The sequence below is a fragment of the Falco biarmicus genome, chromosome 13 (genome assembly GCF_023638135.1).
Source record: "Falco biarmicus isolate bFalBia1 chromosome 13, bFalBia1.pri, whole genome shotgun sequence".
Taxonomy (NCBI): domain Eukaryota; kingdom Metazoa; phylum Chordata; class Aves; order Falconiformes; family Falconidae; genus Falco; species Falco biarmicus.
Genome location: NC_079300.1, coordinates 6744020 through 6959670, shown reverse-complemented (window position 1 = coordinate 6959670; position 215651 = coordinate 6744020). Strand labels below are relative to the sequence as shown.

The 215651-nt window shown below is 41.2% G+C and overlaps 3 protein-coding genes and 2 long non-coding RNA genes across 13 annotated transcripts; 2 read left to right on the top strand and 3 right to left on the bottom strand.

Moving 5' to 3' along the window:
* The first annotated feature begins 52955 nt into the window (after nt 1-52955).
* On the top strand, nt 52956-140215 carry SPATA16 (spermatogenesis associated 16). The gene is made up of 11 exons (XM_056358854.1): nt 52956-52970; nt 54710-55351; nt 69342-69487; nt 81000-81089; nt 92882-92966; nt 106582-106726; nt 110243-110389; nt 110629-110741; nt 117802-117966; nt 122466-122549; nt 135852-140215. The coding sequence occupies exons 1-11, from the start codon at nt 52956-52958 to the stop codon at nt 136011-136013; spliced, it is 1794 nt and encodes a 597-aa protein (XP_056214829.1). The 3' UTR covers nt 136014-140215.
* A 6799-nt stretch (nt 140216-147014) lies between these two features.
* On the bottom strand, nt 147015-177158 carry ECT2 (epithelial cell transforming 2). Of its 8 annotated transcripts, none has more exons than XM_056358717.1 (25): nt 176978-177118; nt 174205-174362; nt 173069-173148; nt 172875-172967; nt 171787-171969; nt 171153-171242; nt 170066-170173; nt 168801-168874; nt 168523-168653; nt 167427-167542; nt 167163-167225; nt 166559-166781; nt 165075-165211; nt 164301-164420; nt 162610-162678; nt 161526-161636; nt 160401-160497; nt 159573-159654; nt 158552-158630; nt 158253-158372; nt 156795-156933; nt 155076-155230; nt 153220-153327; nt 151931-152077; nt 147015-148582 (listed from the first exon to the last, which is right to left on the bottom strand). In XM_056358717.1, the coding sequence occupies exons 2-25, from the start codon at nt 174332-174334 to the stop codon at nt 148493-148495; spliced, it is 2745 nt and encodes a 914-aa protein (XP_056214692.1). In that variant the 5' UTR covers nt 174335-174362; nt 176978-177118; the 3' UTR covers nt 147015-148492. The 8 variants fall into 8 exon arrangements, with proteins under 8 accessions (XP_056214692.1, XP_056214693.1, XP_056214694.1 ...); XM_056358718.1 differs by having other exon boundaries at nt 151931-152041; XM_056358714.1 differs by lacking the exon at nt 147015-148582 and adding an exon at nt 148591-150294 and having other exon boundaries at nt 177037-177158.
* Nucleotides 177159-177999: 841 nt separating this feature from the next.
* LOC130157885 (uncharacterized) lies at nt 178000-194620 on the bottom strand. 2 transcript variants are annotated; one of them, XR_008825082.1, is made up of 7 exons: nt 192651-194620; nt 190970-191117; nt 187088-189343; nt 185383-185518; nt 182068-182171; nt 180075-180174; nt 178000-178706 (listed from the first exon to the last, which is right to left on the bottom strand). It is a non-coding gene; the product is annotated as an uncharacterized LOC130157885 (long non-coding RNA). The 2 variants fall into 2 exon arrangements; XR_008825083.1 differs by lacking the exons at nt 190970-191117; nt 192651-194620 and having other exon boundaries at nt 178002-178706; nt 187088-188287; nt 189161-190046.
* Nucleotides 181238-200949, top strand: NCEH1 (neutral cholesterol ester hydrolase 1). The gene is made up of 5 exons (XM_056357903.1): nt 181238-181590; nt 190037-190265; nt 192151-192220; nt 194627-194798; nt 196175-200949. Exons 1-5 carry the CDS (start codon nt 181453-181455, stop codon nt 196790-196792), a joined length of 1227 nt encoding a protein of 408 aa, XP_056213878.1. The 5' UTR covers nt 181238-181452; the 3' UTR covers nt 196793-200949.
* Nucleotides 194769-196287, bottom strand: LOC130157887 (uncharacterized). The gene is made up of 3 exons (XR_008825084.1): nt 196158-196287; nt 195928-195995; nt 194769-194900 (listed from the first exon to the last, which is right to left on the bottom strand). It is a non-coding gene; the product is annotated as an uncharacterized LOC130157887 (long non-coding RNA).
* Nucleotides 200950-215651: the final 14702 nt, after the last annotated feature.

The window sequence follows — 215651 nt, the reverse complement described above, 5'->3', positions numbered from 1 at the left end:
TGCTCGTCTTGAAATATGTCCCTTATTGCCATGCTCTAAGTGTCAAAAACATATGTATAAAATTGGCCAAGAAAGGTCTGGGTCTTGGATTAATATTTTTTCTTTCTTTTTTTCTTCTCTCCTCCCCTCTTAAAAAACAGTGCAGCGTTATAAATACTACTACAGATGTGAGAGAACAATAGCATTTTATTGTTGTAAACATTTACATATTTTTTTGATCAAACTACCAGACCTAGCATTTTCTTCTTCACAAAGCTTTAGAAACAATACTCAGTAATGATCAATTATTATTGTACAACCCATGAATACTAAAAGTATCAAAGAGCTTTTCCTTTGCTTTCATGCTTTTTTCCTAAAAAGTTGTTCTTTGTAATGCTGTGATCATCTAGTAGGCTGTAATAATTGCCTGCTACTGTATCTTTATCTGTCACACAAGCAAGGTACGTTTGGGAACCAAGTGTGCAGGTTTTTGCTTATAAATCTCTCATCTATTGGGAAAGATATTTAGAAACCTGTTTCTCTTCCTATGGTTTGTTCCATTACACCTATTTTCAAAGTGCACTCACAAGTCCTAAAACAATAACTATACAAACACACAAACTTTCTACCGGAATAAAAGGCTTCCCTGGGTTTTCTTCAGATTCCCGTGCACTGTTCAAATAATATATTACATTTTCTGTATGGATAAGTATATCCTGACACAATATTTAATAAATATTCATTTTCACCTGGTTCATGAAGAACATGTTTAATCCCCTGAAGACTAAATACACTGTGTAAGAGAGAAAACCAGAGCTGATCCTAAGGCATACAGCACATTAAGCTGTATTCACATTCTGAACGGTTAATACTTAGAAAACCAGCAAGGGCTCCTGATGACGGGGAAGTACTTGTATGCAAATATAAATACATACATAAAAAACACTGCTAGCATAACTGCAAATTAATTTATGTTGAGAGGATCAGAATGCTAAACACCTTTATTAGAGACAAACGAAATTTTTTCTGTTCTCTGAGGGTGTGTTATACGTCTCTTGTCAAGTTGTTGCTGAGATACCATGTTATTCAAGTGCTTATATTGTGATTTATAAAAGAAATGAAAGAATTCTGCATGTATTATTATGGATTGTCTACGCACTCCTTTGCTACTTGCACCTACTGTTTACAGCAGTGATCCAGCACCATCAAGTATGGGAAGCTGCGAACATTTCAGTGGCTGCATTTACCCCCAGAGCTCGTAAGTCAAATAAAAACTGCTTAATTTAATGCTGCATAAGGGTCGAGTAACTTCAGTGCCTGCAATTTTACTTATTCAAATAATGTTTTTTAGAACAAAAACCCAAATGGCATCCTTACAAAAAGCTGGAAACACTTGGAAAGTTAATTAGTACTACAACAATAGAACAGGGACCACTCAGCCTCATTAAAGGAAAACACTTTGATCAAAAAAAAAAAAAAAAAACCAAACCACCACTCCACAAACCAACAGCAGCAAAGTTATAAGCAGCAAACTGTCAGCCAAGATAGCAAAATCAGAACCTTAAAGAAAAACACCCAACCAAAAAACAAAATAGCCATCAAATCTTCCCAAGCCTGGCCAACTCCCCCACCCTCTTTTACTCCCCCTTCTTTTTAAACCCCCACCGATATCACAGCTGGAACATTCCCCTGAAAACAAACATATGATACATTTTGCATCAGTCTCAGAAGCTGCAGTCACAACACTTTGACATGCTGGAAGGGAACTTTTCAAATTTAGCACACAGACCTACATCCAGTACGCTTCCTACCAATTGAACAGTAAAGCAGGTGAAAATTAGCTTATATACATGATGAACATGGGATGTGTCTAAAACCAGGACAAAGGCATTTCCTCACAAGTATCAGTAAGACATTTGCACACAACCACTGGCTAAAAATAAACACGTAGGCAGTTCATAACTTTTAGGGATCGAAGAGGAAAGGTGCTACACCTAGCTATAGGAAAAGGTGGATTAAAATGGAATAACTCTGGGAAAATTATTTACCTGTGTATCTTAGAACTGGTTCTGCCTCACAGCTAATATTACAGCATTTCTGAACTTCAAACATGCTCTTCAATCATGAATACAGATCATTATTACCAAATAATTAATGCCATGAGTCCTGTAATATCAGATGTATAAATTACTTCCTCAGTAAAAACGACTTACTCATATCATCAGTAGCAGACTGTTAAGTATATCAGGATGTTGTCTTAATTCTATTATTTAAGCGACCAGCCCAATATCAAGATATTGGTTTCTTTCTCCATTCCACAACTCCAGAAATAACTCCAGGCATCAGAGGAAGTGTACCTCCTTGCTCCGCAGTCTGCCACTGACTGCGCAGTGACTCCTGCATGGGCAGGGAGACGAGGGGAAGGACCCTGAACAACATTACACCTATTGTCTTTGGGAAAAAAGAAAATGCAACTAAGCTCTGAGTTTAGATGGCTCATGCTACAGATGCCAGAAAGAAGAATTTTTCCTTCCTAATCTATCAGCATGTCACTGTCTAACCCTGACTGGCAGCTCAGCCCCGCACAGCCGCTCGCTCGCTCCCCTCCAGTGGGATGGGCGACAGAATGGGAAGAGTAAAAGTGGGAAAACCAGTGGGTTGAGGTGAAGACAGTTTAACTGGTAAAGCAAAAGCCACGCACAGGAGCCGAGCGGAACCAGGCATTCAGTGCCCACTGCCCACCGCGGGCAGGTGTTCAGGGCCACCCCCAGGGGAGCTGGGCTCCATCACGCCCAGCGGTGACTTGGGAAGGCAAAGGCTGTAGCTCCAGATGTGCCCCCCTTCCTCCCCCAGCTTTGCGTGCTGAGCGTGACATCATACGGTGTGGGAGACCCCCGGGGGCAGCTGGGGGCAGCTGTGCCGGCCTCGTCCCCTCGCAGCTCCTGGTGCCCCCCAGCCGGCTGGCTGGTGGGGCAGGGCGAGGAGCTGAGAAAGCCTTGGCGCTGTGTAAGCGCTGCTCAGCAGGAACTGAAACATCCCTGGATTATCAGCGCTGTTTCCAGCACAAATCCAGAACACAGCCCCGTACCAGCTGCTCTGAAGAAAATTAACTCCACCCCAGCCAGCAGCCAAATAGATAATAACACACACTCAGAGACTGTTACACTACTGTTCCATTATTTTATGAAGACTATATCATGTTTCCCTCTAGAAAAGGGTAACATCATCCCAGTCTATTACTTGGAAACAGTGATGTTAACTAATTCAGAGTTCCTCCCTCCCTCACACACACACAAAAATCAGTAAAAACACCTTAAAGAAAAAAAAACTGTCCGTGAAAGTACCCAAAAGATATAATCTAATAATAATAACAAGTGATCTTACTGCCTGAGGCAGTCTTGAACAACAAGAGCCAAACTGCTGACTAACTGTGATCAATAATACAACAAAGATGTGGTAGATCTTTAAAATCCATAGTGCTTATTTGAATAGGGTTTTGGGGTCACGAAAAGCAACATGACCCGAATTGTATTTACTTCTCTCTGAATTAATCTGAAAATTACTTCAGTATTTACTGACTTCATTTTTGCCATTTTTGGTCATTAAATGGAATATTATAAAAATCAAGTTCAATAATTATTTTAATTCCTTATTGCTATTATACACACATTATGTTCTTACAGCTCTTTGAGGGGTTTTGTCATCTTTTACAGCTAGAGAATCATAAAATGGTTTGGGTTGGAAGGGACCTTTAAAGGTCATCTAGTCCAAGCCTCTGCAATGAGCAGGGACATCTACTGATGCAGTCATTCCATCATAGAAGGTCACTAGGTTGATCAAGCCAGGCTTACCCTTGGCGAAGCCATGGTGCTCTCTAAAATCATGCTCCCTGTCTTCCATGTGCCTCTAGCATAGCTTCTAGGAATATATCCATCAAAAAATTGTTCAGTGTTTTGGTGAAATTTCTTGCACCATAAAGTGACATGGCTCAAACGTTTGCCAACTCATATCACTAAAATAAGGAGCATCATATGAGCATCTAGGGGCCTGGTAGCAACTATTGCTCATGCCCTTGATCTAGGGTATTGCACTGTAGTCCTTCAGAGAGACAGCAAAGGAAATAAGCCTAGAACGACTAAGTCTAAATAAAAGAGGCATTGTGACAGTTAAACTTATTTTAATACACCTGTAAGTCATGCACCTCTCAAGTCCCAAGTATTCTCTGCTATCATTCAACAGGAGGCATTAGGACTTAGCAGGATCCAGCTTATAGTTCTAACAGCAAGTGGCATATCAAGAGCATATTACACTCCATCACTGGGATTTCAAAATGCTGAGCATTTTTTAATATAGCACCCCAGGTGTTTGCTGCTTAAAACATACTCTACATGAGCATCTGCAGATGGCATGTCAACAGGGAGCCATCTAGATTCAAATGCACTAGCATTCACTTTTGGACCCCATGCTGGCATCCTAAACAAAAAAAAAAAGAAAAAAAAAAACCAAACCAAAGAAAAAAACCCACACCACAACAAATGTAACAGCAGGAGAAAAGAAGGGGGAAGGGAGGGGGGGGGGGGGGGGGGGGGGGGGGGAAGAAATAATAATCCCCCCCAAAGTGGTGGATTAGCCAGTATGGAATGCCCTTATGGCCAGAAAATAGAGGACCTGGTCCTGCAGTCCTTATTCAAGTAAATTGCCCCAATGAAAATAAACAAGAGGCAATTCAAGTAGTCTACCACAAAAGTAATATTCTCTCTGGATAACTCAACCATGAATAATTCAGTATAAGTTAAGCTCAGGTAAGACCATTACTAACTGTTTTCATGTATGGAGGATTGATTTTCCTTTACTATGAAAGGAGACTCTGGTTGCAGTGCTTCCAAAATGAAGATATAGCACACGCTGTTGATTTGATTGAAGCATGCTGCAGATGATGCCTCATACCACATGGGAGGGCAGGGAGGGAATCTTCTCCATTGCTGTTTTGCACAGTTGCATACTGCATAGCAAAACTTTGTTAAACGTGACAGATCTAAAAAGGAACATAAGAAGCAAGGAAAAAATATACAGGTATTTCCTGCTCCTGTAAGCTAATTGCAACACTTCAAGGCTCTAATTCCAGACAAATATTGTTCAGCCTGCAAACAACATTAATATGACCATAAGTATCAAATGGTCAATAATTGTTAGTAGTTTATGCAGAGGCTGCACAGCCAGGAGGCACATGATGAATAAATGGCACAAATCAAGACCTATATGTGAGCAGAACACCAATTGTATTTGACAGACATATGTAAAGCACTGCCTACAGAAAGGCTTATATTCATAGATTTACAAGAACAAATACACAACTAGTGTATAGATTACGCTGTCTTTCTGAGATAAAGAAATGCAACTACATTATGGAAAAGAAAAGCTGGGGTTTGTCGGCTATAGATAAGAGTCTTCTCTATATAACTGCAAAGTGAGCATCAACAGCAGATTTTGATTCTCATTTGTCACTTAAAAACACTTATGAAGAAAAACTGCTCAAAGAATATGAAAGATTAAAATAAATTAGTTGTTCATTTTCCATGATACCTTAACATAGTCATTTAATAGCAGGAAAACATTTCACATCGAGGACTATTACACTCCACCTTGACACTCTAGACAGTAAAAGCCATCCTACCCACAGCCATCATCACTTAATTTAATAACAACATAAAATTAAGATAAATTGACTCTCTAAATACTTGAAAAAGCTTACGAGAATAAAGTATGATGGAAGAAATCACTTGCTTGAAAACTGTTTTTAAATTATTTCCATTATCACAGTTCATTTTCAAGAGTTGCTCTGTGAAAGATTATCCAGGTATTTCTATAATGAAGTAATTGTTTATATCTGCAGCTATCCTATAGTAACATATTACTTAAAAAAATAATGAAGGCAAACTATAAGTGTTGCTTGCCACTGCTTATAGAAAACAAACAGTTCTTGCATGTTAAAATGCATAGCATTTATAAAACAGATCAAGATGAGCCTGAAACAGTTTGTCAATGAACAACTGTTGTTGATTAAATTTACTCTACCCTTTAGCCAGCAGTTTTGTATAGAATGCAGTCCCAGTAATATTTTTTTTGTTCCTATATATTACCTAGTACATCAAATTCTCTATTAAAATCAAGCAATTCTTTCAAAAAAATGAGAAGAGTGTCTACCACAGCCAACCACTAGTTTGAGAACTGTCTTGCCTAGTTTCAATGCTATCATTGGACTATACCATAAAGACTGGCCTTAGATTATCCTTGCATGTAAAATCCTTGTTGCATGAGCAGCAAATGTGGGGTCTAAGGCAAGGGTTCATTTACTGTCTGCGACCAACACTTAGTACAATGATTAAAGGCCAAGTTTTACTGATACTGGGCAAAAAGTTAAACCTAAAGCGTTCTGAATAGGAGTCTCTTCTGAAAGAGGACTGGAGAAATGTCAATGTTGAAAACTATGTTTATTGCCACTTTATATAGCAGCCATGACAGGCACACAGTACATGTGCCACATCTACAGCATAGTTCTTCTGAGTATCAGCCCTGCAGATGACTTTGCCCAGTTTGTGCATCATTATACAGTTTAGAGATTTTACGCTCTTCCTTGTGCACCTGCAGCACCAGGGTTTCACTGGAGTTACTCTTCCGTCGGGCCACAAGCAGTAAGACACCAGAACACTGGAGTCCTGGAGTCCACCGACGTGCACAAAGTTAGGTTCAAAAGCACGTGAAGTATTGAACTGAAGCCTCACTACGCCAAAAATGGGGAAAACCCCCACAATTTTTCAAGACTGTCTTGTAGAGGTTTTTAGGAGGGAAAACTGTGCTGTTTCGCCAGCTTGTTTCTTATCTTGCTAATGCTACTGAAACGCCAAGTTTGATAAGCTTGAAGAAACCAAGTTTGATTCAGCCCTAATAACAGATAACACAGAGAAGTAAAGAAACCAGCTGAAAGATTCCTATAAGCTTCAGTAGGCTTTGGATCACTCACAAATTTTGCTTTGCTTTTCTAATTAAACTTGATTATACTAGCCCTCCTCCACTGAGCAAAGTCTTGGAATGTAGATATGACCTACAGAGGTATTCAGATTACTGGGATGGTGTTATTTCATGATCTAAAATTGCATTGTTTGGTTAAAGCAGAGGTGGTCTATCTACCGGAGTGCACATAGGCAAATTCAATATGTTTGTTGCATATAATTTGAGCTAAATATACACAAGAATGTTTCAGTCAGCTTTGCCAGTTCAAATTCTTCAAATTGATTAATAGTTTTAAAGGCAAAAGAATGGGCAGCATGCCATTTCTCAGTCTTTTTCCTATTCTTCCTGCTCTTTCCCTATGGAAAACAAACAAGCAATAAATCCTAGCTAGAAAGAACAAACGTTTTTTTCTTTTCCTACCTTATACATTGTTACAGTTTTATTTTGTTGTTGTTTTTTTAAATTAATGAAAATACATTTAATATAAAAGGACTGAGAAATTTAAATTTAATTTTCAGTATATTACAGACATAACTGATGGTGTGAAAAGGGCATAAATTAGACAATACATACTATGCAGTACTGAAATACGATACAAACCACTCGGTACTCTTTCATTTGGCTGCTGAAACAGCAAATATCCTGTCCTATCTGTACTCTGGGAAAGAATTCTACAGGAAAAGCTCCTTAACAAAACTAAATATCATTATTCCACTTATTTGATGTGAATATAATATGTATATTTGCATGTTAATCCAGAGACAAGTTTTCTATGGTAAGTTCCTATGCACTTCATGTAACGCTTCCCAATTTCTGTGTAAACAATTTCTTGATTTAAAATTAGATCAGAATTTTGTATTTCTCATTTAGCCATTTACTTAAGGTATACCCCTCCTTTTTCAACAGTGCAATTCCTGAATTTACACAAGGACACAAAAATTAGCATTAAAATCCTCAGCCTGATAGAAACTGTATTTGGTAATTAAACCCAAAGTCAACAGACCTTTGGTATGGACAATACCGTCTGCATAGTCACCCGCTGAATACACCCTGAACAGGTATCAATTTACCTTCACAGCAGCCCTGTCAGGTAAAATAAGCACGTTTATCTCAGGAGGGTGAGCCAGGGTGGCTGGGACAAGGTAATAGTTCCCTCCTCTGCTGCTGAAAGGGACAAGTCCTTCCTCACCTTCCCTCCAGGCTCACCCTGCCCAGCCCAGACCTTGCCCCCAGCACTGGCTCTGGCATCGTTTGGTCTTCTTGGTTCTGCTCACAAATGCAGCAGAAAAGTTATCCATCTTTTAGCAAGTTTCGGGGTTGTTTTGGTTTTTGGGGTATTTGATTTATTTTTATTTTCTCTGCCTGGCAAGTTGAACCTACTCAACGATAGGTAGAGATAAAAGCTACAGCTGACACCAGCTGTGCAGTTAAGCCCAGGGAGCCAGGGTGGAGGAATGAAGATGAAGAAGAAAATGGAATATTCCCTTTAGCTGCAGTAAGATCAGCTTGAGCTCATGCAACAGCTTTGAAATGTCACTGATGGAAAACCGAGATAAAGAGCATTAAGTTCCAACTCAAACCAGACTGAAAGCCAGTATGAAACACAGTGAGCTTGGAGAAACAGTCCTCCCCTCAATCTTTTGAGGGCCAAAAGTACTTTAGCTAACACTGGGGGTAAAGCCAACCATATTTACCTACAGGAAAAGATACAGGCAGCCACCAAGAAAAGATCTGAGCTGTGCTGTTTACTGCAAATAACTGGATATAGAAGTAGCAGTAGCTATAGACAAGCGACATATTTAGGGTGGGCAGATGTCATTTTGATTTGTGAAATTGCATCCAATTGCATATCATGCTCATGATATTTTCTTTTATTTTAAACCAATGCATTTTGAAGTTTGCCAAACAATACTGTGAACAAATATTTTCAAAATGCTTACCATCTTTTGCTTAAAAACAGGCTGCAGTGGATGATGAAAACCACTAAGCCACTTTTTCAATAAAGTGTCTCGAGAAAACAGGTATTTGTAAGCAACAGAAAAGCTTCTAAATGATGAATACAAGTGCATTTGCAAACCCTTCCCAGAGGACAAAACAGTTTAAAGAAATACCTTAAATTTTATTTTGCTTTTAATTTAGTATCTCAAATCTAGCCTAAGCTGAGAGTAGAGGCAAACAGCTATTACTATCTGCTGGCTTCTGGGCAGCCTATGCAAAATGAACCGATAGTTTTAGGCCTGTTCCTATTAGATAAATTCTCGCTTTGTAAAAACCACGTCTGTAACCAAAAACCTTCATCAGCAATCTCAGTGTCCTTGGCGTATGGAAGTAGAGATACACAAAAACATTGCTGATAAATTAGCTACTTCTTTCCTATCAGTGCAGGAATGGGGTTGCTGCTGATGAACTATATTGCAGTTACGCCTAACCTATTCCTAAAGTACTGGTGTTTTGTCTAGGGGCTTCCACATGCCGAGAAACAGTCTTTGCCGTTATTTCCCAGGGGGGCAAGATCTAAGTGCAGTAAAGGATTTCACAATTAGTCTATTTTCTCAAGAGATGCAGCCTAAATTTTTCTTCCTCTTAACTCAATCACATTTTTCCAACTTAAACTCTTCCGCTCTACATAATTCTTGCCTCTTCTGTTGTCTGAATCATACTAGTTAAGTTTATAATGCCTCCTCTTGCCCCTGTGTACTAGGAAATATTTTAGGAGTTTTACTTCCAGGGGTTTTTTTGTTTGTTCGGGTTTTGATGGCTTTTTGGTGGGTTTGGTATGTCGTTGGGATGGGGGTTGGTTTTGGTTTTTTGTTTTTTTTCTTGTTTTGGGGGGGTGGGGGGGGGGGGGTGATGAGGTGGGCACAAAAGGGAGGGTGGTTTTGTCCTCTTGTCCCAGCTTCACATTCCGGTAGCTTTGTGATTCATTTCCTATTTGCATTTCTTATCTCCCCAGACTCCACCAGATCACAGGACAGTGACTCTCAGGTGGATGCTGGGGCCAGGGCACAGGCTGCCCTCCCCCAAGACCACAGCCCCCGCTGCAGGGTGGCTTCCACGAAGGGCACCCTACACCAAGCCCAGAGCCAAGGCAAGCTCCAGTGCTGCACAGCATGCCAACATGAGACATGGGTGCAACACCAGGAGAAGGAGGGAAGAAACAAGTTTGTTCGTCACTACAAGCTAGACAAGTCCACTGAGTTTTCCTAGCTTGAGAGGAAAACGGTCCTTGGCATGGCCCATTGTTCCTTCTTTTTCTTACAGCACTGCTTCATTACAACTGTGTTTTATTAGTTTCTGAACTTGCCATATGAATAGAGCTGTGCTTTCCACCGCGGTCTGTGCTGTGCACCATGCTCAAGCACCAGGACACGAGGAGGTTCCCCTGAAGCCTCCAAGAACCATTCCAGACCCCTTCTCCATCCTTCTCCCTCAGGCACTGCACAAAAATTATCTCTGACCCTGATCTTAAAGGTGATCTGCAGAGATTTTGCTGAAAATTAAAAGTTTGTTTGAGATCCCTTAGGAAGGCAAAAAGTACACAGCTTGTTTAAAATGGAATTACTGCAGTATTAAAATGAGATGTAAAGGACAGACTGCCAATTACTTCACACCTTCATATGGGAAACAGAGCTGTGGAAAAGGCAAGAGGTGACTCAGGTGACCCTCACTCCGTTTCAGGGGCAGCCTGGGACTTGTTCAGCCCCCACATAATGACCCCATCAACGGGGAGCAAAGGGGAATCAGTCCTGTCCTGCCAGTCACGGCCCTACAAAGCCCAGCATGGGCTGCAGGCCCTGGCAGCATCCCTCCCTTCCCTCCGTACCTTCCTGCTTTCAGAGGCTGGGAGGCAAGCCAGCATCCAGCTTCCACGCCAACACTGAGCAGGCGTGAAGGAGACTTGGTGGGATTGGCATCCAGCTCCTCCCGACAGACAGTTCTCGTGGGTGGGAGGTGCCTCCAGGACACCCTGTCCCTAATTCAGCCCCTCCAGTGCTCCACAGAAACATTTCCCGAAGACCTGACTCTTCCCCACTTGCCTTGGAGAAATGCTGGAACAGTCAGATGCCACCCAACCCATATCTGGAGCCTTTTCTGTCGTTTCCCTCTGTTCTGGTTCTTCCCCTCACCCCACCCCTCCCCTTTTACCTTTTTCAATTTAACCTGACTCGACGATTTATAGCATTCTTCACTGCTTTGCACCTTGTGGAGCCCCATCTGTACGTGTGAAATGCTTCCAAACCCAAACATTAGTGCTCTGGATTGCAGTCTAACCACTGGAGTTTGAGGATTTGTGTTCTGGGGGAAGGAAGGGCGCTCTGCCTCCCAGATGGGAGCACAAACCTCTTCTATGCATTTTGGTATCTTGTTCTTAAGTGTGAGATCTGATGGAAGGAGGGACAGACATACAGAAAAGGGTAATATACATAGTGTAAAGGAATGGGGAAATACTTCTGAAGAAGGGATTATATCAACACATGCATTCAGCTGTTCACCACCATTAACACAGCACGGGGCCTGGAAAAGAGCAATAAAGACCCCGTCCTCCACACATCTTGCAACAAATGGGAATCCAACAGCCCCATTACCACAGGCTGCCGTGGGCACACGTTTCAGCATCTGCGGTGCATGCCCCGTGCTGTTTGCCCTGTACCTCGGCCCAAGTTCCCCCTGTGTGAGGTGTTATCTATCATGGGCCATTCACTGGTGTGGCAGCAGCGTGAAATCTGCTTTACAGTGTCTTTGCAAACGCAAAGTCAGCTATAACAGGACTGTAGCAGTCACCTTGTAGCACGAGGTTGTCCATCACCAGTTTTCCCATCTGTGAAATAGTTCTAATTGAAAGGGAAGCAAAATTCCCTTTGAACTGAAGAGAACATATATATTTTGAAGCAGGGACCAAAAAGAGAGACTAAAGTGCAGAAAATTCAAGCAGATATCATCATTCAGAAATGCAGAAGAGGTGGGAGTGAAGCTCACTGCTGTGTTGTTCAGTGGAGATTACAACAGCCTTAGTCCGAAGCAGCACTGTTAAAGGACCAGTCTGAGCAAACCCCAATCACCCCATCCCCTAAAGCCACCAGCCCTCCCTGTACCGCTGCTCCAAGAGGCGAGCACACCAACGCTCCCTCAGGCATAGAGGGGCTCGTGTCCTGGCAGACTAAATGGCTTTTAAAGTGCTGTACACCCCTCCCAGCACAGCATGAAGTAGTACATGCATGGGGCAGAAACCATCTTACCCCATCTTATATTAGAGAAGGGAATTAAGGGAGACAGTTAAACTGTAACCTCTCCCCGCCCCCCCCCCCCCCCAGGTTTAGGATGACAATCTGAGTAAATTGGTTGCATGGTCAGCTGTTGGCTTTTCTTTAAAAATTTCCCACAAACTCCATGGAAAGGAGCCAGCCACCAGCTGCTTCAGCAACTCAAGCTTGATGTAGTTAAGGGAACTGAACATGCTTGTCCTAACGAATATTTTCCCTGAGTCAGAGGAACATAAGGAAATAAAAGAATTTCAGAGAATGAGGGAAAATGGATTTACAGGGCAAGCTGTAATTGCTTCAGACTTCATATGCTAGAGAAAATAAAGGGGGTTAGGCCACTGCTTCCCTTACAAAACTAAAGATTTTTTACAAGGCCAATGGAAACTTTCAAAGTGAACTCCACCTGAACTAGAGCAATTGTTTGCATGATGGTTAAAATGATGCAATGTGGCATATCCTGAAATGTGCGTGTAATTTAGATTAATTGCACAGCATGCTGACCTTTTACAGCCTGCAGTGAGACTGCAGCTTTATGGCAGTACATAATACAGTGAGGCAGGAAAACCAAGTTCAAGGTTAGTCTAACAGTGACTTGAGCTTTCCAGCACGTGCGGGCACCACTCATCACAAAGAATTTCCTTGGTCCTCACTGATAAGCTGCAAGATCCGTCACTGCTCATCATTCTCTGCAGTGAGTCATATCAGCAGAAGGCTCTGACAAGAGCCGTTTGGTCCGTTCTCACAGAAGGAACAGTAATAATTAGTCATATGAAACTGAATAAAAATGAAAGCAATTGACATAAAACAGGTTCTACAGAACTCACTTCAAAAACTGGTAGGGCCGGATCCTCATATTGTGTAAAGCAGGCTCCACTGAAGTCAATAAAATCACCGATTTATAGAAGCTGACAACAGCCCCATTGAATTTAATGGGAAATTATCTCCTATAGATTTCTCTCTGCTGTTTATAATTATAGTTCTCTCGAATTTTACAGGACGATTCAATGATCAACCTTCCTCAGCCCATAATTTCAGAAAGCAAGTAAATGCAAGAGATTCAGAGCAGCTTTCAGACTAATTACAAACCAGAAGTTACTATTTATTACTATCTAACGCCCAAAAGCTGACATTCCCAGACAACAGTCTCTTTCAGCAAATACACATCCAAACATGAACTCCAGTGGATGGCACTGGCTACCAGTGAGATCCACCTTGGTGCAGGAATCTCCTTGTGCAGCTCAAATGGCACGATCTACAGTTCAGCCTTCATCCCTTTTCAACCCCAGCCCGATTTGTGCAATATGCATTTATAAAAGTTAGGAAGAAATATATCAGAATACTTTTTTACAGATATCCAAGCACTTTCAGAGCTGAAGTTTGGAGTTTTGCTGCCAGTGTTTTAACAGGGGCAGAAAACGTTTGCCCCATTTGATTATACAGGAAAAGTTATTTCTTCAGAGACTGAGAGAAATAAATTTTAGGACAATCCATTGGATTACACTGATCTACTGATCAAAGATGAGACTTCATTAACTTAAAACAACATGGTGGAGTTAATTTTTAAGTCATACCGCAAAACCTACATAGACAGCAGGCTCTCCAGTACTGTGAGAAGTAAAAATTGTCTCTTCCAGTGAAGTTGTAGGTTATTTTTTTTTATAAATTTACAAGATATATCTCAAGCTAGTGGGAGCGGCTTTGCAAAGAACTTCAGTGCATTTAAAACACTCTTAAAGACATTAACCTCCCACATTTTATGTTACAGTGTTCCCTAGGTAACCTTGGGGCAGAAACACCTCATTCCACGGTGCGCATCCCCCTGAGATGCTGTAACAGAGACAATCACCCCAAGACATCAATAGTGTTTAGACAACATCTTCCCTTTGTGTTACACCCTTGTAACATCAGTAATATTAATCCACCTTTGCTCCAAGTAAAGCAGAATCCTCCTGTTACAAGCAGAGAGAGACACACACACACACAAAACCCTGTTAAAAAAGCACATATAACTTAAAAAAATAAACGAACCCTTCAGCAAGCTAAGGATAATTGTGTAGGCAGATGAAGATCGATGGTAAATCCCAGGGTACTGAAGTAGTAATTAAAAATAAGCAAACAGGAGATAAAAATAGAACTGAAGCAAAATATTTTCCCAGAAGGGTTATACAGTAGTCAAGCACCCTATCAAAAACAGCAGGAGAAGAAGAAATTTCTTTCTATTTTAAGGAAAATGAGATTCATTCCCCTGTAGAAAGCAGGCTGCAACCTCCAATTTAGCCAATTATCAAAACCAGAATAAATTCCAGTTTTTGAAATTTGCAAATACTCATGACTATTGGAAAAATTCACAGACAGCCTGCCTTTGATTCTGCAAAACTTGTTGGTATGACCCCTACGATGTACACCAGTGACATCCTCCACTGGCACCTGAAAAACCAGGAGGGACAAGGTGCTGAACACCTTTGCCCCGTACCTGTGCCTTCGTTATCCAACACAAAATCAGAAGGTAAGGTCAAGTGCCTTCTACTTACACAGCAGTCCCTTGAAAATGAGAGAGGGTGTATCAGGGCATGTCATCAAAACACACAAATAAGCTGGAAATTTTGCTTTGTTTTTCTCTTTCTGTAATGACCATGAACAGGTGACACAAGAACTCCATAGTTAATGTAACGGACATGTAAATATGGACCCACGAAAGGACAGTCCAGCACAGCCCACTAATGATCCCTTGCATATTATCTTTGTACTTTGCCTTTTAGGAGTAAACTCAATTTAATTTAAAGTGCAAAATTCAGAAGGAAAATAGAGGGGATAAAACAATAAGGAAAACGAGTTTGCAGTTCTTTTAACTTTTATGTATGATTTCTGATACTTCATTATAGATACAGTGTTCTGTGCAGTTGTACTTAAACAGCTTTCATTAACAGCACATGGAGTAATTTAGAGTCTTAAAAGATGCTAACTTGTCACAGTTAAGTTGATAAAAGCAGGGTGGTTTATTTCTTCACTTGAGAAACTACACATCATGTCCAAAAATCACACTTGTCAAGGGGGACATCAGCATCTGTGGTAGCCACCATTAGGCTATTTTGGTCTATTTAAATTTATACTAATATTGCTCCAGTTAAGCTATAGTTATTACTGTTTTGTATCTTAAGGGTAAATCTGGTTCCTCAGAAAATTTGCTGTGCTGAAGCACTGCATCCTAGTCGCCTTAGATGTACCATAATTCGACTTTACATATTGATTGTACCTTTTTTTTCTGAACACTAAGTTATCCATAAAATCCACCATAGATCTGAGGTAGAGTGTGAAGAGAAACAGAGGGCTCTGGACCACAGTAATGGAAAAGACATTTAGGGCAGCAATAGCAGAGCCAACTGTAATTCGCAGGTGAGTGTGTTAATATCCAGAGGTTTCATGCTCTGGTCTGAAAAATCTGCTCAATGTATACAGCTTCTTTAATAAGATCAGGGCTCTGAACTGAGCCAACCCTACCTACCGCTTAGCCGCCACAATTTGCTGAAGTATTTTTCAGACTCATACCTACTAACAGTCTTGAAAACTGCAAGCCTTACTGAGGTCAGAGAAGGTAGGAATGCTGAAGTATTATTCCCTAGTTCCACAGAATATAGGGGTGGCTGGTTTTTGGTTTTTTTTTTTACACCCCATCAATCCTTTCTGTATCAACAAAAGCAGCTCTTGGCCACTGCTTTAACAATAAAATTTGTCCTTTTCTCGTTATTACTAGAACTAATGTTCTCAAATTCCTCTAAAATCACTTTGACCAAAAATGGGTTTGTGATTGCAAAATGGGGGTAATGAGAACTGTTTTATCCTAAATACAAAAAAAGTACCAGCAATCAAGCACAAATTGTTTCAGAATTGACGGAAGGTGGCTTTGCATAAGTATTGCTGAAAAGCCCAATGGCCCGTGTTACAGAGAGCCAGCTGGTGAGCTGGGGGTGCTATTTCTCAGGAGCGCTCAGCGCTCTGCTGCAGCTTGCGGCAGCCCCCTCTTCTGCAAAGCTCTGCTGGATCTTAGCTACGGCCTTGGACTGCAAGGCCAGAGCCCATGGAGAGGTTAAAGGGTAATTAAAGAAGTTAGAGGTGTTCGGGTCAGCAGGAACTGAATTAACTTTGCTTATTTTCAGTCCTCAGAGAGTACCTGACGGGACATTCCCAGCCTCTAACAACTGTCTTTGGGAACTTTGCAAAGAGGCAATATCCCAGAGGAGGGGTGCACAGCGACTGAAACAGCTCACAATTAGAGGTTAGACTTTAAAAAAACATTCAGTATCACAAAAGAGGCACCCAGTTTTAGCTGCTGCAAATTTTGATTTTTTTCAAAGTGATAATGTCGAATAGTTAAGTTATAAACCATCCGGGCTCAATGGAAATACCCAAGCATGTCCTGGAACACAAAACAAAAGTACAAGTAATCTCTGGCTCTGAAAGCTGCGCTAACCCATGGAAGCAGGAGAAACTAATGCAGTGACTTACTGCAGGACTTGTTGCATCTCCTTACTGACTATATTGGCTTCTTCAAGAACCAAGATGGCAAGAGTCTGATCGAATCTCACCTTTTCAGTGTCTTGTCAATAACAGTCCACAGAAACACTCCAGCAGTTCAGTAAATTATAGGTTAATTCACTTGAATACATAAATTGAGTTTTCTCTAGCCTGGGGAGGACTGAAAGCTCAAATCAGGGAGCAGGTGGGATATACCTGTATTTCTCGTCATACAGTTCTGTCATTTTACCCTTGGTTATTTAAGTTATCAATAAGATTCAAAACAAGTACAGAAAAAATACTGCACCAGCCCACATTGTAGAACTGCTAGCATCAGATACCTTGGCTGAATTAACATTGTCTAGCCCAAAAGCACCACTTTAAAACAGTGTCATATTTTCTGTAATCTTTATAACACACTTGTATCCTTGTCAAAGTATCTAGCTACGTATGAACTTGGTAAAATACAAAAAAAAAATTGGAGTAACATAGGACTGTATTAAATTATGCATAATACAAGAGCAAGCAGCAGATGGTATTGTAGAGTATGCCTAGATACTGGTATTTATACAATAAACATTAAAATAAACGTGTCTAGATAAACGAGGTTATTTGCAGGTATGACGCACCTAACGCTGAAATAAATGTTTATTTTCAGGTTGTATGCATCATGCACAGGTTATTTTAGAGGCTGCATCTGTCAGATTGCAAGATTGATGTGACGCAGAAATGCAGACACTAGTAAAGGGAGCTCACAGTAGCATGTAGAGGAGATGAGTATAAGGAGACAAAGGCTTCATAAACAACAGCATGAAACAAAAAAGCTATCTTGACATCAGGGAAAACAGGAGGGACAAAGGGAGGGGGAAAAATGCTTTAAAATGCTTGAAAAATGAGATCAGGAAGTTAAAAGGGACATGTCTGGAAAAAAAAACCCACACAAAAAACACAAAAAAACCCCCACAAAACCAAACCACAACCAAACTGCAAGGTATAAAAGCAGCTGCTATGGAAAGTGATGGCCACCTAGGAGAGAAGGAACAACCTAAGGCTCGCGTTTCACCTTTCCCTCCTGCCTTTCACTCATGGTTACTGATGAGCATCATAAAGGAATGGCAAGACTGAGAGATGGGAAATGCTGCAGCAAATCAAAGCAGGCAGCCACCTCCTGCAGCACTCTTCAAGCCCTCTGTGTTCGGGCTGGTACCGAAGCGAGCGGCTGAGGTGTGGGTCCCGGCCACTGCCTTAGCAAAAAGGCCGTACGACAAACCCAGTGCAAACAGCGGGGTGTAGCCTTGCCTTAAACCACCCTGGCAACACTTCCCAGGGTATCAGCAGGTTCTTGGCCTTAAAATCTGTTGCCCAAAATAGATGCCTACGCTTATGGTTACAGAAGGAGGTAAAGATGGACTCACAAAAACCTCCCGTATTTTTGTGACAGGCAGCAGGAGCAGAGCTGTAGGAGGAGACAGGTCACATCATATTCCACCAGGTTTTACTTGGAAGACATTTAAATAACCACATGGGAACAAAAGGAAGTGTTTGAGGAGAGTGGCAGGTGGTGAAAACTTGGTGGTGATCACATTGAGGCTTGGATCATAAAGAAGATTAATGATGGAGGAAGAACGCAAACATCCCAGCTTCTGAACGGGAAGGGACAGTTCCCCTTTGTGGTGCTCCAGACACAATAACCACCCTGCATGCTTGAACAGTTGTCCAACCTTTCACCAGTTTGTGATAATGTCATTTCTTGGTTTACCAGGCATGCAGCTCAGACCCTTTGGGTACTAAGGGAGGTGAAGTGCCTATGCACAAATTAAGTTAAAAACATCAGAAATAAAATGAATTTAAAGTCTCATTCCACTGGTGCATTTAGAAGCTCCTCAAATAGTCTATTCCAATTCCACAGCAATTCTATAAAACAAAATGAATAGCACAAATCCAGCAAATATATCTCCTGCCAAGATGAGCTCTCCTGTTTTAAAATCTTTTATAGCATCTAATGTATTTATTTGCATCAAGAGGGCATTATGCCAGTTAACATCTGTGTTCTCTAGAGTTGGTAATTCTGCCTCCCATAACTAGTCATCAATTCTGCATAAAAATACACAACTGTCTTTCCACTATGGATTCTATGTGCTGCTCAATTTTTCCATGCACATCTAGAGAAATGTTTAGTGAAATACTTCTGCATAAAAAAATATAGACAGGAAAAGATGATCCAAATCCAAAAGGACGCCACATCCCACCTGAGGACGTCATTTATTGATCTTTGGTTTCAGGTTATATACTCCATCATGAAAAAAAATAAAGACCACATCATCTGCCAATATAAATTGACATGGCTTCCTTGAAATACATAGAAAATTTCTTAGATGTCTATTGGCTAAAGATTTGGTCCTGAAACCCTGGGGAAGTTCACAGAATGCAGATTAAGTAAATGCTCATATACTTTAATGTGGATTACAGGACCTCAAGCAAAAACAAAATCACAGCAGGTTCTCCTCCTGAAATGCAGGCGTAACAAATTTTACCAGAAGTAAATAATTTTCCCAATTTAAAATAGCTTGAAAAACTAGGTGCCAGAATTGTGAACACATTTCATCGGTCTTCAACTTTGGGTGCCTGAATACCTCTCAGTATCTAGCATTAAATGTCCAGGAAAGAAACCCATCCTTTGCCTATGAGAAATTATAAAGGAGAATCAAAGTCACAGGAGACAACAAGAGGAGCTGAGATTTGGGCCAAGATCACGAGCAACTGGGTGCATCAAAGGCAAACCATGTGCCAAACAAAACTCTGTAATTCATTATAAGGCAATGAAAGAGCCAATTTTGTTTCCAGCATCACCAGAAACTTTCCTTCCTCAGCTGACACTCGTGCCAGCCTGACCAGCCCCAGGGTGCAACCGCACAGCATTGCTAACTGGCAACATCCTTAAGGTTTGCAAGCTACAGCTCTGCCCAGAGCACCTCAACCTCTAACCCTCAGCCCTAACATTCCGTTATTGCCTGGCTTGTCAACATCTATGGCCTCTGGACCTGGTTTTATGAGAAAAGCTTGTGCTTGTAACAGTATACCTTTTATAAAGAATTACATTGCAATTAGAAATCTATCCAAGAACTTTATTTCTATGCATGTGGCCATGAAACGGAACCTGCTAGTCCAACAGCATGGTCTGGTGACTATCCTACTGGTTAGCAAACCAACCGTTACCTAAATGTCAGCTAGTTCATAATGGCCACTTATAGATAGCCTGTGGAATATTAGCAGAAGGGTGACTGACCACTTCTCACCACTCCATTCAGTATTTGTAGCATATGTTTTATTGTCTGAATGTTTCCCCAAGACCCTTTATGACTGCACGGCTGGGATCTAGGCTTTGGTTTCTGCATAGCTTCAACTGCACAAGAAAATAGCTGTGTAACACTTCAGCAATCAGAACAAGGGCTTTCAGTGAAAGTGCCATGTGCTCTGAATATCCACAGAAGAAGAAACATCTTTGAACGATGAGGTCAACAACAGGCCCAGCTTCTCATCAAGAAAACACATAACAGTGTTTACTACTTCTTGAGAGGTTTGTGAGCCAAATTATATTTCCTATATTATTGTCAGACACAGTACTCAGGTTCCCAGTTTATTAGTTAGAGGCAGACATTTTATTTATCTGTTGCGGTTACTGCTTTTTCTTTTTTCCTTCAGAATTCTCTTCAGCTCAGTTTTCTCTTGGAATTGCTCATATTTTGGACAAGAAAACAGGTTTATTTTCTGTGATATGCTTTCAATTGGTGATATCAGAAAACAAGTAGAAGAATGTGATATAGGTTTCAGGTTATGTGTAGGAGTCAATTTTCTAGGATTAATGTCTCAATTAAATGGAAGTATAACTTCAATATTCTTTTTAAAAACATGTATCAAATCACACTTCTTTCTCCTTCCTGGCAAATGTTTCAGTTATTTTACAGACCAGTGAAGTTCTGAGAGTCAGGTCTTTTTCCGTCTCAATCACAACAGGGTAGACTTAATTTTCAAGCTTGTACACATACAGATTTCTTGCAGGAAGATTTATAGCAGTCCAGCTTCAGTCAATACCTTAGTTAAAGAAACAACAGGGCTTTCACACTAGCTATGACTGTAAACTACTCTTTACCTCACTGTTCAGATTAACTCCATTCATTCTTTTGTCCAGAAATCACCACCTTAGAGAGTCTTTATAAATAGTTCTCCAACACAGAGGGCTAAATGGGAACCATTCAGCCAAGACACCTTTTGCCTTCCTAGTCTTGATACAAATATATGAAACCAAATTGGAACCATTCTTAGTATTTAAAACAGCTGCACTTCTACATATACCATAAAATGATTTCTGTTGAGATTTTTCAGGTTCCCACTGCATGATGCAAGAATCAAAACCTAAACAGCAAATTCCAAGTAGGTGTGAAATCCTTTGGGCTTTCCCCCCCTCATGCTTTCTAAACACTGAACTATGGCAGTCAGAGGTATTTTTTATGAACAACATCATACTGTTGCTGCGTATTCCAGCATGAATATAGCACTAACCAGAACGAAGGAACTACATACTGGTCTTATGCAATTCTAAGAAATTCTCCCACACACTTGAGTCACGGTCAAGCTGTTTAGCCTAAATATATTGTAATTAATGTAAGTGGCAAGCAAAATTGTTCTTCTCAGCCACGATATTTTGACTCCACCTATACTTTTTTCCAGTTACCCCAGACCTGAACGCAAAGAGAAATAGTCTAGTCAGAGCCATTTGAGTAGTTCTGATATTTCTGTGTAAGAAAGTGCTCAAATATTTTTTGGCAGGGGCTGGTGCCTCCTAATCAACAGACTTACTTCTTCACAATGCAGACAGCAACAATCAGCACTGTCATTTCCGCTACAACTGCAGAAAAAAACTCCTTGATAAGTTTGATTTTCTGCCTCAGAACTCCAGATTCTCTGGGTTGTACCTGAACTCAAAAGTCCTATTGTTCATTTTATAAACATTTCAGCATCATAGCTTATTGTTTGAATGGTAATGAAGTATTTCTGATCTTCTTTTGAATGCCACTTTTTTTTACTACTATTTAAATGCTTTCTGTTGAGCAAACGGAGGTGTACTCCTGGCTGCCACACTACAAACTCCTCAATTGTGCAGATGCTGCACCTGTCATTGCTTTGTGTGCCTCCACACAAGAACAGAGATTTGCATTGGTGCAAATGTCCCTGTTGATCTGCTTCTTATCATCCATGCCTTCTTTACAGTTTATGCTGGCATCCATCAATTCTCACTCTGTTCGTGCCAGGTGACATAGAAACACCACACATTCCAAATTCTGGATACAATCTGAGTCATACAAACTTAAACCATTTTTTTCTCAAACTTCACACTCCAACATCTGGAAAAAGTAGTAACTACAATGCAAATTCTTGAATTGCATCACTAATAGAAAATCAACTAAGTTTTTTTTGTGCATCCATATGCATGAAAATCACATTCTACCAAAAGCAACAGAGCATGATAGAGGTTCATTGTGCTTTAGTGATAAGTTCATTAGACATTTGAAATAGCAATTACCTGCATCTATTCACTATCCCCTGTGACATCCCTAAGAGATTTCTCCTTTATCATGTCTCTTAGACAGTATCTTTCACAGACATTGTAACAGGGAATGAAGGAACTTTTTTTCTTAATCGTTACATTTTGAAATAAATTATTACCTAATACTTTATGGCGGGTCATCTTCCTTTTATGAACTTTGAATGAGAAAATGCAATGCCTAGTAGCAAAAACATTGACAAATACTGTGAGACTTCTCTATAAAGAACTATTAATTAAACCCCAAAGCACTGCAGTGAGTTAAAGTATCTGTCGCTAACTCCTGTATTTTAGAGATAGGAGGTGGCAGCAAGAGGCTAAGAAAGTTATCCAAGGCAGAGATATTGTGTGATGCCCAGGACATGATCAGTTGCTTCGTAAAAACACGATCAAACTATGAACAGCAGCAGCACCAGCCTAGCTGCCCTTACCTTTTTTTGTCCCTGAGAAGACACTTAATACCAAGTTTAATCATCCAAGATTGTCAAAGCCAGGGTTCCCTTATGAAAGGTCCCTTCACTGAAAGGGTATGGAATGTTTTTTACAAAAATTACAGTCTTTGTACTTCACATTTCAAAAGCTTTTTTGCTTTTTCTTTTTTTTTGTACCTTTAGTATAAGCTAAAAATATTTTAATAGTGATTGCCATGGCAATAAGTAAGCTACGCTCTCAATATATAACTTCCAGCTCATGCCTGACAGTTCAATGTTGTGCACTGACTCCGATTTATTTATTACAACCACTTTAACACAACCAACACCACGCAACACTGAGGTTCATCATGGCTCCACACAGGGCAGCATAGTGGGGGAATTTGAATCCAGCTGGGAAAGGAACAAGGACACAAGAAGTGGAAGTAATTTCTTGAAAGCAGCCATGCTATACTTCAATATACAGGCACACAGCCATTATAGCTTCTGCTTTCAGCCGGGGGACCGAGGGGTGGATATGAAGGAGTTGCTCTGTGTTCTTTCCATGGACATCTCTACTCAATCCTCCTGCTTTGCCTTTTTCTTCAGCATAAAGCCTGTTTTACCTGAATTTTGCAGAGGCAATAAATCCAGCCCTAAGTAAAGAGGCACAAGTCTTTGGAAATAAACTTGAATGTACTGAAAGTGCCTCCATGCCTTCGGTGAGATACTTAGAAAATGAACTTCCATTGATATCAAAAGAAAACTGTTATTGATAAGGCATTAGGAGCCATTTTATCACTCTGCTTTGTTTTTAGTAAAGAAATATGGTATCTCTCTTCAAATCACTCTGGAATTTGGTATATGCTTCGTTACAGGGGACATAAAAGATAGGTGATCAAAAAAACTTTCAGCAGTTGTTCCTGCTTGACTTGCAATATAAAGGGCAAGAAGGCTGATTTTATAGACCCTAAAATATAAAAAGGACTCAAAATCCAATACACAGCTTTTTGTTGTTGTTTGCTTCAATAAATCTACATTTTATCTTCTCTGCAGGGCACAAGTTTATCTTCCAAACAACGTCCATTTTGAAGATACACTCATCAGCACTGCAGTATAATTTTTTCGAGCAGTGCTGCAGGATTTCTGACTCCTATGGAGTAGGAGTAACAGAATAATATAAAGATTACAGTTTAAAACGTAAGTACAGCAGAGTATATTTGCCCTCGCCTTCTGTAATAGACAACACTTTAGTATACAGCCGCACTGTTAGAAAAATGCATAGCCTTACCCAAATCTGTAAGAAAAATACCAGTATCATGCAGGTGCGTGTTCATGAGGCATACCAAGTGCAGGCAAATATGCTTGATTCTGAATCTGTGTGTAGCTAGTCACCTGTAATTTATAGTTTTTCACTGACTTTTAGTTTTGCATCTCTATTTAACTTTCCTCAAATCAAAACCCCAGCTCATCATACTGCACATTACCACTAGGACCCATTACCACAGCTTGATCCTTCATTAAGGTATCAATATTCATCCCAGCACTCTCTGCTTCAGAATCCCCAATGAAATTACTGCTTTAATTGTCTGCTGTCACTGACAGATAGGTAAGTGCATGTGCCTAGTCTACAGCAGCAACCAAGAGTACTTGCCTTAGTGTGGAATTAGGTTTAAATGTTCTTTCCTTATGCATAAGAAATGGTCATAAATCACCACTTCAGCACAGTCAGCTCCAAATAGTGAGGATTTTTTTATTATTTTTTTCCAAGTTGTGATTTGCACTTTTACTTGTCACTGGCCTAATTTAAAAGTTATAGTCCTTTCTGTTTTCCAATCCCTATCAATATTCTGACACTGCTAATATTCACAATAAGTATTTCTCTTAAAATGGAGGAACTTTTTGAGCAGTTGTCCATATTATAAGCGTCTGGGAAACTTTTTTATGTTTTGATGGACATCCATCCAAGAATGAGGTCTAGGATTGCCATTGACACACTGAAGTTAAGTTAGAAGGCCAGATTCCCTCTGTTTCCTGGTAAATAATGCTACTGGCTTCACCTGGGCTAAGCCCCACTCTCCATTGCCATGCAGAGCAAGACCAACCCAAAATGACGGGGAGCAATGGCATACACCTGCACATCGTTGAAAGGGACAGTGCCTCCAACCACACAACAGTCCTTTTATTTTATTTTGATTGTTTTACACTACATCAGGGATTTAAATTGTGCTGAAGTAGTTTATAGTTCTAGCTAAGTTAAGGACTGACATTTTAATGGCATGTTTGAGGAGTTTATATAGACAAGTCATATGACCTTAATGTGATAGCTTAAATGCAGGCCTGAGTAATTCAGCCCAGACCCCAAGGGTTCAGGCAAAACCGTAAGTCTCTTTAGTCTTCAAGCCATTAAAATTCAGCTAGACTGTGAAGTTGACAGCTGTTTACTGTAAGGTTACCTCCCGCCTGCCAAATAATAGGGCTGCTGTTGGCACCCTTCCACCCTCTTAGTTGAGAAAAGACTTCCTCATAGTCAGAACGGAGCTAAAATGTTACATTCCTCAAGCTGGAAAGGTGTGCATCTTTAAATAGGCTTAAGCATTGAACTGGTCCATTACCTTACTGCGGTTCTTTTCAAAGTAAATGTTATCACAACATTTGAGTGGAATATTAATGCCAAACTGGAATTCAGCCTAGTAATGCTAGAAGACCCACAAGAAGATTAAGAGTAATAGCACACGCTCTTACAGAGCCTCCCAGCTCACGTCTTTCTCAGGATACCCACATCGCTGTGGGAAGAAAACTAGGCTTCCTGCCTTGCTCCCTTAGCTATAAATGAAAAGAAATACTTTCTCCTTTGTTACATGGAAAAAAGCCATCATTTTGTATCACCAGCTGCCAAGAAGATGCATATTAATGATAACAAAAGACAAATGTCACACTGAGGTCAAGAAACAGTGCAGAAAAGTCAGCAAAATCCCCTCATTAGAGCCCCAAGTCCTCTTTCTCATCATTTTGTACTTCTGTGTTTTACTGTTTCTAAACCCACTCTCAAGACTGTTTAAAACATTTTGCATTACACCGCTGTTAGCTAAAAATAGGGTCAGGGATACAACAAACCCTCTTACTTTCTAGAGTCCTAGCTCTCCTGCGTGCTCTCTCTGCAAGCCCGTGAATTTTTGCTCCCTGCCACAAAGTTTGTGCATCTCAAGGAGGACAGACCCTCCTCATTTTCCCAAAACACACACTCACAGGTACAGTTTTGAACCACTTAAGACACGTGCAAACAACTGAAAACTTTCATTGTTCAGCTGCTCTGCCTCTGGAAGATTACACGAAAGGGAATAACCCCATGACTCCTTCCCCTTGTTATATTTTAATAATAAAGAGATATCTATTCATTTCTCTTAAAAAGTGAAGAGTAGGGACCTACCTGCAGCAGCAGAGCTGGGCTTCTGATTCTCACGAGGAGCGCTGCCAGCCCACCACCCCAGCTGGCTGGAAGTGCCCAACCTTGAGGGTGGGCAGAGGCCCAAACCACCTCTCCTTTTGGCATTTACTGTTAATTAGCTCTAAATAGCTTTTCATGCACCTGCCGTGCTTGGGTCTTAGGCTCTATGTGAGAGACCCCGAGTCCCAAACTCAGCGTGGGAGTTGGCTGTAGTAAGCAGCAACTGCTGTGTGGGTGTCGCAGGAACTGACTGGGAGGCAGCAGAGTTCTTAACGAGAATTTTTAAAGTCATTTGATACTTCTGAAAATCTTATCTAAGTGCTTCGAACAACACCAAATGTCAGCAAAACCAGAATGCAGTTTAGATGCTCCCTCTGAACACAAAAAGCCCCTTCCTGAGTGGGTCATTAGGGAAGTGTTTCCACCTTAAAAGCAGCTGCAGAGCGGGTATTGTACAGTCCTATCGCGGAGCCCAGGCTGAGTACTGGAGCTAGTGCAGCTCTGACACCACAGGCTCCAAAGGAGCTTGCTGAGGACAGAAGCCCTACGTGCAGCGTGCCATCGCATCCCTCTCCGTATTATCTGGTGCATTTTGTTCGTCTGGGCTGGTACCCTCATTCTTTTCAGCATCCACCAACAGTCCGCTGTTGTGTTCCCAAAAAAAAGCAATCCACACACTTCATGGGCCTTAGGATCAACTGTAATTCCCATTCATATTACTTTTCTTACCTATTATTATTTACTGTGCCTTCCTTGGCTTCTGTGCTGTTAGTTCTTCTGTTTTCCATGACTAAGATGGATGTTGAATTCCTTGCAAATGGGACTGATCAACAGATGGCTGTTCAGTTCATGCTCTATTGGATTGATCGGTCTTTTAATAATTAGATTTTTCTGGTGCTTTGTATTATTTTAATGAATCCTTATTAATGGATGGGGCTAAGCAAATAAGGCTTTCCTCAAGTGTAATGACTTCAAACAGTTAATAGCATGCCTTCTTATACAACAGTAGTTAAAACCGTTTTGGCCTGACAAACCATCTTCAGACTGTCCTTATGCATGTGCAGGAAATTGTTTTTGTTGCCATTATTTTTAAACACTTAATTAATTTTCTTCAAACCAAGATTATTTTCTTCCTCTGATGAGAATTATAAAACCTGTCAGGTCTGAGGCTTCTATCTTTAGTCATTTTTTGGAATTATGCAAGTCCAGAATTTAAAATAGAACATATGGAGGCTCCTCGACTCGGTTCAAAAATGGCAGAACTAATTCCATAGAAAGATTTCTCAGAAAAAGCTGACTTTGAAGCCAAGTGGATCATGGAAAATTTTAGCAAAAAGTATATTTTGAGAAGGTATGAGTTGCTTAAAACGCTGTGTTGCATCTTAATCTTAACTTTAGAATTTGCTATCAGGAACGCTATAATAACATTATAATTACCTATAATATCAGAGAATTTTCTGTTCATCCTACTTAAAGGTAATGCAGTGTGAGTCACTAAAAATTATGAAACTGAATTGCTGTTTTAATTTCAGGATATCATTACCTCAACTTGCACGACCCAGATATACCTAGCTAGGAAGCAGGTTTTCTTTCATATATATGTATATTTACATACATGTATATGTTTACATAGACCTTTGGAAAAACAAACTCAATAAAATCTCACATCCACAATCTTTTGGGTAGTATACTGCTGGACACTGAGACAAAGTTACTCTGTGATGCTTCTCTTCCCATCTGTTATTTCTCCCTCGGATTCTTGGCAGTTTTTCCAGCTGACAACTCGGTGGTGAAGGTCTGAATCCAGCGATCTGAGTGGGTGATATCTATCAATCTTGTGCCACACGTATGCAACATTGCTAGGCAACAGGTAGCAGCACGACACCCACATTCTGCAATTTCCTTTTGGTGACTGAGACTTTTACTATATTAATTATACTGAACTTTATTTCATGTATTTCAGGCATTAACTTCTATGGAAAATATTTTTAAAAACTCTTTGAGCTAAGATTATTTTCTGTTGCATATTGAATGAACAAATATTGGCAACTGGTAAAATCATCATTCAAACAATTGCTAGATGTGAATGTGGTGCATGAAGCCTTCTAAAATTGCAGATAAGTGGGATATCGGATTATTTTGTGTCACAGATAACTATGCTACAAGGAAAAATTTTTGCAAGGACTTCAAAACATTAAAGACGTAAAAATATAAAGCAAGGAGATAACTAGGGAGGAACACCCTTTTTTCTCTACTTGCTTTCTCTACTCTGTTTTTTTGCTGGCTTCTCTTTTTCAGTTATGATGCTACAGAGGGACTAAGCTACAGATTTACTTTCATGGCCCATCACAGAGTTTTTGTGTGACCACAGGCAGATGAGGCTATGTTATACTACAGACATAATGCAAGTGAGCTGCCCTCACTTCCCTGGAATTAGCCTAGCTTAGGAAAAATAGCCAGCCCTTCAGCATTATTACACCCTTACAGGTAATGTATTTTTCTATGGATCTGGGATTTCTCAAAGATGTGTTCCACAGTTATTTAAACTGCAATAAACTGGGTCATTCTACACATTTAATTTTGAAATAATTTGCCTGTCCTTTCTGAACACACAAAGGAAATCCCTGAAATATACTGAAATGGAGCTGGTCTATTTGTTGTAAAGTGCTTGTGTTAGCCACTGATGAGTAATAGTAAGTTCAGCTTTAGTTCACACCCTCTGAGAAACCAGCCAAATCAAATTAACAGCCGCAGCATACTCATATTCAAAGTTTTGCCAGCAGACAGAACGTTATTGGGGGCAACCCTTGAATTACAACCCAAACTCCCTTTGCAGCAAGACAAGGCTCTTTGAGGGTATGTTCAAATGATGGTGAGTGATCACGAGCAATCAAATTACCATTACTTGCAGAACTGCCATTGGTTTTTATGTCTTGGCCACACATGAGTAATTCAGTATGTCAATATCATTTATGAGAACTTGAACATAGCCTTAATCAGCTTGGGCTTCAGGTTCTCACCTGTAGCATTTTGTCCCCCACAGTGTTTGTCAGCTGCTCATAACCTCTGCGTGCAGGTACATAAGGTCCCTGATACATGCAAATGCCACATCAAAGCAGACAGTTCCTTAAACAGCAGCTTAACTTTTGCTGCATTAAGGTGAATGGGAAGAGGGATGAACACTCCAAATCTTTATGCAATTTTTGGTCAACAAGACAAGTACACTTATATGCTGTATTTTGTAAGGCAACTATTTTTATAAATGCTCTTTTAGGTGTGTGCATGGGATACTGAGGCTCAGCATCATTTATGGTACAGGCATAACCAGCAGTTACATGTCTATCTAAGAGATATTTGCTGCTCTTACTCACCAAGTTTTATGCTCAGGTTGTATCTATGACTGGAATGTACTTTCTGTACAGAAATTTTATCTGTAATACAAAAGGAATGACTTCAAGTATTTGAAACACATGAAGAATTTCTTCTTTTCTCTTGTAGCTCTCCTCTCCTGACATTGGCTCAACACCACAAAAGGAAGCAAATTCCAGACCTGAACAGTAAATCTAAACCAGCTAGGAAAACTGTTGTACTTCACTGTGAGGTCTATCAGGAGGAAAACAAGAGAACGATCACTTCAGAAGATATTTTTCCTCTCCATTTAGACTTAAAAATCAGTGCTGCAGTACTGCTAGATGGGTGGTTTTATTTGAATGCATTAATTTCTCCTGCATGATGGGTGGGCTCCAGAAGGAAAGTCCAAGTGGACACGCTGCCTACGAGCTCAGAGCAGCAGGTCAGCAGACAGCCTGTATCTCCTTTGCTAGCAGCAGCCTGGAGGAGGTGTGGTGTGAGATACCCCTTACACAGCCAGCTGTGATTGATGAGGCAGGAAAACAAGCTCTTCAGTTACCAAACACACCTTTTTTAACACTGAATCCCGCTGGCCTAGGGGAAAAAAATGCAGGCTGACAAACGCACATAAAAGCCTGGATGGGTTTTTGATGAGTTTGTTCCCTGTTGCTGCACATTTTTGTGCCAGACAGGAGCCCAGTAAGAGCAGAAAATCCTGCCGTGTTGGCAAATACCTGTTGGTAGTCAAATAGGAGCACGACTTTAAGAGTCAGAACTTTTCACTGAAAAATACTGTTGTTTAAGCAACAGGGTGGTTTCAGTTGCCCTGTTAGTCTTTGGATTTCTGTAATTTCTGCTAAGAATTTAGCAGGCAACATCAAAAGCTTTAGCTTGGGGAGTTCATAAGCGTGATTTAACACTGTCCTGGTTTCAGCTGGGATAGAGTTAATTTTCTTAGTAGCTGGTACAATGCTGTGTTTTGGGTTTAGTATGAGAATAACATTGATAACACACTGGTGTTTCTAGCTGTTGCTAAGTAATGTTTATACTAAGTCAAGGACTTTTCAGTTGTTTAGGGCCTGCCAGGGAGAGGGCTGGAGGGGCACAAGAAATTGGGAGGGGACACGGCCAGGACAGCTGACCCAAACTAACCAAGGGGATGTTCCATACCTTAGAACGTCATGCTGGGTATATAAACTGGGGGGTTAGCTGGGCGAGTGATTGCTGATCGGGGACTGGCTGGGCATCGGTCAGCGGGTGGTGAGCAACTGTATCGTGCATCACTTGTTCGGTTGGTTTTTTTTTCCTTTTGGATTTTATTCCTCTTTCCCTCTGTCTCCTTTTCATGACAATTGTTATCGCTATTCTTATTATAATTGTTATTATTAGTAGTAGTATACTTTGCTTTATTTCAATTCTGAAATTGTGTTATCTCAACCCATGACTTTCACCTTCTTCCCAGTTCTCCTCCCCATCCCACCAGGGGAGGAGGGGGAGTGAGCCAGCAGCTGCATGATGCTTAGTTGCCAGCTGGGGTTAAACCACAACAAATAGAATATCAGATGTATTTGTAGAAGATGCAGACCTTGCTGTGGGAACTGATAATTTAATTAGATTCTGGTTTATGTGATTCATATACCTAATATTCTGAGTACTATATTAAAAAATAAATACAACTTAATTTTTCATAGGGCATTGCTTTGTTCTGCTATACAAGCAAACAGTTGATTACACGGAAGGCACAGCTTTGATTGGCTGTAAAAATTAGGACCTCGTTGTACTGTGAAATAGCTTTCAAATGCAGCTAAAGAAAACAGGCTGCATATACATAAATACATAAAAACCCCAGGAAAAATTAACATCGTATTTGGGAATTTTATGTTGAATCTCACAAATCACATGAAGTCTGGAATATCAGTAGCTTAAACAGAAAAAAATGTTCTTCATAAACTATTTATGATACTCATTTCTTAAAATGTTAACTTTCAGGTTTGCACTAAGATTTAATGCAACTGGCATGAGACTTTTAAGTAAAGCCTCCGTTGTATCTCTAGGCTACATACTGTGATCAACAAAAGTGCTAGCTTTATCATTTTCATAGACGTGATGCAGCTGTAGTTCTGTGGTAGTCAATGGAATTACACCAGTGAAAGTAAGAGAATCGGGCCCACCATCATTAATTAGAACAGAAATATTACTTTATAGGTTGAGAAGATGCTTAATACATATCTGGATGTATCTGATAGGCAGGGAAAACCAGTTTTGTCCTGGCCTGACTGCATAATTTAGACTGTATATGCCCTGGGTATCTCTAAAAATCTAATGTAAAACTAGTTTGCTGTATTTGTGGATACTGTGAAGGTCAAAAGGATTTTATAGACTTTTTTGCCTTATTTAAACAGTGCTTCAGTGATCAAATTCTACAGATTGTTAAAACCCTGTAGCTACCTGCAACTAAGCAAAACTTGTACAATTTGCAATAAATACAATGGCAGAGCATCATAAATCTGTGTATACAGAAATTTAAGACTTGAAGATCTAAGAAAAAAGAATTCTTTGGCAGAAGACACAACATTCATATAGATTTTCTATACAAAGCCAAGATCACTCCCCTTCCAATTGCCTCTAGAAAGCACAAAGAATATTATGTGTGCCACCTATTGCAAACAGGTAGTAATATTTGTTATAGTCTTTTAGAACCTGTTCTATCCAAATTGGTGCCTCTGCAGAACCCCAGCTGCTGTTTTTTGTACCAGGGAAGAAAGAGAAGTGCAGCAGATAAGCTGTAAAACCAGCCCCGTAATGAATCAGTTCTACGCTGACTTGTGCAGTGGGGCGTGGGGACGAAGCCATCATGGCAGGGCTGAAGCTGGGCTCCCACCACTATAGAATAACTTCACCGGGTTATAAACTGGCCATGCATGAGGAAGCAGAGAGGTCAGAGATATGACCCAAATGGACCCATTTCACAGAATTCCCCCTTTGTAAAGTGCCTGTTGATGCTGCAGCTGGAAGCTACTGGAGTCAGGATGGTTTCCTGCTTCAGGAGAAGCTGACGCAAGGGTGCAGTTTCAGAAAAAAAGAGCATTATGGCGACGCTCTCCCTTACTGTCCAAGAGGCTACACCAACTGAAAATATTTCTTCCAGCAAATGCCAGGTTTCTTTATTTTATTAGAAAGCTCAATGGGATTTAGTATCTGTATATGTATATGATTACTCCTTTCTTTTCAATTTTTGGACAATCTAAGCCTGAGACCTATAAATTTATAAGATTTAAAACACCATAAGTATTTTGTCACTTAGAAGACATCAACATCTAAAGCAGTGTGGCTTTCATTTCCCCCGCATCTTTTCCCATCCTTTGGCCTCATGAGAGTGGACAGAGGATGCTACCAGACAGCAGGGGTGACATTTTGCTTATGCATAGGGCAGCTGACAATAAAAAAAATTATAGCTATATATTGGGCATATGTGGGTCTTTTTCCCAGTTCTGTATGGCTGGGAAATCACCACTTCACAGAGTGATCACTTTCTATTTGCTTTTAAAATGCTAGAATTATCTTGAAGCTATTTAGCCGTTACATTTCCTCAGTACATATATGCATACACAGATAATATAACTAGAAGACAATGAAAAGAATAGCACGGCTCGATTTCTTATTTCTTTTGTTGAATTGTTTCAAGTTCTCAGAGGAAGATGTGTTTCTAATAGTTTCAGTTGGAATACACAAAGCTAATGATGTACGTTGCTAATGTACAAAACAGATTTCCTATTACAAGGAGCCTTAGACAATAAACATATAATGAGTCCACAAGTAATTTCTCACTGAAAGCTAACGGTTCCAGGGTCCTTGACCTAAGTATGGGATTTTTTTGTCAAGATGGCCAAAACCATCACAAGTACATAAATTGAAAAAAGGGCAAAATGGCTGCATCAATATATCCAGAAAACTATTCAGACTCATGAATGCAATCTACAGTACGACTAGCCAAGGTTATCTCCTGATGTTTCTTGTCCCACATGCCACAGCTTGATTATATTGTAATTAATTCAGCTGAAAAGTCTCTGCAAGAACTGTGTTTTCAGCACAATTTCAAGCTTGGTTTCAAATACCAGAAATCATTTCCGATTTTCTAAAACATCCTAGACAAATGTGAAACTCTGCAGTTAAATTATGCCCCAAAGTACTTACAAAAATTGCATTTAAAGAGCATTAAAGGAGTATTCTCAAAGTTGTTATGATTAAAGCTAGACCTTTGGGGTTCAGAGAGTTAGGCATGTATAGCACAAAGGCTCAGGGCCTCATTCAATAAACTATTTGCCTCATATCATACTTCAAGTTCAGAGGTACAACAGGAATTTGTACTTGGGTTCTTGCACCAAATCATAGTAGTATTTATCCAGTTAGCCATCCATAATATGAACAAACCAAAAAAATCAATGTTTCCCAAGGTATTTTACAGCTCACCCTCCATTTTCTTTATGGCACATCAGACCAAAGACCTACTATACTCTTGTTGTGAAGAAAGATGCTTTTAGTTATTCAAAGTTTGAGGTCCATTTAAAAATGAATTTCATTATAGTCAAATACTCACAGGCACAAAGTTAAGACATAAATAAAACAGAATATATTTCATCATCATATACCTCTTCATTTTGCTGCAATATTTGCAGAAAGAACACACTGAAATGCAGTTCCAAACTTCTTTAAACCTAATTCTGGACAATACAAGCCAGAGACAAAATAGGATACGTTAAAAATTATGGTTCTGATTTTCAGAGGTATTGACCACCAAAGCCTATATTTAAACTTCAGGTAGAATTGTGTTCAGCATGTCTGAAAATTGGGCCCTAAATTAAAGATAAGTGTTTTTACCTGGGTAACATCCCTTTAATACCACCCACAAATTATACAGTGATAGTTCTTCCCATAGGAAAATCATCTTTTGGATTATTTTAAGATAAAAGCACAGACCAATGTCAGCCCTCTTACAAGCTGCATACTAATGAGAGGAGGGGAAGGAAGGATTTATTTGGAATCTTCTAATTGACCTCAGTGGAATTGGGCCTGGACCCATTAAAACATTTATAAAAAGCAGTTATAGAGCATGAATAGTACCCAGTCTAAAAGCATTAATGTCTAGGTAATATTAACAGTAATTTGTTTAAAAATAGCAGGAAGGGGAGGAGCAGGAGCCCAGCTGCATTAAGGACTAAATTCCTCTAGCTTTCTGCTGGCCTTTTTTATCATTATTTTTAATTATTATTTTTTAAACAGTTGCAGACACAGAAGTTTCTGGTTTTCCTTTGGCTTCTCCTTCCCCAGCACTGGCTTGAGTTTTAGCGATACTCCTCATTTTCACCTCAGTTCTGCATTATCCTGATTTTTAGACTAATGTGCCAACACATCACGGCTTCATCCTTTCTCAGGAATGACGTAGGCAGTTAAAGGCATTAAAACAAATAGGTCTCCAAAATTAATGTGTTTTGCAGGAAGTAAGGGTGGGGGTATCCAAAGCCAGAGGGTATGTTCAGAATAGGGGAATTCAATTCCAGGGTGTCAGAAAATATTCTTCATCACCACAGCATGGCAGAAACCTGTTCTTAATGCTATGATAGATGCTCTAAATTCGCCACTTACTCAGAGTTATTGGATATGGGAACATGCAAATCTACCAATAATGCAAGAGCCTGTGCTTTATGAAGGGCACAGCTACCAGAGAGGTAACTGCCTCCCTGAGGATTTAACAGTAGCTGCGTAATTCCATGGTGTCTTGAGTATGAACCTCTACTCATCTTCATTAATCTTGGTAAGAGAGGAGATTTACCTCCAAAAAATATCCTAACATTAGGCCTCTTACAGCAGCTTTTCAGACAGCTCCTATTCCAGACAAAAGCTGCCATTAGTGTATGATCTGTAGCTAACAAGTACCTGCATGGAAATCGCCTAGTGAAAGTTAAGCAATGGGAAATTGTGAGTTATAAATGTAAAGCGAACCAACAGATTGTTAGGAAAAGTCTGTGACCCTCCCTGTCCAGTACATCTCTAGTTCCCAAAGCACTGACTCCTCCTGTGGTCCTTTACAATTCATTTTCCAGACCCCCCACCCCCCCGCCAAAATGAATAATGGCCATATGTAGATTTACCTTTGAACATAAGAACATCGTGTTGTGTCCCTTCAAAGGTGGAAGAGCCATGTAGTCATCCCAGAACTACAAAATACATGCTTTCAATAAATAATGTAGCAGCCCAGCTTTTGACCAGAAAACATCTGCAATAGATCATCAAGTGATGCCAATGTTACTTTCTCTACTGCTCTGGGACATAGCAGCAATGCGACTGAGTCATGTCGCCAAGGGCCATGGCTGCTCCCATCCAAAGGCTGCCCACGCTGGAGGTCAATGCCTTGCCATTTGTCCCTGCCACTCTCCAAAGCCCTCCCCTGCCAGCCTTTGGCTGCCTGCAATTTTTTGTGGAAGTATTTAAGACAAGCCATTTTGGAGATGAAAAGCAAAGCACGTGGATTTGAGAATTTTGTTTCAGTGTCCCGTGGAAGGTGTGGTCTCAGCGCTTCCTGTCCTTGTGTTTAACTTGCACTCCCTGCTTGGGCTATGTCTTACAGAGACCACTGCAGTCTGTTTCTGAGACTAGTCAAATTTTAATCAGGCACAACTACTTTCATTGCTTGTTTATTTTCCAGAGGAAAGAAAAATAATATTTTTGTAGGGGTGCCTATTTTTAGGGAAGAAACTAAATCTCCACTAAAAAGTGCCCAATGAACATTTTTCAAGTAGGCCTACTTTTTATTTTTTAAGGTCTGTTCCTAGTAAGGAATCTTTGATGTAGTCAGCAAGACTTCTCTTCTGCCTAGAAGACCTATTGATATATAGCCAAACAGAGAGCAGAGAAAAAATCCACTCTTGTATGTCACTGGACTCTTAATCTGTTTTATGAGCCTTAAACACTACAACTCTTTGCACAGTAGAAATTTCAAAAGATCTAGAAACTCCATTTTTTTCTCCTTTTGTGGCTTTTCTAAACCTGAAGTTTTACTTTTCATGAATATTTTTAACCAGCACAAACCTTTTTAGGCTTTTTCTTACATCTATCCTTTGTCAAGGAAGAAAGAAGCAATCCTGTGAATCAGATCCCATGTGCATAATCACACAACTATGTGAACTAATCGCATCCATAAAAAGCATTCGGTTCAAACATTGCTGTATAGGGAATGCTTAGCCTTAAAAATTATGCTGTTTGGACTAGCAAATTTGAATACATCTTATGAGCAATCCATCTGCACTAGTACTTTTTTTTTTCTTTTTTTAACTTAAACCAGGGGACATGAGCAGCCTGACAGTGTCTGTAATAAGCCTGCTGATTACTTCACCTTTTGTAATTCTTGCTTCTCTTTTGGTTCTTATTTCTGTTGTACTAAGATGCAAATTGTTAAAATGTTTTAAAAAATTGAGCAGATCTTTATTACCAGCTAGGAAGTTTAGCTCGGCCAAATTTATCACAAGCTTCCAATTTGTTACCCCGTATAGAATCATCACCCATCATAAAAATGCAAAGTGGGTGGGTTGGACTTGCCACTTAGCCTGGGAGGACCCAGTGACAGCACAGATTTGCCACCTTTGGTTTCAGCCACTGAGTCATGGCCAAGCCTGGGGACTTGCCATGCAGATGGTGGGGCGGTGGCTAGGGACGAGGGGTAGTGGGCATTAGGAGGTGCTGGGGGCATGGGGGACACTGGGTGGCGGCAACAGAGGGAGTGCTGGGGGTGTAGGGGACACTAGGTGGGACATCAGGTGGTAAGGATGTGGGGAACATCAGGGGTGCAGGGAGGTATAGGGTGGTGAAAATGCAGCAGTGGGAGAGCGAGCAGGCAGTTAGAGCGAGGCGAATTGTGGGATGCCAGGCGGCTGGCTCCCAGCAACACTGGGAGTGTTGCCTTTGGACTGTGCCACGCCGTATTGGCCGGCAGGCAGACCTGGCTGGAGGGGGAGAGCCGCTTGCCTCTGCCTCGCACAGAAGGGGTCTAGGTGGGGCTGGGACATCACGTGGGATGTTTCCCTTGAGGAACAGCAGGGTATTCATAGTTTGCCTTTCCTGAACTGGCTGTAGGCTTGGCGCTTGCAGTGCGGACAGTCCTGTGAGGGAGCAGAGGGCTCCTGGCCATCACAGAGGAAACCCACATCTCCTCCTCTATTACCTGCACGCTTAAGGAGGTAGGAACTAACAAGAGAGCAGCTTTTCATTTTCTTCACCTCACCCAAATTTGCAGTCCAGCCTCAGCACTTTCCAGGGTCTGCAACGGGTGTCTTCCAATCACCTCCTCTCTCGCCTACCTGAAATCCCTTGTTTCTTTCCAGCACCTAAAATCAACCACTTTACACCTCAGCCGCCTCTGCTCAGGGATCTCATCGGGCAGTATGGATCTCTTTAGGCACTCATCTCAACCACTCTTTCTCCATCTAAAGATTTTTCCTCACCAACTGCTCATTTAATTTTAAAAAATATCAGCCTTGAAGAGTCTGGTGGAGAAAGATCTTCTGCTTTTTTTACCTCAAGTTTGTTTCTATTTTGCATCTTCCTTCCAGTCCCATTTCATTCTGCCTACAGATTTTAAAAGTTTTTATTTTTTATGATTATTATTATTTCTTTTGAGGAAAAAGGCTTAATTGTTATTTATCTGGATCTCCCTGGATCTTATCTCCAATTTACTGCATCATCAACAACCCCCTAAACAGACACTAGGAAAATTCACACAAAGGACAGACACTGTGAATACTCCAACTGCAGGGGAAGCTTGGATCAGAGCTTGCACACTGTTAGACACCAGAGAGCCCAGCTACAGAAGTCCAGGAAACTCCGTTTCATTAGTTCTACTCATCATCCCACTACACCTTTCACACTCCTACATCTTTCCTTATTTCTCTCTTCCCTCCTCGATCTTCAGTGCTTCTCCCCTCTTACTGAAACCCGAGACATTTCCATTTGTATTTCTTTCCCCCTTTTGTTGTTTTAGCCCTGCTGCACGTTCCCCCATAACTGTTTTGCTCTGCTCGGCACTTTTGAGCCAGCAGATCAGTAAGTGTGGATAGGATCCAACGATCCATTCGCCCAGGGCTCACCTCAACTGCGCAGTTAAAGTAGGGAAATGTAGATGCCATATCTAAGTTGTACCTGGGGAAGCAAATATGCAGAGGAAGCAAAAGGGCTGAAGCTGCTGGTGAGAAAAAAAAAAACAACCAACAATATCCTGGCCTGAAATTATATTTCTTAATTTATCTGTAAAATATTTTTTAGCAATATGATGTATTTGTTCTGTTTTGTGATTTTGCATCTTAGTTACTTGATTATTGTGCTGGTTTTGCTTTGTGTTTCTTATTCACTTGTCTCCCTCTGATCGTGGGACTTTTTGGTCCTCGGCGCCTAAGAGGATAGGCACTGGGACGGGACTGTTGTCTATGAGGTTTATGCCATTTTCTACCCTATTCTGAAATGCTTGTTGAACCCTTGCAGTGTCCCAAGTTGTGAACATAACTCCCTGCGTCTTCCTCTGTCAGCTGTTTTGTGGCCTGCAGTTACAAGGTTTATTTGTCTGGGTTAGAAGCAGCAGAGATTTCATATTTTACTGCATTTTTTAAAAGCATTTGCAGAATTTTTTTAGAAAGTCAGGTTAACAAGTTGCTCTGATTCAAGCGAGTTCAGCAATTTAGTGTCTTGACAAGTGAATAAGGACCTTACTTAAAACCCTTTTCTAAACCTATTTTAGAACTGTACATGCATGTACACTAGTGGAGCTCAGGTCCTGACGACCATGAATAGACCTCCTCCAGTGGCCCAAGGTGGGGAGAAACCTCTGCTTACACTCAATGGTCTGAGATGCAAGGGGTAGAAGAAAGGTTGTGAAGATGTATATAATAATATCAGAAGTGAAACCTATAAGTAAGACACCTTCCAGCAGGTTCTATTTCTTCTATTTCAAAATACTGGGCTGAAAATTTTGCAAGGAGGTGAGGAGGAGCCGAGCTGGAATTATGAAGTTGGGGCATGTCTTTAGGGCCTACTGAATCAGGGGCAGCCATGCAGCCCCTTACTGCGCCCGTACCAGTGTGCTTGAGCAAGCTCAAGGCTTGGACTGAGCCAGTGTTGCACTTCCCAAGCACTTCCCCAAGAGGGATGATCCTCAGGAGCCCCGAAGCAAGTAAATTGTGCTGAGCTGCCTCAGTTCCATTTTTAAATGGGCCTTAGGGAAGACAACTGCAGGAACACTGAAAGCGAGAAGCTGATCTGCTATGGGTCTCCTGCATGTCTTTGAGAAGGATTCGTTTCTCTGTGCCTCTTTTCTGTATCCACATTTAAGTGCAAAGGGTACTTCATTCCTCTGCTTGGTCTATTTAAAAATGTCTTTTACAATAAATATGTAGAAGTATAATAGGAACTTGATCTCAGATGGCACCATTTAATTTTATTGTAAAAATAGTAATAAATGTACTAAGCACAAACAATGTGCTCAGTGTAGAAATAGATTTAATACATTAAACTGGATTTTGAGACTGTCCATGAATGGACAACCATTCTTGTTCACATCAGAAGAGGCATCTCAGATGATAGAATACCTGTCATCCTTATACCAGGGTAAAGTAGAGAAGGAACATTAGATTTCCACTCTAGGCCTGTGAAAAGATTATTTTTTTTTTAGATGCTTGGATTTTATTTCATTATGTTGCCTTTTCTTCATTTAATTTAATAATATGTTCCAAATCTATTTATCCAAATGCATCTGTTTTATACTGGGGGAAATACAATCTGAAAAGAAAATGTAACTTTTTTCCAGTAAAGTTAAAAGAATGGAAGGCAACTAATTTTAACATATTGCCACTTAATGTCATCTTGTTTGCTGATAAAATGCATGGTAAAGCGTTTTCAGTAATCACTTTGGAAACAAAACAGAGCTTTCCTGGCTAATGAATGGAGATACATTTATTTATTTATAGGACGTTCATCATTCCAATTCCTTTGTGTTTCACAGATATTAGTAAGTTGATCCATGCGGCACTAAAAAGAAGTGAAGTCATATTAGCTCCATGAGGCACAGAAATCACATGACCTGCCAACACTTACCAGAAAGATGCATATAAAGTATAATTAGAATGAAAGAAGAAAAAAAAAAAAAGTTGCCCTCATTACAACCAATAACCTAACCTAACTAATAAATACCTCCCTCTGTCATTCAGTATTGCTAGCTTTAGACATTAAATATACTCAGGAAGGCAACCAGGAACATCTAACTCGATAAAAATGATTTATTTTTTTTTCACAAATATGTTCTTTCATTTCTTTCCCTTTATTTCCTGAGCCTTTATACGATACTTGAGTTGTATTTCCAAGCTTTTTTCCTGCAGCCATGAGGTCTAGAGAAATTATTTTAAAATAACACTGAGATTGTCACCTAATGGCATACATTCTAGAAGCCAAGCTGTAAGAAGCCTGCTAAATAAGATGAGGTCTGTTGTATTTCAGGGTGGCCGTACTGCTCGTTTTGTACTTTTGCTGTTTTCAGGAATTAAAATATTGTCACGCATTACATTTAGAAACAATAAATTATCTATGTTATTAGATAGGTTCCCTTTATGGTGCCTACTCCTTAAGAAGTTATTAGTTATATCTGTGCAAAGTCAGTGGTATTGCCAGGACATCCATACCTAAGCTTGCAAAACTATTTAGGAAATATAGATTAAATACTGTGGTAATAGTATTTAAATGTGACCACTGACAGATTTGTATTGGCAATCTCCAGACACATGTAAAAGTGAGTCCTTCAGAGTGCTTTGCATTGGTTTACCTTGTTTCAACAAAATCATTAGGTCTTTTACCAACTGATTGAAATTATGTCAGTCCAACAGTGAGGAAACTCCACGTATCATTGCTGTTTTGAAAGAATATGCAGAAAATTCAATGTGAAATTTTTTTACTGCAGTCCACATTTCTTCATTATAAATATAAGCCCTAGCTCTGTAACTGCTTGTTTGCATGTCTAACGTTATGAGACTCTGAGAGACTACTCACTCCTATAAAATTAAGATGCTGCATGTGTGTGTTTGCAGGACCGTGACCGTGAGGAATACTTGCTCAATATAATAACTACCAGTTGGAAAACAAAATAAAAATCAACTCTAATTGTGCCCATTTAAATTCAAACATTGAAAAATAGCTTAAATATGGTATTTCAGAATGTAAATTTTATAAAAAGTCTGAGGATTTTAGGACTCAGTTAGCTCTTTAGTCCCTCTGTAACGAGGCTATTACATAGCATTGCTCAGATTGATGTTGAAAATAATGCAGCTGCAAAAGCAGCTGCAGCAAGAACTCACAGAAGCCAGGATGCAAAGCAGGCCCTGCTCAGAGTCCTTGCCTTTAGCCTTCTGGGGGAGTTGGGGGTGTATGTGTGTGTGTGTGTGTCTTCCTTATTTATTAGCTTAATTCCAGCATCTCTGAAATGATGCCTTGCTGGGAATAACTGAGGATTAAAGCTTTAATGGCTTTACTTACCCTCAGAAATGAAAAACCTGGAATTTACTGTCTTCTGCAATCCAGAGTCCCTCTGACAGCAGCAAATGCTGTGCGTTGTTTTTTTTTTCAAAATGAACAGTTCAAGGCTGGTCAACATTAAGACAGTAAAAGTCAAGAAGAAAACAGCATCAAAAAGGAGAGATACTTCAAGTTTTGTATACAGATATACAAGGACATCTTTATGCTTCTGGTATTAAAAAAGGCATTTATGTCCCTGGGCAGGAGCTGGTGAACCCATGGGTTGCCACCTCAAAATGTTTGCCTGCCACGTGGCTTGCAGGCAGGTTTGGAGGGAGGTGCAGGTCCAGCACCCACCCTTATGCTTCCTTTCTTATGACATACAGAGGGTGACAGGAGTGAACTGCAGCAGCAGAGTGCTAAACCCCGGATAAACCAAAATTTTGGTAATCCCAAAGGGATTTGCCACTATTCTCACCCTATTTCTTAACCCTCGAGTCTAGGGAGGCTACCTGACACCTTGTTTTTTATCGGTTCTTCCATGGACAGGTTGAAATTAGGTAAAACCAGTTTTACGTAATTTTGAAACAAAGCTTTCCATATAACTTAAAACCAACAAGAATAAGTCACATCGCTCAGTCTTTCATAGCCACCTTGTAAGATTTTCAGAAGAATAGTTCCCAGGGAGATTGACCGTGACAGATGATAAAGCAGCAATGCATCCTCATTCTCCTCCCAGATCTGAACCTACAATAGCCTGTTAATTCAAGAGATTCAGCTACTGGTCAAACATGACCTGTACTCAGGACACAAAAGCAAACATAAACCCCTGCTCCTCTCTAAACCCAAGTTTCAGAGCTAAGAAAACACCTTGAAAGATCTTTTAGTAATAGCAAAGTTCATAACATGGTGTTTGCATCCCAGGCGTAGCCATACCAAACACTTCAAGTTTCCCCTGGCAAAATCAACTGGATAAAAGGAACTGATACAGTTCTCTTTCAACCGATCTAATGTGTTCGGTCACCTTATTACAAGTTAATATTCAGGTTGCAATATCTTGCATCCATTGGAGCTTTGCAGAATTTTCTCAGGAAGGTCATAAAATAAAACATTAGAGTAGTATAACTTAAAGGTTACAAAAGCATGGGCTACAGAATCAGCGTTAGTCTGTGACAGCATTGGCTCCAGTCCCAGTGTAGTTTATGGGAAATAAAGGCAAGAACCAACCACACATTTAATAAAATGAACAAAAACATGTTAGAATCAACTGCTGGATCAGATTTCTTTGCTGTTCAGTGGCTCACAGCCACCACTGGATTTCCCTTGCTCTTGCAGATCTGTGTCGTTGCACATAAGTGTGTCAAAGACCAGGTTCGCTTGCACATCCTGAATGGGAAATCTGTACCTATGGAACTTGTGCCATGTACCTCTCTGTTCATCAAGGGAGGGAAGAAACGTTTCCCTACTGTTCTCATAGCACTTCAAGGTTAAAATTCATATTGACAAAAATAATGCAGCAGAGGTAATAAACATTCACAGAGATTAAAATAATTGCACAAAAGGCAATTTCTACACTGGAAGACACCAAGCTAAAAGAAGAAATTAAAACCAGAAGCCATACTAAGAAACTAAATGCTGTTAAAGTAAAAGAACTGCCTTGAATGTTAATCTGAGCTATTTCAGCCAGTCCTTTTTCACAACCTTTTCTTTCCTGGTAACTTTTATGTTATAGCTCTATTGGCTGTACAAAGTTCCTGAATTGAAGCTCTGCCTGTCAGGAGCTCTCATCTGTGTGTGCTTTAGCTCTCAGTTGTTAGTGAATTTGCTTCAGGTGCCACTATTAAACCATTGCATGTCAAATTAAAAAGCAATTAGGGTGAAATGCATAGTTATAATACAGGTATAATACAGGTTAAAAAAACTCCAGAAACCCTAACTCTGAATTTTCTGAATTTGTAATGACAATTTTGGAATGTATTAAAATATCTTTTTAATTAATATAATCTCCAAATTACTGACATGTGCTTCACCTGGTGTTACATAGGGTTTTTTTATCTTTCCACTTTTCTCTTTTTTCTTCCTCCCAGGCTTTTTTGCCTAGGAATATTTAAAGTTCATTATTCCACACTGTGAGAAACGGAATAAGCATAACTTGAGTATTTGCTAAAGCAGGTAGTGAAATAAGGAGGTGGATAGATACACTATCAAAATGCTTTATCATATATTCCGACCACTGAATTTTGATTCATTCTGGCTAGCATCACTGTAGAAATACTGTACCCAAGGTGAAACCCCTCAGAGGTGTACCATTAATATGAGGCAACTGTAGTGGTGGTGTGAAGAACCATCTAGAGGACGGGTCAATGATAGCTGCCACCATTGTGCTCTGAATCAGCAGCCAAAGAGGGACGGATGCACAGCTATGGCTAACTCATTTCATATCTCTGCTTAACATCTCTGTATCCCAGTGGGACTCATAATATTTAATTACATATCTAATGGGAAATTCAGCCTCACCCTGTGAGTTATTGTGCTTCCTCGATTTCTCTTACATTGTAGAAGCACAGCACTTCACAGGACTGGTCCTGCCATGAAAATTAATTAGTTTATGCCTGAACAGGGCTTTCAACATACAGATCATTCTGTATGACAAAGTAGTATTAGATAACAAACCAAGTTATTCAATTAAATTATGGAGCCATAAGAAAATTATTGTCTCTGATTTTTAATCAAGCAGACTCCAAGCCTGGTTAGTCCCTGATGATGATGTTCTGGCTATTCCAATGGGTTTTATTGCCACCAGAAGAGCTTCTCCCTCTTTTTTCTCCTGCGCACCCCACAGTTTTCACTGCTGTCGATATAATCCACTCCATGAAGCCAGCTCTAAGTCTCAGGTTAGCCCTTACCTTCAGTGAACAGTAATTATTAAGACAGCTTGTTGAATGTAAATAAAAAGCCTTGTTGGTTTGGAAACAAACCTCTCCACCTTCTTTGATTTGGGTTTCTTATCCTGTTCAACCACCACTCACCACAAGGATACCTGAGACTAGAAATAGCTCTGAAAGTTTGAGAAAACTAAGTGCCAGTAGTTCTGTATTTCTTTACATGGCATCAGAACAATCTCAGGTTATAGATGTGCATACGATTTCTTATGCATGAATGCTTCAGCGCCCTCCCACTGGTTATCAGACTCTTTATTAGCCTCCATAACCCAAGCAGAAGAATTTCAATACTGCCTTTAAGGGTCACTTGAGCAGAAGCTTCAAGACAAATTGTACTGCTGGGGTCATAGAAATTTGGTAGCTAACTCAGCAAAAGAGGACTTAGTTTTGTTTGCTGAAGTATAGAGGTGTATTATTTGCATGGTCATCTTTGCAAAGATTAATTTCTGATCACAGGAACCCATTTATAATCAAAATGATCATCAGCTTCCATCTTTCCAGACTTGCTAAAATCTTCAGGACAGATTAGTGTTAATTTACAGCAGTAGAAGATCTGGACTAGGTCTTTAAGTTTTTCTGTTTCTCATGTTGGCTGTGGTCTCCATGGACCCCTGCTGCAAAAGCATCCCTATTACACAAAGGGCAGGAGGGACTTGCCAGCACCCACCGTCTGCTCCCTGGTTTCCTAGCCCTGCTTTGTACTCTGTTTTTACACTTTTTCTTCCATTTATTGCTCTTACATTGGAAATCAGATACAACAGTCATAAAGAACGACAGCACCAAAGAAATAAAAGCCACAGCAATGAAAGACAAGAAAAAGGAATTCCAGTTAATGACATCTGTCTAGGGAGATTCCCTCTGTTGGGAAGTGGAGCAACACAGGACATTCAGAAGGAAGATAGCCCCTCAGTTCACTAAAATTCACTTTGCATCTTGATATGAGGGCCTTATAAAACCTTTCCTCAGTTTCTCAGAGCCCAGCTTGCTGACTTCCTTTTCTTCTTCTTCCCATTCTCATGCCTTCTTTTTTTCCCTGTTGTTCATTTTGGTTGGCTTTGATTTGGGAAGGGTTTTTTGTGTTATTACTAGGGCAAAGAATTAAGCACACAGAGAAAGATATCAGATTTTTTACTAAGAATCCAGAAAAATTAATGACTTATGAAGCTCTAGCACTGATTTACCAAGTTTCTGTACACCCCAGCTTCATTCTGGCTACATTGTGTAACCAAAAGGAAGGATTGCTGCCCAAGTTAGGTCTTTGCTCAGAGAGGGTGGTCCTAGTTAGGGGCTTGGATGTTGCAGCTAACTTTTCACCACATACAACACTACAAGAAGTAGTGGTGGAGCTTTGCAACACCAACAGCTGAAATGGTAGCTCTCATCTAACACATCTCGATTAACAAGAGTTAATGAGCAGAACTGAGGGGACTGTAAGGGGACACCCATCCTGGGGTGGTGAGCAGCAACTAGGATTGGGTTTGATCACCATAACCTCTTTGTCTGGTATAGCTAGAGCAAGAAAAGGATCTAACACTTCAGCCACATCTCTCTTGCTGTGTGTTAGATCTAAGTGCAAGGTGTCAGGCACCTTCTTTGTTGTGGATCTGAGACAGATATTTTTTGTGTACAGCACAATAAGTAATGGAAGTCATCATAGATCTGCTAACGTCTCCTTTAGGTTTGGGCTTTCCTAGGGCCTGGTCCCATGGGAATGTGATGATTTTGTGAAGTGAAAGAGAGTGCTCTCTGTACTGTGAGCTCTCATTGAATTCCTGCCTCATCCTGGGGGCAGGGCTGCCCAGAGCAGTTCTGAGATGCAGACCTCTTAATAGCATGTTGGCAGATCTAATCAAGCCCACAGCACAGTCTGCAGCAACCGTCCTAAACCAAACTTTGCCCCTCTGCACTCGTTCTTTACAAGTACTCTGCTCCCACCATTTCAAAGCAATCTTTTCAGAAAATCAATAGTTCTTCATCTCCTTCAGAATGAGAGCAAGTAGGACACTTGGACGTCTGCTTTGTAATCTCTTCAAAAATTGCTTTCTTGTCTTCCCAACAGAATAAGGAAATATTGCAGTACCAAAAAAAAAAAAAAAAAAAAAAGAACACCACACCACCAAAAACCCTAAAGCTTTTTCAGCACAACGTCTCAGTTGTAGGACCAATCTTTGCATTCCTTTTCATTTAGGGATTACCCTAAGATCACTGGTCTGTTTATACCTTAGGCACACATACATCCTTGTTCCTCACACAGAGGAATTATTTGTTCTCACAACTCCACTTTTCAGGAGCCTGCTGTAGAAACCTTTACTATTTTAAAATTTCCGTTTTCTATCCCTCTTTCCTCTCAGTGGCCCTTTAGCTATGAAAATGAACTGCTCTGCTCCCGCAGTGCTGAGCTGCTGAATCCAATCGAGGAAGGCTGGCCAGGCTTCACATCCCCATCAGACACAGTGTTGACCTTTTTTTCCTAATGGACAATGCAAGGCTTTGTGCTAATAGGATGACATCATTACGCAGAGCTGAAATGCTTTCCCTGCTGTCTCTTTTGTCTCTCAGTATTTTTCTTTCACACGTTTAGAGGAAGTATTTCACTGGGAGGGAGTGTAAGGAAGGCAGTTACTCAGTGCCTAAAACACATATGCAGAAAACCTCCTGAATTTCTGTCTCTGCATTTTTCCTCAGTCACACTAGTTATCAACCACACATGCTGAGCCCTCACTATGTACCGAATCTTCCTTTTCCTTCTTCTAGGTTATGATAGCTGATGCTCCTTTTCTGTATTTGCCTCACTGTTCTGAGATGTGTTGCTGGGGAGATTCTGGTTCCTTCTTGATTTTGAATTGTAATTGTAGTTGTTAGCCTACTGTCCTTTTACAGCTCTAATTTTATTCAAACAACTTGTTAATAAGATCCTTGTGCATCTCTACAGCAATAAATAGCTAATTGGGGTGCCTAATTTTGTGTTACATTGTTGGCAGTTAGCTTTTGCTGTGATACTCAATAGTATAAACTTTTTAAATAATACTTTAAAGAATACGTGGAGGGGGAGAAGCCCCTAAGAAATGGAAAACATTAAGAGCTTTGTTTTAGCTGTCTTGTGAGATTGGTTCACCCTTTCCAGCGAGTACTATAAACTTTTAAGATGCTGCCTTAAAGCTTAAAAAATTTGCTTTAATGCTGGTTCCATATTGGCAGCCATGTGCCGAAGCATGCAGTCTGGTCTAAGCCAACAAACCAAATAAATACATACGATGAGCTTTTGCTGGAGAAGACAGAAAAAGCAGAGATTTCTTAGATCTGCCTATCCCCTTTCTTTCTCCCCTCTCCCATGCTTGAAACATTAGGTACTCCTAGCTCACGGTATATATTTCTACCTGCTTCAGTGCCTAATGAAATGGATTAGCTCAGATCCCAGGTACTTCGGTGAATCTGTTTACCCTGAGCTGTTTTAATTTGCACAGAAACACACTAGAAGAGAAGGGTAGTATTGACCAGCTGGGAGAAGCAGCCTCTTAAATCACTGAGGCTAGCTCTACAGGGCCATGGCTGTCTATATCTTTACTTCAAGAAAGGCAAGTGGGAGCAGTAAGACAGACAAAACATAGAGTGAAGAAAGGAAAAGATTCAGGAGGGAGAGGAAGCAGATCCCATTGCTATTCAAGACTATCCAAAGTTGGCAGGAATAGGGATTTATCTATTTTCTCCTTTTTTTGCCCAATCAATGCCCAGGTATTTCATAGAAGACTGCTTGATTCCTGGGCACACAACAGTGACCTTGGTGCTACCCTTTCCTTTCTGTATTTAAGTGCTGTTCAAGAAGGCAATGACAACCGAGTTACTGACGTACCTTGTGAAAACTTCTCTTGATTTTAATTGTATTCCCTGTTTTTTTTTCCCCGACATTATCCTAAAAGACACATTAAGTATTTTAACCAGGATTTCTTTTTTACATTCTATTTCTGTCATATTTACCTTCAACTGGAATCAGCTTCCATAGGCTATTGTGAGTAATAGAAGGAATTTGAGTTGTGTTACTTTGAACATCAGTAAGCCTAAGCTTACTGTCTTTGCATAAGAATGCCTAGTAAACTAGTTACCTGATAGCTGTGAAGCACAATTATTAATGCAGTTTAATATTTCTTTTATGTCTATAGCCTAATGAGGTTAGTGCTTTGTTGTAATCAGCACCACATAAACAATTAACATGTGAGTTTCAGCCTCAAAGAGCAATTAGGATAATACGCTTAAATCCCTGCAAACTACTATTAAAAAAAGTTATTAACCTTGCCAATTTCAGCCCAGAGCTCAATTTATAATTATTATTATTTTTATAAACAGGTTAAATACAGGGAGTGAAAATAGTGTTTAGGGTGGAAGTGCTGACAAAACCTTTACTGCAGCAATGTGGACAATGCAGCTATAATAATGGCAAGTGTGCCCTTATCACAGCAAGAAAAATGTAAGGAGTTCTGAATTTGCACTGAATGAGCCATTACTTATGTCTATCACAAAGAAATAAGAGTACTGAACAAAAAAAAGATACATTAAGGGTGGGGTTTTTTTTCCCCCAAAAGAAAACTAAAAATAAAAAAGATCAGATGTGACTCGGGCTTTCAAACAATAAAAATAGCAAGATAAAAGAACTAGGTTGCTTCATTGCCTAAAGAAATGGCTAGAATCTTAAAAAGTCTGAAACCTGATTGTGAGAGACTCACTTTATGGGCTGCTAAGAAGGTGCTGACCTTCGTCATCAATAGATTGTCTGAGCCTTTGTGGTATTCAGCAGTAAAGGAAGTGCTTAAAAAGTCATCCCGCTGAAAGATGGACTGGAAAAATCTCCAGTTCAGATCTCAGCATAGCTGTTGTTGGTGCACATGCTCATTCAGAAAGTCTGTCTGTAAATCTAATAAAAATGAAGCAAGATTTATCTGTAAGTGATTAAACTGGAGCATCCTCACCTTAGAGATGGATCAGGATATCTGGATTTCAATATAAGTGAAATTATTATAGAGGAGGGCAGCTAATGACCTATCTGTTGTGGGGCTTTGGACGTGTTTTGTTATAGCACTATATTTCTCTGTCTGTACTAAAGGACATTGAAGGAGTGGGATAACACTTGTACAAGTACCAATGGTATAATTTTCTTATACTTGCTCCATAGTTTTGGATGCAGTTTTGCCTGTTCCAACATTTGCACTGAAATGAACTATAGCAGATGACTGCCCTGCGATTTCAAATGGCCTTCTGGGAGAAAAAGACTATTATAGATGAAAAAGTTTGGTTCCTACAACTTTCTGGAAAAGTCCCATCACTGTCTAAGTAGTATACCAATACAGTAGTTGTCATGAGATGTATCTTCTAGCAGGGTGGGGTATCAGACTAACACAACTATACGGTTGCTGGTACAGAAATGAACTCACTGAAAGACAGATGGGGTATCTTTGCACAAAATGCACGTGAATTGCAGATACAGTCATGCTCTAGCTGAAAAATGTTGTGATGTTATCCTCTAGAAAGTGTGCAGCACTAAGCACTCACAACAGAGAGCACAAAAGACAGATGGACTGCTAATGACTAGAGCTTCTGGGACAGCAGATGAGGTACAGCCAGACCATCCTGAATGAGGCAGCTTGTACCTTATGCTGCAGAGGAAGTGAAAACAAAACAAAACAGTGACAACAGAAATCTCTGCCAGTTCTGTTAGGGGTAGGGGCAAGGGAAGAATTATCACCGTCTCCAGATCTGATGCCTAACTTCGCTCTGAGTTTTAGCAAGGCATTGATAGGGCAAGTTTAATGTCAAAGCATGGGTCCACTTGGACTGCTGTCAAATGGTCAGCATAAGGAATCTGCTTCAGAGTAAGAAATGTAATCATCGAGTCCCCTTTTCTGCTTCCTAGCTGCTGTACCGTCATCCTAGACCTCCAAGCCATGCAAGGGTATGGCCCAGCAGGCCAACACTGAGGAACGTCTCCTTGAATTTGCTTCTTCCTCCATAGCCTCTGCCATAAAGGGCAACCGTGGTCCTCAGAAACAGCTACTTGTGCTGCTACTGACATATTTTACCAAAACTGGGAAACAGACCTTTTTCTGAAGCACAGCCCCACAGAATTCATGTCACAAAGAGCCAGTAACAGCAATGTAATGGTTCAGTTTCAAGCCACCTTAATCCCTCCTGAGAACTACTAGAAGAAATTCCTCCCTCCTGTCCCTCCACTTAAATCAATGCTGAATGTAGGCCAGTGGTTCCGCCTTGATATACATAGATTCAGGAAGACAGCACTGCATTCTTTGGTGTTTAGAAATCTTTTACTTCACAAACGTAAGGGCAAAAGCTTTTTTTGGTTGAAATCAAAGTTTAAATTTTGAAGAAAAAAGGGCTCATCAAAGAACTGGCAAAGAATTTAACAACTAGGTGCCAGCTGAAATGCCAGTGTGATTTATCAGCAGGTTCTTCTCTAATCTGATGTGAGATAATAGGAGAAGGTGTTGAAAGCAGAATCAGACTGGATACAGAACAAAAAGCATGAGTAATAGGGTTCATAAGATTATGCACATAAGGAAGTTTATGTTATCTAGTAGGCAGGCCACTCTCCCCAAGAAAGTTTTCTTAGCTATACTGGGAAATCAACAGACAAAACGAGAAGATTTTAAAAGATAAATGATCCTATGTTCCTTTCGCATATTTTTTTCCAGGCAAGCCTCTCCATTTGAAGAGATGTGGTTTCCTTACTAATAGACCCAGCACAATACTTAGATGTAGTAGCTGCTAGTGCCTTGGACAGACATCTCTTAGCAAAGATTAACCCTCAAATATGCAGAAAGCTGAACTTGTTTATGACTGATCAGGAAGATCATTCCTGAGAGCTTACAAATTTAGAGTAGTTTCCTTCTGACTACAGCACTAAATTGTCTATCTATATTCCCCAGCATAGTGATTCATTAGAAGCATTTTACAGTAAACGCTTCCAAAATAAAAAACGGACATTTTAACCAAAGTCTCAGGAAAATACTTAACTGACAAAGATAATGATTTTGTAAAAGCTTTTCCCTACAAGTTTTTTTTGTTGGGGTTTTTTTTGTTGTTTTTGGTTGTTTTTTTTTTTATTGAGGCAGTGATTAAAGTGAGCCTGCCTGAGTTATAACATGCTTCCATTGCACAACTCAAACTCATGTTAATCAGCTTGAATACCTAAAAATACAATAGAAGCAGTATAAATCCACTTGATACAGCAAAGTTCATTTCAGGTGCCGGTCCACAAGGGAAGTGTCCATAAGCAATTAAAGAATTATTGGTCCATATTTCACAGTTTATGCTCTGCTGTTTTTTTACTCCATGGTAAATTATTTTAAAATTCTTAAGACAGTCTCACAGCAAACAGTTTGGGTCCAGCCAATTTCCCATTCACACCAATATCAACCCTCATCAGATATAGGGCTTTGCTTTTGTTAGCTTTCTGGTCAGGAGAGGAGTCCACTAACTCTCCTTGAGGGCTCCTCAGTACTATACGGCTGCTGAGAGGAAAATTTCTGCAAAATTCTATTTCATGTAGACAATTAAATCTCATTTTCTGGAGTTCTATAGGACTTTCAGGGAAGAGCCAGCCAAAAAGGCTGTGAAAGTCCTGGGCTCCTTCTCCAAAACATGGTACAGTCTTATACTGCAGGGCCACGTGGAGGTCTGTCACATATGTGACCGTTATGTTGGCTTGACATGGCACCAAGATCATCAGGCTCATCCCCTCAGCTGGTGCTGAGACTGGCTGCAATATCTCTTCTCTGCTGCATGGTGAAGATAAATCATAATTTCCTAAATTACCTAGTGCTGAAGCCAGCACTGAAAAACGTGGCTTCCAATCTTTAGGCTATGCTATGGTTTGTTTTAAAAAGGGATTGAATGTCTTACAAACAGGTAAAATTGCTGCCAGATGCAAGTACATTAGCCTTTTCCAGCTGCTTTACTGCTGCCATTCAAAATAGCTTGCTATAAATATGATTCCTTTGAGCTCTATTCTGACAAGTGCAGAGCACTATCTGGGAAGGGCCAGTGGTTTTCCATCCCTATTGAACCCAGTAGGAGTTGTGATTGCTCAGCACATTGCTGAAAAAAAAAGTCTGCTGAAATTACCTTAAATCACACAATTATCCCCTCACCTCTCTCTCCTTCTCTTGCAGTCATGGAAGGAGGAATACGTTTCTCCACAGGCAGTTCTGCTGCAGTAAAACTTTTAAGCCTGGAGATTGTGAACAAATGTCAAAATCGACAAATTCCCAGCTTCAGGGCTGGTGATGGTCCTGGCTGCAATCTACCTTAGCCAGGGGAGGTGGGGGTGGGCGGGGGGGAAACATGACAAAGATTTGAAACCCTGCTTATACCAAAATTCATTACCAGCTTCTCATATGGCCTAAAATGCCTCCTCCTCCTCCCTTTACCCCTTCCTATAAGTTTCTGCCTTTTGCCTAATGCCCATTGCCCTAAACAGCAGAAGTTCACCGCACCACTGCATTCAAGACACATTCCGGGAGCTTTTACCAGTGCAGTAGTACATACTGTAGGGTCCTCACTAAACCTCAACAAGTTGCTTATTGTTTAAAATCCATTTCTGGTTGAACAGAAATGCATTTATTATGTATCGTTCCTTTGTACGATGTGTACCTGTAGTTCAGTACATTAAATTGGTGCTCAACATACAGAGGTCTGTTGAACAATATCACAAGGTTAAAGGCTGAGTGCTTATGTTTAACAAACCATTCTGAAAGACTATCATCATTAAAGCTATTTACAGTTAAGCTTTTCATAATTGATGGGAAAACTGAGAAGAGAAATACTTGTGTCTTCTACCCTTTTAACTCTGAAGTCAGCAAAGATCTGTGATGAAAATCAACATTTCCTTTGAACCTGAGCACAATTATGAGTTTACAACGCAGATCAAGTCACCTTTCCTATTGCACAGGAACTGGTGTTGAGAAAAGGCTTATGAATTCTATTCTGCACTTTGTTACACCAGTTTGAATCCACCGCTGGTTCCCTGAACTGATAATTAAGCTGTTAACTGCTAGGGGAGGGCTGCTGCTTAGCAGCAACACTCCAGCATCCTTTGCAGAGAGTTCAACAAGGAATGGCTTTGAAACCCAAATCCAGATCTGAATCTGGCTCAAATGCAGCTGAAGCTGGGACCCCACTTGGAGCTCGTGTCCCTCTGGAATATATCCACTCTGCTTGATTTTTGAATGCGCCTCTCTGACCTCAGCCACTATGCTCACCAGCTATCAAAAATCAGGTCACAGTGATTTTTTTTGTCCCATAACAACATACACATGAGTCAATCAGCCACAGAGTTTGGGTTGTTTTTCTTTTGATTAAAAGCCAGATTTTCCCTTGTTGTTGCAGATGTAACAAACTGGTAGACTGGCATTACCTTACGTGAAAAGCATCCTTTAAAAAGCTATCAAAAATATTTAAGGGGCCTTAAACTTTTAAACAGGAAAGAGAAAGTAATTACAGTGAGTCTGGTATTCTATGTACTAACTGTTGAAGAGTTTTCTCTCATAATAGTGCCATAACGCATACAATATGCCCAGTGCAGAAAGCATGCTTTTTTTGGCTTTGCAATGTTTAAGTATTCTTAACTTCTCTACATTTTCTCCTAGGACTCCTTCTTTGCTCAATTTATGGCATCACAAAGGAACTTTGCTTTCCAAACTTATCTCTTAAGCATGGACGGCAAGAACGAAACCTTTCAGCAAATGCATAGTAGTAAGGTGGTAACTGTAACATTAGAAAAGTTGAGCAATATTCCAGAAGCACTGCAAGAGTTCAAAAACCACCATGGGAATGGAGCAGCAGAAAATATAATGGAGCAAATAAAAATGGAAGAGAAAAAGGAGGGAAAACAAAGTTATGATGTAGACAGAGCAAGCTGTAAATGGAAATCAGAAAACAATGAAGAACTAGCTGCAAAAAAAGGAGAAACAGCATCGGAGACTGGCAATCAGTTAATCCCAACCCCTCAATCTCTGAATGGTCCTCTGAAAAGCCTAATGGACGTAGAAATGGAGTTGGTCTACACTGATGAGACGGACATCTCCTTCGAGTTTGCTCAGCCTGTGGTGTCTACCCAAACACAATCAGTGCATCGTGATTCTGAAAAAGCAGGTGCTCCAAGTACACCTAAAATCCACCCTTCGCCCCACATCAACAAACACCTTCAGATGACCCTCCAGCAAGCTAGCACTTGCTACAGGCAGAAGAACTACACAGCAGCAGTGGAGCAGTTCTCAAAAGCACTGCAGGTATGAGGTTAAAGTAGTACAATCGGCATAGCAAAGTAAATGAAAGGTTGTCATTGTACTAACTGGGTGTAATAATATCAAAGTGAACAAGGAGCGCAAACCTGGGATGTATATGGTTTAATAAAAATCCCGAGATACAATTTCATGTGAAACCGGAAAATTAAGAGATATAAATAAATCATAGGAGTAGGGGGGCATGGGACTAAACCAAAAAATCTCAAGTGATTTTGTATTTTCCCCTAAGTCTTCAACTCTATTTATGTGCAGAGGAAATTTAAGTCCTATAGAGTGAAAAAAAAAAAAAATGCTCCTCTCTTTAATCCCAGCTCTTATCAGGGACAAATGATAGCTCAGTAATCAGGGGAGTTCCCACACCACCCCAGCTGTCCATGCGCTACTGGGTGAAATGCTTAATCCTTTGGTTAAACAGTCCGTTGTAGTCGCTTTTTCCCCCAACAGTATTTCCATCATGCACTCTCCCTTTTTTTGCTAAAGCCAGATGGCCACTGGATCTGTGCAAAAATCCTTTTCTTTCTGCATGAGAAAGGACAGGTCCAGTAGTGAGCAACTCCCTCTGAACACAGATGGCTTTCTCTTCAGCAGCTAAGAGTCCAAAAGCTGTTTTTTTGTGGAAAGAAAAGACTTCTTGCCTTCCTGAGATACTAAAGAAATGATATGACCTTGGCTATGATCTTTGAAACTAATCTGTGATTTTCATGACTTTCTGCCTTTAAGTGCTCAAACTTGAGCTGTTTTAAATGGATCTGTTCTTCAATAAGTAGTTATTTCTATGTTTTCAAAAGCAGAGACCTTTCTACTTTCAGGCTGAGCCCCGCAAAAGGAGGTACCTAAAGACCTTTGGCATTTCTGAAAATCTTAGTCAGCCCTGAGATTTATAAGTATAATATGAGAAGAAAACAGAAGGAGTTCCTAACACGCTGGCAAGGTTGCAATTAATTTCATGGGGGGAGGGAAGAGAAAGGAGGTGTAGGAAACCCCAGCAGTAGGTCAGGGTTGCATCCACCAGCCTCCTGTTTCCTGGAAGCCAGAGCTTGCAGCATTTACAGTAAAACTGAATGTTCAAAGTTGTATCATTATTCCCAGATTTCTCTAGTGCTGCTAATCTCAGTTAATTATATTGGAAATCCGTTGTATTATGACCATGTAATTCATAATGTGCCAGTAGAAGTCATGGTTCATAATAATCACATAATGGGCAAGGACTTAGACGTAATCAGATTTTAGTTACCCTGTCATGTTTCCATAATGGTGCTATAAAACCGACATAATCACAAAAAAGCACCAGTTATTTAAACATTTTTATCAGATTGATGTACAGTATCTTTCTCTCTCTCTCTCTCTTTTTTAAACAATGTAAGATAACAAAAATTGGATTACAATTGCTGGGAACAGACTATGATAAACTGTTTGCTTGTGTGCAGAATGAGATTTAATAATGGCATCAGCGTCTCAATTTTTAGTAATGTTAAACCTGTTAAATAGTAGCACTCTGCAGCCAAAGGCTGCTTTCAAAGAGGTAGCATTAGAGCATTTTTAAAATGCTATCTCCAAAAGCATAGCTGTCTTATAAACCTTAAAACATGTCCTATATCCTCATAATTAACCCAGCTACTAACATTTACTGTGCAGATGAGAGCTTGACTTTTTCCATGATACACGATGCAAAAAGCCACTCCTAGTAGCTGTAAGGATTTTAAAGGCCAGTGTCTGCTTCTCAAAATCAAAAAAAAAAAAAAAAAAAAAAAAAAAAAGACATTTTCTACTTCACAGGAATATGGCTGGTGATTAGAATAGAGGACTTGTTGCAAGCTGGACTCTCTGGACTCTCACTAATGTTTTATCTCCACGCTGACCCCAATCACTTCAGCTATGCACTTGACATCCCGAAAAAGGGTCCAGCAGTACTTGTTTCAGTGCCGTGCTGCCAAACTTAATTCAAAAGCATTTGTAAAACATTAGAGGTTTGCAGCTGACAAGCAAATATCCTATTCTTACCTTTTTTCTACAATACTGAAGGCATTTAATTTTAAAACAATAAATATTGTAACAGTGAGTGAGTAGATTTAGAAAGTGCCATTCTTTTCAGCCTTCCCCCCCCCTCCCCCCCCCTTCAGAAATGAGCTGTGATGCAGACAAAAACACTTGTCACTTGAGAAGAAAGGAGTACTTGTGTCCTCCTAGGAGTAAATGGAAAGGCTAGCTAATAGACATCCTGGTGAAATAATAAGTAGAGATTAAAAAATTCCTTCCTGGGATTGTGGACAGAGTGATTGGGACATCACAGTATTGTAGGTTGGGGCTTCTCGTCAGTCTCTTAATCCAGCTTTCCTCAGAAGCAAACCCCAAATATCCCTAAAAGATACTTCTGTACTCTGTTTCTAACAATGTCCAGTAAGACAGATTTATCTATAACAGCAAGCCATAGAAAATTTTTCCACATCTTCTATGCTGCAAAATAGCCCATAATGCTTTTTGTATCTTTATTTGACATGAAGAGCAACTAACCACCCTGTATTTGCAGTCTCTTAGTATACCTCTTTTTTAGTCTTCTCTACATTAAATAAATTCAGTCCTCTTAGTATTTCCTCCCTAGTCATGTTTTCTAAACTTCTGTATCACTTTTGCTGGGTTTCTTTGAGTCATCTCAAATTTGCCTATTTGTTTGGATACAGACTGTTTGGAGATGGTGCAGAGAAAACTGGCAAGCTTAAACTGCTGAGATGGGAACTGCGGCTGGTTTGCCCATTGCTTTTTGAGGAAATAAAAATTTGTCTGCATTTCACTTGGGTGCTGAGACGTGATATGCAATAAGCTCAAAGGTCAGAAAATTCAAAGTTGTGGTTTCTGGTGCAAAATGTTTACAGTCATTTTTCTGATTTAAAGAAATTAAGGCTTTAGTCTGACATTGCAGCATTTTGAGCTAGAGATTCTGATCCAGAAAAGTGTGTGCATAGTGCTGAATTTGAGTAGTATCACTAATGTTAGTGCTACCTTATGTATTGCAAATATTATACATTTCTTGGCTCTTATTTAAGCCAAAACGTATTTTCTAGATCCACCTGTATGTCTGCGCTATATTATCATTCATTAGATCATGCTGTTTTTCAGATATGCAAACAACAGGCAGTTCTGAAAGTTTAACGCTGAAATTCTTGCATTTTTTTTTAAAAGGAAAATTTTAGTCATAAAGGAAAATGGAAATGCGTGTTTAATTTGGAGACTTTTACATGTTGGACAGCATACTGCTGATTACTGCAGACATCAGGAAGGCAATGTTTTCAGAAGAATCAGTGGCTTCTCACTATTTCTGCACTATTTAGCTACCATTAAATTAACCAGGAGGGACTTAACATTAGTCAGCTGTGTTATAGTGGGCCTGGGAGAGGAAAAAATAATGTTTCCTTGGAGAACTCTCACCATTAGAGCTTAAGAATTAAGTACTTTCTGTTGGTAGTGAGGGAAATAGCTGCAGAAATTGGGGCAATAGTCTTTACTCTTCTATCTCCTAGCTCAGTATATTATATATAGTACACTGAGAAACACTGTAAATTTCCCTAAATTTTTGGCATCCATCTGTTGGAATGTAGGGAAATAGGACTTGAACATCTGGACTGAGATATGAAAAGTATGAGAAATCACTCTTTAGCTAAAAACCTCAGTGGAAACCATACACGTATATCTATAAAATCTCTAGCCAATTATTAACAGCTTAGTTACAAAATAACATTAAACCTTTATGAGGATCAAAAGATCTTGTCTCAAACTAATCTCCTAATATCAGACAGCATAAAAGACTTCAGAAACATCAGCCTGTTTAAAACTTGCATAAATTTAAATTTCAGACCCTGTTGTTCTGAAAATAATCCTCCCCTGTGATTAAAAAATAAATGAGAAAGGTTCATGACTGCTGTGCACAGAAAGAAGTCCACAGTATCTCGGCACACAGCTTTCGGCATAGAACATCTGAGAGACACGAAATGCATCCCACGTGTAAGGTGAAGGCCTCAAACAGCATGTGATTAATTCACCAGAGTGCTGTTGTGGTGCCTTCCACAAGCTGGAATATCTCCATGTTCCACAGATGGCTATTATGGGCACCATTCCTATGGCAGGGAGATAAACATTAGTGCCATCTTTTTTTGCGCACCTTGAGTTTTTACATTAACCTTTCCTGTGGCTCATTGCCTTGTGATTCACTGCTTGCAGAGAAGGCTTTGTCAAGACCACACGCCTCTTCCAGGCAACAATATCTGCAGAAAGCTAGCATTTCGAAAGTGGCTGTGGCACCGGTGCCCTGTGGATATAATTACATACCCATATAGTTAGGCAGCATGGTTCAACCAAGCTTCCATCGATTTCATAACACAAGAAGCAGAATACCTCGCATTTCCTATATAAATACCCGTGTGAAGAGGTCCATCTTAAGTAGTCCTTCCACAGGTAAAGCACATTAGAAAAGCACAGGCAGCTGTCTTAGGGGCACTGCTGCAAGGCGGTCCTGGAAGCACTGAGGGATTGAGATCTTTGGATGTGCTCCCTGCTGTGACCATTGGAACAGTGCTAGCTGCTGCAGGAAGACTAGGGCACAGCCACGTTTCTGCCCACCCTTCCTCCCCCAACATTCTCTTTTTGCAGGTGGGTCTTAAGATCCAAGAAGTCATCAAGGTATAACAACGTGTAATCCTTTGCTTTATGGAGCATGGAGTCCTGGTCATCCACTGGAATGAAAGGGCTAGGAAGCAGGATTTTATAGCATTTTCCCTGTACCCTCTCACCAAGAAGAGCTGCACAGGGACTAGACACAGTTTAACATTATGAAATTCCTCAAGGGAGAGCATATGAAAGGCTAAATATTCATTTTCCGCACCACCTTTCTGGAGCTAAAATTCAGATTCATAAATTATCTATCCTTATCATCAGCACAGGTCCTCTAGAAACTTCCTAGGAGTGCACTGGGTCTCGGACAGAGAACATCAGAGGTGACAGTCAATGATCCCCCAAAGCCTGAGTGTGAGATGCTGACTTTACTTTCTAGAAATATTCTTTTAACTTCTAACAACAAAGTAGTTTCCTAAATACAGCCTACTCATTTAACTTGCTTTAAAAAAAAAAAAAAAAGCCCTGATAATCAGCAGTTTTTCTTTCCCTATAGTCCCATCACTATATTTTTAGTCTGCAAAGCCAAGAAATTGATTTTTTTTTTTCCTACTGATACTTATTGTCTTTTATGGCTGCAGAAGATTTTAGACCAGGAATATGAAGCTTACAGATGGCTCAAATCTGGCTTGTGGGATAGAGTGGGAATCTGTTATAATGATCCATTTGGACATACTCCCATTTTTTGATCACTGAATTTGAATCTATTAATCTTCTAGACATTTCCAGCATGCCCATCACCAAGAAATAAAGCTGAGAAACTGCACAGCTATTTGTCTACAAGGATTCGTGCCCCTGTTCTTCTTGCCTGAACTGCTGTTACATATCTCGCTTATAAAGTACTTTTTTCCTCAAAGGAATACCACGTGTTGACCATAAAACAATATATTTCCTCTCATGTGTGTACAAGAGCAAAATCCCCATTCTGGAAAGGACAGGCCATATTTTCCAATCATTCTGGTGCCAAAGCAGATCAATCATTTTCTAATTAACTCTAATTGGCTTTATCAAATGCTATTGAATTATTTACCTGGAGGTGACAGGTGCTTAAAAGCACCAAATATTTTCTCCATACTTTGTAAATGATAAGTAGTCTATTTGATTAAAAATAATCACCCACCACTTGTCACTTGTAATCAAAAGTCTCACTGCCCTAAACACATGCAAACCACATTTTGTTTTGCCTGTTTCTCAGTGATTGTAAGGTTCGCGTAGTAGATTCCTCAGTAGGTACAGGGGAAAAAAAAGGCAGGGGGTAGAGGGGGGGAACTCAGGACAGCCTTGGAGAAGACAGTAGCCTGTCTTGAAAGACATGGGCTCAGACTTCTGCTCAACATGATACATAGCTCAGGGCACGTCACTGCTGGCTGGATCCAGCTGGGCAGCTAAAAATCTTAAGGTGCCTGAACCCACAGCTCCCCACATGTATGGCAGGCACTGTGATACCCAGTGACAGATAGACACAAAGGCATGATGCTACCTCACCTCTCTCAATGTAAAGCAGCGCCTTGGAGCTCATCTCAAAGTGGAATTTCTTTTACGTTCAGGGCCTTAAGAAATTGGAGGCATTTATCCTCCCAGCTACCATCTGCTCCTGGAAGGTATCACACAGGAACAGGGAGGGCAGAGCAATTCATGTTTAATTTGTGGCTCCAGGCACTTCCTGACTAGAACCAACACAGTACAAAAATGCAATGGGCAATCAGCTTAATTTCTAGCAAGAAAACTAGGCAAGCTAGAAGAAGGCTCAAACACCAAAAGCATCTAATGCAGGTGTGCGGCAGCCACAGAAGGTGTGCTGTTCAAGTATTTTCTATCTGAAATGTCTTTAAATCATACTGCTGCATACCTACACAGACTCTGCAGAGGAGAGACAGAGATGCAGGCTGAAGTGGGCACCGAATTGGAAACTGTTCATGGACTGATTTGAGAGGAACTTTATCCATGAGGACAGTTCAGAGAAAACGTGTTATTAAAGTGCTTTATTTCCATTTAGAGATTCACACAGGCATACACAGACAGTAGGTGGTGACAGCTGCTACCAGAACCATTTGTTATCTTACTCCTGTTCAGCTTTTGACAGTGTAAAATGAATATAAATGCTGAAAAGCTTTACAGAGGTGAACCAAACAATAAAAAGTAGAGGGGGAATGAATTCTAGTTAGGTTACTTTAGGGAAGAGCTTTATTTCTGTTTATACCTGAGGCATGGATATGTGCTGCGTTTCTAATGCTGACAATACTGTTGAGACTAGTCTGGGTGGAGTTTACTAAATCAGCACCATCCTGAGGTCGGAAGAGAGGGGAGAGTGGGCCTTGCAGCTAACTTTAATGTCATATCCAGAAATGGCATGGAAATAAGGCTTCAGCAAATTATTGCTTTCTCCATAATAATCTTGTCCATCAAAATGGAGTGAACCTTTCACATACTTTGCCTTAATAAAAGTGCAAGTGAATATCTCTGTGTTTGGACTTAGCAGTAGCAAATCTCTTGGCATCAAAGGGATTAAATTAGTTGGCCTGGAATTATATTGCTTTTTCCAAGCAATCATGACAGCTCTCAAAATCTTGCTACAATATAGTCACATCACACCAGCTGACAGTTGCCTCCAAAAAAACATTCATTTTGGCCATCTCCTCCTGCGAGCACTACCAACAGACTGATGCTCCTGCTTCAAAGTCCAATAGGCAGTTTGAATTACAATCCTATCCAGAAAAGGTACCGGTATTGGTTTTGACTTTGGACTGATTGTTTGGTTTTCACATTTACACCATCCTCGGTTTGATCCTGGATGGAGTCACAGTAAAGGACTGACAATTTTTGTATTACAAAGGTAATCTATAAAGAAGATTTCAGTATGCTGTACAGAATATGAAGTTCCTCAGAAACTATAGTAGTATATTGATTCCACTATATATGTTTCATTAGAGAGCTTTGGGGTTGGCTGGTGGGGTTTTTTTGCTTCTGTGAGTACTCCTCCCACCCTGGCAGTACTGATAACGGGAACACTCCGTAAAATAAGGATTGGTAATGAGAGGCACAGATTTAACGCGCAGCACAGAGATTAAACTGAAGTCAAATTGATATTTTCCTAAAACCTTTGTTCCTGATTTAATGCTTCCAAAGCAAATTATTTACAATATGAGAAAGACCCCTAAGTCTGCACTGGGGGAAGGTAAAGCCTTTATCTGAAGTTGGGCCAAGAAATAGGAATGACTTAGGCTTACGAGTGCTGCAGGAAACATCATTAGCTTCTGTGGGAGGGAAAAGATTCACGTCAAGTTTATTTTTATAAAGCATCATCCACCTCGAAATGAGCACAAACTAAAATGCTATATCCTCTGAATTTGGTGTGCACTTGAACTTTCACTTTTGCAGAGAGCTCGTCTCCAAAAAAAAAGGCAAAACAGTGACAGATAGGCAAAATCTGTAAGCCTCTGGGGAGCATAAAGTTTAGTTTTTAACTTAGGCTAACAATCTGCCCCACCTGGTCACCAACCCCCTTCCAAGTACCTCTGGTTCCTGCAGAAAAAGGCTGGTTGTAGCTGAAGGAATTTAAAACTAGACATAGACAAGGCTTAAGACAGACCCAATGGCCATGTGAGGAGAGCAGGCTGGATGCCACACCAGACCACATGGTGAGGGCAAGCAGTCTATAAGCTTATCTGGTAAAGTCAAAAACTCACCAGATCCATGCTTTTCTGGCAAACAGTGGTTTTCCGAACAGAAATAGGGATCATATCTCATAAATTCACATATCTGAGGTATATTTAGCTCTCGGCCAGAGCTGTGTATGCAGTAATATGCCCAAGGCAGCAAATGTGCCCTGCACACACATTACTATTACAGAATTCAGTGCTAACTCTGCACAGAGCAGCTATATGCCCAAAAAATCATACGTACACATTATTTGAATTATCCATTGCAGAGCACAACACAGGAAGCCTCATAAATTTAGTTCTTACCTGACATCTGCGTTCATATTTAGTGGTGAATTATATATTTTCAATATGTTTTCTAGCAAGTTATTTACACAAATCTCATTAACAATAAAGACAGAGGTTTTATATACAATTCCTGCCCTGCTGACTGAAATTGCATACCAAGATGTCAGTATGACTTTGAAGAGAAGCTGAAAAGTTATGCTGCATGAAATCATATCATCGAGATAAAAATCCTCTTTTTATTCTTCATACTGACTTTTTTTTTCCCCTTCCCACTGAGACAAAAGCGCCATTAACTGCTTCTTTGTTATGCTGGTTTCCTGCAGTATTTTTGATAGTGCCTAATCATTATAAGGACTAGATTACAGTGCAATATATAAAAAGCAGTTTGTTTTCAGCCCTGTAAGAGGCTCGCTATCAGGTTTTGAAAGTTATTTTCAGACGTAGCCTTCCTTAGCAGACATTTTCTGGGATGCAGTTAGTGTTCAACCTGCCAGGTGCCTGATGTGCAATGCAGTGACATTACCAGGCTGATTACTTGGATGGCTCTGAAGTGAAGGCATCTGGTTAGGACTGTTGGCTAGTCAGAACAAAAGGCACTAATTAAATATTCCTTGCCTTTTCAGGTTTGTTCCTCTGATTAGCCACTCTAAAAATCACTCCAGGGAAAACCACAAAGTTATCTTTAAAACAGACATTCCTCTGCTAACAACAACAAGTGCCAAAACAAAACAAAGAGAGAGAGAGAGAGAAAGCAAAGCAATCGGCTCCAGCAGGGTAGCAGGTTATTGCTATATTCAGACTAACTCTTACCCCTTTCAGGCTGTTAGAGGAAAGCACAAGTGATCTCGTGGAAGTTTCCAAAAGATCTCATTGCTACATGCCATTTGACCAAATTTACTTGTTTTCCCAATCTAAATTTGCTATCAAATATGTATATATATACACACACGTAGATGGATATCTATTGGGCATCACCTTCTTTAAATTCACTTTCCTGAATTTAACACGTACCAAACCTATACTGGTGATCAGTAAACTGTTACCATTGCCAGATTCTTGCATCTGAACCTTTCACCTTGTTTTCAGTGACAACATCTCTGATGTTTCAGATCACCAGAGCTCTAATTTTATTCTTCCAAATTACACACATGCTAACTAGGAAGCTATCTTAATGATCAGCATTTCCACTGGTCTTTTACCAAAACCATGGTGGGTCTGGGAGGTTCTTTTCCTCTCTTTCTTATAAGCTAATGCCTGGGATGTCCTATTCATAAAATTGCTTTGCATGCTACTGCCAAAATTAAAGCCTTAATACCACAACAAGATCTATGCTAAGTTCACAGTGTCACAGACTTGTTCTGTGACCTTTGACAAAATACTTTATCACAAGCATTTATATGACTGTGGGTGCAGCAATATATTTATAGGGTTCTACACGTTGCAAGAGAAACCTCCCTTATCAGTGGAAGTATAATATAATCAGTGTCAGTTCACCACTAACACAAAAATTGCAGGTAATGCTTTTGTTCCTTACATTTCCTTTACGTGCTTGGTAACTCTTTGAATGAGATAACTCAGCAGTGTTCTAAGGATGCACGTACACAAAACCTGCATGATGGCCTCCAGTTGCAACAAGGGCCCCTGTGAAAATATAAATATCCTTTGGCAGGATTTTCTTAAATAAATATTATCTCTGGGAAAAAAAAATCTTATGTATGACAAAAGTACTCTCAGGTAGACTAGGTCTGAAAGTAAAAAATACTGTTAGATTTGCTAGCTATAGTAAGGGACATAAAATGGTACATTGCAGGTTTTTAACCCCAGATTGGCTGTAAAGCTTCAAATGTTTAAGTTGTTTGCTTCAGTTTCATAGCCTCTATAACCTTTAAGATATTGACAATATTTCTGCAGACCAAAAGGTCACCAAAGTCTTAGATAAGGTGTACCCCCAAATTTCCCAGTTTGGAATTAAAGTAAAATTCTGTAACGTAGCTCTGGGAAAGGAAACCCTCAATGACACAAAACCTAACTGCCTCAGCCCACATCCATATTTGAATGTTGTTGTGACAAGACCATCAGGTATGCAGAGGAGTGAGATGGAGCTGTGCTTACCTTTTACTTAAAGCACTCCAAAAACATCAACAGCTCTTTTGACCTTCAAAGGTAGTGTTATTGGACTGCAGACTACAGCAAGATAAAGATAACTCAGTTCTGCAGGTGAAACATGAAAATTGCAAACAAATCTCCTCCCTGCTTATTATGTCTTTGTATGGCACAGCCTTTCTTCCTCCCTTGCTCTCAGTCCAGCAGGGCTTCCCAAAGTTACAACAATCTGTAGCTACAGAAGCTCCTTTGGATCCCTAGGAAATTCTCCTTTTTCTGTTCCCCTTTGAAACTCAGATGTGAGTCTTTCTGCAACTCTTCTCCACATCCCCACCTGTGCTGTAAAATCCCAGCTTGCTCTCTCCTTCCTGCCTAACAACTCCCCCGGGGAACTTTCCCAGATGAGGTTTCTCAGGTGCTTTCTGGCACTGTCTTCACCTCACCCCCCAGAAATGCTCAGACTCAGTATTCAGTGGCAGACAGAGCAACGCAAGCCCTTCTCCTGCTGCATAGCCAAATCCTTTTATTGGAAAGGCCAGCAAAATACACAAAAGAGTATTGAAACACACCCACAAAAGGTTATCATCATCGCAGCTTGGGAAACAACGATGTGCTTTTCAGGCTGTGCTGACATGGTTCACCCAATAGAAACCTTTCCCGGTGGTGTCCATATTGCTACCAAAAAAGTCCCTTACACCAGTGAGTACCTTTAATTATGCATCTCACTAATACGAGACATTAGGGCTTATTTTGTATATTCATCATTTTTCTGTTTAGTATAGAAGGAGCCATTTCTGTAAACTTAAGTTGAATCTTATTTTCGGTGCATATTGCTGCTGTTTGTATGGAACTGGTGTGGAGGGGTCTATCTCAAAGGAATTGATCCACTGCAGAAACACTGCACAAAAACGAGGCAAGAGTTTGAATACAAGAATTGTACAGCCTAGATGGTCTGAAACACAGGCACATTCCTTTAAAATATTACTCTGATTTTGTGAGATTAAAGATAGTGTTATTTGTTTCTTTGAACTCTCACTCCAAGATGTCTTAGAGAAGACCTGGCAGAATCCAATCTTCACTGCATTTAAACGTGTTTTCTGAATCCTTATCTGTTCAAATATGGTTTACAGAGACTCGTGTCCTGGTTTTTGTCAAAGATAACTGATGGGTTACACAGGTCTAAACATAACTCCACATCAGCAGTAAGACTCGAGGAAACTCTGAATTGCAGCACTTTATACTGAAGGGATCCCTCTAAGATTCTTTTCTTCTCACAATCATTCAAGAACTTGAAAGTCCAGGGAGTGGCCTCAAATCTCTCATTCCTATAAATTTAACAGAGGTCACAGCATGGCCAATTCAGCTGAAAAGTGTTATTACAGAAAAACTTGATGATACTTTTATGTTCACTGATGTGAACATAATTCTCTGGGTCTTTTAGCTACATATAGTATGTCTTATCCATAGAGACACTTCAGCAGATATATACGGTACCATGAGCAAAGTTAAAAGTGATGAATTCTCTGATTTATAACTTGTACTGATAACAGGATGATAGAAATTCCTAAATCTATGCCTGTTATTATATACACCGTGTAGCTTCGCTCAGCAGAGAAAGGATGTGAAAGAAAAAAAGTGTTTATCATACCTGAACTAGGGGGACACTTCCTTGAATGACTCTTGTTGTCTGTAAAGAATTGAACTGATCTCTAACCAATGCACAAAAATCTTAAAGATAGGGTTAGCTTTGCAGGTGCTAAGTGCGGATGCGGGTCTATAATCCTTACTTTTAAGTATCACACTCCGGAAGAAAGATGCATATATAGAAGAGCTTTTTTCTTGACAGATTTAATCTTCTAAAGAGATCTCAAACTGCTGAGTTGACATTGCATCTCCTAAAGATCAACCACCGGATTTTAACCACGTAGGCACAAGAAACTAATTAACATAACTAAACCCATTAGCGATAAGGAGCTAGACAACAGTCCAGATCCTCCTCCCTCCATTTCAAAGTTTTGGCAACTGGCAAAACTGGACTCAAGTGAGAGTCCCTGGGTTATAACCCATTTAAAGCAGAGGCTGCTTTCATCCACGTGAGGCTGCAGTTGCAGATCAGTGACTTAAGGTCCTTGGCACTCATCTCAAGGTGATCCAAGAGTTTAAGCACACAGCCTAGATAAATATTAATTTGTTAATCTTCATTGGAAATCTACTTTTAAAGCTGATTCGCAGTGAAGTAACGTAGTCAGATGAAATCACTGCACACTAAACAATCCTGTTAGGGATGTTTATCCAAGCAAAGGACATTCAATTGCATTTTCATTAGTAGCACCATACAGTTATTGTCCTTAAAGACAAGGCTCTTAGACTTAATCTATTTGTTACAGTTGAATTTTCTTAAGAACTAAAAGCCAATTTTTACTGCTCTTGGGCATTACAAAATGAGGTTGCCTGTAGATTAATAAAACAAAGATTTGAGGACTGGAGGTGGTCCTGCCCAGTATCACAGATCAGCCAGTGCTGAGGACTCTTTGAAACTTTAAGGAGTTGTGGGTTATATAATTCTAATGATGCACATTATTAAACAGAACATTATTTAATGAGAAAGTCACTGGCTGCGATGAACAGCAGGCAGCTCATCTATCCAGAAAAGAGTACTTTTTTAAAAAAACAGAAAATATGATCTTTCTGCTAAATTCTATACAGCTCAAGAAGATGGGAAAGAGGGTTGATCTCATTCTTTTTACTTTCTATAGCAGTTTTCTGGAAGGACAAGTCCTCCCATTAAACAAGGAGGAGAATTTCTGGTTTCCTTGCCTTGTATCACTCTCTGCTTTCCTAGCCATGGGACAAAGGCAGCAGAGCCTAAGGCAGAGGTCACCACTGGCTGACTGAAATAAGTAAATAGCTGTCTGAGACTCCTCCTTCAACCTCAGTCTTCAGACAGCCACGGATTTTGGGAGCCTAAAGTTAAACCTTTATTTTTGAAAATGGAGGGAAATACAGTTTCTTTCCTAACAGTGTTTTTTAGTTATTAGCTTATTATCTGCTCCCCTGGCTATCCCATTTGGGAAGATGACACAGCATTTTATATTATGTTCACATGTATTTGTACTCATTATTTTTAGTGCTAACTTTAACTAAAGTCAGAATATATTTTACTTAGAAGTCAGTTTTCTCCTTCTATCCATCACAAAAAGCATTTCTACCTAACAAAAGGTGTATTATAACATCAGTAAATAATATTTTTGTTTCTTCTGCAGATTTGCAGTGAAGGTGGTGCTACAGACAATCCCTTTGAGTCATCTTTTGAAGATATTTCCAGTATTGCCAGTTTCATTGAGACAAAGCTTGTAATCTGCTACTTAAAACTGAGGAAACCTGATGATGCTCTGAACCATTCACACAGGTAAAAATAAATATTGATTAGACACACTGCTAACACTGAAACAAAAATATTAAACAAAGACTATGATAAATCCTGCTCAGGAAGAATCGGTCTAAGAAAGAGAAAAGATGAATCAATAAAACACAACTTATACATGGCAGTGATGTTTAGGTTGGACTAATTTGGCAAAATTTGTGACATGAAGCCACAATAGGCATGTGTACATTTGCTGCTTTGACAATGCAGTAAGTAAGGATACTGCAGACGAGTCACATACATAGTTCAGGGCACCCTTAGGACTGAAGCTAGACAAATATAAACAAGCTCATCCTTATATGACAGTAACGATATTGTGAGTTCTTGACCTTTTCCAAGCCAGATTAGGTCAGGGATTGCTTCAAATTATTTTCATTACATAATTCCTCGTGAGCGCACGTCAAAGACCAGTACCACCAGCAGAGAAGCCAGAAACAAAACTTGTACATAGTGGAAACGAAGTTCCCACTAGTTTCAGATGAGTTAGGATTTTGCTGGGTTTGTGCTGCCTTTAATTAGTGTTCAGGCATAATGATAGTTTCTGTTAAGCGCATGCACATCCTGCCAGAAACACTTCATTATTGAGGTCTCAGTTCATTTTTTCCCTTGTATGAGATGCATTAAGATAGACACTGCAATTAGTGCAGGGTGAGGATTTTTTCATACAATCATCTCAAATGAACATAACTACAAAAAAAGTAGTTACAACAAAAGAGGCAGCACATGCTTATGCCTAATGCACAGGAGACAGTGCTGAAGAATAATGTGTGGGTATTGAAATGCAATGCCATCATGGCAGCAGGTTCATTTAGCTACACACAGAGGCACAGAAACTGAGAATCCTGGCTTAATGATGTCTTCATCTCCCATCCCTACTCATCCCCACCCCTTTCCCAAGTATTTTGTGTCTGTAAAGCTATGCCTGCCTGGAGCCTACACACACTGGAAGGGTGCATCCTGGGTGCACCCATGCTGGGTGGACAGCCTAAATGCCCATGAGAGGTTAGAGGACATTAGGTGCACTCCCAGGGCACATTTAGCAGGGACACAATCCGTATTCCTTTCAGGTGGAGTATTCTGGTAGGTAAGCCAAAGCATAAGAGGTGGTGAAGACTGTGCAATTCCTGTTAACCCCCCCCCCCCCCCCCCAAAAAAAAAAACCCTGAACAACAGCCAAACAAACAAACAAAAAACAACAAAATGCACTCCTCATGCAAACTAAAAACCAACCACATTTTTTCATGGCTTCTTTAGGACCATGTTAGAAATGGGAAAAAAAATATATATATATAAAGTTTAACTAGACTCCCAACTTTTGGAAAAATGTTAATGATTGCTCTTTTATTCTGTGATTTCTGAGAACGCTAAAATAAAGGAAGCTATTTGGGCAGTACAAAGACAACTAGAACGGGAAATACTTTTGTTTATCTCCTTTAAATTATCCTGATTTCAACATAGTAAGATATATTGACTCAGGTGCTACAGAAACTTAAACCTATTCAGACATACTTTGGTTTCAAGTGTCTTAAAACAGAAACCCATGACCTACAAAGAAAATAAATGCAGACTGATATCAATGGAAAACCAAAGGAGGGAAAAATTCTTCATTTTTCTTTCTTGTGTATAATTTTAACAATTTGTTCTTAACTTCTCTAGTTACATAGCACGAAGAAAAGTGGCAATCAGTAATGCCTGTTTAGTAACTTCCCAAATGGTAATAAATCTACTGACCATCGTTGTCACATTGTAAAATGCAGGAACTAATACAACAGTATACCAGCAAAAAAAATATTCTGAGACATAATTAACATAAAGACAAAACATGAAATACAATTAATAGCTATATTTTTTCAAAAAGAACAAATAAATTACTCTGAGCTCTCCCACTAAAAATAGCTTACTGCCATCAGTTAACTAATGCATGTAGAATTTTTATTCCCACTGAGTTTTTATGTCATCACCACATTGTAATGGTTTGCTGGTAATCCTTTGGCATTAATTGTGAATCCAAATTAAAATATTCATTTCTGCATTTATTTGCATTTACTGAACTATACTTTCTTTAATTTCATGTAAATTTCACAGCTTCTGCATTCATTTCTGAGCCTTATTAGCCAAAAATCAGCTTTAATATTCTCACAGATAGTTGTATCAAATATATAAAAGTGGGTTTTGCTAGGAAGAAGTCTTACAAAATATCACAACGAGAGAAATAGAGAAAAATTCCAGCAGCTCAGTTTTAAAGCGTTCCAGAACAGGCGTCTGCAGGGGAATAGCTATCCCATTCTTAAGAAAGGAAAGAGAGTACAATTTATACCATCAGCTTTAGATCCTGTATGAGAAGCCAAGTCTGGGTCCTCCTGAAAAGTGCAAATTGTATTCTCTGGGATTTTTTAATACCAAAATTTAAGGCTGCCTTTAGCGTTACTGGCACAATTGAGGACACTGGCTGGGTTCTGATCATTTGTCAGACTGATACAAAAGATTTACCCTTTGCGATCAAGCGCTATTAAAACCACTTCTCATCCATCACAGCTCTGAACAAACGTGCCATGGATCGACCTCACCAAGCAACATCTGCAGTAACCTACTTGACCACCACTTTTCATCGTAAGATAGCCATCAAAATAATTCCTAACTTGCAGTCTGAAGCTATAAAATGAATCACACAATATTTACATGCCCTGTGGTCCTTTTGGCCCAGGCATTATGGCATACCAGGGTTTAATGATCTTAATAACCCCATATGGCTTGCTGAGAAATTAGATTTTCCCTTTGGTTGCAGAAGGCAATTTTCAATTATAGCAGATGGCAAAACAGTGAAGGTCTGAGAAGTCAAGAACTGACTAAGAAACCTCAGATTAGTATTTAGGCCTTATGTTGCTCAGCCTAATAATGTCAGTGGTTAAATTTTTGCCCCAGAAGAAAATAATCTTGAAGCAAAGCATAGCATATCAGCAGAGCAGTCCCCCACTTAAGCCTGCTCTTCAGAGGGCCAGGCTCAACAGAGCAATCCATAAAGCTGCAGTTGTGTGTGGAAAGACAACCCACAGTGTATCACATACACAGCTTGGCAACTGGTAAGATTCAATCTTGTTTGAAATCAGAGCGAGCAATGGTGAACTCCCTGACAATTGAAAATGGAGGATCCTTCAAAACATAATATGCACTACTTTCTGGATAAGACTATGTCCCCTTACAATTTCTTTGTTATTTTGCTTTTTTCATCCAAGCAAGCTAAAATAAATCTGCATTGACACCATGTGACTTGCTGTTTGCACATGGGAAAACAACAAAGAACCTTTTTACCGGAAATACACTTTTTACTGCTGTATTTACACTTCCTCAGCTGCTGTGATCCTCATGGCACACACGAGTTGAAGAATGACAGACACATGGCTTGATTCACTTGCCTAAACATGGACTGCCATTCATAAAGATCCTGTACATGGATCAAGCACTAGAAAACATGGTAGAAGTTAATGTCACCTACCTGGCAGCAAGCAACAAAAAGCATTTTCTTTCATTTCTGCCTACTTTTGATCACTCCCTGCCCAGGGGTAGTATGGCTGCTGGTGCCTTAAGACTCCTCTGGAAATAAGCTCCTCAGCAGGGGAACACGCCTGCCCACCACCCATGAACAGTCACACCCCTTCCCAATGGGATTGCTGTCATGCCATAGGAAGACCACAGCTGGTGGTGGCGGGTGTGTTGGGAAGTGCCATCTGGAGGGATGTTTGCAACCTGCCTCCTCCCACAGCATCCCTGCCCTCCTTCTCACAATGTGAAAATTGTAGACCTGAGGGCAGGAAGAGGAATCAGACATCGTGGCATGCTTCTTTAACATTATCTCTAAGTAATGCCTGAAAAATTTGTTCATGATAACGAAGAATGCCGTACAGAGCTATTCAAAATCTTTGGGGTTAGCAAAGATTTTCCTGTGTCCTTGCAGACTCCGCTCTGCAGCATGACCTGCTGCCAACTCCCTCCCTCCCTCCCAGAAAGGCAATGCATAGAGAATGTAATAAATCTGTAAAGCTTTTTCTGCTATGCCTTTTTATGTGTTCCGTGGAAGGCAGGGCTCTCTAATGCCTCTTGCACAATTCATAGGGAGACACACGAAGTAGAAAATAGCACCTCTGTTAAGTCATCACTAAAGCAATCGTGTACTACTTAACAGAGGGAATCTCTTATGGAGACATAGTGGGGGGAAAAAAAATCCAAAACAGCTGAAGCTTCAGAGATTTACTTCTAAATTCTCTGCATTTTCCCAGTGACTTTTCAAACACTTACCAAAGGCCTAAAATAATTATTAATGATCAAGCTTTATGCAATATCTGCCAGAAAAAAATGTATCTCAAAACAGCGTATTATAGACAGGGTAAATCAGAACTCTTTAATCCAGATTAATTCAGAACTTTCAAACTAAAAATTCAATATTCAGCTACTTCTCCATTCCCTAGCTTCCTGATTTTGCACCTTTAAAACAGGACTATATTAAAGTAAGTTGAAGAATGGGGTTCTAATTAAATATTAAATAATCAAAAATAAATAATGCAATGATGCTATGATACAGTGCAGTCAGTGGGCATTAAAATGGGGACAGAACAGAAGAAGAGCTCAAGAGCATAGATTTTTAGGTAGAAGTAGAAAAACAACATAATGGCTGATGCTGCTAATCTGTGGGAAGTCTGTAGTGTAATGTATACTTGGCTCTAACTACTCTTCTAATCTCTTTACCTCCTCAGAAAAGGAGAGAAAAAGAAAAAGAAAAATTAGCAGCACCTAATTACTTCAGCAATTGTTAGGCACATTGCAATATACATAATAGATGAGATATTATTAATACAAAGCAATTCCATTGAGATGCTCTGCATAATATAAACCAGAAGTACTCTTAAAAAATGATTCCTTCTCACACAGCATTTCAAATATTTTTATGTACTACAACTTTTTATTACTTTTTAAACGAGAAACATTTTCTCTGGATTCTGATTCTCAACTCTGAATCATACGTTATTTCCAGATTTGTGTATCAGTGACATAGTTCCTACTTTATGGGCTGAGACTCCCTCCACTGAGGTCAAAAGCTACTTTGAAGATGCTATATTGCAAAAACATTTATCTACGCAATGTGTGGTGGGATCCTATTAAGGAAAGGCTTATTTTGGAGGGGAGGGCAGGGGGAGCGAAGCCCTGGAAGAAGTATAGTTCCTTGTAGAAGGAGAAGTCTAGCAACACTGAACTGTTTTATTAGAGCTGAGATACATGACAGCAGTCCTAATGGCATCAGAAAACTTGGTGGTCAAGAAAGTGATGCTTGTACAGCTGGAAAGTGAGGGGGCACTACATTATGCAGACAAGACAGGGAATGCAGAGTATCTCCATTTGTGTTAAGATGTTTTGGAAGCTTTGAAACAAGATCTTTCTAAATATCTTTTTGTTCTGGACGGGAGAACATTCTCCTTTTTACCACCTTCACAGCTGAGGAATCAAGACCTGTATAGCACATTTATCTTATGCTTGCAATTCAAAGCAAATTGCTGCTGCAAAACCTTTTAGCATGGCAGTTATATTTCACTTTACTGACAGAGAAAAGGCGTTGTGCGAAACCTTTTTTGGGAACACACATTTCTTCCCTCCTTTCCTGTGTGTTTAGATACGAAAGCCTCATGAGATGGCTTCTTCTGTGTACTGAAGGTCCTCGCCCATAGATGCCATAACCACATTTATTTCTGATTGGTGGCCCAACTGCAAGTCCAAAAAGTCCAACAGCAGTCCAAAGACAAGTCAGGTGTTCTTCAGTGTAAGAGGATATGGTCCTGTTCCTTGATGCATCTAAGCTTGGTAGAAGCTCTTCTGCCTTCTTTGTGGCTGTTTGTTTGGTTCAGTGATGACTACTATATTGGAAGGGATTCCTAACATTTATCAGATACCAGAAAGACCCATCCTGGAGTCTGCCAAATTTACCTTGATAAGTAGTATTGGGTATGACTGCTCTTCTAGCTACAGCTTCCAAGTGGTGCTGGCCTCTTCATCCTCCAGCTTTTTTCTCTAACACAGCCATTATCAAATTTTGCATGTCGCTTCTTTGAAAGGACTAGCCAGGGTAGAGAGGGAAGGGTGCTCCTTCCCTCAGCGACCAGAGCACTTATGCAGGGGAAAAAGGTACCCAAGCACAGGGCAGGTGGGCACAGCCACATCCAGGCATTTGGTGACACTAGAAGGAAAAGTTCCCATGAACTGATGGGTCTGAACCTGCCCAGCCACCAAGAGACTAGAACCATGCTCAGGAGAAAGGCCTTACCTCCCTCACCTGTCCCTTTAGGTGGCTCTCCTCACCACAGACACTCCCTTTTTCCTTTTAATTAGTAATGTTCACTAGCACTGAAACCATCACACTCTTGTCCTCTGGGAGAAAGTACTTCTGCATTCCTGCTTTCACAAGCCTACCAAATATTTCCACCGGCTTGTTGCAACAGGAAGGGTTTTTTTCCTCTTCAGGATATCAGCTTTGGTAAACTCTCACACAGTGCAAGGAAGCCTGCAAGCTTTTGTGTGTCGAAGACACATCCCTCTTAGTTCCCGACAACAGCACCAGGAGGAGAAGTGGTTTAGAATACAAAGTTGGCTGCAATTAAACGTACCGCCATGAGCTTCTCAAATAAAACTTAAAATCATAACATAGCTGCACATGCAAATTGCAGGAAAATACGATAGGGTGGATTCCTGGCTACCACAGGGCACTTGAGTTTCAGGAATCTGACTGCCTATAATAGACCTGAACTCTTAAACTAGTCCTTGGGATCGCAGAACAGAACGCAGCAGACTCAAACAGGTGTAAGACCAGGATGACACTGCAGATAATAAGCTACCTGCCATAGAGATGAAACAAGGAAAAAGAAGAAAGTTGAGGTTCATTGTAATTGTACAGGATTTGTCAGGTTCATCTGCAAGCATATTAGGGCTGGGTCATCAGCTGCACTGACTGACAGTATTCACCGAAGATAAAAGTACTGTATTAGTCTACAGCAAGTGAATTCACGGCTCTGTTGAATGCTAGTTGACACATTACTTGCAATGACATTGTATTTAATATAGTGGTGAAAAACACCTCAGTGACTACATTCAGACAGTCACTGCTCAGTATCAGCAACACCTGGATATGCCAGCACAGCACTCTGCCATACCGACCCATGCTAGCTTTACATTTCTCTTTATAGAGACACATACTGCTTTAGCACTGAAATTTTACTGCTGATAAACAACAAATTCCTCTCCAAAAGTCAATTATCATTTACTATTAAAATGCATTTGTCCAGTAGACCACAGTGTATTTATTGCAGGAAAGCACAGACAACTAAGAAAAAACCAAGCTTCTGCTACTCTAAAGAAATAACTGCATGCACCTCTACAAACTTGCTTTTACTCAACAGTACTAGCAAGAAAAATTAGTTCATTTATTTTAGACACAAAGTGTATTTTTTCACTTGTTTCATCTATAGAATCATCTCATTGACTTTTTCTTGGCCTATAAAAACCAAACACGAATGATGTGGTGGATAGCAGCAGAGGCACTTTTTCATGTCAGTCAGATTAGAGTTAAACCCCAGTTGCATTTGGGGAGGAATTTGATAGATAATATGCACCTTCGAGAAGAAGCAATGTGATTTCTAGCAGCCAGTTTTGATGTAGCAATCCAAGTTCCTTGCCACACCTGTTTTCTTAACACCAGGCAGTAAGACCGAAGGAAAAACTTGCTGAGCAAACCACAGACCAATGCATGAGTCTTTGATTTGCATACTCCAACTGCTATGATGGGGAGAGAGTTGATGCCGCCTTCTCTCCTCCTCATGGTTTGAAAAAAGATAATACGACAAACACTGAATTATTTTTAAGAGAAGATGTCAAGATGAAAAAATGAAAATGTCAAAAAAGAGGCTGATATACAGCATTACTTAAGGACTGTTTTGTTGAGAAAAACTGACCAAATGATTTACGAAAGGCTTTTAACAGGGCAGTCTTTGGATTACAGCGAAGATGAAAAATAAATGAAAATCTATTTCAAGTTTACTTTAGCCTAGTCATTTGACAGATGAGGGCAAAACCTGGCAAGAACACAAGTTTTAATCTTCAGATGTAGTGACTTTATTTGCAGTTTTGCGGATTAGAAGTTCTCTCTGTGCGAAATAAGAGCTATCCATTTTCAGACATTTCCTGTCGAAAGTACTTTGCTACCTGAAGCTCCCATGAGAGGCATAAGAGTAAAAAGACCAAAGGACCGATGCTTCTGTTCATGGCACAAATCACCACATACAGCAATTGTCCTGACCGTGCCGCAGCCAGTGTGTCCACCACCTTCTTCCTTTGCTAACTCTTCTTTCGAGCTTCCCTCTTGAAATGCATCCCTCCTAATTAATTACTGGATTAACCAGCCTAGTATCAAGACTGCTCATGGCTAGAGGTGTATCTTGGAGCATGGACTTGTTCTCAGTATGCATAGCCTGGCACATTTCTGCCTGGCCAGATGGGTCCCCCATCTGCTCCAATTTGAAGAACTTCCTGGAATTAGGGTTTTCCTCTTAACCTTTGTGTGCATGATTCCTTTGCTTCCTATTTTCATTCAGTAGTTTTTTCCTTTTCACTAAAAGCACCTGAAACACATCCGAGTCAGATTTAAAAGCCAAAGGGGTAGCTCTGCACAATTTTTGTGCACAACTGGTATTAAATTAGCACTGTTCTGCACAAAGACTACTAAACTGGAGCTGCTAGCAAAGGGCTACTTTTGGGTAGAGTAGTAATACACTAGAAATAATTTCTGCTGTATAGGCTACAGAGAGCCTAGCAACATCAAACCAAACTGTCAGGAGTCAAAGGTAGCTTTCTGATGTTTGCTCAAGGTACTAGGGTGTGATATAATATTTTTTCAGTATATAGATCGAGAGCAGCAGTTGATCTTTTTGAGACTAGCAAAAAAAAAAAAAAAACAACCACACACCAAGGCGGAAAATGGAGAGCTGATATCTAATTCTGTGAAAAACTGCCACAGTTCTATATTTATTATAAGCTGATCACAGCACATCCCGCTCAAAGACTTACAGAAAACGTGTTGCTAACTATCAGGGAATTATTGATTTTTTAATTCTTTTCCCCTCATAGTGCTATTGCTTGGCTGCAGTAGCAGCAATAACTTGGGGGGGGGGGTGGAATCAATATTACTATTATCGACTGTTGACTACAGTTTACAGCAGCAATAATCTCCTTTAAAACAGCTTGCAGAAGTAGCAGTTGTCATCTACTTAAGGTATTAATGTTTTGGTCAAATCATCAAATGCTGATATTATTTGGTATTTTGATGATTCTGTTTTGGTTAAATTAAGTTTTGGTGAAAATTGCTATCGCCTAAACTTCTGATCTGAGTTTGGCTGAGAACTGCAGTGTTTGCTGTTGGCGTTCTGATTTCGTTACTGATAGAGGTTATTCATTCCCCTCATTAAAAGCAGCTAAATTTTAACATCCTGTGCTGTTTTGTGCATTGTATTTTAGCTCAGTATTTAGATGTGCCCCCAGTCTCTAAGGTCTGCAATTCCTCCAGTAATGCCTTAAGTCCCATGGTATCATTTGTCACTGATTTTCCCTCCATACCTTCCCAGAGAGGTAGCTCCCGCAGGGTAACGTTTTCTCTCAGTGCAGTTTTATGAGCATTTTTTCAAATGTTGGACTGGGAAAGCATAGTTCTGAGATGCTTCCTAGTTCCTATGCCACCTTAGGAAGGACTTCAGCAGAGCTGCACTTCCAGAGCACAGAGCGACTCCGATCATACAGAGTAAAGCTTTACTGTGCCAGAACAGAAATGTCTCTGGCTGCATCTACCTTAGCATTTTGGTTTAGCACAACAGTAAGCTTATGATGCACTTTACACATTATTTTTTTTTTTCCTTTTTCTGCGCCTAGGTTGTTCACAGACCAGTTTTGGCACTCACAAACTAGATTGCCAGAGAAAGCTACCCACATCTTCTGCACAAGGTGTGCACAAAATACAAGTAGCACCTAATGAAAGTACTGGAATCCAAACCAACAGCTGACCTTAGATAGCTTTGGGCAACATGCATAGGGACATCTTGTTTAAGGGGACAGGCTAAGCCTAGTCTGAAATAAAAGCCCCAATGGCCTACAATATCAACATTAGCTTCTCTGATCTACTGGTCCACTCCTTACATATCTAATTACTTGCAAGCGTACATGTAAACATTCAGATATTTAGGTCTTCTTCTGTACACCCTGGAGAAAGTGTCCACACAGCTAACTTGATTCACAAGTCTACAGCATCTTGGAGATACTTTCAGTTTTTAACTTCTTTTGAAAGCTCCTTCTGAAGACCACAGACATACAGAAAAGACAGTTATTGATATGATTGGTTATTGGTCTAAAAGTGCACTGGGTGTTTCCATAAGTGTGAATTTATATATGCTTAGATATATATTTATGTCATAGTTTCAAGACAGTTAATTAACTTTAATAAATTATTTGGTTATGAAGAGGATTAGTTCTGTGGGTTTTAGTAGACTGAAATCACAAAAGCAGTAGTTTTTAACGCTAACATGATATTCAAAGTTTTCAATGAGGAAACCAAAAGCCAGTTTACAAGTTTTCTTTGTAATAGAACACAGTGTTAAATCTCTTCTTTGATGTCATAAGCTACCATTAAATACTTTATAAAACATGTACGTAGTGATAGGTATTAAACTTTTCATCCTAGAACACACTATATGTACCTTTTCTCGAAGCACTGGGAGAGGTGCTGACCAGAGAAAACAGTCACTTGTTGGAGATTTCACAAGTGGAAAGTAATTGGATGTAGAAAGAGCTCTCACTCTTGTCCTCCCCCTGCTCACATCAGAAGGCCACCCTGCCAATCTAACTGCTTAGCTTACGCTATTTTTACCCTTCCATCTTTTTCTGATATTGACTGACAGCCTATAATTTATTACACCTGGAATTGCAAGGGTCAAAAAAACCCGTGCCAATGTCTGCATAGAACCTATCACTTGTACAGAAGTATTTCAAAATCTTCCAAGTTTAACATTAAAATACATTCTAGATGCACAGTTTTTCCACATAGATGGGTCAGACAACTGACACGCATGTTTGTGGAGCTAGAGGTAAACAGGAAGTACTGTACCATTATTGCTTATATTATCTACAAGCTAATGGCAATATGCAATATTATCACAGGAACATTTTTCTAGAACAACACACAAAACCCTAATGAAACTGCCTTTATGATATAGCCTCAATAAAAATTTTAATAATGGTTGTTCATATTTCACAGCTATCGGGAGAGAAAAAGTGAGAGTTCATATTACAATTGAGACATACAGTGTTGAGTTGTATAGAATAGACATATACAGTATGTGTCTTACAGTTTGGTTATTAGCAGCCTTTAAAGATTTAAGAAATAGAAATCTAACTTGTCTGTCCCTCTTATTTTTTAAAGGAGTATTACCCTGAACCCAGCTTATTTCCGGAATCACCTGCGCCAAGCTGCTGTGTTTAGGTGCTTAAAGAGATACTCTGAAGCTACAAGGTACTCCGCTGCTCGTGGCTCTCTAATGGTTTCTCTACATCTTTCATTCCAGCTCTCAGTAGTAGAGATATCATCTTATACCCAGGCTTTTCCAAAATCAGCAAGAGCTTTGCATTGGCTTTGCGTATATGATTTCACATGCAGCAGAGCTCCAATCCTCCCAGTTGACGTAACATGAATAATACCAATTAAGTCACTAGTTGCAGTTAGGTTAATGCATGTAGGAGCATTTACTCATTCTCAGGCACAGGGGTGAGCACTGATCAGGTCCCAGGCTGCACTGGAGCAAAAGCTACATGCATACAACATCTTCCAGTCCCTGGCTCCCCTATAACACTGGGCAGAAACTCAGGTGTGCTCTGAGTGGAGGGGGGTGGGAAAAAAAAAAAATGTCAAGATCTCAGGGTACACTGTGGTATGCTGCAAAAGTTAGCCTGCATGCAGCTGATGAGATTGCTGGTGTGAACGGGAAATGCTGGTGGGAAGAAAGCCTGCAAGAGGAGGCTTTGCTCGTATGCTTGCATTAACACTGCCAAAATATAAAAGTTTCAACGTGCAGCAGAAGTTTTTAACCACTTAACATGCTTAAATGAAAGAAATGCATGAGGAAATGCAATGGTGACTTGGCTTGTATCACCATTACTACTAGCATTAGACACTTACAGAGGACTGTTCAGCTGAAGACCACAAGGTATATCACAAAATATTTCACAAATCATTAGCTAACTAATGGCAGAACAGTCAGTGCAAATTAGGCAAGAGACTGAAAGGGTCACTTTGCTCATCATTTAAGATGGATGTTAGTGGTAGAGCTCTGAAGCTACTAAAATAGCAGCAAAGCTGTTTGTACAGGGAGTAGAAGACTACTTTACCCAAGCAGACAAGCAGAGTTGCAGAGAGGATTTTGGGAAGATGAACTTCAATTTTCTGTGCTGACTTCAGCCAAAAAAAACCAGGACAAGCACTTTTCTTTCTTCGGGACACACATTCTGATTATGTCAAAGTAATCTCCACTAGCTTTCACACGTCAGGAAAGGAGAAAAAATCTGTTCCTCAAAACGAGGAAACAGTTTTTCCCGGTTTCTTTAGAAACAGGATTTCAGATAAACCTGGAATACTTTACTGGACCGTAAACCCACTGACACCTTTTTGTAAAACAAAACAAAACAAGCACAGGTTATTTTTCAAACAAAACACTCTGAAATTATGAAAGTGAAACATTTTGTTGAAAGACAATGAAGTGTTGTGACAGTTTCTAGATCTCCGGTTATATCTCACTGATAACAGTCTCTTCTTAAAAAAATCTTGTTGGGGTGTTGATTCAGAGAGAAATTGTCATCTACTGAATCATCAACAGTTGAGGTTCACTGATCAGCCAGATATTTTACAGCTGTGTTAGGAGAGTATGTTGCTTGTGACAGGTGCAAAATCCTGCCCAGGCTACTTTCAAACCCAAAAATTCACTAATATCCCAACAGATGAAATATTACAAAGGGAATTGTTTGGAGTGCTGAGGGGGCAGGGGGAGAAGGAGGGCTTTCTCCTTGAAGTCAAGTCAAAGATTTTTTTAAAATAACACACAACAATAAAAGCTAAAAAAAAAAAAAAAAAAAAACACAACACACAAAACACAACACTTTCCTAAGAAGCAATACGTATAAATGCCTATATTTGAGAAGACAGTATGAACCAAGGTGGTATTCATAAATATGATTTAAAAAATAAGTAAAAAATAAATGCAGTTGGTGTTACTGCAGATAAGCAATCAGTAAGTTTACTACATCAGCAGGCAAGAGGGAACTCTGTCAGCTTTTTTCCCCATGTTGAGTAGCTTTCAGGAAACTAGATGATTTTAAATGAGATTATGTATTTTGTAAAGGAGAGGAACATTCTGACAGACTGAATCCAGAGTGGTTCCAAAAGCAGTGACTATAGCAGTATTCAGAGTTTAGCCTAGTTTAACACAGTGTTATAGCAACTGTGCAGAGCTGCTTCTGCAGATTGTGTTAAACTAAGCTTAGCACTACTTCCGTCATCTCACTGGAGTCACTGGTCCTAGTCAAACCCCACTAATGGTGCATAATGTACTCTGCTCATTACAGACAAACCATGGCATACAGATATTCAGTTGCAGTTTCTGGAAATACAAACTTGGTTTTTGCTAGCATAAGCTGTCATTTATTGCTGCTTGCTTTTTGCATGAGAACAAGGTCACACTACTCCTTTTTCTGCCTTTAAGTATCCCTTGCCTTCCCACCCCCTCACGTGATTTTTAAGTTATCGCATAGTTCATTAAATACACCCCAAACACTGTATGGGTTTGCAGGCAGGAGTGGCTGGCTGTGAACAGTTCTACTCGGCACAAGCAGCATGGGTAATGACATTTAACTCTGCCTACCTGTCAAGCCGAGATCCCCTAAGATTTCGTCTCTGAGGACATGCCAGACAGAATTCTTTGGTTCAGAGAAGGTCATAGGTTAGAGTGGGGTCAACTGTAATTTAAGCTTAAGTTCCTCTGTGTGTAATTTTTACTAGTAGAGCCCAGTATCAGGAGGATAAATATATGAAGCAGTCTAAATACAAGGATGCCTGAATTAATGTAAGGACTTAGATATGGGCATATCTGCATCACTTCTGAATTCTGTCAGCTGCATAGTGGTTCCTTTGGGATAGCACTCTGATAAGATGCCACCATGTGGAGTGCAGCCTGAGGCCATTTGGCATTGTAAAGCAATCCTAGAAACACCCCTGTGGGGTCACAGATGATGAATTCCAAAGTGCAGCAACCACTTTCACTAAGACGACAGCTAGTAAATATATTTCTCCTCTATTGGTATCTCTGATGTTAGAAGACTGCTCTTGACAAACAGAGTAAAGATTTAAACCTCAAGAGGGAGAGAACCTATTTCAGTTGAAAGACCATCTTGGCCCTTGAACAAATGGACATAAATGCATTTTATATACATTTAGTCCGGAAGTTACCAAGAAGTTTTGGGTGTTAGAAGACATTTAGTCTTAGGAGCAGCCTCCAACAGCACCTACTACTAGTACCCAGCCAAAGGACACACAGTCACAGCTGATCAAAACACCACTTAATAACCAGAATGGAAAGTTCAGGAAAGAGTCCTGGGCTCAATTCTGTCCCAAAACTGAGAAAATGTTCTTGGAGGAGGCCAAGGAGAAATGAACCTTCCTGGCAATATAAGGACTGCTACTTCGGGAAGAAGGAGATAAGGGACACCTATGTGCAAGGGGATGTGTAAGCCACAGAAAAACCTCAGAGGTCCACGTTATCTTCAAGGACAGAACAGGCAAACCACTGGCCCCTTCTTTCAAGGACAGGAATGCTAGAAAAGGAACATGCACCCAAGGATGAACCTCAAAGCTCCTGAACAAAGAGTTACCAGAGCCTCTGTGTCCTTCAAGTTACTAAGTCCACGGGCTGTGGCCCCACAGCTGCCTGTTACGCATCTGCAGGAGAAGGCCTGACCAGATGAGCAATAAGGCATGAAAGCAATTTTTCTTCTTTATTCAAATAGTTCAGACTGTTGCTGACACTGAATAGCCTTGAATCAGTAGTAAGGTGAAAATTCATAACTTATAGAAAAATGTAGCCACCTATTTGCTCTGAAACTGGGGTTTTAAGTACAGAAGGGATTCAGCCCCTTTTTCTCATTAAGCTGTATAGCTCTCATCTTTCTGCTAATCAAAATGCTGTGCTGATTTAACAGTGTCACCGTGTTCTGTGAAAAGCTTAAGATAGCTCTTTTATCACCAGCTAGAACACTAGTGACTTGAAATTGTTGTATACATGTAGGGGAAAACAGACTGTCTGTCCCTCTGCCAGAACAAACAACTCATATTCATCTGACTGCACAGAGTAGGGGTGAGCAATCTTTAAGGAGGAAGAAGTTTTAGGATCTTAATAGCTGTGGTATGGCTGACTCAGCTTTTTGACATTCTTATTTAAAAAAAAAAAAAAGTTAATAGTCTAGGTAATCCCATCCACTGAAAAGCAAACCAAGTCTGCAAGCAGTAAACTTCAGCCCTCTGTCAGAGTTCAGGTTTGCGTCTCCTTTTAGTCAGGCTTGACAATGTAGCACAAGAAAGCTGGGTGAATAGTTTGTGTTAGCCTGTATGTCCAGGTTTGTTTCACAAACCTTACAGCTGTACTAAAGACAGGGATCTAAATGGATCTAACTAAGTGGGGCTGGGCGTTCAAGCCCGGGGGACCCCAGAAGCTGCTGCCTCCTGCACACACCGGCCACAGGCCTCGGTACCCTGCTGGGGCCCTCCCTAGGGAAAACTGGGGAAAGTTTATGTTCCTTCTCCAGCCTAATTGTTTCAGGTTTCCTAACCCAAAATAAAAAAATCCAATTTATAAGAAGAAAAAAAAAATATATAGACACACCTGTTGTCATAGCAACAGCTCCTTACACCACACGTGAACACGGGGGTCCCGCCGGGGCCTGCGCGTCACCACGCCGGAGGCAGCCCTAGCAGCCGGGCAGGGTTACCTCTGTCCAGTATTTTGGGAGTTGTCAGGGCTGGGGCCCAGCGGCTGTCCCAGGGCCGCAGCATGGCAGCCTGCCCTCAGCCCATGCCAGGGGCTGCTGTGGCCGCAGGGCCGCATTGCTCCCACCACCTGCAGGCTGTCCCCCACGCAGGGCCACGGGCCCAGCGGGCTGCTTGGGGAGCAGGGCCCCCGCTGCACAGGCAGGTGGGCATGGTGCCCAAGGTGAGAGAAGAAAGCGGATGTTTTTCCCTCAGATGGGAAGGGCTCCCGCCGGCTAGGTGTCCTCCATCCTCCCCAGAGCAATCCCTCAAAAGCAGTGCTTCATAAACTGGGTCTAGGGAAGGAGCTCAGACAAGTGCTGGGAGCAAAGCCCAGAGGAACGGCCACATGGCCTGTTACTTCATTTGACACCAACACAACACGTTAATCCGTGTCTGCGATCACCAGCCACTACTCCACCACGCACATTATTCCTTATCACTTGAGATTGTCCAAGCGTCAATCAGGTCACTGGGACAGGGCCCCCTCAGAGGGAAGAGGCAGCCTTTGATGCTCGTTTCTCCACACCCCACTCCAGAAGTGAACCCAAACACTGACAGCACAATGTACCCGCCTAGCCCCGGGAGCGGGGGACATGGCGAGACACCAGAGAGCAGAGCAAGCACCAGCCAGGGCCCAGAATAAGAACAGACCACGGGCCTCTGAAATTTCCATCCCATCTCTCCCATCCCTGTCTGAGTCCCCAGCTGTCAGGCTTGCGCACGCCCTGCAGCCTCCTGTGCCTCCAGAGATTTGCACAGCACGTGCATTTTGACCGGTGCGTGTTTCACACCACGTCATGGAGAGCCCAAGATCCTGCTGGGCTTAGCAGCCTGGTTGCTTGAGCATCCCCTGTCATTTTAAAAGACTTGTCATTTCCCCATGTGTTGCTCAGCTCACGTTTGTGAAGCAATTTCTGTGTCCTCACGTAACAGTTGCCATTAAATGAGAAACATTAGTTATCACTGCATTGCAATCTCAATGCGACACAGGAAGTTGTTACCTGCGTGCAACCATGGGACAGATGATAATAAATATATGTGTTCTAAATACAGGTGCCATTTGCCTCGCAGGAAACCTACTTCTGCTTTCTAGCAATGGACTAATGACCCAGAAACTTCAGCAAAGACATCAAGCGTACCCCATCGCCAACCTGGAAGGGTTTGGCAGGACAGGAGAGCTTTATCGCAGCTTCCCCATGCATTTAAGGCCAATGGTGACATGCTTCAAAGGAAGTTTTAGCCAATTCTCAACAGGAATTAGCAACATCAAGGTGTTATGCATTGATAACAAAACTTTTGGCCCCATTTTGGGGCTAGTCTGCATATAGGTAAATACTGACATTATTAATTTCATTCCTGCTTAGTATTCTGGAGTTCTGTTTATCTCTCATCATGTAATCATTTCTAAGTGTCTCCATAACATCCAAGTAATAAGCTTACATTTATTTAGGATATATGGAGATGTTTAAAAATTAACCATTATTATTTTGTTCACTTTTCAAACAAGATAATTGCATTAAAATTACTACTTCCTACTTATTCCAGTTATAAACATTATTTTCCTTCTCTAACCTCAGAAGAAAATGAGAAAGGTCACCCAGAAGAGAGCAGTAGTTTATTTAGCATCTTATATCTCAGACTCAGTACTCTGACATTAGAGAGCTGAAATACCCAGGTATCTCCTTCAGAGCTGATCTAAATAAGAATATTAAAGTTTCTGTTAAACTGAAAAAACAGAGATACACTTACCCTTTCCAGGCAGTTAGGTCTGCACACAACTAACATCAGGTAGCAGTAGCCAAGGCTGCCTATTAGTATCACTTAGTACAGATCCAGGTGAGATCACTTGAGGTAGAGAGCAAAGGTAATTTTCTGCCACTTATCAGTCTCTTGACCTTAGCAGCAATTGGGGCTGAATAGCATAGAAGAGTGAAAGTTACTTCCATGTGCATAGGCTGCAATTATTCCTAAGGCTCTGCCACCTACAAAGAAATCACCCTCTCCCCTTCAGGGCTTTTTTTCCTTTTTGTGCAGCTCAAGGGGAGCAGTCAAGGCTTAAGAAGCTGACCTTGAGTCTTACCCTCATTTTTTTCCCCAGTGTTTACATTGGTAAATGAACACACAAGTATTTAGCAACAATGCTAATTTCTTGTCATCTTTGGGAATGTAACACTTTGGTGCATTCCAGAAAACTCTGCATATTTCTCACACCCATACCATCCATTTTCTTGTCACAGGCTTGCATGGCTTCGGCAAAGACTTTGGCTGTATGCTGGCTGATAGTGTCAGCAGCTGCCATGCAGCAAAAGCTACCTTTGACTCTTATTACAAGTCCTATGCATGTCTGGAGATGGGCTGAGGGAGACAATTTAGGATCTGTGGTGTGCTTTTCACTTGCATGTATAGAAATATATCTTATTATTCTGCACCACCAAGTGGCCACACTGAGCAGATATTGCAAGATGCCTTTGGATCCAGACTTACTACATTAACCCAGATGGGTTTGGTTATGTTATGGAACTTCTTACTGGCCCAAAGCAGCAACAAGGGAAAAAAAAACTGAATAGAAAGCCTCATGTTCTGAAAGAAGGAATTGTTGCATTTTCTGCCACATCCCCTAAGGTGTTCCTGAAGGTGTATTGTCAGAACTGCTTCGGTTCAGACAGAGCTATTTGGTGGGCTGCACACCTGAAATTCAGGCATGTTTTAAGTATTTCTAATTAGTAATTCAAAACTGCTGGATGGTTCTGTAAATATGAGGCCAATATTTCTGAATATCAATTAAGTCGTCGTGTCAGAAGCAGAAAGAGAATGCAAGTATCTTTGTTCTTTACAGACATAGTTTAATACCACTATCTGAAAGATCCCACTAACAGAAAGAAAAGAAAGAAAAAAAAAAAAACCAAGAAAAAAAAGATGGCATTTCATGCAGAAAAATTCATTACTTGGTCTAAACAGGAGCTATTTTCCAGTTCTTTTGTACCTGAAGTTCCTTGCGCTCAGGAAGGTTCAAAGTTGAACTCCTATGTAGCCTCTCTAGAGGTACAAATCAAAGCGAGGTCTGTTGCTGGCTGGCATTACTTCTCCAAAATCTCCACATAATGTAACAGCTGATTCCAACTGATAACATTACACATAGCATTTAATATACATTATTGGTATTGTAACAAGGCAGGGACTGGTCCCTCATTCTGTTTCTGGGAATATCAGTTAATGTATCAGGAAATTACTTCTTTCAAGGACTTCTGTTTTCTGCTCTTCCCAAACCCCTGTTGGGGAGGGGAATTAATCCCGCCAGTCTCAGCTGTACTCACCACAGAGCTGCTTTTTTATCTATGGAGTACCAGTGAACAATGACGCAACTCAGCTTCATTCTCAAGATATATATTATCTCCATAAACCTTTATTAAAAATGCAATCCTACAGTATGTTCTAGACTTTTGCATGCTTCATTCCATCTATAATTTTACCTATAAAATTGACTATAATTCACAATGGATGGCTACTTTAGTCATTACAGATTCCCCCGTTGATCTGTATTTAGTATTTTATCAGTCTGCAGATTGGACCAATGTTTTCAATGTGCAACTAGAAAAGACAGTTGCAGCTTGTTCTGTAACTAGTTTTCAAACTGTTTTAAAAATAGATACAGCATGTCTTTAGCAGAGGTGGAAGTGTAACGCTGGACTAACCCGACCAAGAAGAGATCATTGTATACATACAACCAGAATAATCTGAATTGCAGAATTACCTGTAAGAGTAACTATTTCACCTATATTCTTTACCTCTTCCCTGGAAATTTTTATCAGATATAAGAAGGGAAGCTTCGGAGTCAGAAAGTGTGAATTCCACTCCTCATTTTTTCATATTTTCCTCTCAGTTTGGGGAACGCAAATTTTCTGTCTTCACTAGTACATTGAAGGAAATGGAAGCATCGCATTGTACAGTGTAAAAAAACATCGCCAATGAGTCTATTTTAAAATAAAGAAGGGCCCTCCAAATAAAGGAGAAAACCTCCAGAGCTGTATCATTGAAGGAAGGTTGGTCAGTTTTGCTGAAATGCTGTTAGGCATGTAGCTATCAAAAAAGAAATAAAACCAAGTATGGTGTCTTGAGATATGTGCACACAACAGGCTTTCACTCTGATGGAGAGGGAAAATGATGTTAATGAGTTGGGTCATTGGCTGAGGATCTTAAATAATAATTTCACAAACCGTATTTCCTTAATATTTTGCTTAAGTCTCATTTCAGAGTGCTTCATGGGCTCATCAGTCTCTTGCTGAAAGTCTTTGTTACCTGGGTTTCTATGGGCCATATGGGTAGGTGCTCACAGGGAGTTAGGAACCCAGCTCAGTGCTTCATGCCTTCCTGTATTTCAGTGGGAGCCAGGCTTTTAACCTACCTAAATATCCCAACTGGACCTTTGGTTTCTGAGTGTTTAGGTCCCTAAATATTTTTCAGTGCCCAGCCCTGTAACCATATTCAGACAGTGTAACGCCACGTGTGTCCTTGCATCTGGAAATTCACAGTTCCTTATTGCGTGTGTCAGTCTGGCCCTGTGAACTCAGCCTTCGAGGCCTTCAAAGAAAACTCTCTGACTTGGGCACATTTGGTCTTGGACACAGGCCACACACATAGAGAGCATTAATGCTAGTGTTTCTTTTGAAAGTGGAATTTTTTAAGTCCCTCATAAGCCCTGAGGTCACAATAGCAAGTGTCAGTTCTGACCTGTGGGTGCTTTCTGATGGCTAAGGAACCGAGAAGTAAAATTGGGATGGAGGCACTCGAAAGGCTGGGAGGGGTTTTACGTGTGTGCCTCGCCATTCCTGATATAATGGAGAAATCTATCAGGGATAAAAGCAGACGTTGAAAAACTAAACACGAATGCTGAAAATGTAAGCGTGTTCTGATTATTTAAATACGAACCAACTAAGAAGGAAGAATAAAGAGGAAAGGTGTTTGTCTGGATTGCAGTGATGCCTGGAGACCTCTGCCACGATCAGAGTGGTGTTGTGCTGAGCACGCTGCGAAAAATTAGCAAAAGATTGCGCCAGGAGGACTTGCACACCAAACAACTAAATCAGTCAAATACGATTGCCTGCAGTTTACAGCTGATGCTGAGAAACAGAGAAAGATAAAGTGACTTGTCTGAGAATTGATTCCAGATTTGTCCAGGGCTCTGTGCACATCTCCACCTTTGAAAGCAGTGCCACCCCGGGAGAAGTGTTGGATACCGCCGAGAAGCCAGAGGTCACGAATTGGATGTCGTGTTGTGCTGCCAGTGGGACAGATCCTGGCTTTGCCAGTGCGTAGCCTGCAGTAGGGACGGCAGAGCGGCTGCAAGTGGCTCTGTACCAGCTGATTGCATTCAACCCGTGGCAGTGCTCCCGCAGCGGCAGGCAGCAATACGGTGACGCTCAAGGTTAAGGATTTGCCAGTTTTAATCTTTGAAATGACAGCAGTTGGGGGCCGGTATATCTATATCCCAAATTGTAAATGACCACTTGCAAATGTAGCTTTAGGGCTTGGGAATTGCTCTGAATTTAGATTGAAATTCCCTTCTTTCTGACAAGGTGGCCGCAGGAGGCCACCACCGCTCACATACACTGCTACGGATTAGCTATTGTCATTGCTACAGTAGCTGGAAGCTTTGTAGACCGCCTCCAGTAGACAAAAGGTAGAGAATAATATGATAGATTCTAATGTGACAGATTCATTCAAAGTCTTCCATCAATTTTGTGCCACATGGTTATTTCCCTTTTGCACCTCAGGATGCAGTGAAGGTCTTTCCTCAAAACCATCACCAGGTCAAGCAGGCAAAGCTGGATGCATTGCTCACCTTCTCTGCTTCATCCACAGGATCCATATGTCGTTCCTGGGATTAAACTCTGGCACCATTTGGAGTCAATGAGAGTATTGCCAGTGATTTTCAAGGCAATGAGGATTTCATCCTTTGTTCATCCTGTGCCGGCTGGGCTAACGATGTTCAATTAGAAACTGCTCTTTGTTCTAGTGCAGTCAAGAGGATTTTTGCCAACAATTTGAATGAGCATTGGATAAAGCTTATGGTTAAATCCAGCCCTTATGCAGAAATCCATGGATCCTACTGAATTACTTTTCTCCCAGTGAAATTAACAGGAGCTGTATGAGAACATCTAAGGGAAGATTTTGTTCCTGTTTGTAACAATATGTTACCCCCTGATACTGGGCCTGCTTTGAAATGTTTATTGTTAAATCCATGTATTTTGGGTTATATCTCATTAAGAACATAATACAGCCTTGGAAAGTACATTCTGAAAGGGTATTACAACAGGACTGGGATTACTGTTTGTGAGACACTTTTAACTAGGGGGAAATTTCAAATTCAATTTACAGTAACGTCAAAGCACAATTAATATATAGGCAATGATAAGGGGAACATGCAGAAGTACACACTGATAGTACTACATCAACAAATAAACTTTTGGTGCTAGTAATTAGGTACACAAGATTATTATATGTTTAATTGACTAAAGTGACAATTTGGAATTACATCTAGTCACATTTAATTGGATTCGGAATCTCTAGAGGAAAGGAAATGGAGAGCAGTGTGGAGAGGCAGCCATAAAAGCAAACTGATTTTCTAAAGTCTGTTAAGACTCTGCATTAATATCCATTGCACAATAGTTTTTTAATATCCTCCAGTCTAGAAAGAGTAATGCAATGATTGTCACAGACAGTGGGAGTACTAAAGCATACTCAATTAGGTAGCAAGATAGCTGATTACTTTTAGTTTGGTGGGTTGTTTTTTTAAGATATAGTTTAATCAAAGGTGAACTATGTCTGAGTTTGCCATAGAAAAGTGAAATTCTCAGACTGCCAAGCTAGTGTCATACATGTTGATGCTGTCCTGGAAGAAATATACTTATGTATATGATATTTCACCCAGAAATACTTTAAAGCAAAAAAAGATAAGCCAGACTGAAATGTTGTATAGCAGTCACTAAATATTTGCTCAGAATAAAATACTGAAAGCTATTTAAAAAAAAAAATCTAGGGTTGTTTGCTTGCAGATAGTTTAGCTAGCTAAAAAATGTTTACTAATGCTTGTCTTAAAGTTGGGCAAAGGCTGAGAGTTATGTGTACTCTTTTGATACAAGCCTCACGTTACACTCTTTTAATATTACCTCCTTTAAACATTGCTATATACTTTCCTTCTCTCCCTTTACACTCATTTATTCTGCTTTTGTCATCAGGAGCGCCATGATTGCTGACTATATGTACTGGCTGACAGGAGGCACTGAGCAGCATACAAGCAAGCTCATCAAACTGTATTGGCAGGTAAAAATTGATAGCCCAATGAGGAAGGAGGTGCCTATCTCACTATTAAGACCAAAATGAAGGATTACCGCTTAAAAGACTGCCGACAAAGGTAGCTCTTGGGCATATCAATCAACAGGACACTATATAGTACTACCGTATTTATAATGAAGTAGATTTTCTTGGACTAATTTTAAGGGCAAAATTCAAGGTTGTTAACCCTTGGCTCATACTTCAATTTTATGGACTGCTATAAAATTTAATTCTGGATATTGTAGAGTCCCCTAAGCTATTTTTTGTGAAGTCTTCCTTCCACAGTGACACTTTCCTTTTGCAATTTGCATGATACTAATCCTCTGACACCTTTCCAAACTCTTCAACCGGAAGGGGAGGAAAAAATGACTGTAACAAATGGTCTCAGAGGAACCTAAAGTGCTCTGTGAAGGATGGCTAAGTAAGACCCCAGCCTACAAAGATTACTTATGTGGGGAGTAGACCATTGACTTCAATGAGACTTGTCTCTTGAGTGATACTTAGCAGCCACATCAGCACAAATTTAAGTTTAAGGGTACCCCTTTCTGCTCTGAGGAGAGCTCGCACATAAACTTGGAGGTGAAGGGATGCTAAAGCCTTTGCTGGCAGAGGCTTATTGCTGCAGGAGCTTATCACTGCCAGTGGTGTCCCAGCCTTCACCCTCCCTGTTTCAGTGCGACCAAAGCGCAGTTCAGAGGGAGTGCAGTGTTCGGGCCTCAGGCAGTGGAATACCCTTCTGCCTCCTACAGTGGACCTGGCCCTCAGGTCTTCCTTGAGTACACAGGGAATTTAATTATACTAGGAACAATGTAAATCCCTTGTGATAAAATTTCAAAGTCTGATTCTGATCCCATTTATTTTGGGTCTATTCTGTGAAAACATCTGTGACATCTGTACTTTATGTGAACTGGTGCAAAATATGTCTGCATTAGCCAGAGTAATAAAGATGAGAATCTGGTCTTTTATCTTCTCTCACATGGTAAATTATTCCTTTTTAAAACTATTATTAGTTGCATTCTTATTGGTAGAATGGAATAAATCTCAGTCCTGGGAGCTGCTGAATTTCAGCACTGCTGTGAGTGCGAAGTGCATCTCATTCAGAGAATTACCCACTGGGCTAGCGTTTGCAGTGCCTGTGAACTTTCTTATATGCTTTCCAGCAGAGAAGTTCTTCTGTACAAAACAGTTTGATTTTTTTCCCCACTGGGTCAGACTCATTTAAAATCTCGAGTTCACAAACAGGTTTTACGAAGGGGTCATTTCTTCAAATGGAATGTCTTTTTTTGTCTCTTAACATTGCTATCCATTGACTTCCCTTCTTGATGTCATGGATACGAAGCTTCAAAAAATAAACTTTTAAAGGAGAAGCTGTCATAGCTGTCCTCTCCCCCAGGGGGTCAGACTGTCCTGCTATGTAACAGGGCCGAAAAAAGTGGCATGAAGGGCAAGATTCATCACAGTGCTTCCTCATGGAGTCTAAACCAGAAGCTGTGGTTGGACACAGCACAGAAGTGGGGCTACTGAATCGCTTCCAGCCATTACCATCATCTTCTAGATAGTAAGCGCAGTGGTAGGACCCTGGGTTCTCTCTGCTTCACTCCAGAGCTCACAGCTCGTTTCTCTTCCCGATGGAGAGTTCATGCCTGGGCCTCCATGGACCCCTGTAGTACCAAGAGGCACGACCATGCTGTTTGCACCCCATTCCCACTCCTTCTCTGCCTTCTCCTAAACCTGAGTTGCTGTCATCTCTGCCTGCAGAAGCTCTGAAATGTCAGTAGAGATCTAACCATTTGTTTGATCCCCCACCGTGCTTGATTTTCACTGGGAGACAGAGATTGCTCTGCAATTTTGTGCCTTTTGTGCGTATGCCTTAGCGTGGGCTAGGCTAGGGATTCAGCGGTATCTATGTGCTGACACACATGCAGTAGAGGCAGCTGGGTGCCCAGTACTGCTCCCACTCAAGTTAATAGCTAGCACTTAAGAAATGCTATTCATGAAGACGTATCCCCAGCACCAGTAACAACCTTTTCCTTCTCGAGTTGATGAGTTCTGTGCACTCGGCGTCAGGGGTGACTTCAATGTCATTAGAGCACACAGCAACAATTATGCAGGATGATGTAGCATGTGACACTGCACTGGGACTTTCCACCACAGAGACACCAAGCAGAGGTAACATAATCTTTTTTATTAATATTCTCTCTATTTCACAGTGTAAAGCTGAAAATAACTTGTCACAACTATACATGCTCATGTGCCTTTGTAACCAAAGCAACAGCTATTGATGCACGCTTCTCTTGCTAACTACTCCTCTGCCCCAGAACACGCTAGCATTGCCTCACAACCATGAGCAAAATTTTCTGAGGAGGAAGGGAATAGATGGTGAACAGGACCCTTTGTTTTTTACTTCTGTGAAGAAAGATTTTTAGATTAGATGTGTCACCCTCTGCTTTGATCAGTGGGTCATGTATATAATCTTCTGGTGTGTCATCGACTACTTCTGTTTCTTCTTTTCATGATTCTTTTAAGTGCTGGAAAAGGCTTTTCCTCCTCACTGTCCTCTTCTTCTTTGATGGCTTCAAAACATTGTACAGACCACTCGAATCCTTCAGCTGACATCTTTACTGCAAAAAATTCAGGCCCTTAATTCACATCTGCCAAGCTCTTTATTATTTATCCTACTTCTAAATCACTGGGTTTTCCCCTCCTGATCTATTTCTCATGGTTAAAGCAGTCTTTATCTTGTATCTCCTTTGGTTTTCTTCTCCTGATTTTGGTTTTATACTTTCCTTTGAACTTCTGCTATCCCTGACATCAGCTGCCAGGTGTCCTCTTTCTTCAAAACTCATCTTAAACATCCTCACATCGCTCCCCTCCTCATTACTAACTTTTACATATACCTTCTTCTTCAGCAGTGATCTGTTCCATGTGACTGTGTACTTCCTCTTAGGCACACTACAAGGTTTGTGCTGACAGGTTTTTAAAGCCAGATGGGTTTATAGTGAGGAATTATCTGACTTCCTGCATAAAAACACAACAGAATTGCACTCTTACCTTCCTGCATTGGTGCCAAAAGAGGAAAGCAGAGACTGATTTTGAGAAAGTTAACCAATCCCCATTTAAACAGTTTAATAATAAAAAATTTACCATAACCCATTTAACAGATGATTTGCTGCATGGTTGTCCCCTGTTTCTCCCCCACTTTACAAACTGGAATCTTGGCCAGTCCAAACTTCCAGCAATTTATATTATGCATTCATCTCTGAAAGCTTAAAGATCCTTTAGTACTTGTTATCCTCTCCCTGTATATGTACCTATGGATCATGATCAAGGCAACTTTAAATATTCTTTTTGATTAGCTTTTTGATTAGCTTTCTTTGATTATCCCCTTTAAAGTAAATCATCTATTTCTGGATCTTCTGTACAGTGATCTGCAATACCTAATGCCCTGTGTTGGTTTTGAATATTAATACCCACCTTCCGTTCCACTCTGAGATAAAGGTATAATGCTGATGAGAGGTGAAAAAGTAATTTGCAATGGATTATATCATTCAGTAAGTTGGGACTTTTTCTTTGTTCAAATATTTTATTCTGTGGATTGAAAATTTCAAGTTAACATATAATCAAATGGATGCATTCTTTTTTGTAACCCACTACGGAATATGCATTGGATGATTTGTGTATTGGCCATTAGATTAAAGATAGGCGAGTAAAATAGAGTTCATCACAATAAATAATACCGTGAAAGTTATTAAATGTATTATGGTAGATATTTTCAAAGTGGTAGCAGCAAGACAAAGTTTAAACTAACTTATTACTATAATCAGGTAAGCTTGCTAGCATTTGTCATCAGCAATGTGATTTCTCAGCTGGCGACAGCAAAACAAACAATGAACTCGAGATATTTCATCCCACAGTAAGAGTGCCTCTCCAAACAGCTCAGTTTTACTCACACCTTTGTAAATTATTTCCACTAGCTAAAAACTGTGCTATATAAGCTGGGTATTCCATTCCACAAGTAAAAACATATCGCATCCATACTACAATGTCAACAACGCCAACGTTATCAAACAGGAACTTTGCAAACATCTTGAAAGTAGCAGCCTGAGTTCACCAATATCTGCCGGCATGAACATCTTTGTATAAAGTGCCTTTGTTACCTAATTTTAAGCATCTCAGGCTTAACTCATTAGCACAGTACAAATGTATTTGCTTTTATTATTTCATTGTGAAAACCATGTGGCCTATTTGATACTAAAGTTTCTGCTCATTATGTGCTTATATCCAAAGTCAATCCCATCTAGCCAAAGTCTTACACTAAATGCCATTGCAGCAGAAACGCATACGTTGCAGAAACTAACAGAACCCCAGGAAGGCATTTCAAAGCTTGTAGGTTCATATCTGTATGCTTCCGTAACCATCTGTACTAAAAGCCTTAATTCCATAACGTAGCTAATGTGTATTTGCTACAGCTCAAATGGAGACCTTTAATTTGCATTGGAGTAAACTGGGCTTTTAGCTTTAGTTCCAGTTCAACCCCAGTGTTTTGGCCAAGACTGCAGCCATCACAGAGCTGCTCTTGGCACGTTGAAAACACTGGCTCTGACTGCTGCGTGTGGAGCTCACAAACTTGTGTTTCTGAGAATATTTCTGTCAGCTAAACTCAACATCACAGAGAAAGCTTCCAGTAGCACATGCATTGGCTGACACAGAGGTTTGGATATTCAGACATTTGTTTTGCTCTCTCATTGCTGTTATGAACATCAGGTGCTTCCATTTCAAAAATCTGGGCTGTTGCAAGCACAGAGAAATACACATATCACACAACAAAGCAAATGATAACCCAGCCCTGCAAGGTGGCTGAACACCTAGTGTGCAGCGATGAGTGCTGTCAACTCCTTTAGAGCTCAGCTTTATCTCACACCCTGTGGGGTGACGAGCCAAGGCAAGAAAGTTAGAAGGAAAAAGCTCTCGGCAGCCAAAACTTCCTCTACAGTCTCAGCCAGGGATGAGGCCCATCAGCAGTCCTGCACACTCATGTTTGACCCGTGTCCTGCTATGGAGCGTGAGGTTTCCAAGCTGGCAACGGCAGGGATGTTTTGCAGTCCTCCTAATGGAATGACTGATAGGAGCTGACAGGCAGCCTCTCAGGGCAGCCTGGCCATCATATCACTGAGAAAATGTATTTCTCATTAATTCTTGAGGCTATTTTAGCAGATCATGCTGTGCCACACTTCACTGCAGAAAAGTCCCTTCTTTAATCAAATCTGGGGGAATATCCCATTGAGGTCAATGACTGTTGTGTGTACAGGCAGAAGTAAGTGTCTAATATGCGTAAGCCTATATTGTCTCAGAGGTCTGTGGAGATTGTTTCTGCTTTAAGAATTAATTTTGAATTTTCTTGTGTCAGAAAAGAGGTGACATTTCTCTTATCCCTCTTCATAAAAACCAATAGGCAATCCTCCCTCTTCTGTATCTATGGCCATTTTGAAGGACACTTGCCTTGAAGCACTCAGCTTTTAATTTTCTGGTGGAAAATTGGGATGTAATGCTTTTCCTTCATCCTACACATTAGAACGAAAAGATTTTGGCCCATAAGCAGGGAGATCAGTTCATTCTTAAGACAATGCACTGATATCTAGATTATCTCAGCATGGCTTCTGACCAGTGCATGGATTTCTTGTGTTCTCATTGCCTCATGGCTATTTAATTATTAACATTTTTTCAGTGTAGAATGGGCCTCTTCCTATGTATGCCATTTCAGGGACTCAGACCAGTCTGGTTTTGGAATGCACTGTTTATAAGACATAATTCTCAGCTGCAAAAAATCAGCTTCATTCTGCTCTCAGGTACACTAATAAAAATATGGAGTAATTGCAAACTGGATTGAGAAGGCAAATAAAATAACATAACAGAGAGTTGCTATCATGTTGATACTGATTTGGGAGCTTCTTATTGCTCTTGTTATTGCTGGTACTTCCATTCCAGAAACAATTCTACATGTACAGAACTAAGGAATTAACATTTTTCTTGTGTTCTTTCACCTTTAATAATATCTACCTCCATGTGTTTTCTACCTACTTTATTTTTCTGGTACCAGATCATTCATAGTACAATAACTGTTGTTGGAATTGTACTTATATTTACATGCTATGAGAAGTTATTAGTTTAAACGTCACAATTATTAAAACAGATGGATTAATTGCTCGAATTTCAGGAAAGATGGATTTATTTAATACTAGCTTAATATAACAGGCAACACATACCTTGCTGTAGCTGTTGAAATCCCCAAATGAAACAAAATACCAACCCAATTAGGATTTTAATTGTTAACAGAGGCCCATAAATCATGTCTCAAAGATGCTCAACATGAACAACCTGGCCAGCAAAGCTCCAGACCATTTTAAAAACCTACAGGGTAGCTCAAAAGTAATGTGTATATTTCACAAGTAGAATTTTCAATTCATTCTGGCTTTTACTGGGTTGCAAAGCAGAGCTTTAAGATTTACAAAAGAAACCTGAGAAATCAGCGTAAAAAAAATATTTTGTGCAGTTCTCAGGCCCTTACTGTTCCCTTGAGTTGCAAAGGTCCTTAAAAAGTTACACATTCATTATCCTCTTCCCTTTTTTTGTATACCATCTCCTTTCTTTAGGGAGGTGAAACTACAGGCAGGAATTTGCGCCATTCCCAAGATTGCTACTGGTTATGTGGCCTTCCATTTGCACATCTGCTCTTGAAGAACTACAGAGACATCACACAAAAATAGATATAGCCACTTTTCAGAAACACCTCTACATACAGTCAACTTGTCTTCTACTAAACTAGCAGCCATTCAGCCACACAAAGTAGTTTGCTATTGCAATGACTTGGGCATGATTTCTCGCTGCCCCTTTGAACAGTGCTGTCCATTTTACAGGCTAACCACATCAGTCACTGTCTTTGGCTGGCTGGTTCATCTCTTCACATTTAAGTCAAGTTCCCAAAAGATGTTGAGCTCAGTGCTAGGAAGGACTGACATCTCCTTCAGTTAGTTTCTGCATTTTAGTTTCCTTTTGGTTTTTGGTTTTGGGGTTTTTTTTTCCTTTTTGGGCTAAAAGTCCTGAAAACCCCCTACAGCAAGTATCCCCTTTCTTCCAGAAGTATTTCCTTACCAGGGTCACTCCCTGTCTCTCAAGCACTTGCCTGAACCTCATGGTTTAAGCCTAACTGCCAACTAAGTACCACACAGCTGCTCGCTTACTCCCTGCCCCAGAGGTATGGGGAGGAGATATAGGAAAAAGGTAAAACTTATGGGTTAAGATAAGAAAAAAATAATAAATAAATTGAAATAAAATATAATAAATAAATAATTAATAATAATTGTAATTAGAAAGACAGAGAGAAATAAAATCCAAAAGGGAAAAATACCCCAAGTATGCACAATATAGTTGTTTACTCACCATCCACTGACCGATGCCCAACCTGTCCCCGAGCAGTGAAAGGCAGGCCCTGGTCAACATCCCCCAGCTTATATATTCAGCATGACATTCTAAGGTATGGAATACCCTAAAAACCCTTTGGCTAGTTCAGGTCAGCTGTCCCGGCCATGTCCCCTCCCAGTTTCTCATGCCCCTCCAGCCCTCTTACTGTCAGGGCCTGAGAAACTAAAAAGTCCTTGACTTAGTGTAAACATTGCTTAGCAACAATTACAAATATCAGTGTGTTACCAACATTATTCTCATACTAAATCCAAAATACAGCATCGTACCAGCTACTGCAATGGAATTTAACACCACCCCAGCCAAAACCAGGACAATGAATCGCCAGATGGATGCAGCATCCAGGCGCTGGCCAGCGGGTTCTGACTACATTCATGTACAGCACTCAGCGATGCTCAACCTTTAGCTCTGCCTGTCTGAGTTAAGATGTCTGTCTGAGCCCAGGCTACCAAAGCTGCTCAGCTGAGCACAGTTTATAATCCCCTTCCACATAAAAATAACCCCGCTGTTTAAACCGTGACCCATTCCTGACATAGCAGGAGCCATGTGGAGCTGACCCAGCACCTGCTGAGGACTTGTGATGGAGAAAGGCTTCTCCCAGCACTGGAAAGGCCGTCCTGCTGCTCAGAGCAGTCACAGTGAATTGCCTTATTGGAATTAGGGTATTTCTCACCACGAAATCTCTCGTATCTTTAAGAAAGGGGCAATATTAACAAAACTGGTTAAAAGCTGTGGGTTTGGCCAATAGCTTCACGTAGAGAACTGGCCTGTTCACGGGGGTGGTTCTTTGATGTTTGCACCCACTACCCCACTGCCCCATTGCAGATTTATGTCTGCCTCCATCACCACGCCAGGGAAGCGTGTCTGCACTGCAGCTAGCTGGGTGCGAGAGCCTGCCAGCATGGCACGGCACTCACGCTGCCTGTCCACGGGAGCTCAGCTCACCCTGCTGGACCGGCTCTGCTCACATCACAGCATCTCGGGGAGCCGCGAGGTCCCAGCTGGGGCAGGGGTAGGTAGCCCAGGCCAGGAGCCACCTCTGCAGGGATGCTTGGAGCTAGAGCTCCTGCCTGTACAGATACACACGGTAGCTACCGATGGCAACAAACCGTAACCCAAGCAGGAGCAGGGGCTCACCTTGTCAATGCTGTGGATCAGCCTTGCAAAGCAAATACAGCCTCTGTGTCATTGGTCTCAGGGTTGCTCCACTGCAGCAGAGAAACACTGAAATCCTTCACATTTAGCCCTGTGCTGAGATGAAAGGGGAGGATCCTCAGCTGGTAGCATGTGGTAGAAGAGCTGAGGACTCCTGTGGCACTCTGTGCACCTGAGTTTGTAAGAGCAGAGCAGGGGCTGGTGTGCAGAGAGCTTCCCAGGACCAGAGTGGCATCCCCACATTTCTGCTGTTTTCCCACCTGCCACCACCATGAACAGGGGGTTTCAGAGCAGCCTCCAGCCTTTCCCATAGTCTATGTATTCCAGGGTTTTTCTTTAATGAATAGTGATCTCTTTGGAAGAACATAAAGCATGGATTTCTTTTCTTTCAAAACATAAAGAGACACTTACTAGAGTATCAATCAGATCTTGAAGCCTAAGGTAACCTATTTGCAATACCTCTGCCTTTCAGAAGTCAGCAGAATACACAGATCTATCGCTGTGGCACTCTGCAAATCCGCTTTCAAAATACACTGCATACAAAATAACTCACAGAGACTTAAATACGTTAATAACTTAAGAACCTAAATAAGCTGATATTTGATGTGACCTACATTAATGGGGAGGCATTACATGGCAGATAAGCAGAAAGTTCTCATCTATTGTATAATACACGATTTATTCTTACCATAAACATATTGAGAAAAGGATATGCTCTGGCATTCTGTCTACTTATTTTTCCAGCAGAAAAAAAAATATATAAAAATGATGTAAGAAGATCATGCTGTTGAGAAGATATTCATATCACAACAGCAACAGACTTAGTGGCAGGGCTGCCAGATACTTCTTTAAGGTTGCAAATATATAGAGAAAAGCGCATAGGTTGCACTGCAGTGTGCCCATAATTCTAACTACCAGCCTGAGTGGAAGCAGTTCATAGAAGAGGCTAATGGCTTTACCCTGACTGATATCATTGCATTAATAAAAATCATCAATAAAAGCATCAATTCCTGCTGTACTGTAAATGAGACAGTGGCTGAGTATGCACTGCAGCTGCAAGATAAGGCACTAGAAAGATATCTAAATTTTTGGCTAATTCTAGATGTCAAGATAATTGGATTTTCCAAATTAAACCTTTCTGTAGTTAAAGAGGATTAAGGTTAGGGACTGTAGCAGGGAAAGCTGCTGTCACTGTTATGAAGAATTTTTTGCCACAGTGTCATTTTTCTTCTTCTATGTCTGCTCTAAGCAGGCAAAATGGCAAGATCTTCATAAAAATATTGAAGTAGCTCTATCATTTGCTAGCAAAAGTTGGCATGGGAAGGCTTTGTTTCTTAGGCATCTACCTATCCGTTTTATGAGCTCTTAACAGAATTTTAGTGGGTGTTGAAGGGACAATATAAGATTGCTTAGGCTAAAGTTTAAGTTTTACTAAAAGGTCCGTGAAATGTAACATTACTAGGATAGAATGCAAGGATATTGCAGAGCCGAGCTGCTCAGGGGAATATGTGGTCTTGGGTCAAATACAAGTTCAAACACTTGATCAAAACAAAGTTCGTTGTTTAGGAACCTCTTTTGGCTTTTGAATTGTCATGATAGCAATGTATGTCCCTCAGATTTTGTGAACACTTGCGTTTCTTGGAGGAATTAATTGGTATTTCAATAGAAGTGCTGACAATATAAATACTCCTTGAGACATTTTGTCTCCAGATGGTTTCTCTGCAGACTTTCTCCGATTCCCCACACTTCCAAAACAGGCATATAAACCTCCTGACATAGCAGAGCATGAGTCAGTCCCATAACTTCAAAAAGAAATCTTCCCTATCATCAGACTACTTTGCACCCTCTTCTTGAGCAAGTTCTTGCATCTTTGCTAAAGCAATAGATTTTGTCTGCTGCTGAGGTAAACCACCAAATTCAGCAGACTCATGTCAATCATAGTGTTTACATTATTGTGATTTGCTAGAGGAGCACTTTCTCATGGTTTAAACTCCTCTCAAGGACTCCATTTTTCTAACTCTGCTTGAATTGAAGGCTGGAGTGTAGCACCATGTGCTGAGATATTGCTGCAGGGCTCACTTGCAAGATATGCAAAAAAAAAAAAAATCATCTTTCTTTATCCTCTTTATCAGTTTAGCAGCTACCCCCATACTCATGAAAAAGCCTGACACTTCTTCCATGCCAAGGCCAGAACAGCAACACCCTCCCCGATGTATCTATGAGGACATTGCGGAAAGGACCCTTCAGATGCAGACACCGAAACACATGCAGATTGGAAAAAACAGTTGTCCTGCCCTCTCTGCAAGGACTCTCCTGCGAGTCTCTTGGAGCCATTACAATCCTCTCCACGGTGTGACTGTATCTTGAGTAGCTGCACAGTGTACAGCATGACAGATGATGTTCTGTAGGCATCCCTGTTTCCTGGACACGTTGCCAGATATTCATCCACGGGTATGGACTTCAGTGCATAAAGTCTTAAGCAGAAAGATCCTTAGGGATGGTATCGTATAAAGTTTTCTCCTCCAAAGTTTTTATGGGCTGAAGTTTTATATCCTTAAAGACTTTACCTCATAAAAATCCAAGAGGATAATAAAACAAATAGCATCTATGTCCAGGGTCAGTAGCTTGGGGAAAAAAAATGCTCTTGGGTAATAAGAATACCTTCAGTAGCACTACTGACCAGGAACTATGGCTCTGTTCTTTTCTCCATTGGCTGACATTTTACCGTTATGGCCCTCTGAGCCAGTCGCTATTTGCATGCTGTGCAGAACAGCCATGGGGACATGGCTGTTATTATATTATAGGTGTGACTTTGAACTGCTCTTGAGGATGATAAAGCCAAAAGTGAACTTTGCAGGCAGGATACAGAGCTCGTCTGGTCCAACTGCTCAGTTTCATCTCACTGCCTCGCTCCATGTATTTTAAACCTGAAGTGTACAGATACACCCGAAAACATGTTACATGCTCGTATTAACCCAGATTAGGAAATGGCTGCCAAACTATAGAAAGTAAGCAGAACACCCAACCTCTCACACAAAATAAGGCTGACCTAATTCTGTGGCTACATTTACACATGAAATTCAGTAAAACTTGAACAAGTAGGCCTTTGCTCTTTTAAAAATGTACCTTGGAAAGCTAGATCGGTACCATTGTTTTGCTACTGATCCTCTAAGGGCCCCGAACGACAAGATAATTAAAGTCCATAGAAATATGAAATCCCAAAATCACTTTGCTACAAATCAGTGCAGGCTAGTAAGTATTCCCATAGGGAGGAACAGGCACGTATCCATTCATGGGCCCCTGAGCTCCTGGCAGGAGGACACACTCGCTATTTTCTGGTCTGATACCTCTAGATCTGTGGCATTAACCACGGATAACACAGCTGTGCCCATGGAAAGCTGGAACTCCTCCTCACTGGGGAGGGAATGTTATTACTGCCCCGGGTGGTCATGATACTATCACACACATTTGAAGCTTGTTAATTTTCCAGGGCTAAATACTGGCCACTCCAGACTGCTTCCATTCCAGTAAACAAAGGATAATGGGCTGACTAGACATAGTAATCCAAAATACAAATGAATCCCCAGTGATACCCTTGACACCCAGGTCGAGCGTTCAGTGTAAGAGCATTTGGGGTGCACATACGGCAACCTACCCCAATCTTTGCTCAAAACTATTCTAGCATTTCTATGGTATTTCTTCACACCCCACACCAATAAACAGGATGGAAATAAACTGACATAAGACCATATCAGAGGACCTGTTGTCAAAAGCTGTTAAAGAGAAGGACCTAGATACCTGACTAATTGGCACTCTCAGCCTTCCATTCTAGGTTGGTGGGAGCAGTCATCAGCTAAACAAATGACTCATGGAGGCACACTATGTCTTGGATAATTTTACATAGGTGGAGGATAAACTGCGGAACAAAACTGAGGACTTGTCAATAAAACACCAGGCTAGTCCCATAATGATATCTTCTGTGAATCATTTCAGCGTACAAGATGATCTGGGAGATTCATACACCCCGTTAAAAAAATATATCTTTTCCTCTCATGCTTTTCCAACCAACTCTATTAACTTGCTGTTAGTATTGTCGCTATTAAACGTGCTTACGCTTCTGCCAAGATAGATTAATGAAGCCTTGCAGTTCCCCCAGTTTCCAAAAAGAACTGCCCACGTCAAGACAACAAAATCTTTGTGGGCAACAGTAGCAGCCTGAGCAGTGCTGAATGTGATCTTCCACAGATCCCAACCCAGGAGGAACTGCAGCTCAGCCTCCCCCACGCTGATCGATAAGAGTACTGAGCAAGGCTGTTTCCAGGCTGGTAGCTGCTCCTGGCAGCTCCAGCACCAGTTCTTTGGGGTCCACTGAGTGTGAAATCCACCTCTCAACATCAGACCAGCACAATGCGTCATTTGAGTCATTTTTAAGGGATGACAAGGTTCATAAGCTTTGTGTTGCCCTCTGCACAGGAGTGAATTTCATTCTTAATGTAAATGGTGTTTAAATGCAATATTTTAAGACTAATATTCCATACAGGCACAGTGTCTGATTCATGCCAACCCAAGGGGTAATATGAATGCTTAGTATTGTTTAACCAGCTCCCAAGGACTGAATAAAACCCTCAGATGAAAGATGTGACCTTCAGAGAGCATGGAACCACTTTTTCTTTTCATCTAAAAGATAATTTATCTAATACTTTTCTCCTCATTGAAGACATTAGGCTTGCTGCACTGAAAACTGTTTACAAATGTTCTTTCTCCATTAAATTGATTTTCTGAGTATAGATAGGCAGTGTTTTCTGGAACTAATTTAAATTCCCCTCTAATTAATATTCAAGACCAAAATATGTTATCTTTGCATGACTGTGCAATTATTAAAGGGAAAATATCATCTGTGAAAGTAATTATTTTTTTTTTTTAACTAGCCATTAACCAACATGAAATGTATAATTTCTTTGCCTTTTTTTAGGCTATGTTTGAGGAAGCCATCAGTGAAGTATCATTTTCAGTTATGTATACACCATTTGTGACAGAAGTCAAAGCTGACAAAATAAGCAAGATAAAGGACATGTTTGCTAAAGAGCGCCCTGATTACGCGGAGCACATATATGCAGGTAACAGCAGATTTCACATGCTCTTAAGAACTGTATACGGTTTGTGCATGTGTGGAGTTGGCTGAAAAAGTCTGAGCGCTCCAGACATTTCTGCACTTCTGGCAATGGAAATGAACTTCTGAGATTTGCTCTATGATTGTACATGATTTAGGTAATCAAATCAATGCTTAGGCAAAGTACAGGCTTTATACTGCAAATTCCCATAAAGTTGATTTTTATCCATGCAGCCCCATGCTTCCATTGTTGAATTTCATTATTGCAACTAATCTTTTCTTCAGAGGTAGATTTGCAGTGTATCTCAGTGACAGTGAGGCTCAAGTTCATTCCCATCTCCGTGGATTTCCATCGGTCAGCAATGGCCAACCCTGCAGCAGAGCTTTCGCTTTCCAAAAGTATCCTCCCTCCTACAAGCACTAATGGACTGACCGCCACCTTTGAGAGCATCTCGGCTGCAGGGATGGGCATAGCCACATTTCCTTCAGCCTGTTGAAGGCAAGTAGGATGCAGAGTGAACAAGGGCTTTTTGCAGAGCTTGTTGTCATCTCCTGGCAGAGTGAACTCAAATAGCATCTCCTGAAGTAAACAGATGCTTAAATTCTGGTGACCACAGCCTTATTTCAAGAGGAATGGCTATTTTAGTGCCAAGTGCTCCACTGCTAATAAAAAAACCCTTTCCTTTTGGTATAATTAATTACAGCTCACGAGTTGGAAACGTGATGTTCATGTTCAATTCTATACATTTTGCAGAGAAACATACTCGAGTTCATATATTACAGTATATCATTTAGTATCTGCTGCTTCAGTATCTGTCAGTGAATCAAGGTGAGTAATGTAGATGAGCTGAAATAATTAGTAGGAAATAATTAGAAGTACCTCCTTAAGGACATTTCTTGCAGCACCACAGTATGTATATGAATACCTTACGATCTGCTGGAGTAACAGTTAAACTCGACAATCTTAAAGGTCTTTTCCAATCTAAACAATTCTATGGTTCTATGACATTTTGGCAAAAGAGAGGCAGGAGGATAAAAGGCATTTCTTATTATTATTAACCTGGTGACTTGGAACATAGCTGACCCTGATAACACTTGCCTTTGAGTTGGTGATTGAGAAACATAAAGGGAAAAGTACATTTTTCAGGTCAAATTCTGGGAAGCCCCTGTCTTCGTCAGACAAACTAGGTATGTTTTAGACACCTCTCACTGCTGCTTCCAGCAGGGTCATCGAAAAGGCTGATGTGCTTCCCGCACCCTGCCAGAGTTACACCCGGGTCAGACGGATTAGTCCTTGCAGCATTGCTGAGCCCCAGTGCTCAGCAGACAAAATAAGGCTCCCAAAAGGATACACATTGCATCTTTGGGGAAGAAAAGAAAATCCAGTTGAAACACACAAACAGGAATTAGGAAACCAAGTGTTTACCACAAAACAATGCGAATATTTAACACAAGTAAACTTGTCTTGTTTGGGTTTGTTTCACTTTAAGAAACCAGCGTGAAACTAGACTGTGCTGTGCAAGTTGCAGACCACCCATGTACTGGGTTTGTGGCAGGAGCTTTAGGGCGGTTCAAAGAGGGAAAATAAGGACATATCAATCACAGAGGTTGTAAAGTCCCTGTCTACTGTTTACTTGCTTATGTGACTTTGTGGAGAATTTCCTGGAACAAAAGTCTTGGCATTAAAAGGAGTATAAAATAAAACTCCCTGATCCAATTTTAAAAAAGATAACTTCGTATTTCACATAAGCCCCTCAATGTACAGCAAGGGTGAGGTTTTCTGAAACTAAGTTTGTGGTTTGTGTTCATGTATCGCTGGATGACTTTGAAAGTGTCACAAGTCACTTTTTTACTCCTCTCATTAAGGAAAAGGAAGAAGGGGAGGGGGGGAGGGGGGGGAAAAGGGGGAGGGGGGGGTAAAAGATGCCAGTCCTACACTTTAGTCAAAGTTTAGTTATAAAACAGACTGAATAAAGCCAGTTCTTCCTTCAAATGTGTTTGTTTACAAAAACCTATTGATTAAAAGAATTGCTTCAATTTTAAACAAGTTTTTCTGAGTGCACATCTGGGGATTGCTGACGTTTCTAAGAATTAAATGGGATGGATAGCCAGGAAAAAAACAAACAGTATCAGGGTTTTGAGAACACAGTGGTGTGAGAGATCTCACACAGCTGGGACCTCTCCCAGCCTCCCTCCATCCTGTGCTGGAGACCCTCTCAGACAGAGCAGGCGCAGCTCTTTTTGCTAGACTTGATACTGGGATAACTCACAATACTGTTAGGTGAAGCCGACCAGAGCAGTAGGGGTTACTCAACTTACCTATTGGGATCTGACCTAAAATCACACTGCTCACCAAAAAAACATCACAGGCAACAAGTTTAGCTCATTGTTGGTGCAGTACCACTGAGCATTCAACCTGCAGGTCTGTATCTTACATAGGAGAAATTAAAACTATGAGCAGAGCCCATTTTAACAGTGGGTGTGAAATACCAGACGTCTCACGAACATGTTATTTTAAATAACCTTCCTATTCTGTAACAATCATCTGCCCAATTTTAGTCCAAGTTCTGCTGGAGTGTAAGGACTGAATTGATTTCCAAGTTTCCCTTACTGCCAAGGAAAAGGAACAGCTACACATTTACATCCAAGTGTACAATGCAGTTTGTTGCAAAATTGAGAATCCATCACAAGCAGAATATGCTGCAAGGGAATATCAGGTCCACTCGTTTTGATTTATGTAGGGGTAAGTCCGGGGAGCTCTGAGTGGGGTTCTCCATTTGTCACTGTGACCGTGCAGCCTGGCATCTTAAAAGCAGGGCTCACTGAAAACAGAGCACTCCTTTGTGAAAAGTGACACTGACATTCAATCTAGGTTTATATTTCGCAGGGGGAAGGGAGGGAGGAAAGGGTTGGTCTGATTCCCTAAGCAAAGGTGATTTATACAATTGCTTTGAGCATCTGTCCTCACCGAGGTCGGGGCAGACGGACTCAGGTGCTACACAGGTTTTTTTGTCAGCGGCAGTCACAAACTCTGGACAAGCCACAGCACAGGCTGTCACATGCCAGCTGGGTGGATCAGAAAGGACATGCAGGAAGCCTGAGACTATGGTGGTAGTGATGGTAAAAGCACAAACCTATAGGAAATAAAACCTTACAAATTCAGGGAGCAATAGAACAGCTTCTTTTGCAGTTAAAATATCAGGATGTTACGTTACCCAGGTGTTGAGTTATTAATGCTTTGGCTGATCAGCATTGAAAAGTGCATAAGCAGAAAGAACGTCTTTTATCTTATGCATCAGCAAAATTTAAGCTGTTGATTCAAAAGGGTGCAAAGGTTGGAATTTCAAAACCCAGTTTTGAAATAGCTGGATGGGTTGGTTTTGTCACCTTTGTTTTGGCAAGCTTTCTAGATTACTTTTCACTCCTCCTTAGTCTTCCTTTTTTTTCCCCTCCAAAAAAGTAACGTCTCTTACAACTGAAAAGACATGTGACAGTGGAAATCATTTTCATTTCCATATTCCAGATCCTCGTGGATTTCACATCCTGCCACAGACAGCTGGGTGGCCATCTCTGCCTTCCCAGAAGTACTTACTGACTCTGGGCTTTAGAAACAAACATATTGGAAAAATCCTGGAAAGGTGGTCAACAAGAATACTGCCAATCTTTTCAGGTATGTCAACTTGCTTAATAGCTGGGATAGCTCAGGGGTGACCTCTACGATCCTTGCTAAATCGGGGGGGTCAGGGAGTTTCTTGGGATCCATTTCTCTGTGCCGGCAGCCCTGACTGTCCAGACAGCTCTCCTCATCCTCTTCTCTCCTCCTCCAGTTTACCCATCATCCTGCTAGATCCTTTATGGAAAATGTATACAAATAAATACAGTATATGGTTTTGTGATTTCATTCCCTAGACCGGGAAACACCTTTCAGTCCTGTCACAGAAGAAGAAACAGTAAGATATTGGGTTAACACCGGGAAAAAGATTGTGCCAGTAATGGATTTTATAAGAAGCACCAAATTAACTGTGAGTATAAAATTCACTTGCTGGTGTGTAGTGTGTATGGCAGCAGAAGCCTGTGCATGTGTGAACGACGTGTGCTTTTTGGTGGGTAATGCATTCCGCACATGTTCCTCCTGTGTCCGGAAATGCTCAGTGAATTGCATTAGGAACAGAGTTCAAATGGGGTTTAGATACTTTTAAAAAGTAGCCCTAACTATTTAACAGTGTACCCAGTTTATATAAAATCACTTTGCATGCAATTTTCTCAAATCTTTATGGCCTATTATATTATAACCCTACTTTCACATAACCACCAAAACTACTTGCCCTATTTAATACCCATAGTATACTACACATATCACCAGGATCTCCATCAAGAGTTAATAATTGCTACTTGAAGCGTTTCTAGTGTTTTAGATCCTGATCCCTACGTAGTGAAGTATGTGAAATAACCTTCAAATCTGTTACAACCATATTGAAGGTATATTAGTTAATTCTACTCCATACTTTCTGCAATAATGTACACAGCTTTTTAGCACCATGGCTTTTGATTAGTACAAAAGGTCAAAAATCAAATTTGCATGTAGACTAGACTGTTTTAATGCAATTCTTAAATTATTCTCCTGAAAATAAGTGGAAGAAGCCTCTCCTCCCCAGATTGTAAATGCTAATGTTAACGCTTTTTCCCTAGCAATAACAGTTTTTTAGTTTTCTCTGTGTTGAAGGAATCACAACCATTTCCTCATCAGTGGTGTCTTAGCAAATCACAGGATTTATATTCTTAGGTTTTGATACCAGATAGGACGTTGACAAAAACTGCTACTTAGCAACCCCTAGCAAAAGAAACATTAGCTAGATATTTGGGGAAGCTATATCTCCTTTACTCTCAGAGAGCAGCTGCTGGAACAACAGTAAGTGCTTGAACTCGCATGCTTAGTGGGAGGTAAAGGTGCTTCGTGTTTCACCAAGATGGGCACTCGTAAAGCATCTGCATCGGTGTGAGGCAGGTGGAACAGGCTGAGGGCAAACACCCCCAAAGAAACACACAGCTGCTGCTTTCCAGTTCTTTCCCGAAGCCATGTGCTACTGGCTTCAGATGACCAAAAGCCCAGGTTATTGATGTGCAGGCTAATAGAAGTGGCATCTCTGGGAAAGTGAAATATCTGTTACTGCTGTGTGCATTGGACTTTGAACATTTAAGCTAGAAGTATAAACAGACAGTGGGTTGGGTACTGGATACAGAATAAAACCCTGGTCTTTCTGAAAGCTGCAGTAAAGCTCCAATTTAAAAAAAAAAATAATAACCCCACAATTCTCTATTTGGATAAAACATAGAGCTTTTAGAGGTGAGAATCCTCTACTGCGGTTATTCAGTCTCTAATGAGTATGAGAAAGAGAAAAAACCCTTGAAACTGGGTATCTTTTGGATTCCCCATAACCACCCTATTCTGTAAATTAATTTGGAGGAACAGGATCACATGGTTCAAGCAGACATACTTGGTATCTGGTATCCAGAGTACAAGGAAAAGAAACTCATCACATAAGAGATAAGAGCAGAGTGGTGTGCTAAGATTGCTCAAGCCAGTCCCCACTAGCTGTATGAATTTACACTGCTCCTACACAGTAATATTTTCTACCAGCTCTAGACCTCACCTCATGCATTTAAATATTTTTGCTGAAACAAAAGAAGGCTCCCAAAAATACAGAGTGAAGTCCCAGCACCACTGAAGTCAGCAGCAAACTTGCCTTTTGTTTGAGGAGGTCAGCATAACATCACCATGGTTCAAACAAGGTCAACCCCAGTGCCACCTCCAGCAGCAGCCAAGAATGGGATAGCAGGTTTGAACCACGGTCCTACAGATTTATAATCAGCCATCAAGGGGTCAGTGTGGGAGCTTTAATGGAGGGGAGGAAAGCCCCAAGATAGAAGAAATTATCACTGAGTTTGAACAAACAGCTGCCAAATCCACATCTGTTATGGGTGGAAACAGAGTCACTTTTCCCTTCCATTTTCATAGTGTTGAATGATCCAGGCAAGGCAGAACCTCTGACCCAAAGAGCAAATGACAAAGGCAATTATACCTGATAATACAGATAGGCACAGGGCCAGAACTGCTCTGCTACTGGTGATTAAAATCTTTTTATGGGCCTGACAGATTTGGCCATTTTTGCTTCCTTGAGAAAAAAATTCTTAGAGCTAGAAAAAAAGATTCCATCATATTTCCATCACACACAAACTAAATTAAAAAAATCTGCAAGACAAATTCAGATACAGACACTAGCTTTACAACTTACTTTGAGAAGAGAAACAAATATATTTGGTTTGTAATAGAACAAACTTTCTGCCCTCTACTTCATTTGCAAATGCAAACCTACAATCCAAATTGCTGTCCTAAACAGGTTTTTTTGACAAAAACATCTCTGTGCTAAAGCGGAGTTTATTAAGCCATGGCAACCCTTAATATAAGTCTATTTTGCCACCTCAGTTTTGCAGCTACACAACCTAGAGTTAATTATATGATTTATACACACACCACTGTTGGTAAGATGTGAAGTTAAAGGTTAAAAAAGCAAAGCATTTTCTATTGCCCCCCCACACACACACACACACTTCATAAAGAACAGCCAGTCCCGTTTCAATCAAGGGGACATTTGTGTACTGTAAAGCAAGAAGCATTTGAGAAAGAATGTCACAGTCTGGTCCCCTCTGGTCCCCGTGCAGCATCAACTGCTGCTGCTGCTGGGGAAATGTCATAAACCTCATCTACCCAGAAACACATAGCATGTCACAAAGGTTATTTTATTTGCCTTTAAAAAAAAAAAAATATATATATATATCAGTCAGACGTTCAGCTACTCCTGTCCCAGTCAAGATTACCAGCACTGACAAGTGGTTGTTCTGTCAAGTGATTTCACTGGGCTAATTCCTGCTGCTTTCTCCACACCGAGTTTGCCTTTCTCCTGCTGTAGTCCCCCGTTGATGGCACATGATGGTACTTAACAGGAGAAACAGTGGCCAGAGGGACTTATTAGACTGCTCATATTATAAAGGTGAACAAAACCTACCACATGATTCACAGCATGATACCTACATTTACAGATCTCACTGTTTTGTTGTCTATGTTTTAAGTAGAGGGAAAGTGTTTACTACATACAGATTTCAGCGCACACACTTTCTGGAGGATACCAAGGGCATTGAAGAAACATTATGATGGATTTTTTTCTGCTTGTTATTTCAATACACTACAAAGGTGCTTGCAAGACATAACTTCATTCAGAGTTTGAGCTGAAAAATAGTGGTAACGACTCCACAGAAGAACTGCTGGGGGGCATTCAACTTTTGCAAAGTGGTGCTCTTAAAGCTGATAGTTAAACATGCCACATGTATTGGATATGATAGATTGTGTTTTAAATCCAGACTGACCAGCCACTTTGCTTTTCCTTGTCTTTAGCTCTCAGCAATTAAACTTTATTTATAAATAGAAGCAGCATAGCGGATGACTCCTTTCTTGAGTATAGAGAAAAGCAAAAAATGGGGCTGTCATCCCAAAATTCTCAATACATGAAAGGACACATGATTCACTCCTCTCACATGCTCTCCAGCTCCTTCTTGCAATGAAAGCCTGTCCTAGCTTTGGTCTGGTTGTTAGTGCTGGTTATTTAGCAATAGCAGGTAAACTCCATCCAGAACAGGCTTATCTGCTTTTTCATCCCAAAGTCAGAAGAATGAGGATGTCTCAGAGCCGATCCTCAGGCACTGGGACCTTATTTTTCTCCTAGAACGAAGGTCTTTAAAGATGCCTCTGGGGATAAACACCCTTTCGAGTCTTTTTTTTTATTATTATTATTTTTTAAAGTTTAAATTCAAAGGGAATTCATTCAGCAAAAAGTTTTCTGGGGAATGCTCTCTCCTGGGAGGACCCCTGCCTCAGACAAAACTGCCCATTATGAATAAAGTCCTCAAAAGAAAGTCCATCAATTGCTCTTTTTTACCTTTTTCTTTAAATTCTCCCTGGAATACCAGACAAGAGGGGTGAAGCTCATCCATAAAGTGACATAAAGTAACAGCATCATCATTCAATCATTTATTGTCTTAATATTGCATTAATACTGCATTTCTAACCAGGATGCAACTGCAACTTCATATACTGCATTTGTTGGTTCCTTTGCTACCTGATTTCTCAAACGTGTATCTCTTTTCTTTGTTAAAGGAGCCAACTCTTTTCCACTGAGGTCTCCATTTAAGTTTGCTCTTTACTTAACCTTCACTGTGCCTACCTGAGCTGGTTTCATCTTCATCTGATTGCTTGGCCACTTTATTATGTTTCTTTACTGCAGCTTAGTAGCCCCTTGAATTCTGCTATAGTTCATGTAATTCTCATCATGTGGTTCAGCTCCCCGTGGAATTTTTTCTCCTGCCAGCAGCAGTTATTTACTTTCTCTTTCTGCATTTTTCATTGTCACTGAAACGCCACCTCTGACAATGTTCAACCTCCTCTAATCCCTTCAAGAAAAACCCCCACTGTCAGTTATTTATTTATTTACTTCCAACCTACTGTAAACTTAAATAGCATTGCCACGTCCACAGAGTGCATGTTGGCACAGGTGCCCAATTTGTTTCCCATAGCTACATGGCATGCTCTCATATTTTTCTGGAGAGTCAAGCAGAGAAAAACTTGTTTTCTTTTTGCCTTTACTTTCTTAATCATTGGAGAAGCCCCCAACAGACACAGCATGATAAGAAAGGATTTTTACCTGCTTGCTTAGCTGATGACTCAATATATTCATTTCTTAGTGCTTACACAAAAAGGTTTTGGGTGGATTTCAAGAATAACAGGGAAAAACCTTTTGCTGCAACTAAAATGTTGTGTGACTATTTCATGTTGATAACAGCTCTTTTTCTCTCATTAACTAATTGCTTCTCCTTATATTAATGCACACAGCTCTACCTGGGGACACAGCTATCTGGCTTTCAAAGACCGGTGATTAGGTGGAGATGGGGCTTCATTTTCCTCCTTGCTTTAGAGCCATGCTAACTAGAGTGTGTCAGACTACAATTTCACATATCAGAGACCGGAGAAATCTTTTTTCTTGCTGATGTCTCCTACTAATACTAGGTCAGGTGCTTCGAAAAGGACTCTTCAAGTGTAAGAAGGCTGTCCTGGTCTCCCTTCTTAGAGGTGGGTCAACAGAAGTTCATGAGAAGGTAGGCCTGGAAGGGCTTTTCTGGCTCCTCAAGTCAAATGACGTGTTATTATACACCTTTGTGTCACCAAATATCTTATTCACAAATTGAGTAAAATCCATCTCGGAACTAGTCAGGCTTTCTGCCTTTTCTGCTCTTGGTGAAACACATCGCAGACCTTTAACCTGAATTATTAGAAGCTTAATTGCCACCCCAGTCTTATTTGTACCTATTTATACACAATGGCCCTTCTGTTATCACTGTCTTTTATCTCTCCTTCCCTTTTCAGTTGTTTGCTCTCTTTGGAATTTAGCCCTGCATTATGTTTATTGAGAAGAGTAATAAGCTCTTGGCATTTTCATTAATAGACTAATCAAACCACACTTCTCTGAAAAGAGATATCTCCTAGCATGCTGGCTTCTCTGCTCCATGATGCTTGGGTCTAAATTAACCTCTCCAAACACAGCTGACTGGAGCTATCTGCAATACTCCAGAGAACTGCTGACCAGAGCTTCTTTTCCCTGTGCAGTGCCTTATTCTCTCCTTCAGCTAATGGAAATACCAGTTCATTGGCTCAGCTCTTTCTTTTCCAATTGCTTTCAGATCTGGAGCTCCCAGGTTACAGCTGCATTCCTGCCACTGGTCTCCAGTGCATGGTCTTTTGTTTCATACTATTTTACAATTATTTTAGGTATCATACTAAAAGGGGTGAAATTTATCCATAATTTTCTACAGTTAAAACTAAGCTTTTTTCCATTATTATTCTTGTAAGATGTATAGAAAGCAAGAATAATACTGTTATTAAATTTTTAGACTTGATACAGGAACTATGTTGACAGTCATTCTGATAACACTCGAGACTTGCCTAGTGCAAATTTCTGCAAAACCAGCATCAAGATTCTTTGCCAAGCTAAGTTAATTTTTAAAATGGGATGCCATTTATTGAAAAATTAATGTCATTCGGAACTTCCCTCTTCAATATGTGATTGGACCTAGAATCGCCTACCTGGAAGCGTGTGTAAGTGGCAGCATCAGCATGCCACCATATGTAACAGCCAGAACAAAGGTCTGCTAAAAATACTGGAAGTGGTTTTGAAAATTTATGCCAGTTCTTGGAATTTCAGGCACTTAAATACATTCAAACCCCTGATTAGATGAATGGAAATTTCACTCTGAAGGGCTGAGCACTCAGATACGCAATGGCTACATCTCGTCGGGAATCTAGGCCAAATTGCTTTTGAAAATCTCAGTAGGGTGCTTATTTGCATTTTTGGCATCAGAATACTTTTGAAAATATGGTGGTAAGGCTGCCATCCATCAAACACTTCAGCAGGTGCTGAGATTTTACGCAAGCACTTGGCTGAGTTTCCGTATTCACACACTTAAAATTTACCAAGTGCCTAGCTTCCTGGAAGATCAGAGACCACCTCTGCAGGTTTTAGTCCCTCAAGGTTATATATTTGAAAACTATGGATTTGCCTAGTCTGCAAACAAACCGTAAGCTGACACACTGCACGGTTTCCTCAACCTCTTCACTGAAACTTTAAGAGCGATCCATAAAAGTAAGGTAATATTTAACAGAGAAGATTATGGAAAAGCCATTCCCAAATGAGAAAACTGCATTCATGTTTGTTATCTGCTGTCTCCCCTTTGCATGTATTATGACCACATATTTATTTTTTCTAGTACTATGAGAGAGATTGTGGCAAGGAAGTTGTTGGGTTTTCCCCTCTATTAAAGATTGTCAGCAGCATTATCGTAAAGGTACTGGATACCATATTGCTTATAGCATTACCAGCACAAATACATACGATGATAAGCCTCAAGGCACAGGACTCAAAGGATGAGCGTGTTTTCTGAGACTCTCCTCTAACCTACTTGCTTTTGCTGCGAAAACAGGACAATCTCTGCCCGTGTTCACGTGGGATAGAGAAGTTGCATTACGCCAGCCTCCTCGGCCGTTTGCACAGAGACAAGGAACAGTACCAAGTGATTAATCAAGCAATGGCTGAGCTAGCAACCGTTCCCTACCTGCAGGACATCAGTCAGCAGGATACCGAACTGGTAAGTATTCATTTCTAATACTTGTTTTGGCCTTTAGAGGCAGTAAGCCAGGGAGGGAAGGGCTGGGGCAGAGCGCTGCATTGCATGACTCTGGAAGTCATTTTTTGAATGTGCAGACCCAAAGTAGTTTTAAAATCCTGCTGCAGTGCCTTGTCAGAGGAGGTGCTAATCACCTGCAAAGATGACTTTTATAGAAACAGCATGACTCATCTGTAGGCATATTTTTAAAACCTCTTCTTTTCCCCCAAACCTCCCCAAATCAGTCTGGGAAAATGATTGCAATTATTCAGATTGTGCTACTCTGAGATATCTAACATCAGGAGCCACCTGCAGCAAAACAGGCCGAAGCTAGGTGAAGCTGAGGAGAGGGAGGAAAGGGGAGAAAATATTTTCTTTCCTGGCTCCATGTATGACTTGCTCCCTCTCTCTGAATAAACCTGTCTACCTGCTATGCTTTTGTTTTCCCTTTGTAAAACGAGGGCAGTGATGCTAGCAGGGCTGTTGCAAGACTAGTCTCATTAATAGCTTGATAGTATATCAATAAGCTGCAATCAGAAAGTACCATACGGTTATTCTTCAATGAGACTGTCAGGTTTCCTGAGGAGGGGAGAGAGAGAGCTCGCTTACATGGAAATTTTAAGCATTTCATTCTAGGGGGGGAAAAAAACCCCAAAAACGCACACCACAAAAAAACAACAAGAGTCCGCCCACGCTCCCTGCATTTAAATGCAGTCCAATTTTGATGATCCAATTTCGGTTCACTACAAACTCTTGGTTTTCCCAAAGCCCATCCCTTGACATTTGTTTGCAGCCCTGCAAAGCTCCTAAGCTCTGTAGAATTAAAGCTTCACAGCAGCTTGCTTTAGGGAAGACGAGCAGCGGCCTGCAACTGCAGGAGGTGGTTGCCAGGCTTTGAAGTCTGGGCTCGAGATAAGGGGAAACGACATTGCAAAGAAACTGTGTTATTAGAAGACATTCTCCTTTTGATGCAAGTTTTCTAGATTAAACTTCAGCAGGCCCACATTTCAAGGCTGACTAAAGGGTCTTGAGTTATTGGTACATATTTCAGTGATATGTTTTTCTCCAGGGTACAATATTTTCAGTACATCACACGTTAGGCACAGGCTATTACGCTCTTGCCTGTATCCTGTCATGTAGTAATCATAAGCCTGACCTCCCTGAAAAGCTTTTTGGGGGAGGCTCTAGGCCACCCAAGACATAGGTCTTCAGTCTTTTAGGGTAGGACTGGGCAGAACAAGGGTCTGCGCTGGCAGATTTAAGTGACAGATTGTAAATCTTTCAACGAAACACATATGATTTGTTTACTGAGCCCAAGGTAAAAATGTTTTTTAAAAGAATAAAGGCAGAAAATCTCTAGCAGCTACCCCATCCAGAGCATTAAAATGTATTAATTCAGCATTCATTTATTTTTCTTTGTCCTGTCATCCTGCCATAAAATACCTCTTTAGTCTGTGTGTGCAAATGGAGGCTCAGATGCTTTGTAGCTAGAATATTTTAGTAAACTTCAGGCACCACAGTGTTAAGGCACAAGACTGCAAGCAAGAACTTGCAGAGTGACTTCACCAGGGAGTGACTAATGGGCTTTACCTTTCTTGGTGGCACCAGCCTGCATGGCACAGGCTCCTGTCATGCCAGCAGGGACCATTTCCCTACCACATCACAACTGCATCAAGCACAGAACATTGCTGCCCATCGTTGGGTCTGCACGCCCAAACCAGCCAGAGAGCGAGCAAAAGATCCTAGCTCGCTCAGCCTACCTGCCATCCGCCTCATTTCACTGGGGGCCAGGCAGGATGAAACACTCGTGTGACTGGGCTGTACTGGTGTGATTCAGCAGCTCTCAATGGGTGATACAGGGGCAGCCCCTCCACATCCATGGGGTAAGAACCACAGCATCCATGCTGACTCCGTGTGCTTCTCATGCTCAGCAACATTTCTATCTAAATTTTACCGTGAAGAAAACTGAACTGGCCAAATTCTAATCTCACTTGTACTAATAAAAATTTAAAGTAATTCCTCTGAGGTCATTCTGACTTTACATTGGTAAAACTGAGATAAGAGTTTATGACCAAGCAAGGCAGTGAAATTGTGAGTTAGAAAATGCTAAAGATGCCAAATGTTTATTATCACATACAGCATAAGTTGTATAAAGTTTCAAACACACTGAATTTATAACAGTGTAATTTGCACTGATACAGAAAGGATCCCAAAGGCATTTCAGTTATAAACTCTTCTGTGTAAATGTCTTCCTGTAACTAAATAAATAGAGTCCTAATCTATGGCACGGAGAGCTTCAACTGAGGCGTTTTTAGATCAGTATTTATTCATAGACCCTGGAAAAATAAAGATTTCAGTTAGCTTGAACAGTTGAATATAAGTGGAGAAAAACCCTGAAGAAAATTTTTCCAAGGTTTATGATTTCAGTGTCAACATATTTGTACATCACAAATCAAGATGAAAGCCTGTTAAAAAAGCAGAAATTATTTCAATTTAAAATCAAATGAGGATAAGATTTATTTTTTTTTAATTAATGTAGCATTTTTCCTTGGAGGGGATCTTCCAAAACAGATCAGCTTTGGGAGAATTGCTGTGGGTTGCCAACTGCCCACTCTTGCGGCACGCACATTTTGCCTGCCAATAGAGCTTATGTGATAAAAATTAAAACCAGAGCACACGCTGGGCACTTTTCATTAGCATGTATCAAACCTCAATTGGAGAGGTTTCTTGGTTTAATTTCTTGCCCAAAGCAGTGGAATCACCAACCAGGTTGGGCTGTCAGAGCATCCCCTTAGGGGTGACAGACCAACGTCCTCGTCCCTACCCCGGTGGGTGCTGTTCAATCAGTTCTTCAGAGACAATCACTCCAAGAAAAGCAATGGAGAAACCCTCCCCTTCCCCTGATCGATTCCTCCTCTGCCTGGTTTAACGCAGGAACTGTGCTTTGCCCATTCTGCCCTTAATACCCTTAATCTCTAGGCCATGTCTATTCTGGATTCATAGAAGGAGATTATCTGTCATAAAAGTATTGTGATGGAAAATTTCTGACAGGTTCTTGACTCTTTTCACATTAAAGTCAGAGGCAGAAATTTGCAGGTTTGTTTTTCATGAATACTGATGCATGACCAAAAAAAGATAAAAATAATAAAAGTTTTCATCAAATGTTTGAACCAATAAGATTCAACTTAATGGCTGCACAAGCACAGAGAAAGCAGGCTGGAACCAATCATAGCAAATTTATTTAGAGATTCAAAAGAGGTTTCCTGCATCCTTTACCCAGTGTTGGGACACAGACAAAGAATTTTACCTTCAAAAACCTGAATGCAAAGGTAAACCTGAGGAAATCCAGATCTGCTCCTTGAATCTCAGGGCAGCATTTTTATATCCTGCGCACATGAGCCTAAACACTGATGTTTCAAGTTTCATCACCTTATATGCTCACACCAGACTGCTGCCCTTCTAGGTACGGAGAGGGGAGATTATTAATGAATGCTTACGCTTACACTGCACTGTTACTTGTTATGAGTCACAAATTTGGAAAGAGGCACCAAAAACTATTGTTTGGGTTCAGGTTAACCAAAAAAAAAAAAAACATTTTGGAATAGACCTAACAGAACACAGCAACATCACAGGTATTAAATACAAGTTTCTCCCAATTTGTTCCTAAACACTAATGCCAATGGCTGCTCACGGGAGGACACCCTGGATCCAACCTTCATCTCTCCCTTACTGAATTAAGAGCAACTGAAACATTTTTAAGTGTTTGGGAAGGGTGCAGGGCAAGGTGATGCTATGACTAACCTGGAAGGGTATTGGAGTGAGGCAGTACTACAACTAACCTGAATTTTATCCTTCCCTCTAACACTAAGGACTGATTAGCAAGTATTTTCCTGCAGCTTCTTTTTACAGTTTACACTAGAAATTGTCAGCCTTGTTTTTATGTTCTGTTATGCTGAATGATGGGGAGAAGGGAAGGTTTGCCAAAGAAAAAAGGATAGTAAAAGCAGGGAAATGAGCTAGATACTTCCAGCTACAGTAAAAGCATCTCAGCTTTAGTGTTGTCCTCTTGTGAGGTTTTACATGCTGCTTTAAATTATGATACATTAGCCTTGGGAGAAAATACTAAAAAGCATTCATGTACAACACAGAATAACCCAGACAGCTAAAGAATGAAATATGGAGCCTTTATTCTTTACAACCCAAGTCTTCCTTTACTAAGTATAAACATTTACTGCATTAAAACGTATGGGCTTAAATACAAATTTTCCAGAGGATTTTTACCCATTGTCAAGTATTTTATATCCACAATAATACAGTGTAATGGCTAAAGCAAAGATGAGGTGGCAGTGCTTATTGTGTGAAAGATGAGTAATAAAATCATCAGCGTACAAATGATTTTTTAATTAGGTTTTAATCTGTGTATTTAGAGAAGTTATTTCTGTGTGAATTCCACACTGATAATTTTTATCTTGGTGCCACAGCTGCGGTTGCTAATGGCAGATGCCATGGACACCCTTGAAGGAAGAAGCAGTGATAAAGGACGTGTGTGGAATAAAATTCAGAAGGTAAAAACCTGCAGCAAAGGGCAGGAGAGTATATTGTTCCTTGGGGAGTAAATGTCCACCTGAGTCATACCTGCTTAAAAGGTAGAAAAGAAAGTAGGTGCCATTTGAAACCTGGCTGCATACTATGAACTCTGTTAGGGCTCAGGCACTAACCACAAACACAGGTTTCTTATTTCCTTTAGCCCCTATGGTTGAACTTTGTCCATGTTAATGGTCTCATGTGGTTATCTAATGCCAAACAAAAAAAAAAACAACCACAAAACAACAACTGAACAGCTTATTTTTGGCTGATAATTATACTGATAATTATACTTCTCTTCCACCTTTGTCATATGGGGTACTGTGCTAATGGGGGGTGGGGTGGTTCAGGAATAAAATTCAGCCCAACAAATTAGGTCCGCCAGCGGAGCTCAGATGAGGCTTCGGTGATGCGAGAGGTAAAAGACATGTTACTGCCTTTCTGGAGTCTCTGCACAGTAACCAGACAATGTAATTCTTAAAGGATTTGTGAAATGCGGGGTGTCTCGTGTTGGTACACAACATCTGTACAGCTGCACCTGACCCGATGTAATGAATAACAGGTCAAGCTAGGATGTAATTGTCTTATGTTTTTACAAAGTCTTTAAACCAGAGCAAATCACATCTCTGTTGGGAATTCAAGACCATTGACATGCAGCCACTTCTGAAAAAAAAGGATAGCAACACATCACCAGGAAAGGAAAACATTACTAATGGTTCAAAGCATTGGTTGTACCCTACACCTTCGGGCTCTGTCAGATCCGAGACAGATACACACATGTTCCAGGTTTTGGCAGGAGGCTGGAGGACAGAGGGGTTGAATTTCGGCACTGGCAGGACATGAAATTGTCCCTCTTTGGAATTTTGGGTTTATAGACAGATCTCAGGGAAGATACTGAAAACCCAAACCCTGGCTGCACCAAGTCGGTGTAACCAGGAGAAGCAAATAAGACAGATGTCTGAAAGAATTCACAGGGGTGGAGGGTCAAGGTATTTTCAAAGTCTGTATTTCCAGGCAATTCGAATTAAAATTTCAGAAGGCATCTCCTCTGAAAGAAAGTCTGAGTAGGTGTATTGCCTCAGTAAGCTGTCAGATCAGTGGCTTTTAATAAAGTTTTCCAGGTACAGAATGTTTTCAGAAAGTAACCAAAAGCTAAATGCCCAAAACTGTAGTCAGGCTGGGTTTCATCTCTTTCAAATGCTCGTGAGGCAAAGCAAAGGATAAATATTCATACCACTCTTACATTGCACCAGGATAGTCTCTAAATCTCTCACACCTGCCTACAGATCGTATGAGAATTTTTTGCAAGACATACATTACATATGATATGAATTATATGTATCTATACAGCTACATACATATTGCCTGCCATATATAATAAACACAGACTTAAATATCAAAGACATTTTCCAAAGCATTTCAAAAATCAGATTTTTTTAATAACCAGCCCAACTTCAGGTGTTTGAATAACCAGCCCGATTTGCACAACTTTGAACAACCACAGTTGAGAGAGTGTTGAGAAAGGGTCACACCTGAAAGTAAGACCAAGTACACAGGTACCTAAATATTTATTAAAGGCTCATTGAAAGTTTGTTAGTGGTAAAAAGATTCCCACATGTTTCAATAGAGAGTGGTTAATATTTCATTATAAATTCTGTAAATCAAAGTGTTTTCTTTCATTGTATTTATATGTGTATACGTATGTACCTCCTCTATATTTCCCCCTATACTTTTACTTTCAGTATAATCTCAATGAAAATAGAGCTAACATTTTAAAATGGGCCGGTATCCCATATTATGCCACATGAATCTGTGCATAATTCAATATTCAGGAATATAATTTAGTGAATCCATGAAAATCTGCTCTCTGCCATTTTAAAATTTGGTGATTCAAAATTTGTTTGCATTCAGAACATAGTTTTGCATTTCATCTTTGACAGCTTGGGTAACTATTTGATTTGAAGTATCCTTTTCCAAGTAGAACTCACTTTTTCATAATACAAAAGTATTTTTCTATATTCTATCAGAACAAAGAAATGAAAGGCATCATCAAATACTCTTTTTTTCTACTTTACCTTTTTCCAAATTTTCATTTCAGCATATTCAGCATGTGCTTAGGAAAAAATTTGCTTTAAGTAGAGGAGACAAGAAAACACACAGGGAGCTTGGGTTTTTTTCTTGGATTTTTTGTTGGGGTTTTTTTTTTTTAAATCAGCTCTAATTAAGAACGTTACGCTAGGCTAAAGAACTCCAACACATTACTAGGAAGGAGGATTAAATATGATGATTAAAAATTGATGTGGTGTGGATTACCACATGTCACTCATGCTAGAACCATTTGGAAAAGTTCAGTATTTCTCAGTTCACTCATCACATGACGCTGATTGTAGGAGCCTACAAAGAACCTTCACACAGATATAGTTACAAGGTAGTTATTTGTATTTTTGCTATTGAATTAATTTACATACATTGGAAAGTGGAAAAGAACATAAAGGAGTTTATACAATCAGCTATAAATGCAAAGCTCTGGAAAGCCGACAGCTACGCTACCACCAATGAAGTTTGGCTTTTGCAATAGAAACAGCTGTTGCACCTAATGAAAGCACTCAAAATTTTTCTCTAATGCAGCAGAATTATAGCAGTGCCTATTTTCCAAATGGTTAAAGGGTCTGTCAGAATTGCCGTTACAAACCACTGTTTTCAGAGTTTTATATTCTAGAGTCAGCCATAAAAATTCATTCAGGCTGAAATCTGACATAGAAGGGCACAAAGCCTGACACCCAAACACTTCTCCTTTTGTCACAATGGAGAGTTTATCAAATTAGTCTGAAATTAATCTGGACAATTTTGAATTTACAGGGCTGACAAAGTAGTAATATATGTGTACCTTCAAGTGTTTTGGGTGCTGCACTGCTCATCCCATTCACTGACAAATTTATGTTTTTAAATGAACTAATTTATTAAATGGGTTAATTATTTTTGGAAGCTTTAAATACAAAGATGTGAGAAATGACCTTGTAATTAGCCAGAGAAAAAGAGACCATCGCTGCACAGAAGACGCCTTTCTCAGTATTACCAAGCTAGGGACTCTCCAGCCACGTGGAGAGCTGGCCCAGGAGACCCTAGGTTACCTTGGGAGATTAAGAAACATCCTCCTACAAAGGCTTTACCCACATACTAGATATCCCTGAAGAATACCTCAGAGGCAGGAAAAATGGGTCAGGTCAGTCTCCCCAGATCCCTCTTCTCCAGGATTTTAGTTTTCCTTGTGGTCCCCTGGATAAGAGTCTGAGCTTTGTATTAGCAGTTTGGGGAAATAGACACCTGGGTCTAAGACCTTTCAAGCAATTAATGGAGGGACTGAGTCCCAGTCTACTTCAGGAACATGGGCATTCTGAAAAAAAAAAAAAATTATCGCCTTCTTTCTTTTTATAGTTGTCACAAATTCCCAAACTGAACTTGCTGGTGGCCAGACTGCTGGGTTTACAGAGGATTCAAGGCACCATACTAGGGCTTCGGAATTTATTTTTAGTTACTGGCTGTGTCCAAATTGTGTTCTAGTTTGAGTTACAAAGGTACTTAAATATCACACTGTCGGCATTACACAAGAACGGCCTTCCCTAGAGCCACCCTTACCAATGGGAAGCCCTCTGAAAATAGTCAATAGGAAACACTATGGGAAAGAGCATCAAACCCTCTCTTTCAAAGAGGCTTAAGTCTTCACCAGTGAACAGGGGTAGAAATGTAATTTTGTTTACTGGATTTAAAAGTGTAAATTCTTTTCTTCATTCAAATTACATTTGAATTTATTATTTTAACAAGACTGATTTAGCCCAGTGGCTTAAGCAATAACCTCTGACGCCCACAGCAATGGACGGGAAACTTCCAAGAGAGGTTGAGGAGAGCTAACTTGGTGGTAATGCAGCTCAGTCCCACAAAACTTGGTCCAGCCAGAGGGTCTTAAGCAACTGGGGACACTACCACAGCAGCCAGCTCTGGCCGTTACTGACTAGCTGCTTTGCTGACAGGGTTACATACAATGTAAGCGACACCTGATGTGAACCGGAATGCTGGGATTAGCAGTAACGCTTTGCCCTGAGTAACTCAGGGAACCAGGTCTCTGCATGGCCATTGCAGGACTTTCTAGCAGCTGTGGACAGGCAGAAGGGCTTAGAGTACCTCAGGTTCATAACACGGCAGGAAGGCTCCCGCTTTTCTCTATAGGGCCTTTGCTTCTCGGCGGTCTTGTAAGAGAAAATATAAAGAAATATAAAGGGATTAGCCTCACAATATTGTTACACTGAGAGGCATTTCATTCAACCAGTACTTTAGAGCCTATCAACCAGGAAACTTTTGATGTCCAAAGAGACGAGAGCCATAAGCGCAGGTGCCCGTATGGCTCTGCTTCCCCTATGAAGATAACGTAGTTCTACTTCTCCGTTTAGCCCCTAGGCTTTCGTAGCACTTTCACAGGATCCTCTTAACATCATATGAACAGCCAAAGGAGAGACAGAAGTTGGCAAATAAACATTCCTACACTTCCACATGTGAGACACTTCATAAAACCTTCACATCTGAGTTTACCTCAAGGGCATCACATACTTTGCAATTTAGATAAGTTATTATGCCCATCATTTGCTGAGCTCAGTGGAATGCCTGTTTCATAAATCTGAAAGCAGAACAAACATGGATGAGTGAATAAAAGAACAGATGTAACTTACATAAGGATAACTATACAACAAATGCTGCACTAATATATGTGAATATGAAATGAAGTGAAATTAGCCTAACATATTATATAATCTTTTAGCCAGGCACATAGATTTTGAGCAGTTGACCTCTGCTTACTGCATGTCTGCCTTCTGCAACAGCAGGGGAACACTATCTGATGAACTGTGCTCTTCCACTGACATTATCTCTTAATTGAAAATCAAGCCATGGAAAAGGGCCATAGGCTTGCTAGTCTTTCGGTCAGCCAGAGGAGCAAGGAGAGAGATTCATAGTACGTTGATGGAAAGTAGACGTGATGCTGAATAGCATTGTACTGGCCACTACGACAGTTATTTGATGTATATGACTTTGTAATGTCTTGTAAAGTCGTCCAAGCCCATGCCACAGCCACCGGGAACTGTGCTTGCTCTGAGAGCAGGCAGGCTTCAGAAGCTGTTGCGTTTTGGTGCATTTTCTTGACTTAAGCTTGACTGTTCCTGAATTAATAGGAGGAAACTGGTTCCTGGTTTGTTCTCTTTTGGGGCTGTGATACAGCCAGGTGTTTCATGAACGCATGGACCCATTGTGAAAAGGGAAAAAAAGGATGGGAAAAGCACATTTTCTGGAGCGGGAGTGCTAGTCTAATGTGTAACAAAGTCAGAAAGTGCAAATGCAAAAGGAAAATAACATTAGTGCTACTGATTCAAGTAGACTGAGAATGAAGGAAACTAATAACAGAGCAACCAGGTAGAAATGCAGAAATTTTTGTTGAGTTGACCAAAGATCAACTTTGTGCTAAGATTACAGAAAACACATTAAGATATCCTGGAAAGGATTAACTCAAAATCAGCAACAGCCTCGAGAGGAACAAGCAGCAGCTGTGGCAGAGGTTTCTAACCTGGCACCGAGTGGAGTTTTCAGACCAGGCAGAGGAAGTTAGGAGGGTGCCTGAGCAGAAAATGAGATCTGCCCCATTGAAGCTGAGGCAACACAGAAGAAATATAGGCAACCAGAGTCCCAGTAATAACTTCAGCCCCATTGCAGGGGCAATAAAAGTGTGGCAGCATTTGCAGAGCTCTGAGTAAGAGACAGGTGACAATGGGATTTCAGCCATTATCAACACTCCTGGTCCCTAAAATAAATTCCTGCCCTTGGGAGTCTCTGATTCTTTGCCTTGCATACAAAAGAAGAAAAGCTGCACCTGCAAGATGCCTACATGGCCCTCAGCTACACTGGAAGAAGCAATTGCATCCTGCCCATTTCCCACCCTGCAGACACCAGTATCTAATATAAAGCCGGGCTATTTAGTGACCACACACCAAACAGCTATACCTCCTGATCGCTGCTGGACCAGCACTGCACCATCAAAACAGAGGCCTTGACTACGAGGTTTGGGGTATACAAGGCTTTATTCAAGTCTGAAGAGATGTGGGAAGCTTCAGGTTTGCTGTTCCACATCCGAAGGAAAGTTTCTGTACATAAAAGCATGGGGTTTTCCAGCTGAATCAGCTGGTCTAATAACAGATATCATCTATACCCATAATGCTTAGGCCATCACAGCAACAGCAACTGCTAATGCTGTTGGGAAGGAGTGTTTTGTGATGAGCTTTGGTCTGTTCCACCAAGCTATAGGGTGTGATAAGTCACCGGCATAATTTTAAATAGCAGCAAATCCAGCAACTGAGCAGTAAATGTCCTAAACACTGGAATAATGTAGCTGGTTGTAGCTGCCTGGCAGTTAAATCACAGGCAGTGCTGGGCATTAACAATCCCCACGTAAGGATTTAGATAAACATTTCCCCAACCCTTGCTAATCATGCTGGCAGTTATAAACGAGCAGTCTGCTCACCTGCTGCCCTCTACCAGAGAAGGTCTCCAGCCCTATAAACGCTTGCTACCGGCATTGTTACTGCTGTGAAAAACAGTACGAGTCAACAAGACTGCTCATAGTAAATACCGCACTGGGCAGTGATCTCAGGAGAGCTTGTCAAGTACAAAAGGACCATCTGAGTTGTAAGGTAGTTAATAAGTGTAATTCATTACCAGCATCAACAATAATTTTATTCAGTTCCTCAGCAACAAACATTCTTTCCTCCATCTGCTTTTAGCACTGGAGCTTCACCAGTGCGTTGAGAACCTACTGGCAAACACTGGTTTCTGGTGTTTAACTGAACCCATTCCTTTGCGATGGAAACGTGCAGCAGAGCTGTCTGTCAGACTCCTTTCCTTAAAGAAAGGCAGCGCATACAAATGAGGCATGTGAAAATACAGGAACGGAGCATGAGGGACAACATATTTATCTTTGGCATCAGCATTTGAAGCTATGTACGTTTCTAGAAGCAGGTCCAAGGCAAGGGTTGTGCAGTCGGTTGGGTTACAGCGCCAAAACATGAGGAAATGACCCCCCTGCCCGCAGCAGCCCAGATCACGCGCTGCTCTGCAAACCCGCTCCCTTCCAAAGGCGACCGTAGCCGCTCCAACGTGCTTCGCTTCACACACAAACAGTGAAATCATGATATTATTTTTTCCAGATACTGAGCAACCTTTAAGGTCCTAACTGACCTTAATGGAAGGTACAGATTGGGATTTAACTTTTATCAACATATCAGTAGCTTTTCCTCCACACCCTGTACAGCCATCCCTACTTCCCATAGGCCCTTCAAGTACTGTTCCTCCGGTTATATTCACTCCAAAGAGTGCTTTAGCAAGTTGCTCTGGGAGACAAAGGAAAACGTTTAGAGGTACTTCACGTTTGAAGGCAGCTCATTTGCCTTCTATTACTAATAACTCCTAAGTAATAAAAATAGATTCTGTATGCCAGAAGAACATTTTTGCCATTATGTGTTATTTATAGCTCCTGCATATATTTTCAAAAGTACCTGTTTCTTATTTGAGAGTGACTCCCACAGTTTGTATTGGGATTTAGGAAGTTTGGATGTTTAGGTGTTATAGATAACGTGTACGGATGCATCCATGCAAGGCAAACTTTTACTGTTTTACAGTTTATGGAGCCAGCTTGCTGCTTATCCATCTAAATATTTTTGTAAACAGATTTATTTTCCTACAGGAGTTTGTCCTTGTGGGATCCTGGCTCTTTCTCATTTCATTCTAAACTCTTTAGCAGGTACAATAGCTGATATTTTGCCTTTGCATTCAAATTCATGCCGCTCTTTTAAAAGCTCCTCCATTTTTGGACAAGCCACGAAGCTTCCCTTGGACAGTCAGTAAGCCATCAAACATGGACATCTGTTCCTTGGAACAGCCCCCTTGCCACAAAGGTTGACAAGTTTCATGACATCTGTGGCGCATCAGGACTTGGACTAAACGACGCTGAATGATGGATAGTATCACAGTGTTCCCTCATCAGAGCTGGTACACATCACAGAACTAGGAAGCATATGTGGGAAACCTTATCCCTATGAGTGCATAGGAAGGGCAAAGTATATACTTGCCTTGTGGTATTTCGGGGCAAAAGCAGATGCGTCCAGGCAAGTTCAGAAGTGACTGACAGGGCACTACCAGAAATGCGGTAAGATTTTCAGAAAAGGAGACGCAAACTGCCTATAAAGCCCTGCTTTGAAGAGGTTGATCTAGGTGACCTCCAGAGGTCCCTTACACCAAAATCTTTCAATGATTGTAATTCAGCTGCAGCCAGCAAGAGCTGCTTACTTATCCCTCCACACCGCGAGCAAATCAATCAGGATGGCATCCAGAGAGCAGGGCTGAACGCTCACAGTGGCAAGCCTCTCCCCTTTATCCGTCACCGAACAACATGTACCAAAGGGCAGGATTAGAAATATTTTTATATGCTCCAAACAAGGCCTGTATTCTCCTTATCTTTGTGTGGATCTATACAATGTCATTTTCAGAAACTCCTGTAGGTCCGAATCAAATCCTAAGCCAAAGGGAAACCATATATTGCCTCGCCTGATTAGCCCCTCCACAGTTCATCGCAGCAGCTAATGCTGGTGCATTGCCTTTCCCAAAGAGCTCTGCGCTTTCACTGCGGACATGAACTTACCCCAGTGTCCCAAAGACATAAGCATTCACAGATTCTGCCCAAGCTTAGAGAATGATGTAAAACCATTTCAGTTAAGAACGAGCTAGTCGCCTCAGTATTTGCACAGACCACAGATCATTTTCTTCTCCCAGTAAACTCTGAACTGGAATTCAAAGCAGACTAATTCACTTACAGTCCATCCAGGTACTTCTGGTGCACTAATTGTTATGCTTTTCACCTTCTCACTCCATGTCAGAATAAAAATGCATTGATGTGTGGCACTGAGGAAAAGGCAGGCACAACCTTGCTCATTCAGCTGATTTTCCCCGAGAATAAAAGAACAGAAATACTTTTGAGATGTAGCCTGTCACTGCTGCAGCTCTGCGCTGGTGTCTCGGCAACACAGCAAAGGCTGTACTGCCGAGGCCAGCAGCTTCTTGGTCTGAGGGCACACATGCAGCTTTCGTCCTTCCCATTCATTCCTCTGGCTGAAAAAATAGTATCATTGCCTTCAAGTGGGCCAGATAAGCTGGCTTTTCTTGTCCTGCTTCACATTTTCATTCAGCCGCTAGAGATCTCTTTATCCTAACTTGATTTCCCCTCAGCATTAGGCATGCAGACCCAGTGTTAGCCCACTGCTTTAATTCCCCAGGTACCTTTGTGGATTCACGGGTATAAAACTAAAGGCAGACAGCTGAAACACCAACACTATATATCTGTACTCTTGCAGAAGCCCAGTTGTTTTCTCGGTGTTAATTCCCTTGCTTTTTCTTCTGCCCCTCCCCAAATCAACAATTTCCACCACTGATATCTTCCATAGCATATTATCAATGCAAGGATTTGAAGTAAAAAGGAGAATTTGGGGCAATGCGAAATAAATTCAGTATTAACATAAAGAGCACAAAATACTCTGCTGAGTACCTGGCTCATTTGCAGACTTCTGTCCCCAGATCCCCACGCTTCTCTGCTTAGCTTGATCCCAAAGCACCTACAGGTACCACGCAGATGTGCTGTGGACCAAGCATGTATTTTGTTAAAGGCACCTTTTGTTTCTATTTCTTCCTTCTCTCCAATTGATCTTCATTTCATTCATTCCCCTTTTTTCCTTCCAGCTGATAACAACAGCCAGACTAAAGACAGAGAGGAAAATCCAGTGAAAGAAATAGGGTCAGGAGCAGCCTGAAATCAGAAGCTAATGAGGAAGCAATGGAAGGAACTTCAATAGATGGGCAATCATGCACTGAGGAGCCTCTAGCTGGGCCAAGGCTGTACCCATTGATCCAAAGTAGAAATGCTGCCACTGTGCTACTGGGAGTAACGGGGGGGGGGGGGGGGGTGGGGTGGGGGGGGGGTGGAAATACACAGCATATGCCAAAAGTAAGACATCATAGCAGCAGAGGATTAAATGTAGGTTGAAGCCCAATTTGGTTTCAGAAGTTCTCAGGTCAGCAGGCATTTGAGAAAAAGACTGTAAAGACACTGTACAGCTGGGCAGGTGGAAGAAGTGGGGTTTCGTATCTTCAGGAGAGTATTTAAGAGACTTGGCTCCAAGGATGTCAAGCAGCAAGTTCAGCTATGGAGAGCCGAGCACGGCCCCCACGGGTGGGACACGCTGCTGCTGACCAGCTCCCAAGCAGAGGCTGCGGCACGCAGGGATGCTGTGCGGTGCAGGGGTCAGAGCTGGGGGAACAACCCAAGCACAGGCAGCACGGGGCACTGGCCCAGCAGTGCTGGGCTCTGGGCGGCTTTCGGGATCGTGCCCGAAATGAGCCCGACGTGAATCACTGGGGACACCCACCAGCAGCAAATGCTCTGCAGGAACCACGTCCCGCAGAGCTCTTCACTGCTTCAGCCTTAGAGTAGCTGCGAAGTTCAGCTACAGAACCCTGGGGGTCGGTCCCAGCGGCAGCCTGTGGCCGGCTATTGCTCTATCGGGAATAAGTCACAAGCCTTTTCGAAAATCCATTTCCCTACAACAGCTGTTGCTCTAAGGCTAATCACGCTTGGGCTGGCTACGAGCTATGTCCTTCTACCTACTCCCAACCACACAGATTCTTATTTAAAGAGTTAGAGGGTGGGGAGAGAAAAAAGAATATAGAAAAAAAAAGTAAAGCTATTGATTTTAAAAATCTGCATTTCCCAACGAGAGCCCCAAAGGTGGCTCACTGCAGTCAGACAGCAGAAGAGCAGGCACAAGAAGGTTCTAAATCAAGGCAAAAAGGCAGAACATAATGCTTCCAATTTACCTTCTTAAAATGAAATGTGCAAGCTAAAAAGCCATAAATAAGCACTACTGAACACCGCAGCCACCAAAAAGGGATTTTTAAGCCATTCCCCCCCCACGCCTCCTTTATCTTGTCAAGAGATTGTATTTTCATTGTGTTCGTATGGTAATTTAAATCATGCTAGGGCTTAAAGCATACAGTGTCATTGTGAGTCGGCAAGGGTTTGAATGCCATCACTGCTGTGCAAATAACATCATCAGCTCATCAGCTGTGTCAGTAACATTGTAATTATGTAAGCAACTATTATTTCAACCCCTGATATGCTGTATTAGAACTTATTTGGGGGGCTGGAGCTGACAGGTATTCTATAAATATGAAAAGCACACAACAGCAGCCAAGCCATGGTTTGAGGTAGGAACATCATCCGACAGGGGTCGTCTGGTGGCATCGCCAGCAGCGTGGGCACTGCTGGGTGGTCCTAAAGTAGCTGCTGTAAAACTTGTTTTTCTGGTGCCCCCTTAGCCCTCACCCCACACCCTACCCATCACCCGAGACCCAGTTCCCTTCCTATTACCACCCTTTGTGCTCACCCAAAGGCAAGCACTACCCCCAAAACAGAAAAGATAGCTTTTAACCATGGGAGAAGGTGTCGTAGACATTTTTGTTTGGTCTGTTGAAGAAGAGTCTTGGGGGTTTGCTGGTTGTTTTTAATATGGCTAAGGCCCCGAGCTGGAGCTTGGCACTAAGTGATGAGTCTTTCCGAGACTTCCCATGTGGTTTTGGCCAGATCAATGATTTCCTAAGCTTTTAATTCAGCTTCTTTAAAATGAGGCTAGCATAGTGATTCTTTTCCCTAATCCTCTGTATGTTTATACGGTGAGCACATCACGGCACAGCCAGCCCGTGAGGCTGTCTTCAGGGAGCCCCAACCACGCCACGCTCCTGTTGCAATGGATCTCTTGGAAACAGAGGAGTATAAGCCCATGAGCAAGTGTCCATCAAGGTTCACCAGCGCCGTTGAGAACTCTTCCATGGCATCATGCATGGTGCTATGCAAAGCTGATCCACTGAAAATGTCACTCCTGCAAGCATCGTGGGGAGGAGGCAGCAGAGGTCCTCTCCCAGATGCATCCTTGTGCCTTCGGCACCCCGGGGAGGCAGATATATGGTCCATAAACTTTTCTGCTCGCCTCATTTTCTATCTATGTCACACACGCGCACCCCTCCTCGACACCAACCATGGCCAGAGCACACGGCACGGCTTCACGTTCAGGGCTGAGGAGCACTTCAGTAACAGCTCAATATATGAATAAATACAATAGGAAGCCACGCTCAGATTAATTCACAGTCAGCTCTTCTGTGTTGTGCCTAAAGAAGCCACACTCCACTGAATGTGTGTCAGGATGATAGATTCAGACTTTTTTTTTTTTTTAATTCAGCTTAAAATGCAATTGGAAGATTGATTCTTTAGATCCTCACATTATATAGGGTCTAGGTCTTGAGTATAACTCAGTGTGAAGGGAGATGGCTCTCATCTTCACCTTACAGAAAGGCTGCATATCGCAAAAGCTGACAAAGGGTATGAATAAAAGTAAGGTGTGGGGAGAGATAGCCATGAAATTATGAATGCCTGGTATTTACAGCATACCTGTACACAGTACAATTAATCTACATTTTTGGTTGTTTTGAAATCACCCCTGCAAGGAAGATGTGTCTATCTGAATGCATTCTTCAGTAAAATAATTACTTTTTTTTTTTTTGGGGGGGGGGGGGGGGGGGTGGAGGGGGAGGTGTGGAGTGACACTGATGTCACCCATTCTTTTAACTATATTCTCTAGTGTATTATATTCATAGGGAAACATATTTATTCAGAACTTCATTTTGATTTAATAGAAAAATGGTTCTCACCACAGCAATGTGGAATACTCATTTGTCTCCATGTGTTGATTTTTGGCATATAAATGCCAGAAGCGTCTGTTCTCTTTCTTTATCAAGAAAAACTTGCCCAAGATTAATTTCCTCATCATCCCTTCCTTTTAAAGTGGCTGTTTTTCAATGCCATTTAAAGACAGAGTTGTGATAAATTCCTGGTTTAGATGTACAGATTTCAATGAAAGTGTCTATTCCACAGCAGTAAAGTAATTGAAACCAAATAGAAAAGGACCCCCCCCAAAAAAAAAAAATTAGGAAATCGGGTATCACTACTCCAGCCAATTGTACGAGAGGTGCCTTCACATATTTTTCTTTCTAATGACAATTACTTTTGAAATAAGCTAAGTGCACAAACTTTTAAAGTTTTTATAGAGGGGAAGGGACATGCTTCTAACACTTCTTTTTTATAACTGCAGATTGGACTAATTGAAGACTACTTATACCAATTAGAAGACAATTATTTAGAGAACAAAAGGCTGAAAAGAGCTAGAGCAGAAAAAATGAAGAGGACTCAATTTACACAGCACCCATACTGGGGATACTGGAGGATGAGGAAATGCAGAACTTTCCCTTACTGACCCTGAAAACATGGCCGCACAGCAAACAAGAAAATTAACACTGTAGGTATTTGATAGACAGGTCAGCAAAAGACACGTTTCCACTTCATGAGCCTCCCCCACACTATAGGGTTCCTTTACCAAGACACACCCATACTTCATTGGTGTTGACTAGCTTGACTAAATGTCTGTGAAAGGCTTATTTATAATCATCTTGTTTATCTAAATAGTAACACCCAGCCAAAAAAAATCACTTGTATTTTGTGCTCTGAGAATATTCTGCATCCAAACTCTACAAAATCCTGCTGGCTTGATTATCACCCAAGAGGCACCGAAAACAGGGATCCCTCCATCCTCAGCTAAGAAGAATTCAGCCTCACATCGCTTTCTTCCCAGGTTAACGCCTTACACTACAGATATTGATACAATCTATAGGTGAAAAGTGGCATCCTGCACCTTACGGCTGCAGCAACAAGTGCAAGACAAACGACACTACAAAAAGGAAAAAATAAAGAAAGGAGCTCAGCTGTTCAATGTGGTTAAGAATGGAAAGTCCTTCGTTCTTGTCTGTGCCCTAAGGGTGATTTTTCCACCCCCACCCCACCCCCCAATAGATGGTAACTGCTGTTTAAAAAAAAAAAAAAAAAAAAATATATATATATATTATATATATATGCACAAGCACTCCAGAGATGAAAATAACCACACCCACCTTCCCCAGTGTAAATCTCTTGGTTAAGGACCGGCCATACATCTGGCACTCCCATGGCAGCAGTCTGTCACGTAGGCACATCTTACATCACTTTGGTCTTCAAGGAAGCACATCCCAAATCCCCTAAGCCCTGTCATCAGTGAGCAAAGCCACGCACCTACTTTTCAACAGAGATCACCTTATCAGCTGGCGTTTGGCAGGTGCCCCTGGCTGACGTGCGTGGGCTGTTTTAAGGCTGGCATTGCTTTTCCTTGACTGTGTTTATTTTGTAAGAAAATAACCTCACCCTATAAAAACAGCATTCAGATCATTCCATTTTCTCCTTCAAGGGTGATTTTTAAATAAAAACATAGAAAGAAAGGAAAAATGCAACCCCCCAGTCCTAAGATTCAATTAAAAATCCAGGACCTCAAAAGGTATTTAGCTGCTAAAGTCCCGTTATCTATTTATCACAGAAAGGAGTCTAAACCCTACAGATTTTTAGGTGCTAGAAACCATCCTCCTAGGCTCTCATAAAAGAGTTTTGAAAACTCAGAAAGAACTAGCAAAAGCTTTGATGGTCCTTTGTTCATTGTTAACAGAATAAGTGTAAAGAAATATTTTTGAGAAAATCTGAGCTAGCCTGAGCTCCTTAAACATGTGGGACAGAGAAACAAAGAATTATTGCCCTTTGGAGATGGCATTATTTTGCTATGGAGTTGGTTTTGTCAGATGAAGTTTTATGACACGTAGTGGCAATCATCCATCTTTGATGAGCAGGCACACACTAAATCAGAAAGAGTGCTCCCCACGGATCATCAAGTCACAACACACAGTTTGGTAAATCATGAGGCTCTTAAACAAATACTCTTAACTTGATGCAAGCTGGCTTACAATTCTGCAATATTTAACGCAAAAATCAGTTCTTTTTGCCCAAAATGATGAGAAAGAATAAAGCGCACTGAAAACAGGTGATTGTTGGAAGCAAAAAAGCAACATTGCTGATGAAAAACAGTTGCCTGCGCGACATGAGTGAGTTGATCCAAGCGCACTGAGAAAGATGTACCAGCCTCGTCACGGAGCTTCGCGAGAGACCTGGACCCGAGACAAGATGTGACATTTCACTTTTCAGATATCAAGTAGGGCGGAAAACCTGTCTTACGCCGCAGATCAATACGTCACTTAGAGAGAGAGAGAGAGAGAGGCCACAGCCCAAATCAATTTGTAAGGTGTCGGAAACATCTCAGCCAAGCCCAGGCTGCAGCGCCCTTTAGCCTCCAGAACACCACAGCCTAAAGCACTTGTTGGGAGGTGAAGTCAGCTGCGAAACAACCCAAAGCAAACATGAAAGGAGCCTCTGCCATGGGGAGGGGCATTGCCATTTTCTACAAATACCCACTGCAATGCACAGATTCCCAAATCTGCACTGTATTTTATTCAGGACTCAGAGTCAGCCTTTACTCCATGAATATACCACGTTTTGGCTGGACAATGGGGAAGAAGTGGGGGGCTGGGGCGGGTGTGTGTGAATTTCTGATGCTTGCTGCATGCAATATGGTTTCTAAAGCATGAGATTCACTAGGATCACCCGCAAAAATTAAACCACATAATAATGTTTAACTTGCCTTTTGAAGAAATGGCAGAAAGTGTTACAATGATCCTCTGGCTTCTTAGCTGGCAGTTTCTATAGGGTGATGACATATACCGTGGCTCCTCCCATCCAGGAAATATTACCACAAGCTGGCCTTCATTCCTGATCCTGGTCTTCGTTAAAGGCCCATTAAAACCAGCCTGGCCCGTGGCTGCTGGGGCTATCGCGGTCCCGTACACAAGGGCACACCTCACACCACTCCCCAGGAGTTCCACTTTCAGGTCGCTTTTCTTTCAAAGACTAGTTTCCAAATGAATGATGGCTGTTTGTTTCCCTCCATCACAGATTTTTTTTGTCACAAAAAGTGACTTATCAGTTGACAGCTAGGTTCTCTGGCCCCAGGCAACTGATGTCAGTCGAAACCACTCGAAGAAAAGCAAGGAACACTACACCAATTTAAAGAAAGGGGGGAGGGAGGTATAAATAACCTCTCCCCTCAGACTGCCTCATAATTTTTCTGCTGGCTATTTCAATCCTTGCTTCCTTGCAAATGCCAGAACTTCTGTACTAAGCCCTGGAAGGGACAACAAGCACAAGCAGTCAGCTCCTTCAGGTGCTGGGTGTATGTTTACCACTGGATTACAATGTAGTTACAACTCAGAGAAGGCAGACCAGACAGCGGCTGGTCTCAAAAAAACGTTTTTCACTTTTGCCGTTTGTGGAGTCTCTTCCATCAGAAGGGTACAGTAAAAACACAAGGTTGTGATTCAAAGTGATGGAGAATGGGTCTAGAGCTGAAATATTAAATAACGCATTGCCAGAGGCAGAAGACAAGATGCGCTTGTGACATCCAGTGGTAGGGACTACATGAGGGCACGTGGTAGCGGCACCCACTGCTAGGGACTGAGCAGTAGGCTGCTGTCGCTAACCTCCATCTGTGGTCAACGAGAGAGACAGTACTTAGAAAATAATTTGGAGCACCTCAGCCACACTCCTGCCCTCTGCAAGTATCTCCCTCTACCTCTGCTTTATGTTAAAGGACAAGAAAAGAGTGGTCACATCCAGTGTTCCTTCACATTTGACCACACAGGTGGCAAACACCAGGGGACAATCCACTCTGGGTGGCCTCCTAGGAGTTGGCATTAATACTTCTAAACAAACCACCGCTTAAAAAGTTGAGTCTTATATTAAGTAATCTAGAAACTAATCGTGAGCTTATTGACACCAACGACACAGGAGGGCTCTTAGGCACCACACAGTACTTCCAAAATAAAGTCCATGGATAAAATTAGAAGAAACTACATACACTGTATTATATTTACAACACAGCTGAGAAGTGGTACAAATGCAACGTGTTGCTTATTCAGCGGCTAGATGTGATCACACATCTCTAATCTCCAAAGCCAGAACAACAGCAGGCCACAGTTTTACATTTTTCCATTTGAACTACAATCATTGTCACAAAAGCCAATTTCACGTTGGGCTGTTTCCTGTTCTTGTTGCAATTCATCATGAGAAGACACAAGATCTAAGATACCTGGCGAGGCGCAGTCCCTGAATAATACAGCGCATTACTTTGACCTTTTCAGTTTGCTTTGTGGTGTGACTGGCCAACCGTCCTGTCCTCTCCTGTTAGCCACCCCATTAACCTGGGAGGAGAAGGTGGAACGGACAGACAATTAGCCAGCAGAATACTAAAAAGGTTAATGAAGGAGCGCAGAGCCCTGGCTTTCTTGAGCTTCAATGAGTATTAAGATTCTGCAATCTTTTTCCTCTTTCAAGGTCTCCAGTGAAAAAAAAAAAAAAAAAAAAAAAAAAGAGAAATCGCACAAGATGAACTTTGTTCTCATTTCAGATTATAATCATGTAGTTCCTTTCAGATGTCACACTTGGATGATTCTAGTTTATGCGTGAATAAACTGAGAAGAATGTTTATTTTTACCCTTCTCAATATGGAGAATATTCAATTAGAGCGGTGAACTTTTTCTTTGAAGCTGGTCATTGTTGAGTAAGGGAAAATTGGAGAAAGTAGAGGCGAAACAGCCCCATACGGCAGCCGCCTTTAGAAAGGTCACACTTGCTGCACTGACTGCGTGGGCTGAGTCATCAGAGTCTTTTCCTCGTCAAAGGGAGGACGTGGTGGCTCCTCTGCATCCCGCGGGCTGTCAGCTGCCGCCAGCTCTATCTCGGTACTCACCAAGGCTGCTGCTGCGGATCTCACGTGTCCCAGGCACATGTAGAAAATGAGGCACAGTAGGTCTCCGAAGTGCCTGGCGACAGCAGCTGCCCCATTTCCCTGGGTTTCCATACATCTTTGTAAAGCCTTCCAATTTATTTCTCGTTTAAAGTCATAAACAAGACAGAATTCTATAGGCAAGTACCAGAAGTTGTTTCCTGAAGCCTTGCAGTCAAAAGGCCTAGTTTCAAGACTTCACATGAGCTTCTTTTGCTCATAAAGATTTTCTAAACATTACTCTGGTGGTTCAGTTACGATGACATGGGACGACTTGTTTTTCAGGCACTGCCATATTCATGTCTTTGTACAGATTTGTTACTCCGAGTTGCTATTAATAGCAGTGATATGAAACACTTAACTTCAGACGGAAGGAGTGGGGGCAACGAGAAAGGGACCTTTCCGCTACCCGTGAGAATGCCGAATTTTACATTTGTTATGGGTATTGACCGCAGTAATGCAGAGTCCTTTTTATTATCTCACAGTAATAATATAATCTCTATTTTGCTTAAGGTGAACAGTGATATTCAGACAGGAAGAATTACTAACAAAGATAAAGCTTTAAATTATAAAAACGATTTCATGGTTTCTCTGTGTAATACATTTTAAGTCCAGAAGGGACCATTAAGATCACCTATATGCCAAGGATTCTTACACTGTGCTTTTTGATATATGGGATCTCAAGTAACATACCATTTCTTTTGACCCTTGATCTTGACCATTATCTCTGATGGATTTTCACAAACTACGTGTTGAAATATTCATACACTTCGGGGCATGCTCACAAACTGAAAGAGATTTGAGAGGCATAATTTCCCTTCAGAGGAAGTCATTCTTAGGAAAAAAGTTTTGCTGTGTTTTTGTAACAATTTCAGTGAAATCAGCACACACAAAAGTTTATCATGTTGCGATATTGTTGATTTGAAAAGATCTGTAGCAATTTTAACGAGCCCTTATTCCTGATTTAAAGTCCAGAACAGAAGTGCGTATTTCTGGGCATTTAGTGAGAAGAGGGCTAGCAGCTGTGCCGTGGCTGGCTGTCCGTAGCTCCACCCGCCGCCACTCAGGGCTGGAGGGATGCCATCACCGCGAGAAGAACTCCCAACCTCAACAGTTCATCTCTACAGATCACTATCACAAATTAGAACATATCACGCATTAGTAGAGTAGTAACCCTGTCAAGAACTAGATTAAATTCTGAGTATGTTGAATAGAAAAGGCAAACGAAGAGAGAGAAAAAGAAAGCCAATCCGTTCCTGCATTTGTTCTCATGTCTGGGTGGCCCAGGGAGTACCTGTGGCAGGGGATGAATTGTCCCCTCTCGCAGGTTAAGGAATAAGAATCTGATTGTTCTTTGTGCTCACGAAATGAGGGCTGATCCGTAAGGGAATGAACGTGCTGAGCTGTTACGCTGCTGCCGCGGCTTAACCCCAGCCGGCAGCTCAGCCCCGCACAGCCGCTCGCTCGCTCCCCTCCAGTGGGATGGGCGACAGAATGGGAAGAGTAAAAGTGGGAAAACCGGTGGGTTGAGGTGAAGACAGTTTAACTGGTAAAGCAAAAGCCACGCACAGGAGCCGAGCGGAACCAGGCATTCAGTGCCCACTGCCCACCGCGGGCAGGTGTTCAGGGCCACCCCCAGGGGAGCTGGGCTCCATCACGCCCAGCGGTGACTTGGGAAGGCAAAGGCTGTAGCTCCAGATGTCCCCCCCCTTCCTCCCCCAGCTTTGCGTGCTGAGCGTGACATCATACGGTGTGGGAGACCCCCGGGGTCAGCTGGGGGCAGCTGTGCCGGCCTCGTCCCCTCGCAGCTCCTGGTGCCCCCCAGCCGGCTGGCTGGTGGGGCAGGGCGAGGAGCTGAGAAAGCCTTGGCGCTGTGTAAGCGCTGCTCAGCAGGAACTGAAACATCCCTGGATTATCAGCGCTGTTTCCAGCACAAATCCAGAACACAGCCCTGTACCAGCTGCTCTGAAGAAAATTAACTCCACCCCATCCAACAGCAGCACAACCGTCTTGAACAGTTTCTCTCCAAAAGTCTCCTTTATAAGCAATACAGCAGAACTCTATTTTTGAAATATATTTCTCCACTACTGTTCTTGAAAAGTGCCGTAGGGACTTTTGTATTCCAGAGGGATGAGACCATCAGCTTTTATACATCAACAAACAAGCAGAGAGAAAGCTTTTTTGGGTAAGATACGGAGTGTCGCTTTTTGTGAGGGTAAAAGCTGGAGGTGCATAAAACCAAATTCTGCCATTTAATTAGTAATCAGCAATGATCTGTCAGTCAGAGTTACTGTAATTCATGAACTGTTAAGTCAAAGCAAAAATGGCAAGTAATTAGACTGTATCCATTAGAGCTTCACTAGCACTCACTCATACAGCTAGGGTTTCAATCCGAGGAAGAAATGGAAGTGTGAAACTCCTTAATATATTCAGCTTTTTAATTAGTAATCAGTGCTGATTTGTCAGCCATACCAACTCTAATGCACAAGCCATTGAAACACAGAAAGAAAGGCATATTTTCAAAATCATTTATGCTTATATTTACATTCCCTCCAGGCTGAAACATTGGAGAAATGACTGAAACATCACCTTTGCCATCACAAACATGTAGGAGCTTATGACCCAACCTAGCCAACGAATTACTGACAGTTTGGGTAAAGACAGAAGTTAAGGTAGTTAGTAGCTCCAAAGACCAACAAATAAACATCACCTTTTTAAACTGTACACAAAACAAAATCACCAAAAGCTCCGCTAGTACAATTTATATTGCAGTCAATCCCATTTTAAAGAATCCATTAATAAATCAACAGCATGCTTACCGGGCTGTCGTGCTTTCCTTCATCTCTGGATGGAAAAGGAGGTGGCAGAAGAGAAATGCACAAAGTCATCCTTTACCTGCTCTACGGCTCTCCTGGTAAGCTCAGCAGCAAAGCCGGGCTCTCCAGCATCAGGCCAAAAGCTGCTTCCTTCTTCCTCAGAGGAACTGAGGTGCTGGGGGGAGAGGGGGAACGAGGGAGATAGAGGTTATCCTCTTTTTACCCATATTAATATAATCAGAACTTTAATTGCTTAATTTCACCGTTATAAAGTACCCTCGCTAGGCCTCCCTGTATCGGGTAAAAATAAAAGGATGCTTCACGTCTTTGTAAGCACCTTTTTTTCACTACTTCATACATATATGCATTTATATATACAACTTGCTTCAACAAGAGGGTAGCTCCTGCTGTAGTCAGGCTCTGTACTTAAAGTCAGTGTCAGTGCATGGATCAGCTGATAAAGGCACCAAGACAGCTTAAACTAATTACAATTTGCAGGTAGGGTGGTAATTGCACTTCTAACTGCCTAAATTAGGCATACAAATGCATGGCTGCATTTGTATAGAGGCTGACAGAATACTCTGTGCCAGCTGAAATTTCAGCCCTAAATAGTGCTAATGTTCTTATCTAAAAATGACTTTTGTTTGCCTAACATCTGACAGTGTTACATCTATTTCACTAGATGTTTAATTAGTTTGTTTTCATGGTGTTCTCGTTTCCATTTTAGCTGTTGTTACTGATGGGAGAGAGCAGGTTTCTGGCTCTGCGCTTAAATCCGGTCCCAAGGCACAGAACGTGGCACCAGTTTGCCGTCACCCTTCCAGTGTCAGCTGCACCGAGCGCTCAGCCAACATGCTGAGCCCTCAGCAGCTTTTGTGGTTTTAAAGTACATTCGAGCTAGCCCCTGCTTTGCCTCTGATGGCTGGCTTTCAGAGGTTGTAAACATCCATCTCAGTGGAGTTTTCAGTTTCTATTTTTGAAAGAGCAACTATTTTTCTGCAAAATACAGGTCAAGCCGTCCCGTTGCATCGACAACGGATTCACGAGCAGGTGCTCTCAAGTAGCTATAATGTCTCCACCTTTTCTCTTTGAACAAAAACCCATAAAAGATTAATCATCTTGGTCCATAAATGCTTTAATAGCTTGCCACGAGCGTATGTTTATGAATTCTAGGTATAGGTTTGTGACTGGCCGGGCTGCTCAAACCCAGACTAAAGCTACACAAGGAAGTTCACGGGATTCAGGTGTCAAGAAAGGGAGAAGGGGACAGCTCCGACTTGTGTCACACACGTCCTCCGGTCTCTTGGCCAACTACCAGCTTCTTTAATATCTCACTGGGGTGGTTTTTTCTAATTTTTTTAAGCAAGCAAACATATACATCACCCCACCTTAGTACGAGCTTTAGTCTATGCACTCCCTTCAAACCACCCCCCAACAGCTATACAGGCCCCTTAAACACTGCTCACAGTATAAACTGCTGAGCACTATCCTGCATTTCAGCTGGTAACAGATCGGCCAGTAACCCAATACCTCGTTTTCTCAAAATGTTGAAGGGCACACTTAAATATACAAATGGCACACCTACTCATAGGAATTTTCTTCCTGGAGCACTACTACCCAGCTTCCAGATGCACACGCTAGCAAGGGCAGCCAGCAAGCCTGCTGCTAGGAACTGCATTTGCCTTGGAAGTTCGGGGCAGAGCAGTGAGGCATCCCCACCGAACACCCACCCAACAGAAGACCCTTCCCTTTGACAGCTCTTCTTCAATTGTATAGGAGGCCCCGATTTAGAACAGTTAAGAGTAAGGATTCTTGTAGCAATGAGCATGAGCTCAGCGAACTGTTTGATTTTGTACAGCCTATGAGAAGGGAAGGTTGTGTTTAAACAAAAACCATCTTTTGACCCCCTCTTCAGAGAGTTCCAGTTTTTCTAAATTAAAACAATTCTTCTGTATGCTGGACAGGTGCTGGCTAACTTTTTAGCCCAGTGCTGAGTAAGAGCTAAGTTAGAAAGAAATGTTCTTTTTATTCCCAAGTTTGATGCAAAAGTCGCAGAACAGATCCTATAGTTTTACCAATAAAGAAATCTCAGCACAAAGACTTAAGAAATTATATTTAATTCAACTAAACTCTCTGAATTTAAGCTTAAAAAAATATTCAGGAGAATTGAATTATCTGTGTTATGATCAAAGGTAGGTATTGTACAAAACAAACTACTGTTCCTCAAGAAGGCACATCCCATAACAGCTAGATGGTAAAAGTATTGTTTAAAATTCTGGTTTTGAGAACCAGTCTCACCTAGAATTTAAAAGAACATCAGCCAAAATACCCCCAAAAAATTACACACTTGTTCTTATGCTACACGCACATGTAGTATTGGAAATGAAAGAAGCAGGAGCAAATCCCTCATTTTGTAAAACTTTATTTTTGCTTGTTTGCATTACTGTGGAGCACTTCTGCAACTTAGAAAGCTCACCTCCACCTCTAATCCCGCTATGTCACACACTCAGCTTTCTGGCTGCTGTGTGACAGCTGTAAAACCAGTAAGCACAGACCCACTCCATTACCCACCCAGAAACACCGAACAGACCCCGGGGAGCCCCGCTCAATGTGACCACGGCACTTACTAGTAAGGTTTGTTGTCCAGTAGGTAGGGATCAGCCAGTTCTGTATTTGCTCACTAGTAGTTTCCCCTCTGCTAGCAAACTCACAACGCTGTCACACAAGACAATGCTTTACTAAAATTGGGTCAGATGCTTCCTACTGTCTTCTCCAGTATCCAGAAGATTTGTTACACTGCTCTCGGTAATTACATTGAGAACAAGTTGTCAAATCAGCAATTCAGTGTTAATTATTGCTTATCACCTTGTTATTTTAACCCAAAATCTCAGTGATTTCATTTCTCCCTATCTCACTGACAAATATCTGGTCCTCTGACAATCAATATCCAAAAAAGCAGTTAAGGGCTTCAGTGCAATCCTAATATACACAGTGGCAGTGTATCCTCTCACCAGTTTGGGGCCAGGCACATCTTCAGTTAAGTGCTGCTAGAGTACATCACCTTAGAGTGTAGTCAAAGAGCAGTAGACAAAGTAATGAATACATTTAAAACAGACAATCACCTCATTTAATTACAAGGAGATTGAGCTGCCATTCATCTCTTAGTCCTAACATAAGATTTTTATTTTTTTTTTTAAAAACGGTGTACTTATTTTTTTAAAAAATAAAAACAGAGGCATCTCACACTGAATCGGAACATGGCAAGTTAAGATAATAATGCACCCAGAATGCAGGAGGGGGTAAAGTCACACTGGAGGCAGGCATCATGTCCCCCCTCCTTCGCCGCCTTCAGCAGCTAGCAAGGCTGAGCAGAACTAGCTCCTCCGCTAGAAAGTTACATGCAACAAGTGAAGAGCAGTAGGACTCCACACTCTGAACAACCATTTTCCATTCATTTAGCAACCACAGAGCTGTGCAGTAGTGGTAACGACACGATTAGGCAATATAGTAAGCCCTCGCGGTTCAATTGGGTTTAAGTGCAAACAAACTTGATATAGAAACTAAATACAAATAATCTGCTAACTAAGACAACCACAGGAATAATGATAGGCTGATACTATCTTAAACTTGCATGGAGTGCACCAGGCTGAAATTGCCGTTTCAGAAACAACAGAAAAGAAAACAAAAAGCGTTGTCAACCTTAAGCATAGTATTTATTGAATGTTTTTTTCCTAGAGCCACTTTATTAAGTGCCAATGCATATTTATCTATGGTGTTTATTTTGAATGGGTAAGGACAAAAGACCCATGGCTACATATATCCCGGGGAGGAGGGGAGAATGGTGAATAGGTCGAAGAAGAAAAAGGTTGATTCTGGCAGACCCAGACCTAGGAAGTGGTATACTTTATTAGGAACAGCCACATAGCTAACCAGAATATAGTTGTAGGCTGGAGTCCAACACAATGCTTTTTATGTGACTCTCATAAAGCAGACTCTCATAAAAGCCTGTTTAGCAAAGCCATAAGCAGTGTTATTTTAAACAGTTTATTTACATTACTTGGATCGGCAAAAAGAGATATAAAAACCAGTTAAGTCTGACACATTCAGAAGCATCACTAGTTACATGCAGACACAAGACAAAACATTGGTGGTTAAAAAAAACCAGAAGTTGAGAACGCCTGCTAATACACAGTTAAACTGTTAATGAAATGCAGAAATATACATATTTAGATAGTTCCTGAGATAGCATTGCATCGTGAAACAAGGGAACATACAGTTTTGAAGGAAGACAAATACATGAGAAAGCCCGGTAAAAGCCTTAGGAGTACTACAGCTGAAATCTGACACCCCAAAACTGGGCCCTCTAGTTACAGCATCACACCAAAAATCCCATACATTAAATAATGTTTCATTAACCAACTATGTGGAAGACATGGGGTTTTCAGGGTTCGTTTAGCAGCCCTACTGGAAGGGAATGCGATTATTTTCCTCAGAGCTTCACTTCAAAGAATTCATTTGACTTTTGGGGGTCAAAGCTAGTCATAGCCTTTAAACTTACTGTTCAAATAAACCCACATAACATACCACAGTGTTAAAGCGAGGCTGCAGAAGATCATAATCACAAAAACTCAAATTCTATATATTTTTTTAATAAACAACTACACTTATAAAATATCTGGAATAAGCAGCTGTACAACAGGTTAACTGTCATACTTGAAAGGTCAGGTACTTCATAATGCATCTCCATTTAAGTAATCTAAAATTCAAACAGAGTGCTCTGCCAACTGATGAAGTAAGGCAAGCACAAGTCATCCAAACTAGCAGTACGTTACATGGCCATCACCTTCATTTCAAAATCTGACAAAGTAGCTCATTGCCTAGAGGCGACAATTTCCACAGAAGAAAATGCTTCCATTACGCCGGTGAGAAAATACATTTGTGCAAGGGAGTACTGCGTCTTACATGACAACCGAGTTACTCATCCCACTGATTAGCTGATCTGCTTCAGGACAACTAAAGTCCCCTTGTGATTAACTTAGTGTTATCTAAAATTTTGCTAATCACTGCTAAGTGCTAATGACTAAGGTACCATTAATGTCAGTAACAGGTCATTTGAACAGCCAGCTGCCTGTCAGTCACTACAATACAGCACTGTATTTTACACCCGCTTCATATCAAGTGGGTTGTTGATCGACTTAATGTAAGACTCCTTTTTTCAAAGATTGAAGGAAGATTGACCAAGGAAGGAGAAGGAATACCCTGTTGGGGAAGAAAGAAGAAAAAAAAAGTTATTTAATCATTTATTAGCCAGTGTCAATAGTACAGTAGTCATTTCTCGATCCTGATAAATACCTTCTGTACTGTTACATTCCTTATACTATGTGAGATTGGCAGCTTTTTGAAATTAATGATTCAGCATTTCTAGATTTTGAACAGAAAAGTTAAATGAGCTAAATGAGTAGAATGCATATATTTAAAAAAATGCAGAAGAAAGATTTTTCCTTGTTACCAGCCTCGAGAGATTCAGATGCAAGAACATGTTTTTGATGAACAGCTGTTAACCAAGTATTAGCGTACATCTTGCATCACACTTTTTGCAATAATAATCTCTCTCCAAATTGAAGGCAAGATACATTATGATAATCTTAGAGAAATGGAGCTCCCCTCAGATCCTACAAATTTCTGCATCCTTACCAGCTTTAAGCCCCAAATTAGATGCTGAACACATGCCTTCTTGGCTACAGAAGGCAACAGACATCACAATGATTTGTCAAAGCTTGCTTTAGCTGTGCCTGGATGGGCACAAACCGGGCAAAAAGCTGACTTCTCTGGTGCTAGGAGCATAGACTGCTTCTGGAACTTAAAATTACAGTGAAATCAACACATCAATATCTAGTACTAAACGTTAACCTCTTCGGATCAGCTGAAACTTTATATTCTTTTTTCATTAGACCTCAAAATACTTCCATAAGCAATCTTCTGTTGCTCTTTATAGCACAGCCAAGCTTTTCAGCATATAAACAGGTCATGGTAGTTAGGCAGCTTGCTGCACCTGCACGCTTCAAGAATCTTTTAAATAGGGATATTTTGAGCAGGTAAGGATATGCCACCTCACTATGAAGCCTAAAGCCCATTTGTGGCACATCTTCTGTTTGCAGTCATATGCACTGTTTGAAAATTAAATCCTCAACTCCTCTTTAAATAGCAGCTCTTATTAGACTCTAAAGTACTTTATACAGGGTATTTCTTCTGTTTACAGATAGGGGAACAAAAGCTTAAATCCACAGGTAAAATTAGCTGCTCAAAACTTCCCTGAAACCAAGTTATTAAAGTCCTTTCAACTCTGACCCCTAAGCTATACTGCCACTTGGACAACTAAACAGAGACGGTAATTCAATTGTATTGAAATTAAGGGGAAACCTACACACACACAGATTAACTAAAGTTAAAGGGGTCTGTGAAAGAATTAACTTTGCACCCAGAACCAGAACTAAACCACATGTGAGTAATTACTCCAACTCCATGCACTAGAACAAATCAAAGAAAAACCCAACACCATCTAAAACAATTCATGGATTCTAGGGGTTTATATAGTTGTACCACGGTGTCTTAGTTTAGAGGAATCAAGATCAGGTTTTTTTTGCTCACTTCATGCAAGATGGGTATTAACAGTCAGGGTTTGATGCACAGTATTTTTCAGCACCATACTGATTATCTCCAGCATCACCACAAGTGATAGTAATAATAGGGATACGACATAAACTGTCCAAGGCATGACCATTTAAGCTTTCCAAGTTGGAAGAGGTTTTTTCTTCTACAGCATTAGAAAGATGAATATTTGGAGAGCCAGGACACACCACAGGTCGAGGCCTGGAATTTTGGGAGCTCCAGTCAGCAGAATTGGAGCGATGAACATTAACAGCACATTTGACAGACCCACTTAGGTTGCATGTTGAAGATGAATGAGCAATCTACAACTAGGAAGGTGTTCAAGAGTTAGTCCAAACAACAATAAACCCAAGCATCTAATCTGTATTGATATTTTCACTCTATAGGTTTACTGCACTAAAAAAATCCCCACGTAAGCACAGGCCAGGATTTTATCTAAATAAAACAATATGTCTGAATAACAGCTTTGACTCTGTCAATGGACTCAAGATATGTTTCCTACAGCTTTAGCTTCCTACCCAAGAACTGCACTGGTATCCCAGCTTGAGGGGCTGGAATTCAAACCTCTCTTTTCCCCTTCAACCTTATGATTCAACCAGAAAGGCTTTATGCAAGCTCAGTAGTGTGTGGGATTCGTTAAAAAAAGAAAAAAACCACACAACACATGATCTGCTGCCAAGCTGCAGCTTACTACCTCAGATATCCGAGAACTCTGGGAAGAATTTAAAATAGGAAAATACTTTTTACTACTATGAGTTCCTATCATTTTGCAGAAAAAAAGTATTTTTGTACGGGGCAGACACACGAAGATAAGTGCGTGACTAGCATTTCCATGAGAAATGAGATACAGTGCCATATCAAAATGAAGACAGAATATTAGAATTATAAAAAAATTATTGGAGCAATCATAATTGAATGAAGAAAATCTCTACAGAGAACTGGGGTATAGCCACACTGATAGATTTTTTTATTATTTCCTTTCAAGCAAGGGAGTCCGCTGTGATACTTCCTCCCTTATTAATTCATAGTTTCTCATGCCCACCTCACATGGCAAAGCAAAGCAATATCTTCATGTTGTACAATTTAACGGCCACTCAAACATACTGAATTATCTCTATATTCAGGTCCTGACATAGCAGGCAGTAGTAGAAAGATACACAGGAAATCCTATTCTTGGCCTTCTGTCCCACAAACTACAGACTTTAGAAGTAGATGCTTACTCAGCATACAGATTTACTCAAACACTAGAATAAAAGCAAAGATGATGAAAAAATTCCTTCAAATCTAGTCTGCTTTAACTATACTGTACTAGGAAATTTAGTTTGACCCAATGTAGCAGAAGAAAGCTGCAATAGGTAGCCAGGCATAGCAGAATAGTTACGGTACATGGAACAAGAAGTTATATCTGTTTACGAAAGTTTGGTAAAAAGGAGGCAATTCCCTTGCCTTTTTGAAGCCTTACAGGCTGGAGCATGTGTATTTCTCTACCCTTCCTTCCCAGTTTGTTTCACTGAACATCTATTATCTCGCTACTTTCACAGTTCTATTCGGGGCCGACCACCACATTTGTATATATCGTCCAAACTTAAAAGGATGAGCCAACATAAGACAGTGGGCTGGAAGCTTCTCACTCTCTCAAAAGAGGATACATGTTCCATCTCTAGCAAAAGAGGTTGCTTAGTTTCTCTCCACCCCCAACTTAATTGTACAAGACAACTCCCAATTTCTAGTACATACAGCAGATTTTTCTGCGTTTTCAGCAAGCAAGCCTTCCCGTTACACAACACTTGCTCAGAAAATAGCAAGTCTCCGGATGTAGTTAAAAATAAATTTTTCCACTGTGGATCTTGAAATTGTTAAAATAAGATCAGCACCAGACATTAAAATAACTGATCTTAAAAAGGTTACTTATTTGGCCTGCACAGCCAAATCACTTACCGTTAATGACGACGTACTAGTCAGTCGGCTGCCTATGTAATTCTCATTAGCCGAGCTGGGACTTCTTCCTTCTGTTGCACTATGTGACATCAAAGCCCTTCGAAGAGCTCTCTTTGGGGTTTTTGAGAAAGAAAATGCTCTTGTAACCTGAGGAGTATGACAAGCAGCTTATACACTGACAAAAGACAGGCTGTATTAACTACTACAGTATGGGCTACCATTCGAATTGTGAACAGCTGCAGGACACATATCAAATGTTAATATGACTGTATCAAAGCTGGCCAAACACACCCACCCACAAGGTGATCTGGCTTTTAAAGCTCCCCATCACTCATGCTCTTCTCACTCTCTCCAAATACAAAGACAACATTTTTTTTGGGGTGGGGGGCAGAGACCCAGACAGAAGTCAAAACAAGGCCTAGTCAACTAGGCTTCCCCGCGTCCCTTGGGTTCAGCAAAGTCAGGCCTCCCCTCCTCTCAGATGCTCTCAATTTGGTCTTCAGCAGCTTCCAAACTACAGCAGCCCCTACAGTGTTCTCTAAGAAACAATATTATTGTCTTGAACATATTAAGGCTGTCGGGAGGCTGCTGAGAACGGAGAACAATTCCCCCTCGCTGCGTCATTCCCTGTCACCCCTTCTCACACGCCACAGACTTTAGCAGAACCATGCCCAACGCAGAGCCAAGGTGACACAGCTGAGAGGCAGCCTTCCTCCTGCCTCCCAGCCAGGTCCTCGCAGCAGAACAGGGCACAGTTTCTCTAGTCCATTAGCTGACTGCAGCTAAGCTGTACAAAGAAGCAAGACAAGCACACACGGGCAGACAGCAGCATTCAGCACTTACTTCCTTGCCATTTCAAAGCTTATTTTATTACCAGAACACATATATTCTACACCCATCCTACTTTTGAAGGTACTTGAATTTCAATAATTGTATGCAGCTTTAAAACTCCATTCAGTATGCTAAAATACAGTTACAGCTGAGGGTTAGGGGTTTTTTTGTAATATTGTTAATCTTTTAAATATGTTAAACAGGGTAAGTTCCATAACAGACTCAAAAATGACTACATAATACTTAAGACTATACACAGATACTCCAAAACTCAGTCAAAGCCTCAAACGCTCCCCACCTGCTTTCCTTAAGGAGCTTATACTTAACAGTTTTACTTCAAATTAGGTTTCTCCTGTCGCTACTGTTAAGCGCTACAAAACACCTGAAACAGGAATACTAGCACAGTTCCCCATCTAAAATGGGGTTTATGGTAAAGCACTATCTCTGTAGTATCTTACCTTTTTTGATGTTTTCTTTATTGCCCTGGAAGCTCTGCTTAAAGTACTATCCATGTCTTTAGTACTTACTTCAACTGAATCGGGATCAGTAGTATAAATGAGATTTTCCTGCAGACAAAAATAGTCTTAATAATGGTCAAACATCAGCACTTGACAGAATTTCATTCTCCAGGTCATTAGGTAAGACTTAGTGGGTTTAATTACCATATTCCTCCATATTTAACTCGTAATATACCGTTCAGTAGCTATTTGCTTTCATGCTATGTCATTAGATTAAGTGCTGGTGCAATCAGTTTATGAAACCACTTCATCAGTAGTTTTAAATTTGGTGTGATTCAGTTTCAGGTTCAGGGTTGACCAAAGTAAAGGCAGCAGTTCTGAAGTATACCTAGGGAGCTTCACAGGACAGATACCCCTTTGTTTCACTAGCACATCTAGCACTCTTTGGAAGTGAAACCTTGATAGCTCCAGCTGTCAAAGCCTGAGACTGTCTTTCAGCCGAAACCCAAAAGATGTTTCAGAAGAGCCACAAGTCTGGTTTTTTCATACCTCTTTAACTCTCGCATATGCAAAGCAATCTCTGACTAGCTACTTAGAAAACTTGGGAGGGGGGCACGCATGGGAGTGGGAAGCTCCTAGAGATTTTTTTTTTGCTGCTGTTTTGGGTTCTGATTTTCAGAAAAAACAGTTTACCTAAAAAAAAAAAGTTCAGGTGCTTTTTTTCCCCCGATAAGGACATCACACAGCAAGTGGTATGGCTATTCCCAGCGCCGAACAAAGAGTCGTGAAAGCCTTTAGTGCCACCACGTGGCAAAGCCAACGCCAGCTCATTCTCACATGATGCTACACAGTTCTTAAAAGCTGGGGAAAAGGGGACGAGTGCTTAGATTGAAGCTCAATTTGACATTCAAATCAGCAAGAAAAAGAGTATTATATAGTTGGTACAAAGCACTAGTTACAGAAATTGTAACTAATGGGATTCCGCATAGTAGGTTACAATTTGTCAGCGTATGATTCTGAATGTCCTGGGTTAAAAGGGAACAACTTTACCTAACTACCTCTCCTGAAACAAGCATGTATTTAAAAGTAACTCTTTAACTAGCATGTATTTAAAAGTAACTTGTACAGTACGAGTACAGCACAGAACACAAACCATTTCTAACTTAAACCCAAGCTGTTTCAGCTATATGTACTGCACATATTTTCAGCAATTTGCTGTGATATGCACACACTCTTATACAATTAAAACATTAGCTGAAAGTCTCTTGCCCTAATTGGAGAGGATGTACTCTTCAAATTAGTAGTTTTCTGCCTGTGGAAAGCCCACACATTGAACTTCAAAAAGCGTGAGGGGGCTAGTGCCTCCTTTATTTCTTTGTTTTCTTTATTTCCTTGTGTTGAGGTTGTAGGCTTCCGTCTATAGCAGGAAGACGCTTTACGTCTCTCACATTACAGGGCCTATGCAGAAACAGAGAATTCAACCTAACACAGAGTTAAACCAAAACATACAATTCATAATGCTCGGGTCATAAATCAAAACATAGCTGTGCAAACAAGCTGGAGACAATCCTGTTTAGATCTACAGTGCAGACTTTAAATAATTTATAATTAATCTGTGATGGGGGAAGGGTATGACTCTTGATTTTTAATTACTTATTAGCTTCTATAGAAGCTAACTTCCAGGCTGCTTCTTTTTCCACCTTTTAACCACTCACTTGCAGACATGCTAGCACAAATGTTTTCTGCTCTACTTCACCTCAAGCATGTCTGCTATTAACAAGTTCTTCAGCTTCATGTGCTTCAAGCCAAAAAGAGTGAAGTATTTCTAATCAGCAACATGGTTCCAGAGTACTTACTGCATCTGCTTTACAAATCGTGTTAGCCACGTGCCGACACAACAGCTTCAACCAATCTTCTTTGGGAGGCTCTTCACTTGTCATCTGGAAACTGAAGAGTTTGTTGTTGAGTTCGGTCGGTGGCCGCACAACTAAGGCGAAAGCTTTATGGCAATCTACGGTTTATAAAAAAAAGGCAGGGAGTTAAGACAAAGAATAACCATTTTTCATATAATTCAGAGGGGAATCTTCAGAAGAGTTAACCCTCTATCTGCCAGGAGCCAGTTAGAGACAATATGATTTAATGCAAGGATTTTATCTTGATTTACACAATAGCTGTTTATTACTTGCAAGAGCACGGAGTTCTGTCCACATCCTTCATCAAGAGGCTGCAATCAGCTGTTCATGCACCAGTTGTTTATTCACTAAATAATCTGTACAGATTAGTCTGCAGAGCAGTCAGTCATTACCAGATATAGCAGTAAATATCAACTCATTCTCTATCTCATAGAATGCTGGACAGATCATTTCCTTACCAACAGAGAACACTGAAAACATTTACCCTATTTTGTAAAACGGGAAAAGGCAAAAACAGTACTATAGATGACATTAAAATAGTCAAAATACAACAGGTCTAAACTTGACAAAGATTGCTTACTTGATAGCAGACAATTAATTTATTGCTGGTACTCCTTTATAGGAGACAGCTGAAGCATGCTAAACACAGTTGAGGGAGAAAGAAAGAAAAACCAAGCCATCACCAATTCAGAAAAGCAGCACTGGAAAAGCGATCCTATAAGTGTATATAAGAGAGCAGCTGACCTCTCCCAGGGTTTGCATATTGAAGTTCTTGGCAAATATTACATGATATGCCTAGAAAGGGCTCCCATCGCCCAAGTCCCAAAGTAAACCTAAGCATTGCTTAGTCATTTAAAGAGAATTCTTAGAAGAGAAACCCTAAAGTACCTTTTAAAAATGCAGGTAAGCATCACATTTACTACCTATCCTCTTTGCCAATTCCATTTTTTATTTGGCTTCTGTGTTCAGGTGCTTCAGAGAACATAAAGCAGAACAAGTACAGCATGCATACCATCACCTACCGTGAAACATCAGATCTATCTTTCTAGGGTATAGATCTATAAACTAGTCTGACTAGACTTCTCTGAAGTCACTACCAAGACTGGAACAGTATTGCAGCATGAGTTCTGCTGCTGTAGCAATGCAATACTTCAGCGAAACCTCTACAGCCTCAGTATAGCAAAGCAGCCAGAGAAATTAAGTCATCTAAATCTTTCTTTTAAGATGCTAAGCACAGCTCCTCCTGAGCATTGTTATCACCAGTCAAATGAAGATTTGGGTTCACAGCAACAGCACTTGTCTCTGGTCAGCCTAATACTCTGGACTGAAGTTCAGGTTTTTTGGTTTTGTAAATCCAGAGCCGTCAAGCATACTCCCCTCGTTTAACTCACACTGCCATTTGGTTGGCGTATGCTAATGCTATCTAGCAGTGCTGCCAAATTCAGCATCGTGCAGCAATTCTTGAAAAGCCAAGAGGTGTCAGCACAAGGAATTCTCAAGCTCATACAGAGCTTCAAACAGAAGCTTATACTAAAAGTCACATCCTAACATACCATACAACAAATATACCTTAGCATTCTATCCCACAACAGCAGACCTTCATCCTTTAAGCTACTGAAAACTGTGGTTCAGGGTAATCACAGCACTTCAAAACATACAGACCTTCTGTCTCCCTGATGTCTAGGACTTTCTTGATCTGGGAGAGAGGCATTAGAACAACATGCTTGAGAGATGCAGGAGGCCTTGTGTGGCCATGTGGACTCCTGAAAACACCAATAACTTTATGCCGTTTCCTCGCAATCTGCAGTTGAATAGAAGATAAAGAAGTTAAAGTTTGAAGGTCTATTCCCATTGTTTTGTTTCTCTTCCGTTCTTTTATCTTCTAGTATACGGGAAGGCACAGAAAGTCTTGCGACAGAAAAATACTTTAAAGAGTATTTTACTCTATTTACTCTACCACATAAATCTAAGGAACTCATTTCTCATTATTCGCTGTCTACAGTTCAAGTGACCCAGCAATATTGTTACTTAGCATCGATACACTCACCTCAAAAATAAAATAAATTTAAAAAATACAGGGAAAGTAATTTTGCATTAGAGACCTCAATTCTACCTTCCATAACAAGCAAGGGCTCTTTGAAACCTACCAGAAAGGCAGTCCAGATTTATACAGAAAAGACAACATCTATACACATGAACCAACTTAGGCTGTGGTGCGTTATACCCTAGAAATAACACTTGATGTCGCTTGCGCAAGCGGCCATCATGTGGGTTTTGCAGTGGGTCAGTCAGTTTTTACTTTACATTAACACACAGGTATCTTACATGGTTTTTAAAACAAGGTACCTTCAGTGGCTTGTATCTTGTACAGGACATAAGCCAAGAAACTTTGTTAGAAGTATTTTCATTTTCCTTTCCTTCCTTTACAAGGAGCAATGAAGCTGAATCAACTTGACTCCCAGGAGGCTTTTGCCTCTAGATGCCGCTTAAGACAGCACTAATTTTGGATTAGAGATGGTCTTCTATGAAGACAATGTTCTTTACTGCTGCAGACAGTAACAAGTACTTTTATCAAGTGTCCTTTTCAACCTCAGTTTCTCCACATAAGTCTCCTTTTTTTCTCTCCATATTTCTTCCTAACATACTGCTAGTCCAAGGCATTTAAGATGTGATTTTTTTATTTTCATTTTTTTGTAGCCTAAGCACAGACAAACCCAACCCAGAGGCCCACTATTTACTCATAACACTCAGTATAAGTAAACAGTAAAAGGACAAACATCCTGCTGAGTCAAGGACTCCAGTGCTTTTTCATCTGTTGGCACTACTCAAAGTATTATTCAGATAAACATTTATTTCTTTACATATTAAGCCGCTTCTATATTTTTGATCTGGCTGCAAGACATTAAATACTACATTAACACCCTTCAACCATCCAGCAGTGACTTGCGCTGGCTTATACAAGAGCTATCAGAAAGGCAGTATCAGCATGTGTTGAGCTGTCAGCTTTCTGTAAATTAGTGCTCTGTTTCATAGTTTTTAAATTTTACTTGTTTATACTCCTACATAGCGTCGAGCCTTTTATAATTCAGTTCATGAAATGTACTTATATAGTCATCTTACCTCTAGGCAATCATTGAACAGAAAGAGTGTAACCTGTTCTCCCCTGTCACAGAGGTCATCACTAAGTGCTACAGTTTCCAAACGTTGAACTAAGCTTCGGTGAGAGGACAGGAGATTGGCCTAAGTGACAGAAACAAAAAGCTCATTAAGCATTTAGTTCAAGGGCTGGATTACTGCTTGCTTACAACTTAACACTGGAAATCTGTTTAAACCAGCACCTACGCATTTTAACCTCACATGCTTTGCGAAGGGAGCAAACTACTGCACAGTCATTTTACAGCTTCAGAGAAATTACTTACTGGACATCCATCAACTTCATAGACAACATCAAAGAACTGCCTTTGTGCCTCCGTTTTTCTTTTGTCTTCATTAATATGCCTGAGGGAAGCATTTATATTTATCTTCAATAACAAGTAACGATAAATGAATGCACTGCATGTAAGACACATAAAAATAAGGAAGCTAAACATCCAGAGATGTATTTTACACAGCAGCACTGGAAAACACAAAATCAACCTTACTTGCTCATTGAAATATCCAAATACCACATGCTAAGCATATGGGAAACTTCAGGACCTAGAACAATATTCTTGTCACATTATCAGTAGTCAACGCACCATTCAATTCTCCTCCCTTACCCCGTAAGATTTTGAACTAGAGACCGACCCAACGCATTTCTTTCCAGCCTGCATTTTACCTCCCTCAAGTCAGGGCTGCAGCTCACCAAGAAGCAGATGCAAGAATAATTACAATTTAAAAGTTGTTGTTAAAAATCAGACAAACATTTACCCAATTAATACAGGAGGTCTCATTGCTGGAGACATACGCTACACTTCAAAAGAGGCGAGACTAAATCTAAACAACTTCAGCTTTGAGCTAATTAACTCATGGAATGGTGCCAAGAATAGCTAATACAGAACCAGAAGAGAAACTAATCTTCCACCAACAGTGTATCCTTTCAGTGGCTATATGCATAGGAGTAAGATTTAAAGACTAAACACATCTCTTCCATTCTGGAGGGAATAGATAGAAATGAGTTGAAACAGAACAGAGGACTCGGGAGGTTCAGCTTCACGCCAAGGCAGGGAGTCAGCAGAGGTTCAGGTAGAAGTGCTGTGCAACAACCCACAGGCTCCTCCAACAGCTCTGGCACAGAACACCGAAGTGACCACAGCCATCAAAGAGAGAGTGAAGAACATGTGCAATTACATATACATACATGAGACTGAAGTTATGGCGCCAATGCACCAGAAGCAATTCAGAAGGAACGGAGATATCTAAATGGGTAACAGTACGTTTCATAAAATGAGCATCACTTACGTCATCACTTCCTTTAATGATTCAATAGCTCTCTCTAGAGTTACTTTGTCTGGGTTCTCTTCTGCTGTATGCTTCTTAATATCTACAATTTAAATAAATAAATAAACAAACAACCCCCACACTCAATTGCCTGAAAAGAAAGATGAAAATATCAAGTTTAAACCGTAAGCCAGATAAGATGACTGAAGGAAACAGAGCTATCCAGGAGTACAAATAGCCTTAATTAAGTGGAAGAGCAGGCAAGGCAGCAATTGTCCATACATCTCATTAAGAAAAAACCCACCTACAGTGAAAAAACTAAACGCTTAAACTATTCAAAAATCAACAAGACCATGTACTGGTTTTGTTGGAGTGCAGCGACAAGCACAGAAGGTTTTTTCTAGCCAAAGCAAAGGATGCTGGTGTGCTGTTTTTCTTATTTTTACCAACATAATCGTTACTGCAGCAAGTGGTTGATACCAGGTGGAACCACAGGAAGCTGTAAGCCTTGTCAGTAGGAACGGCTCCCTAGTCTATGCTAGCTGCATTTGAATCTCAATTATATTTGTATTTGAAGAGACAACACTGTTGTCAGAATTCTTCCTCTACCTGTATCCTGCAGACAAATGTATGAACAAGTGAAACCTAGCCAAAAGTATGCTTCCTTCAGTAATTGCTCTTGCTGACTGCCATTAAGCAAGATTAACTCCCAGAATCACACTTGTTTTATATGAGAAGAGCTGTTGCTAATTATGACAAAAAGCAGACATTTAGTTTGTATGTGAAGGGTGTTAAAACAAAGATATAAAAATATACATATATATATACACACACACATCACTAGATTACCATTTAGTAGTAGAGCAACACTAGGCAGCCTTTGAACAGGACGGATAAGGAGTTCAGCTAGGCTTTGGCGGCCACATTCAGGTTTAGCTTGGTTTATCTGAGAAAAGGGAGAAAGGAAATAATTCTTACCCTTTTTCCCCACACAAAAAAAAAAAAACCCCAAACACACAACCCTGCAAAAATTACACATTAGGAGAAAAATTGTCTTCCTTGAAACTAGAATTGCAGTAAAAGTTTGAGAATCATTTGCCACGGATACTTAGTCATTAACAGATCATGTTAAAAACACATTGCATTCAAATCTGCACGATATTTATCACACTATGTTCTCAGAACATCTAGTTTTAAACTGCCCCTATTATTGACCTCTCAGTCTTTGTTTCAGATGCTAATGTGAAGTGGTACAGGAGATGACCTGTTCTCTTATTCTCCATCTTTTAGATATCAATACTGGGATATAATTCCTTTTACCTCAGAAAACATGAGCTGAAATCTGTCAGTTTGATTACTCCACTATTTGAGAGACACTTGTTGGATATAGAAGAGGAGTTAAAGCTATGCTGCACTACTCATCAACTCTATACCTTTATCTGAAGGGCTCAAGAGTCTTTAGACTTGTCTTCAGCTAACTTTCTTTGAAGATCATCTTCCTGTTAGATCTCCACTGTTATGCTCCTATTCATTAGTCACAAGACTGTTGACAGATTCTACCTCCCTGGACTTCACAGACGCTGAGAGCGAGTTAAAAAGCTATTTCAGAAATGTAAGTCTTTTAAGCACAGGGAGGGGGACCAATAAAAACCAACAGCTGTAGTTATCTTTACAGAAAGGAGAAGACATGTATTTGGGAGAAGGTAAGTCAGAATGCACTTTTTCCAGCAACGAATCCATATAATCAAACTATCTTGAAAGCTAAATAACAGAAAAGGAACTTGGACCTCTTACAAAATAGTCTTAAGAGGAGCTTGAGGGATTGAAGTTCAAATCCTTCCCCTCTCTGTCTCACCAAGAGGTGTTTACATTCCTCCAAGCTTCCAAAATTCCACATTCTTCCACCTACTGCGTTAAGTAGCTTACTTGGTAATGGTCTCCATGTTCTACACAAAGACTTAGTTGTGCACTTACCTTTAAGAAGGCATGAAACCTTGGCTTCTGCTTTTCACACCTAGTAATAGTCTCCTTGCTCATTTCGAAGAAATTCACAAATGGAGGGTATGTTTTCAACAAGTCTTTTGACTGAAAGAAACAACTGTTACAGCTCTGCTTTACATATTATGTAGCATTGTACATATGTTCATATGCCCTGAGCCATACAAAGCTGCTCAAAGACACATTTCAATAAAGAATAATAAAAAATGTGTTGTAAACCCAGGCATGTTCACAGAATAAGTTAAGACATTTTTGCATGCCAGATGCCCAGGATTTAATGCTGCTGATTAAATGCAGACTGCTCTCAGAAACATCAAGTACACACATGACAATCTTAGAAGCTGCCGAGCAGCTCAAATAGAAGGCAGGCTCTCACCTAGCAAGATGGTTTTGGCGAGAATTTCAGAAATTTCTGACAGGTAATTTCTCCAGTTACTGCAATCACCTTTAAATGACACTAAACCACCAGAAGCAATACCTTAGACTGAAAACTTTTGAATGCCAAACGCTATTTGCCTCAATATGATCAGATCAGCAAAAGCACAAGATACCCAGCAGACTACCGATGTTAAAACAAATTGCGGTCCCAGACCTAGCTTTCCTGTTCTGCACATTCTGTACGTGGGAAAACGAGTCCTTATTCACTTACACATTTTGAGTCTTGAAGGATGAAAAGAAAAAGTTGCGGTAAAAAGCTGTTTTGCTAGTTATTTACTATTGATCAGAAACAGCACATAGCTAAGGTTACAGAAGAGCCCCTTTTAAGGTGGGAGTAAAAAGCATATCCCTAGTGTTGCAAATTACAGTTGTCAAACTGTATCTATTTGGAGTTTTACCCCCTCATTGAAGAGGACAGGCACACATAACCTTACCCTGAACTGCCCATACAAAGTATATCATGTAACTCAACTGAAGAGCCTAAACAGAAAATACAATGATACAAGTTAGCGGGTTTTCCTCACTCGCTAGTGCTTTGCTTGTATGCGCTAGCTCCTACAAACAGATTATTTATAAGGCAAGATAATAGCTCTAACACATAAAAAAAAAACCAGACACTTACATATTTAAGAATGATATCACCAATACTTCTGCTTTCAGTCCAGTTCATCATAAGATCTTCTAGGTCTTCCTAGAACACGTGCAGGGGGATGGGGGGGAAGAAAGTGAGAATGAACTTGCATAAAGTTGTAAGATGGGATCAGTGTTCTGCCAGACACATGTCACGAGCTGTGTGGCTCACAGAGGTGAAAGCGAGACCTCAGGCTTACAGAATATACAGCTCTAAACCAATGCAAGCAGAGCATCAGCACCAGCCAACTCTGCAACAAGAGGACACTGCTGTGTCCCATACGCTACAGAACATATCCCAGAGGTTTATTAAACAAGTATACACAGAAGACAGTTGAACCAATTCTAATTAAGAATGCACACCTAATATAGAACTCTTAAGTCCATAAGACAGGACTGAAATAGAACTAACATAGTTCTCCCTCAATCGTTTCACCAGGGTGTCAAGGAAAGTGAGACCAAGCTGCTAAGCCTGTATCAGCTTGATAAGGATCAAGCTTATTCACTGTCAGCTAATAAAAGGGGCAGGAGGGCAGACCTGAAGGTTCAGGATTTGCCTTAAGTGAGAAGGATTCACCATTAATATTGGTCTGTTGCTGCCACTTGTCTTACCTTTGTTACACCAAAGATGAAGGAAAACACAACTACATCTAAGCAACTTTGTCTATGCTACATGCTGCAGGTGAATCCTACTGGACACATGAACACACATGCTCTACTTCTGTTTCAGTGGGCACATACCCTATTTAAGCACCCGTTGTGCTTAACTAGACTAGATCCCAGTGGCTGGGGGGAAAAAAAAAAAAAACACAACAAAACACCCAAACCACTTAAGATACAGGCAGTCTGCAAGTCCTATTTTAAAAGCCTGTTGTGAAATGCACACAGCAACAGGCATATGCCATTATTTGAAGGAGATTTTGTGACTTCAGATTTGAGGAAGACTTGCGTTGTAGTCTATTACGAGACCCAGAGATGGCTTCAGAGGGTGTTTGCAATCCAGAGCAAAAACCCAACATAAAGAAAGCCTCAAGAAAACAACCTCATAGAGAATTCTAATCAGCTCTTATTAAGCCTCAATACCAGCTCAACTGCTTCAGAAGTTGAAGCATGAGCCAGTTTTACAAGCTGGTAGTTTCTAACGTTTGGTTCAAAGCCATTTAAGGAGGGATTAGTTTCTCCTACCAAATGATATGTTCATATAGTGAGAATCCTATCTAAAACCCACAAAAAAACTGATTTTGTCTTGGGGTTTTTTGGTTGTGGGTTGTTTTTTTTTTTTTTAATTCCATAGCTTTACCTATCCTTCCAAGAGTCCCTGCTTACTTCTTTAATGGAAACGCATATGTTATAGTCAGACTACTGTTTGATACTACTGGCCCCTTTGACCAGTTTTGTATCAGTTACTTAAAACCTCCTACAGGAGGGATTAAAATGGGAAAAGGAGAAGCCAGCTTATGAATGGCAATACTAGTTACATGCACAATTCTCAGATTTGATATTTATAAGCAAGTGTTAAATCTTCAAGCATACTTTGGATTTGCACATAATTCCACAGGTTGAACAGTTTGTAACAGCACCAGGATGAACCTACACCTGTCCAGCAGACACAACTTAAAGCACACAGAAAAGACTCGAAATCTGTATCAAAGCTTCCCCTGCAAGGGAGAAGTTGCAGCTTGCCTTGATTTTAGTATGGACATCAAGAATATCTGGAATGCTGCCAAATATGGTCTTAATCTCTTCCTGTGCAAGGATTGGTCCCCCAAGTTGCCCTTCCTTCTCCAACGGAACTTGAAATAACTGATGAAATAAGACCATTAAAAAAAAAGTTAATGCCCTCCCAACCACCACACATTGTGTTAAAAACAGTTACGAAGAAACCGACAGCATTTTCCTTCTAGATCATGCTTTCCTGCACTCACAATCTTGAGATATTCCCATTTAGCAAGAGTGGGTTCAAGATAAAAACACCAAGTTCAGTATATGACTACAGCATAACACCCTTTCATCTACTCTTCTACTCACACACATCTTAGCTCGCTCTTTAAGTAGATAATCTGCTACAATGCAAACAAACTTTCTAGAAATTAAGCTCTTCCTGTAAACTGTCTGCCAATCTGCTCTTGGAAAAATTTTAAATCCCTTGCCATCACTCTCTAGTCACTAATATCTTAAAAATCTGAGTCATGAAGACCCTATTTTTTCTGGTTTGGAATTTCCATGCAAACTGAAGTTCCACTGCCGATCCCAGATTAGAAATTGTATTTTCCAGCCTTTATTATTAACCAAAACTAAACATTTTTATATGCCAGCAAAATTACATGAGATTGTTTACATTGTCATCATGCACCTAAGCCCTCAAAAGCCTGCACATTACATCAATGACCATTTTCAGCCTATGAACACTAAAAGTCTTATTACAATTGACCTGTACTTGCTTTAAAACCAGCTTACCTGAATGATTGTTGTTAGAATATCAACATAGTTACTTTCTGTCTGATACAATTCCTTTGCAACCTGCCATCTTGCAGACTGCTTCAGCGGAAGAGGAGTTGAGTTTTTTGAAGGCTTTGCACAGGATTTTGGCGTTTCTGATGAAAAGATATTCCCAAAAGAAAAATAAAGCTTTATTACAACGAGTCCCAAAAAAAGCTCACCCTCAACAACATGAAATAAGAACTTCAGAACTTTTAAATGAAGATAGTTGTTTGGGTTTTTTTAATAAAGGCTATTCTGAAGGATATTCTATAGTTATCAGAGCTCTTTCTAGAAAATCGCTTTCTTTATTACAGCCTAATTATAGAACAACAGTAATTATTATTCCTCAAAATTAGTCTGAAACTAGTAGTCAATGACTTCACCCTATTATGTTTAGTAGGGAGTGAGGATTAGGTGTTGAACATTATTTATACATACAGTAGGTACGTAGCTCAAAACCATTTATTAAAATCAGTTCTTGCATGAAACATTTCATCCTACTCTGGGAGGAACATAGGGAATAATTTCTCTTAAAGCTAAAGCCAATTGGACCTGGAGCAGTCCATTAGTTTTAGACACTTGGACATCAGAGACCTGTACGTGCTCATTCTGGTGTCAAAGTTCATTACTGTCACAGTTACTATGAAATGAGTACCTTTCCAGTTGTCCTCAAGATACCACTTTTTCTGAAACTTTCTGCTGACGTTGGATTAGAAGCAAATTATGTAGCAGGGATTACAACAGCACTAGCATGATCCAAGAAAGCTGGTCTTTGAGAGTAATCTGATCTTTCCTGTGTTTCTTCCGAATTATCACTTACAGGTTGTGCCTTACTGAGATTTCTTGTTTGACTTGTGTTACAGGGGCCTTTTTAAAACAGTAGTAACTCGAGATACCTCCTCTATATGATGCCAGTTAACTCATCAAAACCAGTTGGTGATTTATATCCTTGTGAAGTTTTTGACAAGATAGTTTGCTAGCACAAATAGTCTTACCTCAACAGAACACTTCAAAGACCTAGGAATGGGCTTTGCAGGAATTTTCCCTTTAATTCCTTTAGAAAAGAACCTTTGTCCTCCTTTCTCCAAGTATACTACCAGAGAGGGTTTTTAGACTATTTACTTTCAGCTACATTGCTTATTTGCTGCAGATTTCCAGCAGAGTATTTGAAGCATTTTGGAATAACACTGTACTGTACTTCATATTTATAACTCCATATTTTTCCTTGTTTTCCCTCAGATACAAATATGCTTACTGTGACGACAAGAGGCAGCCAGGTGTCTGTCTGAACTCTTCACTCTACTTCTGCTTTCTGCACAGTTTGAAAAGATGAAAGTCTGGAATTACTTAGCAAACATGCAGCAAAACCTGTTAGACTTCCCTACCACTACCGTTACCACTTCTATGCAGAGAACTCTTCAACATTGCAAGTGTGTCTGAATGGAAGTTTTTAGCTCTACCTCCACTGGTAGTGCTTGACTCTGGAGTGTTAGAAATATCCAGCAAGGACCCAATAGAAAGCGAATGTTCAGCTGACGGGCGTTTCCGAGGAGGGAATGGCGACATATCTGTTTCTCTGGTCAGTTGTGCAAGAGTCTCTTTCAAACGGCGTCTTTTGCGATTGCTGTTTGGAGTACTCAGAGAAAGTAATGACACAGACTTCTTGAGGCCAGGACTCTCTGACTGTAGCAAAAGAAAGTATAGTTTAGTGGTTTTACCCACTGTGTCCAGCTCAACTCAGTGCAAAGGTAAATTAATTGCAAAGACCAGCACAACTCTTCTTAGGGAAGAGGAGTTCTTTCAGAAGGAAAACGGGTGAAGCTTTTTTTTTTTTTTAACTGGAAGCCACACCAGTATTTTGTTTAACTAAAAATAAGTTCAGCCTTTGGGAAGCAGAAAAAAGGGTTTTTTCCAGATTAGTATTATATGAATAAAATTTCTAATAGATTATCTGGAACTTAAACGCCACTAAAACATTTGATCTCTGGCCCTACACATACTATTGGATTTGGGGGTAAAATTAGCACATACATGCTGCGCATTACGTGACAGAGTTCAACATACCTTCTCAAATAAATACATGGATTCTCCAGCTCTGGCATCCATTTGAATGCTTCCCCAGAACCACTAAAGGAAAAAAAAGAAAACACATATTAAGAACACATTACAGGGATTCACCCAAACCTAAAAATACTCAAAATAATATATATTATTAATAGCAAGGCAGTCTGCATACATTTTTTCAGAATAAGCCAAACGTTTGCGTTTAGTATCTCAGATACTGAGTATTACATAGCAATGTTCTTTCAACATTATTTCAGCACTAACCTCTTGCTTTACAACGTACAGTTTTTCTAAAGGCTCAAATGGAAGATCTTTTACTGTACTTTCTTCAACGACTAAATGTGTACACCTTTCATCACCAACTGGTAAATACTGTCCTCCTAGATAAAAAAAGGCAAATTAGCAAGACTAAAGAACATTATTGTTAGAAATTAATAGCTCACTTGGTAGTTCTGTGGCACCTATCATTAAAGAGACAAGAGCCGAAGAGAGATGAGCTCTTGCGAGCTGATCAGTTGTTGGGCTTACATAACACGCTGTTATTATCAGCAGTGGACAGCTTTAAGGAAACGGGATGTAACATGCAGTAGCAAACTACACATTGAGAAGTCAGGAGTACACAGCATTCAGAAGGCATTTAAACCTGTCCGGCAATAAACACAATATTCTTCTGCAAAACTTTTCTTGTTTCTTGGAAGAGCAAGCCAGGAGTACTCACCCTAAAGGCATCCATAAGCTAGAACCTGTGCATGTCACAATCTTATAAGCAGCTTTAGGTAAACAGGTGGGGGGGTGGGGGGAGATGAAGCAATCTGAGCCACCTTTCATCTCTTTTGAGGAAGCCTTGCTGTTGCAAGCTTGCTCTGTTCCCATGCCTACAGTTCTGTTACATGCAACTCTAGCAATACAAGACTGAAGACTTGTAAGTTGTCTGTTACATCATTACTGTCAACGTAACTATTAACATTGTACTACATTATTGAAAAATGGAACACTTCCAATCAGGTGTTTCACCAGCAATGAGTCATATCAATGTCAATGCTTTCTGTGGATTATGTAAAGATACATACTACAAAACGGAAGCAGAATATACATATTATGTAGCAGGTTTTCCAGGATATCTTCAAGCATCCTACAATCACTTCTTTTTAAATTCTCTAGTTTCAATCAGCCTCAGAAGTCTGAATTTTTCAACAGCTACCAGAACTTATGCATACATGACATCTAAAAATCAATTTATAGCTCTCCAAGTTGAAGAATCCTAATACTGCAGGATTCATGATCCAGCATTTCTACTTCAGTGACATTTATCAGCTACAAACACCATTCTTCCCACAGACCAACTTGCATAAACAATAACCTTGCATTTCTGTCATTTCTTCCATGTTAGCTTTCTCATCATCAGAGAATCCAAGGAAACTTAACATGCAATCCTGGAAGGGAAGAACCTTAAACTGATCTCTGAAGTCATCATCAGCTGCACAGAAATCACTGAAAAAGAGAAAAATAAACACAACAAAAAAAAGAATTGCACAAAAAGGTCACTAAAGCAGTGCTACGTCACTATTTAAACAGAAGCTCATAACCTTGCATCCTGTTCACCTGCAGTGTTAAGGCTGAAGAAAAATAAACACCTACATTTCGTTCCTTTTCTCCCAAGCCTTATAAATCCACTCAGCTTTCAGGATAGGAGTACCAAGACTTACAGCAGCCTATAAAACAGGAAAAGCACAAGTTGTACCAAGTATTTCCCATTAAGTCTTCCCATGCCAAGAAAAATTTGTAACTTAGCTTATAATTTTCTAGACAGATAGTGCAAAAAGTGAACATATTCCTTCAAGAATTGCATCCAACTCACTCCCAAAACTTAGAATGTATTAATTCTTCCGTGACTAGGAGATCAGATCAATAGTTATTTTGGAACTTAGAAGTGCACCGTTTTATTAGTCTGATATCCTTCATCACTCACAAAAACACAAAACCAAATCCCTGTTCCAGTGGAGTACAGGACCTTTTTTCTGCTTTTGGTACTTTGTACGAAGACAAACATCCCAGCCTGCTTTACCAAAGATAAAGTGACTATTCCAAAGGAAACTTCCATGACTGCACGGGAGAGATTGTAAAGTTTTCCTACTTTTCCCCTTTGAGTTGGCAGAAAGGGGTGTCAACAGTTCGAAAGTACACCTTCTCTTCTAAATGGAAGGTAAGACAGGCTAGGAAAAAAGCAACAGCTTACTAACAATTCAAACAAGGGAGAATCAAGGGACATAAGCATTTATATGTCATATTCCATGGAATAAAAACCTATAAACTCATATTTACTTCTCAGCTGGACATCGTGGCCTGCAAGATCCCCTTTTAGTAGATTGTCAGAGAGGAGGGAAAAAAAAAACCAAAACCAAAACATCCACCACTCATAATTACACATAAAGGAAGATTTGCATCTTTATATACAAGTTAAAAGTAATTTTTAAAAGAAGATGCACACAAATTGAGTACTAAAGTTTTTTGCAAATTACCTCAAAGTTTATTGTTTGGACAGGAAAAAGAAGCAGGCATGTTTATATATAAACACCTGTTCATCAAGTCTTAAGCATACTGCCAACATCAGTAGATATAGATGTATTGATGTAATCAGTACTTAGGCATTTTGGTTCTTGTTATTTACTATACTTGTCTATTTCAAAAATCCCTGCACTCAGGCAATTCATATTATTTAGATCTCAGAGACAAAAACATGTCAAAAGCTCAACACCAGATGGAGATGACCTTACCATTGCAAGACATTGCTGTTAGTACAGGAAAAAACCTAGCAACTTACAGCTGAAGTATAATTTACAGACTTGGTCTGCAGGAGACAAATTCTGAAAGTTTCTATGAAGTGCCCACTCAAGCTTACATACTCTGAATTTTTCTCCATGTGTCGAGTGAGCCACCAGATGTGTAACTTTTGAGCTAAAGTCCCTTCGAATAATTCCACCCATATGATGAACCAAGGTCACTAGTTTAACCTGAGAAATAAAGATGAAATAAATTTTCAGTATATCTTTTGAAGCATACTATGCAGAGAGCAGTACAAAAATAGTTTACAAACCAAGCTACAGGAAGTCACATCAAATGTCTAGGAATAGAAATGCTCCTATTTGTTCTTAAACTTGTTCACATCTACAGGAGACAGTACAGCTGATATCTCAGAACTACTAAATTTTTCTAAAAAAAAAACCCTTAATACAGCCTCTCATGATCATGATACATAATGGCTTCACATTTTCATGCAAAACAGATTTGAAGCACGTTTAGCTCATCGATTTAGTCAATTGTACCTGAAAGGGTAATTGCCAGAATTTACATAAGAATTTGAATCTAGCAGATAAAACCTAACTACTCCTAACACTGAGCAAAGGCTTTTGTTTTGGGTTGGGTTTAGTTTTTTTTTCCTGATGAAGGTGTGGACCCACACTGTCAATTCCCATTCATTCAACAGGGACATTAGGTGCCAACTGCACCACTGAGAAAAAGCAAAGTACTGGAGTATCAAACCACTTCATACCTAGATACATCAAGACTGAAGTCCTGATAGCATGGCAGCGAGATAGCATGTCTGCACATCCTCTGAACAGGACTACTCGGCTTTACTTGACCACACTACTACCATACAAATAAGAGGACAGTATCGGGTAAACATCATCTTACCTGAAACCTCAACCTACACATCTTTAAGCCCTGCTGAAACAGAGCTGTTTAACGTCACTCAACAAAAAAAGTGACAGAAGTATGGACAACACTACTTGGACAAGGAAACAATTTTTTTCCCATCCTCAAAAACTTCACTGCCTCTGGACATGCAACAAAAAAAAAAACAAACAATTCATTCCCTGCAGTCATGAGCTCTAGTCATGGCTAAACCCTATGGGTGAGAAAACAGAAGAGTATTTTGAAAATAAACTTAACACAGTTTTAAGAAAAAATATAAAAGAAAGACAGTCTTACTAATTCATCTTTCTTTCTGAATCCTGTAAAGCACAGTACCAAGTTCAACATACTTGCACAGTACAGTGGACGACAGGAGAAAGGTAAAGGCTGCAAGTAAGAAGTAAGCTTATTAGTGAAAAGCATATTGCTTCCATTAGTTTTAACATTATCTTTAATACAGTACTATTGTTCCTAGTATTAAAACGCATCGGGGACTACTCCAAGTCTGTGTATTCAGTTATACCTCAGCTCCAGACCTGCCAGCATTCTGATAAACTAGAGCAACCCCAAGTTCCACGTAGCACTCCATCCTTTCTTTTTTTTCCCCCCCCTCCCCAGTTCATGCCCTCTATGTGACAACCTTTGGAAATATAAAGCGTCTGCTGGAGCATCATTTGTGTGCTGCCTTTCCTAATGGTGCAATCCCAACTAGTGGGTCAACAACTCCCACAGCTACTGCAGTCGTCGTAGCCATACTGTCTGTTTTTCACTACATGCAATATCCTAACACAGTATTAGAAACTTGCTCTTCTCTTGCTACAAATATTTATGATTGATTGGCAAAGCAAAATAGATTTTATTTTGTACACTTAATGTTTAGAACTCACCACATCAGTGAACTGCTCAGCTGATTTCAACACAAAGCACATACCTCTCCTTTTCGTGCACAGTGCAGTACTACTGGAGGTCCAATGACACGGCAATCTGCTTTGCAGAGGTTGTTAAAGATACAATCTTGGAAGTCTGACACAACAAAGATAGTTTCAAATTCTGGGGAATCAGAATCTCCAAGCTCTTCTATTGTGTCTGTCTTTATGTAGGGCACTTTAATTTCCTTGATGCATGGGAACAAAGGGGAAGGCGTTATTCAGGCAACATAACTTGCATTACTGTCAAGATTCAACTGACTTTTATTTTGGGCCATTCAGAAAATGTACAATTCAGATTTCAGAGACAGACTCCCAGGACTTGTGAAAGCTGAATGAGATGCAACTGTTCTCTAGCATAAGAATAGCTATGAACTGCACATAAAAAAAAAAATATCTTAAAGCAATTCCTGCTTCTGAAAAATAAGAATTCTAGTTACTATAGTAGTTTACGTATCAGTTCACACTGATAATATAGTATGGGAAATATCTACAGACAGAAAAAAAAACCCAAACAAACCAAGCACAAAAGAGTAATTCAATTTCAGACTGTTGGAACAGCATAAGGTAATTCTGGATGCTACTAAAAAGTAGGATCCAGCTTACAACAGCAAGATCCATGCTGCGTAAGATCTAAAGTACAGAAGTCAATTTTGTTCATTGCTTGATAATTTTAAGGGTTCTAAAAATTTGATCTATTCCAGTTTCAATCATTAATTGCAAATTTTCCATGTTTTTTACATGAAAAAAATGGAGAACCACTTTTACATCTAAGCTTAAACGCAGCTTTCAAAGGAAAGAGAAGTCAATTAAGCAGTTATGAGTCAGTTCATAGCAAAACCTTATTTGTTGACTGTTAGCATGCAGTTGAACACCCCATCAATATTTCTATCCCCATGTTAGAAGAGAGCTGCAGATGCAACTTCCATATTCATAAAAAAAGTGCCTATTTTGACAAGCTTTAAGCGACACCATCAGTAACATTAGCATACGCTGCGGCCACTATGCCCAATTAATATAAAGGGTGCACATTTCAGTTCGTGAAGTACAACATGCTGCATGCAATCACATGTGCTTTAATTGCATGACATACCATATGAATAATACTTTTTATTAGTTTTTCTTCTGATTTACCAGGACTAGTTTTCTTTATCTTTATAACTGGTACTTCCATTATCTTAATGGTCTGTGGAAAAGGAGAACTTTAGTACAGAACCGGACTGGCTACCAGAAGTCTAAAAGCATACCATCTCATCCCCGTGACTGTTTTATCTTAAACCCACATACCTCCAAGGCTTTCAGAAGCTCCTTATGTTTCCCTGCTTCCTGAACCAAAACCACTCTTGTTTCTATTTGAGGCATTTCTTCTGTTTACAGAGAAACAAGGATAATAATATTTTAATAGAAAACTCCATGTTAGACCTAAATCAAGCAATAACACATAGAACAATACAGGCAGACTGCATTCTTCCAAGATACCTTGTCTATCAGGAACAAACCTGAAAATAAATGTTACCTCAAGAAGCCGGTCCTTTAATTACAGCATACCCAATTGACCATAGAACCTAAACTGCCCAGTATTTCATGAAACAAGATCCTGCAATTCATGACCGGTTACCTTACAGTCAAAGCAAGAACATGCAAGAAGAGTCAGTGTGGGCAAGGAGGAAAATGAAGAAATAAAATAAAAAAAAAAATTACAAAATTGACTTAATGCTTCTAGCATAATTAGATACCAAGACTTGCTGGAAAATAGACAGCTGGTATCTTTTCTAGCTTCTGTGCTCCTGGCTGACAAATTTTATTACTTCCTAGTGGCTGCTCAGTTTCACCAAGGAATATCTGAACTGAAGTTCAGTATCTTGTTCTTTTTCTCCATGTATTAGGAAGCTTTCAAAATATTAGGAAGGAGGGACAAGCGTTGTTGCTTCCATGTCATTTGCACCAAAAGACCACCACTGGATTTTGGCTACTGCATTGCAGAATAACAATATGTCTTTTTTGTTGTTTTTTAATGTCAAGATTTGTTCTTGAATTAATTTCAAGCTCAAGACTATTCATCTCTAAGGTCTACCTGTACAGAGCAGAGCAGCTGTAGTTTCCAAACACTAGTGTCAAAATATCACCTGGAACAATTTATTCCACAGAAAAGGCATCAATTGCAACTAACAGCTTTCTATGCATCAGCCAGAAGACTCACTTGATCTCATGGCTGCAACCCCAAATTTTTATAATAAGGTGAGTTAAAGATTAAGGAATTCCCTTTGTTGGTGAAAGGATACCAAATCAACACCCTTTTAGCTACCCTACACACAATCCTGTAGTTCATCAAAGCACTTTGGTTTTTCAAAACTACTTAATGCCTACAAAGTAAGTAGTCATTACAAAAACATAGTAGTCTTAAAATAAGTTTCTCCCGTTACCTTCAACATCCAAAGCAGACCCAGGAAATAAATTCTCTTTGGAGGTTTCTATAATTTTTGAATCAAGAACAGAAGAATCAGCCAAGAGGCTCCTCCCAGCTTCAGATACCACCGTACTGTTGTCAGCCATGATTATGTCTTGTTTCTTTCTTCAACAGCTAGAAGATAAGATACATAACTATGTTACAGTTGCAAAAAGCTCATTCTAAGAGCTCTGTGACTAAAAAGTCAGAAGTAACTTCTGAAAACAAAAGATTTATACTCTTATTAAAACCCCACTCACACTGATGGCATAGTTCTAATGCTCTTTCAGGAGTCACACAACTGATAGAAAGGACTGACAACAATCCTGTTGCAGAAATGGTTCTGAGCAGGCTACTTACCACCACAAATATTTCATTTGCACAGAAAGCTGCAGAGAGAGTACTTCAACTCTGAGCAGCAGGAAAACAGTAACTCTAGTATTATTTTTAGTAAGTTTTACCACAAAACACCAACAAACTAAAAGCACTTGCTTGCTTCAGTGATAAACTATTATAAGCTAGATTTGAGACCAAGATTAGCATCGTCAATTCTCCTGCTGAAGTTTCACTTCAGGGTACACAAAGTGTCTTGCTAACATTTGATTTTTCAGGTGAACTGGCTAGAGTTACTGTGATTACCTAAAAATGACCTCTCAGGGAGTAGAGCCAGCAGTACCCAAGAAATCCACGAGATTTCTCAAAATGCATGAGTCTTTACAAAGGTAATAAGCATATCTATGTCTAACTGTATGATCTAGTCTAATACCTTACATTAACTAAAATATAGTAGAAGTATCCATTCATCTCCAGATAAAGAGGCCTTCTGTCTTCTCACAGGTAGACTAAACCTGGGCTCTCCCTGCCCATCAAACAAACTTGTCACGTACTAGAAAGGCAAAACTCTTACTCCTCTCATATTTTGTATAGGTAGCTACCTGAATCTTGTAGCAGTAAATTTGTTCCAAGACATCTGCCCAACACATAGCACATTTTCTTTTGTCTGTGAAGCACTAAGCAAGTATTTCCTGTGATTCATCATTTATATATTTGCACAGCGATATCAGAAGTTATCTAGATTAGCCACTGTATCTGAACTGCTGCAGTATAATGACTTTCTGTACCACTTTAACTGAAGTCATTCTCCTCAGGACTGTAAAAGTCCCCTTAAAACAGTAGCCACCCAAATAATGCCCTAAAGCACTGTCTGAAAGGGGACTCATGAGGTAGTAAAACCCCTAGAGACCAGCACATACTATCTTTCAAGTTGTGCAATGCTTGTCAAAAAAGAAAAAAAAAAATCAGAAGACAAAAAGCAACGGGTGTCCAGCATAATGGCAATATAGAAAATAATTTATCTTCTAGAGTCCAGCATAATGGCAATATAGAAAATAATTTATCTTCTAGAGTTTAGGAAATTGTGTTTAAGACTCTTGGACAGCATTCACATACATTCATAATACATCAGGTAAGTCCTAATATAGTCACGAGCAATAAGTCAACACCACAAATCTAGCAATTCTAGGCATATTCAGTTACCAGAATTGGCACCCTAGTTGCAATTATGTTGCACACACAGCTGTGTGGGCTCCACAGAATTAAGTTTCCTAGTATCAAGTCCCAGTCATCCAGCTACTTTAGACCTAGAAGAAGGAGAAAGTACTTTTAACTAGAAGAGTCTTTAGGGATCACCTGACCAGAAGGTTCTAAAGATAGCACTAGGAACTGTCACACAATTACCTCTCCTTTAGCAGCAAGAGTGGGGGGAAGCATTAATCGCTGAAGACTCAAGCCATATTGTTAATAATTATTACCACACAGACGTATGTAAAATCAGACCAAAAAAACACTAACCACCTCCAGTTAAGTGTACCATTAAATTTAAATCCTAAAGATTATTTTTTAAAATAACAGCAATATGATTCCTGTCATGCTGCTGTTGTTATACCTAATAACATGTATATGAACTCACAGAGAACTTCACAGTGTATTTGTGAGAAGCCCATACTTAGGGCTAGGCATTGATTTTCTTCATGGCTTTTCCAATATATTTATGAGGTTCCATTCTGGGTGTATTTTTAAAACATTCCCTGCTTTAATGGTCATGTATTAATTAATAACATAATATTTCTGGATATTACTGGACTTACACACCAGAAGTGCCAAGATACAGAAACAGACAAACTGCACACAGGGACATGAAACACAACAGCTTTACCCTCACACCAAAAAAAAAAAACCAAACAAAAAAACCAAACAAACAAACAAAAAAACCACCTAAAAGTCAGAACACCATCACTACAGGACTCGGACAGACACGAATGCCCCTCCAGCACTACACTTACAAATGACCTCCCAAGGGTTTGTGGAAAGCCCGAAGGTCGCAAAGCATCCACAGGCGCAAATATGTTTTTGAAAGCAGGGAAAGGATATCTAAAAGCTTCCCGTGTTGCCCATTTCCCTTCCGAGAAACCACCCGGCAGCGTGACCAGGCTGCCGTGCCGAGGCGGCCGGCGCAGTCCCAGGCACCAACAGCCGCCCCCACCCCGAGCCAGCAGGTGCCACCGAGCCGGCGCCTCCGCGCTGCCCCGAGGGTCCGGCCTGCAGCCCGCAGCGGGCCCCGCCACCCCCACAGGCCCTCGGCTCTCACGGCTGCCCCAGACACAACCCCCTGCCCACCCCAGCGGCCACGGCCGCGACCCAGCCCGCCCGAGCCCACCACCGCCCTCCGGGATCGGCTGCCCCGGCCATACCGCGCCCGCTGCCGGCGCCCAGGGCCGGCTGCCCACTCACCGCAAACCGCAAAAACAACCTCCGCCATGAGCGGGCGCCGCCACCAATTCAAAAAGCCAGCCGCCGAACTAAGTGAGCCGCCCATTGGCTGCCAGCCCCACGGCCTCTCTGTAAGCCTCCACCTCATTCGGTATCTCTCCCAGTTGTCCCGCCCTCCTCCCGCACAATTTGGACTGCTTTTCCACGCCTTCCCTTTCCGATTGGGTGTCGCAACTGCTGCTCATAGCGGGGACGTCTTCCATTGGCGGGAGGCGTTTCCTGGGCAGACGAACTGGCCTCGTTGCGGTACCCGAGAGCAGGTTGCTGAGTGGGTGGGGGCGCCCTGCGGTGATTGGCTGCTGGGAAGGTTCGAATGCTTCCAACGGCCGCGCCGGAGAGACCCGGATGGAGCGGCGGCGGCCGCGCTGAGGCGCAGTCCCGCTCCTGGGCAGGGCAGGCCGCATGCCGGGGAGCCCCGGAGCCGCCTTCACAGGTGTCCCATGGCCGCACGGAGACGGCAGTTAGCGGCCCGCAGCAAGTGCGGGAGGGCTGGGCCCTCAGCGGCCATTGGCGGCTCGGCCCCCCTCATCCTGGCCGCCGTGTGGTGGGCCGCAGGGCACGGCCTGGCCGGCAGTCCCTCAGACCGCCCTTGAGCACTACCCAAAAGGGAGGATAAATAATGGCAGTGGCTGCCATAAAAATATTAATGCTATTAATAATGTAGTAAGCTCTGCCTGGCTGAGGATACCGGCGTGCCTGTATTATGCTGAGTTTCAGAATAACCAGTTTATAGGAAACAAGGGGAAAGACCTGGTCAAGATGAAAATCAACCAGTACCAACCTCAAAACAAATCAATTATACCAAATGTTTTGCCGTCCTTTTCTTTTTAATTTTCTCTAATACTAAAACTTGCTGATCTCAAAAGGAGTCCTTTCATAGGGGCCCAGCACCTCTGCAACCTGATTTAGCAGAATGTCTCACTGGCTCAATGTAAAAAGAACAAGAGATCTATTTTCTATTAATAGAATTTTCTACTATATGCTAAACTCATATATGCCAAATTAAGTTCCTTAGATCTTACTCATTTTTTTATGCTACAGATCTTTATTGGTTCAGACATTTTCATGACTGATCCATCAGCTGTAGTGCCAGTAAGAGTCCATCAACCTTTTTATGACTTGGAAGAAAAACAGAATAGGAAAACGCAGCAGAAGATGGTAACAGTTGTTGTTTATGTGACTAAAGATTTGCTGGTGAGATGCACGCAAATTAGGACTATTTTCTTGCGGAAAACATTTCAGAATAACAGCCTGGAAACCAAGAAGATCATTTCAATTATTACACAGTCCTACAATTACTTTATTTCTTACAGAGTACTTGCAACAATGACTTGCAGTCGAAATACAGCCTAACCTGGGGTCCTTCTGTCACCTGGAAGTAGCATTGTGGGCCATCATTTCGCAGTCCCACGGCAGGCCAGCCTTCACTGGCTTTTCCCCTGTTCTTTCTTTGCACTCATACCATGTCCTTTTCAGCCATGTCTTCAGTCTCCCTGACACCCGGAACCAGGGGGCAGCTTTCTCCTGGTTTGGAACAAGTTCTGCAGTACTGGAGTCAATGTTGTCTCCGCAGTACGGTTTCTGGGAAAGATATTGGTGATTGTACATTAATTTCCACTTAACCTCTAGGTCCTATATGAAATGTTGTGCCTGCAAAGACAGGAGAAGCATATTTATTGGGGCTGAGGATTAACAGGTGATACATGCATTGCTTCTCAGTTAAAGGTTTAAAAAGAATGTGATACCTAAATGTTCGGTATGTAAATATAGGCTCACTGTGCCTATGGAGAGTAACGTGGGCATTAGCGATTTTTTTGAATATACTTGAAAATCCAGAATTACAATCTCATAAATCAGCTAGGGTATTTCTGATGAACTATCTTAAGCTGTCCTTCCTGGGGGTGATAGACAAGTTGTAGGTAGTAATCACTTAAGAAAAGTGGCTAAGATTTTTTTTTTTTTTTTTGATCAAGAGCATTTATTCTCTCTAAAGTTTCGATCAGGACTGATGACAAAAATAATTACTATTCTTTATATGTCTGACATTTAAAAGTCTAAGTGCTTTTCTGATAAAAGGCTCTGAAATAGAAACACCTATTATTTTTTGTTGTGTAAAATGTAACACGTAGTTGAAACTTGCTGTTCCTTCCAGTTATCTAAACATCATTAAGCCAGGAATATAACACTTAATAGTTAAATAGTTTCTTCTCACAGTAACACCCACAGGGAGAAAGTTCCAGGAGATTAAATCATTAAATGAACCTTGTCACATCAGCTTTGTGGGAGCAGGGATCTTGTACCTTGTGGTGAAAGACAATGGAGGCACATCAGAAGAGCTGATGGAACCCCAAGGGCCCTGAAGGACACTTGGTGCCCTGCCTTGCCTCTGGAAGTTGGCTGTCTAGCAACCGTTTCTTGGCTTCAGGGTGTGAGTTTACGTAGATAGACTGCTTGTCTCCTAGATAGCTTGCAAGTGTTTGGGGGTTTAATTTATCCATTTATTTTTCTTTTAAAGAAAGGAATCTTTCTCAGACCACAGTGTTTTATTTTTTCAACTAACTGACTTCTTTCTAAACACCTGGAATAACCCGTATTCCTCAAAGAGCTATTGGTTCAGTTTATCCAGAGCACAGTAGCTTTAAGAATGTGAGGAAGAGGGGAGATCAAGCCCAGGATGTATGTGGGGGTCAGTGGGAGCATGAGAAACCTCAGAAGAATTCCATCCAACCTTTGTAGTGCTCTTTTGGAGAGAGTAGATGAGAGAGGAGTGGGACTAGACCAGTTTTGCCAGAGGTCTGGGAACCATGTTTTTGTGGAAAGAGGCAGGTACAAATTACTACGCTCAAGGATCCTGCATGCGGGCTTGAGGGGCAGATGCTTGGGAAAGCAAGGGAATGGGAGCAGGCAACGTAGAGGAGGCAGGGGAGTGGGGCACAATGTGAAAGAGAAGGTGTGAGCACAAAGTAACACAGAAAGGGACCACTCAGTCTAAAAAGCGTGAAAGCTCAGGATCCTCACCTTGTGCTGCTTCCTTGACAAAGCTTGTTTCCCAACAGACCTTTCACATCTGTAGTCTACTCAAAACTGACTGTGGAAATTACAGAAATTCCATCTGCTGCTGTTAGGGAAAAAGGTTAAAGATGCTTGAGAGGTGTATTTCCTCACAAATTCCAGAAACTTTCTTCTGCAACCTTTAGAATCAGCAAGGTTTTGCTTCAGTTCCAGTAAAGCTGGCTCGAAAGCTGACCTTTTACCTCTTAGAAACATATTTTTCTTTTATTACCTTTTCATGTCTATTTTTAAAAGAAAACTTGTCCTTTCCAGGACTCTATTTATATTTCTGTGTAACTTTTTAGTATTATGAATTCATTTTAAAGGCAATGTTATTGTTAAAATTAGTACTCATTCTTTTTCCTGAATTAGATTCATAATGCACGTGAATCTGGCTATTTTAATAAATATTTTAATTTGCTGAAGATAGTACTATGACTAAATATTAAGGAGTTATTTGTGCCAAGGCTGAACTCTATGGTGTAAATCCTGCGTGAATAAGAGACGAAAAAAGACCCATTTAGAACATTTTCTTGTCTTAGGTGTAAGAGGTGTTCCTGCATTAAACCAAAATTTGGTGCTGACCAAGGGGATGGGGGTGGTAAAAAACCCAAAACGAATAAAAAAACCCAGAACAGAAATTCCCCGTCCAAAATAAAATTATAATTATTTTTATAATAGATAAAACCCATACTTTTTGAAAAAAAAATCTTCTTTCTGGAATTGTAATGCGTTAAATGGGGAGCAGGATGGTTTCTTCAGCTAAAATAAGGGTGTCCCGGTGTTCCTCCTGGAAACACGCTGGGTGTGGGATCCGCCAGCAGCGCCGGGCTCCGCGAGGCAGCAGGACCTGCCTCTGCACCGGGGCTCCCGCAGCCCGGCGGCAGCGAGCGGCCACCGCACACGTCTCCGGGCCTTCGAACCCCGAGAAATGGAACCCGGGGGGGGGCCGAGACACGGCCAACAGGACGGGCGCGGGGGCCTCGGGCGGCCCAGCCAGGCAGCCTCGTGTGGAGCTGCCGGGCGAGGCCGGCGCGGCGAGGCCAGGCCCGGCCCCTTCCCGCAGGGACCCGGCCGCCCCGGGCACGCCCCCGGCAGCCCCCCGCCCCGCAGGCCGCTGCCCGGCCGCGCCTTCCCGCGGCGGCGGCTGCGGAGCGTCCGTCCCGCCCTTCCCGCCCCGGAGCGCGGCGGCCCCGCGGCGGGCGGGCGGGCCGACGCTGCGCTGCGCGGGGGCGAGGCGCGGATAAGGCCGCCGGCGGGCCGGGGCGGCAGGGACGGAAACGCCGGGACTTCCTCTGGGGGAGGCCGGCCCCGGGGCGGTGCGCTCCCCGCGGGGGTAGCAGCGATGCGGGCCGCCTGGGTGCTGCTGGCGGCGCTGGCCGCCCTGGCCGCCTACTACGTGTACCTGCCGCTGCCCGGCACCGTGTCGGACCCCTGGAAGCTGATGCTGCTGGATGCCACCTTCCGGGCGGTGCAGCAGGCGGTAAGCGGCGCCCCGGCCCCGCCGGCGTCACGGTCCCGGCTGCGGGGCGGCGGGCAGACCCGCCTCGCCGGGCCGGGTTCGCGCCGGGGGGCTGCGGTGCCCCCGCCGGGGAGCGCGCCCCGGGCATCCGCGCAGCGGGAGCGGCGTCCTCCGCGGCGCGCAGCGAGGGCCCCGCACGGCCCTGCCGGTGCCGGCGGCCCGGGGCCCGAGGGGAGCCGGCACGGCCGGGGAGCGGCGCCGCGGGCAGCCCCGGCAGCTGGGGCGGCGGGGGGAGCCGCCGGCATCGCTGACACGCGCGGCCGCAGGGGCAGGAGCCGATCGGCGCCGTACCGGGTCCTGACCGCACCGGGGAGGGAGCGCGGGGGCCGGGGGGAGCGCAGTGCCCCGGGGGCCGGGCGGGGGGTCAGTGCCTGCCGGGGCGCAGGCAGCTCCGGGCAGGGCCACCCCAGGCTGCTGGCCGTTCGCCCCCACCCGTACCTCGGGTGAGCCCACTCCGGTGCAGCTGGCATCCCGGCATCTCCTCTGGGACTCGTGGTGCTGATGTTACCCGGCGTAGCTTACTCTGGTTTCCAACTTGCAGGCTGTTGGTAAAAAAAAAAAAACAATAAATTAATGGCATCTATTCTGATGTACTAAGTGTGCCCTAGGGAAAGAAGACGTAGGGAAGCTCTTCCAAATATTAAACGGCCTTGATCTGGCATCCTATCACTAAACACAACTCTGAATGATTGGGTTTTGTCACAAGGCACACAACAGTTGTGTCACTTCATGATGTCTCCCTCATGATGTCTCCCTCGTTTTCTGCCAACGTTTCCATGCTGACATGAAACAGATCAGAGGTCACAAACTTTCTGATAATGGCTTTAGCTGGGAACTCAATTTTCTTTTGGAATAGCCTGGTCCCTTACAAGGGCTGATGTAAGGTACTATGTATGTGAAAGGTTTTGGGGTTTTTTACTTTCCTAGCAGCGTTTCCGTTTACTAGCTTCATTCTGAAATGTACCAAATCTTGTGCCTTCAGTGGGTGAGAGTATCAGCATATTCAAAATGGGATCCAGTGAGTTAATGCACAGAGGGCCCACAAATGGGTACCAAAAGGACGAGAGGGCAGCGTACCTTCTACATTCCTAGTACAGTAACTGCAGATGCTGGGAAGTATGAGGAGAGTGGACCACACAGTGCTCCAGGATAAAACCTGTTTGCTTGTACAGGATAAAATCCATTTGCTTGCATACCCTCCCCTATGTCTGCTATGAAATTTATGCAGCCATGGCCTACAATAGCTTCATTCTTCAGTAAAATCTATGGCTTGACATTCACTTGCTCGGTCTTTAACGTGAGTAACTGAACAGCAAGTGCTCAGCTTGACCAAACCCCCTGGGAAGCACGGCCAGGACCATGATGCCCCCCCAGCATGCTGCCTGCAAAACACGCAGTCATGACTCAGCCAGGAGCACCTGAACCAAGGCCATAACCTCTAGCTGAAGGAGACCTATCTTTAGAAAATCGTATGACTGACTATATATATATAAAACTATTAGCTGATGTACACATTCAGTTTGTTTATGTGGTATGCTGGGCATAGTCAGATGAATTTAGCCTTTAGAATAGTCAGAATGGTGCCTTTAGCCTGAAGGCTGAAGGTTATGTCTTTTGGGTTATTCTAGAGGTCATAATCCCACGAGGAGTTGGCAGGACACAGCCTGGCAGGTGGCAGCTGGAGCAAACTGGCAGGCAGGGCTGAAGTGCCAGCATCTGTCCCTGCTCTCCGGGGTGGGGAACTCTGTTAGGGGGAAGTGGCAATTTCTTAGTGTTTTGCATCTCTGGTCTTAGAAATAGGAATTTCTATAGCAAGAAAAATTACTAAACAAGTAACAGTTCCTGTAACACAGCTTACAGACCAAAGGAAGGAACAAACGAGTTTTACACAAGCATAAAAAGTGAGGCTTTAGGGGTGCCCTGAATCACACCACAGGTAAGCCTTGGGGCGTTTGTTCCTGGAGAGAGCGAGCGAGAGAAGGTGCTTTCCTGGTGTTCAGGAGTCTTTCATGACTGCCATTAAGAAGGAACTGTGTGGACTGAAGCTAGGATTGTAAAAGTTAAGTTTGAGTATTTACTTTGTCAGACAGCTTTTGTGTGTGTATATAAAATAAAGTGTGTGTCCCTTCTTAGGGCTCAGCTTCCCCTTTTTTCCTTTACCGGCTATTGCAAGACCAGGCAGTTTAACATTTCTCTAAATGTGACCACTGAACTTTCACCTGCTTCGGAGTGTATTTTCAGCTTGCTATTTATTACTTTCCTTTGTAGGTTTGATAGCAGCCAGAAGTACATTTCTGATTTTTGAAATCTCTGAAATGTACTGTAAGCCTTTTTTTCCAAGAGCAGGAAACAAACTTCATGTGCTTCAGATGCAATTGATTGTCTCTTGCTTATTTTGAAATGGATTTGGGAAGACACTGACAACCAAGCGTGACAATTTCTTGTTGGAGATTATGTGTTTGTTTACTCAGCACAGTAATACTCATTACCAAAAAAACATAGTAAGGTTGTCGCTGGCTTTCAGCGTACTAATGATAAGGTTTTGACATTTCCATGTAGAGTTTGGTCCCAGTCAGCTACAAACTTTTTTACAAGCTTGGGACTGACTCAGTGTCCTGGCTTAGCATGAGACACTTGAACAAATGTTCGAGTATAATCACATGGTTAAAAAAATGTGTAATGCTTATAGGGCAGTGCCTGCAAGTAGGTTTCAAAACCTACTAGGGGAGGGATCCGAGAGTGTTATTCTAATCTTAAACTGGGAGGGAATAGAGATAGGAAGAGATGAAGTGCCTTATCTGAGGCCACAAAGATTCCAGTGGTGGAGCTGGAAACCGAGCTGGGTTTTCAGAGCCTTGTTCCGGCACCCCCTTTAATGTCCTGTGCTGCCCCAGAAAGAAAGCAGAGACACTTAGACTGTAATAATAAATTAGTTCATTATATTAATTTAATTAATAAATTATTGATATATTAATACATAATATTAATGAATTGATGTTAAAGTGCTTAACTGAGAATGAGAGTAATTTGCCTCTTTCACCTGTCTTAAAATGGGACATGATAACACAGAAAACTGTGATATAACACAATTTTAGATCAGAAATTAAAAACTATGTATACATTTGTATACAGATAGATCAGAACTTGGCTTCACTGAAATTTGGACAAACGCATAAAATTAATTATGGGATTGAGCCATAGAAGAAGGGATAGTTATTGTTTTACTTGGACAAGAAGTGTCTAAAGCAACATTTCATAACTGTGCTGTTGACAGCTGGGTCAGTACATGTGTTTTTCACTTCTTCCTCTAACCCTTTCCCTTATCAGAGTGAAAAGAGCAGCATATGTTTATCTAATAAGTCCACAGAAATAAATTATTTCTGAACACCACTGTCAAGATACTTGCTATTCTGGTGCATGGCAAGGAAGAAGGGAGATTTTTTTTTTTTGGGGGGGGGGGGGGGGGAGCTGGGACAGCTGTTAGCAGAGGTTTGGAAGGACAAATGGGTTGGCAAAAAGGCCATCAGATAGACGTATATGGAAGAAGGTAGACAGCTGTACAGGGGAGAAAACTATCCTCGTATTTGTCCTCATCACAGCCAAGTGATTCCTCATGCTTCTCTACCCCTCACTTGCTTTCAGAGTAAAATGTAGGGCATGGGACATCAACATCTAGGATTATAGAAAACAGTAATCAGTTTTTTTCTGACATTTTAATATCTCTCTACCCATATATTTCAGAGTATGTGATACCTGGACAGATGTAAATCATAGCTGTAGCCGGCCAAGTAAGTTGTTGATGTTTCTGTGTGCAAGATCATAGTCTTGGAATTGGTTTGCAATAAACCAAATAGTTAGTTGTGTCACGGCGGTCTCGCAGCTGTGGTACCTGAGCAGAAATTGAACAGCACTGAAAGTCCTGTTTGCAGCAACAGAGAATTTATGTCTCTAGGATAAAAGCAGATCATCGTGAGTATATGCACCATGCCTCACATTAAAATGTAATCTAGTTTCTGCTTCTAATTAATGATAAAGCAGTCACCTTGGTTTCTTTTCAGTTCTAAAGGAAATTCATAAAACTAAGAGCACTTGTCTTTGAGGACTGTTTTCGTACAACAGCATTAAAAATACATAATCTTTACTGGGCAATAATGCACCTGCATTAAGAAATGGCTCCATAAAATAAAAGAAAATAGACATACACCTTTAAACAAGATAAACTGCCTGAAATGCACACAAAACAGTATGTTGTGTGTGCAGCTAAATGGGGAAATGATCTTGTTTATTTTTCACTAATCTCTATTACTGACTTCAGATGTAGTTGGCATTTTGGACTCCAGTGTTATAGAAATGTATTTTGCAAAGTGATGCCAGAATTTATGATAGTGGCTGCATCTTTTAAGGTAGGAAGTTTAGCCTTCAACTGTTTGGTTGCCCAGTTCCAGCATCATTAGTCATTTGAGTCATGAGTGCGATTTGGCTCAGTCCTAAGTGGTGGTGTATGAAAAGAGAGCCTTAGCTGTTTGCTTAATTCCTGATCCTGCTAAGGCCTGAAAGGTCAGCGCGGGACCTTGGGTCTGACCAGCTGCACAGGCTATAGAGGAAGCAGCTGATGCATTGGGCTCGGCTTTAGAGGCATGCTGCCTTTGTGCGCTGGCTGCATGCGCCCTGCTGCAATAGTTTCATGGCTAAAGGTCAGAGACATGAAGCCGGAGAGTGTCAGCCATGGAAGTCACATGAGGACAGAGAATTCCAACATGCTGAGTACTGTTAGAGGTTAATAGACATTAGCAACAGAAAACATTTTTTGATTTTTTTTTTTTAAATGAAGAACACATGACTCATGTAGAGTACAAGTCCATGAGGGAGGTAAGCATAAAAGCAGTGAGCATTTGGGATTCTTCGTGAAATTCAGCCGAAGAGCTAATCCTATTAGTTTAGGGACACATATTGGTGATTAAAGGACACATATTGGTGATAAAATAGTGGTGCCTTAGTAGAGCAGTACTTTGTTCTATTGTCTGCTTTTTATCGCAACCCTGCCACCTTTCTTCACTTATTAAAAATTTTCTCCTGCATCAATTAAATCTTTCAATGTCTGAGGGGTACCTCACCAAAGAATTTACCAGGAGGAAGGTGGCAGTCTTGAACAGTTTCATCTCTAGGGCATCCCTGGGTTGTCCCTGCCTGAAAAGCTCTGATATGGGGATGTCCTGGGAAAAGAGGAGGAGGTCGTGGCTGTAGTGGTTGCTTTGCCTGATTTGTTGGAGAGCTGGGGAGTATTACAGCATGAGCATAAATCACACTGCTGCCAAGGCAGTGCGGGATCACGGGGAGCCAACAGCCCCAAAATGAAAAGCTGCAGTTGGAAATGAGCAATAGATTGTCAGCAGGGCTACTGTAATATGTCCACAGCAGTTATTTGCTGAATTGGCTCAAATGCCAGCAAAATACTCACATCTGCCTTGCTAGCCTGTCTAGCCCTTCTCTCCTGGGGCCCTCCTGCTCATCCAGCTCTGCTCGCTTCCCAGCGGCAGAGCGCTCCTGTGTGTCAGCCCATTACTCTGTCCAGCCCAGAACACAATGAAGTTCACTAGCCACATTTCCCCAGTTACCTGTTCAGAAAACAAAAGTGTTTTTTCAGACAGATGCATAAAACCAGTCGTTACCCGGGACAACCTGGGGCTGTGACCCAGACCAAGTGATGTGCCCGGCACAGCAATTCCAGGCTAACTGCCCACAAGGCTTTCATCTTTATACTATCTCCTCTTTTCTGTGCGTTGGTCTTTAATTTTTCTGTAGTCTGTTAATTTTCCCCCTTGTCCTTTTGCTTTCTCTTCCTTATCACTAGCTTTTGTTATTACAGCACTGTTTTCTCTCCCTTTTCACCAGAGAGCATCACCGTTTCTCTCTTCTATTCCACATGCATATATACGTACGCACACATCGTTCCCAGATATATTGAAGCGCTATATTTGATAGCCTGCAACAGTCCTGCATGTTGGCACAGGAAGGACAGTAAAAATTGCAAATACCAGCAAAGAGCAAATGAGTTATTGCTCATGTGAGATGACTGGATACAGTTTGGTAATGGATTTAAGGCAATCCAGCTGTGGACGGCTGCCAAAAGGCAGCATCCTTTTCCTCACTCCCTCTTTCCTGCCTTGGGTTATCAGTAAGATGGTGACCTGGCTGAAGGTTCGTGTTGTTTCTCTGTTTTTGCCGGGTTCAGGTTGAGCTGGTGCAGCAGGGTCACGCCGACACAAGAAAAGCCCAGCCAACAGGATAGGCATGTCTGCCCTTGGGGCGGCAGCTTAGTCCTAGAGGAGAGTTATCCAACCGTTCAACGCGTCTTCTTCTGCCAGTAGTTATATCACAGGGTGATATTACATATCTATTTTAAATATTTATTTATAGAGAAAAAAAAAATCTTATTTGTAAGAACTTTGGACAAGACTAGCTCTTTGCCAGCAAAAAGTGCAATCCTGATGCCTTATAAATGACAAATAGGCTGATTAAATATACTTACAAAGAATCAGTGTGATAAGTGCTTGGCAAAAAAGCTGCCTATGCCTAACGAAAGGATTGGGACTGTTGCTATCGTGTCCTGATGTACAAAGCGTCTCTTCCAGGTTTTTGTGTTCTTGGAAAGAGTGGCCTATTATAGAAGAAAAAATAGGCACGAAAGTGTGTGATAACCTGCAGATGGCCACAGTGCTCTGCAGTTTAAAGAAAACACTTCTTGGTAAACACCACCAACACTAGCCTTGAAAAGAAAACATTTCTGATTCCAGGGAACATGTGGTAATCTCGTCTACAAAGAATGTGAACTCAAGTGGGAGAAAACTAAAATGGGATGTCTATTGCAGCACAGTCAGTCTGAAAAAATCTCCAAAAATGTTGTTTTCCCTGGCAGTATTTCCAAAATCTCTTCCCAGTGGTTACCTTCCCCAGGAACCTCCACAGGGCACAGGGAGGATCAGACTTTCAGCTGGTTACAGCAGCAGCAGCCCAACAAATTACATGCCAGGCTGTTGGTAGATGTATTGCTCTTCAAGTTTCAAACTCAAACTGGGTTTTCCTGTGGGAATTTTTAAGTAAGGGGAGAAAAGCATGATCTGAAATTCAGAGATACAAACAGCCTTGTGAATTCAGCATTTCTTCTTGGCAGGTGGATACTTTGTGTTTCTTCTCCTAGAGAAAAGCCTTCCAGGATGAAGAAGTGATGTTCCATTCAAAAAGCATCAATTGCCACAAACTATCTCAGCAGGGTGACATTACCACAAGCTAAAGCAAGAAAAGAAAGTAATATTTTTTTTGGAAGTGATTTCCTCTTCCTGCTCACATAGCAGCCCATTGTATTTGGCATAGATTTTGGGGGGGAAAATATGAAAGCTTGTCTTTTATCTACAGCAATCTGCAGTGGAAGTGGGGCTGGGCAGAGCCTTTTCTGTACACCACCTCAATGAAAGCCAATTTTTTTTTTTTTTTTAAATTTATTCAAACTCAGGATGACATATTAAAAAGTTACGTGTAAGGATCTGGGGCTGTAGACCTAAGGAGACAGATCTTCTTTGGCATGGATGCTGCTGAACGCTTCAAAAATTACTTTTCCCTCTGGAGGTGTGTGTTTGCCTCCATTAGCCCTTCTTTTGCTGTCAGCAGGCAGTCCTGGCAGGGAAGCTTGGCACTGAAAGTGGCTGTGAAAACGGTACTATGCAAGTACGGTAAAGAAAAAGTCAAAAAATTAAATAACTGTCCATGTGAACAGGTAATAGAAACCAGAAAGAGACTCTGAAACTCTTTACTTGCAAAATTATGTCTGTCACAGGGAGCCATACACAACGGAAATACTTTGCATTTCTGGTACCACCACAAAAACTTTGCATTTCTGGTACCACCACAAAAACTTTGCATTTCTGGTACCACCACAAAAACTTTGCATTTCTGGTACCACCACAAAAACTTTGCATTTCTGGTACCACCACAAAAACTTTGCATTTCTGGTACCACCACAAAAACTTTGCCTGTGTGGCATTGCCCTCTGCTGGCACCGCTCTGAGGAGCTTCCCAAGTGCTGGTGAGGGTCGTCTCCTTTCCGAGGGGTCTTCTGGAGGCAGGGATCCGAGCGCTCATTCACAGTTGTCTTGATCCACATAGTGCTCATGGTTTGATTTATTTTGACAACAAAGAATCTTTTATGGACAGGTTTTTGTTTTAATACACCTTTAAAAGCATTAGAGACCTTTAATAATTCATTTTCCAATGAATATTCTAAGAATCCATATTCATTTTAATACTGGACCTGCCCTTTGAAGACTGTTGCATTGAACATCAATGCGGTGTTGTATGATATGCTCTGAAGTGACAGAAATCTCCTTTTTTCTTCTTTTTTTTTCCCCCCTAGTGTCACCTGATTCACTATCTGAGACTCAGCCATCACTTGATAGTCCTGAATTATTTGATTTGTACTTTTGACAAGCTGAAGTCTGTCTCCTCTGAAGACATTAACATCACGGACACTGTGTTTGATGGGGTGGAAGTCAGAGTGTTTGAACCTCCTGCTCAGCCAGATGGAAGGCTCAAGCGCAGCGTTGTTTACATCCACGGAGGGGGCTGGGCCTTGGCAAGTGCACGTATGTATCTGCCCGCAATTAAATGGGATTCTGTTCTGGTTTTCTCCTAGCAGAAAAAGCCACAAGATGTTTTTGCCTGTCAGGGCTGACAGTTTTGCTAAGACGTACCTGAATTCAGTAGTAACTGTCTCCACTCTGTTAGATCAGCTCTATGGAGGGAAGGGGAACAATATCGTGAACACACAGCAAAGAACACCTATCTTATCTGCACGTGAGCTGTAAAAGGACCAAAAGGTTAATTTTGTTACATCCTGAGAAGATAAAATAGCTTACTGTTTAAATTCCTGAGATGCCTGGATGGGCTGTTAGGGCCAGTCCCCCCTTTTCTGTGGTCACGTGCAAAAGCCGAGCCTTTGTGATCAGGATCCAGTGACTGCATGTGAGGGGTTTGCCCCATTTTCACACAGTAATTAGAAGAGTGAGCTGAACAACACCGTCTGTAACAACATGGCTAATGTTTGGCTCTTAAATAACACATAGCTGGGAATATGTGCTGCTGATCACGCACAACGGGAATCGTGATGGGGGAAACAGGTAGGGGTCAGTTCCTGTCCCTTAGGGGAGCACTGCCACTGCTAGCAGAGATCACCTTGAAAATTAATGCTGTTTGCTTCAATTAACTTGGAAGCCACAAATGTGGTCAGAGAAATGAAGGTATAGCTATAGATAATGATAAGCTACCCACTTATCCTTCCATATCGTACAGGAGAAAAGCCTTGGGAGGAGAAACGACATGTGGTTTTCATGGCTGCTGCAAGATCCAGGGCCGGCAGGAGTCTTCCTCCTTTTCCTTCCCCACTGCTCCTCAACATCATGAAGTCCATACAGCCCTGATGCATTCTATGGCTTCATCTATTTAGAGAAAAAAGAACATTAATGGGGTTTTCCTAATTGTTCCAAAACAAAGACCGTATTGATTGCATTTGGCCTATGCAAGTCACTTAGACCATGATCTCAGTGAGATTTAGGTTCCTAAATAACTTTAAAATCTGGCTTTCACGTGCCTTTGGAAATCCCATCTCTCTGTCCTATAGTCCTATAGCAGCTATTTTTGCTCCTCGTCCTACAGAGGAGTTGAGGTGGTTTCCTTAGGCCAGCCTAAGGCATGTTTCTCAGCGTCCTGCCTGCCTCATTCGTTCTGTAACAGTTTGCATCTGACTGTTGTGCAAAAAGTTTATATTAAATGACCACGCTTTGTTTGCATGACTAACTCCGCTATGTCGGGTGCTATCCTCAAGTCCCAGATGCAGAAGTTAATGGCACAAATGTTACAGCTAAATGTTAAATTCTAAGACTAGATACTGTAGAAAATGCTTAGTGTCTTAGTGTATTTTATAGTACTGGGAACCAACGATTAAGTAACCAGAAAGGAATAACATTAAAGAAAATCAGTCCACTGATAAATAGCATAGCTGTAATTAATCCTCTCTTAAATGAGTAGTTCAGTTGGCGTTAATAGGGCAACTTGTTTGAATCAGAGCAATGTGTGCTATAATAAAATGAACAACAAACAGTGACTCATACAGCGATAACTAGCTCTGGATGCTAATGCCCCCAAACCACTGGGTACCTTAAATTTTGCCAAACTAAGAGAATTGTGGTAGGCGGATGAAGTGACGTACCCCAAATCACCAAGAAAGAGATGAGAAAGAAAGCATTAGACTGTAGTACTTGAGTCTACAAAAAGACAAAGCTACAAGGCATGAATTATGTTCCTTCTGCTACAATATGTATTTGCCACTTTATCTATTGCAAGCTGATCTCACTTAACTTTGCTTATATTTGTATGATGTCTTTATATTTTCTGAGAAGGCTTACACACAGCTTTGCAACTGTTGACATAAATGGACTCATACGTCCCTAACACCATGTCCTATCGTTCCAGGAACGAGTCTTTATAACAATCTCTGCAGAATCATGGCTGAATCTCTTAATGCTGTCATCGTCTCAGTTGAGTGAGTAATCTAAAACCAATCAAGTAATTTTAAGGTATTAGAAATATGTAATGTAGTTCTTCTAGCTTTTCCCTTCTTACTAGCTTGCGTATAAGGCTTTAACTCGGACAACAATTCTCTAATGCCAGTCTGGTATTTATATCCTTTTAAAATTTCAACAAATTGGAATGGCATCAAAAATTCATTTGGGTTTCTCAGTATTTCAGAGGTCGTTTTAGAAAGCAGAAATGTAGGCAAAAAAAGTAGCACTGAATTCAGTTGGACAAATACTAAAACGCAAATGTTGGTGCTTCTTGCAATTGTATCTACATGTAAGGAGTGCAGCTGAAACCTGAGGTCACTCAGGTGCCAAGTTGTGATTCTGTAAATACTTGTGAATGTTAAAAACAATCAAACAAAAACCCCAAACACATTGGGACATGATATATACCTGCAGGAAGGCTGAACCGTGTCTCAGTACCTGCTCACATAGCAAGAGGCACTGTTCCCATCCTCGAGGGTCACTCCACTGCTGCAAGGCGTATTTTTAGTATATAGATGTAAAGTAATGTTTGTATACATACATGGCATTAAAATACATATAGACAGACTTGAGGGGGTTTTAATATAAACCACAGTTTTTAAGTTATATCGAGCAAGGGTCTGCAACATAAAAACTATCAAATCCTTTCACCCCTGCTCATTAGTGAGAATACACCGTGGAGGCTGGCAGTTTCCCTGCCGCTCTCTCGGTCTCCCAACGTTCCAGTCATCTCATTTAAGCCTTGTGCTCCACTCAGGAGCCGAGGACTGCCAGGGTGCCGGACAACAGAGAAGCAGGGCTGCTTTTTAACACACTGAACAATCGCAAGGTAAACAAACCTCTCAACTAGCTAAGTTACCTAGATGACTCCAACTCGATTAGCACTTTTCCCATCCTTACTGTCAACTTCAATATTGCCTTTTGCAAACCAAATCACTTGATGTAATTACTCAAGTTTCCCACCTGCAGTTGATTACATACCAAGCTCTGTGATCTAATTGCAACTTAATTATATGAAGTTACTCATTCAATACTTATTATAGCGTACTTTAAAGGGTCATTTTCTTTTTTATTATTCTTTGTTGTTTATTAGCAGAAACAATGAAAACTAAAAAAGCAGCTGTTGGTTATTCCAGGCAAGCAGTGATCACAGTATTGAAAACTTCCTTATTATTCCTTTTTTGATCTATGGTGGTATAATTCTGCCTGTTTCTCTGAGTTATTGTTTACCTCTTCTCCTTAGCCATTATATCCTTCAGTCAAGGCGTTTGTACTCCATTAGTGAAGTCTCATTAGATTTCTCATTGGTTTAATTGCGCGTCTCTCTTTCATGATCTATGCACAGTCTGTTACGCAGTTTTGCGAGGTGTTCCCAAAGGATGCACTTATAATTCCATATATGCAGTGTATAGATCACTTTCTGAAAGCAGCTGAGATTTGGACTTTGAAACTCTAAGCCAAGTTTGAAATTTATTCTGCCTATGAAACTTTTTTAGCTTACATCCTAAAGAAAATGTTTTGAATCAGAAAACTGAATTTTGTTTTGGTCGGCTCTACTGAGAATATGTAAAATCTGTTGTTTGGAAAGCTACAAACAGAAGATGAGCTTTGTACCAGAAGGCCTAGTAACAACTCTTAGATTACAAATTATTCAGCGCATATGAGCAGACTTCTCCTGCACTGCTGTTTGAAAACTGAGAAAATCTCGTGAATGGGATGCAGCTGCTGGCTCTTCCTGGGCAGGCTGTTTGCTCCCTCCGTGCCTCAGTCTCCCCACTTGCACAATGGGTATGTTTCTGCTCCTCTGCTTGGTAAAGGAGAGGAATTATCGCATCTGTTGCCTTGGAGCAAACTGGTATTACATCACTTCTTGGCCATAGTTTATTTAATGGTATAGAGGTACAGCCAGGTTCATTCTCTCCTGAGCAAGCGTGAAAATTTGGGAAACAGAACTGCTTAGGTGTTTGGCTCAGCAGAATCGGTTGGGCGTATGAGACTTACTCCCCCTTGTTCTAGTTGAAGTGGGGATTTGGATCAAAAACAGTCTGATTGTAATGACTGCCTTGCCAAAGGTGTTTTAAATATTCATTCATTTTTATAATGTATGATGAAATCCTCTATTGGGAAATCCCAGGGAAGTGCTGCACAATTTTATACTACTTGCTATTATTCATGTCTAGTAGGTTCATATTAATCTTTCAGAATTAAAGCATTAATTATAAGATTAAGTCTTGCAGAAGTATTACGCACTTCATATTTTTCCTGTAGTATTTATCCTAATGAAATAGTTATTTGCCATTAAGGAACAGCTGATATCTGCTATTAATCCTGAAGGAGAGGTACACTGGTGGTAATAATTGTCTCTCATCTCTTTTGTTTTGTAGATACAGGCTGGTGCCAGAGGTGTGCTTTCCCGAGCAATTCCATGATGCTCTTCGTGCTACTAAGCATTTTTTGCAGCCTGACATTTTAGCTGAGTATTCAGTTGATCCAAGTCGAATTGCAATTTCTGGCGATAGCGCAGGAGGAAATTTGGCAGCTGCTGTATGTCAGCAGGTAACATCCAGCACCTGTTGCACTGCAACAGCCCCTAATTCCGTGATGCATATAGGTTGGCAGAGTCTTTGTGCTGCATCATCACAAGGTCGTATACCAACCCTGAAGGCAGGAGAGTAGAAAACCAGCATCTAGTCACTTTACAGAAAAAAAATGAGTCAATCGCAATATGAATGAATCGCATAGCTTGCAATGTCTTACTACAGTTACCGATTGTTATGGGCCAGATTTTAAGAGCAAGTAGCTAAGTGACATTTTTTACCCCTTTTGCTGGTGAATTCTGTTTTCTAAGTAGGTAACTAGGTACATGTGTAACTTACCAATTTAGCTTCCTATTTTTAGATGCTTGTCTCTGAAAATATGTTTTTATTTCTTTCAAATACAAAGGAAGGACAAAAAATACAATAAATGAAGCTTAATTCTTCTGTTATTTTCCTGTAGCATTTTGTAGCAAGTTTAAGGAATCTTTTTTTTAGTATCTGCCATTTAAATGTAATCTGAATTTAATCTAGTTAAGATTTTAAAGGCAGCCTGGAGCAAGTAATAATATTTTTCATGGATGACTGAAATATTATTATTAGCTTTTTTCCTATTGCCATAACTATTGGTGATAAGAATGCGGATACCATGTCCAGACAACTAATTATCATGACAACCTTGCAATATTCAATTAGAGCAAAAAAATTAATGAGACAATTACACTATACATTTCAATACTGAGGCCTGATAAACATGATAGTACCATGGTTTGGAAAAAGCATTCCTAATTTGTTTTCCTGATGCATAATTCTTTTTAAGCAAGATGAGATATGGTAGAGCACCGTGTATCTTGTGTAGAAGATGAAGCAAAACAATTAGGGGGCACCAAATGTGGAATTGGTAGGCTCACATCAAATGCAGGTGGCAGGGTCAAGTCAGAGAAATGCTTTTACACATGGTGAGCCTTTGCTAGAGAAAAGAGTGGATACCAACAATTTCCATATGCTGGAAAAAAAATACTAGGTAAATTCATGGAAGAAAAATCCATGAAAAGCCGTTAAAAGCAAGAATATCTCCTTTGACTCATTAAGTCCTTCAGTTGCCAGTTGTTAAACTGGACACTGTGTTAGAGAAATGCCACTTTACTTACCCTTCAATAAACTTCTGCCACTGATTTCTATTGGAGACAGAATACTGAGTATGCCTGAATGGCCATCCCTACAAGAGAAGAAGATCAGGCTGCTCATATTTCAGACAGAAGAGCAACATTATCTGCCTAAGAGCAGAATTCAGCCTAAAAATCGTCACATGAATGGTTGCTTGTATGAAGTTCTAGGTTGATATTGTATTGTTCATTTTCTTTATAATCCCAGTTCTAACCTGTATTTTTCCCACAGCTCAGCAAAGATGAACACTTGACCATCAGACCGAAACTGCAGGCCTTAATTTATCCAGTCCTTCAGGCATTCGACTTCAATACACCTTCCTATCAGCAGAACATGAATATGCCCGTCCTTCCTCGTTATGTCATGATCAACTATTGGATAGATTATTTCAATGGTAATTACGACGTGGCGCACTCACTGCTGATTAACAACCACACTGCTCTTGACGTTGGCCAAGCTTTGTCTTTTAGAGGGCGTCTGAACTGGACATCTCTCCTGCCTTCATCGTTCAAAAAGAACTACAAGCCTGTAATACAAACCACAGGCAAGGCTGAAATCATCCAGGAGATACCGGCGCTGCTCGATGTACGAGCAGTCCCGCTCCTTGCGGAAAATGAGACACTTCAGCTGCAGCCCAAGACTTACATCCTGACCTGCGAGAACGACGTCCTGCGAGATGACGGGGTGATGTACGCCAAGCGCCTGGAGAACGCCGGCGTGGAAGTTACGCTCGATCACTTCGATGACTGCTTTCACGGCTGTATGATATTCACCATTTGGCCTACCGATTTCTCTGCAGGCATTCAGACCAGGAACAGCTATATCAAATGGCTGGACGAAAACCTCTGAAGAGAGCGTCTCTCTAGAAGATGCAGGGTGTGTAGCTCTGGTGGCGGCTCTTGCAGAAGAGCAAACAATGAAAAAGTGCACTTTCCCACATTCTGACTTCATCCATTCAGCTGCAGCTGCTGGGGGTATAGACCACTAACTACAGCATTTTCTAGATCAATTGGCCTTGCCCAGCAAAGTGTTTTGAGAAATACTTTTTCAAACGTTGATCTTGATTTTTTTCTCGTTCTTTCAGATGATTACTGCCTAATACAAACAAATCTTAGGCAGAGAGATCGGCATTCCTGTAACATTCTTAACAGGCTCCCACTATCAAGCTTTGACTCAATTAGGCACAAAGGCCTCGCTTTGCAAATGATGTGAGGTAAAGCCAAACACCTACATCAAAATACTTCAAACCAGAGCTAGTTTTCAACAGTGGTGAGCACCTGATGTCAAAGAAAGTGTGAGCACTCACCTTTGACAGCAAAGCAATGCATTGGAATGTCAAGCAGGGATTCAGGTGTTAGCTTTTAGGCACACAGATGAATGGCTTGTTTACATTAAAAAAAGAAAAAAAGAAAAGAAAAGGCTCTTCTAGGCAGTTGAGATGATGCTGGACAAGTCTCTTAGCCAAACATGTAATTCAGCTTTGGAATTTGGTCTTTATTACCTTTTAGTTATTTATACTTTATAAAAGCACAGCACTCAATATATTTTCAATAAAAAGTATTATAGCATACATGCAAATGTATAGGATAAAATATTATGTCTAGCAGCAGAATCCAGGTTGTTTATGGGAGCGAGCTTCAAAGCTGACTACTTATTTGGCTAAGGAATGTGACTTCACCTGTGTTTAAAGCCCCCGTTGTATGACCTCCCTACAGAAAATACTGAGCTTACAAAAAATAATCTGCTGTGTGGTTTGCACTAATGTTTTTAATTAATAGAGGAAGGTTTTGTTCATTGACTTTTCTTTTGTGCTTGTAGTGTTTATTTTATTTCATGCTTCCTGGAAGGACGGGAGCAAGCAAATAGAAGTAGGTTCTAATCTCTATGGAAGATTTAAAGCTGAGCTTTGCAGCTAAACTTTGTTTGTCTTCTAGACTGACCCACAACACCAGGTAAGATGATCTCACTATCAGACAGCAAATCTCTACAGCTTGAGCCAGTCTGTAAAATTCAGATAGGCAGGACAGGGCAGTGAAACCACTTTGCAGCAGTGTGTATGGTCCAGGATGCTTACTGCTTGCAGAAATGAAGGTTGTGTCAAAAAGCCCGGTGTTTCTAGGCAAAGAGGAGCGAATAGCTGCCCCATAACTGAACTAGTAGATTAAATTCCTCCTTTAGCTTTATCACAGGCTTCCTGGGGGACCCCAGGAGAACAACTTCATCTCCTTCTGCCCCACTGTCTTCTTCTGCAAGAGAGGGAGTAGTAATTTCCTACCTCACAAAGGAGCTGTGAAGCGAGTTCACAGATGTTGGTGAAGCACAGGGATGTGATGGTGACTGGCAGGCACTGAACAGCTCCCGTAGCTTTTGACTTCCCATCCTTCTGTAATAGCTGGTGCTGAGCAGCCTGCCCCATGATGGGTGGTGCTGGGCTGCGGGTCCTCCTGGGCGGTTAGCTCAGCTCGGTCCTGGCTCCCGTCACAGTACCATAAGGTGAGGCTTCTTGGCTGTTGGGAAATCACGACAAAGGCAGTTTCATTAAAGCTTTGCTCATGGCAGGATTCTGAAAAGTTATTTAAAGTTTAAAAAAAACAAAAACAAAAACAACAAAACAAAACCTCAACCGAAAACCCAAAACAAAAAAAGAAACCCAAGAAAAAACAAGATACTATTAGATCAAACTGTCTTCTATCATTTAAAATATATATATTTAAAATATACAGAACAATGCACTTCCACCGGTATTTAAAGTAAATAAGAGAATGGCTTTGCTGAATCATTGCTTCCCAGAAACATCAGGTTGTTAATGTGGTTGTACGTATTAAGAAAAGCTATTAATGAGACACGGCTCTGATGCTGGCTCAGTCATGCGGGCTGAAACTCATTTTCTGGGCATGGGTTCATACAGAGATGACAAGGCAAAGCTTTTTCAACAGTGGCCCAAATTCTTCTTCCATTTAGATTGTTACGAAGACTTGGTGGAATGAGAGCAGCTGAGCGACAATCTGAATCAAAACAAATTTCGGTCAAGGTATCCAATTAACATTGCGGAAGGATTAAAATTTTGTTTCTGGATTTAAAAGCTCTTTCCTCCTTTCCCCCATAAACACAACTTCAGTAGATATAATTGACACTTAGAACAGACAGCAAAGTCATGTCCATTCGAAAGACAAATTACTGATCTGTTCCAGAGTCATTTTCCCCAGTGTGGAGACAGCTCCATTTACCTGACTTAATGACTTAGAGTAAAAATAAATATTGTTACTCTGAGTTGTAACAACAGGCTTCTTCTCAGCTTTCCCACTTAAAGAGTAAACCCATGTCAGAAAAGATGTAATTTATATTCACCTGCCGTCATTAAAAGAGAGTAGTAACCGTAGTACTGGGAAAAAAAAATCCTATTAATTTTATAATAATTACATTTACCTTAGAGCTGTCTGCAAAGCTTTAGACCAGCATTTGTTTATAGCTAAGTTATAAATATCTGCTATGAAGCTATACTATAATTGCTGCTGTTTGTTTTTTTTAATGGAAACGAAATGGAGAGCTGGAATATATGTATTCATGGAGTCGATTGTAAATTTCCTTCATGCACTGAAGCACATTAAAGTCTTGGCACAAGAAATGGTAGTAAGTATGTAACTGGACTGAAGGTGTTTACCTAAGTCATCACCAGCTTGATGTGCCATCCAAGACTGCAGCACGACTTGGATGCGACGTTACAGTGTTAACTAGTTCTGTCAGAGTATCTTGACTACTGTTACCTTGCAGCTGTATGGTTTAAATACACGATAGCTGCAAAAATACGATGTGATGGATCCTATAACGTATAAAAAGAGGTCTGAGATCCAGCTATAGAAAGACCTTTTAGTATATAGCCGCACAAGACACTTGATTTACAATTCAGTGGAAACCTTGAAGTAAGCGTTAGTCCAAACTCAGCTTTTCTCCTACTTTGTTCTCCTTTGCATATGGTCCCGATGCCCCATGTTGCAAGTTCAGGGTTGTTTCCAGCTGCAGGCTCCTGGAAACAGCGGAGAGCTGCGCCGGGGCCGGCCGGCATGGCTACAGAACACTGATGCCTGAGAGCAGGAGATGAAGATTAATGCATGTTATGACACCTCAATTTGTTCATGTGTTTAGTCCTACGTCTCCTGAAGTGTGTCCTCGGGCATACCTAGCACTTTCATCCTTGGTTATTTCACAAAGCAGTTTAGGCACTTTGCACATTGTAGGATCAGATCAAGTATTTGTAACTATTTCACCTGTGTGTAGTAAAAAATCAGACTTCTAAATGGAGATAAGTTTGTCTACTTACCTTCTTGTCAAATCAATGAGTATGGCTAGCTTTGTATTGTAGGTGGCTTTTTTTTTTCCCCTCTGGCCTACAATTAGGCTTTATCAATTCATTGCCAGAATATCTTGTTCCTGATGGCCATCAAGGCATTCAAACGTAAGCTTTAAAAATAAAATTAAAAATAAAATTAAAAATACTTCACATAACAGAATCTATAGTCATTTGTATCCTACTTTCATAGACCTGGGAACTATATTAGCAGGTCCCCAGTATTTTGGCCAATATTTGTAGGAATAAAAGGAGGTTTTGTCTTCCTAGCGTAGGACTTCTTAAAAGATGGATGTTCAGCATTTCTGAAAGCCCGGACCCCTTTAAAGATGTTGCATGGTGCATAAAAAATCACAAATACATTGAATTTCCTAAACTTCATCTAAGAAATTCCAAGATTACATCCCTGGCCAAAGCAGAAAGACCATTGCAGGTTTTAAGCCCTGCAAACTAAAAAGAAATGCTTTATATTTAAAATCATTATTTTGTAGTCTTTGGGCCTCTGTATTTTTTTGGTCTCTTACCAAACTTTATTATAAACTTCTTCAAATAAAAATATTAGAAGTAGATTATCCTGTGTTAAACCTGTTAAGCTGCTATGATCTGTAACAACGATCTTGTTAAAAACAAACAAGCAAATAAACAAAACTAGCTGGTTTAATGTTCTCTTATTTATGATGTTCAGAACCCCAAGGTACAACATACTTGATGTGAATGCTTTCAGTATCTTATGCATGACCATTTTTTGCTTTTTTACCAGTGCAAGGGACAGCTCTTGTAAGCTTTAATTAGCAAGTGGGATTGAGATGTGCTACCAAAAGGAAGAACAAATAAAGTTAAATATATCTGATTTTTAAATATTTTTTTTTTTCTCCAGGACCACTGATTTTATTTTCTGATGTACGACAGTACCAGTTTGAGTTTTCACTTAGCAGAGGTCAGGGAAACAAAACGGGAGACCTCAGAATTCCTGAAGAAATGTCGAAGCAAAGCCCAGGTGGTTGTTTCCATGGCAGGAGACTTTGCCTGTGTGTCTGCGGGCGGTGAGGGCGACCTCCTCTTATTTCAGTTCTGCCAAATGACTAATGGTGACCGACCACATCTGCTGGTGTTGAACAGTGGATGTTACCTGCACTAGTGCTGTTCTCTTTTGAGATAGACAGAGGAGCTCATGTTCTCCGTTCTGATCTATAAACACATTTTTATATGTTTGGAGATTACCTATATGTTTCAAATCTGGTTAGTCACTGCAAATCCTACTTCTGTTCTCATTTCTATTTGCCTGCCTTCCCCGTTCTTTCTGAACTGTTACCCATTTTCCTCCGCTGCAGTCTCATTCGTTAATGGTCATAGCAGCGTTAATTTTGAAATCTCCTAATGTGGGCGTTTGCCATTTTATCCGGCAGGGTCCTGCGACTTTCACAGAAGATAAAGCTTTCCTCCTGCTGAAAATAGTGCTGAGGAAAAAAACCTTCAAAGGACTTATAAGCCTATTTTTAAGTCAGCAGGAGTCATACTCCTCCTTGCATTAAACTGAATGCATTAAAAACAGGCTGGACGTCACAGAAATTTTTTTTCCAAGTCCTGTTTTGTTAGATTTAGTAAAAAGCGTGACCCGCTGGCGCCAGGTGCTGCTGCAGCTGAAGGACTCACTGCCATCTGTGTTCGCTTCCACTGGCACTGAGCTGCCACCTGAGGGTGGCCTGGCACAAAATCCTCAACAGCACCTTCAAATGGCATTAGGCGAGTGCGTGAGGCATCTTAAATCAAGCCGTGACCTGCCATAGATCCAGCACACTGGTTTTTTGCAGAATGATGGTGCGGTTGAGCATGAGCCATCCACGTGGGGCTGGCCAACTTGGCAAAAACTCACGGGAGAGACGAGCTTGGAGGCTGAGCCAGGGGCCAAGTGCCTCCCTGCTGGCCCGGCATGCCCCGATGGCACTGAGCTGTATTTCCCTGTTCCCCTCACAGCACCCTGTCTCCCACCTCCCTCGCTGGAGTGGGGCTGTGAGCCAGGGGTCCTCCAACCCACGGCCAGGCAGCCCGCCACATCCTCGTGCCTCTGCATCCAGAAATCCCTCCCTTCACCTGCATCCCTCCCAGCTGGGCGCTGCTCCTTGCCTCAGCCTTAGCAAACCCTTTGGATCTGGGCCATGTTTTATTGTGTTCATTCCTAGGGGAGCAACATATTTTCTCTTTGCTCTTAATTCCATTTTTTCTGGCATTTATTTCTTTTATAAATGTTGTTTAAATAGTCGGCAGCATGTCATTAATATAAGACTAAGTCCTACCGCTAATGTAAATTTAATCATTTTTCACAATGGTTTTCACAGCATTTTAAAGTGTTTATCATCAACTGTTCAACAGGAAGACAGGCAAAAGGAAACAAAACCAAACCCCGCAATGGCTTCTTTAAAACTCTTTTTACAGAAGCTGTATTTTAAATAACTCTTTCTCACTTCATGTAAGCAAGAGAATACTAAATATTTCCATCACAACCACTTGTTCCTTTCTGAAGCAGAATCTCTACAAAACACAGCACTTCCCATCATAAGCCAGTCTGGGGATACAGGAGACACAGAGTTTGTTAAAGGATAAAATATATACTAAGAAATTTAAAACAGCAATAATACTTGGTGTCATAGAAAACTACCTCTCCCTCGAACACTGTGCCACTATCAGGAGATGTGCAGTACACTCAGAGGCATCGAGATGTGGGATTCAGAGTATGGTGGAGGAACAAAGAAAGGGAATTTTCACTGTTAACTTCACAATTTCACTACGATCAAATTTTAGCCTGAGGTTTTTAATTAAAATCTAATAATTCAGGCTATAGCCAGCAGAGGGAGCGGTCAAAACAAAGACTCCTTTGAAAAGGTCCAGCCAAACCAACTTCGAACCGAAAGCGTTGTTGTGGGAACGGCACCAAAACGTCGGTGGCAACTCAGCCCCTGACTTGTGAATTCATGCATGGACAAGGCATAAGGCTCAGGCTAATGGGAAATCACTCAGCCTTCTCACAAAAATAAACAACCTGAAAGCCATTCCTCAGCATGACTCACTTTCAGCCCTTGGCATGCCGCAAGGATTTTTTCAGGCCACCTAGCTGCTGTTAGTTCGGGTGTTGCAGACTGGTTGGGGTGTGCGTGGTTAATCAGGTCTCGCCATAGGTGCCCGGACATGTTTCCAGTGTGCAGCTCCAAAAGGGCGATGGAGCACACCGCGGGGAAGTCTGCCTCACTGTGCCAAGGGCACGGCAATGTGCTTGTGGAGGGCTGTATTTTCAGGATTATCTCCATTGCTTGCAGATATATCTGGCTTTGTCAGTGAGGGTTGCATGGCAGCGTGGCAGCGCCTCCAGATATCTATGAAGAGTGGCTAGCACCCCTGGGAACAGTTGCATTTCAACCCCCAAGGGTAATACCTGGGGAAGCGGGGGTATTTCTGCCCTTGAGCTATACCTTTTCTGCTCTTTTAACAGTGCATACGGCAACACGTTGTAAGGAAAGCCTTGTACACCCTGCTCAGTGTGGTGAGGAGGAGAGCACCTTTCCAAGAGCCCCACTGGCCAAGCAGCCCTGACACTCTGCTCCGGGGTCCCTGGGAGGCTGCGTCACCGGGCATAGTCAGCAGTTACGGTTTGGATTATTTTAGTGAGCAGATGAGTTACCTTTGATGTTTTCCACCATCCGGCCACATGCACACATGCCACACTGCATTAGCTGCCATCGCATCACCCTCTCCAGTGCTTTCATCGCTGCAACACAAACATGCTGTGGGTTATGAAACAGTGTGAAGCGAGAGCAGTCAACAAAGCAGCAGCACATGTTCAGTATGACTACTCAGGAGATAGTCCTCCCCTGCCAAAACCCCATGCTGAAAAGCATGCAAAGGCAGGAGCCAGAAACACCGTCTCACCTCCCTGCTGCAGCCGAAGAAGCTGGGCACGAGGGGTCAGGGGCTGCGCCCAGCGCCAGGGCTCCAAAAACTTCTGCGTTTCACTTTGCATTCCTATTTTCATGGCCATTTTCTCTGCAAAAGTGGAACAGAGCTTACCAGACTTCCAAAATACCATGCCGTTACATTTTAAATCCCACTTGTGATCATCTGCATGGACTGTCAAGGGAGGGAAGATGCTGTTTGTTATTTCCCAGTCACTGCAATGCATTGGAGCACAGCGTAAGCCTGGTTTTGGGCACTAAGAGCCAGCTGCTTACTTCAGGTCGTGTATGATCTGCTCAGATTTCAGGCAATTGATCAGAGATCACATTGTGGATTTCTATTGACTGTTAAACCCCAGAGCAGTTAGCATACAGACAGGGCATCTTGTGTATAAGGACTTTCTTTGGACACAGACATAGAGTTCATTGGGTATTGTCCATCTCCGTGGTAAAATTATGAAAATCAAAGACGGGGCTACAAATGTGCAAATGGGCTATGGAATTGCAGGACTCACCATGAGTAATATGGTGAAGCTGGTGAAACAGCAGCTTTGATGTGTATTTTTAAGCATGCTCTAAGGAACTGCTTATAAATTGTATTTGTGTATATGCGTACATATACTCATACATGTTGCAGTAAGTACAAACCTAGAACCACTTCACTGAGGATCACAGACTGACTCAATGGTCCTTTTAGTCAGACTCAAATGATACTATTGGCATGAAGTTGGGCTCAGACCTTCTACTTTGATGAGTGTCATCATCTTGATTTCTTGGGCTAGTGATCTTACTCACCTGACTGAGTTTCCAAGGCAGTGTGAGTTTAAACAAAATCTGAAAAGCTGTCAGCTTGAGGCAGATGCACATGCTTACTTACATCAGCCACCCATCCCATCTCTTCAGGCCTTAACTTCAAAATGTAAAGCCCAATCTCAACTCACTTTTCAGTGTCACCTTGAAATGCAACTTTACCCTGAGCAGAGTTTATTACTGTGGCAGCTCTCCTGTGCCCGCCCAGAACACTTATCTCCTGAGCCCTGAAAAGCTGTTTACTGTTTGCATATTGACGCAGCAGAGCCAACACAGCTGGGTGCTCTTCATCCTAAAACTTCCTCCACAGACTTGTTTACTAACCTGTAGTCAGTTAAGGGCAGCAGAGTTAACTCAGCACTGTTTTATCTTTGGTGACAGGAGTCACCAAACTTGACTTGCAGGCGTCCAAGCCACTCGGCTGGACTCAGTCTCAGTTTCCAGAGCTGAAGGCAGGAGCAAAACCAGCTCTCTGGCAACTTCCAAGTCAGCCGGGGCACAGAAATCCATAAAAGCTGGTATGTGCCAGGATGCATAATGACAATTTGCAGTTATTTGTTTTGCAGATGAAAAGCAAGAGGTGTTTTTCCTCGTAATACTTCATCCCTTTCCTAAGTATGTCTCGGGAGCCAGGGGATTTTACTGGGTGGGAAGAAGGGCGTTCGAGAGGGGGAAGGTTTGAAAAGCAGCAAAACCAGCATGGCTTGATCAGCTGGGCTAACCTGGCAGCAGCAGCTCTGCCAAGGGCACAGCCAGCCCCCAGTGGGGCTGCTGCATCCCAGGTACCCCGGGATGTGGGGAATTCCACCGCTCCTGTCACTCCCACGTTCCCTCCCGAGCAGCGCCTGGCTGTGTGCCAGCTCTGCCAGGGTGAAGCAAAACAATGAGGGCGTTTACTCATTTAGGCTTGCAGGAAGAGATTGTGAATTTAATCAAAACAGTGAGCCTGCAGCCTGGGGAGCTCTTCTTCTGCTCCCAAACAGAGCTGGAGCAGCCAGAGGCTGGGATTTGCGACCGACCGGGCGCTCGGCTGCACGTTTCACTGGAACGGCAAGGTTTCCATAGCCGGCCTGTGCAAGGTATCGCACAGCCCACCAGTTCGCCAGTGTCAGCAGTGTTTACTCGGGTAAGGACTGCAGAACATAAACACCATCATGAGCTGGCACTCGTGCTAACTGAGCGGGTTTGCTGGTTTTTTCCTTGACAATGTCTCTGCAACACCCAAGCTGCTGCAGGCTGGGGGGCATGGAGGGTCCTCCAGAAATATTACACTCCTCACAGCAGCTGGGGAGACTCAGCTATGTAGTAAGGAAGAAATGAGATAACTGACATATTGGCATTTTAGGACCTTAACTACAGCCTCCTGCAGCCAACAGAGAGGTCAATGTTGTCCTAAGGAGCCCCGGGCCCACAGCTGATGGAGAAGGAGCCCTGAGACCCCAGCAGTGGGTTGCTGCTGCCCCCGCCGTAAGGGTCTCTGAGCACCTACCACCTCTTGAGCTTTGTCACAGTGAGGTTCCAACAGGGTTAAAACTCACACAGATTATAAAACTTTTGCCCATGCATTTATTGTTGCTTCATCTAACGTGCTGGTGAAGGAGCCTCGGACACCAGAGTGAGTGGAGCAGCAGCTGGAACAAACAAACAGGGCATGCACGTTTATTACTGCATGTCTTGAATAGGCACACTGCGGCACAGGTAGCTCAGGTCAAAACTGTCAGACTCGGTGCTTTCCACAGCATCAATAAACTCTCAGCCAAGGAAAGGATTACATGGGACTGCTGTCCTTTTTACCTGCTCCGCCCCTCAGCTCGCTTCCCTTTCCCTGAAATGCTAAAAAAAAAAAAAAAAAAAAAAAAAAAAAAAAGGAGCCAATGTGGTTTCAGTGAAGAGAGTTTCAAATATTAAACGAGCCTGTTGCTCGTAACTAATAAGGAAGGAGGCTGGCCAAAAGGCCTGCCTGTTTTCTGCCTCCCTGCCCTGCTGGAACTGCTGCCAACTCTCTGGTGAGAGCAGCATCGCCCTTGCAAAGCCATTAAAAAGAAATCTTGGGAAATGCTAGGAACTTGTGCAAGTCGGGATAGTTTTGTTCTTTAGCAAAACCTTGCTAGAGAGAGCCAGATTTCACAAGCCCAAACCAAACGCCTTGCAATTGAGCAGAAGAGTGCTTTTACACGTTTTCAAGTGTCCTATGTACCTGAAGTTTCGTTTGCCCTGAGAATAGAAAGTTTCATTTACGCTTTCTCTCTGATCTGTCTTGAGCAATAATCATTAAGCAAAATGAGTCCAACTGGGCAATTGCCTTGCTTTTATATATTCTTTTACAACCCTTATCAGGACTAACAAGAAGGGATAAAATGTTGCAATCAAACCATGCACAGTCAGAGCTGCCACCACTCCTGACACTGCCATTCCTGCACCTTGCGCCAGTAATTTGCCAATTATCGTTGGGATTTAATGCATCAGGTATTTCCCAGGTTTGCATGCAGCACAGTGTGCAGAGCTAGACATGCAGGCCCTGGACAATTAAAAAGTCACCTTTTCCCAGCCTGATCCGCAGAGGTGTCAGCCTATCTGGCTTTCATCACCTAACTGCAGAGGCAGACACGTCACCACAGAGCTTGACTGCTCCGGATTCATCTTTCTTTCTTATCCTTTTATTTCTCCTGCACGTACCTCTTCATGCTTTAGACATTTGCTTTCTATGGAAACACCTTCTTGGTTAGGAGATGTATTTTTAAACTGTTTTGTGAGAAATTCATACGACTCTAGTATATATTCTCAACATAAAGAAGGGCATAAAGCTCAGTGGGTTTAGAAGCCCTAGCATTAGGCATTCCTGGGTTCTCAGACTCACTGATAAGGCAAGCAGCCTGAGTTTGCGTGGTTAATACCATTTCAGGCTTTTTCATCTTTTTTGTTTCCAGACTATTTTCACAGGGAAGTAACCACAGGAATCTGAGGGCTGCGTTCCACAATGCTGCATTTCCCGGCTTTCCAACTTACTGTAACTACATTCTGTGTAAGAAGTTTGCTTTTCTTTGACCATTTATTTTAATTTGGGAATGAATAGTGAGACACATTTGCAGTCCCCTTACCTAAGGTTGCTCCTTGGAGGCTATTGCCACCGCAGCTCACAAGCCCGTGCTCCCTGCTGAGGTGTGTAAGTAGGAGGGATCTGCTCCCATCACCATCACCTGAGCTTCTTCTCTGCACTTTTCATCACAGTTGAAGACAATTTTGTTTATACGCAATAATTTCCATGGTGCACCAAGCCAACCGCTTGTTTATCTGAAGACATTACCTAATTACATTGTGTAGGTGTCTGCAAGCATTTTGAAGCTTGAATGATATTTGCTCAATTCAAGTTCAAGTTCAGACCATACTCACCAAGACGAGTCAGGTGAGGTTTTCCAGTAGGGTGACATCTTCCTTTTCTTTCCTTAGACAAACAGGCATGCAACTTGCTCATTCCATTTAACGTAGTCTTTTGAGAGAAATAAAACCTGTTTATGAAATCTAGTAGCACAGGTAGATCTGCAGAGATTAACAATATGAAAGAGAACATTGTCAAGCGTATAATGATATTTTGTGGTATGTTTACTACAGCTAATGCTTTTAATTGCATTTTCCAGTTTAATTCTAGTAGCCAAAGGCCCAATGCACAAGGCAAATAAAAGACAGGATAATTGGCATGCCCAAGTGCCCCTTCTCAACATAAATCAGGCAGACAGCAAATATGAGTTGAGCAAGGAGATCACTGTGTTGCAGTTTAATTCACTCAAGATTTTGCCAAAACTAATCTTACACTGCAGGATGCAAAAACAGGCCTTGGGAAATGCATTGAAAATGTCAGGAGGGATGGAAGCCACAGTATCCCCCTTCCACATTAACATTTCACGCAGGTGTGAGAAAGCTCGGCAGCAGGCTGATCCAGGAGGAACAGGATCACATCGAGTGGTGCCTGCACTTCTCCATTCCCTACATTTGTCTGAAGATGCGTTAGTAAAAGATTTCTTCTGTGATTACAAGTGCAGTTAGTAAAAACCTTTTGAAACAGAAGGACCTTCCTACAAACCCGACCGCAGCAACAGATGTTTTTTTTTAAGACATCAGCTCTGCAAGCACTTGCAGAGCTGAACTGTCATGCTATTTCAGTCGGCGTTACTCAGTTGTTTGTACGTACACAAGGGACTGCAAGGTACCCATTTTGACTGTAAGTCCTCCAGGGCTAAGATTATCTCTATGGGCTCAGAAAAATACATAAATACATCACCAGAGCTTTGGGTTTAAGTCCATCAGAGTTGCAAGGTGAAATAAGTAAAAAGTTAAGTACTTTTCCTTGAGTTTTAAGCCAAGGTGGGTTTTCTCCTCTTTGATCGACAAGTCCAGCCAGAGTAAACAACTTCAAAACTGCTAAAATTCATTAAGCACAGAAATTTGCTCATCTGAGTCCTATGCACTTCTCATTGGGAGACAGAATAAATAGGTATTCCTACTTATTGACACTGCAGAGCTTACACAGTTTCTTTGCAGAAAGCCTGATTCTCTAGAGCTTTGCACAGCAGCAGCTGAAACACAGCTGGGCAAATTCCCTGCTAGCATTATCTGAAATATTTCCATTAAATTTGAGAGAGTTTCACCCCTTTATGCCAGTAGACTCTTGACTCTACTGCATATGCATTGTGTTCCAAGATCCAAAAATCTCGCAGCTCTTCACCAGGTTTTTTTGATCATTTTTACTAACTGTAAAGAAAACATGCCTTTATTTGGCTTCTCCACAGATTATTTGGCCATCTAACCTAACAAAACACTACAATGATGCTGTCGATCACATCCAGTTTTGGAAAGCCGCACTGCACTGAGTACAGTATTTCCAGGCTGTAAGCCACAAAACAAGCCTGTTCCTGCTGCAGTTCATGTGGCTTTTGCTATGGACTGGAATGAGGGCAGGACCACGTCCAACGCATGGTCCCAAAGACACTCGCACATATTTCAAACCCAAATATCATCAGCTGTAAAAACAAAACATTTGGGAAAACTCCAGTCAGGGAGCAATCTTCCAAAATAATTTATTTGCTGTGTACGTGGAGTTTTTGATTCCATTTCTGCTCTGTGGGCTGGCCCAGGGCAAGGGCAGGTGAGTGCTGGCTCAAGGGAAAGGGTGGGAGCAAGCAGCGGAGGGACAGGACAGTCCCTTTTCAGCATCGACAAACCATCAGTTTGACTTTGCTTTAACGTCAGGTTGCACCCTAAGATCGCAGTGCTTGTTCCAATAGATCCCTCATTGTATTACTGAAGACCAGCTCCTGAAGAGTGTGACATTTCTCCCTGGCTTGACGATAATCCCAATAGCTGGGTGCATCTCCCAGCACAAATCATGCCTCTGTGCCCATTGTGTGATTTCTGCAGGGATCGCCTGCGTGGCTCGGTCTCGGCCCTTTTACCGGCTGACGTCTCAAGTGCAGAGAGCTCTGTAAGCATCTTCACGCCCTTGTACATATACTTCACAACCTTCAGTTCAGATCAGTGTTATTGTGAGCACCTCTTTACAGTCAAAAAGGCGGTGTTGCAAGGGATGAAAGCCAGATGTTCCATGTTTATCCAGTGTCAGTGATTTCACAACACTTAGCTTGCAAGTCATGACTAGATTATTTCAGCTGCCAACGGCACAGCCCCAGCATCAAGCTGTGTTCCCTCCGCTCAGCGCACTCACAACTCTGAACTGAGTCACAGGAATCTTAAATTACCATGTCTAGGAGGAAGTGCTTCAGAAATATGTATTTTGCCTTTTGAAAACTGGGTTTCACAAATAGGTAACACATACCTTAAAAATACTCCTTGGGGGCACATAAGTTCCATCTCTGGAAGCATTCAGCTTTGTCTTTGTGCAGACAAACCAGTGAGGCGCGATGCTGACCACCACCTGACCTTTTTCCTGATGCTGCCTGTGCCAGAATAAAGCACGGATCCTTCTGCAACTATACAGACTTGGCAGCACTGATACTGTTAGATTAATTAATAGTGTCTTAAGATGAACACAACCTAAGGCCTTCATAGATGCTAAGGTATAGCTAAGGTATAGGTGCTAAGGCAGGTGCTTCCTACACCTGACATTTCTGTTCAGAGGATCATCCAACACATACCTGCTCACTTTCTCTTACCTTTACAAGACTTTTGGACTCTGCTGTAACAGCGGAAACACAAAGAGCAGAAATTAGGTAAGAAACTCTGGAAGCCAGGTTGGACATTATGCTTGCTACCTACATGAACCTGAGAAAGACGTGAATACAATAGATTTTGCAAGAACTGCAAAGTCTACAGGACAGTGTAAATACACATTAAACATACATCAAGCCTCTGCTCCAGACTGTCAGAAATGGCAAAGTAACTTGATGAGTCTTTTGAAGAGCTACATACTTACCAAATACTGAACTGCATTTGCTTGAGATATATATTCTCTATGTTAAGTAACTTCAATACTAGGTGTCTTGTATGCAAAACAGATAACTGGTTCAACTACAGTCGTACTCCACCTGGGGATGAATGCCATCCAGATCATTTAAAGCACAATAAACAAAACTGTGCTAAATGCGCCAAATCAGGATTACTGTTCCCTGGTAGGAATTACACAGGCTGTGTGCAGGCATTCAAATATTTGTGTATTTAGACAGCAGTATGCATTCATTCATATACCTCTATATCTATGCAGACAGAGGTTTCAAGTCTGGAACAGCATCACATGCAAGGATTATGTGATTAGTGAAATTTTTAAATAACCTGTTTCTTACGACGTTCCTTGCCTGTGCAAAAAAAGCAGGGGTTTGTCAAGGCATCAATGATCGAGTCTTAAAAGTTATTTTTCACAAAGTGCTCTTTAAACATGAATGCTTCATAATTTGCCTGTGGGGGGAGATGGGTGCTGAGATTTCTTTCACCTCATCGTTCCCCTGAAGACAGGGCCACATTGTGGTAGGAAAGCTGAATAATTTGGCAAAAGCCAGAGGAGTAATCACACAAAGAGCCCATCATAGCTCTTAGGAGCTCCGGGCTGGCAGGTCTCTCTCTGGACCACCCATCTCCATCAGTTTGATGCAGCTGACTGTCTACAGCGATACCACCTCCCAGAAACAGGTGAATAATCAAGCGTCGATAATAAACATATACTTGTTAAAGAAAACAAAAGCAAGCTTCCAGCCCTAAAAACTGTAATAAGATCATCAGTGCTGAGAGAAACGCAAAAGCAAGGGAAGGGAACACCAGATGTCCTCTTTCAGACCTCTGGAGACCTGGCAGCCTGTTGCTCCAGGGAGGATGCAGCCATCCAGCCTGCAGCTAGATCTAGCCAGGGAATCGTAAGGTCGGAGGCATTTTTTTCTCTCTCCATGCACTCCATCATGAGCAGTGACAAGAGCTGTTGGAAGTCTGGAGGCTCACCTCATGTAACACATTACACCTGGACTGGCTCTAAGGAGGGCGTGAACAGAACCGATAATTCACAGACTCCTTTCTAGCGGGATGCAGGCGAGCAGCAGCAGCTTAAATGTCAGGCTGAAGACACAACTACCACTCGCCGTACACTTGTAAGTCATGCCTTCATGTAGAGCATCATCAAACCGCTTTGGTCGCGTACAAGTCTCTGGATTCAAAACAGTGACATGGCCGTGAGCATCAGACACAGCCCAAGTCAGACAGCACACCAGGGTAACGAATGAGGAATGCAATTTACCCTTCAGGCCCTTGTTTTGATTTACAAAGTGCAAATGAAGAAGAAGTTATTGCTTTTTCCTACAAATCTTGCCTCAGGAAGATTTACAAAATTTGGGAGATTTCCTGTATTGCATTTTAAAGCCATAACCTGGAGCCCCTGGCAGTCAGCTGGCCGGCAGTGTTGCCTCTCTCTGATTGAAGCAGAGACTTACAAAAGAAGGGAAGAGGCCATTAAACCTGCTCTGGTGTGTAACAGTTCTTTTCTGCGTCAGGCAATGGTGCCTCTGTGAATTCACTACCTCTGACCTTCAAAAAGATTCTGTGTTAAAGAAAACTGATTTACCTTTAACACAAAGAAACTTAAAACCCAAAGGTGCTTGCTGAGTGATTGCACCAAATTCTCCCAGCCCTTTTTGCCTGGTGACAGATTCAGGCTTAAAGTTCCCAAAGGCAACAGAATCTACCCGATTCCCGCAACTCTGGTGTTGCTCTGGTTCTTTCTGCAGTGCTGCTTGCGACGATGGGAATCGGAGACAGGCACCAGGGACGTGTTTAGTAGAGATGGAGCATTGCTACAATGGGACTTGAGTCTGGGCTCGCATCTACAGTGGTCCTGGTAAATAGGAACCTGTTCCTACACAGCACGCAGGGGAGGCAGGAAAGCAGGTACTCCTTTGGTGGGGAGAAGAGGCGCTTAATCTAATAAAGCCCTTTGTGCTTAATCAGATGAAGCAACAAAACCCACCTCAGGAGCTGCAGCCCTATAAATAATGGGACTTAGTTCTTTCAAAACAACAGGGTGCCTCATCTGCAGGCAGGAAGCAGGGCTTGGAAAGGGAGTTTTTGCAAACAATGTGCTCACATCTGCTTTCCTTCTTACCAAAACTTTCCTTCCTGCCAGCTTCCATCTCCTGCTGCTCTAGCCCCCCTCCAGGCTGAGACCCCAGCCCTTGCCCTTCTCTCCCTGCATGTTTACATACCTTGGTTAACTCAGGGATGTTGAATTCTTTGTGGGAAACTTCAAAGTGCTTTACTGCATTGTCCTGCTAATGATTTGCAAGTCTATTATCTGCAATCTCTGCTATCCCCATCCAGCTATTGTGCTCCCTGTAGAATAAAGATCTACATAGCCTTGTCACAATGCAAGACAAGCTCAAGAAAGCAAACAGATTGCTACTGGAAACATCGTTTTTCTGTTTATAATTTTCAGGCTAAAAATATAAGCACTTATACAATATACACATGCTCATGCAATAGGCACGTACGCAGTCAGACACTTTCCGGATCTGTCTTATTCACCATACCTGTACACATCAGTTTTCAGGAATGCATGTAATTCTTTCTCAAAGAATTTGATTCCCTCTGAATGTGGACATAGGTGGCAAATCTGAGACTGCTGGAGGCATGGCAGGCTGGGGAGGGCTGCTGCGCTTCTTCGGTTACATCTCCTAGTGACCCTGTAAAAAATTTCTGAGGAAAGAAAGAGGGTATGACCACAAAAAAAACCAGGCTACGTATGGAATACTTATAAAATATTTCTAACTTCCACCCTATGAATGTCTTGTAAAGATGAGGAATTTGCTGTTTAATAATAGGTTCCACAGGCCAGCTGCAAAAAAAAGGCTCTCTAAACAAGCATCCATTGGTTGTGGACAATTTATCAGTTTTAACTGATACAAAATTAGAAACAGCACCTCTTCCCTGTGACAGAGAGGCAGCGATGGTAAATGTATCTTAAGAAAACACATTGAAGAAAAGGAAATACAGTATTGTACAGAGCTGAGCACTTTTTGGATGTCCACTCCCAACATCTCTGGCATGCAACATCTCTTGGGCAATCCTGATGGTGCAACCCTGATAACCCTTCTGTCTAGATTAGTGGCAGCAACTCATGGTCTTCTGCAATCCTGTAATTTAAATAAAATCTGTGTATCCATCAGCAAACAGCAGAACAGTAGCATTGTCAAACCTGGTGGGCACTACAGTAGTCTCACTGCTCAAATTAAGATTGCAACTTCACACCCCGTTCTGTTCCAGTTGATAACAGTGAGTTCAAAGGTCCCGTGCTTCCTACTTTAAGAGCTAAGCTGTAGTCTCAAAAGATCTACTGAAAATTGGCATCTATCTCAGCATATCCACCACAAAGCCGAGAGGTGTGCTTCCCCAGCTCCACTTCCCACCCCTCTCTCTAAATAATGTTACAGGAAAGAAGGATCTGTATTTCCCTGAATAAGGCAAATGCCCTTTACACAGCTGGGCACTGGCAGGGAGTAAGGTCGGTGTAGTTTAAAACTGGTTTGTAAAGCTGTCGTGGAAGGAGGCATGTGAGCGACTGCCCCATCGCCCCATCCTGTCCTTTCATTACAGGGGAGCTCAGGCCGCAGGCTGGGATGAAGGCTTCTCATGCTCCCATGCCCCTTAAATATAACCACAAAACTCCGTGTAACCACACCATAAACCAGACTGGGGAACCGAACATTTCTTTCAAACCCGATCGGAAAGTGGCTGAGAGCTGTAAACCACTATTGCCGTTGGGAAGGTCAAAGCACCACCTCGGAGCAGCTGTTGGTGATGCCTCCCAGGCTGTGCCTGACCGACCCCTCGCTTGGCCCTAGACAAGACCTCCCAGACGGCACGATGGCACTGGCACGGTGTCCCCTTGCCTGGGAGGCACCTCAGGTGTCCCCGTGCCTGGAAGGCACCTCAGCTTCCTTCATGGAGAACCACCTCTAAACATGAAACTGCTGCTAACAAAGAAAATGAAAGCAAAACAAAACCCAGTCTCTCTGCAGGAAATAAGCATTGTGTTTCTCATAAACGGCGGTTCTTTCCAAAAATGAGCGTTTCATAACAAGTAAGCATTAGGCAGATCTTTCCCGCTGATCTGTTGGGCAGGTGA

Bases quoted from the DNA above. Each gene is read 5' to 3' on its own strand.
- SPATA16 (XM_056358854.1), top strand. The intron at 106,727-110,242 runs GTAACAGCAGAT...TCCATATTCCAG, and splicing joins CGCGGAGCACATATATGCAG to ATCCTCGTGGATTTCACATC. The intron at 110,742-117,801 runs GTGAGTATAAAA...CTGCGAAAACAG, and splicing joins TAAGAAGCACCAAATTAACT to GACAATCTCTGCCCGTGTTC.
- ECT2 (XM_056358714.1), bottom strand. From the start codon at position 174,334: ATGGCTGACAACAGTACGGTGGTATCTGAAGCTGGGAGGAGCCTCTTG. The intron at 171,243-171,786 runs GTATGTGCTTTG...TCTTACTTGCAG, and splicing joins ACTGTGCACGAAAAGGAGAG to CCTTTACCTTTCTCCTGTCG. The intron at 160,498-161,525 runs GTAAGTGCACAA...CCCTTTTCTCAG, and splicing joins GGTTTCATGCCTTCTTAAAG to ATAAACCAAGCTAAACCTGA.
- NCEH1 (XM_056357903.1), top strand. From the start codon at position 181,453: ATGCGGGCCGCCTGGGTGCTGCTGGCGGCGCTGGCCGCCCTGGCCGCC. The intron at 190,266-192,150 runs GTATGTATCTGC...CTATCGTTCCAG, and splicing joins CTGGGCCTTGGCAAGTGCAC to GAACGAGTCTTTATAACAAT. The intron at 192,221-194,626 runs GTGAGTAATCTA...TTTGTTTTGTAG, and splicing joins GCTGTCATCGTCTCAGTTGA to ATACAGGCTGGTGCCAGAGG.